The sequence below is a fragment of the Pristis pectinata genome, chromosome 20 (assembly GCF_009764475.1).
Source record: "Pristis pectinata isolate sPriPec2 chromosome 20, sPriPec2.1.pri, whole genome shotgun sequence".
NCBI lineage: Eukaryota > Metazoa > Chordata > Chondrichthyes > Rhinopristiformes > Pristidae > Pristis > Pristis pectinata.
This window is the reverse complement of record NC_067424.1, coordinates 2,548,742-2,811,325: the sequence shown is the minus strand read 5'-3', so window position 1 is coordinate 2,811,325 and position 262,584 is coordinate 2,548,742. Positions and strand designations below refer to the sequence as shown.

Genomic DNA, 262,584 nt, shown 5'->3' with positions numbered 1-262,584 from the left:
AAAATGCCTGCCCACTGTGCAGATATTGTCTAGGATTAGACTCCACTTTAGGGCTAATCCAAAATCAGCAACTTTCAAATTCCAGATTAAATTTTCCAACTGGTTTTCCTTAACTCCTTCATCCTGCCATGAAATAAATTTTAAATATTGTTGCAAAACATATTTTAGACACTATTCACTGGAGTTTTTGAAGCTCCATTCACTTAGTCTTGTTTGAACACCGCAATACTTTGGAAGTTTAATGTGATTGATACTTTCCTCTTTTTTTATTACCATGCACTTCCATGGTTGAAATATTTCATCAGTATTGATGACTGTTAAGTGTTGAAGTAAAGATCCAGACTGCTACTTACTTTTTAATAAATTGAGGAAAGACCTTAAGTGATTTCTCCTCCTTTACAAACCAATATAAAATCCAACAGTTAACAAATTTAAATTGATCTATTGGATTAGTTTAGGAAATATGATATTTGTTGATTGAATGTTTCAGTTTGAAAATGCCATCTTCAGTCTATAGGATAGACTGTCAATTTACAAAGCACTGTGCTAGAGGAAGAGGATAATGTGATATGGGCAGTGCTTGCTGCTGTATCTGGGCCCTAATTAATGAGACAAGATGGGCCAGTGATCCACCTCTGATCTAACTGAACCAGAAGCCAGTGTGAAAGAGTGGTAATCCTGCTTGTTATTCTTTGTTATCAGCATTCTTCAGAAGTAAACTGGTAAAACAGACAACATATAAATTATTTGGGATTATAAAGTTTAATGTAACTCTTTAGCCGAACATCGTGAAGCTTGACACTGCTGAAATTTTCAATGAAACTGTGTATATTCCTTAGTGAATGTGAACTAAATTTATTCTCTGCCTAAGGTGCTGCTCCATATGCAAAGTACATCAAAGTGTTTACACCCCACAATCTTGTTGTATGTTGGTGTTTACAGCTCAATAACACCATCTCCTGAATAAACTGGCATTTCTGCAATCTATCTAATTGCAGCAGGTAAAGCAATCACATGAATTACTTTGTCACAGGAGAGTGGATTATAGTTTAGAATGTATAAAAGAGTTTCAACAAATAGAATCATAGAATTGTCATGCCACAGAAGAACATGATTAAGCTAGAGAGGGTACAGAAGAGATTCACAAGGGTGTTGCCTGGATTGCAGGACCTGAGTTACAAGGAGACATTGGATAGGCTGTGTCTGCTTCCCTGGAGCGAAGGAGGCTGAGAGGTGACATGATAGGGGCGTATAAAATTATGAGCGGCATAGTTTGAGTAAATAGCCAGAAGTTGTTGCCTGTATTAAGGGTGTCTGAAGCGGGAGGACATTGGTTTAAGATGAGAGTGAGAGACTTAAAGGGGACCTGAAGTGTAAATTTTTCTCTCCAAGGGTAGTTGGTGTCTGGAATGAGCTGCCAGAGGTAGGAACATTAACAACATTTAAGAGGCATCTGGACAGGTACTTGAACAAGCAAAGCATAGGGGGATATGAAATTATTGCAGGCAAGTGAAGTTCGTACAGATGGACGTGATGTTTGGCATTGATACCGGACAGCTCTGAATCTGTGAAACCATTTGGCTCATTGAAGATGGTCCTAGTAGAGCAACCTGCTTAGTCTGCTCTATTGAAGATACCTCATGAGCACTAATTCAAATGCTTTCCAGATTGGAGAACTGTAACCAGTGGTGTGCCACATGGATCGGTGCTATTTATAGATATACTAGATATACTAGTTATTTGGAAGGGAATGTAGGTGGCATGATCAGTAAGTTTGCAGGTGACACTTAAGTTGGTGGTATAGTGGAGAGTGAAGAAGATTCTCTGAGGTTACAACTGGTTCCAGGTAACTAGGAAAGTGAGCAAGCAAATGGCAGATAGAATTTAATTTGGACAAGCGCGAAGTGGTGCATTTTGGGAAGTTCACGGGCCGGTTTCTGTGGTGTATAACACCTGAGGTCATTTACTTGAGACCTAAAGAATTAAATGGGGCCCATACATTACAGCATTTGATTATGTTCTGTATCCTTAATGCTTGAAGGTTAGAAGCAGGCCTTGCTACAGGAATGGTTTATGATCTGAGAGGTGGGAGGAAGAGAAGGCATTACAACTGGCGTGTTTGTTCTTTCTCAACTGTGGCAAGTGGAGTTGTGCATTTGGTATAGGCTTTTAATGTTTTTACCATACTGATGGATAATTCATAAAATGACACTGATATCCTGTTCACATCCACAGCCTGTTAGTAGAATCAATCAGTGGAGTTCGGGTGGGTGATCCCCTCTGCCTGATCACCACCCATCACTGTGAAGGTGAAAATTATCCCATGATGAGCATCTAGTTTATCATGGTACGCTACAGCAAAACTGCCAAGATCCCCATTGAGACGTTAAATCTAAAGATTCATGATCTGGCTGAAATTTTTCAAGTTTTCTTTTATAAATTGATTTTAGGATATAAATCCTTCAACAAGAGCTCTGGCCAGATTGATAACCAACAACAACAGCAATATTATTGTTCAAATCATCAGTGCTTCAAAAGTACTTAAACTGGCAAGGAAGCAGCTGGAATTTCAGTGCCATTGTTCCCATAAAGCACTGGACAATCTGGGGAAATGCAAACCGATTGGGCACTACCAAAGCTTTTATGCCTGCTATCAGTGTGCTGAATTTTAGCCTGTTGTACTATAATTAGCTAGGCTTCCTGTTCCTTTTGTTGTTTTATAGGCTGATAGATGGATTCTGACATTGCTAGAATGTTCCCAGCTATTGGGAACTGAAAATACTGCTATCCATTTCTGGGAAATGTGCTAGAATCCATGATGAACTATTCCAGGAAGGTCAGTGAGATATGGAAACAGTTGCATACCTCCGACTCCTTAATACTGGATTCCAATTCTGCAGTGGTTTAGGATTTATTTTTGACAATCTCTCTGGTTTCCCTTTGCATAATGTAAATTTAAAATAAAACCCCCATATAATGCAGTGGGAAGCATGACATGGGAGATGTATTTTCTACTTTTAAATCTCTGAAATGTGAAATCTAACTTTTTGAAATATTTTCTATCAATATGGGCTACATTTTCTTCTAAAATAAAGGGAAAAAAACATTTACAAAACTCATTCTAAGTCATCAAGAATTTAAGGATTTGTTAAACACTTTTTATATAAAAAAAAGGAACTAATTTGTGAATAAAAGTCTCATGTCCTCACTCCTAAAGTGGGTAAATGGAAAAATAACTTTGAAGGAACAGTATTGCCAGGATGGGAAATATAAATTAGCTTGCTTGATTTTAATAGCAATACATTTTTCTATTGGCTTTAGTGACAACTAATGAGTGCATTATTAGAACAGAATTTGACACCAAGACTTGGAAGGAAATATTAATTTAGCTCAAATAGGTAGGATTTAGGGAGCATCTTGAAGTGGAGAGATGGTGAGATTTAACGGGACAATTCCAAAGTTTAGCATGTTGGAAGAGTTGAATCCAGGGCCATTTGCAGTGAAACAACTGAATTTGGGGGGTGAGAAATAATGATGCCCCTTTTAGCATTTGCATCTGAATTAAATCTCTGTAGATGTTCACAATATCTTAAGTTGTAAGGTTATCACACAGAATCATTTTGGGGATTGAAAACTCCATTGGTCAAACTGAATTTATACAGTAATTTTAAGAAGCATCTACACTTTCTGAAATAGATTTTTAAATTCTAAGACTGCTGATATTGTCCTTTTGGTTTAAATATTATTTTAACATCGAAACTATTCAGCTGTCTTCTTTGAATTGAAAAGTTGTGCATTTGTGTCCTACTCCTGAGACTTGAACATGAAAATTTATGCTGACACTCCCTCTGCAGAAATGTTTGGTTCTGGAAGATGCCATCTTTCAGGTAAGCCATCAAACAGAGGCCCTGTTTCTCTCTCAGGCAAACATAAAAGACCCAGGGATACTTTTTCCAGGATGATGGGTACTTTTCCCCCACTGTCTTGTACCATATTTCATCCTTGATTCAATCAGTAAAGAAAAAGTGCCTAGTTATTATTACATTGTTGTTTGGGGAGTTTGTGTTCAAATTAGTCGCCCTGTTTCCTCTATTAAAAGATTGGCTGTAAGGCACTTTGGAACATCCCAAAAATGAAAGGTGCTTATTAGAGTGTAGGTTACTGTTATTCAGATATGAGGGGGGAAGATACTAAAGCTGGTTTTCATTGTGTGGCAGAATTGTTTAAAGTATTAATTAAATCAAACAACAATGCCAAATGTGGCTAGAATTTTTAAGAATACAAAAGCAAAATACTCCAGTTGGTGGAATCTGAAATAACACTAAATGCTGAAAGTGCTCACTAGGCCTGAACTGTTGAGTCTCTCCAGGAATTTGTTTTTAAAGAGTGCCTTTCTTAAACTAAGCACAAATACTGCTTTAAAGGGACATTTGCCATTGTGCTATGAATGTTAAGGCATAAAAATACAAATAATTCATTCTTCTACTTCTAGAAATCTTCACCAAGTATTAGACTTGAGTAAACCAATCAATATTTTAAAAAAATCTATTGCCATTTTCCCACCATACAATATTCTATCTGTAACCAAACATCCTGTGTGCTCATACACAAGACTTAGAGCTATTTAGTGCTGGTATTGACTTCTACAGTCAGACACTGTTAAGGTATATGTGCTGTACAGAACATAGAGATCAACTGAAGCCTTAAAAAGAACCAGGGTGGAGAAGCTCTGATTGCCTAGGCTTAAAATGGTCACTATATCTTATACTGTGCCTTACGGAGGTTCCAGGTGACACAGCCACTGTGATGATTTGGAGTATTTGATCAGCCATTGGATGCCATGGGGTATCAGTTGCAAATATCAATGTATTGCTATTGCAAAATATTGCTATTTGGATTTTGTTGATGACGTGAATGACAGTTTAAAGAATAAAGTCTTGAAACTAGTTTGAATGCAAATTGAATTTTATTGGATTCTTACTTTTGTAATCTGAACTTCAGTGGCATTGTTGGACAGAACTGAATTCACTACAGGTTGGGGACTGCTTTCACTGAATGGAATTGCTGTGACATGTGCAAACTTACTTCAAACAAGCTTGCTGAGATCTGATCCAATGTTCTGTGTTATACCTTGGCAATGGAAAAGTTGGTATTAAAAAGTGTATCTAGTACATTTACAGCACATCACTTGTCCTGCTTCATTTTTAATTTCCACATGTTGAAAGTTGTTTGAACAATATTGTTCCTGTTATAGGCTGTTCTTTTGATAAATATTCAAGAGATGGTTGCTGCTCAAAAACGTGGTGGGTTCGAGAAGGATGAAACGATGGTGCAGTTCTTGAACTTCCCTCCTGGAAGGAGATCCTCGCTCTAATATGTTGCTGTACCATGGTGGTGTTGGGTGGATAGAAACTGAAGAAAAACATTTGTCCTTCAGTAATAAAACTTATCTAGACCTTTGTGATGGAACCTTATTCTTTTTTTTTAAAAAAAACACAAAATTTGGGTGTTCAAGGGAAAGGAGGCAGGTTAAGTAAATAGATCTACATGTTCCAAATTTCACTGGTGTGATCTTAATTTATTTTTCATTCAAATCCAACAACAAATTCAGCTCCACATCACTGCTTTGATCTGTAGAAATGTTTTGGAAAGTGTAGTTCATTTAACTAGCTGTCTGATTCATACCAAATGAGGAAGGAATTTGCATTAATTTAGCTGCTTTATGCATTAATGGGATATGGTGTTTGCTGGCAAGATCAACATTTATTGCCCATTCCTAATTGCCCTTGGGAAGCTGATGAGCCACTCCGAACCACTGCAATCCGTGTAGTGAAGGTACACCTACATCACTGTCTGGGAGAGAGTTCCAGTATTTAGACCCATTGACAACAAAGGAATGATGTGTCAAGTCAGTATGGTGTGTGACTAGAAGAGCAACTTGCACTTGTTGACTGTCTACTGTTGATAACCTCCAGTTCTTCCCAGAATTGAAAAGTCAGTTGACTATAACAAAATCTTATTACTTTAAAGGCCTCTCTTGCATCTCCAGAAAACTAATTTTCTATTCTTGATGGGTACAAATTTAGTTCTGGAATCAACCCTTCTATCTATTTTACACCCTTTCTCACATCATTAAATCCTTATTATTATAGAACCATAGGACACTACAGCACAGAAAACAGATCATTTGGCCCTTCTAGTCTGTGCTGAAACAGGGTTGTACACTTTTTATTTCCGCTTGCTAATGAATCGTTTATCTCAAGGTTGAAAGACATGATTTGGAGGACAAATTTAAACCTATGGTAACCCACTAAATTCAAATCTTTCAGTGGAAAAATCACTGAAGTAGGCAGTTTGCTGTGAATGGAGTATACTGCCAGACTGCTGTAATGAGGCTACAGTAGCAACAGAGTCCAAGGTTGGTGATCCCAATCCCAAATCAATCAGTCTGCTTACGTAAATTGACATCTGGTCATCTATTTCAGATAAGAGAACGGGGAAAAAAAAAAGGTGGGACCATTCTGAATGATTCCAAACTTCACATTCGCTCTGCGAGGATGCGAAATGAAAGAATCTCGGGTTGAATTTTACTTAAATTTCTTCCATGTCAGCAGTTGTGTGTAGGTGGAGAGAGCTGGCAGGAACATGATCTGCACACCCCTATAATTAAGCACACTAAAGACATGGGTGTATCTGTGATTATGCAACTGTTTAATGTAGACCCTACAAAAATAGCCAAATGGAGAATCTTGTCCAAACCCTTGCTTATCTGCAGAGCCACCTGTTGTTTTTGGAAGGTTCAGTGGTTCTGCCTGTGTGCATTGTAGGCTGTGGCTATTCTATAATCAGTCCAGCAACGGACATTGTCAAGAACTAAATTTTGTTGTGAAATAGCATGAAAGGATAGAACCCGGAATACACTCGAGACACTTGGAGAAAAGATTGGATTATCTTCCCTCATTCTCTGGCACAATGAAGGCTGCACCTCCGTACTCCAGGCATCAAGGCACATCTAAAATGGTTCAACCAAATAAAAAGTTTCCAAAATTCAGGACAGATATATGGTGTCTAATTTTTCTCTTTTATAATCTACTAATGAGACTTGGGGAAGGAAGACATTGCGCAGGATGAGTTAAGTGAATTACCTGGCAGCAAAGTTACAAAGCAGTTTGTCTGGATGAAGGTTAAGGGCTGCTCGTTAGCCGTGCTGCCAACTTGGATCAGGAGACGTTCCCCAGGGTGTTCAGGGAAGAATTTATTCTGCACCCCACTGCTGGATAGTGCAGTTCTGGAGCAGTAACCCGATCTCCATAGCAATGGTTGCCGAGCGTCACAGTTCTGAGTGAAGTAAAGGCCATTAACAGCAGATGATAAAGTACAGAAGGAGGCCATTCATCCCACAGAATCTGTGCTAAATCCTGTCAGTCCCATTCCCCTACTTCTCTCTCAGCGTCTAGTAATTCCCTTTTGAGAACCCTGATTAATTACATTTCCACCACACTACAGGTAGTGAGTTCCAAATCAGAGCTATTCCCACTTTTTCCTCACAATTACTGCCCATCTTGTTAAATTTCTGCCCTCTGGTCCTTGAAACATCTTCACCCCATCCCCCTGTCTAAAACCATCATGATATTGTCCACTGTGATCAAATCTCCTAAACTTTCTTTGCTCAAAGAACAATGGCAGTTTCTCCTGATTAACCTTGCAGCTGAAATCCGACTGCCAGGGAGACATTCCTATAAATCATTCCTCACCCTCTCCAGGACCTCCACATTCCACGTTAAAGTGTGGCAATTAGAATTAGGCCCATTTCTACACGTAGCCTAACTAGCGGTTTGTACAGATTCAATATAACTACACTGCCTTGTTTCCTTCAACGACAAAACCTCTTCTGCACTGTGTTCAGGTACCACGGTAGATTAGTTCAATAACTTTAACACTTGAGGTGACAGGAAAATCAGATACGGATTTATTATTTGGCCATATGGATTCAGAATTGGCTTGCCTGTAGAAAGCAAGGGTTACGGTGGAGGGAGTGCATTCAGATTGGAGGGCTGTGACTAACGATGTCCCACAAGGATCGGTTCTGGGACATCTGCTTTTCGTGATTTTTATTAATGACTTGGATGAGGGGGTAGAAGGGTGGGTTGGCAAGTTTGCAGACGACACAAAGGTTGGTGGTGGTGTGGATAGCGTAGAATATTGTCGAAGATTGCAGAGGGACATTGATAGGATGCAGAGCTGGGCTGAGAAGTGGCAGATGGAGTTCAATCCAGAGAAGTGTGAGATGGTACATTTTGGAAGGACAAACTCCAAGGCAGAGTACAAAGTTAATGGCAGGATTCTTGGTAGTGTGGAGGAGCAGAGGGATCGGGGGGGGGGTCCATATCCACAGATCCCTGAAAGTTGCCTCACAGGTGGATAGGGTAGTTAAGAAAGCTTATGGGGTGTTAGCTTTCATAAGTCGAGGGATTGAGTTTAAGAGCCATGAGGTAATGACGCAGCTCTATAAAACTCTGGTTAGACCACACTTGGAGTACTGTGTCCAGTTCTGGTCGCCTCATTATAGGAAGGATGTGGAAGCGTTGGAAAGGGTGCAGAGGAGATTTACCAGGATGCTGCCTGGTTTAGAGAGTATGCATTATGAGGAGAGACTAAGGGAGCTAGGGCTTTACTCTTTGGAGAGAAGGAGGATGAGAGGAGACATGATAGAGGTGTACAAAATATTGAGAGGAATAGATAGAGTGGACAGCCAGCGCCTCTTTCCCAGGGCACCAATGCTCAATACAAGAGGGCATGGCTTTAAAATAATGGGTGGGAAGTTCAAGGGAGATATCAGAGGGAGGTTTTTTACCCAGAGAATGGTTGGGGCATGGAATGCGCTGCCTGGAGCGGTGGTGGAGGCAGGTGCAGTGGTCAAATTCAAGAGATTACTAGATAAGCATATGGAGGAATTTAAAACAGAGGGAAATGTGGGAGGAAAGGGTTAGGTAGTCTTTGGTGAGGCTTAAAGGTCGGCACAACATTGTGGGCCGAAGGGCCTGTATTGTGCTGTACTGTTCTATGTAACACACGCGTAAAGTGCCACTTCCTCATTGCTTCAGTTTTGCTTTGAGGCTTTTTTTAAAAAGTTTAACTATTATTTTCACAGGACAGAGAAATTCTCTGAATGTTGAACGGTTTAAGGAAATCTAATTAAAGAGAGTTTCTGTTTGTCATGGGGCAGCATTGACAGACTCTGCTTCCCTGCCTGGTGAAGCTGCCAGCCCATTCATTTTACGAACATTTGCTTTGATTTAACCACAGACAGATGTGATATATCAATGCCTCAGCAGGTGCTATTCAGTGTATAAATGCAGCTGCTGGTCTTGGCACTGCCTGCGGCTGGGTTTTACCCAGATTCTTCAGCTTCCGTTTTCTTTCCGTCTCTCTCTCTGGGTGAGGTACTGGTCTGGGATCCCTCGGATGGCTTCACCCACCTCATTGCCCTTGAGTCCGAGGGCCAACTTTCCTCCTCATGGGTGCCGGCTTTAACTTCTTATCATGTGCTTGATCCCACCAGACCCACCCCTCCAATCCTATGCCAGTGTCTCAGCAGGCCCCTCCCAAAATATGTGGCTGAGAGCGACCCCGTCATCTGTCCATTGTCCATCCCGTACCATCTGTGCGATCCTTCTCCCAAACGGCTGCCCACTGACCAACCAATCATCTGGCAGTAACCCCCCACTCACCACCCCTTACCCAAACAATCCCCCTCCACCATGACCTCAGCAATGACGGGAGGTCACCGAGGAACGACCCATCCGACTGTGTACAATAGCTTGGATCTGGTAGAGACACAGAGAGCTACAGCACAGAAACAGGCCCTGCAGCTCACCGAATCCGTGCTGACCATCAATCACTCTTTACACTAATCCCACTAATTTTTTATTCTTCCCACATTCTCATTAACCCCCCCCCCCCCCACCAGATTCCGCCAGTCACCTATTGCACTGGGGACAATTTACAGAGGCCAGTTACCCTACCCAGCTCTTTGGGATTTGGGGGGAACCGGAGCACCCGGGGGAAACCCACATGGTCACAGGGAGAATGAGTAAACTCCACACAGAGAGCGCCCGAGGTCAGGACTGGTCGAGCACTGTTGGGACAGCAGCCCTACTGCCTGAACCACCACACAAGCCTTTCAGTGAGCTGACGCAAGGTCTTGGACATCTGGTTGAAGAAACCTCTTCTCATTCCTGTACTGAATTACATTTTTTTTTGAGATTGTGACTTCTGGTTCTGCACATCCCAGCAAGTGGAGTATCCATTTACCCCACTGAGTTTTGCAGGAATTCTGTATTCTTCAATAAGATCACCTTTCATCCATCTAAATTCTAGGGATTATAGCCCCAGTTTGCTTAATCTCTCCTTTTAGGATGAATATTCTATCCCAAGAATCAATCCAGTGAACCTTTGCTGCATTCCCTCCATTGGAAGTACATCCTTCCTAAGACAGGAACTCGAGACCAGTTTACAATATTGTAAGCGTGTTCTCACCAGGATTCTATGTAATTTCAGTTTGGCATCACCACTCTTGTGCTTGAATCCTCTTGCAGTAAGGGCACTATTGTATTTGCTTTCCTAATTGCTTGCTGCATCATTCTGAACCACCACCATTTAAATTCCAATGATCTTCATATTGTATGTGGTACAGCAGCAATGTTTAAGAGGCATTTAGACAGGCACATGAACAGGCAGGGAATAAAGGTATGTAGACCATGTGCAGGCAGATGGGATCTCTTAGTAGACCAGTATTCCTTAACTCTGTGTCATCCTTGTACAGACTCCCCTCTGCAGGAGCTAGCCTTGTGGGGAAGAACATGTTTCAGAGGCAGATGGTTGCAAGGTATAGAATTTTTTTACCGCACAGAAGGCTGTTTGGCCCATCGACTCCATGCTGTCTCCTGATGGAGCAATCCCACCAATCCTTATTCTCCCCCACTTTTTCCATTTTTCATTTTTCCTCACACCCTTACCCAATTCCCGTTGAAAGCCCTGACGAACTGGCTTCTCCCACCCGTGAGCAGTGAGCTCCAGATCATCGACACTCCCATTCCAGGGACCAAGGCACAAAATCCTGCTGTGTAGACCTTGGCTGCTGCATCTTCTACATTACAAAGCTTCAAAATCAGTTCATCGGCTGTCAAGTGCTTGGGATGTCACTTGGTAGCGCAATGGTTGTTTTTCTCTTTACCCTGTAGGGCCAATTTAATTTCCTAGCTGGACTTCTCAAACTATACCTGCTCCTATATCTGGTCTTCTCAATCTATCTCCCTGATCCTCTTGGCCCAAGGGCATGATTTCCCTAGAGCAACCAACAATCTGCTGGAGGAACTCAGCGGACTGAGCATCATCTCTGCGGGGAGAGGAATTGTTGACAATTAGGGTTGAAACCCCGCATTAGGCACCGTGGGAGGGGCGGTACTGAGGGAGCGCCGCACCGTGGGAGGGGTGATGCAAAGGGTGTGTCACACTGTGTGAGGGTTAGCTGTGAGGGAGCTCTGCACTGTCAGAGGGGCAGTACTGAGGGAGTGCTGCACTGTCAGAGGGGCAGTACTGAGGAAGTGCCTCACTGGCAGAGGGGCAGTACTGAGGGAGCTCTGCACTGTCAGAGGGGCAGTACTGAGGGAGTGCCGCACTGTCAGAGGGGCAGTACTGAGGGAGCTCTGCACTGTCAGAGGGGCAGTACTGAGGGAGTGCTGCACTGTCAGAGGGGCAGTACTGAGGAAGTGCCGCACTGGCAGAGGGGCAGTACTGAGGGAGCTCTGCACTGTCAGAGGGGCAGTACTGAGGCAGTGTCACCACATTAGAGCTGCCATCTGTCAGATGTCACCGTAAACCAGGTGAAATGAAATGATACCATAGACCTATGTTGAAAAAGAATAAAACAGTTATCCCTAAGCAAAATTCAGTAGACACTAAATCAGTTCTGAAGAAGGGTTTATGATGACTTGGAGTGCTGTGTCCAGTTCTAGTTGCCTCATTGTAGAAAGGATGTGGAAATGTTGGAGAGGGTGCAGAGGAGATTTACCAGGCTGCTGCCTAGTTTAGAGAGTATGCATTATGAGGAGAGACTAAGGGAGCTAGGGCTTTACTCTTTGGAGAGAAGGATGAGAGGAGACATGATAGAGGTGTACAAAATATTAAGAGGAATAGATACAGTGGACAGCCAGCGCCTCTTTCCCAGGGCACCAATGCTCAATACAAGAGGGCATGGCTTTAAAGTAATGGGTGGGAAGTTCAAGGGAGATATCAGAGGGAGGTTTTTTACCCAGAGAGTGGTTGGGGCATGGAATGTGCTGCCTGGGATGGTGGTGGAGGCAGGTACATTGGTCAAATTCAAGAGATTGTTAGATAAGCATATGGAGGAATTTAAAATAGAGGGATATGTTGGGGGAAGGGGTTAGATAGTCAGGTGAGGTTTAGAGGTCGGCACAACATTGTAGGCCAAAGGGCCTGTATTGTGCTGTACTGTTCTATGTTCTATGTTAACTCTCTCTCTCCACAGACACTACCTGAGTGTTTCCAGAATTCTCTGCTTTAATTTGAAGGAAATTAGGTCCTGTGTCCCGACCAATAGTTATCCCTCAATGATCATCTGTTAAAGCAGATTCACTGGTCATTGTCACACTGCAGCTTCTGGGACCTTATTGTGCACAAGTTGCCTGACACGTTTCCACAGCAATCTCATTGGCTGGTGAGTGCATTGGGATACCCAGTGTTCCTGTCAATATTGTTCCCTGCTAGCAGGACCTGTGTGTCGGAAGGGGAATTGTGGCAGAACTGGTCACAGGCGCTATTGTGAGTCGGTTTTCTGTAGTTATGGCAATTTACAACCTTATCTGAAGAGATGTATCTAAACAATGAGCCACAGTACTGGGGATAAAGCACTCCGCATTGTCGTTCTGACATGTTGTCCAGTGAGAACACAAAACAAACTCTGAAATAATTATCTGTTTACCTCATTGTGAGACCTCTCTGTGTGGTGGTCCCCTGGAGAATAAATTTTCTCTTCACAGGGGAATTGTTTGTGGCTGTTAATTATCTGAAATCCCCGTGCATTGTTCTGCACAATGTGTTCAGTTGTGTAGTTTCTTAATTGTACATCGATTTCCCTTCAGCTCTCTCACCATATGACACAGCCCCCAAAAACCTCTAAGTATTATTTATCACCTGTCATCTGAACTTTTCTAATGACTTTTTTAATCAAGTTTTAAGCCAAACTTTTTGAAATCTAGAACATAATGCAGGATGCTGCAGTGTTCCAAAGAAAGGCAGGGCCACTGCGCTCTGGATTAAAACATCTTTCTCATGTCTCCTCTAATATTTCTACAATTGCTTTAAATCTCTTCCCCCGGTCTTTGACCTTTCTGTAAAGGGAAAAAGGTCTTTCCTATTTACTGTCCCAGCCTCTTATAATTTTACACAACAAATTAGACATCTCAAAAAATCACAGAGAGTTGTGGACACATCTCAGCACATCACGGAAACCAGCCTCCCCTCCATGGACTGTCTACACCTCCCGCTGCCTTGGGAAAGCAGCCAGCATAATCAAAGACCCCACCCACCCCGGACATTCTCTCTTCTCCCCCCTCGGGCAGGAGATACAAAAGCCTGAAAACACGCACCACCAGGCTCAAGGACAGCTTCTATCCCACTGTTATCAGACTCTTGAACAGGCCTCTCATACGATAAAGACAAACTCTTGATCTCTCAATCTACCTCATTTTAGCTCTGGCACCTTATGTGACTGCCTGCACCGCACTTTCTCTGTAACTGGAACACTTTATTCTGCACTGTTCTTTTTCTTTTGTACTATCTCGATGAACTGATGTATAGAATGATCTGTTTGGATTGCATGCAAAATACGTTTTTCACTGTATCTTGGTACTTGTGACAACAATAAACCAATTACCCTCAACCCCCTCTGTTCCAAAGACAACAATGCCAGCCTATCCAATCTTTCCTCACAGCTACAATTTTCCAGCCCTGGCAACATCCTGGTAAATCTCCTCGGCCGCCCGTCTAACGTCCTGCCTCTCCCACAGTGCGACACTCCCTCAGTACCGCCCCTCCCACAGTGTGGCGCTCCCTCAGTACCGCCCCTCCCATGGTGTGGCTCTCCACAAATACTCTGCTGATGGAATTTGACTAAATGATGTCCTAACCCTCATCTTTCAAGGGTCTTGTTTCCAAAACCACAGTTTGTGCCTCACATTCACGCCATCCTCCCGGTGACCTTCACTGCCGTCAGTCAGTTGTCCATGACCCTGAGTTCTGCCACCCCTCAGCCAGTGACCAGACGATCAGAGTGACCAGATGACCAAATAGGCTGCACAGAAGTGTAGCGGTTAGAGTAACACCATTACAGCACCTGTGACCTGGGTTCAATTCCGGCTGCTGTCTGTAAGGAGTTTCTCATTCTCCCCGTGTCTGCGTGGGTTTCCTCCAGGTGCTCTGGTTTCCTCCCACATTCCAAAGACGTACGGGTTAGGAGTTGTGGGCGTACTATGTTGGCGCCGGAAGCGTGGCGACACTTGCGGGCTGCCCCCAGAACACTCTACGCAAAGATGCATTTCACTGTGTGTTTTGATGTACATGTGACTAATAAATCTTATCTTATCTTGTAGCTGGGGTTGAGTCTGGATTAGTACTGGAGTTTGCAAAAAGCCCTCACCTGCCCTGAGGTTTCACCCTGAGAGAGGCTTCAGCCATTAGAGGCACTGAAAATGTGGCCTTGAAGATTTGTCTTTAGAAACATAGAAACATAGAAAAACCAACAGCATGATTCAGGCCCTTCGGCCAACAAAGCTGTGCCGAACATGTCCCCACCCTAGAAATTACTAGGCTTACCCATAGCCCTCTATTTTTCTCAGCTCCATGTACCTATCCAACAGTCTCTTAAAAGACCCTATCGTATCCGCCTCCACCACCATTTCCGGCAGCCCATTCCACACACTCACCACTCTCTGAGTAAAAAACTTACCCCTGACATCTCCTCTATATCTACTCCCCAGCACCTTAAACCTGTGTCCTCTTGTAGCAACCATTTCAGCCCTAGGGAAAAGCCTCTGACTATCCACACGATCATTGCCTCTCATCATCTTATACACCTCTATCAGGTCCCCCCTCATCCTCCGTCGCTCCAAGGAGAAAAGGCCGAGTTCCCTCAACCTGCTTTCATAAGGCATGCTCCGCATTCCAGGCAGCATCCTTGTAAATCTCGTCTGCACCTTTTCTATGGCTTCCACATCCTTCCTGTAGTGAGGCGACCAGAACTGAGCACAGTACTCCAAGTGGGGTCTGACCAGGGACCTATATAGCTGCAACATTACCTCTCGGCTCCTAAATTCAATTCCCCGATTGATGAAGGACAATACACCATATGCCTTCTTAACCACAGAGTCAATCTGCGCAGCCGCTTTGAGCGTCCTATGGACTCGGACCCCAAGATCCCTCTGATCCTCCACACTGCCAAGAGTCCTACCATTAATACTATATTCTGCCATCATATTTGACCTACCAAAATGAACCACTTCACACTTATCTGGGTTGAACTGCATCTGCCACTTCTCAGCCCAACTTTGCATCGTATCTATGTCCCTCTGTAACCTCTGACAGCCCTCCAAACTATCCACAACACCCCCAACCTTTGTGTCATCCGCAAACTTTCTAACCCACCCTCCACTTCCTCATCCAGGTCATTTATAATTAAGGTTTAATTAAGGTTCAGAATCAGAATCAGGTTTATTATCACTGACATATGCTCTGAAATGTGTTGTTATGCTGCAGCAGTACAGTGCAGGACATAAACTTGCTATAAATTACAAAAATAAATAAATAGTGCAAATAAAAGGAATAATGAGGTAGTGTTCGTGGGTTCATGGACCGTTCAGAAATCTAATGGTGGAGGGGAAGAAGCTGTTCCTGAAACATTGAATGTGGGTCTTCAGGCTCCTGTACCTCCTCCCTGATGGTAGTAATGTGAAGAGGGCATGTTTCGGATGGTGAGGGTCCTCAGTGACGGATGCCGCCTTCTTGGGGCACCACCTGTTGAAGATGTCCTCCATGGTGGGGAGGGTTGTGTCCGTGATGGAGCTGGCTGAGCCTACAACCCCTTGCAGTCTCTTACGATCCTGCCCATTGGAGCCTCCGTACCAGGTGGTGATGCAACCAGTCAGAACACTCTCCACCGTACATCTGTAGAAATTTGCAAGGGTCTTTAAGGTTGATCTAATTAAGGTTGATCTAATTAACATCTAATTAAGGCTGATGAGGCTTCTTGTATTCCTTGGGATGGAATGTCTTCTGTCTCTTAAACGTATAACAAACAAAAGGAGGCCATTCAGCTCCTTGGGTTTCTGCCTGTTTCCACTGGAGCTCCCACCACTTGCTCCCATTCCCCCCTGTAACCGGCAACCTATTCCCTCTCTCACAGGCCCATCATCCCTTTCAGTCTCTGGCTACTTTCCTACACGAGTGGCCAACTAACTCCCAACATGTCTTTGGGATGTGAGATGAAACAGGAAACTGGAGATGAAACCATCACAGTCACAGGGAGAACATGGATATTCGATACAGACAGCACCGGAGGTCAGGATCAAACCCAGGTCACTGGAGGTCTGTGGCAGCAGCTCTAACTGGTGCCACTGTGCCAACCTCTTGACCCCTACCCACTCCAACCCCTCCAATTCTACCCTCTGCTCTGCTGTTATTGGTCCACCCTTGGTAGTGTCATTCCACAGCCAGTTAGCAAGGATACTGACCCCGTCACCAATTGGACTGTTAGTAAAAGACCCCTTTACCTGCCATCTTCTACATTTTTTGCACTGATGAGTTACGGGGTTAAAACAAGCACAATTCAAGTTAGTAGTGACTGGTTTTCTCCTTGGCTGCAATTTATGTTTAATTTATGTTTTTCTTGTGAAGGCTGCTTACACGATGCTCTGTGCCTGTGATGCTGCCGCACCCGTGCACACATGGACCTGTGCATGTGACAATAAACTCGACTGTGACTTTGATTAGGAGACACAGGAGACTGCAGATGCTTGAACCTGGAACAACAATCAAACTGCTGGGGAAACTCGCTTGGTTGAGCAGCATCCGTGGAGGAAAAGGGATGGTCTTTGAAAGGTTCTCACCAACACCCTCTTCCACAGCCACCTCTCGTTCCTCACTGAGTGTTTCTGGCTCCAGCTCATCCCACATGGATTTCATTCTCTATGTCACCCACACAGGAACCCGCCCAGGATCCACGTTGTTCCCCATTACCATTCTTATGTCCCTTTCTCACCCTGTTTCTTTAAAATGCCCCACTAATGGTCAGTACTCGTCACCTGATCCATCCTAACCTACCTCCATATAATCCTTTGTCTCCCCCCAACTCCTGAAACCCCTCCACTCTTCCCAACTTCTGAGGAAGGGTCGCTGACCCAAAACATTGACTGGTTTCTCTTTCCACAGACACTGCTTGACTGGCTGAGTTCTTCCGATATTTCTGTTTCCGTTTGAGAGAGAAGGCTAGAGACCTTTCTCAGTTGGCGTATCTGATAGCCTTTTGGAACCAAGACTGTCAGGTATTCCCTGACATGGATGGTGTTGCCCAGAAATAAATGGTTGCCCTTGGTGGAGCTGTGGCCGTATTGAATGGTGGAACTGGGTCCTGCTCAATCTCCCCGTGGATCAAACATATTCCGGTGCTCTGACAGGTTTCCAATGTATTGGGTTCGGGTCCAACATGCTTATGTACTGCTCATTCTAACTGCACGGACATTTGCCACTCTCCATGTAACCTTGGAACCACACTGATAGCCTTCATCTCCCACCCGTTCTCGGGGGTTGTTCTCAGACTGTTGCTTTGATGAAATTATGTTGTGTTCTCTGCTGAGAGAAGACTCTTGGCTTCCTTTTTGGAAAGTTTTCATCTGAAGTTCTGGATGTTGGGCTGGTTTCCAGGAATCTGGTATGGCATTGCATTGCTCAAGATTTCACGGAATTAAGTAAGTCCAGCTGGGAATGTATCTGTTGACAGCTTAGGCGTGTAGTCTGTCAGGCATGTGTGATCATAGCTGTCTTCTGAGCTGCTTTAAGATGTAGTTGAAGGTATGGCAATGCAGTGGTTAAGTGATTAGACCAGTATCTGGAGACCTGTATAATGATCCAGAGATGAGTTCAAGACCCATCACTTCAGGGGAAGATAAATCTGGCTAACCTGGTCTGCACTGTTCGTGACTCCAGAGACGCAACAATGTGGTTGGCTCCTAACTGCCCTCTGAAATGGTCCAGCAAGTTCATGAATTCAAGGGCAATTAGGGCTCGACAATAAGTGCTGGCCTTACCAGTGATGTCCCCTGATAATAATAAAACAAAATGTATTTGATCCGGTGTTGATGTAGGATTGTGTGTTGTGAGGAATGCAGTTGTTTTGTTAGTTTTTGAGGGGAGCTGACTTTGGTAATAAAATGGGAGTAAACTGAAGGGCGGAATCGCCATCTCTTCCAGCAGTAAATTGTTAAAACACAGAGAAAATCGAGTGGCATGTGTAAACTTTCTTGAAAAGTTCGATTGTTGAATTAACTCTTTCTTGCCTTTCTCACTGTTCCTAAAGTTGCCAAATCAATGAATTCATTTAATGACTGCCCTGTAGCAGCCTGAGACGGAGGCACAGGCAGGGACATGGTGTGGTGTCTGGTCTGTGGCCTCCACCCAACCCCAGTAAACATTAATGAGTTGTCGGATGCGTACAAAATGCATGTCCTTCCAAAGCCAGTCAGATTTAGGTTCCTGAACACGCCCATCTCTGGGGATGGTGGTTTGGAGGCGGCTGTTGTGATGAACCTCCTCAGTGACCACAGACATTCCCTGACTTTGCAAACGTGTGGCACAGTGCCACAGAATGGAGGTGAGCTATCGCCCTGGGGTGCAGTCAATTTACTTCTTCCTTGTGACCAGGGAACAAGTCTCCAGCAGAGCACCAGGCCTTGTAAAGGTTCGTGTCTGATCCTTAGAAACCCTCTGTGAGCTTTGTAAAAAACAGAAAAACATTCCTAAAGTTGTGTAAGGAAAGAGTAATATTTGATTCCTCCTGGGTATCTGCTAAAATGTCTCACACAAAATGGTGGTTGTAAGACAAAATGGCGTTAGCTTGGAATGTGGGAATGTTTTGAGAAAGTCCAGTCCACAACTGGTGAGAGAGAGAGAGAGAGAGACAGAGAGAGACAGAGAGAGAGACAGAGAGAGAAAGAGAGAGAGTGTGACAGAGACAGAGAGAGAGTGTGTGACAGAGAGAGAGAGAAAGAGACAGAGAGACAGATAGAGAGAGAAAGAGAAAGCGTGACAGAGAGAGAGGGAGAGAGAGAGAGAGAGAGAGAGGGAGAGAGAGAGAGAGCTCTCTGACTGGAGTTCCCTCCAGCACCGTGTAGACTGATTAGTATTCTTTGTATTCTATCATTCTGGAGTTTGTCAAGTGGATAATGAGTAGTTTCATATCATCCTAATAAAGTTGTGTCTTTAGAACCTTTACCACGTGTACAGTGCCTCCTTTGTTTGCGAATTCCTCTTGCTGCTGAATCAGAAGAGAACAAGGGACAAACTTTAAAATATTTTCATTGCACGTTAAAACTAACGAAGCAAAAAAAATCAATCAACGTCTTCCAAAAAATAATGGTAAAAATAGCTGTCTGTGGTAAGCTGCCCGGAGTTGAAAACGTTCCCAGACTTCCAGTTTTGCTGGGGTATGTACCTTTCCAGTGGTTGCAGAGCATGGATACCCCGACCCTCGGGAGAAGGGCGACTCAGCACCAATCACCTTCACTGGAAGACTAGTGGGCACATCCCCGTCCTTTGTGCCTCTCTGCTGGGGGTTGCTCCGTGCTGCCACATTGCCTCTGAGAAGGCTGGACACAGAGGCTGGACCAGAAACCTAATGCAGGAGCGATGGGACCAAAGCAAAATACTGCAAATGTTGGAAATACAAAATAAAAACAGAAAATGCCAGAAACTCTGAGCATAGATCACAGAGTCATACAGCATGGAAACAGGCCCTTCGGCCCAACTGATCCCTGCTGACCAAGATGCCCATCTAAGCTAATCCTATTTGCCTGTGTTTGGCCCATATCCCTCTGAACCTTTCTTTTCCATGTATCTGTCTTTTAAACATTGAAATTGTACCCCCCCCCCCCCCCCACCACTTCCTCTGGCAGCTCGTTCCATATACCAACCACCCTCTGTGAGAGAAAGTTGCCTCTCAGGTCCCCTTAAATCTTCCCCTCTCACCTTAAATCTGTGCCCCCTAGTTTTAGACTCCCCTACCCTGGGGAACAGACCGTGACCGTCCACCTTATCTGTGCCCCTCATGATTTTATAAACCTCCATAAAGTCTCTTCTCAGCATCCTACACTTCAGGTGAAAAAGTCCCAGCCTCTCGGGTCTCCTACCCAGGCGGTGTCTGCGACGGGGGAAGCAGCGTTAATAAGTTAAGGTTTCAGGTCGATGACCTTTTGTCACCTGGTGGCTAGTTAGTTCTCAGGAGAGGTCATCAATCCGAAATGTTAACTCCAATTGTTTCTTTACACGTCACTTTCAGTTTTTATGGCAGTCCAGATGACTATTCAGTGACCATTAGAATGTCCTGCCCTGTGGTGACAGACCAAACATACTCAGTGTGAGAAACAAGGCAGACCGTGGGGCCCTGGGGGAACCTTTGGTCCTGTTATCATTGCCCTCCACTGGATGAGTGGACAGAAGGAAGTGCTGTACCTGGTCTAAACTGCTGTCATTTCTGACTTGGTTTGAAGACGTCGATGATGATGGGAAATGAGATGAAACAGGGGACAAGCAAAATGTTTTCAAGGGTCCTGTATTCATTGAGATTTTGGGGTTCCTTCTCTGTTACCGAGAATTTCATTGATTTGGTGTTTTGTAGCAGTTGTGTTGTGGGATAGTTCAAAGCAAGACGGCCACAACTAGTACTTTAGATTCTTTCAATACCAACTGAATCGTGGGGTGATCCTGTGCAGGGGATGGGGAGGTGAATCGTGGGGTGATCCTGTGCAGGGGATGGGGAGGTGAATCGTGGGGTGATCCTGTGCAGGGGATGGGGAGGTGAATCGTGGGGTGATCCTGTGCAGGGGATGGGGAGGTGAATCGTGGGGTGATCCTGTGCAGGGGATGGGGAGGTGAATCGTGGGGTGATCCTGTGCAGGGGATGGGGAGGTGAATCGTGGGGTGATCCTGTGCAGGGGATGGGGATGGAACGGGACTGCACCTGGGAGGCAGAAGGCTGGGACATAGAAACTGCTTCAAACTTCTGGCCCCAGCCAGCCCAGGAGACAGGGCAACCTGGGAGCTGGTTAAACTAGTGGAACAGCATTGGTGCCTCACCCCATCCTACAGACCAACAGAGGGTTCAACATCTGGAATTGAATTGAGTTGGTTTATTATTGTCACTTGTATCGAGGTACAGTGAAAAAATTGTATTGCATACCGATCGTACAGGTCAATTCATTACACAGCGCATTGAGGTAGCACAAGGTAAAACAATGACAGAATGCAGAATAAAGTGTCACAGTTACAGAGAAAGTGCAGTGCAGGCAGACAATAAGGTGCAAGGCCATAACAAGGAAGATTATGAGGTCAACAGTCCATCTTATCGTACTGGGGAACCGTTCAATAGTCTTATAACAGCGGGATTGAGCCTGGTGGTACGTGCTTTCAGGCTTTTGTATCTTTTGCCTGATGGGAGGGGGGAGAAGAGAGAATGTTCGGGATGGCAGGAGTCTTTGATTATGCCTTTGGAGGGGTCTTTGATTCTCAGCAGTGAGAGGTATAGACAGAGTCCATGGAGGGGAGGCAGGTTTCCGTAATGTTCTGAGCTGTGTCCACAACTCTCTGCAGTTTCTTGCGGTCACCAGCAGAGCAGTTGACATATGATACATCTGGATAGGAAGCTGTCTGTGGTGCATCAATAAAAATTGGTGAGGTCAAATCAGATGGAACACTACAAAGTGATCACTGCCCTGACTCACAGATTCACAGATGTGTCACAGAATCTGATTATCTGGGAACGTCATTGATCACACTGGACCGGCGTGTCTTTGTTTGTCCAGATGGCAGTGGTGTGATGAAACATTGTCAAGACCATCCGCTGGGTCCTTTATTGTAGCCAACCACAGGGGTATTTTCCAGAATTTCCTCACCTCCTACTAAATCCGAGTTTGTGAGGGAGACTCATCTCCAAATGTGTTGCTACTTTAGGGTTACTGGTGACGTTCCAGTACAAACATGTGTACAGTCTGGTTTGCTGGGCATGTCCCTGTATACCAGAACCACATAGCCATGGTAGCTTCACCTGTCGCCTCCTCCAGCAGCCTATCAGAGAAATTCCCCTTGTTCCATCCACACTTTGCTGTTACCAGGACTAATTTATTCCTCAGTTTCTCCTGAAGGATCTCCCACCTGAAACGTTAACTGTTTCTCTTTCTCAGTTCTGCCTGACCTGCTGAGTGTTTCTAGCACCTTCTGTTTTCTGTTTTTATAAAAGATTGGCTCAGTTTTTCTTATCCTGCTCGTTAAGTCCAGCCAACCGGGCAGGTCCCATCATCCTACCGTTAACAACACATTACCCAGACGCAGAAGGTTAATGTGCTACCACCATCTGCCACTGAGCCACTTTGCCTCGTCCTAGCACAGACATTCCCTTTGTTCTACACATCCCTCCCCTACATTCTCTCCTACTGAAAACTAACTTGCATCACTGTCTTTTCCTGATTCTGATGAAGGGTTGCAGACCCGAAACATTGACTGTTTCTCTCCCCATAGACGCTGCCTGACCCGCTGAGTGTTTCCAGCATTTTCTGTTTTTGTTTCAGATTTCCAGCATCTGCAGTTTTGAAATTTCTAGCACCAATTAACTGTGTTGTTTTCAAGAAATTAAATTTATAAAAAACACCAGATAGATTGAATTTGTAAATAAGGAAATGTTCATTACACAGTTTTGTTGTTAACATTCAACTTTATTCACTCGAATTTCCAAATGAATGGGAAAGAGCTGTTGTTATAACCGGAGCAGACCTTTAGACCTGGGGAGTCTTGGGTTATGATCCCAGGGCCATCACTGCCCTCTGGTGGATGATTGCAAAGCTGCTGAATCATGAAGGTTATACATCATTCATTGAATGGTGCTGGTGTGATGCTGCAGGCAACCTTTGGGATGTGACTGACAGCATTTATTACCCTTTCCTCATTGGCCTCTTTTTGGGATTGAGTGTGTCTGGATAAGGGTAGGATTGTGGATTTCCTTCTCTGAAGGATATTGGTGAACTAGATGGGGTTTTACAAGTTATCCCTACAGAGGCTAGCTTTTGATTCCAGATTTATTCAATTGCTTGAGTGTCAGCTCCCCAGCTGTGGTATTGGGATTTGAACTCATTGCCACCAGATCAACAGTCCAGGTCTCTAGATGTTCTCTGGTTATTTAACCACTTGGCATCGAGCACCGCCAGCTCTTCCCTCCGTTCTCTGCTTTGTTATGTGGTTTCCTACCCTCCTGTTCACTGGACCACACACTGTGTTGGCATCACTGTCTGGGCAAGGAAGCTTTTCCTCAATTCCCTGTTTTGGAAGCTTGTTGACTCTCTGACACAATCTGGCCAAGACCTTGGATACGCTGCCACCTGGTGTAATTGTCAAGCCAGTTCAATGAAGGACTCATATCTGTAAGGAACTGACCTGCCTTTCAGTGGATCTCTTATCATCTCTCCGTGTTTCACACAATATTTTGTTTGCAGGGCAGTAATTGGTGTAAGGGCAGTAAATTTGTCTGCCATTTTGTGCAGTTCAGGATAACACAAACTGCTGTTTGGATGGTGTCACTGGGGAAGGAATTCCTACTCGAACGCTGGGATAACTCCCTTCTCTTCCCCATTCAATGTTTGACACTGGTTCGAACAGATGGACAGGTCCTCACTGTAGAGGGTAGAACCTCTGACAAGGCAGCACACTCTCTGCATTTCATAGGCTACGTGTCCATGACCTGATGTGGGACTTGAACCTGAAACCTTCTGACTGAGACATGAGGATAGTTCCAGCAGGGAGGTAACTACACCTGTGGGGAGAGCAAGCTGGACTTTATTTTAAAATTCCTGTGGCTAGAATCCCTAACGTGAAGCGGCGTACAGGAGTGAGATCGGCTGGTTGAGTGGTGTCGCAACAACAACCTCGCACCCAACATCAGCAACACCAAGGAACAGACTGTGGACTTAAGAAAGGGGAGGTCAGGAGAACACACACCAGTCCTCATTGAGGGGTCAGCGGTGGAAAGGGTGAGCAGCTTCAAGTTCCTGGGCGTCAACATCTCAGAGGATCTATCCTGGGCCCAACACATTGATGCAGTCACGAAGAAGGCACGCCAGCGGCTCTACTTCATTAGGAGTTTGAGGAGATTTGGTATGTCACCAAACGCTCTTGCAAATTTCTACAGATGTACGGCAGAGAGCGTTCTGACTGGTTGCATCACAGCCTGGTATGGAGGCTCCAATGCACAGGATTGCAAGAGGCTGCAGAGGGTTGTAGACTCAGCCAGCTCCGTCACGGGCACAACCCTCCCCACCATCGAGGACATCTTCAAGAGGCGGTGCCTCAAGAAGGCAGCATCCATCACTAAGGACCCTCACCATCCGGGACACACCCTCTTCTCGTTACTACCATCGGGAGGAGGTACAGGAGCCTGAAGACCCACACTCAATGATTTAGGAACAGCTTCTTCCCCCTCTGCCATCAGATTTCTGAACGGTCCATGAACCCATGAACTCTACCTCATTATTTCTCTCATATCGGGGCCCTAAACAGTCCTTCCAGGTGAGGCATTGCTTCACATTTGAATCCATTGGTATCATTTATGGCATCCGGTGCTCCTGGTGCAGTCTCCTCTACATCGGTGAGACCCGACGCAGAATGGGTGACCGCTTCGTCGAGCACCTTCGCTCCATTCACCGTGACAACCAGGATCTCCCGGCGGCAGGCCATTTTAATTCCACTTCCCGTTCCCACACCGACATGTCTGTACACGGCCTCCTCCACTGCCACGTTGAGGCTAAACGCAGATTAGAGGAACAGCACCTCATATTCTGCCTTGGTAATCCCCAACCTCCTCTCCTATCAGATTCCATCGTTCAGCCCTTTGCCTCTACCACCTCACACCTCCCAGCTTCTCAAATCGTTCCCTCTTCCCCCCCTCCCCCACCTACGTACCTACCCCCTGCTCACCTGGATTCACCTGTCACCTGCCTGGGTGTGCTCCTTCCCCTCCCCCCACACTTTTAATCTGGCTTCTACCCTTTTCTCTTTCCAGTCCTGATGAAGGGTCTTGACCCGAAACATCGACTGTTCATTTCCCTCCACAGACGCTGCCCGACCCGCTGAGTTCCTGCAGCGTTTTGTGTGTTGCTGGTTATTCCTCATTTTGCACTATTTACTTATTTTTGTAATTTATAGTAATTTTATATCTTGCACTGTACTGTGCCGCAAAACAACACATTTCACCTCATATGTCAGCGATAATAAACCTGATTCTGATTCTGATTCCCTGTGAGTTATCACCCTGGATTAAACAGTGTGCTCCCTCACCTACTCTCAGTGGTTTCGGTGCTCATTCCAGAGCACTGGTCCAGTGTATCCCACTGCCAGGTTGTGGGTTCAAATCCTGCTTCTGAAACTCCGGTACAAAATTGTAGGTGACCCATCCGGGACTGTTCAGAGAGAATGCTGCACCACTGGTGATGTCGTGCTTCGACAGACTCTGTGTGTGTTCAGGTAGGTACGAGTTCTTCCAGTTGTCCTTAGACCAATAGTTATCCCTCAGTCAACATCACTGAAACAGAATACATGGTCATTGTCTCGCTGGTGTGTGTGGAACCTTTCTGAGCATAAATTGGCTGCTGACTTTCCTAAATTACAGCAGTGATTACTCTTCAATAAGTACTTAGAGGTTGTCCCTGGGTTACAAACGCCTGACTTAATGACACGCTGTACAAGCGCTCGAGCGTTTGGGACGCCGGCGCGATGGATGGCAATTGATTTGCCAGCTGCTGCAGCCTGCAAGTATCTTCTGCCGGGTGGGAATGGGGCACTTCCGTGTCCCCTCTCTCCCCCCCCCTTCACCTCCCGAGCCACAACAATCGGGGACTGGGTCGAGCCAAGCAGAGGGTGAAGGATCCTGATGAAGGGTCTCGGCCCAAAATGGTGACTGTTTATTTCCCTCCATAGGTGCTGCCTGACCTGCTGAGTTCCTCCAGCACTTTTTGTGTATTGCTCCAGATTCCAGCGTCTGTAGAATTTTCTTTGTCTTTGATGGTGAAGGATGGTGCATGAGTTAGAGGGGGCACCTACAGGTGGTGGCATTCCCCTGGGTCTCTTGGTAGTGCTATTGGAGATGCTGCATTATATGTTGTGCTTGGTTCACACTGCACCCCGCGTGTGCCTGTGATGAGGCAGTGAATGGGCTGCTTTCCCGGATGCTCCCACCCAGGAGGTGCCCCCACCCAGGCCAGTGGTCCGTTCTCCGAGACGGCTCAGGTTGTGCCTTATGGTGGAAAGTCTCTGGGGAGTGAGGAGGTGAGTCAGTCACCACAGGGTCCCAGCCGCTGACCTGCTCTTGTAGCCACGGTATTTATGTAGGTGGTCTGGTTGGGTTTCTGGTCAGTGGTGACTCCCTCGGGTGTTGACACTGAAGGACTTTGTTGCAGCAGTGCCATTGAACGTCAAGAGTAGGGGCTTAGAACATAGAACATAGAACATAGAAAACCTACAGCACAATTCAGGCCCTTCGGCCCACAAAGCTGTGCTGAACATGTCCCTACATTAGAAATTACTAGGCTTACCCACAGCCCTCTATTTTTCTCAGCTCCATGTACCTATCCAACAGTCTCTTAAAAGGCCCTATCGTATCCGCCTCCACCACCGTTGCCGGCAGCCCATTCCATGTACTCACCACTCTCTGAGTAAAAAACTTACGCCTGACATCTCCTCCGTACCTACTCCCCAGCACCTTAAACCCGTGTCCTCTTGTGGCAACCATTTCAGCCCTGGGAAAAAGCCTCTATCTACCAGATCAATGCCTCTCATCATCTTATACACCTCAATTAGGTCACCTCTCATACTCCGTCACTCCAAGGAGAAAAGGCCGAGTTCCCTCAACCTGCTTTCATAAGGCATGCTCCCCAATCCAGGCAGCATCCTTGTAAATCTCCTCTGCACCCTTTCTATGGCTTCCACATCCTTCCTGTAGTGAGGTGACCAGAACTGAGCACAGTACTCCAAGTGGGGTCTGACCAGGGTCCTATACAGCTGCAACATTACCTCTCGGCTCCTAAATTCAATTCCAAGGGTGCTTAGACAACCTTTGTTGGAGATGGTCATTGCCTCCACTTCTTCAGTTTCACCAGGGCTGCTCAGTGCCAAGTTCAACAACAGTCCACATTTGGACCAAGCCTACAATGGGGTCTGTGGCCGAGTGTAGAGAAACCCAAACTGAACATTGGTGAACTCATTGTTTGAGAGTGAGTGCCGTTTGGTGTAGTGTTGCTGACATCTTCCGTCATATAGCTGAGAACTGAGTACGCCGGTTGAACCTAATCAGTCAGATTGGATTTGTGCTGCTTTTAGGGACAGAGTTTACCTGGGTAAAGTTCCATATTGTTGGGTAGACGCCAGTGTTGTAACTGTACTGGAATGGCTTGGCTAGCGTCATGGCCAGTTCTGGAGAGCAGTCTTCAGTGGTCTGGTCGATGCCCTTTCCTGGATCTCAGTGATTCCGTGGTGAATCGAATTACCTGCAGACTACATTCAGTGATGGGGAAGACAAGGTGGTTCAGTGAAATTGTCCGATTTGGTAGGAAAAATAAAACAGAGAGATTGTCTGAATGGTGAGAGCTTGTAGAGCCCTGAGATGGTGCCTTAGTGCATGGTTTGGAAAGGCTAGTGAGTAGGTGCATCAGGAAAGCCGCAGAATGTTTCTATTTATTGCAAGGGAAATCGAATACAAAAGTAGAGAGGTAATGGTTCAGTTATATAGGGCATTGGCGAGACCACATCTGGAGAACTGTGCACAGTTTTGGTCTCCTTATTTAAGTATAGAGCAGGTTCACTGGACTGACCTGGAATGGGCGGGTTGTTTTATGAGGAAAGGCTGGACGGTCTGAGCTTGTATCCCCTGGAGTTCAGAAGAGTGGGAAGAGACTTCACCAAGACATACCGCTCCTGAGGGGTCTCGATAGGGCGGGTGTGGAGTGGATGCTTCCTCTTGTGGGACAATCTGGAACCAGTGGGTTCATTATTTGTAAATGAGAGGTGGCTCATTTAAGGCAGAGGTGAAGCTAAGGTTTTGCCTCTCATGGGGTCAGGAAGGTGGATGCAGAGTGAATATTTTTAATTGTCGTGACGAGACCGGACAGGACTGCAGATCTTCGATCTGATCTGTTGGTTATCTGTGACCTGCGGTCTTTCTCCACTGCTCACTGACCTTGTTCTACTTCCAGCCTTTACGGTTCCTGTACACAGGATTTGCTCTTGAACAGCCTGTGATTGGGAGGTCAGACTAACTGGCAGATCTCAGAATGCCTGGAATCTCTCCCAACAAGAACACAGCTCCCACTTCCTTGACTGAGACAGCTGAGAGATAACAACAGAAGAGTGTGATCCAGATTCAGATCCAGATTCAGATTCAGATCAATTTATTGTCATGTACCCCAGGGTGCAATGAAATTCCTTGCTCGTGCGAAGCTCACAGGGTAAACAGTGTCCATGGTGATAATAGATACAACAATAAATACAGCGACGAGCACCAAATATCAGAACAGTGCAAACTGAGGTAGTGCAAAATGAAATGCTGAAGTGCCAATTTTAGAGGTGGAGTCAAGGGTTTGAGAACATGGCAGCAGGCACCGGGAAGGGGATGTGAGAGAGGTGCTTGGTTCAGGAGTCCACAAGATCACAAGACAAAGGAGCAGAAGTAGGCCGTTCGGCCCATCGAGGCTGCTCCGCCACTTCACCATAAGCTAAACTATTCTCCTATCTAGCCCCAGTTCCTGGCCTTTTCCCCATATCCCTTGATACCCTGACTAATTAGATACCTACTAGTCGCCTCCTTAAACACCCCCAATGATCGGGCCGCCACAGCTGTACGTGGCAATGAATTCCATAAATCCATGACCCTCTGGCTAAAGAAATTTCTTTTCACTTCTGTTCTAAATGGGTACCCTCTAATTCTAAGACTGTGCCCTCTAGTCCTGGACTCACCCACCAAGGGAAACAGCTTGGCCACATCTACTTTGTCCAGTTCTTTCAACATTTGAAATGTTTCTTTGAGGTCCCCTCTCATTCTTCTGTACTCCAATGAGTAGTCCAAGAGCTGACAAACGCTCCTTGTATGTAAGCCCTTTCATTCCGTGAGTCTGACAGCAGTGGGGAAGAAGCTGTTGTTACATCTGGTTGTCTGAGGAGGGGGGAGGGGAACGTTGCCCACTCTGACCTCTGGTGTCCAGAGCAGTGGTTGAGGACCCTGCCCTTCTGTGTTGCAAATGACCTTGTGACGCAGCGTGTAATAATGTGATCACTCCATGACGGGACTGTGTGTGTTCTATGGGTTCATGAGCGGTCAGCTCTCTCTCTCTGTGGAGGGACACATTGCACTGCAGGTAGACAGTGTGTGCTTCTTCCTGCTGTGTAATGTTGCTGTCTTTAGTTCTGTGACTGTCTCACCACTTGCGAAGCTTCACTGCCGATCGCTGCCATTGGGAAACATTCTAGCTCCATGCTCGGAACTTTGTAAAAGCTGCCGGACCTGTTCTTGTTGGGAAACGGATCACAGGAACAGATTGTTCCCTGCAGTGTGAAAACATGCTGGTTGCCACAAGCGGGTGCAGAGCTGGGCTGGGCTCTTGTACACAGCTCATCTGTGCGGCCAGCAACACCAGCAGCCTCCTACCCCCTCAGAGGTGGGGGGTGGGGGGGGGGACGACTGTTTTTACCCCCATGGAACCAAACTGGTCTCACCCTTCTACCAATCCACAGCAAAGGTGAACACACCGCAGCACACCCCTTCACCCCATCTCTGGTGATGTTTGCGAACTCTGAACACAGTCTCCTGTCACTGATCTTCCAAACAGGACTTTGTTTTCTGTCTGTTAACCAACCCTCAGCCCCCTCCCTGAGATGGAAATCCCTTTAAACTACCAACCAATGGCATGACAGGTAACGGTTAAAGGTCGGACCGGATTAGTTTTTTGTCAGATACACCAGCGTGCAATGAAGTTCCTTGCTGGTGTGAAGCCTACAGTGTAGACAATGTCCGTGATAATAATAACGGCAATGAATACAGCGACAAGCGCAAAAACAACAGAATGGTGCAAAGTATCGCAGAGCAGACCGAGACAGTGAGAAAAGAAATGTTAAAGTAACAACAACGGAAAAGGTGGAGTTAAGGGTTGGAGAAGGTGGCAGCCCCACCGGGAAGGGGATGTGAGAGAGGTAATGGTTCAGGAGTCTGACAGCTGTGGGGGAGAAGCTGTTCCTGAGTCTGGTCGTTGGGGCTTTCAAGCTCCTGTATCTTCTCTCAGAAGGTGGAAGGGAACGGCCAGGGTGCCAGGCATCCGTGACGATAGTTGGCCTTCCTGAAGCGACGCACGTTGAATGGACTGGACGGAAGGAGGTGCCGAGCCGGTGACGGACCGGGCAGTGTTTACTGCTCTCTGCTGTGCTCCGTTGGTCCAGAGCAGAGCAGTTGCCGCGCCAGGCTGAGGTGGAACCTGTCAGGAGACTTTCTACAGCATCTGTAGAAGTTCTAAAGAATCTTCGTCGACGAGCTGAATCTTCTCAGGTGCCTAAGAAAGTAAGTACGCTGATGTGCCTTCTTGATCACCACGTCATTGTGGAGGAGACCAGGACAGGTTGCTGGTAAGGTGGATGCCTGGGAACTTGAAGCTGTCGACCGTCTCTCCAGCAGCTCCACTGATGAGGACAGGGTTGTGTTCACCTCCCCCCACCACCCGCCTCCTCCTTAGATCAACAACCAACCCTCTTGTCTTGCTGACATAGGAATATTGCAATTCCAATTGAAATATCAATGTTCAGTGCATTGCAACCCTGTGTGGAGTAACTGCTTTGCCCAACAGCAACATGTGAGAGTGATTCTACTAACTGTGAATGGTGATAGTGCAGGTGCTGCACACGGATAGGATGTGCTTGATGCAAACACTGGGGGATCTTCTAATTGAAATAGCTGTCAAACTAATTGGATGGTGAACAATCTTCTTTAGTGCCTTCTCCTTTATCATGTGTTCCCTCCATTGTGTGCTCTGTTTATTCTGCTTTTACTGTGGGAGTCACATCTTCAAAAGGATAAAAATATTACGGGCAGCTTTCATGTTGTAAGATGTTGAACGTGGGTTATTGATGGTTGCTGCATTGATCAGTTGTTTCTGATTTCAGCAGCGGACTTAACAATCAATGAGTGAGAACCCTCACTAATAGATCAGAGCTCACCATGTTAAACATTCATACACCAGTAACCACTGGTGGAGCTCCAAAATTAAAAGGTTTTCCAGTGATTAGTTCAGTTCTTTACTCACTAAACATAAAAGAACAGTCTTTTTCTTTCAGTGCCCTTGGTGAAGAAGGCTTTTGGCAGGCTCACCTTCATCAGTCAGGGCACTGAGTATATAAGTTGGGAGGTCATGGTGCAGTTGTGCAGGACGCTGGTGAGGCCACACCTGGAATATTGTGTTCAGTTTTGGTCGCCCTGCTGTAGGAAAGATGTTAATAAACTGGAACGAGTGCAGAAAGGATTTACAAGGATGTTGCCAGGACTTGAGGGACTGAGTTATAGGGAGAAGTTGGACAGGCTAAGACTGAGGGGTGATCTTACAGAGGTGTATAGAATCATGAGGGGTATAGATAGGGTGAGTGCACTCAGTCTGTTTCCCAGAGTTGGGGAATCAAGAACTAGAGGGCATAGGTTTAAGGTGAGAGGGGAGAGATTTAATAGGAACTTGAAGGGCAAGGTTTTTACACAAAAGGTGGTGTGTATGTGGAATGAGCTGCCAGAGGAAGTGGTTGAGGCAGGTACAACAGTTGGACAGGTACATGGATTGGAAAGGTTTGGAAGATTATGGGCCAAACCCTGGCTAATGGGACTGGCTTAGATGGGCATCTTGGTCAGCATGGACCAGTTGGGCCGCAGGGCCAGTTTCCGTGCTGGGTGACTCTATGACTCTAAACTACGTTGTTCATTTTTTTCATCAGTTTTCGTTCTTTCTCCTGTGTGGAGCAGAGTTTGATGATGAGTGTTCGACATCCCATCCATTGAAAGCACCTGAGTTATTTCTGGGCTTTTGAAGATGTGACTCCCACAGTAAAAGCAGAATAAACAGAGCACACAATGGAGGGAACACATGATAAAGGAGAAGGCACTAAAGAAAATTGTTCAACCACATATTAGTTGCAAGTGACGAAGTGAATCATTCTCCGCTGCTTACCCCTGAGAGTGCAGTGGGATGGGAACCTCCTGACACTTCCCTGAGGAGAAGAAACCAGAGTGGGAATGCTACACGTACCCACACCGTCCTCCCATTACTCTGCACTTGATTCACCACAGTTCACTGACCTCCATCCCTTTGTCATGTTGCAACTTTACAAAACACTGGTTAGACTGCACTTGGAGTTTTGTGTTCAGCTCTGGTCACCTCACTGTAGAAAGGATGTGGCTGCACTGGGGAGAGTGCAGTGGAGGTTCACCAGGATGTTGCCTGGATTGGAGGACTTTAGTTATGGGGAGAGACTGGACAGGTTGGGCTTGTTTTCCCTGCAGTGTAAGAGGCTGAGGGGTGACCTGAAGCACTTAAGATCATGAGAGGCACAGATAGGATAGGTAGTCAAAACCTCTTTACCCGTGGTACAGTACACTCTTAAGGGCAAGACCCTTAACAGTGTTGAAGAGCAGAGAGACCTTGGGGTGCAAGTCCATGGCTCATTGAAAGTGGCTACACAGGTAGACAGGGTGGTTAAGAAGGCTTATGGAACGCTTGCTTTCATTAATCGAGGTATTGAGTACAGGGGTCAAGAAGTTATGCTGCATCTCTATAGAGCTCTGGCTAGGCCACATTTAGAGTATTGCGTGCATTTCTGGTCACCTCCTTACAGGAAGGATGTCGAGGCTTTAGAGAGGGTGCAGAGGAGGTTTACTAGGATGCTGCCTGGATCAGAGGGCATGTGCTATCAGGAGATGCTGGACAAACTTGGGCTCTTTTCTCTGGAGCAACGGAGGCTGAGGGGTGATCTGTTGGAAGTGTATAAAATTATGAGGGGCAATAGATAGGGTGGACAAGCAATATCTTTTCCCCATTATTGAGCGATCCAATACCAGAGGGCATGCATTTAAGGTGAGAGGGGGTAGGTTCAGAACAGACGTGAGGGGCACGTTTTTTACTGAGAGAGTGGTGGATGCCTGGAATGCATTGCCCGATAGGGTGATGGAGGCAAATTCATTGGGGGCTTTTAAGGGGGGCTTGGATGGGCACATGAGTGAGAGGAAAATGGAGGCATATGGGCATTCTGTAGGTAGGAGGGATTAGCAATGTCGGCACAACATTGTGGGCCAAAGGGCCTGTTCTGTGCCTTACTGTTCTATGTTCTATGGTAGGGGTATCAAAACAAGAAGGTGTGGGTTTAAGGTGGCAGGAGGAGGTTTTAGAGGGGTAAGTTTTTCACACAGGGAGTGGTTGACATCTGGAACCCACTGCTAGAAGAGGTGGTGGGATCAGATACAGTCACCGTGCTTAGACAGGCATGTCACCACTACCCTGCACCGGGGCAGCCTTTAGTTGATGAAGGGAAGGGTTCCCTCAGCAGAGAGGTCATTAACGAGGGGTATGGATATAATGGAGATGATGCACTGAATGGCCTATGCTGTATGTTCCCATGAGTCCAGGATTCTGTAACAATTTAAACCGTTAGAACTTCGAACAACAGAGTGACTTAAGATGTAAATAAGAAAAAGTCCATTCCTGCAGGGAATGGTTGCATCACCGCCTGGTATGGAGGCTCCAATGTACAGGATCGCAAGAGGCTGCGGAAGGTTGTAGACTCAGCCAGCTCCGTCGTGGACACAACCTTCCCCACCATCGAGGACATCTTCAAGAGGCGGTGCCTCAAGGAAGGTGGCATCCATCACTAAGGACTCTCACCACCCAGGACATGCCCCCTTCTCTCTACTACCATCGGGGAGGAGGTACAGGAGCCTGAAGACCCACATTCAACGATTCAGGAACAGCTTCTTCCCCTCCGCCATCAGGTTTCTGAACAGTCCATGAACACTACCTTGTTATTCCGTTTTCTTTTGCACTATTTATTTATTTTTGTAATTTATAGATTTTTATGTCTTACACTGTACTGCTGCTGCAGAACAACAAGTTTCACGTCATATGTTGGTGATAATAAACCTGATTCTCATTCTGACTGATCCCTTTGAGTTTATTGACTGCTGGCACAGCTGGCACAGGCAGATCCCAGCCACCAACTTCGGTGAACAACTTCAAGCATAAAGGCACATAGACTTTGGCAAACTGTCAAGCTGTTATAATTTCTGTATAATTTAGCTGCTGTGTGTTGTCTGTACCTACGTGCCTGTGATGCTGCTGCAAGCAAGTTTTGCATTGTCCCTGTACCTCACCGTACTTGTGCACATGACAGTAAACTTGACTTGAAGTGAAATACTGTTTGTTGATTCAGATCTGAAGAAGGGAAAGGAGTTCAGTGGGGGGCAGGGAAGGCGGGAACAACACAGGAAGTCCTGGGAACTATCAGCAGGGCAGGCAGCCGCTGACAGGAGGGGCCTGGCCTTTGATTGACCTTTGGATATCCCAGACCCTCATCCGACCAATGGACAATTCTTGGAAGTCTGGTGTGGGAGCAGCAGACAATTTGCACTAAGCAAGCTCTTGGGAATAGTGAGATGATAATAATAATGGCCAGATGAATGCCGTGTTTAAAATGTTTACAAAATCAAAATCTTTACCACTCCGATTTAATTTTAAATAAGGTATTGATGGTGAAACCCAATCTCTCACCAGAGACTCATTTATTTACCAAGCTATCCTGATAATGGGAATTCTGCAGTGGCGCAGAACCTGCTGAGTAAGCTGGAGTCAGTGAACGGGGATGAAAGATGTGGCGTTCTGCTGTGGGACACGGTGCCTCAGTCTGCTTAATTGCACCATTTATCAGCCTGACCGGGTCCACAGAACCACTTCTGGTTCTGATTGTTTTCAGTACACGATCAAATGTGTTAAGTTCCAGTGTCAACAACTTTCTAAACCACGGTGGTTCAGGCATGGAGGGACTGTGTAACAATCTTTTCGTGGCACAGGTATGGGCTGGCTGCAGGTGTTGGATGCACTTTTGCTTCAGAAGGCTGCATCAGGTCAGGTTGCTTCAGCGTATCAGTGTGCATCATAACCTCTACTTGCAAAGCTCCATGTTCACTGTTTGCATCTGATCATTGTTAAAAAATGAGATGGCAACAGAGCAGCCCAGGATTGTACTGGTCCTCAATTTCCAGAGGCTTTCTTGCATTTTCCTAATTGCTTAATGTCCTGGACTGACCTTGATTTGTCCTTAATTGATGGCATTGGATGAAAAATGTGTCACATCAGTGCAGTAGTGTATTCAGGCGCTCACTCAAAACCACCTCGTTAGGACGAACTGCTTCAGTCAGACGGCTGGGTGACTGTGCCTGTTAGAACACGTCAGCCGGCAGGGTCACAGAGCCCCACTTCCCAGGGACTCAAACTTTGAGCATGACTTTGTGTTGACTCAGACCGATGAAATGATTCGATAACCACCTCATTATAATGAACCTGTACACTCAAAGCAATCTGACAATGAGGGAGTAGAATGCTTTCATTCGATGAGGCTTCTCTTACCAATTACAACGATTCTTTCCTGAGATCCTATCCCAGGCTGTGCAACATCGCAGACCAAGTGTACTACCTAATGTGGTAGCTGGGGCAGGTGGCCTTTCATTGCAGGCAAGCCACAAACTCCAGCCTCAACCTGGAGACACATGAGACTGCAGACGCTGGAACCTGGAGCAACACACACTCTGCTGGAGGAACTCAGCGGGTCGAGCAGTATCTGTGGGTGGAAAGGAATTATCAACATTTCGGGTGGAGACCCTGCATCAGGAGTGACCTGAAACACCGACAATTCCTTTTACCCCACAGATGCTGGTCGACCGGCTGAGTTCCTCCAGCAGATTGTTTGTTGCATCAGTCTCATCCTATTGGGCTGTTTGTGGCATCTCCCTCAGGAATGATATCGGAGTCCTTGCCCCGGGACACAAGGACATCAGAAGCGGGAGTCAGCCACACGCTGTCTCAGTCCTGCTCCACCATTCTGCAAGGTCATGGCCAATGTGATGCTGGCCTTAACTCCATTGTCTTGTCCTTCCTCTGATCTCAACCAATCACAGTCCAAAAATCTATGTCGGCCTTGACGACACTGAGGGACCCTACCTCCGCAGTTTTTGAGGGAGGGGGAAATTCCAAAGATTCACAGACTCCTGGCAGAAGAAATTCCTCCTCCTCTCTGAACTATTCCGAAAGTAATCCCCCAAAAGGGAGACCATCCTCTCAGTACTTACCTTGTGAGGCTCCATTAGAATCTTCTTGTTCAATAAGATCACCTCTTCTCCAAAACCCCAACCTGCTCATTTGTTCTTCATGAGACAACCCCATCATCCCAAGAATCATTCTGATGAACCTCCTCTGGACTTCTGCAAAGAGGAAGCCAGAAGTGTGTACTGCACCAGAGTGCTCTCACCACAGCTCTGTACAGCTCACCACACTCCATCCCTCTTACAGCAAAGTCCCAACTTCGAGTTCAAGCTCATTGTCATGGGCAGGATAGAAATGCCATGAAAATTAGCTTTATGCAGCAGTAGCACAGTACAGTGCAAACATGACAAACAGAAATGAACATAAACTTACATTATCATAAATTATGTAAAACTTACACAACAAAATAAACACAACGACATCAGCGCAAGTTGGGAGAGGGAGGAAGAAATCCAGTCCGAGGTAGAATTACCTCTGGACTCTTGGACTCTGTCTTTACCTCTCGTTGTCTTGGTGAAGCAGCCAGCATAATCGAAGACCCCACCCACCCGGGTCATTCTCTCTTCTCTCCTCTTCCATCGGGTAGAAGATACAGGAGCCTGAGGGCACGTACCACCAGACTTAAGGACAGCTTCTACCCCACTGTGATAAGACTATTTAACAGTTCCCTTATACAATGAGATGGACTCTGACCTCACGATCTACCTTGTTGTGACCTTGCACCTTATTGCACTGCACTTTCTCTGTAGCTGTGACACTTTACTCTGTATTGTTATTGTTTTTACCTGTACTACATCAACACACTCTGTACTAACTCAATGTAACTGCACTGTGTAATGAATTGACCTGTACGATTGGTTTGTAAGACAAGCTTTTCACTGCACCTCGGTACAAGTGACAATAATAAACCAATACCAATACCAATTAGGGTTCTTCAGGCGGATTCAAGAACCTGACAGCAGTGGGGAAGAAGCTGTTGTTGAACCGTAAGGTGTGGGTCTTCAGGCTCCTGTACCTCCTGCCTGATGGCAGCATCGAGAAGGGGGCACGACCCAGATGGTGGGGGTGCCTGATGATGGATGTCACGTTCTTCAGACATCACCTCTTGTAGATGATCTCGCTGGTGGGGAGAGCTGTCCCATCACTCGCTGTAGCCTCTTGAGTTCCTGTGCATTGGAGATCCCACACCAGGCCGTGATGCAACCAGTCAGAATGCTTTCCATGGTACATCTGTACAAGTTTCTCAGAGTCTTCAATGACAGACTGAATCTCCTTAAACTTCTGAGAAAGTAGACACATTGGCGCGCCGCCTTCATGGTTGCACCTATGTCCTGGGCCCAGGATGGGTCCTCCGAGATGTTGACACCCAGGAACATGAAGCTGCTCACCCTTTCCACAGCAGAGCCTTCAATGACTGGTGCGTGTTTGTGTGTTCAGCATAGCAGCTGCCTTCCGAACTGCATGCTGCACCCCTGTGGTAATTTTCCATGGAGGAGGACACCCCATTCCCTCCGTGCATCAAGCAGCTGTAGCATGGGGCTGCTGTGCCTGTGGTCAGAAACTTTGTCGATAGTCAGAAATTTGTGAACAAGGTAATTAATACAACAGTCAACTCTTATGCATCAGTACACTAGGGTCCCCAGTACTCAATTTGCCGGTACAAAATTGACTCCCAGAATTGGTGAGTCAAAAACTAGGGGACATAGGTTTAAGGTGAGAGGGGAAAGATCTAAAAGTGACCCAAGGAGCAACACCTTCACGCAGAGGGTGGTGCGTATATGGAACGAGCTGCCAGAGGAAGTAGCTGAGGCAGGTACAATAACAATGTTTAAAAGAATTTGGATAAGTACATGGATAGGAAAAGTGTGGAAGGATATGGGCCAAACGTGGGCAAATGGGACCAGCTGAGGTGGGCACCTTGCTCAGCATGGATCAGTTGGGCCAAAGGGCCTGTTTCCGTGCAGTACGACTATGTCCTGGACAACTCAGAGAAGATTGGGAGTCATCCTGACCATTAAATCTCCTGCTGTGATCTTCAGCAAACACCATCTGTTAAACCCACCTGAACCCAGACAAAACTCCCATGTCAGTGAACTTGTAAATACTGAAAGAAATCGAACTCGGGGCAACTTCAAATTGGATGCAAGCACAAGATACTGGAAATATAAAATTGGGGCAATTTAGAGAGAGATTAGGCCCCATCCAATTTATATTTAGGGTGATTTAGTGGTGAGCAGGATTGGTTGTATTGAAAAGAGGAATGTCAGTGCTGATGACTGGAAACCGGAGCCAATTTTACATCCAGCGATCATTGGATCTGTGTCTGGTTGGTCAAGTTCTCTTTATTTATTTTGGAATTTATAGTAATTTTATGCCTTTGCACTGTACTGCTGCTGCAGTCCAACACATTTCATGTCATTTAAGTCAGTGATAATAAATCTGATTCTGATATGAACTCCTACAGGGAAACACCCTCATTATTAATGACTGTCTTCAGCATCTCTGACTCCAGTATAGCTATGGCAACTGACAGCAGTGCCATGTTCTTTCATTACTGAGCCATAGTAAATTTCTTTTAATGATGCAATGAATTTGGCAATGGGGGAATTCAAACTCAGAGAACCAGGGATCAAGGTGTTCTGTAGAAATGTCAGCTGTCCAGGATCTGGAAGTTAAACAGAAAGTGTCGGATATACTCCGCATGTCAGGCAGCATCTGTGGAGAGAGAAACTGAATAAACATTGCACATGGGAGATCCTTTGTTAGAACCCTGAGTGTAAGGCTGAAAGACAGAATCATTGATTCGGGTGGATGAACTTCCTCCGGAACTGGGAAGGATATGACAGGTTTTCAGAACTGACCAAGGATATCTGACCTGAAGGACTGTCTCTGTTGCCACAGATGCTTCCTAACCTGCTGAATGTTTCCAGCATTTCCTGCTTTTATTTCAGATTTCCAGTGTCAGCAGATCTTTTTTTTAATTTTCAGGGAAGAAAACAGTATGTTGGCCTTCACTGCAAGAGGATTTGATTGCAAGTGTAGGGAGATCTTGCTGCAACCTAGTGAGACTGCACTTGCAATATTGTACATAGGTCTGGTCTCCTCACCCAGGGACAAATGTACTTGCGATGTAGAAAGAGGAAGTGCAATGAAGGTTCACTGAAATGATTACTGGAGTGGGGCGGTTGCCATTTGAGGAGAGATTAAGCAGACTGAGTAAGTGCTCTCTTGTATAGAAGCGGGTGAGGTGATCTCATTGAAGCCTACAAAACTCAAGTGGAGTTTGACAGTGTGGATGCAGGATGGATGTTTCCGCTGTCTGAGGAGTCTAGAGCCAGTGGCCACACTTAGAATAAGGGGTCAGCCATTCAGTGGAGAGATGAGGAGAAGTGCCTTCACCCAGAGGGTGGTGAATCTTTGGAATTCTTTTCGCACTTGGGCTGTGGAGGCTCAGTCCCTGAGTGTGTTCAGGAGAGAGATCGATAGACATTTGAGGGAATCTGGTTACAGAGTGAGGGCAGGACCGTGGCACTGAGGTAAAAGATCTGCCATTGAATGGCAGAGCAGGCACGAGGGGATGAACGGAAACACGAGAGACTGCAGAATCTGGAGCAAAAGCTTATGGCTGGAGGAACTCAGTGTGTCAGCCAGCATCTGCGGAGCAGAGGGATGGTCAATGTTTTAGGTCGGGACCCTGCTTCAGGACAGAGTGTGGAAGGGAGGTGGCCAGTATAAAGAGGTGAGGGGGAGGGGTGAGGCAAGGTCTGGCAGGTGGTAGGTGGATCCAGGTGAGGAGGGATTGCATGTCCTCCTTCTAATAGGCACAGGGGCATCATCAAAGTGGTGCAATGGAGATGGAGAAACCAAGAAAATGGGGTGGAGTCCTTACAGGAAACAAGATAGGAGCAAAGTGCAGTCAAGGTAATGTGTCAGTGACAGAGATTGAAGAGGTGCAATGGTATAACAGAGGCCTTGATGAGCTGGATAAAGTTTGGGATTCTCAGGTAGACTGAAACACACCCCACAAAGAGGTAGTTATTTGTGGGTTCCCATGGCTACACATTTTATTAGAGGAAGTGTGTGAAGGAGAAGTTGTTCAGTGTGAGAACAAGTTTATTGAGGTATCAGACAGTGGTGGAGGGGGCTGTTTGGGCTTCTGTTCAAGGAAGGTCGCTCAGGTCATCCTGCTGTGATATGGATGTGTAGTGGTTCAGACAGCCGTGACTCAGCTGGTTGGTGAACCTCTGATCTGACTTTTGCTCGTGTAAAATATTGATCTTTGCCGCACTGCTGTGGTGTCTGGCTGCCTCAGAAGTAAATGTGAGGGAACTAGAGCTTGTTCCCGGTGCCAGATTTGCCTGCAGGGATCATTTAATACACCATCATGATTTTGGTATCACCTGAATTTGTTAATTGAATCACTGCTGTGCAAACTCTCTCTCTGTTGTTCTGCGTTCTCCCACTGATGTATCGGTGAGGATAACATTGTCACCCCATGTTCGTGACTCATTTTTAATCTAATCTTGCACAACGTTTCACAATGGACGGACATTGGATGGATCGAGAATGATGGCCAGACAGTAATGAGGGATTGAATTTATGATTAACAATACCACTCATGCTGTCTCCAGAGAATCCTCCCAATACACGAGAAGGATAAGTGACCCAGCACCTGTGTCCTCTCCCAGGTTAACATCCCCAGCAGTGACACCCTCAGTAAGTTCACTGAGCAAGCCACATCATTCATGGGGCTGACAATAGTCCCCCTGGAACAGACACACTGCTCTGAGCTCGATCACGGGGAGAGATTACCAAATGGACAGAGAAGAAGATCTGATGCACCATCTCTGCTGACTCCTGGGAATCTCTGGGATATGGACCACGTGCAGTTTAAATTGCCATCATAGGGATAATAGGGATAACCCTGGCAGGTGATAGGTGGATCCAGGTGGTTGGTGGATCCCCAGTAGGGATAACCCTGAGAATTATAGACCAGTGAGTCTTACTTCAGTGGTGGGCAAATTACTGGAAAAGATTCTCAGGGACAGGACTTACGGGCATTTGGAGAAGCATAGACTGATTAGGGACAGTCAGCACGGCTTTGTGAGGGGGAGGTTGTGCCTCACGAGCCTGATTGAATTCTTTGAGGATGTGACAAAGCACATTGATGAAGATAGAGCAGTGGATGTGGTATACATGGACTTTAGTAAGGTGTTTGATAAGGTTCCCCATGATAGGCTCATTCAGAAGGTTGGGAGGCATGGGATCCATGGAAACTTGGCTGTGTGGATTTGGAATTGGCTTGCCCACAGAAGGCAGAGGGTGGTGGTAGATGGAGCGTATTCTGCCTGGAGGTCGGTGACCGGTGGTGTTCCACAGGAAACCAGTGCTGTTCTGGGACCTGTTCTGGGACCCCTGCTCTTTGTGATTTTTATAATTGACTTGGATGAGGAAGTGGAGGGGTGGGTTAGTAAGTCTGCAGATGACACGAAGGTTGGTGGTGTTGTGGATAGTGTAGAAGGTTGCTGTAGGTTACAACAGGACATTGACAGGATGCAGAGCTGGGCTGAGAAGTGGCAGGTGGAGTTTAACCCAGAAAAGTGCGAAGTGATTCACTTTGGAAAGTCGAATTTGAAGGCAGAATACAGGGTTAATGGCAGGACTCTTAGCAGTGTGGAGGAACAGAGGGACCTTGGGGTCCAAGTCCATAGATCCCTCAAGGTTGCCGCGCAGGTTGATAGGGTTGTTAAGCAGGTGTATGGAGTGTTGGCCTTCATTAGTCGGGGGATTGAGTTCAAGAGCTGCCAGGTAATGTTGCAGCTCTATAGAACTCTGATTAGACCACACTTGGAGTATTGTGCTCAGTTCTGGTTGCTTCACTATAGGAAGGATGTGGAAGCTTTAGAGAGGGTGCAGAGGAGATTTATCAGGATGCTGCCTGGATTGGAGAGCATATCTTATGAGGATAGTTTGAATGAGCTAGGGCTTTTCTCTTTGGAGAGAAGGAGGATGAGATGTGACTTGATAGAGGTGTACAAGATGATAAGAGGCATAGATCGAGTGGACAGTCAGAGACTTTTCCCAGGGTGAAAATGGCTAACACGAGGGGACATAATTTTAAGGTGATTGGAAGAAGGTATAAGGGGGATGTCGGGTAAGTTTTTTTTACACAGAGAGTGGTGGGTACGTGGGATACACTGCCTGCAGAGGTTGTGGGGGCAGATACATTAGGGACATTTAAGAGACTCATAGATAGACACATGAATGATAGAGAAATGGAAGGGTATGTAGGAAGGAGGGTTAGATTGATCTTAGAGTAGGTTAAAAGGTGGGCACAACATCTTGGGCCGAAGGGCCTGTGCTGGGCTGTCCTGTTCTGTGTTCCAGGAAAAGGGGTTGGTTGGGACCAGGAAACTGGAAACTGTCAAAGTGCTGGAGGGGGGTCAGAGGTCATGGTGAGGAAGAAATAAAATCCTGCAGATGCTGGATATCTGAAGCAAAAATTGCTGGGAATATTCAGTAGGTCAGGCAGCACCTGTGGAGAGAGAAAAACAGAGGTAACATTTCAGGTCGATGACCCTGCACCAGATCAAGTCAAAATAGGAAGATACAAATTCCAGGGAGCAACAAGCAGTGAAACAACTGGCCTTACCACTGAGGAGATAAGTGGTGTCGAAGGAACATTCACTGTGTGTGCAGGAGTATGTCACCTTCAGACGCTGCACACTTCATTGTAGGGGAGGGAGACGCTGGTGGGGTTACCAGACTACAGTCCAGAGACCTGAGTAATGATCCAGGGACACGTGTTCAAATCTTACCCCAGTGGCTGGTGATTTCAGTTCAATTAATCATATAGAGTCACACAGCACGGAAACAGGGGTATAGATGGGGTGAATGATTCCACATCCTTCCTATAGTGAAGTAACCAGAACTGAGCACAATGCTCCAAGTGTGGTCTAATCAGAGTTCTATAGAGCTGCAACATTACCTGGTGGCTCTTGAACTCAATCCCCTGACCAAAATGCCCATCTAAGCCAGTCCCATTTTCCCGTGTTTGGCCCATATCCCTCTGAACCTTTTCCATTCATGTACCTTTTAAATGTTGTTAATGTACCTGCCTCAACCACTTCCTCTGGCAGCTCGTTCCATATACTGACCACCCTCTGGGTGAAAAAGTTGCCCCTCAGGTTCCTATTAAATCTCTCCCCCTCTCACCTTAAACCTATGCCTTCTAGTTCTTGATTCCCCAACCCTGGGAAAAACACTGAGTACATTCACCCTATCTATGCCCCTCATGATTTTATACACCTCTATAAGGTCACCTCTCAGTCTCCTACACTCCAATGAATAAAGTCCCAACCTGCCCAACCTCTCTCCATAACTCAATCCCTTGAGTCCAGGCAACATCCTTGTAAATCTCCTCTGCACTCTCTCCAGCTTAATGGCATCTTTCCTATAGCAGGGCAACCAAAACTGAACACAATATTCCAAATGTGGCCTCACAAACATCTTGTACAACTGCAACGTAACACCCCAACTTCCACACTCAGTGCCCTGACTGATGAAGGCCAGTGTGCCAAAAGTGTTCTTCACCACCCTGTCTACCTGTGACTCCACTTTCAGGGAACCGTGTGCTTGTATTCCTTGGTCCCTCTGATCAAATACGTCTGAAATCAAAGTGGGGTAAAATCTCAGACCAGGTGGGGTCCATGGGTGACTCCAGACCAACAGCACGGTGGGTGACTTCAATGAAATCACCAGCAAGTGGGGATAAACAGTAAATGTTGAAGCATCGTGGTGATGCCAGTAAATGAAATCTGCTGTCTGAGTCACTATTCCGATAAAAGAGAGGACATGCTAGAGTTTGGGTCCTGACTTCACTACCTCTCACCTCCCCCACTCCCACCTCTCTGCAAACTCAACACCACAGTTTATTGACACTTGAACTCCAAACTCCAAAACACAAACAGTGCGGATGAGGGACTGCTGCTGCTAGCACCGGTTTACAGTATTTGTAGATGGTTTTATAAACAGCAATGTTCATGTCTTACTGCCTTTCTTTTAATACATAGAACACAGAACAGTACAGCACAGGAACAGGCCCTTCGGCCCACAATGTTGTGCTGAACTAAACTAGTTCCCTAACTAAACTAATCCCTTCTGCCTGCACAATGTCCGTATCCCTCCGTTCCCTGCATGTTCATGAGCCTATCTAAGAGCCTCTTAAACGCCTCTATTGTATCTGCCTCCACCCCCACCCCGGCAGTACATTCCAGGCACCCACCGCTCTCTGTGTAAAATAACTTGCCCCACACATCTCCTTTGAAGTTAGCCCCTCTCACCTTAAATGCATGTACTCCAGTATTAGACATTTCAACCCTGGGTAAAAGATACTGGCTATCTAACTCTCCTCATAGCACATACCCTCTAATCCAGGCAGCATCCTGGTGAACCTCTTCTGCACCCTCTCCAAAGCCTCCACATCCCTCCTGTAATGGGGCGACCAGAATTGAATGCAGTACTCCAGATGTTTCCACCAAATGCCTCCACTCCTTGACCTCGCTATCTACCTCGCTATGGCCTTGCCCCTTGTTGTCTGCCTGCACTGCACTTTCTCTGTAGCTGTAACACTTTATTCTGCATTCTGTTATTGTTTTCCCTTGTACTACGTCAATGCACTGTGTAATGAATTGACCTGTACGATCGGTATGCAAGACAAGTTTCTCACTGTACCTCAGTACAAATGACAATAATAAACCAATTTACTTGATTTGCCCGTCATGCTGACCTCACCTCGCTCCACCTATCACCTACCAGCGTCTACCCCACTCCTCCGCCCTTCCCCCTCACCTCTTGTACCGGCCATCTCCCTTCCACACTCAGTCCTGATGCAGGGTCCTGACCCGAAACACGCACCATCCCTTTCCCTCCACAGACGCTGCTCGACCCGCTGAGTTCCTCCAGTAGATTGTCTGTAGCTCCAGGTTCCGGCATCTGCCGTCTCCCGTGCCTCCAATGTTGATGTCCTGTTGAGTGTCTGTGTTACATTTTGGAAACACTCAAGTAGCAATTCAAGTGTGCGCACAGGACTGATTCTGTGAGATTGCCAAAATGCAATTTGAAGATTTGACGCAAAAGGCAGCCTCGAAGCAGTGGAAGATATGAAGCAGGGATTACTTGGGACTGACATTGGGAACACTGCCCCCAGTCTGCCCTTCTCTTTCCCCCAGCACGGCTGGGAACGCACATCAATCTCCCTGTCACCACTGACAAAAGAGCACACGGAGACATCTGCTGGGATTCAGGGCGGAGGCGACGCTTCAGCACCGCTTACCCCGGCGGGGAGATTGGGGGGGGGGGGGGGGGGCCGCTGTCTGCCCGTCCTCCAAGCGCCGGCGGGACACTCTCAGTCCCCAATGACCGGATACGGCCACTTTAAACAGGCATATTTTACACACACACACACACACACACACACACACACACACACACACACACACAGTCACATACACACATACCCTCACACTCATCTACACACACATGGGTATACATACACACTCACACACCCTCATACTTATACACACATATATGTAAACACACACACACACACACACACACACACACACACACACACACACACGGATACATACACAGGCACAGACACACACACAGTCACACACAGATGCGCACACACATAGGCAGACACAGACATACACACAGATACAGACACACACACAGATACAGATACACACACACAGATACAGACAAACACCCCCCCACACACAGACACACAGGCAAACACACACACACACAGATACAGACACACACAGAGACAGACAGACACACACACACATACACACAGTAAGACACAGGAAAGGAATATTGAGAATTGAGTGGGAGTGGGTCATGTGGCCTCCCGGGACACCAGAGACTGCAGTCGCTGGAATTCGGAACAACCACCCCCCCTCCCCTCCCCCCACACAAACCAGCAGGAACTCAGCGGGTCAGCGGGTGAAAACATGACCGAGCTTAAACCTTGGTCACTTTCCCGCTCAGGATGTGTAGATCTTTCAAACACTGCCATGGACAAATATCCTCAGCGAGCGAGCAGCACAGTTCTCCGGGACACGGAGCCCACATACCGGTCAAGTCCCTCAGCCTGAGACCTGTAGTCCCGTCACAGTACGGATCCGACCCCCCAGACAAACATTGGATACAGCTGGACTAACAACTCTTCATCAATAGATCCCGACTTTGTGCTTAATTTTACGGAGTGACTGATGCCTCACTGTATCCCAGTGACCCGGTCAGATGCTGGGAGGGACTGGCGGGACTGAGGCAGAGAGGCGGTGGGTTGGTATCTAGAACTGGGGAGCACAATCTCCGGAAAAGGGGCTGGCGTTTTAGATTAAGAGGAGAAATGTCTTCACTCCAGAGGGCTATCAATTTCCTCCTCCCGTGGGCTCGGCTGAAGAGTCGATTGAAGGCTGAGCTCGCTCGTTGTCTGGGCAGGAGGGAGTTGTGGGATCTGGTGCAGGGAGTGGCAGGGTAGGTTTGATGGGCTGAACGGCCGTCTCCCGCTCTTTCTTCTAGGGGAGGTGACCACATTGCCCCAAGTTGCCTGGACTGAGAGGAGAGGGAGGAGATATTAAGTGAAATCTAGGAACAAATGGAGCGGGGGGGGGGGGGGGGGGGCTGATCCAAGGGTGAAAACTGACAACAGAAAGTGCTGAAAACACTCAGCTGGTCAGGCAGCGTCTGTGGAGAGAGAAACATAACGTTTCAGGCGGAGGAGCCTCGGTTACATCGTGTTTCCAGCATTTTCTGTGTTTGTTTCAGATTTCCGGCCGTTTTTCTTTCAAGAACTCTATGACACCTTGCTCCCCCCCCCGCCACCCCCACCTCCCCGTCTGTACTGAGATCGGCCTCCGGCACCGACCTCCCGACTGCAATGTGATGCGAGACGCGATGCCTGCAACTCCCTGTGAACGGTGAGGTGCCGGCTCCGCTGGGCACCGAGAGCGGACTCTGCGTTAACTTTGGAAAAACCTGCATTCCTGGCAGCGAGGGGTGCCGAGGCCGGGAGAGCGCTCCCCATTCCCCATCACCCCGGAGACTGAGCCCCCGGGACAACGCTTCCCATTCCCCATCACCCCGGAGACTGAGCCCCCGGGACAACGCTTCCCATTCCCCATCACCCCGGAGACTGAGCCCCCGGGACAACGCTTCCCATTCCCCATCACCCCGGAGAGTGAACCCCCGCCCGGGACATGTGGGAGCTCGGAGCCTCGGCGGGCGGAGCCAGGCCTGTAAACCTCGCCGCCTTACTCTCCCGCTACCCCATGCCCTGCCCATTCAACCCCCGCTGCAATGTTTGCCTCCTTTCAAGAACCCGCAATGAAAAAATATCGGTGTGGTTTTGCGACAAAAATTCCTCCCCCTCGACCTCGCCTTTAAGCGTCCGTTCGCCCTTTAAGTGAAGACACTGGTCTGGCAGTGAGGCTTTGACGTCAGCACGTCAATTTCCACTGAAACTCCAGTGGAAGAGAAGTGCCGTGAAACTGACCAAATGGGATCTTTACCGAGACTCTGATTGCAACAAAAAGGCAGCGTTGTTTCGGGATTCGGAGCAAGCTGGATCTTTGTGGCCTGGATTGGGTTCGTTTCGTGCTCCGGGACCGCTTGTGTAACTTTGTTCGCCCGGTCGGCTACAGTGTATCGAGTGTGAAGTGTACAAAGTATCGGGCGCCGATTGTAACAATGTTACCGAACGTTGCGACAGGCCGGGAGCCGCAGCAAGGCAACCAAATCCCTGAGCCGCCCCCGGGTCCCCTTTACCCTCCTCCCCCGAGAACCGGCGCTCAGACCAAGAAAAACGCCATCACCGACGACTACAAGGTCACGACGCAGGTTCTGGGACTGGGCATCAATGGGAAAGTTTTGGAATGTTACAACAAGAAAGCAGGCGAGAAATTTGCCCTGAAGGTAAGTTCCAGCGGGAGGCTGGCGGGCGCCCGTAACTCCGCCCAAGCGAGCGGGCGAGCCTCTGCCGAGTTGAATCTTAAAGTAACTGCTCAGTCTGATGCCTGGGTATAGATGGACTTGTGAACAGTTCAGAGCCTTCCCTTAAACGTGCTACATCTGCTTAATTGCCTACAGTAACATAGCATTGTGCTGGAGCTGAGCTGTTTAATTTGTCACCTTGAAGTAACCGAGAGTTGAAATGTCAGCCAGCCAGCCACCCCCTCCACCCTCCCCCCCCCCCCCCCGGGGGCCTAAGACACGGGACACAAGAGGTGAATCGTCTCCCACATCTCTGCCTATTTGTTTAGGGTTGTCACACTCCGGTGTCCAGGAAATAAGCCTCCCCCAGTTCGCGTGGAAAGAATGACTTGCGGACAACACAGCTGCGCCCACACCAGGATGTCCCAACAAGAGCTACTCTCGGCGTCAGGTTGAAGTCGCAGACAAGCCATCCTTTGATGTTTATAATTGTGGTTCAGGCAGACACGGGCTTTCTACAGAGGCTTTCCCACTTGAGTGTGCTAAGTTTCGGTAGCAGATGTTGTGTGTTTGCTTACTGTAACTATACTAATGGGCGGCAGAATAAATCTGATGGGGAACTGTGAATCACAGGACCAACTACTTGAAACTCTTCGACACATGTAACTGTACAGTACTTTAAGTATTTCATTGCTTGTATGTTTGGGGAGAGTGGTGGATCTCGGGGAGATTATGGTGACCATACCCTATTTTCTGATTTTTAAGCTTGCCCAGTGTCTCTGTGCTTCACACTTGATACTTTGGACAGCTTTGTTTAAATGCTAACTGGAGCTTCCTTCTGTGAAATCATATCAGTAAATTCCTTTGGTTATCCCTGGGATGGTCCAGCCTTGGCTTCTGGGTCGGTTTGATCTGCAGGAGATTCTTGGAGGATTCCTCAAAGGAGGGTTGTGCTGGTTTCTGGACTGGTTTTGTACCTCCTCTGGGGACTGGTATGACAGGTCAGGAGCTGTCTGTGGGACACTGTGCGTGTGTGTATTCTTGAGATGCACATTTTGCATCCAGGAAGCAACTTTAGCAGTGTTACAGCTGAGATGAGTGATTTCTTCTCCCATGAAGTTGGAATTCTGTGCCCCAGAGAACTGTGAGTGCAGAAATATTAACTAATGCAAACCTGAAGTGGATTACAGGGGAATCGAGTGTTCATGGAATCAGGGAAGTGGGGCTGAGGCTACAGTTTTGATCAATGATCTTATTAAATGGCAGGACCACAAGGGTGAGTCTTTCTCCTTAATGACAAACATCTCATTTTCTACTTGTAGGAGGCACTGGTCTATCAGTTGAATCAAAGTTGAGATGTCAGTGTTTGAGTGCGCCTCATTTCAACAGAGACCCAGTCTGATCTATAATGGTGATGGGGGCAGTTCTGACTTGCTCTCTGGCCTCACTGGGCTGGAACCTCTTGGCTATCCAGCAAGCCCTGTTCTGAATCATGCCCTGTTACATTTTTGATGCTGCCCACAAACAGTCGTCGTGATAATGGCACCTCTCTGCTTCTTTCTGCCACCTCCAAATATAAACGAGCCTTACTTAAAAGGTTCTAATGGATTTGGGACGTCCTGGGTCACTATCAGCAGCAGTGCTGATGAAGTCTCTGCTCAGTGGAGCTTGTTAAATGGATGCTTCAGTCACACTGCTGTGAAGAAGTTGCCACTTTGATGTGGTCACAGCCTCAGCATGACCCAGGTGATGCAGGGCTGAACGAAATGCCGCCAATACCCAGCAGGTGAGACGGCATCTGTGGAGGGAGATGCAGAGTTTGTGTTCCAGTTTCTATGAAGTCTCTCTGGGAATGGGAAAAGCCTGTGAAACAGGATGAGGCATTCATCCACTGGCTGAGAATTGTCGGACAGAACTGAGGGAGGTGGATTTTATGGATTGAAGACCACGTGCACCGTGACTAAAGAATGAAAGATGATGCTGTTTACCTGAATTTTTATTCTCTTGTACCTCATTGGATGTTGGCATCACTGTCGAAGGTGGCATTTAGGGTTTGTTATTGTCACATGTACTGAGATATAGTGAAAGCTTTTGTCTGTGTGCCATCCAGACAGATCATTCCATACAAAGGTACATTGAGGTGGTACAGAGGGAAAACAATGCAGAATGTAGTGTTGCATTTACAGAGAAAGTTCAGGGAGGCAAATAAAGTGAAAGGTCCATGATGAGGTAGATTGAGAGATCAAGAGTTCATCTTAGTTGTGTAAGAGGTTCATTCAAGAGTCTGATAACAGCGGGATAGAAGCTGTCCTTGGTGGTACATGCTCTCAAGCTTTTGTATCTTCTGTGTGATGGGAGGGGGAGAAGAGAGAATGTCCAGGCCAGACCTGGTGGTGAGTCAGCTTGAGCTATTGCTCTTGGTGTGTGATGAAGGTGCTCCCACAGTGCTGCTGGGCAGGACATCCAAGGCTTGAACAGTGAAAGTGTGCGTTGGAGGGGAGCGTCAGGTGGTGGTGTTCCAAGACATCTCTTGGGTTGGCAGAGTGCTACCAGCATAGCTTGGGTAAGTAACTGCAGTTCATTTAGTAGCTGGTACGCACTGCTGACAGAGGGAGTGAATGTTGGGCTGATGGATGGTTCTGTGAACCGGTGAATGTTGGCCCTGGTTCCTTGTGTTGGGAATGTATCAACAAAGACTTCATCTGGAAGGTGGAAGGAACGACTGACAGGAGTTTTTATGTTCGTAGCTCCAGGCTTTTTCTCAAATATTATTGACTTTGGAGCTGGTTGGTCATAAATCCCAGCAGAGTGCTGCACCCCTTGTAATGCCTTTGTTCCTAAAGTGGCAATGAATCAAGGCTAATGGTATTGGCTTATTATTGTCACTTGTACCGAGGTACAGTAAAAAAAAACTTGTCTTGCATACCGATCGTACAGGTCAATTCATTACACAGTGCAGTTACATTGAGTTAGTACAGAGTGCATTGACATAGTACAGGTAAAAACAATACAGTGAAAATTGCAATTTGCGGGCAGTCCTTGGATTGAATGCAACCTGCCTCCAGCTGAGAGTGATGCTGCTCGGGTTAGTTCACTTCATTCTGCTGTGTTTCTGCTGGTGATCCAGAGCAGAATTCCTCCCTGTGTCACACCGTATTTGAGCCACATCTCCACTCTGGTCGTCCACCGTGAACCTATGGGAAGTGTGTGCATGGATTAACGCCAGGTGTTCATCATATGGGCTTGTTTTCCGGTATCCTGAACCTTGATTTTTAAACTATTTCGGGCATTCATTCGTTGCTGGGGTGAGGATGTCACTGGAAGTGCCAGCAGTTGCTGCACATTCCCATGTGGGCCATTTCAGAGGGCAGTTGGGTGCCAACCACGGTGCTCTGGGTCTTGAGTCACACACAGGCCAGAGGGATGCTGCCCCAGTCCTCCCCCCTGTTGTCAGACTGAGGCAGTTTACCTTTGCATGTGTCTGGCTGAGAGACCAAAATACAGATTCTGGAAATCTGAAATAAAATCAGAAAATGCTCAGCAACTGGGGAGAGAAAACCAGAATGAAATGCTTCAGGTTGAGGGACTTTTCCCAGTCCTGATAAAATGTTAAATTTGTTTCTCTCTCTGCAGATGCTGCCTGACCTGATGAGCATTTTCTAATGTTATTTCCAGGTCTGGAAGAGAGTTCCTCTTGGTGATTCCACCTTAGTGCTGAGGAAATTAGTTCCTGAAATTTAGCATTCTCTGATTTAGAACCCTAACTGTGTCAGGAATGATACAGGTAAAAGCTGTGATTAGTATAACTGTTTCTAAATAACACTGTTTGATATGCAAATTATAACCAGCCTAGTACAGTTCACAATTCAGAGTTTAATTCAAATTAGGATGTTTTCTAACGGCCAAAATTCCCACTTTCTTGTCTTTATTTATGTTGCTTTATTTTCTGGGCACAGAAACAAGTTTGCCTGCACTCTGCTGGCGTGCAGTTACAATTATAAGATTTTACGCTTGTGCTGTAGGCTTGGATGGCTTTTGTCTTGAACGCATTTTCCAAGCACTGGCTCCAAGGTTCCTCTCTCTACATGTGCCTGTGTTCAGGCAAGAAAACAAGAAGGGGTCAAGTTGAGAGCTGCTTTTGTTTATGCATTTAAAGTTTTCCAGACCCCAAGTGAACAGTTCCCTGTCACTGCGGCTTGAACATTCTGCTTACAGGTTAACGGCAGCCTAACAGTTGCTCCGTCCGTAACCACAATCTGCATCTCCCTGTTGCTGGTCACTTCAACTCCCCCTCCCACACTATCACTGATATGTCAGTCCTCGGCCTCCTCCACTGCCAGGAGAATTCCAAGCGCAAACTGGAGGAACAGCACCTCATTTTCCGTCTTGGAACCTTGCAGCCTAACGGCACGAACATTGAATTCTCCCACTTTGTTATCCACACCCCCCTTCCCCACCCCCACCCCCACCCCCACCCCCCACCACCGTGCTTCTCTTCCCTTCCTAGCCTATATCTCTTTTTTTTTCTATCCCCTTTTTTTTCCCTCTCTCTCCTCACCTTTGACCCACCCCCCGGTGGATCTGCTCTCCCCTCCTCCTGCCCATCACTGTCTCTTACCTGCATCTACCTATCCCCACCCTGTGCCCACCCCACCTCCCCTCTTTTGTCCACCTATCACTGCTCTGCTTTTCCCTCCAATATATTGGGCTTCCCCTTTTCCTATCTTCAGTCCTGAAGAAGGGTCCTGACCTGAAACGTTGACCGCCTGCTTTTCTCCACGGATGCTGCCTGGCCTGATGAGTTCCTCCAGCATCATTGTGTTTTTCATCCAGATTCCAGCATCTGCAGTCCTTTGTTTCTCCAGCCTTTTGTTCGGTTGTTCCATTTTTGGCCTTTTTGTCCTAGGTTTTGCTGCCTGCATGGTTTGATGATACATCACACCTGCTGTTTATCCTGAATCAAATTCTTCTAATAACTGAGAACTAACTGTGCCTAGAACCATTGACTGTGCCAGTGGTGAAATAGCTCAGAGGTCTAACTGGCAAAAGGTCAGTTTTCATTAGCAGGGATTTTTTATTGTGGCTGATTGTGAAGTTTGTGAGTAAGTAGTTATTTACAATTACAGACAAGAATTGATAATGAATAGATGTCTAGTGTACTTGAAAATGACCAGTGGTGAAGTGGTTTCCATGATTCATGATAATTTCTGAGCTGATTTCAATGTAGTATAAATACTTTGACACACAGCCCACCGTCCAAGTGACTGGCTGTTCTGGGGACTGACAGACGTGTCTGTCATGTTGTACTACAGCTAACTCAACATCAAACTGCAATGTGAAAAGAAACATTTATGCTTGACTAAATGATTGGCTTGTGTGCACGTTTGACAGGTCATGGGTGAACATGGGGTGCTCTTCTTTTCGTGTTCCTGCTATTTTAAAATGTGCTGTAAAATGGCCAGTTTTTGTATGTCATTTAAATGCATTTTCCACTTTAATTGGTCCTTCCAGCTCATGTCCCTCTTCTCTTCAACCCCCCCTTCCCGTCCCTCCTCCAGTAATGATTATATTTAACCCTTTCTTCTCCCCTCAAGGCGTCAGTTATGACCAGTTTGTTCAGACAGGTGGCTCCCCAGGGCTGAGTCCAGCACTGATGTATTCTCCAAACAGGTGTCAGCGTGCAGAAATGGGTTTTAGTTCATTTAGCATCATCCTGTGGCTGTCCTCACAGGCAACCAGGTGGGGAAGCAGGGTTCGGGCAAACTGGTGGAAGATAGCTGGTCGGTGAACCTCTGATCTAACTTTTACTCCAGTGTGAAATGGCGAACCTTGCCGCACTGCTGTGGTGTCTGGCTGCCTCAGAAGTAAATGTGAGGGAACTAGAATCTGTTCCCGGTGCCAGATTTGCCTGCAGGGATCATTTAATACACCATCGTGATTTTGATATCATCTGAATTTGTTAATTGAATCACTGCTGTGCAAACTCTGTCTCTCTGTTGTTCTGCGTTCTCCCACTGATGTATCGGTGAGGATAACATTGTCACCCCATGTTTGTGACTCTCTTTTAATCTGAAAAGTGCTGTCTAGTCTCGCCCTACGGACAGACACTGGATGGATTGGGAGTGATGGTCAGACAGTAATGAGAGACTGAATTTGTATTTAAAAATACCACTAATGCTGTCTTCATAGGATCCACCCAATTCACTGGAAGTATAAGTGACTCAGCATCTGTGTCCTCTCCCAGGTTAATATTCCCCAGTGGTGACCCCGAAAGAGATGGGAGCCGAATTAGGCCATTCAGCCCATCGAGTCTGCTCCACTATTCAATCATGGCTGATTTTTCTTTTTCAGCCCTATTCTCCTGCCTTCTCCCTGTAACCCTTAACCCCCTTACCAATCAAGAACCTCTCAATCTCTGCCTTAAATACACCCAATGACTTGGCCTCTGCAGCCATCTGTGGCAATGTATTCCACAGATTCACCGCCCTCTGGCTGAAGAAATTCCTTCTCCTCTTGGTTCTGAAGGGACGTTCCTTTATTCTGAGGCTGTGCCCTCGGATCTTGGACTCTCCCACTGATGGAAACATCCTCTCCACGTCACCCTCAGTAGGTCCCACTGAGCAAGCACATCGTTCACGGGGCTGACACCAGTCCCCTAGAACAGACACACTGCTCTGAGCTCGATCACGGGGACAGATTACCAAGTGGACAGAGAAAAAAAATTCAAAGAATTGCAACATCCGCACCACTGGGAATCTCTGGGGTATGAATCCAGTTTATTATCACTGACATGTGTCGTGAAATTTGTTGTTTTGTCCTTAATGACGGATGCTGCCATCTTGAGGGACAGCCACTTGAAGATGTCCTCGATGGTGGGGAGGGTTGTTCCCATGATGGAACTGGCTGAGTCTACGACCCTCTGCAGCCTCTTTTGATCCTGCGCATCGGCGCCTCCGTACCAGGCAGTGATGCAACCAGTCAGAATGTTCTCCACCGTACATCTGTAGAAATTTGTAAGAGTGTTTGGTGACATACCAAATCGCCTCAAACTCCAAATGAAGTGGAGTCGCTGGCATGCCTTCTTCGTGATTCGATTAATGTGCTGGGCCCAGGATAGATGTTGACGCTGTGCAGTTTAAATTAGCATCGTGGTTGGTATGGAAATCTTGGGGTGAAGGGCCTGTTCCTGTGCTCTGCTGTTCTATGATTGCTCAAGGTGGCGAGGGAACATTTGGGGTGGTATTGAGGCCTGGCATCGGGAGCACGGAGAAACCCTGCATCAGGAGCAGAAGCAATGCAGCAGCTTGCAGACCACTGACCCACTCACACTCTCTCCCAGTCATCCCTGTCTGAGAAATGGTCCTTCAGCTATCTCTGAACCCACAACAGCCAGAGTGGAAGCAAGTTGTCCTCCAATTCAACAGACTGGTGTAGAAGATGGTTAACATACAACTGTACCTCACAGTTGAGGTATGGCCTGGTATCGAGGTGCTTTCAAATCTCCGGGTGACTGAGGTTTTATTTTTAACTGCAGGGTTTTACAGAATCCTGAATCAAATTGGCAGTGTCAGTTTCACTTGCGGTGTAGCAAGGTAATATTGAAACGATATACACTGTAAATTAAGAACGTGCAGGTTAAACAAATGATGTTTTCAAGTATTGAAATTTCCCTTAAAATTTTGCATAATGACAATCTCGGTAGATTATGGTGAAAGTAGTCAGTTAATTTCCCTTTGAACCTGTTGTGAGAGTTAGTGAAATCACGGCTGACCTGAAATCTAACTCCACAATCCCACTTTCTCCCCAGGTCTGTTAGTACTTCTGAACCTGGGAGCAGGAGTAGGCCACTCGGCCCCTCTAGCCTGCCCCACCATCCAGTATGACCATGGCTGATCTATGTTGGCCTCAGAGTCATAGGGTAATACAGCACTGAAACAGACCCTTCAGCCCAACTGGTCCATGCCGACCACAGCATCCTCCCTACTAGTCCCAGTTGCCCGCGTTCAGCCCATAACCCTCAAAGCCCCTCCCTCCCCCCCCGTGGACCTATCCAAATGCCTCTGAAATGTTGCAACTGTACCCGCCTCGACCACTTCCTCTGGTAGCTGGTTCCAGATACTCACCACCCTCTGTGTAAAGAAGTTACCTCTCAGGTCTCTCTTAAATCTCTCCTCTCTTGTATCTGTGCCCTCTAGTTTTGGACTCCCCAACCCTGGGTAAAACTCTTCTGTGCCAGTTCCCCATAACCCTAAATGCCTCGATCTTTCAAATATTTATCCATCCTACCTTAAATATGTTTAAGGATTCCAGAGAATTACTACCCTCTCAGAGAAGAAATTTCTACACACCTCAGTTTTAGATCACCAGCCCCTTATTCTGTAACTACATCCCCTTGTTTGTGACTCTCCCACTGGTGAAAACATCTCAACATGCACCCTGTCAAGCTCCCTGAGCATCTGGAGCCACACACACAACACTGGAGGAACTCAGCAGGTCAGGCAGCATCTGTGGAGGGAGATGGACAGTCGAAGTTTCAGCTCGAGACCCTTCATCAGGACTAAAAGATAGAGGGGAGATGGCCAGTATAAAGAGGTGGGGGGGGGAAGGGGTGGAGCAAGAGCTGGCAGGTGATGGGTGGATCCAGGTGAGGAGGGGTGAGAGGCAGATGGAGGAGGGGGGAGTGGAGACAGCGACAGAGGCTGGGAGGTGATGGGTGGAGGTGACAGAGGCTGCAGATGGTGGGATCTGATAGGAGAGGAAGCTGGAGCATGGAACCAAATAAGGGAGGTGGGGAGGGCAGGTGGGAACAGTGGGGGGAGGGGACCCAGTGGGAGGGGTGTGCGGGTGATGGGCAGATGGTGGGTGGGGGAGGGGAAGAAACGGTGATGGGGGGTGGGGGTGGGTGTGGGAGGAACTGGGGAGATCAGGAGGAGAGAGAAAAGGGACAGAGGGGGAGCAGGTTCCCTGAAGCTGGAGAATTCGCCGTCCATGCCGTCGGGGTGGAGACGGCCCAGGGGGAATGCGAGGGTCTGTTCCTCTAGTTTGTGTTTGGCCTCACCCCAGCAGTGGAGGAGGCCGAGGACAGACAGGTCGGGGTGGGAATGGGGAGGGGAATTAAAATGGCTGCAACCGGGAGCTCCAGACGGCCACGGCAGACAGAGCTCAGGTGCTCGGCGAAGTGGTCGCCCAATCTGCGCCTGGTCTCCCCGACGTAGAGGAGGCCACCGGATGCAAAAAATAATGTCGGGGGTTGTGTGTGTGAATGACTGCCTCGCCTGGAAGGGCTGTTGAGGGATGAGCTGTGAGGGAGGAGGTGTAGGGGCAGCTTTTACACCTCAGACACCTGCCGGGGAAAGTGGATGGGGAGAGATGAGTGGATCGGGGAGTCATGGAGGCAGTGTTGCCTGTGGAAAGCAGAAAGGGGAGGGGATGACGTGGCTGGCAGTGGGATCCCTTTGTAGATGGTGGAAGTTGTGTAGAGGGATGTGTGGGGTGGTGGGTAAGGATAGGAGGAGCTCTATCCCTGTTCTGTCTGGGGGTGGGGTTGAAGATGGGGTAAGAACAGAGTGAGAAATAGAGATGAGTGTGACAGCTTTATCAATAACAGTGGAAAGTTGCAGCTGTATAGGTCCCTGGTCAGACCCCACTTGGAGTACTGTGCTCAGTTCTGGTCGCCTCACTACAGGAAGGATGTGGAAGCCATAGAAAGGGTGCAGAGGAGATGTACAAGGATGCTGCCTGGATTGGGGAGCATGACTTATGAAAGCAGGTTGAGTGAACTCGGCCTTTTCTCCTTGGAGCGACGGAGGATGAGGGGGGGACCTGATAGAGGTGTATAAGATGATGAGAGGCATTGATTGGGTAGATAGTCAGAGGCTTTTCCCCAGGGCTGAAATGGTTGCCACAAGAGGACACAGGTTTGTGCTGGGGAGTAGGTATAGAGGAGATGTCAGGGGTAAGTTTTTTACTCAGAGAGTGGTGAGAGTGTGGAATGGGCTGCCGGAAATGGTGGTGGAGGCGGATACGATAGGGTCTTTTAAGAGACTGTTGGGTAGGTACATGGAGCTGAGAAAAATAGAGGGCTATGGGTCAGCCTAGTAATTTCTAAGGTAGGGACATGTTCAGCACAGCTTTGTGGGCTGAAGGGCCTGAATCGTGCTGTAGGTTTTCTGTGTTTCTATGGGGAAACTCCGTTAACTGAAAAAGGTCAGCTCAGATGTCCTGGAGTGGAGGGCCTCGTCTCAAGAACAGATGTGGCGGAGACAGAGGAACTGAGAAAAGGGAGTGGAGACAGGGTGGGAGGAGATCCCTGCACCTGCAGTCTCTGTGTCTCCCCTTAGGATCTTGTGTGTTTGAACAAGGTTGCCCCTCGTTCTTCTAAACTCCAAGGAACACAGACTCAAATCACCACGTGTGTTAATAAAACAGTCTTGGATTTAAAACTGGCAACTGACTGATCATGGAGCAGAGTTCTAAATCTCTCCCAGTAGGTGTGTCGAGGGTTCCTGAACTTCCCTCCTGAAACCTTGGCTCTGTGTTTTAGACTCTGCCCCCGGTTGCAGACTCTCGGACCACAAGGATGGTTTCATTCTGTACACCCACTGAACACTGTCCATTAACCACCTGGTTCCACGGGAGACAACCTGTGCTCGTGTGATCACTTCTCATAATTTAACCCTTGGGCATGATTGTGTTAAATCTACCCCGCACTTCCTTCAACTTCTCCCTGGATTGTGGTGCCTGGAATCAGTCCAGGAATGTTATAGAATGCCCTTCAGCCCATCGTGTCCTTGCTATCTATACTAATGCCATTTACTAGCACTTGGTCTGTGGCTTTCCCTACATTGGCATACGTCTATGGACCTGTGTGTTATCTAACTTGTGTTCTGTGTCACTGAAGCATGGCTCCGACTCCCTTGTGCTCCAGATCACTGACATTTCAGAGCCTTTTTGTGTATTTATCACCTTCCCAAGTACACGGGCACTTGGGGCTCCACTACTTGTAGTTTCTCACCATTTAAGATGGAGGGATGGGAATTCTTAACTTGGTGTTTGAGAATACAAATCAGGAAGTAATGATTCAGCCGTATAAAACTATGGTTAGGCCGCACTTGGAGTATTACTTTCGGTTCTGGTTGTCTCATTACAGGAAGGATGTGGATGCTGTAGAGAGGGTGCAGAAGTAGTTTACCAGGATGCTACCTGGATTAGAAAGTGTCAGCTATAAGGAGAGGTTGGACAAACTTGAGTTGTTTTCTCTGGAGTGGCAGAGGCTGAAGGGAGACCGATAGAACATTATAAAATTATGAGAAGCGTAGATAGGGTAGACTGTCAGAATCTTTCTCCCAGGGTAGAAATGTCAGATGCATTTCAGGTGAGAGGGGGAAAGTTTAAAGGAGATGTGTGGGGCAAGTTTTTGTTCACACAGAGAGCAGTGGGTGCCTGAAATGGGCTGCCAGCGTTGGTGGTGAAAACAGATACGAAAGTGACATTTAAGAGGCTGTTTAATAGACTCCTGGATATGCAGAGAATGGAGGGATAGGGGACCGTGTGCAGGCAGAAGGGATGAGTTTAATTTGGCATCACACTCAGCACAGACGTTGTGGGCCAAAGGGCCTGTTTCTGTGCTGTGCCATATTCCATGAGTACACTAGAATTAAAAAGTTCAAGTGCTTGATTCTAGGAGATGTTATCACAAACTTTAAAAATCTCTTGCACAAGTATTTTAGCATTAGTGTAACATTAGGCAGGAGGTACAGAAACCTGAAGTCCCACACCACCAGGTTCAGGAACAGTGACTTCCCTTCAACCATTCGGTTCTTGAACCAACCTGTACAATCCTAATCACTGCCTCAGTAGTGCAACACTTTACACTACAATGGACTTTTTTTGTTCTAGTTGTGTTCTTTCTTGTATAGTTTGTTTCTCTTGTGAATGTTGTGTATCTGATGTTACGTATGCTGTGTGTTCATGTACTTGTGCATATGACAATAAACTCAACTTTGAATTTGATGTGGTTAAATAACAAGTTGGGTGTACAGACATATTTGGCCTGGTCCTGTTCATCACCCACCAGGTATCTCGCTAGACCTGGTCCATCTGACATGCCCTACTGCCACCATGGGACCAAAGTGCTTGGCATCTGCCACTACAGCTCACCCACATATTTATTCTGATGGAACCCCTGGAAGGTTACCAGGCAACTGGAAACCTTCACTGTGAGAGCTAAATGCGTTAAGGTTGTAACTAGATTAAGGAGGGATGTGTACTAAGTGTGCTATTTTGGAAGCCCTCAAGTATTAAATTGACACTCAAGTGATGCTAGTTATCTCGAGTACTTGAACACACCCCTCCTTGGGTTGGGCCAGTGTTGTAATTGTGACATTTTCATCAACTGGCCTTCAGAAATGTTCTCAGGCGGTGTAACTGATGGGTCGGCTGAAACTGTCAAAAGCCCTCTTCCGATCTAGAAAATCAAAGAAAGCTGATGCTTGGAAATTTGAAATAAAACAGGAACCCTCCCATCCCAGACATTCTCTCTTCTCCCCCCTCCCATCGGGCAGAAGATATGAAAGCATGTACCACCAAGCTCAAGGACAGCTTCTATCCCGCTGTTATAAGACTATTGAATGGTCCATAAGATGGACTCTTGACCTCACAATCTACCCTGTCGTGGCTCTTACACCTTATTGTCTGCCTGCACTGCACTTTCTCTGTAACTGTAACACTTTATTCTGCATTCTGTTATTGTTTTCCCTTGTACTACTGCAAAGCACTGAAGTGGTGAAATGATCTGTATGGATGGCACTGTACCTCAGTGCATGTAACGATAATAAGCCAGTTGAAATGCTGGAAATGTTTACCAGGTCAGGCAGAGTCTGTGAAAAGGGAAATGGAGTGAATGGTTCAAGTTATAGACGCTTCCCTCAGAACTGGAGAAGGGAGAGAGCACCTTGGTTAGAGTTAAAGAGGGTGTGGGGGAAGGACAGAGGAAATATCTCTGACAGGGCGAGGCCAGGGTTACCATGGTGATAAGCTGCTGGCGAAGATATTCGGTTGCTAGGTTAATTTGAATTTTTAAATTTTATTTACAGCGTGGTAACAGGCCCTTTTGGCCCAACGAGTCCGCGCCGCCCATTTTAAACCCCAAATTAACCTAGCCGTACGTCTTTGGAATGTGGGAGGAAACCGGAGCACCTGGAGGAAACCCACGCAGACACGGGGAGGACGCACAGACTCCTTACGGCGACGGGAATCGAACCCTGGTCGCTGGCGCTGTAATAGCATCGCGCTAACCGCGACGCTACCGTGCCGCAGTTGGAAGAGAGAGGGAAGCAACACAAAGAAACGTAAAGGCTGTGAAATGCTGAGCTATAGGGAACGCCCAGAATTTCTGGCTGTGGTCATGGTGAAAGAGAAACCGAGCCAATGTTAAAAACGGCTGACTTGCAGCAGAATTGGCCAGCTCTGATATAACCGAGAGATAAGTGACCTGAAGCTTGTTGAATTCCTTTGCTTATCTTCCTCATTAAGGTTTGTTGTGGGAGCAACATTCCCATGTGGTTGGATGATCCCCAGGGCAGAGGGGTGATTAGGAAGCTCTGCCAATCCTCTCCCTCCTATGGCATCTACAGGGAGCAAAGGTGCCCTAACTAATGTGAAAAATGATCATCCTGATGTATAATAAAGTGTTTCCATAATCTGGTGCAGAGCCTGTTCCCAGCAGTGAGACCCAGATAATGTAAGCAGCTGGAAAACCAGTTCCATTTCCAGACAAGCACACCGGCCTGCTTTTAAGGGTAATGGTTGCTGTGGTGTTGGGAGGTCGTAATGTGTTCTGTAAACAATGTGATGAGGTCACTCCTGTTACTGAGATGTCAGGTCATAGGTAAAACTATTATTTAATCTTCACATCCGAAACCAAATGTTTAATGAATATAATGAACCTTTAAAAAGTAAATTCCAGAAGAATACCATTGGGATGATCTGAGGGTATATTACATCACATCATTCCATGTGTATGGGTCATGACGTGATGTTATAGATGGGAACCTGTTGTCCGTGTTTGAATCTTAATCCCAGTTACTCATTTTGGAAGTATGCTTGTACAGTGATGACTGATGTGTGACCTGACCGGTTCTATGCAGAAAGTTATTAATGGATTCGATTGTAGTTGTTTTGGTGAAATTCCCTTCCCCTGCATCGATCCATATTTTCACCTGGTACACTTACTTGATGATTTCAGCAAATTAAAGTCATTGCTCTGACTTTGACAGCTTGTGTTGGTGAAATTGGGCTGAGCTGTGTTCTGATGAGTTCATTTGGATGTGGCGGAAGGAATGTGACTATATAAACATTTTGCACTTCAGCTTAAATTAAGGAAGATTTTCAGATGAGATGCTTTGCATTTATGCAGCATCAGGAGTTTGTTCAAAGACCATCATGGAGTCATAGGGTCACACAGCACGGAAACAGCCCTTCGGCCCAACTCGTCCATGCCGACTGTGTTGCCCAGCGAGTTAGTCCCATCTGCCTGCATTTGGCCCATAGCCCTCTAAACCTCTCCTATCCATGGATTTATCTAGGTGGCTTTTAAACGTTGCTAATGTGCCCGCCTCAACCACTATTTCTGGCAGCTCATTCCAAATACGCACCACCCTTTGTGTGAAGAAACTGCCCCTGATGTCCCTTTTAAACCTCTTGCCTCTGATCTTAAACCTATGCCCTCTTGTTTTTAGCACCCCCTCCCTGGGAAGAAGACTGTTTTTGCCCTGTCTGTGCCCCTCAGAGAAGTTTATAAAATCATATTTATATAGAAGTTTATATCTGAGGGTCTCCCCTCAGCCTCTGCTGCTCCAGAGAAAACCACCTAAGTTTGTCCAACCTTTTTCATAGCACATGCCCTCTAATCCAGGCAGCATCCTGGTGAACCTCTTCTGCACCCTCTCTAAAGCCCCCTCACCCTTCCTGTAATGGGGTGACCAGAATTGTCTGGGTCAGGAAGGAGGTGTCTATTTTTGGAGGTGTCTATTCTGGTTCTAATGCTGCTTAACAAAAGCACAGGAGGGTGGAACTCAAAAGTAAGGGTGTATTTCTGTTGATCGGAAAACTGGTCGGATCCCATGTGGATAACTGCATCCAGTTTTGGTCACCAGCTCGGTGACGCAGCGCAGAGGTGGGCCGTGTGAGCCCGGTTTGTGTTCCTGTGCAGGAGGGGCTGTGGGTGGTGAAACTGAAACCAAGGGTGTGTAGGGGATGTGAGAGTGTTGAAATAGAGAACTAATTTCTTCTGCTTGTGAAATTCAAATAAGTGTCACATAGAACACTACAGCACAGGAACAGGCCCTTCGGCCCACCATGTCTGTGCTGACCACTTTAAACTAATCCCACCTGCCTGCACATGCCTGTTCCCTGCCTGTTGAAATGCCTCTTAAACACCACTATCGTGTCTGCTTCCACCGCTACCCCGGCAGCCTGTTCCAGGCACCCACCACTCTGTTCAAAAAAAAACTTGCCTCACACATCTCCTTTAAACTTTCCCTCTCTCACAAACCTATGCCCTCTAGTATTTGATATTTCTACCCTAGGGAGAAGGATTCTGACTGTCTACCCTATCTATGCTTCTCATCAGGTCTCCTCTATAAATCTCTCTGAGGTCTCCCCTCAGCCTCTGACGCTCCAGAGAAAACAACCCAAGTTTGTCGAGCCAGTTAGTCAGTAGGGGAGGTAGTGGGGAGCGATAATCTTGGTACACGGTCTTTAAAGGTGGAAACGTTATCGCATGGAGCAGTGGGAACCTGAAGTTCTCCTGTAAAGCTGTGTCTGGAGGATGGGCATCAATATCCCTGGAGCAACAGTGGTCAAAGAGGGGCAGCAGACAGAGTGAGGGTAAAGGGCTCTGTTATGGGCTGGTTGTTCCAGGAATTGATGCTGTGACGTCTGATATCCTGTAACGCGTTTCTCGGATACTTTTGCTGCTCCTGACCTGGTGTGTGTTCTGCAGGACGTCCCAGTCTCCAGGTTTTGTGTCACCATTCTCGACTGTATTCACATTCTGGCCTTTAAACAGAAGAGCAGTGATGTGTTCCTCTGACCATCTTGGAACATTTGACCAAACTAGAAATCTTAGCTTGCTTCTGCTTTGTTTCCCTGCCCAGTATGACAAAGGTGGCCAAGAATTTCCTTCAGTTCAAAACGTTTCTGCTTGTGGTTTGAGGATTCATCGTCATACAGCACAGAAACAGGCCCTTCAGCCCATCGTTTCCATGTCACGCCTCGTACCTGTCTACACTAGTCCCACTTACCCAATATGTCAATAGCCTTCTATCCTTTGGCGATTCAAGTGCTTGTCTGGAAGCTTCTTAAATGCTGTGAGAGTCACGGCCTCTTCAAAGAGCACAGATCCCCCTAAATGTCCTGCCACTCACCTCAAACTTATACCCTCCTGTCTTAGACATTGGTGGGGGGGGGGGAGAAAGATTTTTACTATCTACCCTACCTATGCCACTCATAACTTTATATACCTCTATCAGGTCCCCCCTCCGCCACCTCTGCTCCAGGGAAAACAAACCCCAGCCTCTCCCCATAACTGAGGTCTTCAGTCCAGATTGGATCCTATCTTTGCATTTTGCCTTTCCAGTACGTATGTCAGGATGTTGTTCATTGACTACAACTCAGTTTTCAACACCATCATCCCCTCAAAACTTGCCATCAAGCTCCAAGACCCGGGTCTCTACCTCCCTCTGCAATTAGATCCTCGACTTCCTCACTGGGAGACCAGTCAGTGCGGATCAGACACCTCACCTCCTCCTCACTGACCATCAACCACAGGCCACACCTCAGGGCCGTGTGCTTAGCCCCCTGCTCTGCTCTCTCTCTACACCTACAACTGTGTGGCTAAGCACAGCTCCAACGCCATCTACAAATTCGCCGAAGTTGTTGCAGAATCACGGATGGTGACGAGGAGGCGTACAGGAGTGAGGTGGGTCAGCTGGGTGAGTGGTGTCACAACAACAACCTTGCACTGATTGTCAGCAAGACCAAGGAACTGATGGTGGCCTTTAGGAAGGGGAAGTCAGGCAAACAAGCACCAGTCCTCATTGAGGGGTCTGCTGTGGAGAGGGTGAGCAGCTTCAAGTTCCTGGGTGTCAACATCTCGGAAGATCCATCCTGGGTCCAACACACAGATACAACCATGAAGAAAGCACACCGGTGGCTCTACTTTCCTGGAAGTTTGAGAAGATTTGGAATGTCATCGAAGACTCTGAGAAACTTCTACAGATGTACTGTGGAAAGCATTCTGACTGGTTGCATCACAGCCTGGTGTGGAGACTCCAATGCACAGGAACACAAGAGGCTACAGAGGGTGGTGGGACTCAGCCAGTTCCATCATGGGCACAGCTCTCCCCACCATCGAGGACATCTACAAGAGGCGATGTCTCAGGAAGGTGACATCCATCATCAGGGACCCCCACCATCCGGGCCGTGCCCTCTTCTCAATGCTGCCATCAGGAGCCTGAAGACCCACACCTCAAGGTTCAACAACAGCTTCTTCCCCTCCGCCATCAGGTTCTTGAACCCACCTGAAAAACCTTAATTCTCTCTCGGTCTCTCTCTCTTTCTCAACTTGAACTGATGTTGCTGTGTTTATTTTTTGTTTATTATGCCATTTATATTAATGTTAATTTATGTTTGCAATGTACTGAGCTGCTGCTGCAAAGAGCTAATTTCTACCCTGGGTCTGTATGCCCATGACATTAAGCTTGAAACTTGAACTTTGTGGCCTGCTGATTCAACTGATTAGACATCTGCCTTGTTGATAGTCTGAAGAAGGGCAGCACATCCTCTCCAGTGTCCTAGTCGATGACATCAATGAAGGATGTTTTTCTGTGTGTGGGACCTTGCCGTACAGAAGTTTGTTTGCATATTTCCTCCGTCACCACAGTGGTTCAGTTCAAAGGTGTTCTGGACAATGTTGTGAGAGGGAAAGGTTCTACAGAACTACCGGCCCGTCTGTCTTCTGGTGTGCCTCTTGGATCCTATCACCCGTTCTCCCTCCTCAGCTGCTGAAGTTGAGATTTGAACCCCCAGCTACCGGCTCCGTCCAACAACATCACAAAACTGACCCAAGCTGCTTTGTGACGTTTCTCTGGCACAAAAGCTGACTACAACAGGAAGTGAGATTGAGTACACTCATGTGCACTCATTATTGTACAAATTCCAAGAATTACACAGAAAATTTGCCTCTGCTTTCGAAGAAAAAAAATGCTCTTTTGTACGTCAGCAGCTATCTGTGCATCTCTGCCTTGATCTCTGCAACCTTCTGCTGCCCGGAGCTGGTCTCATCGAGATCAGCTTCTTGTTAAAGTGCTGCTTCTGCACTTCACCAGGTAATGGGATATTGTGACCAGGAGGCTGAAGCTCTGACTTCTCTCCAGGTACTGCTGTACATTAGGAAGCCCCCTCTCTCCCTGAACAAGCCACCGTCCAGGAGTGTGGATGGTGTGGGTGCTGATGTGTCAATCCTGAACTGGGCAGTTGTCAGTGGAACTGGGTCTGGAAAGTCACTGCTGATTGATTGCTAAAGATCCGGTTGTTATCACAATGCTGTTTGTGGGAGCTTGCTGTGCACAACTTATCTGTTGCATCACAGCAGCGACTGCACTTTAAATATTAGCTGTAAATGTTAAGGAGAGTGGGAGAAAACTTAGATGTGCGGGGCAAGTTTTTTTACACAGAGTTTTAAGTGTCTGGAACAGGCTGCCAGGGGAGGTGGTGGAAGCAGTTACAACAGCAACGTTTAAGGGGCATTTAGACCGGCACGTGAACGGGCTGGGAATGGAGGGATACGGACCATGTGTGGGCAGATATGCAGTTTAAATTAGCATCGTGGTCGGCACAGACGCAGAGGGCTGACGGGCCTGTTCCTGTGCTGTGTGTTGGGATGTCCTGAGGTTGGGAGAGGTGTTATGGAACCCTCAGAGTTGGTAGGTTAATTGCCCACTGTAATCAGCCTAATGCAGGTGAGTGGTAGGACCTGGGGGAAATCTGGGGAGAATAAACAACAAGATGCTGGAGGAACTCAGCAGGCCAGGCAGCACCCATGGAGAAGAGCAGGCAGTCAGCGTTTCAGGTCTGTTTTCTGCACGGATGCTGCCTGGCCTGCTGAGTTCCTCCAGCATCGTGTTGTTTTTTCATCTGGATTCCAGCATCTGCAGTTCTTTGTTTCTCTGAGGAGAATAAGATGGGATTGGAGTTAATGGGTGCCTGATGGTCAGCGTGGACTTGATGGGCAGTTCTTGATACCCAGTGCATTACTCTTGTATAGTGGGGCGTTCCTTTGGCCGGGGAATGTTTTCCTTGCTTCCAGCTGTACCCTGTGGCTCGATGAGGGGAGGGCGAAGGTTTGATGAGGCAGAGAGCCGTCCAGTCAGTGAAGTAGTTTGGAGATGGATATTAACCAGGGACACTTGATCCTCCTTGGAATCTTGTATCTCCCCCACTGAGAGAGCTGGTTCAGCCTTGGTTTAGTGTCCCAACAGAACACTGGCATCCCCAACAGTGCAGCGCTCCCTCGGAACCCCACCGGAGTGTCAGCCCAGACTTCATTGCTGGGGTCTCCGTGAGCTCTCAACTTCTGAGACCGAGGTTGGAGTCCTTCCAACTGAGTACAGATGAGACTGGGCCCTGGAGGAGGTACTTGGGGCTTGAAAGTTGAGCCAGCACTGTAGTGGGGGGAAGCGGTTTGGTTGGACATTAGTTGCTGGAATGAAGTCCATGGGCAGCTCCTTGAGTTTGGAGAAGAACAGGATATTCAGTTCAGGGGGGAGGAGACGGCAAACATTGTATATTGGAGTATGTTCCTTTAGAACTCTGCAGGATATTTGGGGGGTGGGGGGGGAATATATTTTGGAGCTGGTATTGTTACGCAGTGCAGATTAAATACACTGACTGGTGGGTGCGAGTTACAGCTGAACAAGCAAATCCAAGGATCAGTTTCATGGGCAAATCCTCATCCATATCTTTTGCCTCCCGACCAAATGACCGCATCAGTCCTGGCCATCTCTTCTTGTTCCACACTGCTGCCTGTGTCCACACTCACCCCGGCTGCTGTTCACCCATCTTCCCCTGTACTGGCTCACCTACGCTGGCTCCTGTTTAAGCAACGCCCGAGTTTTACAATTCTCATCCTTGTCCTCCGTTCCTCTGCAATCTCCTCACCCTCCCGCTTCTGGCCTCCTGTGTGTCCTGGAGTCTGGTGGTTTCTGGGATTTAGCTGCCAAGACCCTAAGTTCTGGACATCCCTCAATCACTCTACCTCCCTTCCCTCCTCAAATCCCACCCCCTCCTTGACCAATCTTCTGTTTATTTGTCCCAGTATCTCCCTTTGTTTGATGCAAATTCTGAAGTGCTGACATGTTGAAAGGCTACGTGGACTTGTTGGTCATGTTGAAGATTAGGCTTGGCGTTGAGGTCATTCAGAGGGAGGGGGGGTTGTGGAGCTACGAGGATAAGGCAGGGGAAGTAAGCCCTGGGTTTGGATCCTGTGCACTCACTGGGGACCCCGTCTGAAAGGGCGAAGTGGGTTTGGCTGGAATATCCCTGGTGGCTTCGTGATGAGTTGGATCATCTGTTCATCAACTCTTGGCCTGTGCTGTCTGCCTGAGCAAAGGTGGATCAAAGGAAACCGAAGTCCTTGACATTGTGACAAAAACGGAAACCAAGCAGGCTGTAAAACAAAAAAATCTTAGAAATGGGTCACGTCAAAACAGCAAGCAGGTTTAACGGGTTTCTACAGTTTAGTTAACCAATGACTGAGCAGTGGGATTATCCGGCTCTGAAAAGAGAGTTGTGTGTGTGTGTCCGTGCGGAGTTTTTGTCTGGGTTACCCAGTCTGTGCTGCTGGCGTTGTACTGAACCTTAACTGGGCCTCTGGAGACTGTCATGGTGCTGAGTAATGTGAGGTAGCAGTCAAACTCTTCCCCTCTGCAATGTCAGGCAAAGGTTGGGCTGGAGTTGGTCCTTGGGTACACATTACTGATACCCCCGTGGTTTAGCGTGTCAGAACACACAGGGTTGGCACAGATCCAGTTTGCTGGGCAGAAAATAAAACCCAGCCCTTGTGGGATTAGTCTGCTGAATTCAAGTAATTTACGAAACTGATTTAAACAAATACTTTCTAGAAAGAGTGATTGCCAAGCTGTGGGGAGAAGGAAGAGCTGAATATTCCAAGTCTTAATGTTGACCTGATTTATGTCGGTGGTTACATGACCCATTTCCTCCCCTCCCCCTCTCATAAATTGTGCCAGTTTACAGCTGTCGGGAGGAGATGGCAAACACTGTATATTGGAGTATGTTCCTATAGAACTCTGCAGAGCAGAGCAGAGCAGATGTGCTGTGGTGATGGTAGATTGAGAGTCTGTTTCCAATGCTGAGCAGAGTTGCTCGGACTCCCTGTTCCTGCCATTAAGCAGTTAGCCACTGACGGCAAGGGAAGGTGTGTTGGTGTGGAGGACCTCCATGTGGGACAATGTTGGACTCCCCTGGAACTGCTAATCCCACTTCCCATACAGGCAGGACATCCGATTACAGAAACCAAACTGCTGGAGGAACTCAGCGGGTCGGGCAGCATCTGTGGAGGGAAATGGACAGTCGACGTTTCGGGTCGAGACCCTTCACCTGGACTGAATGATGAGGGGAAGGGGAGGGGCAAGAGCTGGCAGGTGATGGGTGGATCCAGGTGAGGAGGGGTGACGGGCAGGTGGAGGAGGGCAGGGTGGACAGAGGATGGGATGACATCTAGTTATGTGGGTGCGGAGAGGACGCAATTGGCCCTTGGGCACTGATGACTGAAGACCTGCCCCACTAACTGCCACCCCCCCCCCCCCCATCTCGCTCCTCCTGATCTCTATGAACTGCCTCCCAACGCCATGATACACTGGCATCGGCTCCCCTCCAACTCTGGCCTCCTCGACCTTCCCTGAGCCGAGCGTTTTCCCGTCCCGTCACCGGGGGCTGTGCTTTCAGTTCTGGGATCGTGGTCTGCTCGGGTGTAAACCCGCCCTGAGCCTGAAGACTTCTGGATTTTCTTGCACCCACCCATGCAGCTGGGCTTGGTTAGGGTTGGGTCACCAAGTGCTGCTACACTCCCCCAGTAGTTCCTGCTCCACTGCACCCCACAGTAGTGGGCCTTTGTACATTGACGTACAGAGCTGGCCCCACCCTGGCCTGGCCCATCCTGTACCATTTCAACACCTGAGCTAAACCCCGGTGGAAGTTTACTGAGGTGGGTGGGAACACAGGTCAGCCATTGTCTTAATTAAATTTGGCAGCAAGCTGGAGGGACTGAGTGGTGTCATCCCACTCCCAATGCGTGTGCTTGTTTGTTCGGAGCAGAAGGCGGAGTGCCCTTGTACCAATCCTGATCCGTATTTGTTCTCGGCCTGAGAAGACCCTATGGTAGGACTCTCCTTCCTACTGTTCCCGAACTGAGGAAGAATTGCCACACTTCTTGCGATTAGTGTTTGCTCTGGTGTTCCAGAATTTTGGCCTAATAACAGACACATAAAAATTCAGCTCATGTTGTGATCCTGCGATGACAGTGGGAGTTTTCCAAGGACTTGCCTTTAATGAATGTGCGAGCAGTTGGCTCCTTCAAACATCTGGACCTCATTGCCCAGTATGCAGATGGTTCGTGAGGAAAGAGTTTATTTGGGGAGCTGTGAAGTGGGAGCTGCCTTACAGCGCTGAACCCTGGTTAGGGGCATGGCAGTTGTGAACTGGGGCTTGGAGTTGTAGAGAGTGACAGTAGCGAAACGGGCCCTTCAGCCCACCGAGTCCGTGCTGACCGCCATTTACACTAACCCTACACTAATCCCGTTTTATTCTCCCCACATTCTCATCAACCAGATTCTATCAGTTAACCTACCAATCTGCACGTCGTTGGGATGTGGGAGGAAACCGGAGCACCCGGGGGGAACCCACGCGGTCACAGGGAGAACGTGCAAACTCCACACTGATAGCGCCAGAGGCCAGGATTGAACCCGGGTCTCTGGCTCTGTGAGGTAGCGGCTCTACCAGATGTGCCACTGACATGTTTCCTTAACCCTCGTACAGTTGGGACAACAACCAGAATGCAGTAGAATTTTTTAGATATAGATATATATTTATTAGTCACATGTACATCAAAACACACAGTGAAATGCATCTTTTTGCACTGCTAAGTATGTGCTGGGGGGCAGCCCGCAAGTGTCGCCACTTTTACAGCACCAGCATAGCATGCCCACGGCTCCTAACCCGTACGTCTTTGGAATGTGGGAGGAAACCGGAGGAAACCCACACAGACACGGAGAGAATGTACAAACTCCTTACAGACAGCGGCAGGAATTGAACCCCAGTCGCTGGCGCTGTAATAGCATTACGCTAACCGCTATGCTACCATGCCACCCCTAAAGCCTTTGTTCTAAAGCTCTGGCCTGCTGTGATCTCGACCCACGGCCTGGAGAATCTTAGACAAAAATAACAAAACCCGTTATGAGGAGGAGTGAATGTGTGGTTAAGTAGGGTGTGTAACTCTGTGATCCACTTGTTGATCTGATCTCGCTCAAACTGGCAACAGACACCTCCACTCTCTGAAATACATTTGATTCAATTGACGTACTATGTCCTTTTTATCTTGGGCTGTTTCCTTTTTCAACAGAACCAAAGCTCCCACCCACTTAATTATCTGCAGTGTAAACAGGAGGGGATGTCCTCAGTCAGAGAAAGGGCAAGCTCCTGAAAAGTCATTGTTCTTGTACCAAGCAGTTAACAGATGGATTTTTTTTCTCGGACGACAACCCTTGCCGAACTTCTGGAGCTCTTGCCGAACTGTGCACATCCCCACTTTGCAAATTCGGGCCAAGGGCTGTGTTTTTTCTGGGACCTGAACCTGAGGTTCCTGCACCAATTAACTGCCTGTTGGGAAAACTCTAACATCGGGAGCAAGAGAAGGTGGAGCAGTTGTGGGTGGGATGGGGGCTGGTGAGGAAAGTGAAGACCTCAGTAACTCTCCTCCACAGAGGATGATGAAGAAACCAGGTGGCATTAATGATCCTCAGAGTCTTGGGACCCCACAGACATCCTGTGTACGAGTATGGGGCATTGCCAGAACTACACTTGGAGCACAATGTATGGGTTTAAGGAGGGATGTACCTCTATTGGAGTCAGTTCAGAGAAGGTTCACCTGGATTGATTCATGGGTTTAACATATGTACACATGAAACAAATATACATATGAAATACATATATAACATATGAAATAGAAGCAGCTGTAGGGCACTCAGTCCCTCAAACCTGCTCCACCATTTAACGAGACCATTCCTGATCTGGCCGTATCCTCAGCTCCACATTCCCATCACCCCCTTTCTTATCAAGTATCTAAATCTGCCTTAAGAATATTCAAAGACCATTTTCATCTCACTTTGGGTAAGAGCATTCCAAAGACTCACGGCTCTTTGAGAGAGAACGATTTGTCTCATCTGTCTAAAATGGGCGATCACTTATTTTTAGATAGACCCTTAGTTCTAGATACTCCCACAAATGGAAACATCCTCTCCACGTCCACCTTACTGAGATCCCTCAAAATGTACCGGGCAGGCACGGTAGTGTAGCGGTTAGCGTAACGCTATTACAGGGCCAGCGACCCGGGTTCAATTCCGGCCGCTGTCTGTAAGGAGTTTGTACGTTCTCCCCGTGTCTGCGTGGGTTTCCTCTGGGTGCTCTGGTTTGCTCGCACTTTCCAAAGACGTACGGGTTAGGAAGTTGCGAGCGTGCTATGTTGGCGCCGGAAGCGTGGCGACACTTGCGGGCTGCCCCCAGCGCACACTACGCAAAAGATGCATTTCACTGTGTGTTTCGATGTACATATGACTAATAAAGAAATCTAAATAAATAATTTAATTATGTAAATATACATTTCAACCAAGTCCCCCCCTCACTCTTCCAAACTGCAGCAGGTACAAGCCGAGCCTGTCCAATCTTTCCCTTGAATGTTTCTGCTCCCCTTCCCCCACCCCCTTCTCACCCCACCCCAACCTCACTCCTCCTCCCTCCACCTCTTCCTTGCTGTGTTTTCTTTCACCATTCATGCGGGGCTCCTGTCTCATGGACTTAATGTCCCTGATACCATCCCAGTTTCTCTCTGGTTTGGAGCCATGGGCCAGGGTCATTGCACTTGTTGCGGGAGGCTTTGTAACCATCCTTGAATACTTTGTTCACTTGGCAATCTTTCCTCGTGGTGGAGACGCTGTCTCTACAAGTTCCTCCAAATCCCCTGGTGGTAGAAGCAAACCAACATCAGCAACCTCTGCCAAGCCAACATCCCTAACAATGTGGCCCTAGTTACAATGGGTTGGCTCTGATGAGCAGGCCTCAGTGTTTGCAGGCCTGACACTGGGCATCTTAGAGACACAAACTACAGAGGTAATAAAGCAAATCAGACTACGATGTGTTGAACCAGCTTCAATGAAGCACCCAGCTTGGGTTTGCTTCAATGACAATGATTATCAAGCAAACGATGATTGAAAGCTGTAACTGAGTCTGTGTTTTAAATAATAGTCTGCTCCTTAATATTGACTGTGTAATCAAGAATGAGATGAGAAACCAGCATGTAGATAGCATCATGTGTATTTCTTTGAGCTGCACAGTTCCTTTCAATTCTACTGGGTGAGAGGTGGTTAATGGGTCTTCAAAAGCACTGAGGGATCTTTTACAAAGTATATGAGGCCTGGGCTTACAATCTTACTTTAAAGATGCAGCGCTCTCTTGGAGTGGCCCCGAAGGGCTGGCCTGGAAGATGTTGTACTGGGGGCTCTCTGGATCAGGATTTGAACTCCCACGGCCTTCTGCATGCAGGGTGACTGACACCACCTGACACAGTGCTCACGGTCTCTTGGGGTGGGAGAAGGTTCCACTCCAGGGCTCTGAGCACAGCCACCAGCTGATGGAGCCTGGCAGTGGCAGTGGTGCCCTCTCTCAGTGACACATCCCATGTCCACCCCTCCCTCCCCCACCTACTCCACCTGGCATTTACCCCTCCATATCACTTGCCAGCTCCTACCTCACCCATCCAGCACCTCTCTGCACTGGATATTTCCCCTGTACTCCAGATGAAGGGGCCTGACCCAAAACCTCAACTGTCCATTTCCCTCCATGGACTCTGCCTGACCCGCTGGATTCTACCAGCAATTTGTACTTTTCACAAGACAAAGGAGCAGAAGTAGGTCATTCGGCCCATCGAGTTGGCTCCCTGAGCTAAACTAAACTTTTCCTATCTAGCCCCAATTTCCGGCCTTTTCCCAATATTGCTTGATACCCTGACTAATTAGATACCTATCAATCTCCGCCTTAAACACCCCCAATGATCGGGCCTCCACAGCTGTACGTGGCAACGAATTCCATAAATTCACGATCCTCTGGCTAAAGAAATTTCTTCTCATTTCCATTCTAAACAGGTACTCTCTAATTCTAAGACTGTGCCCTCTAGTCCTGGACTCACCCGCCAAGGGAAACAACTTAGCCACATCTACTCTGTCCAGTCCTTTCAACATTCGATATGTTTCTATGAGGCCCCCTCTCATTCTTCTGTACTCCAGTGACTACAGTCCAAGAGCCGACAAACGCTCATCGTATGTTTTTATTTTGCTTCAGATACCAGCATCTGCAGTCTCTATGTCACTGACTATTTCTTATTGGAATTGGTTCATTATTGTCACGTACTGAGGTATAGAGAAAAACTTGTCTTGCATACCGTCCATACAGATCAATTCATTACACAGCGCATTGAGGTAGTACAGGGTAAAACAATAACAGAATACAGAGTAAAGTGTCACAGCTACAGAGAAAGTGCAGGCAGACAATAAGGTGCAAGTCATAACAAGGTAGATTGTGAGGTCAAGAGTCCATCTTATTGTACTAGATGTACTAGGGAACTATTCAACAGTCTTATAACAGTGTCCTTGAGCTTGGTGGTACGTGCTTTCAGGTTTTTTTATCTTCTGCCCAATGGAGAGGGGAGAAGAGAGAATGACCTGGGTGGGTGGGGTCTTTGATTATGCTGGCTGCTTTACCAAGGCAGCGAGAGGTATAGACAGAGTCCCTGGGGGGGGGGGAGGCTGGTTTCCGTGATGTACTGAGCTGTGTCCACAACTCTGCAGTTTTTTGTGGTCCCGGACAGAGCAGTTGCTGTACCAAGCTGTGATGCATCCAGATAAGATGCTTTCTATGGTGCATCAATAAAAGTTGGTGAGTGTCAAAGGGGACAAGCTAAATTTCTTTAGCCTCCTGAGGAAGTAGAGGCGCTGGTGAGCGTTCCTGGCCATGGTGTCTACGTGGTTGGACCAGGACAGGATATTGGTGATGTTCACTCCCAGGAACTTGAAGCTCTCAAGCTCAGCACCATTGATGTAGACAGCAACATGTGCACTGCCCCCCTTCCTGTAGTCAATGACCAGATGGATGCTCTCCAGAGCAGCATGATGGGACTTCTTCCTGGTGTCCAGGCTAGTGTTTATCCCACCATCAACACCACTTAAGCAGATCAATTGACCAAGCATCCTCCCTGGGAGCTCGCTGGGTGCCAACTGCCTGTTGTATTTGGTAATTGGTTTATTATTGTCACGTGTACCGAGATGCAATGAAAAACTTTGTATTCCATGCCATCCAAAGAGATCATTCCATACACAAGTACATTGAGATAGTTCTAAAGGACAAACGATATCAGAATGCAGAATAAAGTGTTACAGTTACAGAGAAAGTGCAGTGCAGGCAGACAATAAGGTGCAAGGGCCACGATGAGATAGATTGTGAGGTCAAGAGTCCATCTTTATTGTACAAGAGGTCTGTTCAAGAGTCTGATAACAGTGGGATAGAAGCTGTCCTTGAGCCTGGTGGTACATGGCAGCAGAGGGCTTACTCGAAACTTGCTCTGGAATGCTCTGTGAATGGGAAATGTAAAACATTGTTAACAATAAAAGAAGCAGGAGCTGGCCCCTGACTGCTGCTCCACCATCGGACTCGATGCCGAGTCTGGAACTGGGGGGCTCGTCCTTGGCCAAGACCCAGAGGTGCTTTACTGCTGTTGTGTGCTGGGGATGGTTGGCATGTGGAGCATGGACCTGACATTGATTCCACACGGAAGTGGGGACATATATGTTCTTATTGAATGTGTAATGTTTTTAATTATGTGAGACATTTCTTTGGAAAAATACAGTTGAAGGGCCTTTGGCAGCAGCGAGCTGTCAATAGCCTATCATGGTGGGGTGGGGCAGGGCCTCAGGATCTGCTGCCTGAGGTCCAGCCCTCCTTCCTGCACTATTCCATGTGGCGGTAGCAAGGTCCTGAGCTCGATCGGACCTGCAGGACCGCAGAAAGCAAGTGCGTTGGCAGAAATCGTGGCGGGCTGTCTCGTGCCTTCTATGTATCTGGGTGGAGGGAGTGTGGGGGTGCAGGTCCTGCTCTGTGATGCTGTGTCCCGGTTGGACCTCACTGGGAACAGCTCGGTGTCACACAACTTACGGAGGAGAGAGGGGTTTTGCACAGCAGAATGAAAACTGAGTCCAAGGATTTTATTACATGGAGAAATGACACAGCCTGGGTCTGTGTTCTGGATTTGGGGGAGGGTATTGGTTTATTACTGTCATATGTACCAAGGTACAGTGAAAAACTTAGTTTTGCATGTCATCCATACAGACTATTTCAATATGTAAGTACTTGAAGGTATTACAAGGCAAAAACAGTAACAGAATGCAGAATATTGTGTAACAGTTACAGAGAAAGTGCAGTGCAGGCAGACAATAAGGTGCAAGGCCATGACGAGGTAGATTGTGAGGTCAAGAGTCCATCTTATTGTACAAGAGGTCAGTTCAAGCGTCTTATAGCAGCGTGGTAGAAGCTGTCCTTGAGCCTGGTGGTACATGTCCTCAAGCTTTTGTATCTTGCGCTTGATGGGAGGGGGGGGGGGCCCCAGAAGAGAGAATGTCTGGGATGGGAGGTGCCTTTGATGATGTTGGCTGCTTTACTGAGGCAGCAAGAATGATAAGATATCTTTATTAGTCACATGTACATTTGAAATACACAGTGAAATGCCTCAAGTGTACTCAGAGTCCATGGAGGGGAGGCTGGTATCCGTGATGTGCTGGGCTGTGTGCACAACTCTCTGCAGTTTCTTGCGGTCCTGGGCAGAGCAGTTGCTGTACCAAGCTGTGATGCATCCAGACAGGATGCTTTCTACGGTGCATCTATATAAATTGGTGGGTGTCAAAGGGGACATGTAGCGATGATTAGATTGAAGTTGGCAAGTTGCTGCAGGAAACAAGTGTCTCTGCATTGCAGACTGAAGCCAATGTCAAGGAATGAATGGAGTTGTAGAGCCCAGGGGTTTGGAAATGCTTCAACACGCAACAGGGCCGGAGAGATTTCTCTCCAACAGTCGACAAGTGGTTACTGTTGGATCTGAGGCCGACAGACATTTGTCCCAATGTATTAAGAGAGATGGCGAAAAGGCTGCCACCTGCAGGAGGCCAAGGGTCAGCTATGGGGGCACACAGTGGTTCAAGGGTTGAAAGACCTCATCCTTTGCTGCCTTGCTGGATCAGGAGGCCCAGGCAAGCCTCCCGAAACTCGCTGTTCAACTACAAAGAATAAGAATCAGGTCCATTATCACTGAGTTGTATGTCGTGAAATGTGTTGTTTTGTGGCAGCAGTACAGTGCAAAGACATAAAATTACTATGAATTACGAAGTAAATAACTAGTGGGGGAAAGAAAGGTGGTGTTCATGGACTGTTCAGAAATGTGATGGTGGAAGGGAAGAAGCTGTCCCGGAATTGATGAGTGTGGGTCTTCAGGCTTTGAGAGACGGGAAATTTATCTCAATGTAAAAGCACTAATGTGGGGTGGGGATTGAAAGTCTGTGGGTGGGACAGGAAAGAGGAAGCTGGTGTTTTTTGTTTCAGCAATCCCAGGATATTCTAGTTTCAGTATTAACAGATGTCTAGGGCATCGGAGAGACTTGTTTCATCAAAGGACCAAGGCAAGGCTGGAACTCGGGCTGTTGATATCGGTTACTGAGATGTCAGAGATTCATTTGTTTTTTCACTCTAGTGAGTGAGATTGAAAGCAGCTTGAAAACAATTCAAGCCTTTGTTAATGTGTTGATTGCCAACTGCAGAGGGATTAAAGGTGGCTTCTATTGACATTTGTACTGATAAGGCAGTGCAAATGGTGTTGTCAGAAACTGCGGTTGGATGTGCCAGTCTATCTATTGTTGCTTCCTTCAGCATCCCTGCGCAGCCCTAAACAGAAATTACTTTCTTACCAAATGTTCTTTGGAAGTCTGGTGGCTTGGAATAGTAGCCAGAGTTCTAGACCACAAATCCGACAACAGAAGTTCAAAGCTCATCACTGTGTCATTGGAGCGATAGTTGTCTAGTCATACAGAAACTCATAGAGTTGTACAGAACGGAAACAAGCCCTTTGGCCCAACTGTTCCATGCTGAGCAAGATTCCCATCTAAGCAAGAACCATTTCAGAAACGGCTTCTTCCCCTCCGCCATCAGATTTCTGAACGGTCCAAGAACACTGCCTCATTTTTTTTTTGCACAATTTACTTTGTCATTTACAGTAATTTTATATCTCTGCACTGCACTGTACTGCTGCCACAAATCAACAACCTTCGTGTCATGTATCAGTGATAATAAATCTGGTTACAATTCTGATTCCTGTCCTTATGTCTTTCAAATGCTATTAATATACCTGCCTCAACCACTCCCTCTGGCAGCTTGTTCCTCATACTGACCACCCTCTGGGTGAAAGGGTTGCCTCTCAGGTTCCTATTAAATCTCTCCTCTCTCACCTTAAACTTATGTCCTCTAGTTCTTGATTTCCCCAACCCTGGGGAAAGGACTGCATTCATCCCATATGCCCCTCACGATTTTATACACCTCTATAAGGTCATCCCTCATTCTCCTGTGCTGCAATGAATAAAGTCCCAACCTGCTCAACCTCTCTGCATAACTCAGTCCCTTGAGTCCCAGAAAATTCCTCGTAAATCTCCTCTGCACTCTTTCCAGCTTAATAGCATTTTTCCTATAGCAGGTTGACCAAAACTGAACACAGTATTGCAAATGCAGGCTCACCAACACCTTGTACAACACAATATTCCAAATTCAGCCTTACCAACGTCTTGTACAAGTTAAATGCCAGTAGTTAAATAAATCTGAAAAACCAACAAAAAGAAAAGATGCCGGAAATACTCAGCGGGTCAGACTGCGTCTGTGGAGGAGAAGTCACATCACTCCCACAGCTATCTTGACTACTCTGTCCCACCGTGCCTCCTGTAAGGACTCAGTTCCGTTCTCCCAGTTACTCTGTCTCTGTCATTCTGACGATGAGACTTTCTGTACAGGTGCCACTGAAAGGTCTGATGCAGGATTTCAACCTGGAATATCGACAATTCCTTTCCCCCACAGCTGCACCCTGACTTGCTGAGTTTTTCTAGCAGGTTGTTTGTCGCTCCAGGTTCCAGCATCTGCTGTCTCTTGTGTCGCCTCTGAAATATTTTCCTTTTTCTGAACTATGGTTTCCCCCAATCATCATCGACAAAGCCCTAGGTCGCTTCTCATCCATTTGCCTCACCACTGCTCTCACCCTCTCTCCTCCAGGACAGAACACCAGAGTTCCCCTGGTCCTCGCCTTCCACCCCACCAGCCTCTGCATTCAACAGATCATTCTCCGCAATTTCCACCACTTCAAAGAGATTCCATCACCAGAGTCCCTCTCCCCTTTCAGCCTTTCACTGGGGCTATTCCTGGTGCTCTTCCCCATTCCTACCAACCACATCCCTCCTTACTGCACCTCCCCATGAAACTACAGGTGATTCAACACCTGTCCTTTCCCAAATTCCCTTCCCACCATCCAGGGACCCAGATGATCTTTCCACGTTAAACAGTGATTCACTTGCTCTTTTTCCAATCTAGTGTACTGTGGCCTCCTCTATACTGGAGAAATCAGACGCTGATGGGATGGTTGTTTTGTGGAGCACCTGTCCTCTGCTTGTCACTTTAATTCCTCGTCCCACTTTCACTCTAACCCAACTCTGTATACAAGACTTGGGACGTCCTGTTACAATTGTACGAGACATTGGTGAGACCACACTTGGAGTATTGTGTGCAGTTCTGGTCACTGGATGCGGGAAGGATTTCTTTAAGCTGGAAAGCGTGCAGTAAAGATTCACAAGGATGTTACTGGAACTGGAAAGCTTGAATTATAAGGAGAGGCTGGACAGGCTGGGACTGTTTTCCCTGGAACGAAGAAGGTGGAGTGGTGACCTGATAGAGATTGAGAAACTCATGAGGGGCATAGATAAGGTGAATGCTCCATCTTTATCCCAGTGTAGGGGAGTCTACAACTAAAGGGCATGTACCTGCCGTTCCACATACCCACCCTTTGATAAAGCTCCCTCTGAGATCCCCTTTAAACCTTTTCCCTCGAGGTGAACGAGCTGCCAGAGGAAGTGGTAGAGGCAGGTATAATTAGATTTAGACAGGTACATGGATAGAAAATGTTTAAAAGGATATGGGCCAAAGGCAGGCAAATGGGATTGGCTCAGGTAGGCACCTTGGTCAGCATGGACCAGTTAGGCTGAAGGGCCTGTTTCTGTGCATGAACAGGCCCTGAACGTCCTGAATCACTGCTACAGGTTATCCTTCACCCCGGGTAACCAGTAATCATCATAACACTGCCACAGGAGGACTTGGCCAATGATTAGGGGGTTCCATAGAAAAGGGAAACTCTGCCCAAAACTCGGCAACTCTTGAAATGAACGCTTTCGTAGCCATTTGGAATTACAAATATTTTCCCCAAAAAATCTGGGGGTGGCGGGGGGGGGTGGGGAATGATTGGTTTAGAAATCTCTTTCAAATCTGCACTGATTTAAATAAATTTCTGTCCGTGTAATTAGAATCACAGAGTCACAGAGCAGGGAAACAGGTTCTTCGGCCCAACTGGTCCATGCCGACTAAGGTGCCCATCCATGCTGGTCCCATTTGCCCCTGTTTGGCCCATATCCCTCTAAACCTTCCTATCCATGTACCTGTCCAACTACCTTTTAAAAGTTGTTATTGTACCTGCCTCAACCACCTCCTCTGGCAGCTCGTTCCACATACACACCACCCTTTGTGTAAAAAGGTTTCCCCTCAAGTTCCTATTAAATCTTTCCCCTCTCACCTTAAACCTATGTTCTAGAGGACATAGAACATCACAGCACAGTACAGGCCCTTTGGCCCACGACGTTGTGCCAACATTTTATCCTGCTCTAAGATCTATCTAACCCTTCCCTCCCACATAGCCCTCCATTTCTCTATCATTCATGTGGCTATCTAAGAGTCTCTTAAATGTCCCTAATGTGCCCTCACAACCTCTGCTGACTGTGTGTTCCACACACCCACCACTCTCTGTGTAAAAAAAAAAATTACCCCTGACATCCCCCTTATACCTTCCTCCAATCACCTTAAAATTATGTCCCCTAGTTCTTGATTCCCCAACCCTGAGTGCATTCACCCTATTTGTGCCTCTCATGACTTTATACACCTCTGTAAGATCATCTCTCCATCTCCTACGCTGTAAGGAATAAAGTCCCAGCCTGTCCAACCTCTTCCTATAACTCAGTCCCTCAAGTCCGGGCAACATCCTTGTACTCTTTCCAATCGCTGCCTGTTATGACAGCACCCTTTTGTAATTTATTCGTTAATGGATGGACACATCTCTGGCCATGCCAGCATTTGTTGTTCATCCCTAATTGCCCCCAAACTGGGGATATTGGTAAGAGACAATCGTACTGCTGTGAGCCTGGAGTCATGAAGACACAAGAGACTGCAGATGCTGGAATCTGGGGTAAACAGCAAACTTCTTCCCCACCGCTATCAGACTTCTGAACCAACCACCTCTCTCACACCCACCTCCCGCTGGTGCTGCCACGTTGTCGAATTCAGGTGGCTGGTAAAGGGTCAACCACGTTGGTGACCTGGAGTCACCCACAGACCGGAGGGGATAAGGATAACAAGGCTTCCTCCACGGAGGGACATCAGTGAACCAGATGGGTTTTGCAGTCATCGGTTAGTTATGTAGCTACTGTTACTGAAACTAGGTTATTTAAATCCAGCTGCATCTGTGGGAAGAGCCACAGTCAACGTGTCAGGTCGAAATCCCTCGGAGCTGAGAAGACAAAAGAATTCTACATCTTCCGTTATTATCACTTTTTTATTTGCACTACTGTACTTTGCACTGTTGCACTGTTTTGTGCTTGTCGTATTTATCGTTATTTTATTACCAAGGACACTGTTCACTCTGTGAACTTCACAAAAGCAAGGCACAGTGCACCCTGGCGTGTGTGACAAGAAACTCACCTGGTCTAAACAGCTGGAAGAACTCAACTGGTCAAGCAGCATCTGTGGAGGCAGAGATCAGGATTGAACTCGGATCTCTGGAGCTGTGAGACAGTGCTACACAAATGTTTTCCAGTTCTGATGAAATGTCATCAACTTGAAACCTTCACCCTGTTTCTCCACAGATGCTGCCCAACCTGCTGAGTGTTTCCAGGATTTTCTGTTTTTCAGATTTCCAGCGTCTGCGGTTTTATTACTTTCTAGTCATTTTAGAAATTTGGAGGTGAATTAGTGCAGGATGTGTGACTTGGAAGATACAGAAATAATGGAAAAGAAGGAAGCTGAGAGTGAACCCCGAGAGGGAATGAAAATCAAAATTAAACTTCAGATGCTGAAACAAAACAAAATGCTGGAAACACTCAGCAGGTCAGTCAGTATCTGCAGAGAGAGAAACAGGGTCAACGTTTCAGGTGGGAGACCCTTTGTCAGAACCCCGAGAGTGAGGCTGAAGGGAAGGATATTAGGTTGGAAAGTGGAGATGTGGCTTTGTCTGGTCTGGGTTGACGAACAATGGACGGGAAACGAGAGCACACTGCAAGACTAGTGCAGTGATCACTGGAAAACTTAGTGGGACTAAAGAGTTCCTGGAACTGATGACGATGTTGAGGGTTTAACAGAGGTGGCTGCAGTCTCGGTTACTTCACTGGGCTTGATCTTCCTGAAGTGCCCGGATTCCTGAGTGACCTCCGTGGATCGGGAGACAGTAAATGTACCCTTCCACGTGAGAATGGAAGAAAAGGACATTAGGTGAGCTAGCACTGGCCTCAGCAGTAGGTTAAAAGTTAGAATCTATCCCCAGGATGTGGTAGCAGGGCATCTGGAGAACCACAGTATGATTGGGCAGAGTCGATGTGGTTTACTGAAGGGAAAATCATGGTTGGTGCAACTGATGTTCTTTGAAGATGTAATTGGCAGGACCAATAAAGGCGAGATGGTGAGATTTTCAAAAAAAACATTTGGTGGTGTACAAAACCAGATTGTACGCCTGGGGTTTGCTTGGTGGAGCTGTTGAAGCTGATGAGTACAATGAGAGGCAGTTGGTGCAGAGGGTGAAGGATTGAGTGGAATCCAGCTCGTGAGGATCGGTCAGCCGGAGTGGCTGCTGAAGGTGATGGAGCATGGGCCGAGGACTGGCTAACGAAGGACAAAACGTTGCAAAGGAATAGAGCTGGCTGCAGGACGACAGGTTGCAAATGTCACTGTGCCGTGGCTTGGTGCCGGAGTCGTGCTTCTTAACCATCTGTATCAGTGACTTTGGGCCAAGAATGAGATATGTGCAACGTAATATGGGAACTAGAAAGTTATTAGGCTAGGAACTAATATTTAGAGGGAACCTTTGCCATGAAATACAGGAGTTGACATCCAGATACAGCGAGCAGTTTGGAAGGCAAATGGTAATGAGAGCCTTCCAACAGAGTGAAGAGTCTTCCTGCTTCTGTTTTGGTGAGGTGACGTCCCTTTGTTTCCTCCCTTGGCTTTTTACAGGAGATGCAGTGAAGGTTCACTGAACTGGGTCATAGGATGAGATGTCTGTGTGGAGACAAGACCGCAGATGCTGGAATCTGGAGCAACACACAAGATGCTGGAGGAACTCAGTGGGTCAGGCAGCATCTTTGGAGGGAAATGGGCAGCTGACGTTTCGGGTCAAGACCCTTCATCTGGACTCCGTACCTCTGAGGGGGGAGAGCCAGTATAAAGAGGGGAGGGGGTGGAAGCAAGAACTGGCAAGCAATAGGTTCCCACCTCCCTGCCCTGGTTCCAGGCTCCACCTTCCTCTCCTATCAGATCCCACCATCTGCAGCCCTGTCACCTCCACCCATCAGCTCCCGGCCCCTGTCTCTATTCCCACTCCCCCCTCCTCCATCTGCCTCTCGCCCCTCCTCACCTGGATCCACCTGTCCTTTCCATGCCGGGTGCCTCTTATGACAGCCTGAACTGCTGAGTGTTTCCAGCATTTTCTGTTCTAATCTGTTTCCCATCCCTCGGCCTTGAGTTGAGAGGTTTGCTGGGTCATCTCATTGGGTAATGGAGCGTATGAAGTCATGTGTGGGTCAGACTGAGGAGGACAGCAGGTTGCTTTTCCCTGGAGTGCATTTGCAAAGCCCAAAGGACTTTTCTGACGATCCATTCACTTCATTACCTTTTATTTAATTACTCAAGTTTCAAGTCCCCAGCTGCTGTGACGGGATTTGAACTTGTGTCTCTGGATTATTGCTCCAGGCCTTTGGATTACTGTTGCAGTGATATAACTACTGTGCTCCACTTAGGTGACTGATCCAGTCTGGCTCGCTCTGTTCCTGCACTTGTGTTCTGATATAATGGAAACCATGGTTACTGCAGAGTCTGCATTGATTTGTGGTTTAAAAGAAGATCTTTTTTTTAAAAAAAGGAAATGAAAGCCAGGTTCACTGAATTTATTGGCTGGCTGATCTTGGTAATACTCTGCCTTGTACAAACACGCAATGTAACTATTTTGTTGAAAGGATATATATAAACTGGGGCTGAAACACACTTGGAAACGTTATGCAACTGGACAGTAACAGGATGTTTGTTTTCTGCTGTGGTGGGTTGAGGTGCCAGGTTCTCTCATGATCACAGGCCTCCAGCGCCAAACAGCTTACCACAGCTCTATATTCTGGAGCAGGGCTGTGACTTAGTCAGGGTGAGTGGTGCATTGCCCTTGCTACTCTGGTATTTATATCTTCTTCATGTGGATCTCACTGCCCGGTTGACATGTGCTTTTGAGAACTTAGACTTCAGAGTGGAAAGTTTTTTATTTCTCTGGTAATAGTTTTGCTCTGAGAGGCTGAAGTGGGTCAAGAAATGGACAAATGCTGATGTGTATATGGAACGAGCTGCCAGAGGAAGTGGTTGAGGCAGGTACAATAACAACACTTGAAAGACAGTTGGACAGGGTATGTGGCTAGGAAAGGTTTAGAGGGATATGGGCCAAATCTGGACAAGTTGAATGGAGGAATTCAGTGGGTCAGGCAGCATCTGTGGAGGGAAATGGACAGTTGACACCCTTTTCGGGTTGAGACCCTTCATCTGGACCATTTCCCTCCATGGATGCTGCCCGACCCGCTGAGTTCCTCCAGCTCCTTTGTGTGTTGTTCCACATTTCCAGCATCTGCAGTCTCTTGTGTCTCCATTTTGTGGGCAAATGGGGTGAGCTTAGATGGGGCATTTTGGTTGGCATAGACCAGTTGGGCCGAAGGGCCTGTTTCCCAGCTGTATGACTCTGTGAAAGGGTCTTACTGCTTTTAAAGTGGGAGGAAAACCCCAGAAACTGCTGCAGTGGAGAACGTGAACAGTACAGGTGTCCCGTGTTAATTTAATTTACAAACAATCCATTGCAAAAGCTACATAGATTTCTTTATCAGTCAGATGTACATCGAAACACACAGTGAAATGTATCTTTTGTGTAGAATGTTCCGGGGGCAGCCCGCAAGTGTCGCCACACTTCTGGCGCCAACATAGCACACCCACAAACTTCCTAACCCGTACGTCTTTAGAATGTGGGAGGAAACCCATGCAGACACGGGGAGGATGTACAAACTCCTTACAGACAGCAGCCGGAATTGAACCCGGGTCGCTGGCGCTGTAATAGCGTTACACTAACCGCTACACTTTCTGAACCGCTACAGCCTTTCTGAAACATCTGTGCATCAATAGCTGTATTTTTAATGCAAGATTATTATAATCTCTCTGACATACTGAGCACTGTTTTGAGAGGTGGGTGCTGGGATGGTACGTAGTGCAGCAGTTAGTGCTGCTTCCCTGCAGCTCCAGTGACCCAGATTCGATCCAGATCTCCAGTGCAGTCTGTGTGGAGGTTGCTCTCCCTGTGACTGCATGGGTTTCCCCTGGGTGGTTTGGTTTCCTCCCACGTTTTAAAGACTCCTGGGAAGGTTACTGGTGAGTGTGTGGGTGAGTGGTAAAAGAACCAAAGGGGAGTTGATGGGCAAATGTGAGAGAGGGAAACAGGATAATAAGTGTCAGGGAAATGGAACTGATGGGATTGCTTGATGGGAGGCTGGGATCCTCACAGGACAAATGGCCTTCTGCGTAATAATAAGTAACTACCCATCCATCAGGCTCCTGTACCACCTCCCTGATGGTAGTAACGAGATGAGGGCACGTTCCAGGTGGTGAGGGTCCTTAGTGATGGACGCCACCTTCTTGAGGCACTGCCTCTTGAAGATGTCCTCGATGGTGGGGAGGGTTGTGCCCATGATGGAGCTGGCTGAGTCTACAACCCTCTGCAGCCTCTTGCAATCCTGTGCATTGGAGCCTCCATACCAGGTGGTGATGCAACCAGTCAGAATGCTCTCCACCGTACATCTATAGAAATTTGCAAGAGTGTTTGGTGACCTCAATCTCCTCTAACTCCAAACGAAGTAGAACCACTGGCGTGCCTTCTTCACGATTGCATCAATGTGTTCGGCCCAGGATAGGTCCTCCTAGATGTCAATGCCCAGGAACTTAAACCTGCTCACCCTTTCCGCCGCTGACCACTCAATGAGGACTGGGGTGTGTTCTCCCGACTTCCCCTTCCTGGAGTCCACAATCAATTCCTTGGTCTTGCTGTCATTGAGTGTGAGGTTGTGTTGTGACACCACTCAACCAGCCGATCTATCTCATTCCTGTACACCTCCTCGTGAAAATCCAGACCACAGAAATTACCCACTGATCACCTTCCCCTGAGCAGGAGAACTGTTCTTTTGTTTCTACACACACCCCGGGTTACATGTGGCTTTGGAGAGCTGTCCGTAACCCAACTTTCTCTAAGATGGAAATGCTGTTGGTTGCACTGTAGGTTAATTAGCTACAAATTAGTATAGATTTTGGTTAATTTTGAATTTGTTAGATTTGTTAGTTAGATTTAAGTCATCTAGGTAGATCGATCTGTTAGATAGATTTATCTACCTATCTCTCTCTTCCTCTCTATCTAACTCGAATCTATCTACCTACCTAACTTAAATCGGTTGGATAGATAAGGTAGGGAGAGAGATTTAAGACAGATAGATCTAAGTTAGATCTGTACTACAGATTCAGAGCACGTTGGACTGTGGGAGCTTTTGGACCACAGTATGCCGGACCGGAGAGTTCCCATTCTGATACAGGGTCTGTTTACATCATTCAAGGGCTGAGGCTGATGGCACCTGCTTCCTCCCCTTCCAGTTTGTGCAGACTCTGCCCTCACTGCTTGCAGCTGTGCTCTGTAACCTCTCCCGCCCTCTTTCTGTGCCCCCCCCCCCTCAGCCATTCTGCATTTACAATGCTTCTTATACCTATCGGTGACCAGTTCTGGGCTGACCTGCCCTAATATCTCCTTGTGGAACTCGGTGTCAGAGTTTGTTTGATGACATCTGTGTGATATACCTCGAGGCACTTCACTACATCAGTAGTTATTGATCAATAATCCTTAGCAGCAGAGTCCCAGACAAACACTAGGTCAACAGAAGTTGCTGGAAATATTCAGCAGGTCAGGCAGCATCAGCAGGGAGAGAAAGAGTTGATGGCTTTATGGCTTTATTGTTGGAGAGGGAGAGGTTTTAAGGGACAGGACACAAGGAGAATGGTGGAGGGCAGGAGAGAAATGTTTGAAAGTGGGGCTGGCGTTGTGTGCCACAGGTTAGGCAAAGGCCCACAGAAAACAAGGGGAACAAGTGCAGGGACTTTAAATCGGAGAAGGTGAATAATTGTCTGAATTGCTGGCAGAGAGAAGAAAAGCTGAATGCTACAAAAGTGTGAGCCAGAGTCTGGATATGCAGATTATGTGCAATTGTTAAATTCAGAATCAGATTTATTATCACTGACTTACATGTCATGAAATTTGTGTGGTTTTGTGGCAGCAGTACAGTGCAAAGACTGAAAAATCATAAATATTACGACAAATTACAAAATAAGTAAGTAGTGCAAAACCAGGAATAACGAGCTAACGTTCATGGACCGTTCAGAAATCTGATGACGGAGGGGAAGAAACTCGATGTTGAATCCCAAGGGTTGGAACGGGTCCATCGAAAGTGACGTGCTGATCGTTGAGCCTTCTCTAGATGTTGGTTTCTGCCGTGTGTGTTGAGTTGTGTAAGCTGAAGGATGTATATGGATCTAACCAGCTTCAGTTGCTTCATCAATGACCTGCCTTCCATCAGAAGTGAGGATGTTCACTGATGATTTCACAGTGTTCAGCTTCATTCCAAACTCCTGAGCAAATGAAGCAGCTGATACCTGTACACAGCAAGACCCTGAGAACGTTTGGGCTTGTGTTGATGAGGGGTGAGTAACATTGGGGCCACTGTTCCCCTCCACTAACCCATCTGCAGCTAAAGAAATCAATGCTCAATTGTCTTAAGGAAGTATCTGATTGTGAGAGAAATTGGAGCCCAGCTATTTTCTGAGGTAGGAATGGAAAACTTGGTTTCACTGATTTTTCTATTTTGGGATTTGGCCTTCACTGGCAAGGCCAACGTTTATTGTCCATCTCTACTTGGGGGTGAGCATTCACTGTGAACCACTGCAGTTGTTCTGGTGAAGGGACTCCTGCAGTGCTGTCGGGGTGGGAGCTCCAGAGTTTAGACCCAGTGATGATGAAGGAATGGTGAGATAGTTCCAAGTGTGACTTGGAGGGGAAGCCACAGGTGTACGTGTTCTCCTGCACCTGTTGTCCGTGTCTACAGTTTGGCAGCTTTTGGGCCACAATCGAACTGATGGCGATGCGATAGTCTGATTTAGAGTTATGGCTGGATACTGTTCCAATGGAAATATTAGTACCTTGGTAACAGTCAGTGGGTCCATTTACACTGTCCTGTCAACACTCTGTTGATGTCAGAATGGGGGTTTCTCTCTTCCTTCTGAGAGCTGCTGGCATGAGTGACGTTGAAGGAAGGTTATCGTCATTCAGAGAGCTAGTGTTGTTTAGTCACAGAGTTGCAGGCGAGGGGAGCTGTTGCAGACACCTCTCGCCCACAACAGCTGAAGATGACGTTGGTTACAGCTGTGGAGACGCTGTGAGTGGGGGGCAAAATGCAATGTGTTGAGTGGACTGAGAATGCTGCTGTTCTGATCGTTTCCAAATCAATGAGAACGGAATCTGTGATGGCTGTTGCTTTTCTTGGAACTTATCATGATTTTTCAGCCCATTTAAGGCATCACCTTTTGAACTGGAGTCAGCAAATTAAGGTGGATCTGTATTGGTCGACTTGCAGAGATTTGTACTGCAGAGAGTGTTGCTGTAACCAATTAAGGAAAGCAACTCCACTGTTGTGATGGGATCCTCTGGGAACTGGGAAGGTGACCCAAGCATTGGGGCAAAGCCTTGTCAGTTGATAAGTTTTGAAATGATAAAATTTTACAAAATGTAAAGATAATCTTTACGACGTTGTGTCCCTTCTGAGGACGTCCAAAGTTCCTTGGTCTCGGGTGATTGTGGGGAGACGTGTATTGTTTGGAGCATTTAAAGGGGAGCCAGGTAAATGGTGATTAAAGGAAGAATTAATCTGGTGGGCTGATGTGTGGGGGTCTGGAACGGTAGAATTGTTATGGTGTGGAAGGAGGTCATTTGGCCCATGATTTAGCGGTTCTGTTAATCCCATTTCCCTCCTGTCTTCCCCCAGCTCTGTAAATTGTTCCCTTGCACCTATCCAAGTCTGATTCTGTTTCCAGTGAGTTCTATTTTGCAGTGAGTCCCAGATCACAACTGGATTCCCCTTTTATCTTTTGCTCGAATCTTTAAATCTTGCATTTCCCCCAGACCCTTGAAACCATCTGCTAATGGGAACAGCTTCCCATTACCTACTCATTCCAATAACTGCTCCTTCCACAGAACAGTGCATTAGGACCACATCCCCAGCGCTGGTCTCTGGCGGACCGGGGCCATGACCTTACCTGATGACTCTGCTTCGTGGACAGTGATCCTTCCAACCTGGGCATCAGAGATGGATTATCGAGTGGTAGCTTTGGTCCACAATGTCCATGCCAACCTTGCCCACCTACACTAATCCCAGCTGTCTGCATTAGGACTGTATCCTTCTCTGCCTCGCCTATTTATGTGTCTGCCTAAAGATCTCTTAAACAAGGTGACTGTATCTGATTCCACTACCTCCTCTGGCAGCGAGTTCCAGATATCAACCACTCTCTGTGTAAAAACAAAACTTTCCCCTCAAACCCCCTTTTAAGACTCCTTCCTCTCACCTTAAACCTACGCCCTCTTGTTTTTGATACCCTGATCATGGGGGAAATAGATTTTGACTATCTTCTCTATCTAGGCCTCTTGTAATTTTATGTTGCCTCTATCACGTCATCCCTCAGCCTCCTTTGCTCCAGCCTGTCCAATCTCTCCCCATAACTGAAGTCCTCCAATCCATGCAACGTCCTGGTGAATTTCCTCTGCCTCCTCTCCAGTGCAACCACATTCTTCCTATAGTGTGGTGACCAGAACTGCACACAGTGCTGCAAGTACAGCCAACCAATATTTTGCAAAGTTGTAACATAACGTCCCCACTTTTATATTCTATGCCCTGACCTGTGAAGGCAAACATGCCGTACGCCTTCACCACCTTACCTACCTGTACTACCCCTTCATGGAACTATGGACCTGAACTCCCAAGGTCTCTCTGTCCAACATTTCTAAGTGCCCTACCATTTACTGAAATGCATTACCTTGCACTTGGGGTTAAATTTAATTTGCCCAACTTTCCACCTGATATATATCCTGTTGTAGTTTTGGACAACCTTCCTCACTATCACAACACTACCAATTTTGTGAAAAAATTCAGTGGGGGCGAAAAAAAGGAGGGATTGATTTGGATTTATGTAATGTTACTTTGCGACTTCCTAAAGCATTTTACAGCCAGTGATGTTGTACTTTGTGCCTCTTAAAGAAAAAATACTAATGTGATTGAGGGAGTGCATTGATGATTCACTAGATTGATTCTAGGGGTGATGAGTTGGTTCATTGAGGGGAGATTAAACAGACGGTCTTTGATCTTCAGTTTAAAAGAAAGAGAGGGGGTCTCATTGAAATGTACAAAACTCTTACAGGGTTTGACACATGGATCCTGAGATCCAGTTTCCCCTGGCTGGGTGGTCTGGCCCGAGGGGTCACAGTCTCAAAGTAAGGGGCCAACTATTTGGGTGTGAGAAGGGCAGGCAGGTTAGTGCGGCTGGTAGAGACACTGCCTTGCAGTTCTGGTCACCTGGTTTTGATCCTGACCTCGGGCACTGTCTGTGTGCAGTGTACACACTCTACCTTTGACGACGTGGGCTTTCCCCAAGTGCCCCCATTTCCTCCCATATCTCAAAAATGTGCACGTTGGTAAGTTAATTGGCTGTTGTAACTTGCCTGGTGTAGGTGAGAGGTAGAATCCAGGGGAAGTTGATGGGAATATGGGGAGATTAAAATGAGATTAGTGTAAGTCTGTCCTTGATGTTCAGCGCAGACTCAGTGGGCTGCAGGGCCTGTATTTTGAGCTTTTTGATGGGCGGAAAGAGTATTAAAAGGGGGTTTGAGGGGAATGTTTTGTCTTGCACAGAGAGCAGTTGATATCTGGAACTCACTGTTATTTATGGGGTGTGAAGACCATGTGTGGTTTCCCCTAGATTTCAAAGGGGAGCCGAGAAATTCCCGTTCACAACTGGTGTGAAATTGTGGTTGCTTTTTCATGCACCTTAGTTTTATCATGAATTTCTAATGACATGCACTAGCCTGTTAATTTCAGTCCTTTCAAATATTCTTTTGCTCTTTAAGGCGACTATAAATCCAGCTGTTTGGAATCAAATTTCTGTGGTATGTCCGGAATGACTCAACTACACCCTAATTGGCCAATATCCTGACTTTTCCTCTTGGATTATACATGTGAAGTGCCTGGGAAAGTTTTCATGTAAAATACACAATGAATGCACATTGTTAACGCATCTCAAACGTTGGTGTGTTTGTGGCTGGATTTTAGTGAACCCAGTCTGGCTGTGCTGTCGTACACTGTGCTCCTGAGTTAAGCTGCCAGACCCGATTCCCTCACTTGCATTACTACAGGTGAGCACAGTGTTATGTGCCACACCACAGGCACACAAGGCTTTAATCCATTGTGGGTTGCTGGATGGACAGTATCAGCTCACACCAGCTCCATAGCAATGTCAGGTACGGTAGTGTAGCAGTTAGCGTAACGCTTTACAACGCCAGCAACCCAGGTTCAATTCCGGCCGCTGTCTGCAAGGAGTTTGTATGTTCTCTCCATGTCTGCGTGGGTTTCCTCCAGGTGCTCCGGTTTCCTCCCACATTCCAAAGACGTACGGGTTAGGAAGTTGTGAGCGTGCTATGTTGGCGCCGGAAGCGTGGCGACACTTGCGGGCTGCCCCCAGAACACTCTACGCAAAAGATGCATTTCACTGTGTGTTTCGATGTGACTAATAAAGAAATCTTATCTTATCACTTCCTCTTACCCTGACCCCCACCCCACCAAACTGGCCTAGAAAGGCCATTCTTGTACAAGTGGTGTGGAATCGGTGGATACCTAAAGGTACTGCAGAGCCACACATTTTCCTAAGCAGATTATTTAAGTGATTTGTGCAGTGTTAATCAGTGTTAGCCCATCAACTATCAATAGAAGCCAGGACAAATGCACTACGTAGAACATAGAACAGTACAGTACACGAACAGACCCTTCGGCCCACCATGTCTGTGCCTACAGTGATGCCAAATTAAACTAAACCTACCTGCCTGCACGTGGTCTGTATCCCTCCATTCCCTGCATGTTCATGTGTCTGTCTAAATTTCTTTTAAATGCCACTATTGCATCTGCTTCCACCACCTCCCCTGGCAGCCTGTTCCGGGCACCCACCGCGCTCTGTGTAAGAACTTTCTTCACAAATCTCCTTTAAACTACTCCCCCCCCCACCTTAAAGCTATGTCCTCTAGCTCTTGACATTTCCACCATGGAAAAAAGATAACTCTCTACCCTATCTGTGCCTCTCACAATTTTATAAACCTCTCTCAGGGTCTCCTCTCAGCCTCTGCTGCTCCAGGGAAGACAACCCAAGTCTGTCCAACCTCCCCTTATAGCTCATACCCTCTAAACCATCCTGGTGAACCTCTTCTGCACCCCCTCCAAAGTCCCCACATCCTTCCTGTAACAGGGTGACTGGAACTGCACACCATGCTCCAAGTACAGCCTAACCAGTGTTATACAGCTGTACCACTTAGCACCACAAGTTTCAAGCACTGCACAAATCTCCGTGTATGGGCCAATTGCGACTTGCCAACTGAGCATCGTGTGCCCACCACACCGACCATTTTCAATTACAAGTTAAAGATATTTATTTTCTTCTTACTCTTTGTGATTTTTATGAACGACCTGGATGAGGAAGTGGAGGGGTGGGTTAGTAAGTTTGCAGATGAGGTGTTGTAGATAGTGTGGAGGGCTGTCAGAGGTTACAGTGGGACATAGATAGGATGCAAATCTGGGCTGAGAAGTGGCAGATGGAGTTCAACCCAGATAAGTGAAGTGGTTCATTTTGGTAGGTCAAATATGATGGCAGAATATAGTATTAATGGTAGGACTCCTGGCAGTGTGGAGGATCAGACGGATCTTGGGGTCTGAGTCCATAGGACACTCAAAGCAGCTGCACAGATTGAGTCTGTGGTGAAGAAGGCATATGGTGTATTGTCCTTGAATTTAGGAGCCGAGAAGTAATGTGGCAGCTATAGAGGACCCTGGTCAGACCCCACTTGGAGTACTGTGCTCAGTTCTGGTTGCCTCACTACAGGAAGGATATGGAAGCCATAGAAAGGGTGCAGAGGAGATTTACAAGGATGCTGCCTGGAATGCAGAGCATGCCTTATGAAAGTAGGTTGAGTGAACTTGGCCTTTTCTCCTTGGAGCAATGGAGGATGAGGGGGGACCTGATAGAGGTGTATAAGATGATGAGAGGCATTGATCGGGTAGATAGTCAGAGGCTTTTCCCCAGGGCTGAATTGGTGGTCACAAGACGACATAGGTTTAAGGTGCTGGGGAGTAGGTATAGAGGAGATGTCAGGGGTAAGTTTTTTACTCAGAGAGTGGTGAGTGTGTGGAATGGGCTGCCGGCAACGGTGGTGGAGGCGGATATGATAGGGTCTTTTTGAGACTTTTGGATAGGTACATAGAGCTGAGCAAAATAAAGGGCTATGGGTCAGCCTAGTAATTTCTAAGGTAGGGACATGTTTGGCACAACTTTGTGGGCCGAAGGGTCTGTATTGTGCTGTAGGTTTTCTATGTTCTATGTTCTAACACAATCTCTCAGGATCGAGGTGACTTGCACCCACTCCAGTTCTGTGGATTCTGAGGTGTCTGAAGTACTCAAAGTAAGTTCGGCAACAAATGTGAATAAGGGGGAGAATATCATCTTGAACTGTGGGATGGTGTGTGGGACATCACAATCAGTTGGCGAGTGCAGGAATGTTGCGGGGGGTGGCGTTGTGATATCTTATGGAACTGCTACCAATTCTCCTCCTGACCATCCTGGTCTGCACTGACAGAACCTCCCCTGTGGTTACTGTGGGAATTTCAATCACAAACAAATCCAGTGATTTCAAGCAAAAAAAACTGCTGGAGGAACTCAGTGGGTCAGGTCTATGAAGGGAAATGAACAGCCGATATTTTGGGTCTAGACCCTTCATCTGATGGAGTTGCTCCGGATTCCCAGCATCTGCCGTCTCTTGTGTCTCCAGTGATTTCAAGGCCCATCGGGAAAGACTTGGCCACCCATCTGTTTTGGTAAGGTGCCATAATCTTATGAACCTCTTTGATAAAGTCTTTACCTTTAATCCCCACAGTCTTTACCTCACTGAGGACCCGCTCAGTCAGAGCAGTGCACAGAATGAATACAATCTGTTATCATTTGGTTAGTTTGTACTTTGAACTGGCATCTGTTCATATTTTATTACAGTTGGATATTCAGCCACGAACTGCCCCAGTCATTCAGTGGAGTATTATCACCTTCCTTATCAGATTCCAGCACTGGTAGCCTTTCATGTTCCCACTTAGCTTGCAGCGCCAGCAACCCAGGTTCGATTCCCGCTGCTGTCTGTAAGGAGTTTGTACGTTCTCCCCGTGTCTGTCTGTGTGGGTTTCCTCCGGGTGCTCCGGTTTCCTCCCACATTCCAAAGACGTACGGGTTAGGAAGTTGTGGGCGTGCTATGTTGGCGCCGGAAGCGTGACGACACTTGCGGGCTGCCCCGAGAACACTCTATGCAAAAGATACATTTCACTGTGTGTTTCGATGTACATGTGACTAATATCTATCTATCTTATCACCCTCCAGCCTCTGTCTTCACCTTCACCCTCCCCTCTCTCCATCTTGCTCCATCTGCCTTTACTCTGCCTCCACCTACCACCAACCTGCCTCTGACTCCAACTCCACCCCTCCCTACCTGGCTCCATTTGCCCATCATCCTTCTCCCCTCCCTGGTCCACCTATCACCTACCGGCCCCTGTCTCTTTATACTGGTGATCTCCCCTCCCCACATTCAGTCCTGATGCAGGGTCTTGACCCGAAACATCAACAATTCCTTCCCCCCACGGATGCTGCCTGACCCACTGAGTTCCTCCCGCAGATTGTTGGTTGCCCCAATCATTCGTTGACACCCCTCTACGTGTTGAATCGAGCCCCTCAACCTCCAGAGATTGCAGGTCTCATTAATATATGCAATGGAAATAGCCTGGAGATATTTACTGTCAGGCACATCGTCAGAGTGACTAACAGTGTTGTCACAGGCTGCAGGGTCAAACGGAACAGGGGGCGAGAATTTAACGAGGGAAAGAATGTTGGCCTGGAGTTCACGTCTAACTGGGTCAATCTCTCCACGGTTTCTGACCGGTCAGTGCACTTTGCAACAAGAACAACAACCTTGTATCCAATGACTTTAGTGACTCAGGGAGCATCATATTGTGTCATTGAGCAGAGCTTGATGTTGAAACGGCTGAAGCAGAGCAGGTGTTGTAGAGACATCCAGCACCGAAACAGGCCCTTCGGCCCACGTCCATGCTGACCTTTATTGCCCGTCTACGCCGATCCCATTGCCTGCATTAGGACTGTATCCTGCTGTGCCCCCACCATGGGCAAAAAACTCTGACTATCTGCCCTATCTATGCCTCCAACAGGTCACCCCTCAGCCTCCATCTCTTCAGGGGAAGTGAGCCTAGAATATCCAATCTCCCCCCTTAACCAAAGCCCTGCAATCTACTCAACATCTGACGACTCTCCTCTGCACCCACTCCAGCACAACCGCATCCTTCCTGTAGAGTGGCGACCAGAACTATACCCAATGCTCCAAGTGTGGGCTAAGCAATGTTTTGCAAAGTTGCAACATAACGTCCCAACTTTCTGAGAGAGAGAGAGAGAGAGAGACATTCAGGGAGGGAGGTCTAGGCTGTCTTCTCCATCCTTGATCCCCCCCCCCCACCCTCTCTGCAACTCCAAACCAGTTTGTTTTCCACTTCCCCAGTTCTGATGGTCGTTCTTCGACCTAAAGTGTTATCATCTCTCCACTGATGATGCATGACTTGCTGTGTGTTTATGGCATTTTCTGCTTTTTGTTTCTGGTTTCCAGCATCTGCAGTTTATTGGATTTGCATTTGTCTTTAGCTTTGTGCTCTCACCTCCTGTTTACTCTGACTGAGGCCCAACAAGCCTTGTTAGTTGAGCAATGGAATGGTTCCACAATCACTTCCAAGACTAATTGCTTGGTTCCTTGTTACGATGGAAATGAATGAAACTTTCACCACCGCTTCTTCCTCTGATTTCCCTTTGAAACGTGGTCCTCCACAACGTGTTTCACCTTTGGACTGGACTCTGCTGGCCTGTTCTGGAGGCAGAGGGCTGACGTTTCTATGCCCAGAGTCTTCCCTGAAGGGGGAGTGAACTTCTGGCACCAACCAACTCTCAGATGGTGGATCCTGAAAGCTCACTGACCAAGATTGAGATGAGGAGAAATTTTCTGCACTCAGAGTGCAGTGAGGCTGGGATGGTACTGGCAAATGGTGTTAGAACATAGAACACTACATCCCAGCACAGGACCTTCGGTCCATGATGTTGTGCCGACATTTTATCCTGCTCTAAGATCTATCTAACCCTTCCCTCCCACATAGCCCTCTATTTTTCTATCATTCATGTGTCTATCTAAGAGTTTCTTAAATGCCCCTCATGTATCTGCCCCCACAACCTCTGCCGGCAGTGCGTTCCACGCACCCACCACTCTCTGTGTTTAAAAAAAACTTACCCCTGACATCCCCTTATACCTTCCTCCAATCACCTTAAAATTATGTCCCCTCGTGTTAGTCATAACCTCGTGTTAGACATGAGGGGGATCTTCTACCTCTTGTTGGGTAGTACACCAGCCATAATCTGGTGAATGGATTGAGCAAGTCAAGGGGCCAAATGGCCTGTTTCTTAAACTCCTATCTGTGAAGATAACATGCACTGATAAAATCCTGACATCAGAACTGCTGGGAAGATCCCCCCCCCCTGCTGATTTCGGAGTCTGTTTTAGTGTAAACTGTGTCCAAGAGTGAGCAATGCTGGCTGTGAGCAGCACCCTCCTGGCACTGAACATAATTGCATCATTTCCTCAAAGGAGCCGCTGTTTTAAGAGTCCGTCTGCTCGCTGGATGTGGCCAGTGACTCCGCACACAACTCAAGGCTTGGCAATTGATTGCACTGTTTATAAATATGTGCTCCCTCTTCAATGGAAAATTACAAAGCCTTTCTCTGTGAGGGCAGTAAACTTCCCTCAGCCCAAGATTAAACCATTACTATAATGAGATGTTCTGCACAACTGCTGCTTCAACATTCTGTGCTGTGCTAACTACTTTTGATTGGCTGACACACTGGGGGGAACATTCCCAGTAAACACCCACGCACCTGTGCCGGGGGCGGACTTGGCTTCAGGTTATGAATAGATAAAGCTGGTTTAGTCACGGTCTGGGGAGTTTTTCCTTTGTCTGCATGGCAACAGTCCAATTCTGCACGGTCTCCCTGGGATCGCATCGGGTTTTCTCCCATGTCGCAAAGATGCGCTGGTGGGTTAATTGGCTGCTGTACTTTGCCTCATAGTATAGGTGGGCTGCAGGAGAAAGGTGGATATTCTAGTTCTGGAGAAAGATTATCAGTTACAGGGAAATAAGTAAGGGGATGGGATTGTTCCAAGAACCAGCATAGATTCAAAGGGCTGAATAGCCTCCCATGTTATGAGAAAATGTGAAAATACAATATGAAACTTTAACATTCAGACGTGGCACCAGGCTCAAGGACTGTTATAGGACTATTGAACGGTTCCCTGGTACGATGAGATGGACTGTTGACCTCAATCTAACTTATCGTGGCCTTGCATCTTATTGTCTGCCTGCACTGCACTTTCTCTGTAACTGTAACACTTTATTCTGCATTCTGTTATTGTTTTCCCTTGTACTACCTCAATGTACTGATGTGATGAAATGATCTGTATGGATGGCATGCAAAACAAAGTTTTTCACTGTTCCTCTGTATGTGTGACAATAATAAACCAATTACAGTTGAATAAACAAAAAAAAATCCATACTGAGTGTTTGGAAATGAGAGATCTACATGATGCTTCAAACTGGCAGGCCAAGAGGAAAGGTTTGAAGGGGACCTGAAGGGCAAGTTGTTAACACAGAGGGTGGTGTGTGTGTGGAACAAGCTGCCAGAGGAAGTGGTTGAGGCAGGTACAATAACAACTTTTAAAAGATACTTGGACAGGTACATGGATAAGAGAGGTTTAGAGGGATATGGGCCAAACGTGGGCAAATGGGACCAGCTCAGATAGACATAAGATAAGATTTCTTTATTAGTCACATATACATCGAAACACACAGTGAAATGCATCTTTTGTGTCGAGTGTTCTGGGGACAGCCCGCAAGTGTCGCCACGCTTCCGGCACCAACATAGCGTGCCCACAACTTCCTAACCTGTACGTCTCTGGAACGTGGGAGGAAACCGGAGCACCTGGAGGAAACCCACGCAGACACGGGGAGAACGTACAAACTCCTTACAGGCAGCGGCCGGGATTGAACCCAGGTTGCTGGTGCTGTAATAGTGTTACGCTAACTTCTACACAACCATGCCTGCCCTCCTGGTCAGCATGGAAGAGATGGGCTGAAGGGCCTATTTCCATGCTGGATGACTCTAAAGTTTGATCCATTTGGTTTTTACTGGAATCCTGTGATTTTCATTGAAACCTCTCCCTGGTGTGAGACCTCTGTGATGTGGAACTTGCTCTTGGTGAGCCAAAGGATAAAGGGGAAGAGAGACCTGCATTTATATATCACCTTTTGGAACCTTGGGAGTGTGTGTTTTTTAAATGGTGACGGATTGGGAAACGTTGACGTACAAAGGGACACTGTGTCATTGCTCACAAGTCACTGAATGGCAACGTGTGCAGATGCCACAAAGGTGAATGGTAGAGAAACAAAAGACTGCAGATGCTGGATTCTAGATCAAAAAACAAACAAGAAGCTGGAGGAACTCAGCAGGTCAGGCAGCATCCGTGGAGAAAAGCAGGCGGTCAACGTTTCAGGTCAGGACGCTTCAGGACTGAAGACGGGAGAGTGGGAAGCCCAATAAATGGGTTGGGGAGGGGTGGGGGAGGGAATCAGAGCAGTGATGGGTGTACAGCAGAGAGGGTGGGCGCAACGCAATGATAGGTGGGAGCAGGTGAGAGACAGCAATAGGTAGCTGGGGAGAGAAAAGGAGGGGTTAGGCAGAAGGGGAGAAAAAGTAAGGGGGGAAGGTGAGGGAAGAGGGGGGAGCAGATCTCCCAGGGGATAGGTCTAAAGGCTGTGGAGATGGGCAGGTCAGGATAGTGATAAGGGTGAATGGTATGTTGCCCATTGTTACAAGAGGACCTAAGTACAGGAGGAAGAGTGTTGCTGCATTTATACAGGGCGTTGGTGAGACCATACCTGGAGTACAGTGTCCAGTGTCCAGTGTCAGTGTCCTTGCCTGGAAGAGAACGTACTTGCCATAGAGTGCAGCACAGATTCACTAGTCTGGTTCCTGATGTGCCAGGTTGGCTGTATGACCAGAGATGAGCAGGTTGGGACTGTATTCTCCAGAGTTTAGAAGAATGAGAGGACATAAAAAAAAATCCTTAAAGCGCTTTGCTTGACAGGCTGGGCACAGGGAAATGTTTCCCTGCGGGGACTAGAGGACACAGTTTTACAGTAAGGGGTGGGCTGTTGTAGATTGAGACGAGGAGACATTTCTTCAGTCAGGGTGGTGAGGCTTTGGAATTCTTGACCATGAGGGATGTAGAGCCTCAGACAATGAATGCATTCATAGAATCAGAGTGGTGCAGCACGGAAACTGGTCTCTGTTGCTACCACATCCTCCTCATAATGTGGCAACTAGAACTGTACCCAATACTCTAAGTACAGTCTAACCAACATTTTGTACAGCTGCAACATGACATTCTGACTTGTACTCAAAGCCCGGGCCCATGAAGGCAAGTGTACCAAATGCCTTTCTCATTACCCTAGCCGCCTAGGTCACCACTTTCAGGGAGCTATGGGCCTGCACCCCAAGGGGTCTCTATATATCAGTGTTCCTAAGCTTCCTGCCGTTTACTCTCTCTGTCCTACCAGAATTTCCTAAGGAGCATTACCTCACATTTTTCTGGATTAAGATTACATCTGCTGCTGCTCTGCCCAAGTTTCCAGCTGATTGACGTTTCGCTGCATTCTTGGACAACTTTCTTTGACAACTACAACTCCACCACCGTGTCATCTGCCAACTCACTAACCGAACCAGCTACGTTCTCATCCAAGTCGAAAATATTACAAACAACAAACAGATTATTATCATCATTATTGTCACATGTACTGAGATACCATGGAAAGATGTTATTTGCGTACCATCCAAACAGATCATGCCATAAAAAATTACATTGAGGTAGTAAAAAGAAAACAATGGAAAATATAGTGTTACCATTCCAGAGAGAGTGCGGTGCAGGGCCACGGTGAGGTAGACTGGGAGATCAAAAGTTCATCTTTTAGCGTATGAGAGGTCCGTTCAGGAGTCTGATAACAGCAGGACAGAGGCTGTCCTTGAGCCTGGCGGTGCATATTCTCAGGCTTTTGGATTTCTTGAGAGACATGGGGATAGTGCAGTGATATGGTGCTGAGGTAGCTCTGAACAGCGGAGTAGGCTCACCTTCTCCTGATGCTTATGGGACCTGTCATTTGCTTTGCAACCAGTGGGATACTTTAGTAGCACAGTGATAGTAGGAAAAGCCGGAGCCACTTTGCACAGCACGATCCCACAAAGTGCATTGTCTTAATCGGTTTTAATACATGTTGGCCAGGACGCGTGGGCTAACCTACATTCTGATGCAGCTAGGTGCCACAGGATGCTTAACCTTCCTGTGAGAGCTGGGAGATGGGGCCTTGGGCTATTGGTTCAGCTGATCACTGGACACGTTAAAGTAGTAATTGAAATGGGGATGTTTTCATAAATTGGATGCTTAGAAATCCGTTTCTTTTACTGTAATGAGGTAAGAAGCTCTGTATTTTGACCGCAGTGTTTATTGGTGTCCCCAAGGCTTTGAATGATGAAGCCAATGCAAGAAGATTAATTTTCATTGTAATCTTAGAGACTTTGTCATTTTGTATTACATTTACGCTCTGAATAATTTTTCCTCTACCCTAGTTCAGTGATTGGTCACCCTTAAGGTGATGAAAACATCCAACTATCTGTCAAATTGATGCTTTGAATTACTCTGACTACAACTGAAACAGTGTTAAAGCGAATAGATGTTGGGCATTTACAGTGGATTAGGTCATGAGTGCGATGAAGTGCACAGTTACTGCTTCAATGCAAAGAGAGGTAGCGGCTTTTCCATTTAACACCTGCTGTCTGTTTGCAAATTGAGTGACTTATATAATCGTGGAATGTGGATCACAATTGGATTTATTATCACTAACATGATGTGAAATTTGTTGTTTTACGGCAGCAGTGCAGTGCAAAGGCATAAAAATGTATAAATTTCGAAAATAATTAGTGCAAAACAAAAAGGAATAGCGAGGTAGTGTTTATGGACCATTCAGAAATGTGATGGCGGTGGCTGTTAGCTGCGTTACTGTAGCCTTACCACGCTGCTGTTGTGTTTTGTGCTGCTTTGCCATTAGTGAATCTTCACCCGTTGGACTACCCCAATCCCCAACCCCACTTCCCATTCAGCTGTGCTCGTTTCAAGTTCAAGTTCGTTGTTGTCACAGGCATATGCGCACAGGGTATAAATGCCATGAAAATTAGATTTTTGCAGCATCAGCACAGTACATTACAAGATGAGGACAAACATAGCTTAGCATAAAACTAACAACTTTTACATTACTTGCACATGTACAAAATAAACATAGCAACACTAGTTTGGACTCAACACTCTCCAGTTTACAGCTTTAGCAAGAAACTAAAATAGTCTTGCTGGAGCTTGTTAGCAGAGGTTGCCTTCACTGAGACTTCTGCATTTTCTCTTTCTGTACATTCAATTTTATAGCAACCTACAAATCACAGTAAAAGTGGAAGAGTGTCCTGATGCAGGGTTTCAACCCAAAACGTCGACAATTCCTTCCATCCCACCACCCCCTCCCCCACACCCACCCCCCCCCCCAACAGATTCTGCTCGACCCGCTGAGTTCCTCCAGCAGAGTGTGTGTTTGCTCCAGATTCCAGCGTCTGCTGTCTCACGGTAGTGTAGCGGTTAGCGTAACGCTATTACAGCGCCAGCGACCTGGGTTCAATTCCGGCCACTGTCTGTAAGGAGTTTGTACGTTCTCCCCGTGTCTGCGTGGGTTTCCTCCGGGTGCTCCGGTTTCCTCCCACATTCCAAAGACGTATGGGTTAGGAAGTTGTGGGCATGCTATGTTGGCGCCGGAAGCGTGGCGAAACTTGCGGGCTGCCCCCAGCACATTCTCAGTAACGCAAAAGATGCATTTCACTGTGTGCTTTGATGTACATGTGACTAATAAATAAATATCTTATCTTGTGTCTCTGTTGAAGATTGAAAAAACTGCAGGTGTTGGAAATCTAACACAGAACATAGAACTCAGAACACTACAGCATAGGAACAGGCCCTTCAGCTCATGATGTTGTGTAAAATTAATTAAACTGGTAATTAAATGCCCAACTAAACTAATCCCTTCTGCCTACACAATGCCCATATCCCTCTGTTCCCTGTACATTCCTGTGCCTATCTAAGAGCCTCTTAAACACCACTATCGTATCTGCCTCCACCCCCACCCCTGGCAGCGCATTCCAGGCACCCACCACTCTCTGTGTTTTTTAAAAAAAAAACTTGCACCGGACATGTCCTTTGAACTTACCCCCTCTCACCTTAAATGCATGCCCTCTAGTATTAGACATTTCGACCCTGGGAAAAAGATACCAGATGTCTATTCCGTCTATGCCTCTCATAATCTTATAAACGTCTATCAGGTCTCCCCTCAGCTTCCACCGCTGCAGAGAAAACAACCCAAGTTTGTCCAACCTCTCCTCATAGCATGTGCCCTCTAATCCAGGCAGCATCCTGGTAAACCTGTTCCCCACTGTCTCCAAAGCCTCCACATCCTTCCTGTAAGGGGGGGGGGGGGGTGACCAGAATTGAATGCAATACTCCAGATGTGGCCTAATAACAAAGTGCTGAAAATCCTCAGCAGGCCAGGCAGCATCTGTGGGGGAGAGAAACAAAATGAAAGGTCATGAACCTGACTCTTTTTCTCCCTCTACAGATGCTGCCCAACCTGTTGAGTATTTAAGTGCAAGTTATTTTAAGTTGATACTTTTGTACAATTTGGTGTTGCCAAGGACAGGACAACATTGGCTGGACTAATTCCTCGGCACAGGGATCTAAAATCTGGCCGTGTCAATCCAGCTGTTCGTGCACCCAGTGGTTTCACTGAGTAAGTTGTGATGGTTTGAAATGTGCAATGTTAGGAAGGTCTGGCTGTTGCTGAATACGCTGATGGGTTTTAGTCTTTGAACTGAAATGAGAGTTAATGTACAAGGATCACATGCTGCAGTGCATGAATTACCTATTGTGTTTGCCTGTGGCTTGTTGTGGGGGCAAAATTGGTGAGTACAAAGCAAGACACAAGATACTGGAGGAACTCAGCGGGTCAGGCAGCGTCCATGGGGGGAAATGCACAGTCGACGTTTTGGTTCGTCTGGACTGAAGGATAGAAGGGAGGTAGTCAGGTGAAGAGGTGGGGGGGGGGAGGGGAGGGGCAAGAGCTGGCAGGTGATGGGTGGATCCAGGTGAAGGGGGTGATAGGAAGATGGAGGAGGGTGGGGAGGGGAGAAGAGATGGTGATGGGGTCCGGTGGGATCAGGAGGAGAGAGAAAAGTGAAGAGAGACGGGGGGCAGTTACCAGAAGTTGGAGAACTCGGTGTTTATGCTGCCAGGTTACAGACTACGTAGGAGGAATATGAGGTGCTATCCTCCAGTTTGTGCTTAACGAATGATTGAGTATAATGATTTGGAGTCAATTATCCCACATACACAGGCTTTAGTGAATCTTCTGGGCTTTAGTTATTTAAGGCAACCACTTTACTTCCGATGGGTTATTTATGGCATATATTAAATCTGTGAGGTGGCTGAGGGCCAACTGGTGCCAGCTGAATGAAAGACTTGCAGTAAGCACATGCCTCTGGTTTTGAGCTGGGAAGTTGAACTGTGGTCCGGACACGCAGTTTATTCTAAGCTTGGTATTTCAGTGCACATTTCCTAGAATATAAATAAAGCAGGGCATATTTCTCGTGAAACTTTCTCTGGTGTGCATTTGATAAGGGCGTTGAATGCACATGGCATTTGCATCGGTTGACGCTTTGATGCCAATTTCACCTGCAGTACGTCTTGGGATGCTAGACGGAGGTAGCTGCCCAGTTGGAAACCCCTCAGTAATCAACTGGAGGAGTGGGCAGTGCCTGTAATGATCTGGGGAGAGTAGGCTGGGGATCACTCCCTAATGACGTGTCCCGTGTTCTGTGCCCCGTTACTGAAGGTGGAAGAACCTCTCTGGTTTTGGTAGGATAAGATAAGATCTCTTTATTAGTCACATGTACATCGAAACACACAGTGAAATAAATCTTTTGCATAGAGTGTTCTGGGGGCAGCCCGCAAGTGTCGCCACACTTCCGGCACCAACGTAGCACGCCCACAACTTCCTAACCTGTACGTCTTTGGAATGTGGGAGGAAACCAGAGCACCCAGAGGAAACCCACGCAGACACGGGGAGAACGTACAAACTCCTTACAGACAGCAGCCGGAATTGAACCCGGGTCGCTGGCACTGCAATAGCGTTATACTAACTGCTACACTACCGTGCCTGCCTACCCTTGGTCATTCCTGAGTTCCTGTGCCCTAACTGCACTCGCAGCTGGAGGGTAGACTCACAGCTTACACTGAATCAGTAAAGACACCAGTAACCTCCTCGTGAATCTTTTCTGCATCCTTTCCATCTTAATGACGTCCTTCCTATAGCTGGGTGACCAGAAATAAGATTAGACTAGATTAGTTTATTGCCATATACACCAGTGTGTAATGAAGTTCCTTGCTTGCTTGAAGCACAACACTCCAAGTGTAGTTTTCCCAATGACTTGTACAGTTGCAACATGACATCCCAACTCCTGTACTCAGTGCCTTGACCGACTGCTGCAAGGAAGCCACTGGAGGGCAGGGGTGGCACCAGGTTCCTGGCAGCAGCCAGCAGCCCAAGTGCATAACCTTTGTAAAGTACAGGGAGGGGTAAATTGTCTGCTGTATTAACAATGGTGACTTGTATTAACAATGGTGACTTGTATTAACAAATTAAGTATTAACAAATTAACTTTGGAGAGGAGGAGGATGAAGGTGACTTGATAGAGGTGTACAAGATGATAAGAGGCATAGATCAAGTGGACAATCAGAGACATTTTCCACAGGGCGACAATGGCTAACACAAGGGGACATAATTTTAAGGTGATTGGAGGAAGGTATAAGGGGATGTCACGGGTAAGTTTTTTTACACAGAGAGTGGTGGGTGCGTGGAACGCACTGCCAGCAGAGGTTGTGGGGGCAGATACATTAGGGACATTTAAGAGACTCTTAGATAGACACATGAATAATAGGAAAATGGGGGGCGATGTGGGAGGGAAGGGTTAGATAGATCTTAGAGCAGGATAAAATGTCGGCACAACATTGTGGGCCGAAGGGCCTGTACTGTGCTGTAGTGCTCTATGGTGACAACACTTCAGTGTGGGATTGATTCTGTCAACCACTCTGGCACTGTGTCAAGAATTAAAGGACATCATGGAAATTCTAGACCATTAGGCCTGCCGTGGGTAAGCAGTCTTTGAATGAAAATGTTTCAAATAAACTATTTGGTCCAGGCACTAAAACTTCAACCGTTGGTGTGTCACCCTGTGTCTTATATGGAACCAGGTGTCATTTTATCCACTTCTAACAACATTCATCTGAAACTACAACTGTGTATTAATTTTATTAAGACCATAAGATATAGGAGCAGAATTAGGCCATTCAGCTCATCGAGTCTGCTCCAGCATTCAATCATGGCTGATTTTTCTTTTCTCAACCCCATTCTCTGGCCTTCTCCCCGTAACCCTTAACCCCCTTACCAGTCAAGAACCTCTCAATCTCTGCCTTAAATACACCCAATGACTTGGCCTCCACTGCCGTCTGTGGTAACGAGTTCCACAGATTCACCACCCTCTGGCTGAAGAAATTCCTCCTCATAATTGAGGGTTCTGAGCATGTATCTAAGAAACAAATACTTTGGTATGATTTGTGCCTCAGTAATGTTGAGGGAGGCTAGGTTTGCTTTATACATTTACAGAATAAAATGGCAACAGGAGCAGGCATGAGGTAATGGATGTGTTGGGTGGGTCATACAATCTAATCGAAAGATCTGGTGGATCAGCCATGACAAAGGGTGGAGACGGGAGACTGCAGACGCTGGAATCTGGAGCAACACACAATCTGCTGGAGTGAGGAATTGTCAACATTTTGGCATCAGGAATGGTGAGACAGGCTGGGAGACCTCCTCTTCTTTATGATCTAATGTGTGTTCTACATGAAGAATAATAGGAGACTACTGAGGACTATCATAATGATCGAAGGATTCATGTAGAATTTGGGAATGATACAGTGAGCGGTGGATTACTGGCCAGTTTTGAAGAGTATTGTTCAACGCCAGCATTTATTGTCCATCCCCGGTGGTTAAAGTCAACCACATTCACAATTCCCAGACTGAGTAAGTAGACTGGACTGGACTGGATTCCAGTCCCAGACTGGATTCACAAAGCCCAGACTGAGTAAGGATGGCAGATTCCCTTCCTGGAAGGCAGGAGTGAATCAGATGGGATTTTATGTTGATCTACTGATCTAGTTGTTTCATGATTACTGTGGCTGAGATGTGGTTTAATTCCACACTCAGTTAATGATCTGAAGTTCCCTGGCTGATGTGGTGGGATTTGACCTCATGTCTCAGGATCAGTGGTCCAGGACTCTGGGCACTAGTTGAGTACCTTAACCACTATGCTACCAGACCCCTGGTCAGTCCATCTCCACAGTTCTTTCCCAATGCCCCTACAATTGTTTACAATGTTTGTTACAATTGCTGCTGTACCTGAATCAGAGATGAGCAGAATTGCATCCCTAATGGTGTGCAAACTTGCCAGTGAACCTCTTTCATCATAATCATCATGTTATGTATGGAACATGGCAGGCAATCTGTGCACAGCAAGATCCCATAAATGCACTAGATGATGCACTGATTGATTGAGGCCTGGATCCCCTAGCCTATCAGGTTATCTATTACAAATCCTCACCAAAAGCCTTTGCTGAGTTTTCTTCCCCACTATCCATTGGTTATGTGAGTACTTGCATCAGCAGGGCATGTCTCAGGGTCAAACCTTTCTTTGTAATAGTTTTCTGGTGGCAGGCTTGTGTCCATCTATCACCATCACGGTGTTCAGCGTACCTGAACAAAAGTTGCTTTAGACAAAGCTGTACTGAAGGACGAACGGTTCTGACTGAGCTAAGATACGGAGAACTGATAAAGCATTCAGATATTAGAGAAACAAAGGACTGCAGATGCTGGAATCTAGATGAAAAACACTCTGATGCTGGAGGAACTCAGCAGGCCAGGCAGCATCCGTGGAGAAAAGCAGGTGGTCAACATTTCAGGTCAGGACCCTTCTTCAGGACTGAAGATAGGAAAAGGGGAAGCCCGATATATAGGAGGGAAAAGCAGAGCAGTGATAGGTGGACAAAAGAGGGGAGGCGGGGTGGGCACAGGGTGGTGATAGGTAGATGCAGGTAAGAGACAGTGATGGGCAGGTGTGGGGGAGGAGGGGAGAGCAGATCCCCTGAGGGATGGGCCAAAGGCGAGGAGAGAAAGGGGGAGAAAAAGGGGGGTAGGAAAAAGAGAGGTAGGCTAGGAAAGGGAAGAAGAGAAGGAGCATGGTGGGGGGGTGGGTGGGGGGGAGGTGTGGGGAAGGGGGGGTGGGGATTACCTAAAGTGGGAGAATTCAATGTTCATGCCCCTATATATTGGGCTTCCCCTTTCCCTATCTTCAGTCCTGAAGAAGGGTCCTGACCTGAAATGTTGGTCACCTGCTTTTCTCCACGGATGCTGCCTGACCTGCTGAGTTCCTCCAGCATCATCGTGTTTTTCATTTGGATATCAGCTTTTTTTTAAAAAAATGGTCTTGCAAAACTGGCTGCAATGTTTAACGTTAAGGACCTTTGAACAGGAGGATTCTATAAACCATAAAAAGTGCGAGAAGTCAGTTCCTTTACGTGATGGGATTGGTCATATGAACTGGAGAAGTCACAGTCCCTTCTGCTTCACCATTCAATGAGATCCTGGCCGATGTGATTGTAACTGAACTCTAGTTTCCAGTCTACCTGCAGGAACCTTTTGTACTATCAAGTATCTGTCTACCTCTGCATTAAAGATATTCAAGGAGTCTACTTCTACTGCCCTTTGAGGAAGAGAGTTCCAAAGACCTGTCACTCTCTCAGAGAAAAAACTGCCACCATCTGTCTTAAATGAGAGACCTCTTATTTGTTAAACAGTGACTCCTTGTTTGAGATTCTCTCACAAGGAAACATTGCGACCCAAAACATCGACATTTTTCTTTCTTTCCACAGACGCTGCTCGACCGGCTGAGTTCCTCTGCACATTGTTTCTTGCTCCATATCCACCCTGTTATGTTTCAGTCAAGTCCCTCTTGTTCTTCTGAACTCCAGTGAATACAAGCCTAGCCTGTCCAACCTTTCCTCCTGAAACAACCTGCCAATTCCAGGTATCCATCTCTGGAAAACCTTCTCTGAGCTTCTAATGTATTTAACTTCTTTCTTCCTTGAGCAAGATGACCAATTCTACACATGGTACTCCACCCAACTTTCCTATCTTTGTACACATTCCTCTCATAGTGAACGATACATTTTGTTAGCTTGCGTTGGTCCTGGAGAGTGCAAGTCATACATCCTCTGCTTTATGAGATCAGCAGAGTGGTGGAAATATTGTGTGTTGGTGCATTTCCTTAGATCTGGGAAGGAAGGCAGTGGTCAATGTGATGATTCAGGCCCTCGCTGGTTTATTTCTCCACTTGTTCTCCATCGCAAGCTGTACATTGGATGTTGGGTCACATGTGAGATAATGGTCGCCTCATTATAGGAAGGATGTGGAGGTGCTGGAAAGGGTGCAGAGGGGATTTACCAGGATGCTGCCTGGTTTAGAGAGTATGCATTATGAGGAGAGACTAAAGGAGCTAGGGCTTTACTCTTTGGAGAGGAGGAGGATGAGAGGAGACATGATGGAGGTGTACAAAATATTAAGAGGAATAGATAGAGTGGACAGCCAGCGCCTCTTTCCCAGGGCACCAATGCTCAATACAAGAGGGCATGGCTTTAAAGTAATGGGTGGGGAGATATCAGAGGAAGATTTTTTACCCAGAGAGTGGTTGGGGCATGGAATGCGCTGCCTGGGGCGGTGGTGGATGCTGATATGTTGGTCAAGAGATTGTTAGATAAGCACATGGAGGAATTTAAAATAGAGGGATATGTAGGGGGTAGGGGTTAGATAGTCTTAGGTGAGGTTTAAAGGTCGGCACAACATTGTGGGCCAAAGGGCCTGTATTGCGCTGTACTGTTCTATGTTTAACGTGGTGTACTCATCCCTACCTAGCCGACTTCTACTGCCCTTGTCCTTCTCTCACACTGCCTGTACCGCCTCGAAATCCTCCCCCCACCCCTCCTGTAGTGGCTCCACAACTCTGCCTGCCCCCACCTCTACCAGCCGTTGGCTGGGATGCTCAGTCGCCACTTCTTAAGCCACACCAGCTAAACAACCACAACCCTGGCTCTGAGCTGGTAGCTTCAAGCATTAAACCATTGAGGCGCAATGGTGCGAGGGACTGGGTCAGCTGTAAGGATTGATGCTCGGGCATGTCTCATCTTAAACTTCATGTCCATACTCGAGTTCTGAAGGAGTGGTGGAGCTGCTCAGTTTGGAGAAATGCAAACACCTGCTTCTTTCGGTTCTCTTGAAGCTTACCTGGAAAATCTTTCTGAAATGCATTTGGGAGAAGTTGCAACAGGGCAGAGCAGGGTTCCTCAACCGGCAATATGAAAATAAGCAGGAGTTGGCCATTCAGGCCCTTGTGCCTGCTCTGCTGTTCACCAAAGGCTGTGGATGATCATTTCCATTGGTGCCATTTTCTGCCCTGTCCATGTTCCTTGATTCCCTAAATATCCAACAATCTCTGTCCGGCATATACTCAGTGACGGATCGTCTACACACTTTGTGTGTTGGAAATAGAGCCCTTCTGTTTAATGGCACACCTGAAAGGTGGTCTCTCTGCCTGTGCAGCACTCCCTCAGCACCGCACCAGTTATTGGCCTTGATTCTGTGCTGAATCCTCGGGCAATGACCTCGAACCTTCTGGGTTGCTTGCTCAGAGGTCAAGTAGCAGCTCACTCGGTGAGGAGACATTTCTGCTGCTGCTTGTTGCAATTTTTGTTTCCGACTCAAATATCTTGTTTAAAGGAAGTGAATTTGTATTTCAGTTAGTGGAAGGGAAGTTCCAGAAAGTTTCTGAACTATGTTTCGTTTTACTTCAGACTGCATAAATTTAATTTGAAGAAGACACAATGACTAATTATCACAAAATCATAAACAGGTCATTCCTATAAATCTGCCTGAATGCATTTTTGTAGAATTATGTAAGATAAGATATTTATTTATTAGACACATGTACATCGAAACTCACAGTGAAATGCATCTTTTTGTGTTACTGAGAATATGCTGGGGGCTTAACATCACAACTGTCCTGCATACTTATGAAATAAGTATTTTTGTATTTTATATTTTGACATTAGAGAATTGGTAAATTGGTTTATTATTGTCATATGTACTGAGGAACAGTGAAAAACTGTTTTGCATGCCATCTATACAGATTGTTTCATTACAACAGTGAATTGAGGTTAGTACAAGGGAAAACAATAACAATGCAGAATAAAGTGTCACATCTACAGAGAAAGTGCAGAACAGACAGACAATAAGGTGCAAGGTCATAACGAGGTAGATTATGAGGTCAAGAGTTGTATTAGAGAACTGTTCAATAGTCTTATAACAGCAGAATAGAAGCTGTCCTTGAGCCTGGTGGTACGTGCGTTCAGGCTTTTGTATCTTCTGCCCAACGCGAGGGGGGAGAAGAGAGAATGTCCAGGGTGGGTGGGATCTTTGATTATGCTGGCTGCTTTACCGAGGCACCGTGAACTGTAGAGTCCATGGAGGGGAGGTTTTTTCCATGATGTGCTGAGCTGTATCCACAACTCTCTGCAGTTTCTTGCGGTTTAAAAGAGAGTTAAAAGAATTTAAAAGACCTTTGGACGGTACATGTTTAGGAAAGGTTGTAAAGGGATATGGGCCACATGGGATCAGCCTAGATGGGCATCTTGGTCGGCATGGATGAGTTGGGCTGAAGGTCCTGTTTCTGTGCTGTATTACTCTATGACTCTATGAGAGCATTTGGCCCATTGTCTATTCTTGTTCACAGAACAATCCCCTTCCCCCACGAATTTCCCTGTAAGTGATTCTCCCCCCATTCAATCAACTACCCCCCCCACCCCACCCCACCCCACCCCAGATTCGACCACTGACCTACACTCTATGACCAATTGACAGTGGGCAGGCACGGTAGTGTAGTGGTTAGCGTAATGCTATTACAGCACCAGCGACCTGGGTTCAATTCCAGTCTCTGTCTGTAAGGAGTTTGTATGTTCTCCCTGTATCTGCATGTGTTTCCTCTGGGTGCTCCGGTTTCCTCCCACATTCCAAAGACGTACGGGTTAGGAAGTTGTGGGCGTGCTATGTTGGCGCCGGAAGCGTGGCGACACTTGCGGGCTGCCCCGCAGAACACTCTATGCAAAAGATGCATTTCACTGTGTGTTTCGATGCACGTGTGACTAATGAAGATATCTTGCCCTATCTTACCCACCCACATTTCTCTGGTATGTGGGAGGAAATGGGAAGAAATGTGGGAACTCTTGTGTTTTTATCAAGAGAACTTGTAAACCATCACCAACATCCCTTTCCCTACCAAGACCCTGTCTTCTCCCTCATCGCTCCTCCCACAGGCTTCAGTGGTACCTCCCTTCTCCAGTTTGCTCCCCCACCTCTCCCCCCCCCCCCCCCAGTTCCCCGATGACCATCTTGGGAACACCAATGGCTCCTCTTCCCATCCTTCCTCTGTCACCCACGGAGTTACCAACAACCTGACTCCATGTTCTCTCTCAGCAACAACACTCAAAGACGTGGGTCTGGTTTCCACGTGTCCGGTTAAGGCGCCGTCCCTCCCACTGCCTCTTCACCACCTGCGTTGTTGGCTCTGCCGAGGCAGTCCCCTGAACGAGCTGCCCTTTCCTTCGATGGAAGATTGGGAAGACCAAAGCCAGGATCTTTAAATGGCAGAGCAGGCTTGAGGGGCCGAGTGGCCTCCTCCTAATTTGAACGTTCACGTGTACGTCTGAGAACAAGTGTCATTCCTTTCGCTTCCATTTTCACCCCCATCCCAGCTGGCAGCTCTGACTGGACCATATGGCATCCTGTTGAGCTTCAAGTCCATCACACAGCCACCCCGTGGCGCTGCCCACCTCCCCCGCGCTTCAGGGCTGCCAGAGCTCTCCTCTGTGGCTCTGTCAGCAAGGACCCCCATTGTCCCACCATTCTCTGGGCTGCTCCGATCGGGAATGTTGCTGGCTGTCCCATTCGCCCACCGGTCCCCACGTTGCTGACCTGCGCAAGGTCCTGAATCCCCCAGTTTAAAATCATGGCATCTATCGTCCTCCAAACCTGCGACCTGCTCTGGCATTGCACCATCTCGCCAGACCATTGTGTCCTTTATCATAGAAACAGAAAGTGCCAGAGTTACTCAGCAGGCCAGGCAGCAGCTATGGAGAGAGAAACAGAAAATACAAAGGCTTGAGAACACGTACCACTAGGCTCAAGGACAGCTGCTACCCCAGCGTTATCTGAATTATTCTCTATGACTTTACGTACAAGAGGTCCATTCAAGACCTCTTGTACATAAAGAAGTCTAAGAGAATGGACCTCTTGTACGTAAAGAAGTCATAGGGCAGTACAGCACAGATACAGGCCCTTCGGCCCAATGAGTCCATGCCGACCACGGTGCCCACCCAGCTAGTCCCAAATTCTTGCGTTCGGCCCATATCCCTCCAAGCCCCGCCCCTCCACGTACCTATCCAAGTGCTTCTTAAACGATACTACTGTACCTGCCTCACCCACTTCCTCTGGCAGCTCGTTCCATACATTCACCACCCTCTGCGTGAAAAAGTTACTCCTCTGTTCCCTTTCAAATCTTTCCCTTCTCATCCTAAACCTATGCCCCCTGGTTTTGGACTCCCCTACCCTGGGGAAAAGATTGTTACCGTCCATCTTATCTATGCCTCTCATAATTTTATAAACCTCTGTACAATCATCCCTCATTCTCCTACACACCAAGGAATACAGACCCAGCCTGGCCAACCTCTCCCTATAACTCTGGCCCTCGAGTCCTGGCAACATCCTCGTAAATCTTTTCTGCACTCTTTCCAGTTTAATCATGTCTTTCCTATAACAGGGTGACCAAAACTGTACACAGTGCTCCAAGTGCAGCCTCACCGACTTGTACAGCTCTCAATCTACCTCATTGTGGCCCTTGCACTTTGTTTGTCTACCTGCACTGCACTTTCTCTGTAACTGTAACAGTACATTCTGTTTCTTTTTCTGTCCTTTTGTACTACCTTAGTGTACTTATGTATGGAATGATCTGTCTGGATGGCTTGTAAACAAAAGCAGTTCACTGTATCTTGGGCAGGCATGGTAGTGTAGCGGTTAGCATAACGCTATTACAGCACCAGCGACCCAGGTTCAATTCCGGCCACTGTCTGTAAGGAGTTTGTACGTTCTCCCCGTGTCTGCATGGGTTTCCTCCGGGTGCTCCGGTTTCCTCCCACATTCCAAAGACGTGTGGGTTAGGAAGTTGTTGGTGTGCTATGTTGGCACCGGAAGCGTGGCGACACTTGCGGGCTGCCCCCAGAAAAGATGCATTTCACTGTGTGTTTCGATGTACATGTGACTAATAAAGAAATCTTATCTTTTATGTGACAATAATAAACCAATGACCAAGAGTTAATGTTTCAGGTCGATGACCGTTCATCAGAAGATGAGCATGTTTTATGTTGTAGAAGAGTGGGGTGTTGGTTGTGAAGAGAGCACAGGGAATGTCTGTGATAGGACGGAGAGACTGTCCGGGTGATACACCTGCTGTTGGTGTTGTTTAAGAGAGGACGATAAATGCTTGTCAGTTGTCTCTCTGGAGGAATGTAAATAGAGGGAGATAAGTGATGGAAATAACTGGCCCCTGGCCTGACTTCTGCTCCCTGTGCCCCACCACAGCTGAGATGCCTTCAGCTGCCAGGGTTCCGAACTTCCACATTCCCTCCCCGAAGCTCTCTATCTCCATCTCTCACTCCGGAATTGCTGAAATAATCCCCCCCAGTGCAGTTATAGATGCCAGGCTTCCATTTGTGGATTGGGTATCGAGCAAATGAAATACAAACCAGCCAGTTATAGTCCAGGTCAGGATTTCACTGGAACTTGTTGGCAAAACAATCAAGAGTAAAGACAAGTGTAATTATTTTTAACCTCTCTGGGATAACCTCTTAGCTTTTAAATTTGCATATTTCTTCCCAGTCCAATTACATATCAGGCGTAGAACTAAATGTTTCAGATCCTCCTGAATAAACCTTGAACTAATCACTTCCATGACCTGTCAGTGATATGTCATCTACTGAAAGCTCAAGCCGTTCTATTTCAGGGAGATTTCTGATCCTTCAGCCAGCTCTGACACACACGTCTGTGAGTTTTATTAAGTGTGTAGGAATGGTTGTGTTGACTCATAGAGTCATAGAGCACTACAGCACAGAAACAGGCCCTTCAGCCCATCTAGTCCATGCTGACCTGCTCTTCTGCCTTGTCCCATCTACCTGCACCTGGACCATATCCCTCCAAATCCCTCCCATCCATGTACCTATCCAAACTTCTCTTAAATGTTACAATTGAACCCGCATCCACCACTTCCGCTGGCAGCTCGTTCCACACTCGCACCTCCCTCTGAGTGAAGTTCCCCCCCAGATCCCCGTTAAATATTTCACCTTTCACCCTAAACTCTAGTTCTAGTCTCACCCAACCTGAGGGGAAAAAGCCTGCATGCATTCACCCTGTCTATACCCCTCATAATTTTGTATACCTCTATAAGATCTCCCCTCATACTCCTGCGCTCCAGGGAATTAAGTCCTAACCTATTCAACCTTTCCCTGTAACTCAGGTCCTAGCAACATCCGTGTAAATTTTCTCTGCACTCTTTCAAGCTTATTGATTTATTCCTGTAGGTAGGTGACCAGAACTGCACACAATACTCCAAATTTGGCCTCTCTGATGTCTTGTACAACTTCAACATAACATCCCAACTCCTGTACTCAATGCCCTGATTTACGAAAGCCAATGTGCTAAAAGCTTTCTTTACGACCCTATCTACCTGCGAAGCCACTTTCAAGGAACTATGGATCTGTATTCCCGGGTCCCTTTGTTCTACTGCACACCTCAGTGCCCTACCATTCACTGTGTAAGTCTTACCCTGGTTTGTCCTCCCAAAGTGCAACACCTCACACGTGTCTGCATTAAATTCCATCTGCCATTTTTCAGCCCATTTTCCCAGCTGGTCAATATCACACTGCAAGCTTTGATAGCCTTCCTCGCTGGCCAGTCTTGGTGTCATCCACAAATTTGCTGATCCAGTTTACCACATTATCATCTAAATCATTAATATAGATGATAAACAACAACGGACCCAGTACCCATCCCTGCAGCACACCATTAGTTCCAGGCCTCCAGTCAGAGAGACAACCATCTACTACCACTCCCTGGCTTCTCCTGCTAAGCCAACATTGAATCCAATTGGCTACTTCATCCTGAATGCCAAGCGACTTAACCTTCTAGAGCAGCCTCCCATGTGGGACTTTGTCAAATGCCTCGCTAAAGTCCATGTAGACAACGTCCACCACCTTTCCCTCATCAACCTTCTTGGTAACCTCCTCGAAGAACTCTATTAGATTGTTTAGACATGACCTACCACACACAAGGCCATGTTGACTATCCCTAATCAGGCTCTAAATACTTGTATATCCTGTCCCTTAGAATAACTTCCAATAATTTACCTAAGACTGATGTCAGGCTCACCAGCCTATAATTTCCTGGTTTATTCTTAGAGCTTTTCTCGAACAAAGGAACAACATTAGCTGTCCTCCAGTCCTCTGGCACCTCACCCGTGGCTAATGATGTTTTAAATATCTGTGCCAAGGCTCCTGCAATTTCTATACTAGCCTCCCACAAGGACCGAGGGGACACCTCGTCTGGCCCTGGGGATTTATCCACCTTCATTTGCCTCAAGACAGCCAGTACCTCTTCTTCCCGTAATCTGGATATGGTCCATGACCTCACTACTCATTTTTGTGAGTTGTGAGGTCACTGAGATCACTTCTTAAATAGAGCTGATATGTTCCACAGAGTGAATCCCTGGTATGTGGGCTTGGGGGAGACAGTGGGGAGAGGGAGGTGCAGAGTCTGGTGTTGCAAAGACAAACATCTGTCACCGGGTTGGTGGTGGGACAAAGCTGGGAGATTTTATTCCCTCCGTTATCAGATGGAGTGGGGGGTTTGACACATCTTGTACAATGTGACAGTACTGGAGATGGAATCAAGAAATAGAAATGCACTTTTGTTTGTTATGGAAAGCTGCAGCGTTTGAAAATATTTAGTACAAGTCTGAGTGTGTTTAAAGTGATGATTAACTCCTCAAAGTTTTACAGTGCTTCCAAACCTCCTCAGTGAACGCTCCGTGGTCCATTTTTAAATTCAGCAGGAAGGATTCTGAACGTTCCTGCCCTGTTGGTGTTCTGGTTTGGTTGCTTGCTGCTTAGTCCTGGTTGTAAGGCACCTGCTGATGATGCTTGACCTGACGCTGGTGAATTCCACCTGATTGATTGGATCTAATTAATTATCAATCCGTCTCTGATCGGACCAGCCGGTTTACCCGATGATGTTGTCGAAGTCGAGTTTATCGTCATCTGCACAAGTCCATGTGTGCACAGGTGCAATGAAAATCTTACCCACAGCAGCATCACAGGCACAGAGCATCAGATAAGCAGCATTCACAAAAGAAGCATAAATTACACATAAATGAAAGAAAACACACAATTAGAACAAAAAAAAGTCCACCGTAGTGCAAAGTGATCAAAGTGGTGCTATACTGGGGTAGTGATCAGGGTTGTGCCGGTTGGTTCAAGAACTGAATGGTTGAAGGGAAGTAGCTGTTCCTGAACCTGGTGGTGTGGGACTTCAGGCTTCTGTACCTCCTACCTCATGTAGATACTACCGATGATGGGGACTGAGTTTCTTCTCCATCGAGAAAGCCTGCCCCCCATTTCACCCCTGTCTAAATATCATTGAGACCCTTATCCCTTCTGCATAGTGTGTAGCAGCCTTGTGTGTGGAGTTTGTCACTGTGTGGGTTTCCCTGGGTGCTCCGGTTTCCTCCAACATCCCAACGATGTGTGGATTGGTCGGTTAATTGGCTGCTGTAAATTACCGTTCACCAATACACCAGGGCAAAATTGGTGAGGAGTTGATGGGAACGCGAGGAAAATAAAATGGGATTAGGGCAAATGGGTGCTTGATGGTCAGCATAGACTTGTGGGCCGAAGGGCCTGTTTCTGTGTAGTTTGACATGTACAGCTCCTGAATATTCCACTGCTCTGTTGGGCTGCTGCTCTTCCCTCTGTGGTCCAAAGATTTCCAATCCAAAATGTTACATAGAACACTACAGCACAGTACAGGCCCTTTGGCCCACGATGTTGTGCTGACATTTTATCCTGCTCTAAGATCTATCTAACCCTTCCCTCCCACATAGTCCTCATTTCTCTATCATTCATGTGTCTATCTAAGAGTCTCTTAAATGTTCCTAATGTATTTGCCCCCACAACCTCTGCCAGCAGTGCGTTCCACGCACCCACCACAAAAAAAACTTAACTCTGACATCCCCCCTATAACTTCCTCCAATCACCTTAAAATTATGCTCCCTGTTGCTGGTACTTGATTTATTATTGTCTCATGCACCGAGATACAGTGAAAAGTTTTTACTTGCGTGCCATCCAGACAGCTCGTAGATCAGCACCTTGAGGTAGTAAAAAGGAAAAAGCACAAGAGTGCAGAATATAGTGTTATTGTTACAGGGAGAGTGCAGTGCAGGCAGACAAGTGCAAGGGCCACAACGAGGTAGAGTGAGAGATCAGGAGTTCATCTTTATTGTTTGAGAGGTCCGTTCAAGTGCTCCCAATATCCTGGCCTGCTCGCTTGTTGTCGATCTCCACTGGCCCTTGTCCTTAACTTGGCTCTGATCCAAAGTTCCTCATCCTCTTGGCTATTCTCCCCTCTAACTTGCCAACCCCACCAGGAAGCCCAGAGCTCTCCGCACGTCCCCCGGTCTCCTCCGCCTCCTGCTACTGGGGCCAGGGTGCAAAGACCCCTCAGCTGGGGTGGTGTGCGTGTGCTTACATTAGCAGATCTACTTCCAATGCTATTCCTGCTATGAAGGCAATGTTTACACAGCCATCTGCTTGTGGAAAAAATCCAGCACTGATACTCTCAGAGCTTTTTCCTGAAGCACAAGGAGAGCTGGCAATGTGGGTCTGGCAAACTCTTGCCAGAGCCTTCATATTGCTACTAAAATTATTGGTAGTTCGATGTTTGTCCCCTGTAATTTTTCTTTTAGTTCTGTTTAATTGGATTCCTTGTACAACAGAGACTAACTAATTGCCCCATTAAGATGTGAGAGCAAGTCTCTTTGTTTTTCTGTTAATGGGGCCCTGGGAATTCTTGGACAAGTGGCAGGACCTGTGGATTAGCTCTCCACTTGTGCTATTTGAGTCAAAAGCTTCCCAATAATAAATGACCGCAAAGCCTTCACAGCCGGAAGCTGGGGAGAGAATCAAACCTGCAGGAATTGCATCGACCTGTCGTTACAAATCTTCAAGTCAAGTCAAGTTACTTTATTGTCAGTCACCCATATGCTGTAAAACACATGGAGGGACGAAATGTCATTTCCCCCAGACTCACACAGAGGACATACATAGCACAGAGGACATCCAATAAATGCAGACAAAAAAGATGTTCAAGTGGACAAAGAAAATACCGAACTCAGTGTGTTGCACTAAGTGTATCAACATGTTCAGCAGCAGCCAAAGCTCTTATACGCCGTTGTGCAAACGAGGGCTTTTGATGCGGCATTTGTCTGAGACTGCCTCCAGGGTATTCAGGAGCCTGACACCCTGGGGGAAAAAGCTGTTGTAGTCTAGTAGTTCTGGCCCAGGTGCTCCAGTACTGCATGCCAGATGGCAGTGGGACAAATAGGTCATGAGGGGGATGAGAGGGGTCATCTATGATTTTGCAGGCCTTGCGTGTGCATCGTGCGTTGTAGATGTCCAGGATAGAGAGAAGAGGTACTTCTTGGTATTGGTTTATTATTGTCACTTGTACCGAGGTACAGTGAAAAACTTGTCTTGCATACCGTTCATACAGATCAATTCATTACACAGTGCATTGAGCTAGTACAGGGTAAGACAATAATAGAATACAGTGTCACAGCTACAGGGAAGTGAATTGTAGGTAGACAAGGTAGATTGTGAGATTGTGAGGTCAAGAGTCCATCTCATCGTATAAGGGTAGGCACAGTAGTGTAGCGGTTAGCGTAACGCTTTACAGCGCCAGCGACCCGGGTTCAATTCCCGCCGCTGTCTGTAAGGAGATTGTATGTTCTCCTCGTGTCTGCGTGGGTTTCCTCCGGGTGCTCCCGTTTCCTCCCACATTCCAAAGACGTACGGGTTAGGAAGTTATGGGCATGCTATGTTGGTGCCAGAAGCTTGGTGACACTTGCGGGCTGTCCCCCAGAACACTTTACGCAAAAGATGTATTTCACTGTATGTTTCGATGTACATGTGACTAATAAAGATATCTTATCTTAACCGTTCAATAGTCTTATCACAGTGGGATAGAAGCTGTCCTTGAGCCTGGTGGTACGTGCCCTCAGGCTTCTGTATCTTCTGCCTGATGGGAGAGGGGAGGAGAGAACGTCCGGGTGGGCAGCATGTCAAAGTCCCACTCCCATTAGTTAAGGTGGAGGAATTCTGAACTTCAGCTATATTCCATGTAACGTCTGTTCCATATTGTGCTCCACACTGCTTGTCACAATGGGAGGGTTCCTGTACTGGATCACTGTTAACGCAAGGAGTGTTTCTAAAGTTCACCAGAGCCAAAGATGAGTCTTTTTACTTGGAATTATGACCAACAAATGAATAAAATTTTTGGTGTTGGTGACGCCCATGTTTTGTGGAGGTCCCCTAGCAGATACTTTATTTTGGCCACAATCTGAGATGGACACCAATTATCACCAACAAATGAATAAAATTGTCAATGTTGGTGACGCCCATGTTTTGTGGAGATCCCTAGCAGATACTTTATTTTGGCCACAATCTGAAATGGACACCAATTATCACCAACAAATGAATAAAATTGTCAATGTTGGTGACGCCCATGTTTTGTGGAGATCCCCCAGCAGATACTTCATTTTGGCCACAATCTGAGATGGACACACAGCAGAAGGTCTGCTTTTGCATTTGCCTCTTGCTTTAGACTGCCTTCTGAGCCAAGGAGACTGTTCATTGCAGCTGATTAGGTGTGTAATATATCTGTCAGCACTGTTTTGATCAAACATCATCGACAGAGGCTGTCTGACCCACTGAGTGTTTCCAGCAGTTTCTGTTTCTAGCTTGGATTTCCAGCAGCTGCAGTATTTTGTCCTCCAATGTACCTGTGAAATCCTGTGGTCACTGATCAACACTGGCTCCTATTGAAGCAGCGCCTCAAAAGGTTGAGAATTTTAAAATCGCTCTTCCCTCCGTACCTTGCCCCTCCCTATGTCTGTAATCTCCTCCAGCCCGATATAAGATATCTTTATTCGTCACATGTAAATTGAAACACACAGTGAAATGCACTTTTTTGCGTAGAGTGTTCTGGGGGCAGCCCGCAAGTGTCGTCACGCTTCCGGCACCAACATAGCATGCCCACAACTTCCTAACCCGTATGTCTTTGGAATGTGGGAGGAAACCAGAGCACCCAGAGGAAACCCACGCAGAAATGGGGAGAACGTAAAAACTCCTTACAGACAGTGGCCGGAATTGAACCCTGGTTGCTGGCACTGTAATAGTGTTACGGTAACCGCGACACTACCATGCTTCTGGTCTCTCAACAGCTGCTCATTGTGTGGCCTTGTCCTCAGCTCTCTGAGCCCTAAGCACTAGAATTCCCAAACTAAACCCCTTGGCCTCTGTTGCCCCCTTGACCCAACCTATTTTCAGTGGGCATTTGGTGGCCTGCTCTGTCCTCCTGTTCAAGGCTGCTGGAGAGATCCAATCACGTTGCCTGAACCCTGGGCAGCTGAAAAGAAGCAGGGAGTAAGAAACCACATTGGGTGCCTTGTCTTCAATGTGACCATGTTGAATATGATGGGAGTTATACTAGCAAGCTGCTCCAGAGTTGCCTGAGGTGATGGTCAACATTGTTTGGTAAGTAGGAGTGAATATTCAAGAGACGGCACATGCTGGAATCTGGAGGAACTCACTAAATGCTGGAGGAACTCAGCAGGTTGAGCAGCATCTGTGGAGGGAAATGGACAGTGGCTGCAGGTTCATTACATGATGACATTTTCCCAGCGGGGCAGCATCTTCCTGGCTAGACTGAAGTGCTTGGCACGGGGGGTACATGCATGTCGATGGCTGCTCTCACTGGGGTGATGTTCTGCGTGCTACCAGGGTGGCTTGTGCTGCAGCCGAGGTATTTCCCAGCGCTCTTGTTGCTGCAGGCGGGTGTCTGGCTTGGTCTGGGCTCGACCTCTGTCTCCGCCTTGGAGCCAGAGAGATTTGTGAGCTGCAGTGTGAGTCCATTCCTGCATCAGTTAGTCAGAGTAGGATGTATTCTTAGGCCTGGCTGTGCATGCTGCCGGAGAAAATCCTTATTCCATTAGTCACAACACTTGCGTCACTGCACCAGCCGACTCTCTGTGACTCCGACAAATAGCTGGTTGGCACAAACCCACAGAGCAGACTCAACAAGACCTTGGCTCCAGCGAACCTGCTGTTGGTTTAATTTATGAAACCATTGACCCATCTGTGGAAACAGAAGCTGCCTCCATCAGACCCAGTTACACACAAACATTTAAAATTGATTAAAGTCAGTGGATGTAAGGCAGTGAGAAAAGCTGACCCGGTAATGAGGAAACGAGGCATCTGAGCAGCTCCTGCCCATTTGTTGATCTCTGTGCTAAGGTGGTGGCCAGTCTCTCTGTCTGCCATAGAGTTATACAGCACGGAAACAGGCCCTTCGGCCCAACTCATTCTTGCCAACCAAGTTGCCACCTGAGCCAGTTCCATTTGCTTGCATTTGGTCCATCTCGGTCTAAACCTCTCATCTCCATGTACCTGTCCAAATGTCTATTAAACGTTGTAATTTGCTATCTCAAAGGACTGTGAAGACTCATTTGATGAATTAATTAACAACAGAAATCAATAGTTTTGTGGGCATTAAGGGAATTAAAGGGGTTCGTGGAGTCATAGAGATTCAGAGAGTTGTACAACACAAGAACCAGGCCCTTTGGCCCAACTCGTCCATGCTGACCAAGATGTGTACCTACCCTATCAACTCTGTGACCTTCTGAGATTGCTGCCCTCTGGTTCTGGCCTCATGACCATCAATAAATTACTCAAGGGAAAAGAATTTACAGGGGGTCAGGGGATGGGACGGACGGTGTGGTTCTGCAAAGGGAGCCCATGAGGCGATTGGTGGTGCCAGTGTGGTTGTACAGTTGTCCCACCAGGGGTGAAGAACTTGCTTTAATGCCATCCTTACCTGTGCCAACACTTTGCAAGGTGGCTACTTTTAAACAGGTTGTGATTTGGATTTCAGATGGACAGGAAAGGTTTAGAGGGATATGGACCAAACGCAGACAAGTGGGACTAGCTCAGTTAGGCAACTTGGTTGGCATGGGTGAGTAGGGCCGAAGGGCCTGTTTTCTGTGCTGTATAGCTCTGACTCTAAAGGGGCTTGTGTGCTACCGGAGGTGATGTCCAGCGATCCCTGGGCTTATTTTTCTGTTTTTTTCCTTACTCATTCTGCTGCCGCAAAACAGCACATTTCACAACATCTGTCAGTGATAATAAATCTGATTCCGATTTAATCCACTTGGAAACCAGGAGGAAGGTGATCCTTGAGTTGATATAAAAACGCAAAATGCTGGAAGATCACTCAGCAGGTCAGGCAGCATCTGTGGAGGCAGAGACAGGCAACATTTCAATTCGATAACCCTACAGAACTGGGAAAAGTTAGAACTCTAGTGTTTCAGGCTGCAGAGAAGAGGGAAGCAGGTGGAGAAGGCAAGGGAAATGCCTGCGATAGGAGTGAGACCGGGGTGGGGGAGGGGGGGGGGTAGAAACTGAATGCCACAAGTGATGGTGTTGAGGATTGTTGGATAATTGCAGCTGACCTGTCTGAAGGGAGTGTAGGTCGTGGCGGATGGATGAGGACAGAGAAATGAAGCAACGCTGGGACTGAGGTCCAAAGTCATAGCAATTGCTGCATCGGTGAGATTAGACACAGGATGCTGGAAATACTCAGCAGTGTCTGTGGAGAGAGAGTAACACTGGTAATGTTAAAGATTGTTGTTTCTTTACTTTTTTCTTGTGAATGCTGCTTATCTGATGCTCTGTGCCTGTGATACCGCTGCAAGCTTTTCATTGTACCCGTGCACACACGGACTTGTGCGTCAGACAATAAACTGGACTTTGACGACTGATCTCATCCGGACTGGCCGGATCTGACACAGACTGGGATGGCTAGCACCTGAAGCTGAGTCGATGCCTGAGAGCAGGGAGTGAATACACAGGCCTGGGTTAGTGGATGGATTTCAGACAAAGGCCAGAGCAGGTGCTGTTGGAATCTCTCGCCCGCCCCCGCACGCCCCCTTCGCTGCTGGAGTAGTTTGTGGAAACGTGCTCCTGTCTGGCTGACCGCAGAGTGAACATTCCCATCGAGCTCGAGCTGTCGAGAGGCAAATAGGTTATGGCTGATCGTCACTCAGACGGGCTCGAAGCCACACACTGCGTTTGCACGTGAACCTTTTCATCTATTTCGATTGAACGTGTAGCAGTGGGGTTGTGTCCTTCTTTCAGTGAAGCAACTGGTCTGAAAGTCTCAGTGAGGATAGCCACAAGGATTTCACAGGGATAGTCTGGTGGCGATTACTGGAGCAGCTGTGTCTACTCCTGTCGGGGTTTGCCTGCTCCCTATTGCTGCCCCTTTCCCCAACGCGATCAGTGCTTGCGCACTGCCACCACCATAGAACCAATGAGGTGTAACTGAGTGTCTAAATGTGCACCGAACCAAAGCTATTGTTTGGCAAGCTACCTGATCCCAAGGAAACAAATTTTATAAGCGTTGAGTTTAATTCCCTTGCACAATTTTTCAAAATTTCATAGTTTCTAAACTAAAAAGATCTCCCCCTTCCCCCCCTCCCCTTCCCCTTTTTCTCTCCCCCACCCCTCTCTCCCCTCTCTCCCCCTCCCCTCTCTCCCCCCTCCTCTCTCACCCCCTCTCGCTTGCTCTCTATGCCACAATGTGGAGTGACACACACTTCCTTAAATAGCTCCATCTTACAGGAAGGAAGAGATTACATAAGCATCAACAATATTTGGTGTTGGCTGCCTTGGAGAGTTTCATTTAACAAGACTGTGGGCCACAGAAAGTACTTGAGATTCTGACGAGCTCACGATTAATGAACCCATTTTAAACAAATGTTTAACTGTTGAACCACTCTTGTGTTCCAACTGTGCTGGCAGTCCCTTTGCCCCTGTGGTCTGGGCTGTGGGGCACTTCAATTTCTGAAGCAGTTTTAAAACATAGAAACCACACACCAAAGTGACATTGGGAAAAAGTGGATGTAGATACACACGCTAGGAGTAGGCCATTCAGCTCCTCGAACCTGGTCTGCCAATTAATATAACCGTATCTGATGGGAAGCTCGACCCTACATTTCTGTTTACCCACAGTAACCTTTCACCCCCTTACTTATCAAGGATCCATCTACCTCTGCCTTAAAAATATTCAAAGACTCGGCTTCCACCAGCCTTTGAGGGAGAGACTGCCAAAAACACTCGATCCTCTGAGAGGGAAAAAAAAACCCATATCCTCTGTGCCTTAAATGGATGATTGCTTAATTTTAAACTGTGACCCCTAGTTCTCTATTTTCCCACAGAAGGAAACATCCTCTCCACATCCGCCCTGTCTAACCCTTCAGGATCTCACATGTTTCAGTCAAATACCCCTTCACTCTTCTAAACTTCAGTAGATACAAGCGTAGTCCTCCTAACCCTAACCCACCTATTCCAGGTATCAGCCCAAAAAAACCTCTCAATCGCTTCCAACACATGTGGAGACACGGAAAGAAGTCCTGGGATGGTGAGAAGTTTCATTGGAGTAAGGAGTGGTGGAACTGCTGGTCTCTTGCCTCTAACGGAGACACAGGAGACGGCAGAGGCTGGAATCTGGAGCAACAACCTGCTGGAGGAACTCAGCGGGTCGAGCAGCATCTGTGGGGGCAGAGGGATGGTCAATGGTTGAGACCTTGCAACAAGACTGAGCGGGAGGATTGCTGGGGTACAGTGGGGTGGGGTGGGGGGGGTGGAATGGGACAGAGGTTGGTAGGTGATGGGTGGAACCAGATGGGGAGGGGGTGATGGGCAGATGGACCCGGAGGAGGGCATGGGAAAGGTGAACAAAGGGACAATAAAACTCGGGGGACGGGTGAGTGTGTGTGGGAGGAGAACACCAGGGGTGGGGGTTACCTGGAATTGGCAAATTCAATCTTCAGACCATTGGGTTGGGGGGAATATGAGATGTTGTTCTTCCAATTTGTGTGTGGCCTCTTGCTAGCAATGAAGAAGGTCAAGGACACAGGTCAGTGTGGGAGTGGGAAGGAGACTTCAAGCGATGTCATTTTAACTCCCCTTCCCACTCCCACGCTGACCAGTCTGTCCTTGGCCTTCCCCATCGCTACCCCACCTACTGCCATCTGCCCATCGTTCCCTCCCCTGGTTCTACCCATCACCTGCCAGCCCCTGTCCCATTTCCCTCCCCTCCCCTCCCCGCTACATACCAGCAACCTCCCTCTCCACCCACAGTCCTGATGCAGGGTCTCGACCCAAAATGTGGACAATTCCCCACCCCCCACAGATACTGCTTGACCCCCTGAGTTCCTCCAGAAGATTGTGTGTTGCTCTCTCTCTTCACTAACACTGTCTGGACTGCTGAGTGTTTCCATGATTTCGCCATGAAGGCTTGTAAAATTAGTATAACATTTTTGCATTTTAATTGTGACATTTTGATTGCTCTGTATAAATCTCGTGTTTGAGGGAATGGCTACGCTATGTTTTTTTTTAGCTTCTATTAACTCGCTTCATTTCTGAAAGATTAAAACTGTGGAGCTGGCAAAGTTCCAGGGATGGCTTGGGAGGCAGGAAGCATTCCAGTGCATTAATCTCCCTCGCTGTTCCTGGCACCTCGAATGCACGTGTGAACTCGGAGCTCTGCAGAATGAAGCAGTGCCTGAACTTGTGGTGATGATGCCAGGAGGGTGGTGAGGTTAAACTTTCCTCTCTGCAGAAAGCCGGCTGGTGCGTGGGCTTTGTGCTCGCGGCGTGTGTGAGAGGACAGGGGTGGAGGAGACTGATCCACCCGCGGTGGAAAACGGAGCAAGGGGCTGTCGATGTGCGATGGTCACTGATACAGCCAGGAGGGAGTGCGGCCAAAGCATCTTCCCTCAGAGAGTGCAGAGGGAGGGTGAACCAAATGTTATCCTGATATTTAAGGGGGAGCTGTGTACGGGTGGGGCAGGCACGTGTGTGGGATGGTGAACAGGAAAGGGAGCAAGTGTGTCTGCAGGGGGATGGGGCAGGGGCTGGTCAAGGGGGATGGGAACAGGACAGGTTACGTGGTGTTGGCGGTTAAGTTTGTGGAAGATGGGTAGAAGCAAGCATGGAACAGTAGGGCCGAATGACCTGTTTCTGTTCTGAATTTTCACAGCACAAGGCTCCGTGTTTTGGTGACGTCACAGTGTGAGAGTGACTGCACGATGGATTGCAGAGGGTGACAGTAACCTCAACACTGTCCCGGAGAGGGTGGGCGTCTGCTCGGGGGACAGGGACACGTTCAGTGGGAAAAATCTGCAGATGCTGGAAATCTGAAATAAAGAGCAGAAAATGCTGGGAATGCTCAGCAGGTGAGTCAGCGTCTGTGGAGAGAGGAGCAGAGCTAACGTTTCAAGTGGGTGAAGATAACTTTCCACTTCTGATGGAAGGTCATCCACCTGAAATGTAACTCTGGAGACACAGGAGACCGCAGATGCCACAAAATCTGCTGGAGGAACTCAGCGGGTCGGGCAGCACCTGAGAGGAGAGGAACTGTCGACGTTTTGGGTCGAAGTCCTGATGCAGGGTTTTGACCTGAAAATGTCGACAGTTCCTTCCTCCCACAGATGCTGCTCGACTCACTGAGTCCCTCCAGCAGATCCTTTGTTAAGACATAACTCTTGTTTCCCTCCCCACAGACGCTGCCTGACCTGCTGAGTATCTCCAGCATTTTTGATTTTATCAGGCAGACACTTTACCTGCCGATGTTTGAGAGGCCATTTCAAGTGGCCCCGACCTGCATAGGCATAAGCGGGTAGCTTCTATCCTGAAATCCTGAGTTTGAATTTTCTCCTGTGGTTTTCTTTTGTGCTGTGAGTGAAGTGGTTGGAACGCCCTCGACGGGGTGACGCTGCACACCCCACTGCGGTAATGCACTCGGTGATAGTCAGAGTTGTACAGCAGAGAAACAGCCCCTTTGGCCCAGCATATCCTTACTGACTCTTTTCTCTGGAGCGGCAGAGGCTGAGGGGTGACCTGTTGGAAGTGTATAAAATTATGAAGGGCATAGATAGGGCGGACAAGCAATATCTTTTTCCCAATATTGAGTGATCCAATACCAGAGGGCATGCATTTAAGGTGAGAGGGGGTAGGTTCAGAACAGACGTGAGGGGTACGTTTTTTACTGAGAGAGTGGTGGATGCCTGGAATGTGTTGCCTGATGGGGTGGTGGAGGCAAATTCATTGGGGGCTTTTAAGAAGGGCTTGGATGGGCTCATGAATGAGAGGAAAATGAAGGGATATGGGCATTCTGCAGGTAGGAGGGAATAGCTATGTCAGCACAACATTGTGGGCCGAAGGGCCTGTTCTGTGCTGTGCTGTTCTATCTTCTATGACCATGGTGCCAGTCTAAAGTGCTCCCGTCTGCCTGCACATGGTCTGAATCCCTCCGTTCCCTGCCTGTTCATGTGCCTGTCTAAATGCCTCATAAATATGGTTGTTGTAGCCCATTCCAGGCATCTACCACGGGTGCAGAGAAAAACTTGCCCCGCACACCTCCTCTCACCTTAAATGCACGTCCTCTAGTATTTGACATTTCCGCCCTGGGAAGAAGACTACCTACCCTATCTGTGCCTCTCATCATTTCATATCTACTTCTATCGGGGGTCGTGGTCTCAGAGTAAGGGCTCAGTCATTTAGGATTTGGACAAGGAGCTGAGCTAGTGGTTGTGGGATTTTTGGAATTCTGTACTGCGGGGGCTCAATCACTGAATTCACTCAAAACGCAGATGGATTAAGGGAATCGAGAAATATTGGGATAGTGCAGGAAAATGCAGCTGAGGGAGAAGTCTAGCCGTGATCTTAATGAACAGCAGTGGTTCGAAGGACGGAATGGCCTCCTGCTCCTAATTCATATGTTCTGTTTTTTAAGTGCCCTGTTCTTACATCCGTATTGATGGATCCTGGCACTTTGCAGACAACAGATGCCGGGCTAGCCACCCAACCATTGCCTTTTTTCCTCTTTGCTTTCTTAAATTATGGTGTTACATTTTGTACCTCTCTATCTGCCAGGTCTATTTCAGAATCTAGGGAATTATGGAAGATCACTACCAATGCAACACTCTAGCCTCTTACAGATCATGGAGTTGACAGCACAGAAACAAGCCCTTCGGCCCATCGAGTCCACACCCATCATCAATCTCTTTTTCCCATTATTGAGAGATCCAATACCAGAGGGCATGCATTTAAGGTGAGAGGGGGTAGGTTCAGAATAGACGTGAAGGGTACGTTTTTTTACTGAGAGAGTGGTGGATGCCTGGAATACGTTGCCTGATAGGGTGGTGGAGGCAAATTCATTGGGGGCTTTTAAAAGAGGGGCTTGGATGGGCACATGAATGAGAGGAAAATGGAGGAATATGGGCATTCTATAGGTAGGAGGGATTGGCTATGTCGGCACAACATTGTGGGCTGAAGGGCCTGTTCTGTGCTGTACTGTTCTGTGTTCTATGTAAGCCCCTATCTACACCACATTCCCATCAGCTCCCTCCAGGTCCTGCCACTCACCTACACTAGGGGCAATTTACAGCAGCCAATCAACCTGCTCATCTTTGGGATGCGGTAGGAAACTGGAGCACCCGGGGAAGCGGAGAGAACGTGCAAACTACACGGTTCTGGAGGTTGGGATTGAACCCAGGTCGCTGGAGCTGAGAGGCAGTGGCTCTACCCGCTGCACCACAGTGCTGTCAGGTCCCAGGAGTTGGCCTGGCTTTAGTCCACTTGTGTTTTCCAGTTTTATTGCTTTTGTGATATTCTCAGCTTCAGCTCCCAATTGTGCTGAAGCCTTTGGTTCTCCTCCAGTCCTGCAGTGAAGGCAAAATAATTTATCTGTTGCCTCAGCCATTTATTCGTTAGAATTTCTCCAGCTACTGCTGCGTGAGACTTGCATTTATTTTCTTTTCCCGTTTTACATGCTTATAGGAGCTCTCGCGCTGTTGTATATTCTTATTTATTTACCCTCAAAAACGTGTCTTTCGTTTCCATCGTCTTGCTTGTTTGTAGCTCCTGAGGCTGATTATTCCTTTAACAACGTTAGAATGCTTCTCTTAATCCAATACCAACCTTAACCACCTCAGCTGGCCACAGATGGATTACTTTCCCCTTGAAGATTTTATTTCTTAATGGAACAGACTGTTTTTTAAGAACTTTGAGATATTTCTTCAAATGCTTCCCATTTTTAACTACAGACAAACTTTTCATTTAATTTCCTAATCTGCTGCAGCCAAATCGCTCCTTATATTTACATGATTAGCTTTCTTTAAGTCTCTGGTTTCTTATTGCATATAAATTTCTTAACATATTGTGATCACTTGTTCCTTGGGGTCCATCAGTGTGAGTTTGCTCACTGATTCAGCCTCCCCTCTACATTTCGTTAATGTTATCATTGAATGATAGATCTCTACAGCACAGGAATGGGCCCCTCCGCGATGTTAAATTCTCGAATGTTCCTTTGTCCACTAGACTAAATACGTGACTCGTCAGTGGCGATTGTATAATTGGTGTTTTATCCTTTGCCTCTCAGAGATGCACGTCATTGGTCTGTTTATGCATTGTGACAGGCGAGAACTTAGCAAGATTCAAAAGGTGAATTGTTCAGTGGGGCCCTTTGAAGGGAAGGTTGTACATCGGACGATGAGCTTTCAGGGTGAGGGGGCATTGAGTCCTCCAGCCTGACTTGTGTCAGAGTTTGTAGTTTCCATTAACGTGGCGAGAGGTTACCATTTTCCAGGACTTTGGGAAGTTTCGTTCTGATGGGAGTGTAACTGAGTTCCTGTTGGGGGCCTCTGTTGTTACAGGAAATGCATGTTTAGGGCAGTCAAAGTGACTCTGTGCTACTACAGATTTTAGTTCCAACACTACCAGGCCCCACACATCTGGCTGTAACTTCTGGCCTTGTATCTTGAGACTGATTTTTGGCTGTGTGTGTGTTTAATTTATTTAAACTTAATTGCATGGAATGCTTATTGAAGTATTAATGCATGTTGTTCTCTTGGTGCCAGTCGATATGTTCTCCCTCCCCCTGACCGGTATAATCGGGGCATAGATCACAACACAGAGGTTCTCCTTAGAGTCCTTCCCCATTGTGTTGACCTATCACTAATTCCCACCGATCCACTAATTAGACCCCTGTAAGAAGGACATACTTGGGCTTCAAGGAACTGAGAAAATCAAACAAACTGCAGATACTGGAAATCTGAAATAAAGAAGCAAATGCTGGAAACACTCAACAGGTCAGGCAGCAGCTGTGGAGAAAGAAACAGAGTTAGCATTTGAGGTCTGGAATAGTTGAGGCAAAACTGCCAATTTTCGTACAACAGAAGGAATGAGCAAGTTACCCAAAGTGGGAGAGTTCAGTATTGAGATGTGTAGCTGCAGCGTGCCCAGGGTGAAGATGCTGTTCCTCGCCCTTGGTTTGGTTCTCATTGTAAGGAGGTCAGAGGGAGAGTGGGATTAGAAGAAGTGCATTGAATCACTGCTTCACGTGGACGGTGGGAGGGGAAGAACTGAAAGGATGTGTTGCATTTCTTGCTGTTGCATGGGAAAGTGGTGTGAGAAAGGGAGTGAGTGGACCAGGGAGTCACGAAGGGAACGATTCCATTGAAAGAGAGGGGAGAGGAATTATGAAGATGATCCTTTGAACGTGGAGGCTGGTGGGTGGGAGGTGAGGACCAGGGGATCTCTGTCCTCCCTGTGTCCAGGAGGAGAAGGGATGAGAGCAGAGGTAGGGGAAATAGATGGGGTGCGGTTGAGGTCTCCGTCCTCGGTGGTAGAGGGGAATCCAAGGTTCAGGAAGATATTTCCGAGGCACCTGTGGGGAAGGTCTCATCTTCAGAGCAAACGTGATGGAGGTGGAGGAACGGAGACAATGGAATGGAGTCTTTACAGGAGGCAGTCAAATCAAGGAGGCTGTGGGCTTGTAGGGAGTGTTGTCCCCTGAGACGGGAGATCCAGAAATGGACGGGAAGAGTCAGAGATGGACCGTGTGAAGGTGAGGGCAGGGTAGAAATTTGCAGCAGAGGTGATAACATTTGTTCCTGCTGCACGAGTGCAGGGAGCAGCACCAATGCAGTCATTGATGCACCGTAATAGAGTTGAGGAAGCGGCCAGTGTAGACTGAGACACTGACTGTTCCACACATCCCACAAAAAGTCAGGCGCAGCCAAGGCCCATGTGAGTGCCCATTGCTCCACCTCGCAGAACTCAATGCATTCACCTGCATTCAGTACTCAGGAGTGACCCTGAATTTGCTGTTGCCTGTCTCTTTAATGTACTGTCCCAGTCCCACTCTGACCCCCTGCACTGTTACAACAAGGTCTAACACAAGCCGGAGGAACAATACATCACCTTCCACCTGGGCGTGCTGCTGCCTTCTGGACTGCGTATCGAATTCTCCAACTTTCAGTAACTCTCTCTTTTTGTATCAGAAACATCCATTTCTTCCCGTCATCATCTGAACCACAGAACCATAGAACAGTACAGCACAGTACAGGCCCTTCGGCCCACCACGTTGTGCCAACCTTCAAATCACACCTAAGACTATCTAACCCCTTCCTCCCACATATCCATCTAACTTAAATTCCTCCATATGCTTGTCTAACAATCTCTTGAACTTGTCCAATGTATCAGCCTCCACCACCACCCCAGGCAGCGCATTCCATGCACCAACCACTCTCTGGGTGAAAAACCTCCCTCTAACATCACCCTTGAACTTCCCACCCAATACCTTAAAGCCATGCCCTCTTGTATTGAGCATTGGTGTCCTGGGAAAGAGGCGCTGGCTGTCCACTCTATCTATTCCTCTTAATATCTTGTTTACCTCTATCATGTCTCCTCTCATCCTCCTCCTCTCCAATGAGAACAGCCCTAGCTCCCTTAGTCTCCCCTCATAATCCATACTCTCTAATCCAGGCAGCATCCTGGTAAATCTCCTCTGCACCTTTTCCAACGCCTCCACATCCTTCTTATAATGAGGCAACCAGAAATGGACACAGTACTCTAAGTGTGGCCTAACCAGAGTTTTGTAAAGCTGCATCATCACTTCGCGGCTCTTAAACTCAATCCCCCGATTTATGAAAGCTAACATCCCATAAGCTTTCTTAACTACCCTATCCCACCTGTGAGGCAACTTTCAGTGATCTGTGGATATGAACCCCCAGATCCCTCTGCTCCTCTACACTGCCCAGAATCCTGCCATTTACCTTGTACTCCGCCTTGGAATTTGTCCTTCCAAAGTGTACCACCTCACACTTCTCAGAATTGAACTCCATCTGCCACTTGTCAGCCCAGCTCTGCATCCTATCAATATCCCTCTGCAAGCTTCTGCAGCCCTCCACACTATCCACAGCACCACCGATCTTTGTGTCATCTGCAAACTTGCTAACCCAACCTTCCACCCCCTCATCTAAGTCATCTATAAATATCACAAAGAGTAGAGGTCCCAGAACCGATCCCTGTGGGACACCACTAGTCACAGCCCTCCAATCCAAATGCATTCCCTTCACCACAACCCTCTGCTTTCTACAGGCAAGCCAATTTTGAATCCACACGGCCAAGCTTCCCCAGATCCCTTGGCCTCTGACCTTCTGAAGAAGCCTACCATGAACCTTGTCAAACGCCTTACTAAAATCCATGTAGACCAAATCCACTGCACTACCCTCATCAATCTTCCTGGTCACCTCCTCAAAGAACCCTATCAGGCTTGTGAGGCAAGATCTTCCTTTCACAAAGCCATGCTGGCTGTCCCTAATCAGTCCATGTTTCTCCAAATGCTCATAGATCCTATCTCTTAGAATCCTTTCCAACAGCTTACCCACCACAGATGTAAGGCTCAATGGTCTGTAATTCTCTGGACTATCCCTACTGCCTTTTTTGAATAAGGGGACGACATTTGCCACCCTCCAATCCTCCGGTACCATCCCCGTTGATAACGAGGACACAAAGATCCTAACCAACGGTTCAGCAATCTCCTCCATCACCTCATGAAGCAGCCTGGGGAATATTCCGTCAGGCCCCGGGGACTTATCTGTCCTAATATTTTCTAACAGCTCCAACATATCCTCTCTCTTAATATTTACATACTCTGGAACATTACCCTCACCAACACTGTCCTCAGCATCATCAAGGCCCCTCTCCTTGGTGAATACTGAAGAGAAGTATTCATTGAGAACCTCACCCACTTCCACAGCTTCCAGGCACATCCTCCCACCTTTGTCTCTAATCAGACCTACCTTTACCCTGGCCATCCTTCTGCTCTTTACGTACGAGAAAAAAGCCTTGGGATTCTCCTTAACCCTACTTGCCAAAGCCTTTTCATGTCCCCTTCTCGCTCTCCTCAGCCCTTTCCTAAGTTCCTTGCTTGCTACTCTATATTCCTCATGAGCCCTGTCTGATCCTTGCTGCTTACACCTTACATATGCTGCCCTCTTCTTGCTAACTAGTTGTTCCACCTCTCTCGTCACCCACGGTTCCTTCACCCTGCCATTCCTTGTCTGCCTCGCCGGGACAAATTTATCCCTAACATCCTGCAAAAGATCCCTGAACATCGACCACATCTCCATAGTACATTTCCCTTCAAAAATATCACTGCAATTTACACTACCAAGTTCTCGCCTTATAGCCTTCCCCCAATTAAATATCTTCCCGTCCTCTTTGCTCCTATCCCTGTCCATGACAATTCTAAGGGTTATGGAGCAATGGTCACTGTCCCCCAAATGCTCACCCACTGATAGATCTGTCACCTGACCTGGTTCATTTCCTAAAACTAGATCTAATATGGCATTCCCTCTAGTCGGCCTGTCAACATACTGTGTCAGGAATCCATCCTGGATACACTTAACAAACTGCGCCCCGTCTAAACCTTTGGCACTAAGTAGGTGCCAATCAATATTTGGACAGTTGAAGTCTCCCATTATAATAACCCTGTTATTTTCGCATCTCTCCAAAAACTGCCTCCCAATCTGCTCCTCAGCATCGCTACTGCTACCCGGGGGCCTATAGAATACTCCCAGGAGGGTAACTGCCCCTTTCTCATTCCTAATTTCCACCCATATTGACTCTAGAGAGGATCTTTCTACATTATCCACCCTTTCTGCAGCTGTAACAGTGTCCCTGACCAGTATCGCCACCCCTCCTCCTCTCCTCCCTATCCCTTTTAAAACACTGAAAACCAGGAATATTCAATATCCATTCCTGCCCCGATGTCAGCCATGTCTCTGTAATAGCCACAATATCATAGACCCATGTACTTATCCAAGCTCTCAGTTCATCTCCCTTATTCCTGATGCTTCTCGCATTCAAATAAATGCACTTTAGCCCATCCACCTTACTACTTTTGTAGCCTGTACTATGCTTCTCCTTCCTCAAAGCCTCTCTACCTGTCAGATCTGACTTTTCCCCATCCCCTTCTTCCTGACCTACTCCTCCGGTTCCCTTCCCCCTCGCAATCTAGTTTAAACCCTCCTGAACCACCCTAGCAAACCTGGCCACGAGGATATTGGTCCCCCTCAGGTTCGGGTGTAACTCGCCCTCTCTGTACAGGTCCCACCTTCCCCAGAAGAGATCCCAATGACCCAAAAATCTAAAACCCTCCCCCCTGCACCAACTTCTCAGCCACGCATTTATCTGCCATCTCCTCCTATTCCTACCTTCACTATCATGTGGCACTGGCAGCAATCCCGAGATCGCTACCCTTGACGTCCTGTCCTTCAGCCTTCTGCCTAGCTCGCTAAACTCACTTTCAGGACCTCATCCTTCTTCCCACCTATGTCGTTGGTACCAACATGAACCACGACTTCTGGCTGTTCTCCCTCCCGCTCTAGAATCCTGTGGACCTGATCAGTGACATCCCGGACCCTGGCACTTGGGAGGCAACATACCATCTGGGATTCATGCTCACTGCCACAGAACCTCCTATCTGTTTCCCTGACTATCGAGTCCCCTATCACTACTGCCTTCCTCCTCTCCTCCCTTCCCTTCTGAGCAGCAGGACCAGTCCCAGTGCCACAGACCTGGCTACTGCTGCTAGGCCCCGGCAGGTCATCCCCCTCAACAGCCTCCAAAGTGGAAAACGTGCTACTGAGGGGAACAGCCTCCGGGGTCCTCTGCTCTATCTGCCTGTTTGTTTTCTTTCTCCTTTTCCCTCCCCTGACAGTCACCCTTCTATCTACTTCCTGGACTCCAGTAGTACCTGCTCTAAGAGGGATGACCGTCTCCTGATGTACAGTATCTACAAAACTCTCCCCCTCCCTGATGCTGTGTAGTGTTTGAAGCTGTAACTCCAGCTCATCGATTTTGAGCTGAAGTTCCTCCAGCCTCAAGCACGAGTTCCCACCTCAAGCATCATGGACCGCAGCAAGATCCATGAGTTCCCACATCAAGCAGCTGCAGCACATCGCCATCTCCTCCACCTGAGCTAATTACTTTATTTTCCCCCTAGTTTTTCCTACTTAAATATTTATCACAGATAACAGGTAAACCTTACCCTTACCTACCTACCAGCTACTCACCTGCCTTTCCCCTTTACGCCGAAGCCCCTTAAGCCCTCAGTTTTTACTTCTCTCTGTGTAGTCTGTCCTGTTGGACACAACACACAACACACAACACATTAGCAACAGGTTTCACAAAGAAGCTCCGTCTGATCTTCACAGCCACATTAGGTCATTTGGTTTTGCCCCATCAGAGCGAAATTCCCTCTCTGATGTTCACCCTCCCCCTCTTTCTTTGCTAACTTGCTTCTCTCTTTCCCAGTTCTGGTGAAGGGTCCCGACCTTTAACAGTTTCTCCTCCCATGGATGCTGCTCAACCTGCCGAGTGTTCCTGGCAGTTTCTGTTTAGCTTCAGTGTTACCAGCGCGGCTGTTGATGGCCCCATGCCCTGGACCGTGAGCGCCACCTGTAGGCAGGAGGCTTGGGGTTCCCTGGGATGTCCACCCCATCAGCCTGTCAGTGGATCAAACTATATGTGTGTCTTCCCGGCACAGTGCTCCAAACCCAGACCTACCGAAGGAAGCCCGTTTTAGGACATCCTGGAGAGAAGAGGTCGACTATAGTGAGCTCTGCTACTGAGCAGCGCCCAGCCATCAGTGTTAGCTGACAGAGACACAAAGGACTGCAGATGCTGGAATCTAGATAAAAAACACTCTGATGCTGGAGGAACTCAGCAGGCCAGGCAGCATCCGTGGAGAAAAGCAGGCGGTCAACGTTTCGGGTCAGGACCCTTCTTCAGGACTGAAGATAAGAAAAGGGGAAGCCCAATATATAGGAGGGAAAAGCAGAGCAGTGATAGGTGGACAGAAGAGGGGAGGCGGGGTGGGCACAGGGTGGTGATAGGTAGATGCAGGTAAGAGACAGTGATGGGCAGGTGTGGGGGAGGAAGGGAGAGCAGATCCCCTGGGGGAGGAGAGAAAAGGTAGAAAAGAGGGAGAGGCTGGGAAAGGGAAGGAGAGAAGCATGGGGGAGGGGTGTGGGGAAGGGGGGGGGGAATTACCTGAAGTGGGAGAATTCAGTGTTCATGCCGTTAGGCTGCAAGGTTCCAAGATGGAAAATGAGGAGCTGTTCCTCCAGTTTGCGTTTGGAATTCTCCCGGCAGTGGAGGAGGCCGAGGACTGACATATCTCTGATGGTGTGGGAGGGGGAGTTGAAGTGACCGGCAATGGGGAGATGCAGATCGCCGTTATGGACAGAGCGCAGGTGTTCTGCAAAACGGTCACCTCGTCTGTGTTTGGCCTCACCAGTGTAGAGGAAGCCACACTTGGAGCACCGAATGCAGTCGATGATATTAAGGGAGCTGCAGGTGAATCTCTGTCTCACCTGAAAGGACTATTTGGGTCTTTGGATGGAGGTGATGGAGGTGCTGTGGGGGCAGGTGTTGCACCTCTGGTGGGGGCAGTGGAAAGTTCCCAGGGCAGGAGTGGGATGGGGGGGCGGAAGGAGGAGTGAACTAGGGAGTCGCGGAGAGAGCGGTCACTGCAAAATGCAGAAAGGAGTGGGGAGGGGAAGATGTGCTTGGTGGTGGGGTCCCATTGGAAATGGCGGAAGTGGCGGAGAATGATGTGTTGGATACATAGGCTGGTGAGATGAAATTATGAGGACAAGGGGGTCCCTATCCCTGTTGGGTCTGGGAGGGGTCGGGGTGAGAGCGGAGGTGTGGGAAATGGCAGAGATACTGGTGCGAGCTCTCTCGACCATAGTCGGGGGGAAGCCATGGTTAGTAAAGACATTGGACATCTTGGATGTCCTGGAGTGGAAAGCCTCCTCATGGGAGCAGATGAGGCAGAGAAATTGAGAGAAAGGGATAGCGTCCTTGCAAGAGACAGGATGGGAGGAGCTGTAATCAAGGTAGCTGTGGGCATTAGTGGGTTTGTAGAAGATGTCAGTGGATAAGGAATCTCCTGAGATGGAGTCAGAAAGATCAAGGAAGGCGAGAGAGGCGTCAGAGATAGTCCAGGTGAATTGGAGAGCAGGGTGCAAATTAATGGTGAAATTTATGAAACTGTCGAGTTCCACATGGGTACAGGAGGAGACACCAATGCAGTCATCGATATAGCAGAGAAAGAGTTGAGGAATGGGGCTGGAGTAGGCTTGGAACAGAGACTGTTCAACGTAGCCAACAAAGAGGCAGGCATAGCTGGGTCCCATGTGAATGTCCATAGCTACGCCCTTGGTCTGTAGAAAGTGAGAGGAATCAAAGGTGAAATTGTTAAGGGTGAGGACAAGTTCAGCCAGGCGGAGGTGAGTGTTAGTGAAAGGGGACCAGTTCTGTCTCTGGTCAGGAAAGGAGCAGAGGGCGATGAGGCCATCATGATGGGGAATGGAGGTATATTGGGACTGGATGTCCATGGTGAAGGTGACATTGTGCGTGCTGGAGAACTTAAAGCTATGGAAGAGTTGGAGAGCGTGTGATGTGTCACGGACGTAGGTGGGAAGAGATTGGACCGGGGGACAGGATAGTGTCCAGGTACGAGGATATGAGCTCCATGGGGCAAGAGCATGCAGAGACAGTCCTTCTTGGGGAGGAGATAGAAGTGGGCAGTCCTAGGTTGTGGGACTATCATATTGGTAGCTGTGGGGGGGAGATATCCTGAGGTGATGAGGTCAGTGATGGTGCAGGAGATAATACCCTGGTGGTCCTTGGTGGGGTCATGGTTCAGGGGTAGGTAGGAGGAAGTGTGTGAGAGTTGGCGCCTGGCCTCTGCAAGGTAGAGGTCCATACGCCAGACTACCATGGCACCACCTTTGTTGGCTGGTTTGATGATAATGCCAGGGTTGGTATGGAGGGAGTGGGGGGCAGAGCGTTCAGAAGGGGTGAGGTTGGAGTGGGTGAGGGGAGCAGAAAAATCAAGACGGCTGGTGTGGTGCCGACAGTCGGCTGTGAATAGGTCCAGGGGAGGTAACAGTCTCAGTGAGGGAGCCCACGTGGAAGAAGAGGGCTGGAAGTGGCAGAACGGGCTTACACCTAACTTGTTTTTAAGTACATTATGCTTTCAGGCAGATCCTCCCAGATGAGTCTTGGCTTAGTTGCCTTTAAAGGCAGGAGCATCAGGGCCTTGGGGGCGATGGTTTGTGCCTGTAATGGAAAACCCGAAGGCGGTTTTATTTAAGGGAACATGTTTCTCAGATTACAGCACTGTGCAGAATCCTGGACAGCACCGTATATGCAGGGAGTTCTGCAGCTCGACCAGTAGGTAGTGATGCTCCCACTGTTGGACGGGGCTTCCAGTCTAGCCTGGGCTGGCAAGGACTTGCTGATGTGAGCAGGGCCAATGAACCAGACTCACACCGTGATCCCACCACCACCTATTGCTCGTAGAATCACAGGCATCTGAATTCGGAGCAGGAGTTGGCCACTCGGCCCCACAATCCTATCCCCCTCATTCAATAAGATCATGGGGGATGTAGTGCCACTGCGAGTTGAACAGACGTCTCGCAGCTCCTGCAGCCCAGGTTCAATCCTGACCTCGGGTGCTGTCTGTGTGGAGTTCGGATGTTCTTGCAACCATGTAGCTCTCCTCTGGGTGCTCCGGGGGTCCCTCCCATGTCCCAAAACCATGCTGGGCAGTGGGGTTATTTGGTTGCTGTAACCTGCCCCTAATACAGTGGGCAGAGGAAAATCCGAGGGGAGCTGCCGGACCTGTGAGAGGGAGAAAGGAATTGTGGAATGGGACTGATGGGATTGCCCTCAGAGACAGCAGGGGCTCACTGGGCCAAATGGCCTCCTACGTCATAAAGAAATAAGATTGTGACCCGAACTCTGAAAGTCTCGCCCAGTAACTTTCAACCCTTGCTTATCAGGTATCTAGTGTTCCACTGCCTCTTGAGGGAGAGAGTTCCAAAGAGACTCGACTCTCTCAGAGAGAAAGTTTCACCTTGTCTCTCCCTCGGTTGGGAGACCATTGCCCTGGAGATCTTTGATCTTAGGACTGAGGCTGCACCTGTCAGCGCGGGTGAGGTGGGAGCCCTGTCGCTGTTGCAACTGGGAAGTTCAGTTATGTTATCCCATTGGAATTCTAAGGGAATACTTTAAAAACAATGGGTTCTTCTAAACGGTAATCTGTTTGACACTGGATTGAGGATATGTTAGGCAGTTGTCATTAGGTGGGTTTAATGTTGGTGTTTTGTTGCACCTTGTTTCTTGGTAGTTACTACACCTAGGGGCCTGGTGTTCACTGTACGTAGCCATCACCCCGAATCCTACCCACTGCACTGTGCAGAGTCCCTACCGGCACACAGTGGCTGCAGTGTGCACCATCTGCAAAATGCTGTCACTCACCCAGACTACTCTGACGGCACCTCCCAAACCTGCAACCTCTCTGACAAGGGCACCACCTACAGGTTCCTGTCCTGGTCACACACTAGCCTGACTTGGAAATATCTCATCGTCATTGGGCCTGAATCCTGGAACTCCCTGCCCATCAGCACCGTGGGAGCACCTTCACCAGAAGGACTGCAGCGGCTCAGACTCACCTTCTCAGAGACAATCAGGGACAAGCAATAAATGCGAACGAAAACTTCCAGATCCTGAAAAATGAACAAATTAAAAAAATAAAGTCCCTTGCTCATCTCACACGAGCGTGGATTCTGAACGGGATTGTAACTTGGAGCAAAAACTAAAATGCTGGAGGAATGCAGTGGGTCAGGCAGCATCTGTAGAGGGAAATAACAGTTGATATTTCAGGTCGAGACCCCTCATCTGGACTCCTGAAAGGTCGACTGCCCATGTCCCACCACAGATGCTGCTCGACCTGCTGAGTTCCTCCAGCATCTGACTGTGTTGTTCCAGATTCCAGCTTCTGCAGTCTCTTGTGTCTCTGGGATTGTAAGTTTCCTCAATAATAAAAACAGAAAATGCTGGAAATGCTCAACAGGTCAGACGGCATCTGTGGAAAGAGAAACAGAGTTCACGGTTTGTGTTGAAGACCCTTCATCAGAGGTGAGAAAATGTTAGTTTTATGGTGCAGAGAGGGAATAGACATAGGGGCTGGTGTACAAGAGCAGACAGTAATTATGGGAAGTGTGTTGGCATGGATTGAAGATTGGTTATCGCCCTGAACGCAGAGAGTTGGAATAAGCTGGTCTTTTTCAGGCTGGAACTGGTGGAGTGTCCGAGGAATCAGTTCTTGGTCCTCAGTTATTTACGATTTATAGTAATGACCAAAAAGAGGGGGTCAGGGTGTGAGGTATCCAGATTTGCTAACGACACAGAAGTAGTGGGTGAGTACGCGGTGGTGAGAACATTTGGACTCTGCAACGAGATGTAGATAGCTTGAATGAGTGGGTGAAAACTTGGCAAATGTGGGAAAGTGAGAGTTCGTGTCCTTTGGTAGGAGGAACCTAAAGGCTTTTATATAAATGGGGAAGATTTGCAGATGAGTGAAGTACAGAGAGATCTGGTGTCCTTGAGCACGGATCACACAAAGTTAGCAGGCAGGTGCAACAAGTGGCTAGGTTGGCAAGTGGCAATATTGGCCTTTATTGCAAGAGGATTGGAGATTAGAAATAGGGAAGTTTTGTTGCAATTGTACAGGGTACAGGAGAGTCACACCTGGAATGCTGCATACAGTTTTGGTCCCCTTGCTTACAGGTGTCAGATCCGGTTATCTTCAAATCTGCGGGTTCTTTCAGGAGTCCAAGAATGAGTTGAAACCAATTTGGTGCTTCACAAAGTTTTATTGGAAAAGCTTAAAACAAAGGAAGGTCACAGAGCACATGGCACCGGCTTTACTACTGGGAGATGAGCCGAGACAAAAGGAACTAAAGGTGAGCTAGGGCCAGGGGGAAGAGAGCAAGAGAGAGATTAACAAAAAACAACACCTTTTATACCTGAGATAAGGGGTATTCCTTAGCTAACAATTGTCCAATCAGGAAACCTGTTAGATACTTGTGGCAAAACCAACCAATGGGAGAACACATATTCACCTGATGGACAAACCAATAAGCTAGGAAGTGGCCATTCATTGTACAGCCACGAGGTGTATTAAACACTATACATGTTAAGAAACTACTTAAAACAGTCGAATCCAACACTGGCATCGGAGAGAGTCAAAAAGAGATTAATTGGGCTAATTCCTGGGATGAGAGATTGTTTCCATTACAAACAGGTAAAGAATTTGGGTCTATCTTCTTTACAGTTTAGAAGAATGAAAAGTGATCTAATGGAAAAGTACAAAATCCCTAAGGAGGCTGCCAAGATGTCGAGATGTTTCCAGCAGCAGGAGAGTCTCGAACGAGGGGATAAATTACAAGATTAGGAGGCAGTCATTTAAAATTGACGTATGTAGGAACTTCTCACAGAGAGCAGTGAATTCTCTACCCGGGTGGAGTCAGGATCACTGGGGGGATTGAAAGAGGAATTAGATACATTATTGAAAGATCAGGGAATTGAAGGCAACGGGGAACAGATGAGGTGAGACCTGGGGCAGATCAGCCATGGTCATATGAATGGTGAGACAGTCTTGAAGGGCTGAGTGGCCTCTGCCTGCTACCTTCCTGTGATCTAACTCGGGAGGTTCAGTGGGCACCTTCCCCCCCGGTGCCCCTGCTGGGAAATGGCAGGAAGCTGCTGCCCCTGCTCTGTCAGAAGTCCAACTCGGAGTGCAGTCAGAATGACAGTCTTGTGGGAAGCTGGAGTTGGGAGGAGTGTCCCTGGGGGCTGTCTGAGGTCAACAGCCCGATCGTCTCCAGAAGTGGCCGTGTAGTAGGGAGGGAATTTGATGATCTGCTCCGATGTCTCTTGCCAGGTTTGTCTGCTAACTTTGCTGTGAAGGTCTCAGAGTGTTAGCGGTGCTGTGCAATGAAAGTTGTTGCTGCTGTTGATGTTTCAGTCAGGAAGTCTATGTCTGTGCCTGGACTCTGTGCCCCTGGGGTAGGGTCTGAGTGGTGTTGAGGTCACTGTGAGCCAGGCCGTGCCTGTAATGAAACAAGTATCTCCCTGTTGGCATCCCCAGGCAATGTTGGTGTCTTCATTGTTGCTGTTCTGGCCCTGAGAGTTAACCGTTTCCTTCCCAGTGATATCAAGTTCCAGGGGTCTGGGACAAGGAACCCTCCCAATGCAAGTGTTAGCCATCTCACCGCGGAGTCGGGGTCGGGGAGGGTGAGTGGCTGCCCCGTGAGTTGGGGCCACACCCTGGGTGACCAGTGTGACCTTGGTGAGGGAGAGGCAGTGGTTTGAGACCCCACTGTGGACTGGCTCAGTGCAGCACTGAGTGAGGTCTATACTGCTGGGAATGCCATGTGTAAGTGAATCATTAAACCAAGGCCCTGGCCACTCCTTGAATGGGAAGATCCCACAAAAGAGCTCCTCCCCACATCCTGGTCAATATTGATTCCCCCAAACAATCGGAACTGATTACTGAGTTGTTATCACAGTGTGGAATCTTGCTGTGCACAGCTTGGCTGTTATGTTTCCCCACATCATAAGTGGCAACACTCAAAGTATTCCATTGCTGTCGAACACTGAGATGCCCCTGGCCCCTGTGGGAATTCCTTGATCACCTTCTCCTCCCTTCCTGTCCAGTGCAGTTATTATGACCTGTTTGATCCTCGGGGATATCTGTCACTGGGGTTTTGTCTTGCGTTCATTCAAAGGACACGAGCTTTGCAGTCTGAGCCCATCCCTAGTTGCCCTGAGAAGGTGGTGGTGAGCTGCAGTCCTTGAGGTGTGGGTGTTCCCACAGTGCTGTTAGGGAGGGTGTTCTGGGATTTTGACCCGGCGACGGTGAAGGAACGGCGATATATTTCCAAGTCAGGATGATGTGGGGCTTGGGGGGGGGGGGCAACCTCCAGAGGGTGGGGTCCCCGTGCTCCTGCTGCCCTCGTCCTTCTAGCTGGTAGAGGTGGTGGGTTTGGAAGGTGCTGTCTGAGGAGTCTCAGTGAATGGCTGGGGAGAGCGGTGGTGTGCGGAGCGTACTATACATGCTGACCTTGGGGTATTTCAGCTCTGGGACTCAGTCTGGATGACTGGTGCCTGCCTGTGACCAGAGGATGGGAGGGATTGGCAGGAATGCGATTATCCGTGTCCCAACATTGACTGTCTTGAGTCGTGTGTTATGGTTCTCTTCTGGAACGCACTGGTGAAAGGCGCGGGGAAACAGATCCCGTTTTTTCAGAGAGGAATCGGATAAATCCAGCACAGTAGCGCAGCGGGTAGTGCCGCTGCCTCACAGCTCCAGAGATGCGGGTTCAATCCTGACCTCCGGTGTTGTCTGTGTGGAGTTTGCACGGTCTCCCTGTGACCGGGTGCTCTGGTTTCCTCCCACATCCCAAAGCCGTGCAGGTTGGTAGGTCAAATGGCCGCTGTAAATTGTCCCTCGTGTGTAGGTGAGGGATGGAATCTGGGGGGAGTTGTCCAGAGATTAGGATACAGAAAAAATCAGTAATGAATGGACTTGCTCTGCAAGCTGGCGTTGACTCGATGGGCTGAGTGGTTTCCTGCTAAGTTGTATGGAAATATGAAATTAGAGGGAAGTAATTAGGTCCCCAGAGGAAAAGTTGGGGGATGGGACTGCAGAGCTTTAACAAGAGAGCAGCACGAGCTTAGAGTTCTGTCCTCTGTGGGACCTGGAGACCTACCTCCTGAGGTGGTTGTGTCTGTGCGCTGGGGCCCTCTCTCCACTGCTCTCCCCGAAGTTCTCCGTAGCTGACGGCTTCCCGACTGATCTGTTGTGACAGGTCCATTTCCTTACCATACTTAGCTTAAAATAATTTGACAGCCGTGGAGGTCCCACTGGGGATGTGGGATTAGCACGTGGCTGAGAATAGCAACTTGACGCTGTGCTGGTGCTTGAGCAGGTTATTTTCCAACAAGAAATGAAAACATTACGTCTGTGATGGGATTGATGTAGTCGGATCTTGCAAGTTTTGCCATTTTCTTCGGTGAATCGGGCAAGGGCTGTGTGACTTTCTGGAATTCCGGGAAACGGGAGAGGAGGATTTAAATATCACCTTTCCCAGGAATGTGACCTGCCTGTGTCCGGCCGAGCAGACAGCTCAGCGTGAAGGTTACTTGCCGTGGGCAGAATATCCTCCATCTGGCAGGGATGCGGCCGCATTTTTTGCAGAGGCAGTCGCGCATTCCTGAGTCAGGCTGACTGGCTGCTGTCTGCTGGCAAGGGGCAGCCGATCGCACTAGTCACTTGGAGCCTGAGTACGTAGTGGCTGAATGCGGATTTGGAGGGTAAATCATGTGGGGAAAGGCACTGAGCCATCGTGAGAATTGCAGCAAGGACACAGGCCCTTAAGCCCTGAGTTCCTGCTGTTCTTCAACTGCCCATTTACACCCATCTTGCGCTAATCCCAGAGACAGAAGAGACTGCAGACGCTGGAATCTGGAGCAACAAACAATCTGCTGGAGGAACTCAGCGGGTCGAGCAGCGTCTGTGGGGGGAGAGGGATTGTGGACATTTTGGGTCAAAACCCTGCATCAGGACTAGATGCAGAGTCCTGAGACAGGATATCGATCTGAAACGTCGACAGTTCCTATCCCCTCAGATGCTGCTCGACCTGTTGAGTTCCACCAGCAGATTGATGCTACAGTAAATCCCATTTCATTCTCCCTCAGCTCCCCACAGAATCTACCCCTCACCTACACACCAGGGGCAATTTATAGCGGCCAATTAACCAGCACGTCCTTGGGCTGTGGGAGGAAACCGGAGCACCTGGAGGAATCCTCTGCGGTCACAGGGAGAATGTGCAAACTCCACACAGTCAGCACCGGAGGCTGGGATTGAACCGGGTCTCTGGTGGTTGTGATGCAGCACTACATCCTGTGCCACTGTGCTACCCAAGGGTTAGGGAGGGGTCTCCACCAACTGCTCCCATCCCATTGCCCCCTTCCTCCCACCCCCCCCCCCCCCCCCCCCCCCCCCCGTAGATCTGATATCAGCCCATTCTACAACTCAGCTGTGAGCTGGGAGTCGCTGTAAGGGAGGATGGTTGGCAACTTCACAGGAACCAACAAAAAGAACTTTCACTTCTACAGAGCCTTTGAAAAAAACCCCAAAACGCTTTACCACCAAGTACTTTTGAAGAAAACTGTTGTAATGTTGAAAACAGTGCAGCTAATTTAAACACAGCAAGAAACCACAGGGCCCACTATGTGATGGCAATTGGAAATGTTGACCGGGGGAAACATTTTGGACACAGGGTCTTGGGGAGACCCTGTAACAGTGCCACGGTGTCCTGAAAACTTCTGCTGGTGGCAGCGTTGGGGGATGTGGTTTGTGTACACTCCCTTCAAACCGTGGGAATACAACTGACCATTGACGTGGTTGGGGAGCTGTTGGCAGGGACCCTGACCCACTCTGCTATGAGCAGGGTTGGTTGTGGTAAAGTGCAGAGAAGATTTCCGAGGATGTTGCCAGGACTTGTGGGCCTGAGTTATAGGGAGAGGTCGGCCAGGCTGGGTCTTTATTCCTTGGAACGTAGGAGAACGAGGGGCGACCTTATAGAAATATTTAAAATTATGAGAGGCAGAGACAAGGTGGATGGTAACAGTCTTTTCCCCAGGGTAGGGGAGTCCCAAACTAGGGGGCATGGGTTTAGGGTGAGAGGGGAAAGATTTAAAAGGGACCTGAGGGGCAACTTTTTCACGCAGAGGGTGGTGAGTGTATGGAACGAGCTGCCAGAGGAAGTGGGTGAGGCAGGTACAACAGTATCATTTAAGAAGCACTTGGATAGGTACACGGAGGGGCGGGGCTTGGAGGGATATGGGCCGAATGCAGGAAATTGGGACTAGCTGGGTGGGCACCGTGGTCAGCATGGACTGGTTGGGCCGAAGGGCCTGTATCTGTGCTGTACTGTTCTTTGACTCTGTAGTTATACAGCAACAGGAGATGCTGGAAATACTCAGCAGGTCAGGCTGAATCTGTGAGAAAAGATAAGGTTTCAGGTTGAAAGCCCTTGGTCAGAACGGATTCATGTGTTTCGAGTCGAGACCCTGCATCAAGACATCGACCATCCCTGTCCCTCCACACATGCAGCTCGACCTGCTGAGTTCCTCCAGCAGCTTGTTTTTGCTCCAGATTCCAACGTCTGCAGTCTCTCCCGTGTCTCCGGATTCACCTGTTCCTCTTCCCACAGAATGCTGCCCGCATTCTCTGCTTTTATTTTGGATTTCCGGCATCTGCAGTGTTTTTGGTTTTCACGAATGGGACCGCTCGCTGCTTCCTGGGACAGCGGAAGACAGCTCGGGTTCAGGGTATTCTGGTGGACAGCTTTCTGAAAGTGTCACACTCACTCAGTATTGCACGGAAGTTTTAGCCCACATTTGTGGTCAGATTTCCTGAGTGGGACTTGAATGTTCTGACTCCCAGAACACAGTGACGGACCCTCGGCTGATGTGACCCCAGGAGAGGACATGAGGACTGCTCGATCTCATCCTATATCCATGTGTGTAGTCATGTTCTTTATTAAAGCTCCTTCCACAGAAATGATCTAACCTTGATCATCCTGGCAGTGTCTAACTTGAGCAAGGCGCTGTCTTAATTGTAGACACAAGAGACGGCAGATGCTTGAATCTGGAGCAAGAAACAATCTGCTGGAATAACTCAGTGGGTCGAGCAACGTTTATGGGAGGAAAGGACATGCCTACAATTCCTTTCCTCCCACAGATGCTGCTCGACCTGCTGAGTTCTTCCAGCAGATTGTTTCTTGCTGTCTTAATTGTACCTAATTTTGTCTGTATTTTGGTTTGGAGCCTAATGCAATACCTACTTGAATTCAACCATACTTCTGTATGCCACAACAGCCCACATTAGTCAGTAGGTATAACATATCTGGCAAAATTAACATTGTCCACAATAGTGACACTGTATTAGTTTGCACCCGTAATATCAGCTAAACAAAATACCAAACTAATTGTTAAATGCAGACCTTTGGAGAGAAGTTTCTGATTTGATCTGCATCCACTCCTCTAAGTTGTACTTATGCCGGTTGTGTGTCTAATCATCCTTCACTCTGGTTAAGAGGTTGCGTGGGTGCTTAGGACGAGGCGTGCATTGGAAGCTCCTGTCTCTCAACTGCAGCAGCTCCACTTCTGCCACAGAGTTGGTCAGACCGAGAGACAAGGCAACAGACTGCCTGGAGCAGGGCTGCACCTTGCAGCTTCCTTGATGATGTAAGGTAGATAATGGAAGGAAGGTTGGTTTCCTGGTCCCCTGCCGACCAGTGGGGCATGTCTTGAAGCATCGTCCCTGTTTACTGTGGGAGCCACGGCAGCCATGTTACAGGGAGCTGTGGGAGGACGAGCTCCTCTGTTTTGGCATGTTGACACCACTGGATTCAGGTGACCCAGACAAACCCCTACACTTGAGTCATCGAGTCTTGGAGCAATACAGCACAGATACAGGCCCTTCGGCCCAACCAGTCCACGCTGACCACGGTGCCCACCCAGCTGCCCCCAATTTCCTGCGTTTGGCCTATATCCCTCCAAGCCCCGCACCTATCCAAGTGCTTCTTAAATGACACTATTGCTCGTTCCATATACTCACCACCCTTTGCGTGAATGAGTTGCCCTTTAAAATTTTTCCACTCTCACCCTAATCTATGCCCCAGAATAGTCCCTTGGAGGTTTTTAGATGTGAAAGGTGGTGCCTCTGACAGTGGTCCAGTAGTCCCTCATGGCCAGCCGAGATTTTGGCCTGAATCTCTGGAGTGGGACTTAGGACAACAGGATGTGTGTTCACTGTCCACAGCCAAGGTAACAGAAGCAAAGAGGTTTCTTCAACTTTGTATGTTGCACATTTCTCTTGATGTATTCTCTAACCGTAGTTATGTGGCAGAGTTTGGGATTCCCTTCCTGTACAGTTTTGGCAGTGTGTGAGAGTTTGCAGAGAGATCGAAAAAGGGAGACCTGCATGAGTGCGCACAGTCACCACTGGCTTGGACCAAGTGTGACCTTGGGCACTGACGTAACATGACCAAGGAGGAAGAGAACAAGGCTAGATATTGCGATACACGCCTCCTCGTTAAACCCCTTCCCAAAGTCAGGTGGGCCAGGTTTGTGTTGGTACACAGAGCTTGATATAGTCTGTGTTTATTCAGGATAGAACACAGAACAGTACAGCACAGGAACAGGCCCTTCGGCCCACCGTGTTGTGCTGAACCAGTTAAGCTAATGACACCTAATTCCTCCTGCCTGCAGAGTGTCCACACCCCTCCATTCTCTGCACACTCATGTGCCTATCTAAGAGCCTCTTAATGTCTCTATCATATCTGCCTCCACCACCACCCCTGGCAGCGCATTTCAGGCACCCAGCGCTCTCTGCATTAAAAAAACCATGTCCTGCACATCTCCTTTGAGCTTTCCCCCTCTCCTAAAGGGGGAAATGTCCAGTACCAGATGCATGCCCTCTGGTACTGGACATTTAGACCCTGGGAAAAAGATCCCGGCTGTCTTCTCTATCCACGCTTCTCCTAATTTTATAAACTTCCATCAGGTCTCCCCTCAGCCTCCGACGCTCCAGAGAAAACAACCCAAGTTTGTCCAACCTCTCAGAATCTCTTACTCTATAAAGGCCCTTCGACCTGCACAGTTGTTGTAAATGAGTCTGAACAACATACCTAGCGCTGTTTGTTTTCAATTGTCTTCATTAATACAGGATGGTCAGCAAGCAGGGCTGAGAGAAATGTCATCCCATTGTAAAGGGATATCAGGACCTCCAGTGGGAAGTTCACTGTGGGCACCATCACAGTTCAGGATCATTAGGTGCTCCTGGGAGTTAATTAATGCCACATTTTAAACTAATGGGAAACCATAAATGTAAACTTTCCCTAAATAGATGCAACCTTTATACTTGGTCTCGTTAAAGTTCACGTGGGAGGGAATCAGATTCTTTCCAACTCCCCCACAAATCTGTGCGTTGTCTCCTGTCAGTACTCCCCCTGGATCTGCTTCCATCTCCTTACCTCTGCCTTATCTTTTCTGGAAGAGCAACTAGCTCATATCTTGAACCAATTCCAAGTTCATTTTAAGGAGTTTTCTCTGGGACGTACTTCAGGGATGGCTCAATAGCAGGGGTAGATCTGTGCCTCTGGGAGAGGAGGATTGTGTGTGTGTCTGCAGCAAAGAAACACACACACGACTTGTCCTCGGCTGGTGCTCAGAGATAACCACTGGACAACACAGCTCCTTTCTCGCTGAGCTCTCTCTGTGGTATGAGCACAGTGTAGAGTGATTGTAGCATGAATTGTTTCAGAGCATTGTCGATCTAATGTGAACAGGTACGTGATTTGTGTTCAAGCAGGGGACACGCAGTCTGGCCCTCTCTTTGGGCCAGGATCACTGTCACAACCACAGCAAGTTCAGTGGAGTTGGCTTTCACAGAGGAGATTCACCAGGTCGAGACCCTGCATTTCTCCCCACAGATTGGAGACAGGAAATACTGTCCATTTCCCTCCACAGATGCTACCTGACTGGCTGAGTTCCTCCAGCGTTTTGTGTGTTGCTCCAGCAGATGGTTTGTTGCTGCAGATTCCAGTATCTGTAGCCTCTTGTGTTTTCATTTCACCAGGATGTAAATTGGTAAATTGGTTTATTATTGTCACATGTACCGAGGTGCAGTGAAAAACTTTGTTTTGCATGCCATCCATACAGATCATTTCACCACATCAGTGCATTGAGGTAGTACAAGGGAAAACAATAAAAGAATGCAGAACAAAGTGTCACAGCTACAGAGACAGTGCAGTGCAGGCAGACAATAAGGTGCAAAGGCCATGAGGAGATAGATTGTGAGGTCAAGAGCCCAGCTTATCGTTCCAAGTATCAGTTCAATAGTCTTATAACAGCAGGATAGAAGCTGTCCTTGAGCCTGGTGGTACGTGCTTTCAGGCTTTTGTATCTTCTGCCCAATGAGGGGGGGGAGAAGAGAGAATGTCCGGGGTGGGAGGGGTCTTTGATTATGCCAGCTGCTTTACCGAGGCAGCGAGCAATGTAGACAGAGATATTGCCTGGGACAGAGGAGAGACTGGATAGGCTGGGTCTGTTCTCCTTGGACTAGCGAAGGCTAATAGAGGTTTACAAAATCTCTCGCATAATATACCTTCCCCGCTTCGTGTTCTCTCCACATCTTGCATCTTGATGTATTCAGCACATGTAACCACCATTCCTTCAGAGCTTAGAGCTGCTCCTTGCTCGTAGGATCTCTCCAGAAGGGTTCGGTAGTGTAGGGCAGGCATGGTAGTGTAGTGGTCAGTGTAACGCTTTACAGCACCAGTGACCCGGGTTCAAATCTGACCGCTGTCTGTGAGGAGTTTGTACGTTCTCCCCGTGTCTGCGTGGGTTTCCTCCGGGTGCTCCGGTTTCCTCCCACATTCCAAAGACATAGAGGTTAGGAAGTTGTGGGCATGCTATGTTCGCGCCGGAAGCGCGGCGACACTTGCGGGCTGCCCCCAGAACACTCTACGCAAAAGATGCATTTCACTGTGTGTTTCGATGTACATGTGACTAATAAAGATATCTTATCCTATTCGACATCTCCCCTGCTCCAGGACCACTGCTCTCACAGTGGGAGGCTGCAGCAGCGATCTGGCATGGTGTACAGTCTGCAGGTGGTGCTGTACACCAGGGTGGAGATTGTCCAACTGAAGTTATTTGACTGGTTGTGTTCCCTGTCTTAATCCACAAGGGGGTGGCAGTGTACATGTCTGCAACCTGAGAAACAGGAGCTTAAAACCACAGCTGGATGGGACCTGACTGTGTCAATGTTGGGCATCAAACACTGTCCTTGGGCTCAGAGTGGGTTAGGTCGAAGTCGAGTTTATTGTCATCGGCACAAGTCCATGTGTGCACAGGTGCAATGAAAAACGTACCTGCAGCAGCATCACAGGCACAGAGTATCATGTAAACAGCATTCACAAGAAAAACATAAATTAAACATAAATTATACCTAATTTTTACAAGAAAGAACACAATTAGGACAAAAGAAGTCCATTTTAGTCCAAAGTGATTAAAGTGGTCATGGTGTTGTGCAGTGATTAGGATTTTGCCGGTTGGTTCAAGAACCGAATGGTTGAAGGGAAGTAGCTGTTCCTGAACCTGGTGGTGTGGGACTTCAGGCTTCTGTACCTCCTGCCCGATGGGAGCTGCGAAAAGAACTGAACCAGAGTCTTTGATGCTGTGAGGCAGCAGCTCTCTGTACCAGCTGCACTACTTGCCGCTCAGATTAACTGGTGATTATCTCATTGCTGTTAGTGCCAGCTTGCTCTGCCCAAATTGTCTGCCTGGTGTCCCCATACTAGATATGAGACCACTTAGATATCTGAGTCTTTTTCCAAGGGTGGAAATGTCCAATACTAGAGGGCATAGCTTTAAGGGGAGGGGGGTAAGTTTAAAGTAAGTTTTTTTACACAGAGAGTTGTAGGTGCCTGGAACATGCTGCAAAGAGAGGTGAGGTGGAAGCAATGTTTAAGAGGCATTTAGACAGGCAGAATCAGGTTTATTATCACTGACATACGTCGTGAAATTCGGTGTTTTGCGGCAGCAGTACAGTGCAGGACATAAAATACTATGTCACTAAAATCAATAAATAGTGCAAAAGAAGAATAACGAGGTAGTGTTCATGGGTTCATGGACCCTTAAGAAATCTTTGACAGCGGAGGGGAACAAGCTGTTCCTGAATCGTTGAGTGTGGGTCTTCAGGCTCCTGTACCTCCTCCCCGATGGTAGTAAAGTGAAGGGGGCATGTCCCGGGTGGTGAGGGTCCTTAGTAATGGATGCCACCTTCTTGAGGCACCGCCTCTTGGAGATGACCTCGTTGGTGGGGAGGGTTGTGCCTGTGATGGAGCTGGCTGAGCCTACAGCCCTCAGCCTCTTGTGATCCTGTACATTGGAGCCTCCATACCAGGCGGTGATGCAACCAGTCTGAATGCTCTCCACCGTACATCAACACAAACAGGCAGGGAATGGAAGAATATTGACCACGTGCAGGCAGATGGGATTAGTTTAATTTGGCATCTTGGTTGGTGCAGATATTGTGGGTGGAAGGGCCTGTTCCCGTGCTGTACTGTTCTATGTTCTACTCAGCTAAGGCATTCTACAGTCATCATGGCTTTGGGGTGGGGGAGAGGAGCTCGGAAATGACTGCATGTTATGTTTCCTTGAGATCATTATGATACGATACGATATCTTTATTAGTCACATGTACATCGAAACACACAGTAAAATGCATCTTTTGCATAGAGTGTACTGGGGGCAGCCCGCAAGTGTCGCCACGCTTCCTGTGCCAACATAGCATGCCCACAACTTCCTAACCCGTACATCTTTGGAATGTGGGAGGAAACCGGAGCACCCGGAGGAAACCCACGCAGACACAGGGAGAACGTGCAGACTCCTTACAGACAGTGGCAGGAATTGAACCTGGGTCGCTGGCGCTGTAATTGCATTACACTAACCGCTACACTACTGTGCCTGCCCTAGGAGGCATTAGGAGGTTTCCTTGTGTTGTTTCAGAACTGGTTGATCCACTACCAAAGGTAATGACGTTGGACCTTAAACAGGTTGTAGAGCTGCGAGCTCCAAATAAACACCAAGAACCAAAAATGCTAGAAACACTCAGCAGGTCAGGCAGCATCTGTGGAGACAGAAACAGTCAATGTTTTGGGTCTGCAACCCTTCATCAGAACTGGGAAAGAGAGAGCTGTGATTACAGCAGGAGAGAAAGTGGAGGAGGGATGTGTAGAAAAAAGGGAATGTCTATGATAGGATGAGTTGAAATGGCTTAATGACAGTGTTTAGCAGCACGGTAAGTGTTGGGTCTGTGTTAATGAGTTGTTAATGCTGAGGTGGAGGGTAAGCAGTTGGCTTGCTGGGTTGCCTAGTTTTCCAACCGTAGCAGCTGACTCTTGTCAGTAAGGCTGTTGTGGGGCAGGGTACTGGGGTGATGGTGTTCTGTGGGATGTTGACCTTGATCAACCTTTCATCTCTGGTGTGTACTCCTCCCATGCTGCTGATGACCTACATTGCCAAGGATGGAAAGTTCAGAAGAGGAAACAAACAGTGATCTTGGTTTTTGTACATCCCATTAAGAACTTGTAAAATGGGAAATGTTTTTGCATTTCCTTGTGCTCGTTAATAAACAAGGCTCCACCTTGTCTGGCAGCAACTTTGTGCAAGTTCCTGTTCTTTGACGTTGAGACCCGGGGAAGTCGGCAATATCTCAGCACCCTGAGGCTCCAAAGAGGTGCAGGGTGGCCCCAGTGACGTCGGCCTCTGGCTGCGTTGAAGATTTTCTGGGAAACGTTACAACATTAATCTCTTTTTTTCAATAGAAGTATTTGCTCAAGGAATAATTACGTATTAAGAAAGGATATTGGGAATCCAGGTTGGTTTTATTTCTAAAGATGTTCTATATGTTAAGCAAACCATTTCCTCTTCATAACTGTCCCTTCAACAATGCTGATGGCTTTCCTGGAGCTTTTTGGAAGCTTTCAAACCCGACTGATAACCAAATGCATTGATAAGCCATCTTTCATCCCCTTGGTTCTGTCCCCAGCACAATGGATCTTTGCACTTGCTCTGCTATGTGTAAGAAGCCTCCTGATACTTGTTCCTTTTTAGGACCAGGCAGTTTCCTAATCAGTAACAGTTGGCCAGTGTTCCACTAAATTATATGCAACAATTTCACAGTATTTTACTGCAAAAGCTAATCTGAAAATGCCCGAGTTCTCAAGCATATATAATATAAAAAATCTGATGCTATGTGCCTGTGATGCTGTTACACCTGTGCATACATGTACTAGGTACCTATGACAATAAACTCGACTTTAACTTTGAACTCAGTGTGTGGGGCAAGAGCTAGCTATTCAGTAGCACTGCCTGAATAGTTCTGCTTGAGAATCTTGGGGAATGGTTAAGTTACTGATGGGAGGATCGTAATGAATTATCCACCTGCTTGAAACACATAAGTTTGTTGGAGACACCAGAGACAGCAGATGTTAGAATCTGGAGGAACTCAGCAGGCCAGGCAGCATCTGTGGAGGGAAATGGACAGTTGATGCCTTGGATCGAGACCCTTCATCTGGACTAAGTTTGTTTGTCCATTAGTCCAAACCATAAGTGTTGTTTGGAAAACAAACTGCAGTTTTAGAACAGGCCAGTTTTTAAAAAAAACTTAAACTATTTATACAGCACGGTAACGGGCCCTTCCGGCCCAGTGAGTCCGCGCCACCCAATTACACCCATGTTAACCTACCCGTACAGCTTTGGAATGTGGGAGGAAACCGGAGCACCCGGAGGAAACCCACGCAGACATGGGGAGAACGTACAAACTCCTTACAGACAGCGGCAGGAATCGAAACCTGATCGCTGGTGCTGTAATAGCGTCGCGCTAACTACTACATGATCGTGCCGCCCCAAGTTTTGCTTTTAAATATTCTCCCCTTCCACCTCTGACCTGTGATGATCAGTTGGGGAGGGAGTTCAGGATTTAGACCCAGCAGTGATGGATGGTGTGTCACGTGGAGGGAAGGTGATGGATGGTGTGTCAGTGGTGCGTGTGTGCACCTGAAGCCATTGTCACCTTGGTGGTACAGGTTTGGGACAGCTCGGGAGAGTTGCCACAGTGTGCACTTTGTCAATGCCAGTTTGGGTTTTTTCACAGTAGTTTTTAGAAAGAAAAATAAATGTATGTAACCAAAGGCACGCACCTGAGATTGGTGGCCTGTAGCTATGGGTTCCCAGGGCAGGGTGTATGTAGAGACTTGGGGGTCAGACAGTGGCACGGCAGGTAGTGCAGCTGCCTCCCTTCCAGCAGCCTAGGTTCGCTCCTGACCTTGGCTAATGTCTGTTTGCACGTTCTCCCTGAGTTTCCTCCGGGTGCTCCAGTTCCCTCCCACGTCCCAAAGACAGGCAGGTTTGGTGGGTTAATTGCTTTCCAGGTGGAGCTGGAGATTGCCCCCAGGTGTATGTGGGAGATGGGTGAATCAAGTGGATAGGTGTGTGAGTGAGAATGGGTTACTGGGAAATTAGTGGGGGATAAAGGGATTGCACTGAGAGCCCACACAGACTCGATGGGCCAAATGGCCTCCTCCTGTGTTGTAAGGGAATGTGAAACTTAATTTGATAGATGTAGAGAAACTCTTCCTTTCTTTTGCAACAAACAATCTGCTGGAGGAACTCAGCAGGTCGTCCAGCTGATCCCACCTCCCAGCCTCTGACCCATCTGGTTCCATCTCTCATTCGCCCCTCCCCTCCTGGTTCCCACTCTCACCTCCTTTACTTATCAGAGTCCAGCTCTGGTAGACCTTCATGTTCCTGCTTATCTCCCTCCAGCAGCCGTCTCCAACCTTCACCCTCCCCCCCCCCCCCCCCCCCAACCTTGCTCCATCTATTTTTTTCCCCTTGCCCCTCTCCCTCTGTCTGCCTCCATCTGTCATTCACCTGCCACTGCCTCCCAACTCCACCCCCGCTCCCCTCCCCTACCTGGCCCCACCTGCCTGTCATCTCACACCCCTCCTCAGTCCACCGACTGCCTCGGACTCCTTTCTTGCCACTCACCCTTCTCCTCTTTATACTGACCATCTCCCCTCTCCCCTCTCAGTCCTGCTGCAAGGGTTTCGAACTGATACATCAACAATTCCTCTCCCCCCCACAGATGCTGTTGGACCCGCTGAGTTCCTCCAGCAGGCTGTGCGTTGCTCCAGATCCCAGCATCTGCCGTCTCCTGTGTCTCTCTTTCTTTTCTCTGGAAGTACCGAAAAGTTCCATAAACAAAGTGGGAGTTGTTCAGAGGTGATGTTAGAAGCAGTATTTGACACAAAGGATGAAGGAAATCCAGAATTCTTAATTATTTCTCCATAATCAGCAGCTGACAGAGGTCGAGACTGGCTACTTTTTTGTTAGTCAGGAGTGTTAAAAGATATGGAAGCAATTGAGGGAGATGGGAGTTTACTTACAGATCACCCATTATCTACTGAATGGGAAGATAGTCTTGAGGGCTTGGACAGTGATCTCATTTTCCATTTGGAGATGTGAAAACAAAACGTGTCTGTAACAATATGTTGAATCTGCAAAACGGCTTGGAAAGAATGCAAAGTTCTTTATGATGAAATCCCACTGGGAGAAAGGGAATAGGAGAGTGAAATATGTAGTGAAACACGAAGCAGAGTTGATCTGCAAAGTCACAGAGCCTTAATTCAGAAAGAAATAAAGAGAAAGCTTTGCATTCCTATAGCATCCTGCACAATCCCAGGATTTCCCACTGCCCTTTGGAGTCAGTGATGCACTTTTGATGTGTAGTTGCTGTTGTAGCATGAGCAACAGTAGCTAATTTGTCTACAACAAGCTCCCATCAACAGCAATGACAGGATTTCTATAGGTGGTGCTGCTGCCTCACAGCTCCAGAGACCTGGGTTCAATCCTGACCTCGGGCGCTGCCTGTGTGGAGTTTGCACGTTCTCCCTGTGACTGTGTGAGTTTCCCTCCAATTTCCTCCCACATCCCACCGACGTGCTGATTAGTGGGTTAATTGGCTGCTGTAAATTGTCCTAAGTGTAGGTGCTGGCTGGAGAACTGCGGGCGTTATTGGACAGGGAGAGGAGAGGCTGCAGGAAATAAATGGGGAATGTAACCGGTGGATTGGTCTGAAAGGTGGTCTCATTTCACCAAAGGACTGCCCTCTATTGTAACAAATTCTGAGAATATAACATGGAATGACCAGCTAATTTTCTTTATTGTTGAGAAACATATATTGACCTGAACACTGGGGAGAACGCCTCCCAAGCAACACCATGGGGCTTTTTTTGCATTCACCAGACGGAGACAGAGCCTACACTTAACATTGCTTCCTTTGGTTAGACAGGCACCTCGTTGTCACGCAGATCTAACTGTTACCTCGCTGGGCTTGCTGGACCGGTGTCTGCCTCAGTTAGTTACAGCTGTTGGTCTGACTCTAGTTCCGGGGACATGGGGAGGTCCTCTGCAATGTACGCAGGCTGCAGCAGTGTCCTAACCACAAGAGCTGGCTGCTGCTGTTACTGTACATGGAGTCATAGAATTGAACAGTATGGAAACAGCCCATTTGGCCCAACTTGTCCATGCCAACCAGTTGGCACCTCTCCGATTTAATCCCATCTCCCAACACATGGTCCATAGCCCTCTATGCCTAAACAAGTGCTTGTCTAGACACTTAAATGCTGTCAGTGGCCCAGCTTCAACCACTCTCAGGCAGCGTATTCCAGGTACTCGCCTCTCTCTGGGTGAAGAAGGTCCTCCTCAGATCCATTCTGAACCTCTTTCACCCTTTCCCTAAGCCCATAGTTTTATCTGCATCTGATATGGGGAGAAGTTTCCTGCAGTCTACTCTATCTATGCCCCTTGTAATTTTATACACCTCAATCATGATCCCTTTTAACCTCCTCTGCTCCAGGGAGAACAGACTCTGCCTCTCCTCATAACTGAAGTGCTCCATCCCAGGCAACATCCTGGTGAATCCCCTTTGCGCCCTCTCCAGCTCTATCACATCCTTCCTACAGTGTGGTGACCAGAACTGCACACAGTGCTCCAGCTGAGGTCTGACCAAGGTTTTATAAAGTTAGAGCATAACCTCCATACTTCTGTATTGGATGCCCTGACTCCTGTCCTGTATGCCTTCCTCACCACATTATCTACCTGTGTTGCCACCTTCAAGGATCTATGGACTTGTACTCCAAAGTCCCTCTGTTCCTCAGTACTCCCTAGGACCCTACCATTCATGGTGTATGCCCCAGCTCCCAAATGAACCGCCTCACATTTGTGTGGATTAAACTCCATCTGCCATTTCTCAGCCCATTTCAGCCACACGTCGACATCTCTCTGCAGCCTAAAACTGCCCAGTGTCAACAAGTCCACCAATCTGTGTCATCCGTGAACTTACTGATCCTGCCTCCTGCATCCATGTCCAAGTCATTCACATAGGTTATACACCGCAAGGGTCCCAGCACTGATCCCTGTGGGACACCATTCATCACAGGAGCTGACGATAGGATAGATCGCTTTCAACATGGTTCCCAAGCCTCTGGTTCAGGGCTGAAGGCTTTCAGCGGCTTCCGATGGCATAAATTAAGTCTGAAGATGCTGGAGAATTGAAGGAAATTCCCATGTTTCTGTGTCTGTTACTGTAACATCTTCACCAGAACCCAGTCAATCACATCGGTTTTAAATCTGGAGTTGGAAACTGGCTTGGTTAACTCTTGCCATACACAGGACACCATGGAAGGTAGACAATAGTCTGCAGTGTTCCTGCATGGCTTCACCTGATTCCCTCAGTGTTTGAACCACAGGTTCAGGTTCCATTTTTGCCTTGTTCGGTTGATGTAGGGGCAGGTCAGTAACACAGCTAGTAGATCCACGGCTCACAGCTCCAGAGGCAGTGTTAGGGTTTCTCGGGAGGGGTTCAAGAACCTGACGGCAGTGGGGAAGAAGCTGTTGTTGAACCTTGAGGTGTGGGTCTTCAGGCTCCTGTACCTCCTGCCTGATGATAGCATCGAGAAGGGGGCACAGCCCGGATGGTGGGGGTCCCTGATGATGGATGTCACCTTCCTGAGACATCACCTCTTGTAGATGTCCTCGATGGTGGGGAGAGCTGTACCCATGATGGAACTGGCTGAGTCCCACCACCCTCTGTAGCCTCTTGTGTTCCTGTGCGTTGGAGATCCCACACCAGGCCGTGATGCAACCAGTCAGAATGCTTTCCACAGTACATCTGTAGAAGTTTGTCAGTCTTCAATGACAGATCGAGTCTTCTCAAACTTCTAAGAAAGTAGAGCCACCGGTGTGCCTTCTTCATGTTTGTATCTGTGTGCTGGGCCCAGGATATCTCCTCCGAGATGTTGACACCCAGGAACTTGAAGTTGCTCACCCTCTCCACGGCAGACCCTTCAATAGGACTGGTGCATGTTCACCTGACACCCCCTTCCTGAAGGCCACCATCAGTTCCTTGGTCTTGCTGACATTGAATGCAAGGTTGTTGTTGTGACACCACTCACCCAGCTGACCCACCTCACTCCTGTACGCCTCCTCGTCACCACCTGTGATTCTGCAACAACTTCGGCGAATTTGTAGATGGCGTTGGAGCTGTGCTTAGCCACACAGTTGTAGGTGTAGAGAGAGCAGAGCAGGGGGCTAAGCACACGGCCCTGAGGTGTGCCTGTGTTGATGGTCAGTGAGGAGGAGGTGAGGTGTCTGATCTGCACTGACTGGTCTCCCAGTGAGGAAGTCGAGAATCCAATTGCAGAGGGAGGCAGAGACATGGGTCTTGGAGCTTCACGATAGGTTTTGAGAGGAATGCATTTTATGGCCCCTTTTACCCTCCTGATTCCCTGTTTAAGTTCTCTCCTGCTTCCTTTGTTCCTCAAATACGATTGAAGTTGTTCGTGCCCAGAATTCATTGGGGTTTAACGTGCCAGTGCAGATGAGTCGTGAGTTGCTTAACTTTTGCTGAAACTTCAGACTGCGTGACTGGCACCTCCTTTGTTGACATTTGTGGTTGCATTGTGAAACCAGACAAGATGGCATTGAGAGGGGAAGTAGGATAACAGGATAAAACAAACAGCGGCGCCCATTTACACAGCATCTTTAAGGTAAACGGCAAAGTGTCTGTCGGAGCCTTCACCATCAAACTGACGTGGAGCTGTGGAGTGAGGGATTGGGAGCAGGCAAAGCTGGATGAGGGTGAGAGAGGCAGAGAAGGGGTGATTCCAGAGGTCAGGGCTTCGGTATCTGAAGGCACCATCGCCAGGAGGCAAGGCAGCAAGTAATGGTAGTGCAGTGGTTAGCGTAACGTTATTACAGCGCCAGCAACTCGGGTTCAATTCCACCCGCTGTCTGTAACGAGTTTGTACGTTCTCCCCGTGACTGCGTGGATTTCCTCCGGGTGCTCCGGTTTTCTCCCACATTCCAAAAACGTACAGGTTAGGAAGTTGTGGGCATGCTGTGTTGGCACCAGAAGCGTGACGACACTTGCGGGCTGCCCCCAGAACACTCTATGCAAAAGATGCATTTCACTGTGTGTTCGATGTACGTGTGACTAATAAAGAAATCTTATCTTATCTTAAGTAGCAAGGCAAACAGCATATTGGCCTTTACTGCAAAGGGGTTGGAGGTTCAAAATAGGGAGGCTTTAATCCAGCTGCACGGGTTGGTCTGTGTGGAGTTTTGCATATTCTCCCTGTGACCTAGAGTGATACAGCACGGGAACAGGCCCTTCAGCTCAACTCGTCCATGCTGACCAAGGTGCCCACCTGAGCTAGTCTCATTTGCCCGCACTTGGCCCATGTACCTGTCCAAATGTTGTTACTGTACCTGCAATAACAACATATTCCTCCTATATCCCAAGGATGTGCAGTTTGCTGGTTGATGGGCCACAATATATTGCCCCTGGTGTGTGGGTGAGTGGTAGAATCTGGGGGGAGTTGATGAGAAGGCGGAGAGAATAACTGGGATTGGTGTCAATGGGCACTTGATGGTCGGCATGGACTCGGTGGGCCGAAGGGCCTGTTTCTGTGTTGTGTGACTCTGCAAGTGGGAAGTAGGCAAGTCAGATGCCAAGTCGAAGAAGCAGATATTGGGAGAAGGGTTCTACAGCCTGGCCCCAGAAAGGATTTAGGAAGGATTGTGGAAGAGGTGACTTTTATAGAACATAGAACAGTCCAGCACAGGAACAGGCCCTTCAGCCCATCATGTCTGTGCCCAACACAATGCCAAATTAAACCAATCCCTTCTTCCTACACATGATGTGTATCCCTCCATTCCCTGCATACTCATGTACATGCCTAACATCCTCTTGGGCGTATCTACTAATGTATCTGCTTCCACCACCACCCCTGGCAGCCCGTCCCAGGCACCCGCCACTCTGTGTAAAATAAAAACTTGCCCCGCACATCTCCTTTAAGGTCCACCCCCCCCCCCGCCCCCCACCTTAAAGCTATGCCTTTTCTGAGACTTTCTGAGGTTTTTTTTTAAGATTGAGTGACCTGGAAGATTGAGAACACGCTCTCACCAGCGATCGTGGCTACGGTTGGGAAAATGGTGGTTCCCGCAGGTCACTGATGCAGTTGTAGGAAACAAAGGGGAGGGTTTTAAGTACATTGATGAAAGATTGGAAATGGTAGAACTTGGGGAAAGCAGGTGTCAGCATCAAGGGGGAAGGTGATGGTTGAGTGAGACCTGGGCATGAATAGTGAGAGGCTCTGAGTGTGGAGCTATCAAAAACACAGATGGGTGAAGCACAGAGGCAAGGAGTGAGAAGTGGGGCTAGTGTCCTCAGTACCCCTACTGCACCTTATTGTCTGCCTGCACCGCACTTTTTCTGTAGCCGCAGCACTATATTCTGCATTCTGTTTTCTTTTTCCTACCTCAATGTTATGATCTGTCTGGATGGCATGCACATGTTTTTCACTGTATCTACATACATGTGACAATATTAAAACAGTAATAGTGGAGGAAACTCTTAGGTCACAGAGGTGGAAGCAAGGAGTCATCGAGATGGTGTTAGAAATTCAGCCTGCAGTCGATAACAGTGGCCTGTACAAAATCCCAGATGGCTCTTGTGCAGTAGTTAGGGAGTGCTCTTCCCTTTGGAGAGGTCATTCAAAGCCTTTAAATCATAAAAACAATTCAAAGCCAAATTTGAAGATCCTGGGATTTTCCTGGAGTTTGGGCTGATGTTCTTCTGTCGATCAGTAATGGTGCAGAGCTCCCACTTTAACATGTTGACTATGAAACTCTAGAGGATGTGTAATGGACGGAGAGGGAGTTACATAATAGGTGACCCAGATGCTTGATTGGGCAAGTCAGAATCACGAGCCAGCTGTGCAGTTTTGGCCTCCAACGTAATGTGGACAAGTTTGGTATTTCTTAAAATCACAGTAACATATTACACAGAGGAGACCATTCATCATGTTCATGGCAGCCATGACTTTCTGTCCTTCAGGTATTTTGCACATGTATTAGTTGGGGTTGATGCAAGGGACCGAGGGAAAGCTACGGCCAAGCCCGGTCTGCACTGTGTATCTGGTCAGCCCAGTGAACCCTGCTGCTGCACAGTTGGAGATGTTCCCCTCCATCTCCAGCCACACCAACCAGTGGAACCAGAGTTGGCTGCAGTAAACCTGGAGACATGCTGCTTTAGTCTCACGGCTGAAGTTAGTAGAATCTGTACCTTCAGCTGGTTTAACATTCCATGATGAGCTTCTCACCCAACACCAGACTTTGCTGCAATGCTGATAAAACCATAGCCAGGGTGAAAGTCTCCTAAAATCGCATCCTTCTGATGACACCACGGACAGGAGCTGCCTCAGTGGAGCAAACAGCGAGGATAATGGACCCTTGCACAGTGGCAGGTCGCTGCTTGGGACATGTGGCATTTCTGCCATTTGGAAAGGGCGGTGGGGTTAGTGCAGGGTATTAATTGGTTTATTATTGTCACATGTACCGAGATACATTGAAAAGCTTTTGTTTGCGTGCCATCCAGACAGATCATTTCCTACATCAGTACAAAAGGAAAACAATAACAGAATGCAGAATAAAGTGTTACAGTTACAGAGAAAGTGCAGTGCAGGCAGACAACAGGTGCAAGGGCCATGACGAGGTAGATTGGGAGATCAATGGGAGTTCATCCTTATTGTATAAGAAATCCATTCAAGAGTCTTCTAACAGCGGGATAGAAGCTGTCCTTGAGCCTGGTTGTACGTGTTCTCAAGCTTTTGAGTCTTCTGCCTGAAGGAAGTGGGTGAGAAGAGGGAATGATCAGGATGGGAGGGGTCCGTGATTATGCTGGCTGCCTTCCCGAGGCAGCAGCAAGTGTAGACAGTGTATTAGATACACAGCTGGCCTGTTCCTTCTGATGCCTTCAGGTTTGGGGGTGGAGCAGGTGAAAGTATCCTGGTTCATGCAGGGACACAGTCTGTTGGGACTCGTCAGTAATGAGCAGTTTCTGATGTTGTAAATTCGGAAAAAACCTTTCTGTTCAGCATACCTGGCCATTAATTTTAATCATTTGAGCAGGAAATGACTCTTTAATCATGGTTCTGTGAAGGGGAATCTTCAGTGTGTTTTAGGAAAATCGCGTACAGGAATATGATTGGGCAATGTCTTACTCGTAAAGCTTGAGGTGGCTGGCCTAAAGCCCCATGTTTCTTCTTGTAGCCAAGTCATATATGATACTGCAATGTGGGTCGGTATAATTCAGGACATCCTGAGGGACATGGTGAGATTTCCCAATTCAGCGTTGACATTTGCTGTCATCCAGGAGACAGAACTGATGACCATGTGTAACTGAGGGGAGCACCCTTCTCTTTCCTGGAACCACGAGCAGGAAGGCTGTAGCTGGGTGTGGTTCTGCAGTGGTGGCGTGCCAGAGCTGAGCAGGCTAGCAGTGCTACAGAGCTCTTGATCTCAGAGGAGCCTCTGCAGAAGAGGGAGCGGTGGGCAGAGTTAATCTTTGCTGAGTTGCCTCCCCATGTTGTCCTGGTAGTCGGTTTTAATGCTAAGCAGTGAGATTTGGTCAAAGAGTCATCGAGAAATACGGCAGCGAATCAGGCCGTTCGGCCCGTCGAGTTCCGTGCTGACCATCAACCACACTAGTCCCACGTTAATCTCACTTTTTATTCTCCTCACATTCCCACCACCTCCGCCTGGATTCTACCGCTCACCGATACAAGGGGGGCAATTCACAGTGGCCGATTCATCCACCAACCGCAGGTCTTAGGGACGTGGGAGGAAACCGGAGCAAATCCACACAGTCACAGGGCGAACGTGCAAACTCCACACAGGAGCAGCCGAGGTCAGGATCGAACCCAGGTCTCTGGCACCGTGAGACAGCGGCTCTACTGCGCCACTGTGTCGTGCTTGGGAAAACCCTTCCTGGTATGGGGATAGTTTGGCTGCTCTCCCACCAGTGCTTGCATGGCAGCAGGAGATTTCCACATCTTTAAATCCAAGGGTGTGTGCTGTTGGTGGAAGGATCTCTCTCCCTGCTCTGCTGTTTCAGTGGACTGAACATGTTATGAGCAAAGCCACCCTGGCTGTGTATATGTGCGAAGGTAGGGTTAGGGTTTATAATTTCAGATTAAACTTCTTGTTTCATTGAATTATTACTTTGTAGATTTGTACCAGAGGTACAATAGTAACAATATAGAATGCATTGAACGTAGAATAGTACAACACGGGAACAGGCCCTTTGGCCCATGATGGCTGTGTCGAACATGCCAATTTTAACTAATCTCGTCTGCCTGCACACGGTCTGTATCCCTCCATTCCCTGCCTGTTCATGTGCCTGAATAAATGCTTCTTAAACACCACTGTCAAATCTTCTTCCACCACTCCTCTGGCAGTGTGTTCCAGGCACCCACCACTCTCTGTGGAAAAAATAAATAAATAGATAAATAAATTGTCCCCCACACACCTCCTTTTAACATTCCCCCTTTCACCTTAAAGCTATGCTGTATGGCATTTGACATTTCCTCTGTCTCCCCTATCTATACCTCTCATAATTTTATAAACTTTTATCAAGTTTCCCTGCAGCTTCCAATACTCCAGAGAAAACAATCCAACTTTGTCCAACCTCCCCTTACTCTCTAATCCAGGCAGCATCCTGGTGAACCTCTTCTGCACCCTCTCCAAAGCCTCCACATCCTTCCTGTAATGGGGCGACCAGAACTGCACACAATACTCCAAATGTGGCCTAACCAAAATTTTATACAGCTGCAACGTGATTTCCTGACTTTTATACTCAACACCCCAACCGATGAAGGCAAGCGTGTCATACACATTCTTTACCACCTGATCTACTTTTGTTGCCACTTCCAGGGAGCTATGGACTTGCACCCCAAGATCCCTCTGTGCATCGATGCTCCTCAGGGTCCTGCCATTTACTGTATGCTTTCCCCTTATATTTGACTTCCCAAAGTGCAACACCTCGCACTTGTCTAGATTAAATTCCATCTGCCGTGTCTGCCCACATTTCCAACTCTATCCTTTGACAACCTTCCTCACTATCCACAACTTCACCAATTTTTCCATCATCTGCAAATTACTGATCAGCCCACCTAGATAGATAGATAGATATATATATATATATATATCTCCCAGCACTGATCCCTGTGGAACACCACTGGTCACAGACCTTGAGTCAGAATAACCTCCCCTGCACCACTACCCTCTGTCTTCTATGGCCAAGCCAATTTTGAATCCAATCTACCAAGTTTCTGTGGATCCCACACGCCCTAATCTTCTGGCTCAGCCTACCACGAGGAATCTTGTCAAGAGCTTTACTAAAGTCCATGTAGACAACATCCACTGCCCTACCCTCTTCAATCATCATCGTCACCTCCTCAAAAAACTGTATCATTTGTAAGACATGACCTACCCTGCACAAAGCCAAGCTGACTATCCCTAATAAATCTGTGTTTTTCCAGATGTGAGTAGATCCTATCCCTAAGAAACTTCTCCGATAATTTTACTACCACTGATGTAAGATTCACTGGCCTATAATTTCCTGGTTTGTTGTCCCCTGCCCTTAAACAGAGGAGCAATACTGGCTACTCTCCAGTCCTCTGGGACCTCACCTGTTGCTAAAGATCCCTGTCAAGGCCCCACAATCTTCTCTTTTCCCTCTCTCAGTAACCTGAGCTAGATGCCACCAGGCCCTGGGGACGTGTGCTTCAAGAACCCCAACACCAGCTCCTGCTCCTTCATCTCAACATGCCCTAGAATATCATCAGACCCCTCCCTGATCTCACCATCCTCCACGTCCCTCTCCTTGGTGAACATCGACGTGTAGTACCTCGTCCACTTCCTCTGGCTCCAGGCATAGATTCCGTCCTTTTTCCTCGAGTGGTCCTACCCTCTCCCTGGTGACCCTTGCGTATAATGTATGTCTAAAATGCTTGGGATTCTCCTTAATCCCACTCACCAAGGACAATTCGTGGCCCCTTTTACCCTCCCGATTCCCTGTTTAAGTTCTCTCCTGCTTCCTCTGTTCCTCAAATACGACTGAAGTTGTTCGTGCCCAGAATTCATTGGGGTTTAACGTGCCAGTGCAGATGAGTCGTGAGTTGCTTAACTTTTGCTGAAACTTCAGACTGCATGACTGGCACCTCCTTTGTTGACATTTGTGGTTGCATTGTGAAACCAGACAAGCAAGATGGCATTGAGAGGGGAAGTAGGATAACAGGATAAAACAAACAGCGGCGCCCATTTACACGGCATCTTTAAGGTAAACGGCAAAGTGTCTGTCGGAGCCCTCACCATCAAACTGATGTGGAGCTGTGGAGTGAGGGGTTGGGAGCAGGCAAAGCTGGTCAGAGAGGAAGGTTTTCAGACGAGGGTGAGAGAGGCAGAGAAGGGGTGATTCCAGAGGTCAGGGCTTCGGTATCTGAAGGCGCCATTGCCAGGAGGCAAGGCAGCGAGGTAAATGGCATGTTGGCCTTTATTGCAAAGGGGCTGGAAGTTAAGTATAGGGAGGTATTCTTCCAGTTGTACAGGGCGTTGGTGAGGTTGCGCTGGGGATTACTGTGTGCAGTGTTGGAGGCAGTCTGAAGGAGATTCACCAGGGTAAATCCTGGGACGAGAGGGTTGTCCCATCACGAGTGGTTACAGATTGGGTCTGTATTCCTTGGAGTTCAGAAGAATGAAGGGTGACATTACTGGGACATACAAGATCCTGAGAGGCCCTGGCAGGGTAGATGTCGAGACGTTTCCACTGGGGAGAGTCTCGAACGAGGAGACTTTGCCACAAAATAAGGGGCTGGAGGTTTAAAACCGAGGTGTGTAGAAATACTTTTCACGGAGGGGAGTGAACCTCTGGAATTCCCACACTTTTTCTTTCCAGTGATGATCCAATTCCCCTCTGAAACCTCCGACTAACTCTTTATCATCCCTCAGTAGCCAGTGAGTTCTGGGTCATTACAACCTCTCCGAGGAAGAGATGTTCTAATGTTAGCTTTGTATCTTTTGCTCAGAACTTTGATCCTGTGTCCTCTGGTCCTTAAACCTCCTGAAAACAGGACACGCTTCCATTTATTTACCACGCTCGAACCTGTGCACCACCATCAGTTCTCCTCTTGAATCTCTTTGCCCAAAGGAGAATGACCTCAGCTTTTCCCATCTGACCCCTTGTCCCAGGGGCCATCGGAGTAAACCTCCTCCTGGATCTTCACATCCTTCCTAACTGTGGTGACCAGAGGAGGGCACTTCACTCTGGATAATGTATTCCGTTCCCCTTCCTCTATCGGCATGTGCATTCAGGTTGGAGAAAGACAGGAGCATAAGGGGTACGTACGGGAACTCTGCCCTTCGGTTACACCATGGCTGACCCCTTTACCTCTGCCCCTTCTCCCACTCCATTCCCGTTCCCCTCCAATACCGTTAGTGATCAAGAATCCATTGCACCGACCCTGCTTTGGGAAAACTCTCTCGCAGCGTCCTTGCCCTTGTGTGGGGAGATGGGGAAAAATCCAAGCATCTCACTGCTTGGGACCCATCTGTTCTCAACGGATTGCCCGCCTGCCTGTATTTACTGTAGACTGCCTGCTCACCCACCTGCCCCCTTGCGCAGGGACTCGGTCTCTGCGGTGCGGGCACTGGCAGTGATAAGGGCAATGGCAGAGGAATAGTGTAGTCCCTGTAGCCCTAGGATTAAAGACCAAAGCATTACAGTGTAACTGTTAAACTGATGCAACAACACTTTGGTCCAAAAATATAACACTGGAAATGTAAAACAGAAATAGAAAATTCTAGGAACACCCTGCAGGTCAGGTAACATCTGTAGAGAGAGAAGCAGTTAACAGTTCTGATCTTTCTTCAGAATCCTAACTCTATATTTTCTGTTTAATTCAAAATATTAACAATGTTAACTCAGCTGATAGCAAGGATGTTGCTGTTCAGGTTACTGGAAATAACATAAATAAGGCCCTTTGATGGGAATCTTACAGATAGTGTGGGGTCATCTTCACACCGTGGGTTCCATCGTGGTTTCTGTGTTACACAGTTTGCACATCATGCACCACAGATCACGACCATGGTGGTCGCTCCACTGACTTATGGAACCCAGAATACAACGTGACTTCCTGGTGAACAAGGGCTGGGTATAGATTGTGCTACTGATTTATCAGAAGACCTTCAGTCACATGCCCTCAGTGATAGTACAGCTATAAATCCTGTGTGTGCTGATTGTGTTGGTGGTGAACTCCAGTCCTAAGTGTCTCTGATGTAAAGATAGGTGGCTAAAAATTCAGTTGCACAGCAGTTCTCTTTGTGTTGTGTGACAGAACATCGACCTCTTCCTGTGTTTTCTCATTTTCCTACAACGTAGAAGGAGGCTATTCAGTCCATCAAGTCCATGCCAACATCCAGAGTGATCCCAGCGATCCTGGTTCCCCATGTTACTCTCACGTGCCCATCAACACCGTCCTGATTCTTCCACCCACCCATCTATACCAGGGGCAACTTACAGCAGCCAATTAACAGACCAACCTGCACATCGTTGGGACGTGGGAGGAAACGGGAGCACACGGGGGCAACCCATGTGGTCACAGGGAGAACGTGCAAACTCCACACACACAGCACCTGAGGTCAGGATTGAACCCGGGTCTCTGGAGCTGTGAGGTAGTGGCTGTACCCACTGTGCCACTGTGTGACCTATTCAGTGAAACTCTGATGATCGCTTGTGGCTTGTTTCATATGACTCTAGAAACTTGACCAGCTGCTTCCAGACATGACTCACCCTTTCCCTGGATGCAATTATTGCATCAGGATGCACTATTGCTGCCTCTGCAACTCTGCTTTTGGGACATGGCCTGGGCGTGTGGCTGCCTTGATCCAGGGATGCCATTGGTTGGGCAATCTCGGGACCTCCTGGTCTTCCCAGTGAAGCCTGCCAAGTAAACTCGCCTTCCATCTGTCAACCACAGCCTCCCCATCGACTATGTCCCCGGATCCCAGCCTTCTACAACCTCGCAAACACTGCCAAAGTTCTCCAACTCCCATGGTCTTCTCTTCCTATTCATCCATCAGGGTTGGGCTCCATCCGATACCCCTGAAACGAGGTCTTTGGTCACCAGGTGCCAAGCCATGGGGCAGTACTGAGCAGTACTCTTGCAAATCAGAATCGTTGTGCTGAGGTGCACTTGAAGTTTGCGGCAGCAGCTAATGAGACACTAGCATCCAAAGTGTGTCTGTTGGCAGAGAGAGAGAGACTAGTGCATTATTTAGGGTTCACTAGAGTTTCCAGGGCAAGGTTTACTTGAGGACTATAGCAATCTAATGCACAGCCTCTGAGAGTTACTTCTCATGCAGTAGCTTTGAAGAAGAACCAGAAGTTTCCTTTGGTATCCTGGGCCAATATTTATCCATGTCACTGAGGACAGATTTTCCAGTGAATGTCACATGACTGTGGAAACTTACTTTGAACAAACTGGCTGCTGAGGTCCCTACTGCAGTGTCTAAACTCCAGAATAACTTCTTTAGCTGTAAAGGACTTTGGGATGTCCTGAAGCTATAGAAATGCAGGCTTTGTTCAGATATTAATTTCCCCAAGAAAGTCTGGTGTTGCTTCTCCTCCCCTGTTCAAGCACCCTGTCCTTTGCCAGGTCTGTTTCTGTCATTGGTCTAAGTGGGTACAGCCAATCACTCTGTCTGCTCAGTTCCCAGAACTGGAGAGACACCCAACATGCTGAGAAATGCACAATTGGCAATACACCTCTTTAACTTTGCTGGAATTGATTCAGATGTGCCTTCTCCGACAGATCCCATGCAGCTGTTTAAAAAGTATTTGCTCTTGTTAATTCAAAGTTGGCTTAGTTTCATGTCTGTATGTATTTAAATTAAAATTGGAAGGTGGGGTTAGTGGAATTCTATTGGTATTAGTTTATTATTGTCACATGTACCGAGGTACGGTGAAAAACTTGTCTTGCATACTGATCGTACAGGTCAATTCATTACACAGTGCAGTTACATTGAGTTAGTACAGAGTTCATTGATGTAGTACAGGTAAAAACAATAACAGCACAGAGTAAAGTGTCACAGCTACAGAGAAAGTGCAGTGCAATAAGGTGCAAGGTCACAACAAGGTAGGTCGTGAGGTCATAGTTCATCTTATTGTATAAGGGAACACAGTGGGGTAGAAGCTGTCCTTAAGTCTGGTAGTACGTGCCGTCAGGCTCCTACCTCATGGAAGAGGAGAGAAGAGAGAACAACCCGGGTGGGTAGGGGCTTTGATTATGCTGGCTAATACTGCAATTCTAATTAAGCTGATACTGCAATAGACACTCTCTCCTCACCCCTGGGATTCCTTTGTCCCTGTTTGGACCCAGGTCTGGAGCACAGTGGTGCTGGCAAAATCCAGCCTGAACCTTGGTGAGGAAGTGCTGTGTGATTGCTCTGTTATGACACCTTCCATTTGCTCTGAGGACAGGAGGTGGTCATTGTCCAGACTGAACCCCATTAACATTTGTTTAATAGTTTGATCTTTGGATTTGTTTGATCTCAATAGATTCCATCAAACTGGCTTCACATGAACTGCACTCAATCCAAAGCTGAGCACAAAATAGAAAAATAGAAGCCGTGTTGTTATGTCATGAAATGCTTCTGATTCACTGCTGTATATAGAGCTGCCGGTTCATGCACAGCAAGCTCCCACTCACAGTGATGAGATAATGACCAGTCAAACTACTTTAGCAAGACTGTGGGATAAATGTTGGGCAGAACCCAAGTAAAGTAGGAAATGCCACAAATACTCAGCAGGTCAGGCAGCATCTGTAGAGAGAGAAGCAGGGAATTAATGTTTCAGGTTGAAGCCCCTTCTTCAGAGGTTGGAGATAAAAATGTTTAAGTTGCTGAGAAAGGGCTGATACAAGAGAGGAAATATTGAGATCCGTTCAGCTTGGAGTGTAGACAGGACCTTGGTGTTGCATCTTATCTAAAAGATGGTACCTTGCAATCTGCACCGAAGTATTTGCTTAAGTATCTGCAGTGGGAATTGAAGTCACAAGCTGCTGACTCTGAGTCATGAGTACTACTGATTAAGCCACAGGTTAGTTGCTTGCTGTAAATTATGGTGTGGGGTAAGTGGTAGAATCTGAGGAGACTTGATGGGACAAGTAAACCGAACGCTGGAAGAACTCAGTGGGTCAAGCAGCATCTGTGGAGGCAAAAGGGAAATGTCAACATTTCCAGTCAAGAGCCTTTATCAGGACGATGGGAATGTGGGGAGAATCCAGTGGGATTTGTTGGTCTGAAGGTCCTGTTTCCGTGCTGTACAACTCCATGAGATGATAGCACATCCGAATGCAAGGAAGCATAAATCAATAGCTTGGTGTTGTTTGGCCCTTCACTGGGCAATATTGCTGTGTTTAATTTCAGTGGGAAGTCACAGGAACTGTGCAGCAACACACAAAATGTTGGAGGAACTCAGCGGGTCAGGCAGCATCTATGGAGGGAAATGAACAGTCAATATTTTGGGCCAAGACCCTTCATCAGGACGCACCAAACTATTGTGTTCAGCTTCTTTGCATTCTGATGAATCCCACTGATTCTCACCACATTCCCATCAAGTCCTGATGAAGGGTCTCGGCCTGAAACATCGACTGTCCATTTCTTTTCACAGATGCTGCTTGACCTACTGAGTTCCTCCAGCATTTTATGTGTTTGTCTAGATTTCCAGCATCTGCAGAATCTCTCAGAATAGTGGCAGAGTCGAGGACCAGAGGGCACAGCCTCGGAATAGGAGGACCTCCCTTTAGAACAGAGATGAGGAGGAATTTCTTCAGCCAGAGGGTGGTGAATCTGCGGAATTCATTGCCACAGATGGCTGTGGAGGCAGAGTCATTGGGTGTATTTAAAGCAGAGGTTGATAGGTTCTTGATTAGTAAGGGCGTCAAAGGTTATGGGGAGAAGGCAGGAGAATGGGGTTGAGAGGGAAAAATAAATCAGCCAGGATCAAATGGTGGAGCAGACTCGATGGGCCAAATGGCCTAATTTTGCTCCTATGTCTCATGGCCTCTCCTGTGTCTCCAGGAACTGTGGAAATCATTGCAGGAACCAGCAGGGTGCAGTGAGCATGGACCCTTTCCTGTGATAACCAAACCTTTGTACAACAACACTACATTTTTAATTTGATTCCCAGGCTGATTCCCAGGTCAGCATTTATTGTCCATTCTAACTGCCCCTGAGAACTGGGAGCAGCCACATACCTCCCAGTCAGGGTAGCTCACCGGCGTCCTGCCGTCGTCCTCCTTAGTTAGTTCAATGCTGGAAACACACAGCAAGTCAGGCAGCATCCGTGGCGTTAACATCTGCAGTGAGTTGACATGTCAGTCCAACGACCTTCCAATGGAGCAGGGAGCTCTGCTCCTCTCTCCACAGGTGCCGCTGCACCTGCTGAATCCCTCCAGCACCTTCTGTTTTTATCGCAGATTTGCAGCATCTGCAGGATGTTGCTGTGGGTGATGGAAGTTGAGGGTTTCAGAGGTGCTGTCTGTGAAGCTTCAGAAATGACTGTAGCGCACCGTGTAACCAGCACACGCTACAGCGCACTGAACTGCAGTAGAACGAGCCTAACCAATGATCTAATTCAGAGACAGGCGGACTGCAGAGACGCGTGCGAACCAGAAAAGGAGGCAAGTGGCAACACAACTTTCAAGTTGCTAGTTTATTGCTTGGGAACTCTGCTGGGTTCAAAAGCAAGCCAAATGTCCCCTTATCAAGATCGGGCATTTTGCCATTCGCACTCAGCCAACACCTTAGTGGTTTGGGTGTTAAACCTAGACCACTGCCTTGCCTCCTTTCCTGAGCATTTGTAAGCTGACTGTCATTTCAGACCTCTGCTGTGGCAAAGGTTGCTTTGATTGTGAAGTTTTTGCTCTCCGCTTAACGGGCACTTGTCCAAGAGCTGCTTGGGACACCTGTCACTTTTTCCTCCAGAACATTGCAGTGTTGCGAAAGGAGAAGGTTTGCCACATTTCACACCACTGTTGCTGTGTTCATTGTGGCCACGTGAAATTCCATTCTTTTCACGAAATGAAACTTTTAGCAGCTGATTGTGAATAGTGCTCCTGTGGTTTGGCCAAGTAAACTATTCCAACGTGGGTTCCAGCATGTTGAAATTTCTACACATGTTGATTAATGTGAAATCTGAAATTAAACCAGGGAACTGGAAATGTGAAGCCGTTCAGGGCGACTGCAGAGTATGTATGTGTCTCCCTGACTATATTGATCCCTGACCAATCATCCTCAATGTTCCAGGTGAAAGAACCCCAATTCTCCCAGTTCTCCCAAATTTATTCTAACAGAATCACAGAATGGTTACAGCAGGGAAGGAGGCCATTTGGCCCATTAAGCCTGTACTGGCTCTCTGTAAGGACAATGAGCCAGTCCCACTCCCTCATCCTCTTCCCACAACCCTGTAACTTCTTTGTGTTCAGATACCTATCCAGCTCCCTTTTGAACACTACAGTTGAATCTTCTCCGCTCCTCTCCCTGGTAGAACATTGTACACCCAAGCCACCTACTGCGGAAACCTCATCATCTGCCATATACTTTCACTCAGTATTGCTGTCTGATGGATCTCTCTACCTACTCTGTCTATACCCTTCATGATTTTCAATGTCCCATTCTGACTTGAGCTCCTCCATTCCAAGGTGAGCAGCCCCATCTCCTCTGATCTGTCCGCCTCCCTTGTGGATCTGTAGTGGGCTGCCTTTCTGTGCTTGGTGTGGAGCTCTCCTCCTCAGTTTAATGTTACCTCCTCCTCCCTCTCAGATGCTGCAGGACTGTCCGAAGGCCCGGCGGGAGGTGGATCTCCACTGGCGAGCTTCTGGCTGCAATCACATTGTCCGGATCGTAGACGTCTACGAGAATCTGTACCAGGGGAGGAAGTGCCTTCTTATCGTCATGGAATGGTGAGTTCACACCGCATGCCTCACACTGCCCTCCAGCCATCTGGTGAAGGAGAATGAAGTCGTACAGTCATACAGTGTTGAATCAGGCCCTTCGGCCCAACCGGTCCATGCTGACCAAGATGCCCATCTGCACTATTCTCATCTGCCCGCATTTGGCCCGTATCCCTTTCCCAAGTGTGAAAATGAATTAAGTTCAAAGAAAGACGTCCATCCCCGCAGCACTTTTCATGGTCTCTTGTCACCCAAAGTGGCTTCCCAGCATTCACTGTGGGGAATGTCAGTCTGTGCACAGAAAGATCCCATGATCTGCAGTGCAATAATGACAGGATGATCTGAATGAATACCATTTGGACATCAAGGAGAATTGTGCAATGGGGTCTTTTATCGTCTAGGACAGCAGAGCCTTGGAATATTGTTCCTTCAGAAGAACGATACCTCTGAGAGTGCAGCACTCCTTCTGTACACCCTCGGAGTTCTGTGTGTAGGTGTCTGGACTCAGAGGTGAGAGAGTGCCAACCTGTTGGTTGTCTTAAGACAGTCTGTGAGTGTTTGAAAAGATAATGGACATGTGCAGGGGACATTTGCATTTCTCAGGCTATCTCTGTACACTGCTATCTCTGACCAAGCCAACAGCTGGCCCCACTTCCTCCTGGCACTGCGCAGAGAGCCATCGGTCATTGTACTGGCTGGCTGTATGTCGATGAAGTTCCCCATTCTCTGGGAAAGAAACAGCCATCCAGCCTGCTGTTTAAGTCAAGTCCAACCAAACCAATCTTCCAATGAGCATCCCCTCCATTTTCAGCAGCACTTCCAGTGTTTTACTGACGAGAAGTGGTGGCCTTCTCCCCAGCAACTTCACCACCTCTCCCCCCTGCCAGTCTTGGACTTGTACAACATGGTGACTCTGTCTGATCTTGGGCGCTTGTTTCCCAATTAATCCATTTCAACTGGCCTTCCTTACCTTGTACTACCTCAAGGCACTGTGTAATAAATTGATCTGTATGAACGGTAGGCAAGACAAGTTTTTCACTGTACCTCGGTACATGTGACAATAATAAACCAATTCCAATTCATTCAGGCATTTGTCCCATTGTCCTGCAGTACAATAACGGCAATGTCAGTACACAAGGAGAACTCCCTTGCTGACCTTTCAGATGTTCCACAACAACGCCACCATCACCTTAACTCTGTGCCACAGAAGTTCCAGCCTTCCCATCCACAACACACGCTTCCCCCTTACCTACTACCCTATTGTCTGTGTCCCCTTTAAACTTGCCGGAACCTTCCCCCCCCCAAGCTCATGTCATCCAAGTCCCTCATTTCAAGGGCTGTTTTTTTCAATCTGCCCATGTGCGTTTGCTGATATTTTCTCACCCTTCCTGAATTTAGTATACAGACTTCATGGAAATTGTAGAAAACATATTGATATTGGTTTATTATACATACACACAGCACAAAAGTAAATAAAATGTTCTGGTTGGACTAGTCTCGTGCTTTAAAATGGTGCAGTGGAACTGCCTTGACGTATAGTCAGTGCCTCTGTCTATAGCCTATGGATCCTGAAGGTTTATGGAATCGTTTTTTTCCAAAGATTTGTACTATACACTCCAGATCTCTCTGCACACGTTGCTCTCCTTCCTATCAAAATGTGTGTGGTACTGTGGTGCAGAGGTTAGGTACTGCACTAGAGCCAGAATTCTGAACCATTGATGAAATGACAAGGGTTTGAATCTCACCATGGCTGTTTGGGAATTTAAATTAAAAGTAAATAACTAAATATAAAATAAATTGGAATTCATGAAAGATGAGCTCAATAATGATAATTGTTGTTAAAAAAAAACGGAATTCACCAACATCCAACATCCTGCAGCGAAAATAGTCTGTCATCCTGCCTATATGTGACTGCAGACCCACTATATTGCTGAGACGAGTGCCTGCTCAGTTAAGGGGCAAATGAGGATGGACAGTAAATGCTGGCACTGCCAGTGCCACCTGTGTCCCTTGAACAATAAATCACATTTCCCTGCATGAACCTGCACCGGCTACATATCTGCCCAATACACCCATCCACCTCGTCCCACTTCAACCCTCCAGCCTGCTTGCCATTCAGTAAGATCAGTTCTCAGCCACTTTTCTGCCTGTTCCCCATCACCCTCAACTCCCTAAGGACCAAAAATCTATCTCTGGCTATGACCATATTCAATGACTCCACTTCAGCTCTCTGTTGTAGAGAATTCCAAAGAGTTATAGTCGTCTGAATGAAGTAATCTCATCTCCACCTTGAATGGGTGACTTAGATCTAGGTCTCTCCACAACAGGAAATGTCCTCTCAACCTCCATCTTGTCAATGTCCCTCAGGATCTTCTGTGTTTAAATGAGATCATCTCTCATTCATCCAAGTTCTGATGACCTCCCATGAAGTCAATCCCTTCATCCCAGGAACCTTTTCTGAATGCCTTCAGTGCAAATATATCCTCATAGAAGTCAAAGTCGAGTTTATTGCCATATGCACAAGTCCATGTGTGCACAGGTGCAATGAAAAACTTACTTGTAGCAGCATCACAGGCACAGAGCATCAGATAAGCAGCATTCACAAGAAACAAATAAATGTAAATTGTAAACAATTTTTACAAGAAAATAAACACAATTAGAACAAAAAACAAAGTCTATTTTAGTGCAAAATGATCAGAGTGGTCATAGTGTCACTCAACTGTAGTGGTGATTAGGGTTTTGGCGGTTGGTTCAAGAGCTGAATGGTTGAAGGGAAGTAGCTGTTCTTGAACCTGGTGGTGTGGGACCAGGCTTGCGTTACAGCACAGGAACAGGCTCTTCAACCCACGATCTTGTGCTGAACTAATTAAGGTAACGATGCCTAACTAAACTAATCCCTTCTGCCTACGCATGCTCCATATCCCTCCATTCTCTGCATATTCAGGTGCCATTTGAAGAATCTCTTACATATCTGCCTCCACCACCACCCCTGGCAGCATATTCCAGGCACCCTCTGTGTAATAAAAAAAAAGCCTCACTCACGTCCTTTAATAAGAAGACAAAAACTGTGTGCAGTACTTGTGCAGTGACACCAATATCTTGGTGAATTGTAGCAAGGTTGCAATAGAGGGCCAAAGTCCAATTTCCGAACTATTGGTTGTATCTGCATGCTAAGTTCCTGTCTCTCTTGTACACGGGTGCCTAGCCCCCACTGTGCTATAGTGTTCTGTAGTCTCTCTCCATCCCCCCTGGGTGTGACCCACCCAATAGGGTTAATGCTTCTAGTCAATGGCTCACCATTGGTACTGGAAAACATTGACAGTGTTGGACTCCAGAGGCGGGGAAAGGTGGCGAGTGTGTGGAGGCAGGAGAGATTCCATGACCACTTGGGGTGGAGGAGGTGAAGGAGGGTAGGAATGAGAAAGGTAAAGAAAAGATGGGTGCAGGGGGCAACTGTAGTGTCATTTCTTCAGGAAATTATGCAAAGGGAAATCTAAAATTGATTATCCTTCAAAGATGGTAGAGTTTAATTGAAATTGTGCAGGGCAATATTTGCAGCGGTGTCCTTTGCACGTGTATAGTGGGGAGGGATTCCTACCTTGGTGAAAGAGCAGCTGAAATATGTGTGCAATCGAACAAGCTCCTTATTCTGAAGCCAAGCGGTGTAGGCATCTGGCGAGGCATGGAGAAATGCTGGTTTGTTCACCTTAACTACACATCTGGCCTACATTTATGCCCATGGTGTTTTTGGATCTCCAGAGTTGGGGGAAAGGTGGTGGGGGAGAAATATTTAAAGGAAAACTCTGCATACTTCCCCACTCACTCTGACGTACACACACTATGTTACTTTCCTGATTTAGAAGAGAAATTTGCGCATGCACATTGTTTACAAATGTAGTCTATTGATAGGTTTTCTGAATCACTCTGATCTTCTCAATGAGCTTTGTGTAGTTGACATTGTACCCACTCCTTGATTTGAGGAAGATATTACCTCTTGACTCAGTTCAGCAGAATCTCGTTAATTTTTCCAGTTTCCTTTGATTCAGCATCTTCAAGTGCGTCAGAATCACATGGCAAATCACATGTCTCTTTGCTATCTTATTGTTCATCTCTTAGAGGAATTAAGCACATTCTTATAGAATTTCCTATTTTTACGTGAAGTCTTTGTTCCACTCGCTCCAATGTTTCACTTCAGACAACAAAGATAATGTAGATCCTGGAAATTTGAAATAAAGTTAGAAAAATGGAAACACTTAAAGGATCGGGCAGCATCCGTGGAGAGAGAAATAGAATTAGTGTTTCAGGTGGGGAAGACCCTTTGTTGGAACTGGGAAAGTGAATAGACAAGGTAGTTTGAAGTTGCAGGGGAGATGGGGGTCAGATGGGCAAGGCAGAGGGAACGTCTCTGATAGGTTGAGGCCAGGGTTGCCCTGGTGCTCCCAAAGTTTACTGAGCCATGTCGATGACAAATTAATGAAGGAAGTTCGACAGAGAGTAAACAAAGTTCTGGTTGCCATGCTATAAGGAAGGATGGGATTAAGCCAGAGAGGGTGCAGAAAAGATTCACCAGGATGTTGCCGGGAGTGGAGGGCTGGATAGGCTGGGACTGCTTTCCCTGGAGCAAAGGAGGCTGAGGGTTGACCTTATGGAGGAGCGAAGACAAGGGTAGGAAGTCACAGTCTTTCCGGGGTAGGTGACTCTTAAACCAGAGGGCATAGGTTTACAGTGAGAGATTTAAAGGAGACCTGAGGGGTAAGTTTTTCTCACAGAGGGTGGTGGGTGTGTGGAACGAGCTGCCAGAGGAAGTGGTAGAGGCGGGTACACTACAATGTCTAAAAGACATTTAGATAGGTACATGAATCAGAAAGGTTTGGATAGATACGGGCTAAACACAAGCAAATGGATGAGCTTAGGCAGGCACCCAGGTTGGCATGGATGAGTTGGGCTGAAGGCCTGTTCCTTGCTCTTTATGAATCTCTGACCCCAAAGCGACATGTTAAATTGGTATTGTTTATTATTGTCACTTGTACCGAGGTACAGTGAAAAACTTGTCTTGCATACCGATCGTACAGGTCAATTCGTTACACAGTGCAGTTACTGAGTCAGTACAGAGTGCATTGAGGTAGTACAGGTAAAAAACAATAACAGTACAGGGTAAAGTGTCACAGCTACAGAGAAAGTGCAGTGCAATAAGGCGCAAGGTCACAACAAGGTAGATCGTGAGGTCAGAGTCCATCTCATCGTATAAGGGAACCGTTCAATAGTCTTATCACAGTGGGGTAGAAGCTGTCCTTAAGTCTGGTAGTATGTGCCTTCAGGCTCCTGTATCTTCTACCTGATGGAAGAGGAGAGAAGAGAGGATGACCCGGGTGGGTGGGGTCTTTGATTATGCTGGCTGTTTCACCAAGACAACGAGAGGTAAAGAGAGAGTCCAAGGAGGGGAGGCTGGTGTCTGTGATGCACTGGGTTGTGTCCACAACTCTCTGCAGTTTCTTGTGGCCCTGGGCAGAGCAGTTGCCGTACCAAGCCGTGATACATCCTGATAGGATGCTTTCTATGGTGCATCAATAAAAGTTGGTGAGAGTCAAAGGGGACAAACCGAATTTCTTTAGCCTCCTGAGGAAGTAGAGGCACTGGTGAACTTTCTTGGCCGTGGTATCTAACGTGATTTGACCAGGACAGGCTGTTGGTGATGTTCACTCCCAGGAACTTGAAGCTGTCAACCCTCTTGACCTCAGCCACCATTGATATAGACAGGTGCATGTACACCGCCCCCTTTCCTGAAGTCAATAACCAGCTCTTTTGTTTTGTTGACATTGAGGGAAAGCTGTGAAAGGCAGGTCAGAGCATCAAGGAGAATTTTGGAAGAGCCCAGCCAATCAGGCAGTGGCTGGAGACTGAAATACTGAATCACCCAGTTCTGATGCAGACAGAAAAAGTATTTTATCTGAGAATGGAACCCAGGAGGCTGCAACGTGCCCAGACAGATGAGGTGTTGCTCAGACGTATGTTGGGCCTCGTTGGAACAGTGCAGGATGCCACAGACAGAAAGGTCAGTGTGGGAGTTTTATCTGCTCTGATGATAAGACTTTCCATACAGGTGCCTTTGAGTTGTCTACCTTTTTTCCTTAGCATGTTGCAGATCTTTTTTAATCGATCAACCAGAACACTCCATAAATGGCAATATCACCAGGGTAACCCTGGATCCCCTTTTTAAGAGACGTTTCGTTTGTCCTTTCCATCTCTCCACCCGCTCTCTGCAACAAAACTGACCTATTTTCTCTCTCTCCAACTGCTGAGGAAGATCTTTGCCTCAAAGTATAAACTCTGCCTGACCTGCTGAGTGTTATCTTTTGGTGAGTTTATCTTATCTCTGAATGTTGGACTTGCTCACTGGCCCTAACACACGAACTCTATCGTATATTTGAATTCTTGATAATTTGAGTCATAATTTCGTTTCTGATTCAACTGCTTCTCTTCTACTCTTTTATCGAGGTTTGACTGAACTAAGCTGATTGCTTACTGGGTTTACCACACGTCAATAACTCTTGGTGGAATGTGAGTATTGTTGAACAAAAGTTTGGAAATCCATGTTCCACTTTTAACTTGAGCATCTAACACTTGGTTCTTCAAAACCTCTTGGTTAGTTTGCATTGACCTTCCTTAGTGCCACTGAACGGTATGATGAAAGGAGTGTGTACTCTGATGAAGTAAGTGCAGGCTTAATTGCATTTTGTTTCAGAAGACACACGACCAGTAATGAATGGGACTGAGGACATTATCTGAGTCTAAGCCACAGCATGAGATTGTGGATCTCAATTCCTGGATAGTGTACCCTGAAAAGATTTCTTTGTTGCCTTGGCTCTACCATGGTCCATTGCCCACTTATCTACTTCGAGAACTTCATCTTATCCTGACCAATAAACGATATCATCAGTCAGGGCATTGAGTATAGAAGTTGGGAGGTTATGTTGCAGTTGTACAAGAGGTTGGTGAGGCCACATTTGGAATATTGTTTTCAGTTTTGGTCACCCTGCTTGAGGAAAGATGCCATTAAGTTGGAAAGAGTGCAGAGGAAACTTACCAGGACTCGAGGGACTGAGTTATAGAGAGGTTGAGCAGGTTGGGACTTTTTTCACTGGAGTGTAGGAGAATGAGGGGTGACCTTATAGAAGTGCATAAAATCATGCGGGGCATAGATAGGGTGAATGCACATGGTCTTTTTTCCCAGGGTTGGGGAATCAAGGACTGGAGGCCATAGATTTAAGGTGAGAGAGGAGAGATTTAATAGGAACCTGAGGGGTAACTTTTTCATCCAGCGAATGGTCAGTATATGGAACGAGCTGCCAGAGGAAGTGGTTGAGGCAGGTGCATTAACAACATTTAAAAGGCACTTGGACAGGTACATGGATAGGAAAGGTTTAGAGGGATGTGGGCCAAACATGGGCAAATGGGACTGGCTTAGATGGGGCAATTTAGTCAGCATGAAGCAGTTGGGCTGAAGGGCCTGTTTCCATGCTGTATGGTTATTAATATCTCTGGCTATTGCCTCCATGCCCACAGTATGAGGATGTTCACTGTGAACCTCCAACACACTTGGATCTGTGTCCCCAGTGTTTCACACAACTCAGCCTTCACAATTGCTTCCACTTTTTCTTGACTGGTTGCAATCTATTTGCAACCAATCCGTGTTATCAAGTCTTCAACTAGTCACCTAACTGAGTCCGGTTCATCAGTGTCAAAAAATTGCAGATGCTAGAAATCCAAAATAAAGTTAGAAAATGCTAGAAAGCAGGTCAGGCAGAAGATGTGGAGAGACAAACAGGGTTAGTGTTTCAGGGCGAATCCCCTTTGTTAGATGATGATATTGATAACAACATTTTGTTTTAAACTTTTACATCTGTTCCTGTTACTGTACTGAAGTAAGAGGATGACCATTTCTGCATTCTCAATGCAGCCTCTGTCGGTGTTGAGGACTTACAATCAAGAGCTTCTGACAAAGGCATATGGTCCAATCAGAATTGATGAAACTTTTTCACCAAAGTTGATTCCCAATGCCTTTCTCACCGAGAGCAAATCTTCTCCTACTCTTTGTTAATGTACACATGCCAACACAATTCCTTCTTCTCAACCATCATTCATTGTGTGACTGACTATAGTTCCCAGACTGTAATTCAAAACATCGCATTGCAACTCTCCATGTGCGCTATGTCGTGGTGAACTGAGGAAGACTTGCTTTCCAGACGACTCTTACGTAAGCCGTTTGCTGCTCTTTGCTCCAATTCTATTTCTTGTCTTTCTTCAGTCACTGATGTAGTGGCATCAGAACTGCTGCAAGACCCAGAGTACTGCTGTACTCAGGCACCTAAGTTCTGCAATGTCTTCTAGTTTTGTTGCTTCTTTACTTCTTTCTTACCTGATTCCAATCTGTAGAGCCCAAGATAAACTACTTCTCTCTGTACAAAGGCACAATTTCTTTTTTGACCTTTATGTTGAGGACCACTACTACCATTGGAAGATTTTCTTCAGTGCTTGTGGCTATTATCCTGGTTGCACAGGCGGTGATGTGTACCTTGTAGTGTCTTGTCCACTACAGCTTGAAGGAGCTTTTGGTGGTGATTTCATGTCATTGGCTAGCTTTGTTGGGGAGTGAAGGTCTATATGTGCATTGGTTATCAATTATTGCTGAGCATGAGACAGATCTAGTCTGGTGAAAGTTCTGGCTCAGGCCCACTCTGCATAAGGATCCTGTGCGAGAGGTGACGGCTTAGGCTCATCATCAACTGCTTGACTCAGTCTCACCTTGGGTCACAAGGTTGAACATCTTGCCTGCTTTAGGTATCTTGCAGAGTCACACTGGTGTGTCATAGAGTTGTACAGCTTAGAAGAAGGTCCTTTGGCCCATATAGAATATAGAACACTACAGCACAGTACAGGCCCTTTGGCCTACAATGTTGTGTCGCCATTTTATCCTGCTCTAAGATCGATCTAACCCTTCTCTCCTACATAGCGCCCTATTTGTCTATCATTCATGTGTCTATCTAAGAGTCTCTTAAATGTCCCTAATGTATCTGCCCCCACAACTTCTGCCGGCAGTGCGTTCCATGCACCCACCACTCTCTTTGTTAAAAAACTTGTCCCTTATACCTTCCTCCAACCACCTTAAAATTATATCCCCTCGTGTTAGCCATTGTTGCCCTGGGAAAAAGTCTCTGAATGTCCACTCGATCTGTGCCTCTTATCATCTTGTGCACCTCTATCAAGTCACCTCTCGTCCTCCTTCTCTCCAAAGAGAAAAGCCTTAGCTCGCTCAACCTATCCTCATAAGACATGCTCTCCAATCCAGGCAACATCCTGGTAAATCTCCTCTGCACCCTCTCTAAAGCTTCCACATCCTTCCTATAATGAGGTGACCAGAACTGAACACAATACTCCAAGTGTGGTCTGACCAGAGTTCTATAGAGCTGCAACATCACCTGGCGGCTCTTGAACTCAATCCCCCGACTAATGAAGGCCAACAGTCCATATGCCTTCTTAACAACCCTATCGACCTGTGTGGCACCCTTGAGGGATCTGTGGACGTGGACCCCATATGTGTCCATTTCAACCAAGATCCATATTCAAGCTCATCCTGTCCCAGCACTTGGCCCATATCCTTCTAAACTCTTGTCATCCATGTACCTGTCCACATGCTTCTTACATGTATCTAGTGTACCTGCCTCACCCACCTCCTCTGGCAGCTCATTCCATATATCTACCACCCACTGTGTTTAAAAAAAAGTTGCCCCTCAGGTTCTTATTACACCTTTCCCCTCTAACCTTAAAACTATGTCCTCTAGTTTTCAATTCCCCAACCCTGGCAAAAAGACTGCTCACCCTATCTATGCCCCTCATGATTTTATACACCTCTATGAGATCACCCTTACAATCTATTTAACCTCTCCCTATAACTCAGTCCTTCGAGTCCTGGCAACATCCTCGTAAATCTTTTGTGCACACTTTCCAGTTTAATCACATCCTTCCCATAACAGGGTGACCAAAACTGAACATTTATTGTTCACTGAACCCTGAACTGAACTTTATTGACAATTGTAAGCATCACCCGTTTTCTTGGTGCCTAATGTGTCATCACTAGAAATCTGTTCAGTTCTGAGTTATCAAATTCTTCCTTCACCTGGTGTTCAATACATTTGGAAGAGGTTGAGGTTTATGTAGACTGGTTTGAATCTGGTTTGACTGGGATGTGTGGGTTATAACCTGTAATATCTGTGTAGATATCACTGGGCACTTCTGCATACATTGTCATTAGCATGAATAAGCACAATTCTGAAATTTCCGTACTGAACACAACTTCCCATTCTGGCCTCTCAGTTCTGAGTCAGTCCTGGCCATCGATGTTGGTCATGAGTGTGATTGGCTTACAGCCATTGGAATTCTATTTCTGACAGTTTGGTGCACACTCAAAACTTCGTCTGACCTAGCCTAAATACTTTGCCTGAATAAGTTTCAAATTCAGCTAGCTCTGAGTTAGTAGTGCTTCCTCAGATCTGTGTCTTGGTCCATAATTGAGCAACTCACTGCCACCCTGGCCCTTGCATTGATTCACCTACCATTTAACTACATTTGTGTCATGAAGCCCTCTGCTTTTGAACATTGCAGTTGATGCAATTGATACTATATAAACCCAATGCTCCATTGTCCTAGATGGCTGCAGTACTATGTAGACTTCCTTCCTGTGGATTGTTGCTGTGTTAGCCTCTCCTCTGGGAAGAAATCACATGACTAGAAATGGCTTTGATTCAATAACTAAGCTCTTGATCTGCAAGCTAAGTATTGATGCCCTATTTTTCTAGCAATTAAAACTCTTTGCCACTCTCTGCAGTGGACAGGACTCCAAGTGAAACCCACATGCTCCAGGTTCAACTTTGAATGTGCAGCCCTCACTATCGCTCAAGGACCTTAGACCTTGCACTGTATGAAATCTTTCTGCAGCCTCCTTGCAGACCACAGTTTTGCTTGCAAGATGAGATGCAAGGTTCTGCATGTGTAATAACTTTGAATTTGCTCATCGATTAAACCACAGAGAAACTTTTCACACAGTGCGCTGTCTAAGGTGCCGGACTAGCCGGGAGAGACCAGGTCTTCAGTGGGACAGTATGCTCACTGACATTTGACTCTGACTCCTGATTCCTGGTTCTAAATTTGTAACCTGTTGGCATATCTGGCAGTTTAAGACTAAGTGATCATTTAACTTCTTTTTGCTTTTGCTAAAAGATTTTCTCTTGTTATTTTGGAACCTGCTTCATTTATAAGAATGAAAATCTAAACTCTGCAGATGCTGGAAATCTGAAATAAAAGCACAAAATGCTGGAAACATTCAGCAGGTCAGGCAGCGTCTGTGGAGAGAGAAACAGATAATTTTCAGGTTGAAAACAAACAATTGCACATTTACAGACACTATCTGTCAAAGATGTTCAAAAACAGGCAGCTAAGCACAATGGGAGCATTCTTGCTACAAAGTCTAAAGTTTGTGGGTTCAGAACCTGCTCGAGAACTTGTGATCGCTCCACAACTTCACTGAGTGAGTTCAAACAGAGGCCACCTGCCAGTTCAAATGGACACCGTGGCCCTCTTGGCGTGTGTCTATGAGGGAGATCCTGTCCTTTGGGCAACATTCATTCACTTGTTGTTCCTGGGAAGTTGATGCAGTGATAATAACGACTGTGCTTCAAAGGCAATTAGTTGTCAGGGAAGCACTTTCTTACTTCCTGGGAAGATGCCAAATGCAGTAAAACTCAGATAATCCGCTATCTGGCTCATCAGGTGATGGTTCTCACCCTCACTGGGGCCCTGGTTCCTACACACTCTTGACCCTTATCAGCTTCACTGGGAGAACTTGTTATAATACTGTGCTACACCACAGGCTGGAGACTTCCAATGATGGAAAATGAAACTAATTCAAAGTATTTTGGGGTATTGGAGAAACAAAGGACTGCAGATGCTGGAATCTAGATGAAAAACACGATGATGCTGGAGGAACTCAGCAGGCCAGGCAGCATCCGTGGAGAAAAGCAGGCGGTCAACGTTTCGGGTCAGGACCCTTCTTCAGGACTGAAGATAGGAAAAGAGGAAGCCCAATATATCGGAGGGAAAAGCAGAGCAGTGACAGGTGGACAGAAGAGGGGAGGTGGGGTGGGCACAGGGTGGTGATAGGGAGATGCAGGTAAGAGGTAGTGATGGGCGGGTGTGGGGGAGGAGGAGAGAGCAGATCCACCGGGGGATGGGTCAGAGGTAAGGAGAGAGAGAAAAAAAGGGCTAGGTGGGGGGGGGGTTTGTGGGGAAGGGGGTGTGGGGATTAACTAAGGTGGGAGAATTCAATGAATTCATTAGGTAATGGTGAAGTGACAATAACAGAATAACCAAGAAAAGGAGAGTTAAGAGTCCGAGAACGTGGCAGCACCACGGGGAAGGGGATGTGAGAGAGGTGATGGGTTCAGGAGTCTGACCGCAGTGGGGAAGAAGCTGTTCCTGAGTTTGGACGTCCGGGCTTTCAAGCTCCTGTATCTTCGCCCAGAAGGTAGAAGAGAGGAAAGGGAACGGCCAGGGTGACAGGTGTCCCCGACGATACTGTCAGCCTTCCTGAAGCAACGCACAATAAAGGAGATGAGTGACTTGTTATCACGTGGCTGTTCAAGGGAGCTTGTTGCGCAGAAGCTGACTCGTGTGTTTCCTCGATTGAACCAGTTGCACAGCGGGAGCAGGTGGTCAGGGAGCCTTTCCTTAATTCCAATGTCTGGTGTAAGGCTGAGACTCTGATACACTTCAGTGAATGAGTTGATGACGAGCTGGAACTTGATCTCTCAATGTGCACGTACAGGTCTTGTCTTTGTGAAGTGGCTGGATGACTTGGGTTGGAGCAACTTTGGTCATGAGCTGAAGGTGGTGGAGTCACAGAGTTGTACGGTGCAGAAATAGGCCCTTCGGCCCACCATGTCTGTGCTGACCATCATGTGTCTTTCTATACTCAGTGCATGACACAAACCAGCCTCCCCTCCATTGCCTCTGTCTACACTTCCCACTGCCTCGGGAAAGCAGCCAACATAATTATGGACCCCCCCTTCCCGGTCATGCCCTCTTCTCCTCCCTTCCATTGGGCAGAAGGTACAAAAGCTTGAGAACACGTACCACCAGGCTCAAGGACAGCTTCAGACTCTTGAACAGACTTCTTGTGCACTAAGACATGAACTCTTGATCTCTGAATTTACCTTGTTGCAGCCCTTGCACTTGTCTCCCTGCACTGCACTTTCTCTGTAACTGCGACACTATATTCTGCATTCCGTTTTCCTTTTGTACTACCTCCATTTACTTATGCATGGCATGATCTGCCTGGATGGCACGCAAACAGTTTTTCACTGTATCTTGCTACATGTGACATTAATAAATCAATACCAATACTAATCCCATTGAGGTTGAACTTTTTCCCATTGGTAGCTCCACTCCTGTGGGAAGCTTGTTGGAGATGCTGAGTTTACTGATTACAGCTCAGTGTTCAACACCATCATTCCCTCAGTACTAACCACCAAGCTTCAAATCCTGGGCCTCTGTACCTCCCTCTGCAGCTGGATCTTCAACTTCCTCATCGGGAGACCACAGTCAGTGCAGATTAGTAGTAACTTCTCCTCCTTACTGACAATCAACACAGGTGCACCTCAAGGATGCGTGCTTAGACCACTGCTCTACTCTCTCTACGCTCATGACTGTGTGGCTGGGCACAGCTCAAACGCCATCTATAAATTTGCCAATGACACCACTGTTGTTGGCAGAATCTCAGATGGCGATGAGGAGGTGTACAGGAGTGAGATAGATCGGCTGGTTGAGTGGTGTCACAACAACAACCTCGCACTCAACGTCAGCAAGGCCAAGGAATTGATTGTGGACTTCAGGAAGGGGAGGTCGGGAGAACACACACCAGTCCTCATTGAGGGGTCAGCGGTGGAAAGGGTGAGCAGCTTCAAGTTGCTGGGCGTCAGCATCTCAGAGGATCTATCTTGGGCCCAGCACATTGATGCAATCGTGAAGAAGGCACGCCAGCAGCTCTACTTCATCAGGAGATTGAGGTCACCAAAGACCCTTGCAAATTTCCACAGATGTATGGTGGAGAGCATTCTGACTGGTTGCATCACCGCCTGGTATGGAGGCTCCAATGTGCAAGATTGAATGAGGCTGCAGAGGGTTGTAGACTCAGCCAGCTCCATCACAAGCACAACCCTCCCCACCATCGAGGACACCTTCAAGAGGTGGTGCCTCAAGAAGGCGGCATCCATCACTGAGGTCCCTCACCATCTGGGACATGCCCTCTTCATCTTCCATCAGGAAGGAGGTACAGGAGCCTGAAGACCCACACTCAATGTTTCAGGAGCAGCTTCTTCCCCTCCACCGTCAGAGTTCTGAACAGTCCATGAACACTACCTCATTATTCCTATTTTCCACTATTTATTTATTTTTGTAACATAGTAATTTTTATGTCTTTATGTCTTGCACTGTACTGCTGCCTCAAAACAACACATTTCACATGTGTCAGTGATGATAAACTTGATTCTGATTCTGAAAGGCTGGGAACCGTGTAGAAGCAATGGAAACAGTTTTTCTTGATGCCAAACATCTGGGAACCCATCGAGTGGAAGTAAGTCATCCTCGGAGACTGCAGAGAAGTAACAATTGTAACAGTAATTATACTCCTAATGAACCCCCATTGACTGTGAAACTCTTCCAGTTGTCCAGAGGCTGTGAAAACTCTGTCTCTATTCCTTTACCACTGTTAGGAGCAAGGGCTACTTTTAAATGAATTCTTCTATTTCTGATTTTGTTTGTTGATTGAGATGTAACGTACCTGTGCAGAGATTTAATACCTGCCTAATCGGGCACCCAGTGCAAATCTCAGTGTCTTGGAACAGATACAAACAGTTGGACAGAGATGAAAGTTCCCTTAGCTTGACCCAAGAGCAACTGGGTGAAATTTTCTTAACTTTTGGCTCACCCTTTTCAATTTGATAAAATATTATCTGAACTCATTTAACTATATGGCAGATGCAGTTTAGTGTGGATACACCCACTTTGGTTCTAAGACAACGAAAAAAAAGATTATTATATGAATTGTGATAGATTGGGAGAAGGGAAGTTGAAATGAGACCTGGCTGTGCTTGTACATCAGTTGCTGAAAGCAAGCATTTGGGAATAACAAGCAAACAGTAATGCACATGGCACGTTGGCCTTCCGTGCAAGTACAGGAGCAATGATGTTTTGCTGCAACTGTACAGGGCCTTGGTGAGACCTCTTCCAGAGTTCTGCGCAATCTTGGTTTCCTTATCTGAGGAAGGATGTTCTTTCCATAGAAGGAATGGAACAAAGTGGACTGACTGCTGGGATGGCAGTCTGTACGAGGAGAGATTGGGTGAGTTCGGCCTGCATTAACTGGAGTTTAGAAGAATGAGGGGGCAACTTGGAGGAACCTGTAAAATTCCGACAAGACCAGACAGACAAGATATAGGGATGGTGTTCCTGATGGTTGGGGTGACAAGCTTCAGGATACAAAAAATGCCATTAGGAACCAAGATGAGGAGGAGTTTCTCCATCCAGATGATGGTGAACTGGAACGTGGCCTTCCATATAATGCCGTTGCCAATGAATCCAGTTGACAATTCAGGAGAAATCTCTTTAGCCAGATGCTGGTGAGAAGGTGGGCCGGCTGTCAGGAGGACCGGTAGAGATGGTCGGAGGAAATCCCTGTGGAGCGCAGACGATGGGCTGACTGGCTGGTATTTGTTTCCTTGTGCTGCAGGCTCCATGCAACTTGGAGTTCCTCATCTTCAACAGAGCAAATGGCGCAGACCGGTGTCAAACAAGGCTGCATCATTACCCAAAATGCATCTCAATCGTTGTCACTGCAGTGTTGCATCTCATCTCCAGCCAGCTTCCTCTGGGAGTGGAGATAGCCTTCAGAACTAACGAGAAACTGTTCAACCTGCAGTGAATGCACCCCAGACCAGTAGTTGAATGAGGTGTGCAGGTGGCCCTTGCGTGCAGGTCATTGTCCACACCCCCACCCCATCAGGCACCTCCGCCCCTATCTGTGGAAAAGTCTGTGGTTCTCCCACCAGACACAAAAGAACCCCTGAAGCCAGAATGGAGGCAAGTCGCTCTCGATCCCGAGGGACTGGAGGGACTGTTCTGAAGTAGAAAGGACAATTTCTTTCTGCTTGAATTTGAAAAGGTCGGTGATTCTTGCTATAAGCATTGTGTGAGTTATCAGACTACCCAAGAGGCAGCTTTCTAACAGGAATTAGTGCAAGGCTTGTGCGTCACTGTCAAGGTGCAATGTTTTTATCTGAGGTAAGAATTGAGTTGGGATGAGGCAACACAAGTGGGAGCTCTTTGCTGACGCCAATTCAAAGAAGAAAATGAGAAAGCATTTTTCACTCTTCGACTTAGCAAGCCAGCGTAATGCTCACAAATCAGTCAGCATTCTTCTGGTGAGAAGGAATGAGTAATCAACACTCATTCTCAGCATCTTCTCTTGTGGGTTTTCAGCCGAAACCAGAGAGACAACACCTGTACCTGGTAGAATCCGTGAATGATGCAGTTAGGAGCTGACCCTACGTAATACCACAGCTCACTTGTTTACTGACACCTTCCAGTGGCTTTTGGTGTGTGGGCACCATTGTCAAGGCCTGTGTTTTTCAAAGGTCCTTGAAGTGAGTGGAACGTTAAAATCTACCTGTGAGCCTGGAGTCACATACAGTCGAGGGACGAGCAGCCAGCGATCTTTTGACAGCCTTGCCTCTCGACAGCGAACTCCGACCAGCAGGTGCCTTCTGTTCATGATTTAGTCTTAACAATCTGAGTGATCAAACTTCTGGTTTCACTCTTTCTTTGCTTTCTTTTCTTTTCCCCTCCCAACTTTTCAGATAGTAGTCAGGAGAGGTCATTTCCTTAGCATAGACATGGGCTTAGATTTGGGGAATTAGTAGGATTAAGGTAGGTGGGGGGAGAGTGCTGTTGAGTGGTGAGGAGTCAGCATACCTGAGCGAGACAGGACACCTGGGTGAGTGGTGCCACAACAACAACCTCTTGCTCTGTGTCAGCAAAACTAAAGAGCTGATTGTTGACCTCAGGAAGGGGAAGGAGGGTGGACGTGCACCAGTCTATGTTGGGTGATGGAGAGAGTCAGCAGCTTTAAATTCCTGCGCGTTAATATATCAGACGACCTGTCCTGGGCCCAGCACGTAGATGCAATCACAAGGAAGGCGTGCCAGCGTCTTTACTTTCGTAGGAAGTTAAGGAGGTTTGGCTTGTCACCGAACACTTCTGCAGATGTACTGTTGAAAATATCTCAACTTGTTGCATCATGCTCTGGTACAGCAATTCCAATGTGCAGGAATGTAAGAAGCTACAGAGTAGTGGACTCTGCCCAATACATCATGGGCACATCCCTCCCCACCATCGGTGGTATCTACAGGAGGTGCTGCCTCAAGAAGGCAACATCCATCGTCAAAGATCCCCCACCATCCGGGTCGTGCCATCTTCTCACAGCTACCATTGGGCAGGAGGAGCAGAAGCCTGAAGTCCCACACCGCCAGGTTCAGGAACAGCTACTTCCCTTCAACCATTCGGTTCTTGAACCAACCGGCACAACCCTAATCACTACAGTTTAGCAACACTATGACCACTTTGCACTAAAATGGACTTTGTTTCTAGTTCTAATTGTGTTCTGTCTTGTAAAAATTGTGTATAATTTATGTTTCTCTTGTGAATGTTACGTATCTGATGCTCTGTGCCTGTGATGCTGCTGCAAGTAAGTCTTTCATTGCATCTGTGCACACATGGACTTGTGTGTATGACTAACTATACTTTGACTTTGATGTTGAGTTGAAAATTTTTGTACCCAGGGTGGTGGGTCTGGAACTCAGTGCCTGGTAGGGTGGTGGAGGCAGAGACTGTCCCCACCTTCAGCCAGTACCTGGGTAAGAACATGAGAGCCGTGACTGGCAGCCCGCATGCCAGGATCTGGGAGGTGGGGTTAGGATCATTGGAGCCATTCTGAGCACACTGGGCTCGGTGGCCTCTGTCTGTGCTGTAACTACCTCTGAGACCTGGGCTGGTGGATTAGTTTGGCTGCCGAACTGAAATCCTACCTGCTTAAAGGAAGATGAGAGTCTTGAATAAGGGGGCATGGTTTCACAATAAAGGGCTGGGTGTTTACAGCCAGGGTGTGTAGAAATTTCTTTTTGCAGAGGTTGGTGAATCTCTGGAATTCCCTGTCCCAGAGGGTTGTGGAGGCAGGTCATCAGAAGGTGGAGGTAGATAAATATTTGAGATCGAGGAATTGAGGGTTATGAGGACCCAGCACAGAAGAGGGGTTGAGGTCAGCATAGATCAGCCATGGTCACATTGAATGGTGGGGCAGGTTTGAGGGGCCGAGTGGCCTCCTCCTGCTCCTGCTGTCTTGTGTTCTTGTGAAAGTATCACATCCCTACCTCAGTTTTTATAACCAGTAAGACTACTTGAAGTGTAGTCGCTGTCGGAATGTGGGAAAGTTAAACAGCCATTTTGTACACAGCAAGCTCCCACAAATGACAGTGAGATAAGGGCCAGCTAATCTCTTCCAATAATATTGGCTGTGGGGTAGACTTTACCAAGGCAACAGGGAAGGTGCCCTGTTCTTTTAAATAATACCCTGAGATCTTTCACAAGTAATTGTAATTATGTACAATGTGTGTTGTCTGTACCTACGTGCCTGTGATGTTGCTGTAAGCAAGTTTTTCATTTGTACCTGTACCTCACTGTACTTGTGTACATGTCAATAAACTCGACTCGATTAGACTTGACTTGATTTGACCACTGTTGGGGCCTTGGTTTAACTTCCCTCCCAGAAGGCTTGGCATCTAACATTAAAGCACTCCATCTACTGCACTGGGGTGTTGAACTGTGGGTTTCAGTCATTTGCACCCGTAACATTCTCTCAGTGTTGAGATTATGACCATCTGCACCTTGGCTGACGTTTTTATTTGATTCAAGTTCCAACCCTGCAAGTATCTGCATATTTTTATATGTACAGTGGCATGCAAAACTTTGGGCACCCCGGTCAAACTTTCTGTTACTGTGAATAGCTAAGCGAGTAAAAGATGACCTGATTTCCAAAAGGCATAAAGTTAAAGATGACACATTTCTTTAATATTTTAAGCAAGATTACTTTTTTATTTCCATCTTTTACAGTTTCAAAATAACAAAAAAGGAAAAGAGCCTGAAGCAAAAGTTTGGGCACCCTGCATGGTCAGTACTTAGTAACACCCCCTTTGGCAAGTATCGTAGCTTGTAAATGCTTTCTGTAGCCAGCTAAGAGTCTTTCAATTCTTGTTTGAGGGATTTTCGCCCATTCTTCCTTGCAAAAGGCTTCTAGTACTGTGAGATTCTCGGGCCGTCTTGCCTGCACTGCTCTTTTGAGGTCTATCCACAAATTTTTGAAGATGTTTAGGTCGGGGAACTGTGGGGGCCATGGCAAAACCTTCAGCTTGTGCCTCTTGAGGTAGTCCATTGTGGATTTTGAGGTGTGCTTAGGATTGTTATCCTGTTGTAGAAGCCATCCTCTTTTCATCTTCAGCTTTTTTACAGACGGTGTGATGTTTGCTTCCAGAATTTGCTGATATTTAATTGAATTCATTCTTCCCTCTACCGGTGAAATGTTCCCCGTGCCACTAGCTGCAACACAAGCCCAAAGCATGATCGATCCACCCCTGTGCTTAACAGTTGGAGAGGTGCTCTTTTCATGAAATTCTGCACCCTTTTTTCTCCAAACATACCTTTGCTTATTGCAGCCAAGAAGTTCTATTTTAACTTAATCAGTCCACAGGACTTGTTTCTAAAATGCATCAGGCTTGTTTAGATGTTTCTTTGAAAACTTCTGACGCTGAATTTTGTGGTGAGGACACAGGAAAGTTTGGAGAAAAAAGGGTGCAGAATTTCATGAAAAGAACACCTCTCCAACTGTTAAGCACGGGGGTGGATCGATTGTGCTTTGGGCTTGTGTTGCAGCCAGTGGCACAGGGAACATTTCACCGGTAGAGGGAAGAATGAATTCAATTAAATACCAGCAAATTCTGGAAGCAAATATCACACCGTCTGTAAAAAAAAGCTGAAGATGAAAAGAGGATGGCTTCTACAACAGGATAACGATCCTAAACACACCTCAAAATCCACAATGGACTACCTCAAGAGGCACAAGCTGAAGGTTTTGCCATGGTCCTCACAGTCCCACGACCTAAGAATCATCGAAAATCTGTGGATAGACCTCAAGAGCAGTGCAGGCAAGACAGCCCAAGAATCTTACAGAACTAGAAGCCGTTTGCAAGGAAGAATGGGTGAAAGTCCCCCAAACAAGAATTGAAATACTCTTAGCTGGCTACAGAAAGCATTTACAAGCTACGATACTTGCCAAAGGGGGTGTTACTAAGTACTGACCATGCAGGGTGCCCAAACTTTTGCTTCAGGCTCTTTTCCTTTTTTGTTATTTTGAAACTGTAAAAGATGGAAATAAAAAAGTAGTCTTGCTTAAAATATTAAAGAAATGTGTCATCTTTAACTTTATGCCTTTTGGAAATCAGGTCATCTTTTATTCGCTTAGCTATTCACAGTAACAGAAATTTTGACCAGGGGTGCCCAAACTTCTGTATGCCACTGTATGCAGCGAATTACCAAAAGCAAAAGTAAAGTTGCAATAAGAATACACAGCTGATAAGTAAAAACACCAAATGCAAGAAATGCTCGTCAGGTTAGGTGGTGTCTGAGGAGACAGGGGGAGTTGATGTTTCAGGTTGGTGACCTTTCACTGGGTTTGAATTAAAGTGTTTGAGTTTTTGTCGCTTAGTTGCCCAGGTTGAGTTTATTCCTTTCATCGGGGGTTACTTGGTATCTGGGGACAATGGAGAGGTGGAGCTTAGTTATTAATAATCTGCTATAAAAAGGATTATTTCACAACTTTGGATTTTCTAAGGGATAATTCAGTTTCACGGATGGAGTAGAGATAAAAGAAATGCCCGAGGGGGTGGTAGAGGCAGAGACTCCCTCACATTTAAGAAATATCTGGATGAACACTTGAATGGTCAATGTTACAGACCAAGTTGTGGTAAATGGGATAGTATCAATAGGTACTCGATGGTCAGCATGGACACGGTGAGCTGAAGGTCCTGTTTCTGTGCTATGTGACTCTATGACTAACAGGCTGAGCCTAGAGGAATTCTGCAAGGATCATTGGAGGCTCCTGAAAAATCAAAAACCTGCAGATGTGGAAATCTGAAATAAACACTGAAAATGCTGAAAATCCTCAACAGATCAGGAATGTCCATGGAGGGACCAGAGGTTATTGACCTGAAACGTTAGCTCTGTTTCCCTCTCCCTGGAGCTGCAGAGTTTGTGTGTTAAGTCTAGGCAGGCAGCAGCAGGGGAAGACATGCTAAAGGTGCCACAGTTTCACACTAGTCTGTGCTCTGGGAGATTCCATTCTTAAGAGAAATAAAGGTGAGTGAGTGAAATAAGCAATACAGGAGGCAACCAGGGGGAGAGTGTCTGCTGAGAGAGAACATCTTACAGGCCCCACACTATGTAAATTGATTTATTATTGTCACATGTACCGAGGTACAGTGAAAAACTTTGTGTTGCATGCCATCTACACAGATCAATTCATTGCATCAGTGCATTGAGGTAGTACAAGGGAAAACAATAACAGAATGCAGAATAAGGTGTTACAGTTACAGAGAAAGTGCAATGCAGGCAGACAATAAGGTGCAAGGCCATGATGAGGTAGATTGTGAGATCAAGAGTCCATCTTATTGTACTAGGGGACTGTTCAGTAGCCTTATATCAGTGGGATATAAGCTGTCCTTGAGCCTGGTGGTACGTGCTTTCAGGCTTTTGTATCTTCTACCCGATAGGAAGGGGTTGAAGGGAGAATGTCTGGGGTGGGAGGGGTCTTTGATTATGCTGGCTGCTTATGAGGCAGCGAGAAGTGTAGACAGAGGAGGGGAGGCTGGTTGTTGTTCCGACCACACTGGGAGCATCACGCTGCTCTCTGCCTCGTTGTTGACTGTTCCCAGTCAAGGTTATTCAAGGCTACAATGCAGGGAGGAGATGGACCCACAGCTCCAGCAGCCTGTTGCATGAGATTTGATATGATGTCAGAAAAGCAGCAGGCAATAGGGGAGACGTGATGGAAGGGAGCAAATATTTTACATAGAGAGTGGTAGGTGCCTGGAACGGGCTGCCAGAGGTGGTGGTGGAGGCAGATATGGTAGTGATGTTTAAAACACTTTTAGCCAGACACATGAGTATGCAAGGAATGGAGGGATATGGATCACGTGCAGGCAGAAGAGATTTGGTTTAATTTGGCATCGTGTTCAGCACAGACATGGTGGGCCAAAGGGCCTGTCCTGTGTTGGACTGTTCTTTCTTCTATACTGGACACCAAAAGTTCCCCAGCCAAACTGGCCCACAATAAAACACTGAACTTCAAAGCCAGATTCCCAGTTACTTTATATTTTTACTTTTGAATAGTAGATGGAATTTTGGGTGCCTCACAGCTCTAGAGACCGGCTTCAATCCCAACCTCCGGCGCTGTCTGTGTGGAGTCTGCATGTTCTCCCTGTGACCACGTGGGTTTCCCCCCAGGTGCTCCGGTTTCTTCCCACATCCCAAAGGTGTGTGGAGACACAAGAGACACCAGATGATGGAATTTGGAACAAGAAAGAAACTGCTGGAGGAACTCAGTGGGCCGGGCAGCATCTGTGGAGGCAGAAGGATATTTCAAGTCGAGACCCTGCATCAGGAGACATGATGCAGGGTATCAACTCAAAATGTTGACCCCTTTTGCCTCCACAGGAATTCCAAACACATGAGACGGTAGGTTAATTGGATGAATTACCCCTAGTTTGCAGGGAGTGGTAGTTTCGTGATTTTTATTAATGACTTGGATGAGCGGGTGTAAGGGTGATTGGCAAGTTTGCAGACGACACAAAGGTTGGTGGTGTTGTGGACAGTGTAGAGGATTGTTGAAGATACCAGAGGGACATTGACAGGATGAAGAGCTGGGCTGAGAAGTGGCAGATGGAGTTCAATCCAGAGAAGTGTGAGATGGTACACTTTGGAAGGACAAACTCCAAGGCAGAGTACAAAGTTAATGGCAGGATTCTGGGTAGTGTGGAGGAGCAGAGGGATCTGGGAGTCCGTGTCCACAGATCCCTGAAAGTTGCCTCAGCTTACTCCAGAGAAGTTTGACAAGCTATGCCTTGAGCTCCTCAATGTGGGTGTAGACTCAAAACTGGTCCTAAAAGGGATCATTTTACTGATAGTTAAGAAAGCTTATGGGGTGTTAGCTTTCATAAGTTGAGGGATCACTTTTAAGAGCCGTGAGGTAATGATGCAGCTCTATAAAACTCTGGGTAGACCACACTTGGAGTACTGTGTCCAGTCCTGATTGCCTCATTATAGGAAGGATGTGGAAGCATTGGAAAGGGTGCAGAGGAGATTTACCAGGATGCTGCCTGGTTTAGAGAGTATGCATTATGAGGAGAGACTAAGGGAGCTAGGGCTTTACTCTTTGGAGAGAAGGAGCATGAGAGGAGACATGATAGAGGTGTACAAAATATTAAGAGGAATAGATAGAGTGGACAGCCAGGGCACCAATGCTCAATACAAGAGGGCATGGCTTTAAAGTAATGGGTGGGAAGTTCAAGGGAGATATCAGAGGGAGGCTTTTTACCCAGAGTGTGGTTGGGGCATGGAATGCGCTGCCTGGGGTGGTGGTGGAGGCAGGTACATTGGTCAAATTCAAGAGATTACTAGGTAAGTATATGGAGGAATTTAAAATAGAGGGATATGTGGGAGGAAGGGGTTAGATAGTCTTAGGTGAGGTTTAAAGGTTGGCACAACATTGTGGGCCGAAGGGCCTGTATTGTGCTGTACTGTTCTATGTTCTATGTTCTAATCTGAGAATGGGAATGATGGAGAATAAAATAGAATTAGTGTAAGTGGGTAGTCGAGGGTCTGCACCAACCTAGTGAGCCGAAGAGCCTGTTTCCATGACTCTAAAAACAGAATGTTGGTGATACTCTGCAGGTCAGGCAGCATCTGTGGAGAGAGAGAGACAGAGTTAACAATTCAGTTTGATGACCTTTCATCCGAATGAATCTTGCAGACAGGGTTCTTAAGCAAGCCCTCGTACCTGATGAAGGAATGTGTGCGACAGGACACCTCTTCCAGATTGCTTGGCCCCTACGAGTAAAATGTGCCTTCTACGTGAGTCTAATGCAATGTTAGCAGGGCCAGATACTATGCTCTGTGTTAATACAGTCAGTCATGAGTGTGAATCATAACTTGTGTTCCAAGGTTTGAGTTTCTCTGCATCTACTGTGATGTTGAGATGGCTCAGTGTTTTCCAGCATTGCTGAACTATTGGAGGAGATAGGGCTGCTGTCTGTGTAGACTAAGCACCAATATGAAGATGCCCAGATCATCTCAAGGTGCCTGAGAGAGAATATTGCCCAGGAGAACTCTCTTGCTCTTAAAAATTGTGCCACCAGATTTCTTCTGCTCACCTAAGGGAGTGGAGGGGTCTTGGTTCAACGTCTCACCTGAAAGTGAACTTGTCCCTGCCCCTGCACCCCAAACACAGTCTCCTCCATTGGAAACTCCTCGGATGGGACTAGATAGCTCAGTCCAAACCAAGGATTGAGTTCTCCTTGCTACACTCTGAGGACTTAATATTGTTCAATCGAGGAGAGTGCAATATGTTTGAACACCCAATGACATAACCCAAGGCGTCTGTTCTTCAAACAAGGCATTGTGTTTCATAGGAGCACCAGCCTGAAGTCATGATAGGAACTCCCAAACGTGGCTGCTGGTTGCACAAAGTGTGTCTGGAAACAGACAGACTTGTGTGTACAATCTGTGGTGACTGGAGTTGGCTGAAAGACCTGTGCTATTGTTACAAGAGCAAAGTGTCCAGTGGCTAAACCCTGGTAAAGTACCAGCTCAGCCCAAGCAGGAGGCATGCGCTCAATTCTAGCTCCAGCTTTGGCGTTGGTATTGGTTTGGTTTATTACCACAAATACCAGTGGGAAACCTTGTTTGCGTGTTATCCAGGCAGCTCATGCCATACGTTATGGCATTGAGGTAGTAAAAAGAAAATAGAGTGCAGAATATAGTGTTACAGTTACAGAGAAAGTGCAGTGCAGGTAGACAATAAGGTGTAAGGACCACGACGAGGTAGATTGGGAGATCAAGAGTTCATCTTTAGGGTATGAGAGGTCCATTCAAGAGTCTGATAACAGTGAGGTAGAAGCTGTCCTTGAGCCTGGTGGTAAGTGTCTCAAGCTTGGCGTCTTCTGCCTGGTGGGAGTGGGGAGAAGAGATGATGTCCGGGGTGGGTGGGGTCCTTGATTATGTCGGCTGCTTTCCCGTGGCAGCGGGAAGTGTAGACGGAGTTTGTGGAGGGGAGGCTGGTTTGTGTGGAAGGATCAGCTTGAAGAATGATGTCAGAACCTTGGAGAGGATGCAGTGGTTTTCTCAAACGGTCCCAGTGGGGAGGGACTGCTGCCACACATAGCAGCTGGAGCTGCAGGGTTTATTCTCCATTGAACAGTGGCAGTGAGGAGATTTGGTAGGAGTGTACCAGGTCAGGACAAATAATGAGAAAGTGTCTTCAGTGGTGTGGCTGGGCACCATGAAGGTGACCCAGGCAACAGGAGGAAACGATTTGTAAGCAGAGCCCGCTGTGGTGAACTGGACGGCCCTCTTCAGGCAGAGTCAATGGAAATTTCAGAAGGGCTTTGGGTGAATATCTTGGGGGAGCTCTGGCAGTGGGCCAAATGACAGCCTGCCTTGCTGTAATATTCCACGATTCCACGGTCTGTGGTTTATCCTGTGGAATTGCTGGGTCCATGTTTACACTAGAAGTGATAAACTCCGTGTTTGGACTGGACACAGCATCCTCTTGTCATTGTCTGGAGGTCATCGGTAACAATGTCTATGGGCAGCAGAGGTAGGGACCCCGGTGTACCTCCATCTGCATCTGGGAGTTCTGGCCAAAGCTGCAGGCATGGGTATCTGCCAATGAAACACTGACATAGGGAGAGGACATAAGAAGTGGGAGGAAGTCATTCGGCCCCTCGTTCCTGCTCTGCCGCTCAATAAGATCATGGCTGATCTTTTGCCTCAGCACCACATCCCTGCACTAACTCCATATCGCTCGATCCCCTTAAAGATCTATCGAACTCTGTGTTGAGCATATTCAATGACCGAGCCTCTATGGCCCTCAACACCCCATTCCTCACCCCCCATTTCTTCTCATCTCTGACCCCTGGTTCAGACACCCCAGTCAGGGGAAACATCTTCCTTCCATCTACCTCATCGAGCCTACAAGGACTTTGTACTTTTCACTGAGATCAACTCTCATTGTTCTAAACTCTAAAGAGGGGTGGGGAAGGTGTAGGGACTGAACTTATTAACTGTCAGTCATTAAATTTGGCATCCCCCACCCTCTCTCCCCTGCCCCCTCTCTCCCCTGCCCCCTCTCTCCCCCCCTCCCCCTCCCTCCCTCTCTCTCCCTCTCTCTCCCCTCCATCCCCCACCTCCTCCTCCCTCTCCCCTCAATATCTGAATTTAAAACAGAAAATGCAAGATCTCATCACCTGAGGAGTGATAACTGGGATTTGTGACCTTCTATCAGAACTGGGAAGTGTGAGGGATGAATCAAGTGTTAGGATGCGGAGAGAAGAGGCAAGGAGTCGATCAAATGGGAGGTCTGCGCTGGGCTGGAAAGTGGGACTTAGTAAATGACTAAAGGGCTGATAGAGCAAAGAAATGGAAACCCTGAAATGGAGAACAGTTATCTGAATTGACTAAATTCTAAAGTCTGGAATAAAAATGCTGAATATGAGAAATTGTTGATTCAGGGAGTCTGTAACATCCCAGTCGGAAGATCAGGTGCTGTTGTTCACATTTGTGTCAAAATTGATTTGAATAGTGTGGGAGGCTGAGGACAGTGGGGGGTGAGGGGGGTCAGGATGTGAAGTGACAGACAGAAACACTGTGGATTCATTAAATCTCAACTTTGCCTCTTCCCCCACCTCCCTGTTGAGTTTGTGCAAAAACTCCCTACAGAAACATACTTGGCTGCAAGGAGTTTGAGACTAGGCAGCCAACACTTCTGAGGCTTGTGTTCAGTCATCAGATTTTTAATCTGCCAATGTGCTAACTTGATTTTGCAGAAAGAAACTGCATTGCATGATCTTCGCTGAAGAGTTGGGTAAATGGGTTACCTAATTTTGAATTCTCAGCAAAATACATTCTGGTACATGATGTCCTAGACTCAAGTGCTTTGAGTATCCTGTTGTGCCATGTGATCACAATTCAGATGTGGTTTCTTAGGTGTCAGAGAGTACAGTTAAACCCTCCTGATCCACCAAAGATTTCTTCTGAAGCTATTATTAGAGAGCTGTAGTGTGTGTGTGTGAATAATCCCTAGAGCCAAATTTATTTTATTATGTTATTTGACCTCCTTGCTCTTTGAATGTGGATTTTTCAGTCTCCATTTGATCTGTGAAGCAGCAGAATAAATGTCTCTGCAGGTCATATTTGTCCTGAAGTAGAGACTTGAGGATATTTCTTCAAGGTGACCCATCTTCCAAAGATCATTGAATCAGTGAGTAAATGGTGGTTTTCAGCTGTTTTGAAATCTTGTAGTTTACGACCATAATCTGATAAACGCAACTAGCATGAAAGAAAGTGGAACACAGATGAGATTGCGGTATTGTTTACAAGAACTGTTGGAGCTAATTGTGTGGGGAGCACTTACAAGAAAGTGATCCTATCATTAGTGCTTTAACTAGTGTTACCTTCTGCAACACAACGTTTGAAAGGTTAATTTAGAGGCACAAGATCAAAATAGTAGAACCGTACTTCATCTGAGGCTGTCCACGGGCACTTTTGTGTTTTTATCTGTCACCTATTAGCCGAGTAGTTGGAGCCAAACTCTTGATGTTACGGGAAGTGGGCTAAACCACTTTAGCAATCCCCTTCAGTTGACCAAAGGCAGAAGCGGCTTCAGTAGGAAGGTTAACCTGCTGATGGTAGCTTGCGTCATGGTTAGAGAAGACTTGTTTTGGGACAACTCTTGCATCCTGTCGCTCAAGAAGTTATTCTAGCTTACAATGGTTGTGGAGAAAGTTTGTTCTATGGTGGGTAATTTGATCTAATTTTTCTATGCGCGCATTGCATAGGGCTGTACAAGTCATGGGGTTTTCAGATGGGCCGCGTGGGCAGACAGAGCTGCCTACTTGTTTTACTTCTGACGGTATTGTCTGCAACCCTGTGCAATGGTGGGGGGTGGAGCAAAGGGGGTGGGGTTGCTGCACCATTTGCAATTGGGGGCAGTGTCGTGAGAATTCTGCTCCTCCCACCCACTCTGAATTGATTCATGAGGGGGAGGGAAGATTAACAGAAGTGATGCAATTTATCCATTTTCATTATGAGGCACTTCAGAAAATTAAACTCATTTATGGTCCGCATGAGCTTCAAAAACAATTAAACAAACATTATAGGTGGGGGTGCGATAGGGGCTCTCGATAGGTCTGGAGGCAGTGTTTGCACAGTTTCCCCGTGTTTGTGGGGTTTCGGGGTCGGTCACATGAATCGTCCGCGCTTCTCGGAAGTGTTGTCCAGTTCTTGGTAAGCTGTAGGTGTGTTGTGAGGGAAATGGGGAAGTGAAGGAAACGTCAGGGACAAGGGGTCTTCACCCTTGGGGTCCACAGCCCCTAAAGTCAAATCAAGTCAAGTTCATTGTCAGATGCACAAGTCCACGTGTGCACAGGTGCAATGAAAAACTTACTTGCAGCAGCATCACAGGCACAGAGCATCAGATAAGCAGCATTCACATGAAAAACATAAACATTTTTTTTACAAGAAAGAACACAATTAGAACAAAAAGAAGTCAATTTTCGTACAAAATGGTGATAGTGTTGCTAAGCTCCAGTGATTAGGGTTGTGCCTTTTGGTACCTTTTCATGGGCAATATCTGCCTGTTTATGCATTGTGATTGGTGACTGCAGGACCTTACACCCACAGCAGGTGTACTGCAGCACTCCATGCCTTTATAACACTCTACAATCCTCTAGAGACACAAGAGATAGCAGATGTTGGAATCTGGAGCAACACATAAGATGCCAGAGGAACTCAGTGGGTCAGGCAGCATCTATGGTGGGTCCTAACCCAAAACATTGACTGTCCATTTCCCTCCACAGATGCTGCCTGACCCACTGAGTTCCTCCGGCATCTTATGTGTTGCTCTTATGCACCTTTACAAACCACTTCTTTACAAGCTCTCTGGTCTCAGTAATTCCAGCAAGTAACCTCCCAACCACACACACACACACACACACACACACACACACACACACACACACACACACACACACATACACACGCCTTTGCTCTTCAGGCCACTGTGCCACTGAATAGCTTAGAATTATAAAAACTAATTAAACCTTAAACAATAAACTAAATTCCATTTTGACAACTAGTCACCCAGAAATTTCCACTGTTCCCCCATCTCTTCTCTCCCCCCGCCCACCCAACCCTTTCCCCAGCTTTGTGCTGTCACAGGAGCAACACAAGATGCTGGGGGGAACTCGGGGTCAGGTTATGCACTCAGTTAATGTTGTTCTCACATTCCATACTTCAGTGACATTAGTGAGTAGTTGTTTAGAATGACGGTGGATATCTAATTGGGGAACCGTGGATGGAACCACACCAGGGCTTCTTTCTCTGCTGTAGGATGAGGAGGTGACCAGGGGTTTCTACACCTTCACCATTAGGAAGCTGTAATACAGCACAGGAACAGACCCTTCCGCCCACGATGTCTGTGCCAAACATAATGCCAAATTAAAATAAACCCGTCTGCCTGCACATGACCATATCCCTCCATTCCCTGCACATTCATGTGCCTGGCTAAATGGCTTAAACACCACTATCGTATCTGCCTCCACCACTGCCCCGGCAGTCCGTCCCAGGCACCCACCGCTCTCTGTGTTTAGAAAAAACTTACCCCGCACATCTCCTTTAAACGTTCCCCCTCTCACCTTATGACCTCTAGTATTTGACATTTCTACCCTGGGAAAAAGATTCTGACTATCTACCCCATCTAAGCCTCTCATAATTTTATGAACTTCTATCAGGTCTCCCCTCAGCCTCTGACACTCCAGAGAAAACCCAGGTTTGTCCGACCTCTTATTAATAGCTGATACTCTCCAATCCAGGCGGTCTGCTGGCGAACCTCTTCTGCACCCTCTCCAAAGCCTCCACATCCTTCCTGTAATGGGGCGACCAGAACAGCATGGAATTTAAAAAAGAATGTTTCTTTAATTCCAGATGTTTTACAATGCACAGGGTGTAAGCATTAAATGGCAAGGCCAGCATTGATTGCTCATTCCTTGTGGGGATGAGCTGCCCTGAACCACTGAAACCTTTCTGAGGCAGCTGCTCCCACAGTGCTATAGGGGAAGGGTCCCAGGGTTTAGACCCAGAGATGGTGAAGGGCGATTGATAGATTTACAAGTAAGGATGGTGAACAACTTGGATGGGGGAAGCTTCAGAAGTACAGTACCTTCAGCAAGCTATGAGCTGTGGCCAGATTCTCCAACCAACACCTCTGGCTCTTGGGCACGTTAATATAGCTCAAAGTGTTCAGGAGATGTGGGGTGTCAAAGGCTGGTGACCACAGGTGGTTCTTGCTGCAATTCTGGATTGGACTTTTTACATCAAGCTTTCAGTCTGATGTTCTGATAAAGGTCTGTGTACAACTTCTACCTCGGGATGAAAGACCTCGCTGCTGTCGGACCTTTTAGTCTCCCTTTCAGGATGTCCCACAAGCATTTCCCAGCGAAAGGAGGAGTTTTGGCACATGGTCACTGTTGTATTGTGGGAAATGAGGCAACCAACGTGAGCACAGCAAGATCCCACAGAGAAATGAAACTGTTATCACATTTCACTGCAGCCAATACCTCAAAGCGAGAAACTGAAACAACCTCTTTGGGTCCACTGCTTCAGCATGACTGCAGGAGTTTGTGCTGATCCAACGTGCACACTCGGAAAACATTTTCAACAGAGGGCCGCATTGAGCAGTGGGATGCTGCATCTTCTCATCTCAGCTTCTGGCTTCTTTGTCACACGAAGGCTGTCACCACGTGTTGTTTCGTTTTGATTAGACGATGCCAGACTGCATCTGGAAACAAGTATGCAGTGTCACCAAACTGCGTAGATGCGGCACCAATCCTGCGATAGGCTGCTCCCGAAACAGCAGACCCCGCCCCCTGACTCATCAAATGCCATTTGAAATGTCACCCATGTGTTGCAAAGTAACTCAGCTTTAACCTGTCCTGGTACCGGCAGGCTGCATCGAAATTCAGTATCCCCGTGAAGGTTAGACGAAATTTTGCTGTCAGCTTCAAAATTTGTGTCATCTTTAATCTCACACTGATTCTCAGTTTTAATTTTAGTCATCAAGTCTCGCGTAGACAGAAAAATTAACTTTCTTCACAAACTGGTGTGATGCTGGAACGAGGTGGGGGGAGGAAGATTCTCGGTCTACCTTCCTCATGCTTGCTGCAAGAACGTTCTGGGTCCCAGGTTCACCTTTGGCCCTGAGCAGACTCAGGACAGAGCTGGGAGGGGAGGTGACAGGTTCCCAGCCCCATTGCTCTCTAGGGTGGGTCTACGGGCTGCACGGGGAAGTTTGTAGTTCACCAGCTCTGTCAGTGGCATTTTACTCTCTCAGTGACCCTGTTGCAAAAGGGCAAGCTTGCATGGGGAGGTCTCATAACCTCACAGCATTACAGGAGGCCATTTGGCCCAATGCGCCAGTGCTGGCTCACAGAATAATCCCATCAATCTCATTCTCGTACATTTCCCTGTAGCCTATTCATATTTCCTTACAGCAGAGGAGGAGGCCATGTGGCCCATCGAATCCATGCCAGCCCACAGAGCAATCCCACTCCCTTCTAACCTTGGTAAATTATTGTCACCAAATTTCCCTTCAACTCCTCCCAATTTTCCTGTCATCCAGCTACACATGAGGGGTAATGCACAGCGGCCAATCAACCTACGAACCCGCACGTCTTTGGGATGTGGGAGGAAATTGGAGCTTGAGAGGCTGGATAGGCTGGGGCTTTTTGCCTGTACCTCGGTACAAGTGACAGTAATAAACCAATACCAAAATCATGAGGGGCCTAGATGAGGTGAACACACACAGTCTTTTTCCCAGGTAAGGGAGTCTAAAACCAGAGGGAATAGGTTTGAGGGGAAAGGGACCTGAGGGGCAATTTTTTCACAGAGGGTGGTCGATATATGGAACGAGCTGGTAGAGGTGGGTACATTTACAATGTTTAAAAGACATTTGGATAAGTTCATGGCTAGGAAAGGGTTAGAGGGATATGGGCCAAGCACAGGCAAATGGGACTAGCTTAGGAAGGCACCTTGGTTGTCATGGACGAGTTGACCAAAGGGCCTGTAGCTGTGCTCTGTAACTCTGTCTCTAAAACTTGCAGATGAAACTCGCATGGTCACAGGGAGAACGTGCAAACTCCCCACAGGCAACAGCAGAGGTCAGGATTGAACCTGGCTCACTGGAGCTGCGAGGCAGTGGCTCTGTTGTGTTTTCTGCTTCAGCGAGTGAGGGGAGTGATTGCAGATCAGCTCCCCTGCCCCTGCTGAGTTTTTCTTGTCCAAGGTGTAGAGGACAGGAACCTGGGGACTTTGTGAGGAAGGCCTGTGTAGGAATGAAATGACCAGGTCTTGGTGTAACTCCGCAAGTGGGAGAATAATCCTCATGATAGGAGAACAGAAGGAGAAGCAAAACGAAAACCTGGAGAAAATTATCAGAAGAACAATCAGCTTACTTACACTGGGCTGCTCCTTCAGTGCCCCCTTTGAAGTCTAAAATGATCTGACCGTGTTGAATCAAGTCTCACCACACCATCCCCAGTGTAACTTTTCCTTTTCTACATTAGGGTCTTTCCTTCCTTGTCAACAGTAAATAGGGTTCTTCCTTAACACAGCCTCGCCACCCATGTCATTGTCGACAGGTCTCTTTTGTATGAGAAATAACAGCAGCACAAGGGCACTGCCCCTGGTGTACACTCTGACCTAGGAGATGGTGTACCACTGCCCCTGGTGTACCACTGACCCAGGAGACAATGTACCACTGCCTCTGGTTTACCACTGACTCAGAAGACAATGTACCACTGCCCCTGGTGTACTACTGACCCAGGAGATGATGTACCGCTGACCCCGGTGTACCACTCAATGAGTTCATGTCTGGCCTTCACTCTCAGCTCCAGTTTTGCAGCCAATCTGGTCTCTGATTCCCTTAAACCCACCTGTGTCAGCCGTGAACACAGTGACAGAGTATCTGGAGCACCAAGTATCCAACATTCACAGCCCTGTCCTCCCCATCTTGCTGCTCAGTGGCTGACCCCTTATCCTGAGACGGTGTCTCCTGGTGGGATCCCCCATCCCCAGCAGTGAACCTGCCAAGCACCTTCAGAACGTTAGTTGTTTCAGTGGGATCTGCTGTAGTTGGAAATTCTGGGGAGTTGGGATGCATCCTACACCACCTCTCCTCATGGGGCACCCTGGCAGTCCGGGAGCATGAGTTCTGCGACCCTTTGTCTTTCACAGCTACAGGGAAGTGAGCAGTTGTCTGCATTGCCTGCCTGGATCCCTGGTGGCATCTCGATGGCAGGTGGGCATCATCATCTGGCCTACCCCATCTTCAGACACGTGCCGTGCCCCAGCTTGAGATGGTGCTGGGTTCCGCCACCTGTTACGGTGTGGGTCACTCTGACAGTGGCGGTGGACCCTCATCTCTGGCGGTGGACCCTCCATAGCTGGCAGTGGACCCTCTATTTCTGGCGGTGGACCCTCCATCCCTGGCGGTGGAAGAGTGTTGCCAATGGCAGCAGTGACAAGTGACCCAACTGGGAATCTTCCATTATACACAGAGCTTGAAGGGAACCCTTGCTGCAGTTGCCAAGACTTTGCTTTTATCTTGTGTTCTTATAGCACGGAAGGAAGCCATTCAACCCTTCGGGTTCATACTAGCTCTCTGTAGAGTGACCCATTCAATCTCATCCCCTGCTCTCTCCCTATGGCTCGGCAACTTTGCTCATGTGCCAATCCGATTTCCCTCGGAGGCTGCAAGTTGCAGGTCACTACCACCACTGGCAGTGTAAAGGAATTCCTCATCTTACCCCTGCATCTCTTGACTCTTAAATCTGTGTGCCCTGCTCCCCGTACCCTGAGCCGGTGGGAATCACCGGAGTTCTTAAGCTGGAAAGAGTTTTGAACGGTTGTCATGATGTGGACGCTTCATCCATCTGAGAAACTGGAAGCCAGCTGGTTTCTAGAGGCAGCTAATTGTTCTAGCAGCATCAGGGCTGAGATGCAAGTGCAGGTTTCTAAACTCTGCTGTGTGGATGGGGTGAGAATGAAGTGGCTTTCTGGTGAATTAAATAACCAGTCACAGAGGATCAATGTTCTTCCAGAAACCACAGGGACACCCTCACTACTTGTAGCTTTCCTCTGTTTGTCAATAAACGCATGACTCTTAGACATCTAGGCATTGGCACGTGCTGGTGTGTGGAGCAGGGAAAAATAAAGCTGGCAGCCAGTACTGAAACTTCACTGAAACACAGCAAGGGAAACCACACCGCCCACACACACTCGCTGCACTGCAGGAGGTGTCAAAGAGATGCATGCGTCAATAACAATCTGGTTACTGAACACCACGCTTTCTGTTGAATGAATCAAATTAATACCCCATTAAATATACCCTGCTAGCAAAAAGGAATGGTCTCTGTGCCTTTTCAAGTGCCCCAGTCATTGATTTTTTTTGCCAGCCATTGTTGGCTGATGACTGCTGTGTATCACACGATGACAATCTACACTTCATTGTTCTGCTGGTTTAGCTGTGGTTTACTGCTGATGTGAAACAGTGTAGGTCCATGTGTGTGATGGCGATGGCTTCATCTGTGTCTCCTGTAATGGGTGCAGTTACATTCCCCATGAACAATCCAGAGACCTCCACTAACACACAGGGACCCGAATTCAAATCCCACCGTGACAGCTGTGGAACTTAAGTTCAGCTAATAATCTGAAGCTTGTCATTGGTAATGATCACCGACTCTGAAGACCCACACCTCAAGGTTCAACAACAGCTTCTTCTCACTGCCAGTGGGTTCTTGAACCGACCTGAGAAATGCTAACACTATCTCAGACTGTAGTTTTTTCTCCTTCTCTCAATCTTGCATTAGTGTTATTGTGCTTATTTGGTTTTGCACGTCTAAGCTATTTATAATTTATGTTAATTTAAGTTTATGTTAACTTATGTTTGTCCTCGTTCTGTAACATACGGTGCTGCTGCTGCAAAACACTAATTTTAATGGCATTTATACCCTGGGTATGTATGCCCAGGACAACAATAATCTTGAACTTGGTCACTACAAAACCACTAGATTGATATAAAAACCATCTGGTTACCTACTGCCCATTAGGAGAGGCACAAGGAGAGCATCTGCAGTCTCTTGTGTCTCCAGGAGAGGGAATCTGTTACCGTGTTGGGGCTCATGTGCAACTCCAGACCCACTGACCTGGTTGATTTTTAACTATCCTTCACTGTGGCCCAGCAAACCCCTCAGTTCAAGGGCAATTCGGGAGGGCAATAAATGCTTTCCTCGCCAGTGAGACCCAGATGCTGAAGAAATGAATAAACAGATGACAAAGGGCACAGAGTGGGTTGAATAAAACTGATGTTAACAACTTTAAATGAATGGGTCTTTACAAAACGCCAGATGTAAAATCCTCCCAAAGGGAGCTCATTGGGCCTGTGCTGATTCTAAGCAGAACATTCCTATTACCCGTCTCCTTATTCCCCTCCTCAACTCGTTCTCTCTCACAGACACATCAATCCCCCTTCAATTTTTTTGCCATTTGCCGACACCAGGGTCCGTTTACAGTGGCCAATAAATTGACCCGCGCGTCTTCGGGATGTGGGAGGAAACCGGAGCACCCGGGGTAAACCCAGGGAGAACGTGCAAACTCCACAAAGACAGTAAACAAGGTCAGGGTTGAACCCAGCTCCCTGGAGCTGTGGGGCAGAGGCATTACCCGCTGCACCAACACGCCAGCCACAGTTTTGAAGCTACATTTTTCCAAGGTGATGAGGGATCGATGGAAGGATGAGTTAGTCAAGGTAGCAGGTGCATTGCAACATCACCCTGGCTCCCCTCCAAGCCCTTATGGAATGCTACAATTGATTCTGCCCCCACTACCCCTGCTGGCTGTGTGTTCCAGACCTGAAGGTCCCACTGGATAAAGAAGTCTATTTACATGTCACTTTTGGATAGAACACAGAACAGTACAGCACAGTACGGGCCCTTCGGCCCACGATGTTGTACCAAACAATATGAACACCTCCTCCATGATCGATCTAACCCTTCCCTCCTGCACAGCCCATAACCCTCCATTTTTCTTATATCCGTGTGCCTATCTAAGAGCCTTTTAAATGTCCCTGTTGTATCAGCCTCTCCCACCACCCCGGGCAGTGTGTTCCAGGCACCCACCACTCTCTGTGTAAAGAACCTACCTCTGACATCTCCCCTGAACATTCCTCCCCTGAACTTAAATGGATGTCCTCTGGTATTGGCCATTGCCGCCGTGGGGAAAAGGTGCTGGCTGTCCACTCTATCTATGCCCCTCATAATCTTATACACCTCTTCTGCCAATCACATAAATTCCACTCCCCCACTTCTTGACCCCTCCGGCAACAGTTTCTATCTGTTCTCTCCACACCCTAAATGATTTTAAACACTTGTCACTCCTCCCCTTCCCACCACCCCCATTCCATGGAAAACAACCCCAGCTTCTTCAGTCTACCTAAAGAACTAAAGTCCCTCATCCCTGGAATGAGTTTGGAACATCGCTTCTGCACTTTTTCCAAAGCCTTCATGTCTTTTCTTGTGCAGGTCTCCTGGAAGAATTTTATGTTATTTTATTGGGTGTTAACGATCTGATGGGCCAGAATTTGTGGTGAAGACAGAGTCAGTAGCTGGTCCTTGTAGTGACTCAGTGATCATTTATTGTCTCTGTGTTAGCTTGCAAAATATTTTTCTGTTTAGTGTGCTGAAAGGTGTGAATCTGCTGTTCTATTGTAAATGCAGATTTAATTTACTGCAGAATTAGTTTAGTTCAGGAAGCTAACTCTTACCCACTCTAGCCCAAGCACCCTTTAAACAAACTGCTAAAAGTTGTAACCAAACAATCTCCCTGGCACTGGACATTGGCCGTTACAAGGGTAGACTCTCAGACCTTCATGTTTTAGTTGTTGTTGGGGATTTTAAAAGAGCTAAAGTCTGTTTTCATTATCTCTCCTATAATCCAGTTTCTCCTTCCTGCTCTGAGCACCTTGTAGGACACTGAGTTCATCCACAAAGCAGGAAACTGCAGATGTCTGAAGCAAATGCTGGAAACACTCAGCAGGTCAGGCAGCATCTGTGGAGAGAGAAACAGAGTTAATGCTTCAGATTGATGACCTTTCAACTGAAGCCAATTCTAATGGTGGGTCATTGCTTTGAAACGCCGAACCTGTTCCTCTCCCCACAGCTGCTGTCTGACCTGCTGAGTGTTTCCAGCATTTTCTGAGTTTATTACTGAGTTCAGCCTCTAATTCATGCTTCTCCCTCATAACTTCGACCGTTAATGTCCCAATCTTCCAATCCCATTGGAAACCCTGTGTCAGGTCTTGGATGCCAAGTTCCCCTCGCCCAGAGTTGCCCATTCCTGTTGTCAGCTGTGAGGCTGACAATTTAAGATCTAAGCTTGTGAGGATGTCTAACTAAGAGCAGGTGATGTTAGATATTCTGCTACAACAACCGTAGCCCATTGAAAGCATTCCTCCAGCACCACAGAGGTCATTCAACCAATGAGGAACCTTTCTAAACAAGAGGAAACGTTTACGCAACACACAAGATGTTGGAGGAACTCAGCGGGTCAGGCAGCATCTATGGAGGGAAATGGACAGGTGATGTTTCGAGTCGAGACCCTTCACCTGGACTGAAAGATAGAGGAGGTAGTCAGTATAAAGAGGTAGAGGGAAGGGGTGGCAGGTGATGGGTGGATCCAGGTGGGGAGGGGTGATAGGCAGATGGGGGAGGGGATAGTGGGAATGGTGACTGGGGGGTGAGAGAAGGTGACAGAGGGCTGCAGATGGTGGGATCTGATAGGAGAGGAAGGTGGACCATGGAACCAAGGGAGGGAGGTGGGGGGAGCAGATAGGAAGAGTGGGGGGAGGGGACCCAGTGGGAGGGGGTGTGTGGGTGAGGGGCAGACGGCGTGGGTGGGGGAGGGGAAAGAAACAGGGTGATGTGAGACTGGGGTGGGTGTAGGAGGAACTGGGGAGATCAGGAGGCTGCATCTGTAGTCTCTTGTGTCTCCAGGAGAGGTTGAGTTGATGGGTTTTCCCAAGCTCATCCTACCCTATCCCATTGAGATCGAAATCCTACCATCCATCACTTGGATTGGCCACGTCTTCACTGCAGATTCCTTCTCTAATTTACCCTTCTTTACTTTAAAGGATTCATGCTTTTGCCAAGTGGCAAAGATTCTTGCAAAAATGTCCACGTTTTGTTCTAACATTTGATCAGCTGGGTCTCACATCATCAGTTTTCTTCCTGTTATCCCCCTTTCACCTTCCAATGATGCTTTCTGTTGTTGCAGTATGGAAGGAGGTGAACTGTTCAGCAGAATCCAGGACAGAGGAGATCAAGCATTCACAGAACGAGGTAAGAACTCTCCTTTACCTCTTTTCACACATAAATAATAAGAATGCATTGCAGTGATGTCCAACCACGCCCCCCCCCCACCCCCCAAATGCATTACTACAAAAATATATCTCTACCTTTGTTCCAGAGGCTTCTGAAATCATGAAGAGCATTGGGGAAGCAGTTCAGCATCTCCACTCAGTGAACATCGCCCATCGAGATGTGAAGGTAAGCAACCCATTTGTTCTGGGGACACAGGAGACTACAGACGCTGGAATCTGGAGCAACAAACAAACTGCTGGAGGAACTCAGCGGGTCGAGCAGCATCTGTGGAGGGGAAAGGAAATGTCGACGTTTTGGGTTGAGACCCTGCATCGGGACTGAGAGTGGAGAAGCAAGATGGGAAATAACTAGTAGAGACATTCTAGCAATCTTCCCTCTCCCCTTTCAGTCCCGATGTAGGGTCTTAACATGAAACATCAGCAATTCCTTTCCTCCCACAGATGCTGCTTAACCTGCTGAGCTCAAGTTTGTTTCCTGCAGCCTATCGTTCTGTTGTCTGAGGGTAGGGGTGCCGAGCAGAACAATGAAACGATTTGAGTTTTTTTCCAGCATTTTTTGCTTTTATTCTGTTTTTTTTCTTTTGACCAGATTGGATGATGTCACGTTGACCATCTGGTCACCCAGTCTAATCCGACTGTGCCCCTGCACAGACATTTTGCTTCCTCTGCACTACTTCCTCTTTCAGCTAACTTTATAACGTCAGTAAAGTTTGGTTTCTTGCACTTTGGTCCCTCCTGGAGTGGCTGGGTATGTGGAACAGCCTCTGGTTAAACTCGCCAACACATTCATTCCCACCTTCTCTTCTGTCCGTTAACTGATTTTCAATCTGTGCTATGGTGTCACCTGCAATCCCTGGGCCTTCCTCTAGTATAACAACCTCCTATGTGGCAGTTTAGCAAATATGTTGAACTATCTGCATCTGCAATTCAGTAACCACAAGCAAAATTGTTTCCTATGGCTGCTCTTGTTCGTCCCCTGATTGCTGACTGGCCCTGTGAACCACTGGTTTGTATCTCGACTAAAATCTGCTTTAGTATGTGTGAATCTCAACCTGATTGAGCGAGCTTTCATTAATTTGCAAAAATGGTTTCTTTATCATGTGATAAGATAATGTTTAGACTAACTTTTTCACTGCATCCAGAATCAGGTCTATTATCACTGACGTACATTGTGAAGTTTGTTGTTTTGTGGCAGCAGTAGTGCAAAGACATAAACATCTATAAATTACAAAAATAACTAAATAATGCAAAACAGAAAGGAATAACGCGGTAGTGCTCATGGGTTCATGGACCATTCAGAAATCTGATGAGGAAGAAGCTGTTCCTGAATTGTTGAATGTGGGTCTTCAGGCTCCTGTACCTCGTCCCCGATGGTAGTAACGAGAAGGGGGCATGTCCCGGGTGGTGAGGGTCCTCAGTGATGGATGCTGCCTTCTTGAGGCACCGCCTCTTGAAGATGTCCTTGATGGTGAGGAGCGTTGTGCCCGTGATGGAGCTGGCTGACTGTACAACCGTCTGCAGCCTCTTGCGACCACAAATGTAGTTCTGCTGTATGAGAAAGGTGGGAGCCAGCATAAGGGAAATTACAGACCTATTAGTCTGACATCGGTGGTCAGAAAGTTATTGGAGTCAATCCTCAAGGATGAGCTTATGGAACACCTAGAGGTGCATGACAAGATAGGTCCAAGCCAGCATGGTTTCTTGAAGGGAAGATCCTGCCTGACCAACCTATTGGAGTTTTTTGAGGAAATCTCAAGTAGGATGGACGAGGGAGAGGCTGTGGATGTTGTGTATTTGGATTTTCAAAAGGCCTTCGACAAGGTGCCGCACAAGACGCTGATTAATAAGGTGAAAGCCCATGGAGTTACAGGTAGGATATTAGAATGGGTGGAGCATTGGCTGATAGGCAGGAAGCAAAGGGTGGGAATAAAGGGATCCTGTTCTGGTTGGCTGCCGGTTACCAGTGGTGTTCTGCAGGGATCGTTGTTGGGGCGGCTTCTTTTTACACTGTATATCGATGATTTAGATTATGGATTAAACGGTTTTGTGGCTAAGTTTGCAGATGACACCAAGATAGGTGGAGGAGTAGGGAGTGTTGAAAAAACAAAGGTTGCAGAGAGACTTAGACAGTTTAGGAGAGTGGGCAAAGAAATGGCAGATGAGATTCAGTGTTGAGCAATGTGCCATTGTACACTTTGGAAAAAGAAATAAACGGGCAGATTATTGTCTAGATGGGGAGAAAATTCAAAATTCAGAGATGCAAAGGGACTTGGGGGTCCTCGTGCAGGATCCTAAAGGTTAACCCCCAGGTTGGATCGGCAGTAAGGGAAGCGAATGCTATGTTGGCATTCATTTCGAGAGGTATAGTGTATAAAAGTAAGGAGGTGTTGATGAGGCTCTATGGGGCACTGGTGAGACCTCATTTGGAATACTGTGTGCAGTTTTGGGCCCCATATCTTAGGAAGGATGTACTGATGTTGGAGAGGGTTCAGAGAAGATTTACAGGGATGATTCCTGGAATGAAAGGGCTTACATACGAGGAGCATTTGTTGGCTCTTGGACTGTACTCACTGGAGTACAGAAGAATGAGAGGGGACCTCGTAGAAACATTTCGAATGTTGAAAGGACTGGACAGAGTAGATGTGGCTAAGTTGTTTCCCTTGGTGGGTGAGTCCAGGACTAGAGGGCACAGTCTTAGAATTAGAGGGTACCCATTTAGAACAGAAATGAGAAGAAATTCTTTAGCCAGAGGGTCGTGGATTTATGGAATTTGTTGCCACGTACAGCTGTGGAGGCCCGATCATTGGGGGTGTTTAAGGTGGAGATTGATAGGTATCTAATTAGTCAGGGTATCAAGGGATATGGGGAAAAGGCCAGGAATTGGGGCTAGGTGGGAATAGTTTAGCTCATGGTGAGGTAGCAGAGCAGACTCAATGGGCTGAATGGCCTACTTCTGCTCCTTTGTCTTGTCTTGTCTTGTGATCTTGTGCATTGGATCCTCCATACCAGGCGGTGATGCAACCAGTCAGGATGCTCTCCACTGTACATCTGTAGAAATTTGCAAGAGTCTTTGGTGACGTACCGAATCTCCTCAAGCTCCTAACAAAGTAGAGCCACTGGCGTGCCTTCTATGTGATTTGACAAAATGACTGACTTCTACAAGTGCAATTTATTAATCAACCATCTAGTTCTCCATCTTAATAATAAATCAGTTTTATTTCAAACTTTCAATGTTAAGCTAATTTTATACCAGGTTATTGGACAGTTCTGAAACCCCTGTGGAATGAAGAAATTTTGTTCTTTTTCTTTCAAAATTGATTTCAACCTCTGTCACAACTGACCTTGTGTTACACATCAAGTTGCAAGATTCCAGCAATTGTGACACACTTTCTATTAACGGTGAATTTTGGAGCATGTATTTCTACAAGCGAATCAACATTTTGTTTGTGGTCCAATAGTAATGGATGACTTGGTATTTCCTTTATTTATTGAGTCCTGTTGAGAGTATTTCCCATCAATGGATATGAGTGGAGGAGAAAGCTAGTAAATGAAAGGTCCTGTTGCAGGGTCTCGACCCGAAACGTCAGCAATTCCTTTCCCTCCCACAGATGCTGCTTGACTCGCTGAATTCCTCCCGCAGCTTGTTTTTTGTTGGAAATGAAACGCCTGGATCATCAGATGTAAAAAGTAAACATGTCGGTGCAATAGAAGCCAAATAAATTCACGGTAGTGTAGCGGTTAGCGTCATGCTTTACAGCGCCAGCGACCCAGGTTCAATTCCTGCTGCTGTGTGTAAGGAGTTTGTACGTTCCCCCTGTGTCTGCGTGGGTTTCCTCCGGGTGCTCCGGTTTCCTCCCACATTCCAAAGATGTACGGGTTAGGAAGTTGTGGGCGTGATATGTCGGCGCCAGAAGCTTGGCGACACTTGCGGGCTGCCCCCAGAACACTCTACACAAAAGGTGCATTTCACTGTGTTTCGATGTACATGTGACTAATAATGAAATCTTATAAGATCTTATCTTATAATTCATGGCCTTTGTTGCAGAGAGAACTGGGGAACAACAGCAGGGATCTCGCTGCAGTTATCAAGGGCTTTGTTGGAGCCCACACGTGAAGAACAGGATTTGGCTTTCATACTTTCCTTATGGCATAGAAGATGGCCATTCAGCCCATCAAGTGTGTGCTTGCTCTCAGAGAAATAATCCCATCCACCACTTATTTCTCTGTAAACCATTCTCTCTCTCATTCCCATCGACTCCCTCTGATATCCCCACAACTTACCTACACACGAGGGGCAATTTACACCGGCTAGTTAACCCACTAACCCACATGTCTTTGACATGTGGGAGGTAACTCACGTAGTCACGGGGAGAACAAGCAAACAGACAGCACGGGGCTGGATTGTTCAATGTAGTCCAAGGAGGAGCAACTGGACAGTCTTTCTGAATCTCGGACATATTAAGGAACTTTTATCCAGCACTGAGGCGGTTGGCTTTTGGCAGAAGGAAGTTGGAGGTCATCTTCCGGGAAGAAGCAGGTTTGTGCCCAGGTAATGTACAGGGTTAAACATGACCCTTCACCTCCAGACCTTGGGCTGACTCCTGCGCGTGAGGTCCACTTGGGGCGTGGTCTGGGAAACAAACCAGCTTGATTCTGGCATTCTCGGAGGTGGGTGGGAAGGGGGAACTAAAGGATGTTGGTTACAACAGAGGGTGGTGTCCTGTTACCTGGGACTCGGGGTACCCTGTTAAGATGGTAGCTTTAAGGTCAGCTGGCCTCGCCTGGCAGTACTGGATGTTGTCACTGGGAGCTTGAAGAGATCTTCTCCCCCAGCATCCCCTGGGGGCTCTGGTTTGCTCTGGCTGGTGGGTTAATTGTCCACCGTAAGTTATCCCTGGTATAGATCAGTGGCAGGAAAATCAGGGGGAGGGGCAAGGTGGGTGGGGAGCTGATGGGTGTGTGGAAGAGAATGGCTTACAGGGACGTAAGTGGGGGAATAAGACTGATGGGTTGCTCTGGGAGCTGGCATAGACTCGATGGGCTGGATGGCCTCCTCCGTTGGAGGAAAATATGAAAAATACAAGTTGTATATTTAAAAAAAATGCAGTCTTTTCAACTCGGTTCTGATCTGACTTCTGCTGGTGGCTCGTGTGACTAATCTTGATTTATTTCACTGACCCCTCCACTTCTCTCACCTGCCACTGCCGGGGTTCGAGTACACCTGTCCTGTGACTGCCTCTCTATAACCAATCGACGGAGTGTGGTTTAGTGTGACTGGGGAAGTTGATTGTTGTGGGATATTCAAGAGTGTTGCTCATATTTTTGGCCTCTATCTCGCCACAAGTGAAAGTGTTTTGTTTGAACTGTCCAAACACCCACGCCTGGTTGTGCAATATTCACCTCTCTCTGGATTATGAATGGGCCTGTGGTGCTACCTAAACTGTCATTAGCTTCATTCAAACTTCATGCAACAAGAAACCTGGAATTTAAAGTTTTTCTATGGTGTGTTTTTTGTTAAATTAATTTTTTTTCTGTTTCAGCCAGAGAATCTGCTGTATACCTCCAAACGACCCAACGCCATCCTAAAACTAACAGATTTCGGCTTTGCCAAAGAAACAACCAGCTATAATTCATTAGCCACTCCTTGCTACACCCCGTATTATGTGGGTAAGTTACCATCTGACTTCACCAGGCATAAGCTTGTGGTGAAACTCATGTACAACGCAACTTCACTTTTCGAAACAGTTTCGAAAGTCTTGCTGCAGTTACTCATTCAAATGTCTCGTAATTCAGTGAATTACTTGTCATCATTATTTGGCAAATACGTTTTGTTGAACATGTTTTCTGTATCACACAAGGACAGCAAAATTGTCACTGCTAAAATAAACATATGGCACTCTTATTCATCCAGTCAAGTCCAACAGAGAGGAAGTAAGACAGAGTAGATGTTGCAATGCACACCACAAGGTTAGACCTTTGTTTACTGATGGTACGTGGAAATTTGACAACAGATGGGCTACTGTTGTATCGCTTGTCTGTTGAAGCTGTGTAGAGATTTCTAAAAGGTGGGTATTTCTAAAAGGAAGTGGATTCCTAGTTATACATTCTTCATCGCATCTCTCATTAGACCTTTCCTGGGGGATCCATCACTAAGCTAAGGTCAACCGTCCCAAAACCAGTTGTGTGGGGTGGGGGGGCAGGGTGGTGGGAAGGACTAGACATGGATTGATCACGTGGAATAAGATGCATATTTTGCAATGGGCAGATCAACAGAAATAAAATCCTTTGCTGAACAGGAAGATGTAACTTAACAGCTTTAACACAAAACTAGCTGAGCAGAAAATAAACAGATTGGGACACAGTACATGTGAACATAGAACATAGAACAGTACAGCACAGAACAGGCCCTTTGGCCCACAATGTTGTGCCGATATAGCTATTCCCTCCAGAATGCCCATATCCCTCTATCTTCCTCTCATTCATGTGCTCATCCAAGCCCGAGTATACCGCTTTGGATACTGCTAAGGGGGACGACCTATCTGGGCAAGGCAGCAGCAGCCAGACCAGTAGCACTGTGGTTGGCTCTGAGGCTCAGAAGGGAAGGGTGAAGTCAGGCAGGGTGATAGTCATAGGGGATTCGATAGTCAGGGGGACAGACGGGAGATTCTGTGACCGCTGAAGAGACGCCAGGATGGTGTGTTGCCTCCTGGGTGCGAGGGTCCTGGATGTCTCAGAGCAGTTGCAGAATATTCTTAAGGGGGAGGGTGAGCAGCCAGAGGTCATGGTGCATATTGGTACCATTAAAGTACAAACACTTCAAACCATTCATCCCATCACATGTATTATCAGGGATCTGCCTAATACGACATTCCCTGTAAAGAGATGGGAAGGTTAAGAACGTACAAGTTGAGTTAGTCAAGGAGAACCAATGTGGTCAGTACGATCAAAGATGATGAGAGTTGGTACTTGGGGTGGATCTCAGTCCTTCAGATAGTTCTGGCTGATTTAGTTCCCAGTGTATTACTTGGGACAGTGAGGAAGCCCATTGAAATGAGGAAATGAGATTTCTGAAATGTGAACTGGATCCCTTGAAGTTGCTTGCTAGTCAGTCTAAAAGGAAAAGACATGACTGGACTTAGTTATGAATGTCATGATGAATCAGACTGAATGCAATGATTATGTGATGAGCAAGTTAAAGGTCATACTTAGCAAGACAACAGAATGAATCCCAGGAATCCTGATGGGACAGGGGCAAGTTATGGGAAGGTGGGAAGAGATATTGGCATGTGGGACTAATACAATAGAAGGATGCTTTACTAAAGGAATTGGGAAGTTATCCAATGTTCATATTCCATGAGAAACCAAAGCACTGAAAGACAGTGGAAAATTGAGGTTGGAAATTTGAATCAAAAAAGATAGACCATGCAAACTAAAAGAGGAATTTAGAGAACCTTTAGGAGACAGGGTAAGAGCTGGATAGAGAAAAGCACAAAATGATTTAAAAAGCTCAAGAGAGATTGGTGGAGAATTCACTGTCAGTGACAGTGAGATGAACAATGGAGAGAGGGCGTATCAAAGTGCAGGAGAGGGTCAGTAACACCAGAAAATGCTGGAAACACTCAGTGGGCCAAGGCAGCATCTCTGGAGAGGTTGAGGTTTCAGTGGACCATCTGCACGAGGGTCGATATATGTTGGTGATATTTGCCAAGCCCCCAGGTTGGTCTTCAGTAAAGAGACGGAAAGGTGGTGGATTCCTGTGCAGCTGAGAGTGAGGTGTACAATGTTAGAATTTGGAAATTTTGAGTAAACTCATCAGACGTTGGGGTGCAAGTCCATAGCTCCCTGAAAGTGGCAGCACAGGTGGATAGAGAAATGAAAAAGGCATTTGGTCTGCCAGCCTTCATAGGTGGAGGTGTGGAGTATGAGTTGGGATGTCATGTTGCAGCTGTACAAATCTGTAGCTAATGTTCTGTTGCTCAAGAAAGGCTCTAAGAATAAGACGGGAAATTATAGGTCAGAGATCCTGATGTCAGTCGTGGGTAAGTTATTGGTAGGTATTTAAAGGGACAGGACATATAAGTATTTGGATAGGCAGGGCCTGATTAGGGATAGTCGACATGGCTTTGTGCGTGGCAGGTCATGTCTTACCAATCTTATAGAGCTCTTTGAGGAGGTTACCAGGAAGGTTGATGAGGGAAAGGTGGTGGATGGACTTTAGCAAGGTCTTTGACAAAGTCCCACATGGGAGGCTGCTCCAGAAGGCTAAGTCATCGGTGCTGGGTCCGTTGTTGTTTATCATCTATATCAATGACTTAGATGATAATGTGGTAAACTGGATCAGCAAATTTGTGGATGACACCAAGATTGGGGGTGTAGTGGACAGCGAGGAAGGCTATCAAAGCTTGCAGCGTGATCTTGACCAGCCAGGAAAATGGATTGAAAAATGGCAGATGGAATTTAATGCAGACAAGTGTGAGGTGATGCACTTTGGGAGGACAAACGAGGGTAGGACTTACACAGTGAATGGTAGGGCTCTGAGGTGTGCGGTAGAACAAAGCCTTCATAAATCAGGGCAATGAGTACAGGAGTGGAAGTGGTAGATGTGGGTTTAATTGTAACATTTAAGAGAGGTTTGGATAGGTACATGGATGGGAGGGATTTGGAGGGATATGGTCTGGGTGCAGGTAGATGGGACAAGGCAGAAGATCAGGCCGGCATGGACTAGATGGGTCGAAGGCCTGTTTCTGTGCTGTAGTGCTCTATGTAGGTTGTGTAGTCTCAGAATAAAATGGCCAAATCATTGAGTATATTTAAAGCGGAGGTTGATAGGTTCTTGATTAGTAAGGGCATCAAAGGTTACGGGGAGAAGGCAGGAGAATGGGGTTGAAAAAGAAATCAGCCATGATCGAATGGCAGGGCAGACATGATGGGCCGAATGGCCCAATTCTGCTCCTGTACCTTATGGTAGCGACAAAGAGCCTGTTTTCGAACAGGGAACAGCTGTTCAGATTATATGGGAAGGAATATTTTCAGTGTTTTCAGTCGGGTTGACAAAGATACAAATGATGAATAAAGTCACAGTGAAAATACTGAACACAAAGATCAAAATAGTTCAGGGAAGCAAGCTGTCAGGGGCTTTCAGGTAGCTGTGGATGGCAATAGTCTTTGAGCAGGTAATGGGTGGTAACATGATAGGTGTGTGTTTTAGGGGAACCCACGGCAAGGTATAACACAAGAAATGACAATGGTGCATGAACTGAGACGTGGAAGGCCAAGCAGTCTTGACAATTATTTTCCAGGAATAAAAACAAAGAGGGAGTTTTTTCAGAGTGGTTATCAGTGGGTAGTGGTGTCCCACAAGGTTCAATTCTAGAGCAAGCTATGCTCACTTCACAAATGTGGATGCAGATCAAGAGGGAGTGGTGTTGAGTCTGCAAGAAAAATAATCCCTTTGAAGACCAAATAGCGCTGCAAATTGATATTGATAAGACTCGAAAACATGCTGAAACTGCATCTCGTTCTGGCTGTTCGTCATGCACTGCCTGCTTTAGTTATTAATCATCAACATTTTCCTGAAGTATGGTACTTAGACAGTAGAACATAGAGCAGGCCCTTCAGCCCACGATGTTGTACTGAAGCGAATGATGCATGAGTACACTAATCTCTTTCTGCTTGCACATGGTCCAGAGACCTCCATTCTTTGTCTATCCATGTAGTTGATTTAATATTGTCACATGTACCGAGGTACAGTGAAAAACTTTGTTTTGCAGCCATCCATACAGATCATTTCATTACAACAGTGCATTGAGGTAGTACAAGGGAAAACAATAACAGAATGCAGAATATAGTGTTACAGTTACAGAGAAAGTGCAGTGCAGGCAGACAATAGGGTGCAAGGTCACAATGAGGTAGATTGTAAGGTCAAGAGTCCATCCGGTTGTACTAGGGGACCGTTCAATAGTCTTATAACAGCAGGATAGAAGCTGTTCTTGAGCCTGGTGGTACGTGCTTTCAGGCTTTCGTATCTTCTGCCTGATGGGAGAGGGGAGAAGAGAGAATGTCCCGGGTGGGTGCTGTCTTTGATTATGCTGGCTGCTTTGTGGAGGCAGCAAGAAGTATAGATAGAGTCCATGGAGGGGAGCTGGTATCTGTGATGTGCTGAGCTACGTCCACAACTCTCTGCAGTTTCTTGTGGTCATGGGCAGAGCAGTTGCCATACCAAGCTGTGACACATCCGGATAGGATGCTTTCTATGGGGTGCATCCATATCTAAGAGCCTCTTACATGCCTCTATGATACCTGCCCCCACCACCACCCCTGGCAGCGCATTGCAGGCACCCACCACTCTCTGTGTAATAAAAAAACTTGCCCCACACATCTCCTTTGAACTTTCTCCCCTCACCTTAAATGCATGACCACTAGTATTAGACTTTTCAACCCTGGGAAATAGATACCAGCTATCTACCCTATCTATGCCTCTCATAACTTTATAAACTTCTATCAGGTCTCCCCTCAGCCTCCACTGCTCCAGAGAAAACAACCTAAGTTTGTCCAACCTCTTCTCATAGCACATGCCCTCAAATTCAGGCAGCATCCCGGTAAACCTCGACGTTCAATGTTTGTGATTTCTCAGACAATTAAGATCAATGTGGTCATCTTTGTGTGGAGCTACATGTTAAATGAATATTTCTCGTCTGTACTTACCGTGGAGAAGGTAATGGAGACTAAATAATTTAAGGGAAATGAATAGTGATGTTTTGGAACATATCCACATTTGAAAAGATGAGGTGCTGGCGGTCGTAAGGCATATTAAGGTGGATAAATCCCTAGGGGCACTGGCAGAGATATTTGCATCATCTTTAGCCATGGGTGAAGTTCCAGAAGACTGGAGGGTGGCTAATTTTGTGCCTTTATTTAAGAAGGGCTGCAAGGACAAGCCAGGGAACTATAGGCTGGTGAGCCCAGCATCTGCGGTGGGAAGGTTACTGGAGGAGATTCTGAGGGACAGGATCTACCAGCATTTGGAAAGGCAAGGACTGATTAGGGATGGTCAGAATGGGTTTGTGAGTGGGAAATGGCATCTTATGATTTGATCAAGTTTTTTGAAGTAACGAAGAAGATTAACGTGGGAAGGGTGGTAGACGTTGTCTTCATAGATGATGTCCTGCAGTGCAGGCTAGTCTGGAAGGTGAGATCACATGGGATCCAGGGTGAGCTAGCCAATTGGGTATAAAATTGGCTTGGTAGAAGGGGTCAGAGGGAGGTAGTGGAGGGTTGACGTTCAGATTGGAGGCCTGTGGCCAGTGGTGTGCCACAGGGATCGGTGCTGGATCCACTGTTCTTTATCATTTATGTTAACAATTTGGATGGCAATGTTGTTAACGTGGTTAGTAAGTTTGTGGATGACACCAAAGTTGGTGGTGTAGTGAATAGTGAAGGAGGTTTTCCAAGATTACAGCAGGATCTAGATGAAGGTTGTTTAGAGATCATTTGCATGGGGTTCTGGATAGGTTTGTCCCATTGAGTTAAGGTTAGAATTCTAGAGTGAAGGAACCGTGGTTGACAAGAGATGTAGAATATCTTGTCAAGAGGAAGAAAGAAGCTTACCTAAAGTTTAGAAAGCAACGATCAGACAGGGCTCTGGAGAAATCCAAGGTAGCCAGGAGGGAGCTTAAGAATGGACTTAGGAGAGCTGGAAGGGGGCATGAGAAGTCCTTGGCGAGTAGGATTAAGGAAAACCCCAAGGCATTCTACACGTATGTGAAGAATAGGAGGATAACTAGAGTGAGAGTAGAACCGACCAGGGATAAAAGAGGAAACATGCCTGGAGTCGGAAGAGGTAGGGGAGGTCCTTAATGAATATTTTGCTTCAGTATTCACCAGTGAGAGAGACCTTAACGTTTGTGAGGATGGCGTACAACAGGCTGATACGCTAGGGCATGTCGACGTGAAGAAAGGGGATGTGCTGAAACTATTGAGAAACATTAGGATAGATAAGTCACCGGGGCCAGACGGGATATATCCAAGGTTATTACGGGAAGCGAGAGAAGAGATTGCCGTGCCTTTGGCAATGATCTTTGTGTCCTCACTGGCCACCGGAGTAGTGCCAGATGATTGGAGGGTGGCAAATGTTGTTTCTTTGTTCAAGAAAAGGAGTAGGGATAACCTTCAGTCCTGATGAAGAGTCTCGTCCCGAAAAGTCGACTGCCCATTTCCCTCCATAGATGCTGCCTGACCTGCTAAGTTCCTCCAGCTTTTTGTGTGTTGCTCCAGATTTCCAACATCTGCAGAATCTCTTATATCTGGGACTAAGATGCTGTGCACTTGATGCAAACAAATAAAAACCAGCCATTATAATTCATTGGTCGGGCTTGGTTCTGATTGGCCATAATCGGGCTGGATTCTGATTGCTCAGGGTAGAGTTCTGACTTACCATCGACAGGGTGGGGTTCTGATTGCTCAGGGTGGGGTTCTGACTGCTCAGGGTGGGGTTCTGACTTATCATCGACAGGGTGGGGTTCTGACTGCTCAGGGTGAGGTTCTGACATCATCGACAAGGTGGGGTTCTGACTGCTCAGGGTGGGGTTCTGACTTAGCATCGACAGGGTGGGGTTCTGACTTATCGACAGGGTGGGGTTCTGACATCTTTGACAAGGTGGGGTTCTGATTGCTCAGGGGGGATTCTGACTTGCCATCAACAGGGTGGGGTTCTGACTTGCCATTGACAGGGTGGGGTTCTGATTGGTCAGGGTGGGGTTCTGATAGGCCCAGCTGGGGCTCTGATTGGCTGTGGACAGGCTAGGGTTCTGATTGGTTGGAGTTGGGATCTGATTGGTGGGTTCACCTGTCAGTGGTCACGAGGTGGTTTCTAGGAAATTTATTTCTGTTAAACGTTGTCCGTCAGCTGAGTTCAGGGCTTTGTGGTTGTTTCCCATGGTTTATTACAACACACCTGCCCACACCCATATCAAAAGGACTTGCATTTCCAAAACCCTTTCATTGTGACGTGAGGTATCCCAGAAACGTGACAGGGAACCAATAATGTGGTTCAGTCAAATTTGTTGTTTTAAATATCGACTGGTTCACCAGGGAGGGCTCCCTCTGTACCGAGAGACATCACCTATGACAGCGCGGCACTCAAAGTCAAAAAGTCAAAGTCAAGTTTACTGTCACATGCGCAAGTCCAAGTGTGCACAGGTGCAATGAAAAGCTTGCTTGCAGCAGCATCACAGGTACAGAGCGTCATCTGAGCAGCATTCACAAGAAAACATAAATCAAATATAAATTATACACAATTTTTACAAGAAAGAACATAATTAGAACAAAAAAAAACCCCAAAGTTCATTTTTTTGGAAAAAATACAAAAGTTTATTCAACTATTACAATAATCACTACAAAAATACACATTCATAACTACATCAAAACACTATTTACAGCTGCAAGTTAAATGCCGTTAACGTTACTGACAGCACACTGGAGCCCTCGGGGCCCCACCGTTTCCGGAAATCTCCCGTGGACCCCTCTTATACTGCACGATAATCACTACAAAAGCTACATAGATACAAATCTACAGTGAACACACTACGTACGTTGTCAGATTAAAATGCTGTTATTGCTATCTACAATATACTGGATTCCCTGGGGTGCCCCCAAAGTCCATTATGGTGCAAAGTGACGAAAGTGGTCATAGTGTTGCTAAACTCTAGTGATTAAACCAATACAGTTGTGCGGGTTGGTTCAAGAACCGAATGGTTGAAGGGAAGTATCTGTTCCTGAACCTGGTGGTGTGGGACTTCAGGCTTCTGTACCTCCTGTCTGATGGTAGATGCGAGAAGATGGCATGGCTCAGATGGTGGGGATCTTTGATGATGGACGTTGCCTTCTTGAGGCAGCACCTCATGTAGATACTCCCGATGGTGGGGAGAGATGTGCCCGTGACGTATTGGGGTGAGTCCACTACTCTTCGCAGCTTCTTACATTCCTGATGTCCCTCTGTATTGAGGGATGTCACCTCTGACAGTACAGAGCTCGAGGTGAGAGTGACCCCAGCAAATGATAGTAAACTCCCAGCGTTCATTCCATCAGATGTCTGCATCTTGGTCTGAAACACAAGGACGTGAATCCGGACTTTCCCTGAGCACTGTAACCATGTCAACATTCGGGACTAGTTTGGGTTGAACAGAGAGGGGTTGAAGGGATGGGGAAGTGGTTGTGTGAAGGTGAGAGTGTGGAGTGCTGTATGAACTGCTCACAATTCAATGAATTGCTGTTGAGAGTTCTCCCAATTGGTATTGGTATTGGTTTATTATTGTCACTTGTACCGAGGTACAGTGAAAAACTTGTCTTGCATACCGATCGTACAGATCAATTCATTACACAGTGCAGTTACATTGAGTCAGTACAGAGTGCATTGATGTAGTACAGGTAAAAACAATAACAGTACAGAGTAAAGTGTCACAGCTACAGAGAAAGTGCAGTGCAATAAGGTGCAAGGTCACAACAAGGTAGATCGTGAGGTCAGAGTCCATCTCATTGATTAAGGGAAGTGTTCAATAGTCTTATCACAGTGGGGTAGAAGCTATCCTTAAGTCTGGTGGTACGTGCCCTCAGGCTCCTGTATCTTCTACCTGATGGAAGAGGATGAGACAGTGATGTTAAGTATTTCTTTCTCTTTACAGCTCCAGAGGTTCTTGGGCCTGAAAAGTACGACAAATCCTGTGACATGTGGTCCTTGGGTGTCATTATGTACATTCTGTAAGTTCCACATCGAGCTGTCTCCACACAAGTGAACAGGAAGCTCTTGACTGAAAGAGCAAGTCACAGGGAAACTTTGTGTAAAACTTCCATCAATGTGCGGCTGAAACTTGGGCTGTGTGATATTGTGGCACAAATCCTTTAATGTATTCTTAATAAGGTTGTCTCCCCACTGCTTCTGAGAGGCAGTAGTTTCAAGCCCGGGTGCAGGCTGTACTCACACAGAGCAGTGAGTGTGTTGCCACTGAGCTCTGTGAGCTCCCAGCTCTGCTCCCTCCACACTGAGCACTGTCGGGACATTGGTGCCCAGGGCACAGTGTGTTCTCAAACCAGGACTAGTTTGGACAAGTCCAAAGGGCAAGCTGTCCATCCACAAGTGGCCTCTCCAAGAAGGATTGCCCGAGTCAAAAACTTTACTATTGGTGTGGAGACAGCAGAGACTGCAGACACTGGAATCAGGAGCAACAAACAATCTGCTGGGGGAACTCAGCAGGTAGAGCAGCATCTGTAGGGGGAAAGGAATTGTCGACATTGATGCAGGGTATTGACTTGAAACGTCGACAATTCCTTTCCCCCACGGATGATGTTTGACCTGCTGAGTTCCTCCAGCAAATTGTTTGTTGCTTATTATTATGATTTGTGATACAGTTTATATGTTCTTTCCCTTCTCCAGTGGGCTAGAGTTGCTTGTTTTTTAAACCAGAATTGATGAAGATAATCTCTTTCACGGCCTGGGCTGATTCCCCTGGGAGCTGTTTTGATTGAGACTTATGCTGCACCCTTCCAGATCTGAGCAACACCTTCCAACCCTCCCTACAGACCCCACCCGCCAACCCTTTTCTTCTTGGCACTCAGTGCCAGCGTCAGCAGGGGTCAGCCAGCGGTCTTCAGCATTGCACGTGGTGTCATTTCACGTTGTGTCAGGGTCCTCTGCTGGGCTGTCACCCACTCACAGACCAGCAATGTGCGGCTTCCCTGTAAGGCCAGTAGAACAGATCCACTTTCCCTCTCCCAGTGGACACCCCGGGTGTCCGGGTTGACAACCTTCTGTCTGATCAGTTGAAACTTGAGCTTATCCATTGGGACTGCGCATCGCCACCACATGGTGCTTTTGGTGGGATTTCTTTATAGAAAAGGAAGGAGGGGGCTAAACCTCCTGATCCCTTTGCAGGTACATGAACTCCTGTCAGGAATTTGTATTGTGTGAATGTTCCAATACAGAGGAACCTGAGTCCCTAGAAGCCCTTCCACAGAACATAGAACAGTACAGCACAGGAACAGGCCCTTCGGCCCACCATGTTGTGCTGAACTAATTAAGCTAGTGACACCTAGTCCCTTCTGCCTGCACGGTGTCTATATTCCTCCATTCTGTGCACATCCATGTGCCTATCCAAGATACCAAACGCCTCTATCATATTTGTCTCCACCCCCACCCCAGGCAGTGCATTTCAGGCACCCACCACTCTCTGTGTAAAAAAAAATTTGTGCCGCACACCTCTTTTAAACTTTCCCCCTCTTGCCTTAAGTGCATGCCCTTGTATTAGACATTTCGACTCTGGGAAAAAGATACTGGCTGTCTACTCTGTCTATGCCTCTCATAATTTTATAAACTTCTATCAGGTCTCCCCGCAGCCTCTGTCACTCCAGAGAAAACAGCCCAAGCTCTCCTTATAGCACATGCCCTCCAATCCAGGCAGCATCCTGGTGAACCTCTTCTGCACCCTCTCCAAAGCCTCCACATGTAATGGGGCGACCAGAAGTGAATGCAATACTCCAGATGTGGCCTAACCAAAGTTTTATACATTCCTGATTCTTGAACTCAGTGCCTTGATAAATAAAAGCAAGCAGGCCGTACGCCTTCTTTACCACTCTTCCGTCATTGCTAAGGGATATTCAACTCTGTCATTGGTTTGCCTTTGATATTAGGTATCAAAGTGGAAAGTGCTTGAAATATTCAGTAGGTCAGGCAGCATCTGTGGAGAGGAAGAGCAGGCTAACATTTCAGATCAATGACCTTTCATCAGTATCTAGCTCTTGGTTCTGGGTGTTTGACCCAAAAGTGAATTAATGTGAAATTCAGTTCTGTAGTTACATCCAAGAAAGGTGCCAAGTCAAGTCAACCAATCAGAATTTCAATTAAATACACAAGATCTGTGTCATTAACAGATTATTAAATATTTACAGCACCTTAGAATGCACGTATTCCTGGGAATTCATAAATGGGTCGTGCTTTGTGAAACGATCTTCTTGATAGCATTCCATTGCGGGCAGTTTGGCAGTGAAAATCAGTTACTTTTTTCGCACCCCCTGACTTTGAGGTTTTGATTTTGCACTTTAGGCTGATAAGTTCACAGTTGAATCAAAACTTGACAGATAAAGTATGAAAAAGGCAACCGCAAAATTATACCGTCGCCCCTAGGTTACAGGGTCACCCACCTGTGGTGCCCTCTGTGTGTCACCTGCTCCCCCTCCGGGTTATTCCAGATTTTGGTCCAATGCACCCTTGTACTCAAGATGACCAAAATGCAACCTGTTAATCTTTATGTGTTGGCTGAAACAAAGAACAGTCTCGATGTTTGATAACAGCACTTGCCATTTTCTATCAGGAGAAGCAAACTGTCATTGTAATATTTGTGATATTTGACGTGGCAAAATCACAGATGGAAATGCATTGACTGAGAACCTGGTCTCTGTTACTCTCTCTCGTGCAATCATTGGGAATATTGAAACTAAGGCTTGCAATGGTGTAGCACCACCTACAACCCCAGGATGCCCCAAAGGGCTTTACAACCAATGATGCATTACTGAAGTGTATCTACTATTGTAGAAAATGAAATAAAAACACAATATCAAACTGTATGAACAGCAGTGTGATGATTAATAATTAGCTTAATGGTGTTGTTTGAGAGAAAAATTGTGCCATGGGCATAAAATTTTTAGTCTCAGAGTCAGAGAGATGCAGCATAGAAACAGGTCCAGCCCACTGATCCACACCGACTATCATAGACACTAATCCTACATTAATCCCACATTCCCATCAACTTCCCTCAGGTTCTTCAACCCATCTACACTCTAGGGGCAATTTACAGCGGCCAATTAGTGTCTTTGGGACATGGGAAAAACCAGAGCACCCAGAGGAAACCCACGTGGTCACAGGGAGAAGGTGTAAACTCCACACAGTTAGCACTGGAGGACAGGACTAAACCTGGGTCTCTGACACTGTGAGGCAGCTCTCTACGCGCTACGCCAGTGTGCCGCACTTACTGAGCTAGTGCATGCAATCTTTTACCTCCACAGAGAAGTTGATGGGAATGTGGGATTAATGTAGGATTAGTGTCTATGATAGTCGGTGTGGATCAGTGGGCTGGACCTGTTTCTATGCTGCATCTCTCTGACTCTGAGACTAAAAGTTTTATGCCCATGGCACAATTTTTCACTCAAACAACACCATTAAGCTAATGATCTGGGTTAACACCCATTTGAAGAGTAAACTATTCCCTTGGTACTGAACTGAAGCATCATTCTCTAGTTTTTTTTATTTACAGAGTGGTAACAGGCCCTTCTGGCCCAACGAGTCCGTGCCGCCCATTTTAAACCCAAATTAACCTACCCGTACGTCTTTGGAATGTGGGAGGAAACCGGAGCACCAGGAGGAATCCCACGCGGACACGGGGAGAACATACAAACTCCTTACAGATTGGAGCTAGAATCTCTGTGTGTTCACTGAGAATTGACCAACACACAATGCATCAACATTGATACAAATATATGATCAATATAACCAGCAATCATGCCTGATTCTAGACCAGTCATGCCACCTATAGATGCTGTTAACCCCTTTCATTATAAGAATACTTTCTAAATTAGCACTTCTTGAAACAAAGTAATAGTTATACTGAAACTGATGGCATCAAATAGAGTTTTAGATGCCTTACTGACAGCCTAAGATGATCTTTGGTTCTGTTATGTTTTAACCCATTAACTGTTGGTTGGTGAGCACTGTATCCATAACAACCTTTCTCTCTGTTGATACACCCTCAGATTGTGTGGCTATCCTCCATTTTACTCCAACCATGGGCTGGCCATCTCTCCTGGAATGAAGAGACGAATCCGAATGGGACAGTATGAATTCCCAAATCCGGAGTGGTCGGAAGTTTCAGAGGAAGGTAGTCTAGTTCCCATAAACTGCTTTGCTGTACCTGGCATTTTACAATTTTACCTAATGCCAGACGAGATATATCCAAAGTTATTAGAGGAAGCAAGGGAAGAGATTGCTGCGCCTTTGGCGATGATCTTTGCGTTCTCACTGGCCACAGGAGTAGTGCCAGATGATTGGTGGGTGGCAAATGTTGTTCCTTGCTTTAAGAAAGGAAGTAGGGATAACCCTGGGAATTACAGGCAAGTGAGTCTTACTTCAGCGGAGGGCGAATTACAGGAGAAGATTTGGGAGACAGGATTTATGGGCACTTAGAGAAGCTTAGGCTGATTAGGGACAGTCGGCATGGCTTTGTGAGGGGCAGGTTGTGCCTCACGAGCCGGATTGAATTCTTTGAGGATGTGACAAAGCACATTGATGAAGGTAGAGCAGTGGATGTGGTGTACGTGGATTTTAGTAAGGCGTTTGATAAGGTTCCTCATGGAAGCTCATTCAGAAAGTCAAGAGGCACGGGATCCAGGGAAACTTGGCTGTGTGGATTCAGAATTGGCTCGCCCATAGAAGGTAGATGGAACGTATTCTGCCTGGAGGTCGGTGACCAGTGCTGTTCCGCAGGGATCTGTTCTGGGACCCCTGCTCTTTGCTATTTTTATAAATTACTTGGATGAGGATGTGGAAGGGTTGGTTAGTAAGTTTGCTGATGACACAAAGGTTGGTGTTGTGGGTAGTGTAGAATGTTGCTGTAGGTTACAACAGGACATTGCCAGGATGCAGAGCTGAGCTGAGAAGTGACAGACGGAGTTCAACCCAGAAAAGTGTGAAGTGATACACTTTGGAAGATTGAATTTGAAGGCAGAATATAAGGTTAAAGGCAGGACTCTTAGTAGTGTGGAGGAACAGAGGGATCTTGGGGTCCACATCCAGAGATCCCTCAAGGTTTTCGCGCAGGTCGATAGGGTTGTTAAGAAGGCATATGTTGTGTTGGCCTTCGTTAGTCGGGAGATTGAGTTCAAGAGCCACGAGGTAATGTTGCAGCTCTATAGGACTCTGATTAGACCACACTTGGAGTATTGTGTTCAGTTCTGGTCACCTCATTATAGGAAGGATGTGGAAGCTTTAGAGAGGGTGCAGAGGAGATTTACCAGGACACTGCCTGGATTGGAGAGCATGTCTTATGAGGATAGGTTGAGCTAGGTATTTTCTCTTTGGAGAGAAGGAGGGTGAGAGGTGACTTGGTAGAGGTGTAAAAGATGATAAGAGGCATAGATCGAGTGGACAGTCAAAGATTTTTTCCCAGGGCGAAAATGGCTAACATGAGGGGGCATAATTTTAAGATGATTGGAGGAAGGTATAAGGGGGATGTCAGGGGTAAGTTTTTTACATAGAGAGTGGTGGGTGTGTGGAACGCACTGCTGGCAGAGGTGGTGGGGGCAGATACACTGGGGACATTTAAGAGACTCTTAGATAGCCACATCATTGATAGAAAAATGGAGGCCTATGTGGGAGGGAAGGGTTAGAGCAGGATAAAATGTTGGCACAACATTGTGGGCCGAAGGGCCTGTACATGTTCAATGTATAACTCTCTGTATTCCCCATATCTCTCACTTGTGCCATGATCAAGTAGTCTTGTGGTACCTCTGTACATAACCGCATAAAACATTTGCATCTTATTATAGATATCTATTGCATCACAATGCTTCACTTTTGGACCGCAGTATTTAGACAGTCCACCGATGTGACAATGAATCAGATTGGAAGAATGTTGGACATCTTCCTATTCTGTTCACTGTGGATAATGTTGTTTTAAGAAGACCACTATCATCCCGGTACCGAAGAAAAGCAAGGTAACATGCCTCAATGACTACCGACCAGTGGCTCTGACATCCATCATCATGGTGCTTTGAGAGGCTGGTCATGGCACACATCAACTCCAGCCTCCCAGACAATCTCGACCCACTGCAATTCGCCTATCACCGAAACAGGTCTACAGAGGACGCCATCTCCCTGGCCCTACACTCAGCTCTGGAGCATCTGGACAGTAAAGGCACTTACATTAGACTATTGTTTATTGACTACAGCTCCAGCTTCAATACAATAATCCCAAGCAAACTTGTCACCAAACTCCAAGACCTGGGACTCAACACCTCCCTCTACAACTGGATCCTTGACTTTCTAACCAACAGACCGCAATCAGTGAGGATAGGCAGCAATACCTCCAGCACGATTACTCTCAACACTGGTGCCCCACAAGGCTGCGTCCTCAGCCCTCTACTCTACTCCCTATATGCTCATGACTGTGTGGCCAGATTCTGCTCTAACTCTATCTACAAGTTTGCAGATGATACCACCGTTATAGGCCATATCTCAAACAGCGATGAGTTGGAGTACAGGAAGGAGATAGAGAGCTTAGTGGAATGGTGTCATGAGAGCAACCTTTCCCTCAATGTCAACAAAACAAAAGAGCTGGTCATTGACTTCAGGAAAGGGGGCGGTGTACATGTACCTGTCTACATCAATGGTGCTGAGGTCGAGAGGGTTGAGAGCTTCAAGTTCCTGGGAGTGAACATCACCAACAGCCTGTCCTGGTCAAATCACATAGATGCCACGGCCAAGAAAGCTCACCAGCACCTCTACTTCCTCAGGAGGCTAAAGAAATTCAGTTTGTCCCCTTTGACTCTCACCAACTTTTATCGATGCACCATAGAAAGCATCCTATCTGGATGCATCACGGCTTGGTACGGCAACTGCTCTGCCCAGGACCGCAAGAAACCGCAGAGAGTTGTGGACACAGCCCAGCACATCATGGAAACCAGCCTCCCTTCCTTGTCTTTACCTCTCATTGTCTTGGTGAAGCAGCCAGCATAATCGAAGACACCACCCACCCGGGTCATTCTCCCTTCTCTCCTCTTCCATCAGGTAGAAGATACAGGAGCCTGAGGGCACGTACCACCAGACTTAAGGACAACTTCTACCCCACTGTGATAAGACTATTGAACGGTTCCCTTATACAAGAAGATGGACTCTGACCTCATGATCTACCTTGTTGTGACCTTGCACCTTATTGCACTGCACTTTCTCTGTAGCTGTGACACTTTACTCTGTACTGTTATTGTTTTTACCTGTACTACATCAATGCACTCTATACTAACGCAATGTAACTGCGCTGTGTAATGAATTGACCTGTACGATCGGTATGCAAGACAAGTTTTTCCACTGTTCCTCGGTACAAGTGACAATAATAAACCAATACCAATACCCTGAACAGATGCATCATTGTTGACCATAAGGAGAACTTCCTTGCTGGCAGTACCATGCTTCTGGGGTCCTTACATGGCCCATCTCATCAGGCAGCATGCATTACCTCCTATACGTAAGGTGTGTACACTGTAAGGTGGGGATGAGGACCTCCTCTCCATCCTTGACCTCTGATTTCTCTCTGAGCTCCTGGAGTGTTGCTCAGTGTAGCTACAACAAATCTGGGCTGTCAGGAATCTGGTGGACAATTCCATTGGGGATCTCAAACCGATGTTTATGGTTCCACAGGAAAGCTCAGACCTTCAACAATGAGAGGACCAGCAACAATGGAGACAGGTAGCAGAGACACCAGGGAAGAGAAGGCTACAGGCCAAACGTGGTAAACGGGATTAATATAGATAATTACAATTAAAGAAACCGCAGATGCTGGAATCTGGAGCAATACACAAGATGCTGGAGGAACTCAGCGGGTCAGGCAGCATCTATGGAGGGAAATGGACAGTCGGCATTTCAGATCGAGACCCTTCATCTGGACAATGGTCAGCAAGGACATGGTGGGCTGAAGGGCCTGCTTCTGCGCTGTATGACCCTATAACTTATGGCTGATGATCACAGGGAGGTCCCCTCTTGGCAAATGGTGCAGGTTGATCTAGGTTTCTGGAGATTCTCTTGGAGACTCACTCCTCAAGATTCAAGTCCAGACAGGGAGATTTTCCAGAGTGGAATTAAAGGGATTTGCACACAACAGCAGCCATCTGTACATTTGCCCAGGGTCACAATAGGTCAGTGTCCCAAGGCCACCTGTTCCTTCAGCTCAGGAAGACTTGTTTCAAATGTGCCTGAAAACCTTTAACTGGTAATAGGTTTATTATTGTCAACCAATATTCTTCAATAATAACCAATACTCTTTAAGTTGTGGTGCCTCAAGAAGGCACATCATCACTAAGCACCATCACCACCCAGGACATGCCCTCTTCACGTTACTACTTTCGGGGAGGAGGTACAGGAGCCTGAAGACCCACACTCAACAATTCAGGAACAGCTTCTTCCCCTCTGCCGTCAGATTTCTGAACAGTCCGTGAACCCATGAACACTTCCTCATTATTCCTTCTTTTTATGCACTATTTATTTACTTTTGTAATTTATAGTAATTTTATGTCTTGCACTGTACTGCTGCTGCAAAACAACACAATTCACATCATATGTCAGTGATAATAAACCTGATTCTGAATTCTGTCTTGTCACATGTACCAGGAAAAACTCCTAAAGAGTAGAGTGACTATAATAGATGTAATGAATAGATCTGCTGAGAGCAGCTTGCAAATAACCACCACGCTCTGGCACCGTCTTGAAGACAGATGTGTCTGAAGTTTTCAGCAGGATTGGGGGCAACAAAACAGTCTGCTGGAGGAACTCAATTGGTCGAGCAGTATCCGTAGGGAGAAAAGAAATGTTGACGTTTCAGGTTGGAACCCTGCATCAGTCCCGAAACATTGCCAATTCCTTTCACCCTACAGATGCTGCTTGATCCGCTGAATTCCTCCAGCAAATTGTGTGTTGCTCCAGATTCCAGCTCTTGTGTCTCCATTTAGCGGGATCTCTCTAGCCTGGGTGTGACTGGTGGGGAGTTTCTCCTGAGGGACATTACATGACTGAACCTGGGATGCAAACAGAGGGAAGGTACAGAGCATTCATGCAGAACATACCTACTGTCCAGTTTCTGCCCCCCAGCAGCCAGACTGTGATGGCTCTCATACATGTTGGCTAATAAACCAAAATGTGGTCTCCTCTACATTGGAGAAACCAAACACAGATTGGGTGGCCGCTTAGCAGAACACTTCCGTTCGGTCCACGTGGAGCTAGTTACTGGTCACTTTTATTCTCTATCTCACTCTGACCTCTCTTTGGCCTCTTGCACTGTTCCTTTACAGAGGACCATCTCACATCAGATGAAGCATCATGACCATTCCTCTCACTACTTGTGCAAAATGAAAGGGAAGTGCAGATGGGCAGGGATTCTCCTGATGGGAGAGCATGAACATTGCAGGTTCAGTGTTTCAGGGAATTTTAAACAACTGGGAGACCTGTGAGGAAGGGCAACGTAGAATGCATCACTCCCTCCCTCCCTAAGTGCCAAATCCTCTCCATTGACAACTACCATTGGATTCTTGATGCTTGAATGATCAGAAAGAAGGAGCTTGTAATTAAAAAATTGTCAGCAAATTATTCATGGTTTTAAAACTCCAACACCCTACTGCTTGTCCTTAGCAATAACCTTCCAGATCAGTTGGATTGAACTACCACCGGGGCATGGTGCCTTTCAATGGCTGCTGCTCGGTTGCACCCTCTCACAGGGTGGGAGGGTGTGGGGTTGGTGGACATCAGATGTCAGCAGTGGGTGATTATGATGAGCTCCTGCCTTTGAAGGACCGTCCTCCAACTGCATTGTCTCGCAGTGAGGGGAGGCAGTCTGGGGTGGTCGGCTGTGGAACAAAGGCAAGGAGTTTGCTCCTCTCACTGCTGCTTCTCACTATTGATGCCACCGAGGCTCGGAGGACTGTCTCAACAACAGACTGTGTACCTGTTGTAATCCAGATCAGACGGCTGTTGTTGAAGCCTCCGGACCTACGGCAACGTTGTAGATGCTGAAACGCAATTAGCTGTTCCCCTGAGAGCAGCAGAATCCTCCTGGCTGTCAGCTCCTTGTTCACGCAGAACAACAATCTGGGCCTGGGTGGCATCTGTCACGACAGTAATCTGATACTAGATGGCTGTCACTGTAATTCTGTACTCACTGTAATTCCATCTTCGTGGCTGTGCCTTGGATCTGCAATGGTTTAATGTTACATTGTCTGTTTAATGTGTTCTTGGCAGAGTAAAGATCTGCTGGAGTGGAGCATTAAGTTGTGACTTGACTGTGACTGATTTAGTCCTGACTTGACCGTCACTGGCACATGTACTGGGCTGGCACAGTACGGTATGGACTGGCCCAACCTGAGCTCAAATGTTTCACCGGAAGGAACACACGAGGCACTCTGAAGCTGACCCACACGGTTGGGTCCCAACAGGCTCGGGGCAGTTGGTCAAGCTCAATGGGGGAGCTGTCTTGGGATCAGGCTGCGACCAGAGAGTCATGAAGACGGACTGACTTCTGCCTGTACCTCCAGGAATGCAGAGCCCTGCCCGTTCAGCCCCAGATGGAAGCGTTGATGCCACAGAGCACTGCAGCACTGTTCCCGTAGTGGAATAGCTCACCCCCAGCAGTGTACGCACCCCTGCACAGGGAACTGGTGTTGGGCAGGTCCATGCTCCATGACATCTCGCAGTCTACCTATCAGGTAGACAATGCTCCGAGCATTTGGTCACACATCCCCATCAGCTTTCTCATGTGGGATTCGTCATATCTCCCCTCTGTAACCTCTGGGCAATACTGACCTGTGACTTTTCACTTCTCACTGCCAGACTGCTGGGTTCCTGTCGTATCTGGCCCTACCACAGGACCCAAGTGCCAGATATCTCCACATGACACAAGCTTCTCTAACCTACCCTCCAGCCCTCGTGGTGAGGGAGCGATGGATGGTATAGGACAAGATACAGGTGTACCGGGGGATTCGGTGCTGTGGTACCAGTAATGTCGGCTTGTGTGGCTTCAATGCCCATCCAGAGGAGGGCACCTCCAGTGGGGTCCGGCCCTCTTGTGGGAGGGGACCCCTCTCTGACGGGACATCCTTCTGAACCCATGCATCTTAAATCTGGAAGACAATTGTGCAATACTACTTCAATGTGCACCTGTGTTGTTTTAACTTGTTTCACTCTGGGTGTCTGCCTCTGGGTGTGAGTGTCTGCCTGTCTGTTGCTGGGTGTGTCTGTTGTTGAGGTCTGGGTGTTGTAGCTGAAGGCAGCAGAAGACATCTCTATAGAACTCTGGTTAGGCCGCATTTAGAGTATTGCGTGCAATTCTGGTCACCTCACTACAGGAAGGATGTCAAGGCTTTAGAGAGGGTGCAGAGGAGGTTTACTAGGATGCTTCCTGGATTAGAGGGCATGTGCTATCAGAAGAGGCTGGACGAACATGGGCTCTTTTCTCTGGAGCGGTGGAGGCTGAGGGATGATCTGTTGGAAGTGTATAAAATTATGAGGGGCATAGATAGGGTGGACAAGCATTACCTTTTTCCCATTATTGAGCGATCCAATACCAGACGGCATGCATTTAAGGTGAGAGGGGGTAGGTTCAGAACAGACGTGAGGGTTTTTTTTAACTGAGAGAATGGTGGATGCCTGGAATGTGTTGCCTGATAGGGTGGTGGAGGCAAATTCATTGGGGGCTTTTAAGAAGGGCTTGGATGGCACATGAATGAGAGGAAAATGGAGGGATATGGACATTCTGTAGGTAGGAGGGATTAGCTATGTCAACAGAATATTGTGGGCCAAAGGGCCTGTTCTGTGCTGTACTGTTCTATGGTATATGTTCTATGTAAGGTACAGGTACAGTGTTGGACCCTCACTTTGCCATATCCACTGGTGATTCACTATCTGTGGCTACGTCTTGTCATCTCCTGTTCATCCGTTGATGGTCCCCTGGGCCCCTGTCACAAGAGACCTCATTCTCTTGTGATAGAAAATGATAGAAAATGATCGAATGATAGAAAAATAGGGGGCTATGTGGGAGGGAAGGGTTAGATAGATCTTAGAGCAAGATAAAATTGGCACAACATTGTGGGCCGAAGGGCCTGTACTGTGCTGTAGTGTTCCATGTTCCTAGTCTATATCTCCTTAGCCAGGACCTGGGATGTCAAGGTCTGAGGAACGGCAGGGCATCCTACCTTTCCCCTGCCTCTTTGATGTTTAGGCACTGGATGGCTCAGCACAGAAATGGTGTAGAGGTTTGAGCACAGACATGTCCTGGTGGGTTGGAGAACGAGGTGATTCAGTGCTGGCAACTGCAGGATGCTTGTCGCTTAATTGTCAGGACCCGCTCTGCTTGACAGGTAGTCGTGTTGGCCAGTGAGAGCTTACTCTAGAGTTCTTACATTAATTGTGACTGACACCCTACCCAATGGAAATCAGTGTGGTTGGCCCCGCATTGGTTTGTTTTATATCCATACAATGATGTGGGCTTCATAGGCTGAGCCAGCAGTTAGTTACCCGTCCCTAGTTGCCCTTGAGAAGGTGGTGGTGAGCTGCCTTCCTGAACTGCTGCAGTCCCTGAGGTGTGGGTGCACCCACAGTGCTGTTTGGGAGAGAGTTCCAGGATTTTGACCCAGCGACGGTGAAGGAACGGCGATTATATTTCCAAGTCAGGATGGTGTGTGGCTTGGGGGGCAACTTCTAGGGGATGATGTTCCCCGTGCTTTTTCTGCCCTTGTCCTTCTAGCTGGTAGAGGTGGTGGGTTTGGAAGGCGCTGTCTGAGGAGTCTTGGTGAGGTTCTGAAGTGCATTCTGTAGATGGTACAAACTGCTGCTACTGTGTGTCGGTGGTGGGGTGAGTGTGTGGGTGTGGGTAGGGTGTCTATCAAGTGGGCTGCTGTGTCCTGGATGGTGTCGAGCTTCTTGAGTGTTGTTGAAGCTGCACTCACCCAAGCGTGGAGTGTTCCCTCACACTCCTGAGCCTTGTAGATGGTGGCAGGCCTTGTGGAGGGGAGTTACTCTCTGCAGGATTCCCAGCCTCTGACCTGCGCTTGTAGCCACGTTGTGTACATGGCTGCTCCAGTTCAGTTTCTGGTCAATGGTAACCCCAGGACATTGATAGTGGGGGATTCAGTGATGGTGATGCCATTGAATGTCAGGAGGTGATAGCTGGGTTTTGTGCCCATCAGTTAATCCTGCTGTTCAGGTGTGAAGGAACTTCCCTGCCTCTGATCTCTGAGACACTGTAAACTCAATTGTGATTCTAAATTCCATTGTGTTTGTTTGTTTGAATTTTTCAGCCAAACAATTGATCAGACACCTTCTGAAGACTGAGCCAACGCAACGCATGACCATCATGGAATTCATGAACCATCCGTGGATTAATGTACGTAGTTCATTGCAGATGTGGGTTTGAAGCGAAATTTGAAGTGAAAAGAAATGAGTTCATTTCCCTTTACCTGATCAAGTTGTTCTTGGGTCTTTTTTCATCAACTTCCTGACCAGAGTTTTCCACCAATTCTGCCCTCTCTGGTGGTCAGAAGCTCAATGTGGGTTGTCTGAAGCTCTTCCAGCTCCAGTGACAGTCACCAGATGAAAAGATTGAAGGTTACAAAATGACAGGGGAGGACTTTCAGAGAATTGCAGGACACGTTATTCAGATGTAACTTCAATCCAGGAAACTTTCCAACCTCCTCCCAAGGTGTAATTGGGGAATGTCAGCTCCCTGTTCTGTACCCTGGTTGCCAGGGAATTTTCTAAATAACCAAAAAGCTCTGATAATAGTTCTGCCTCTGGTTCATGATGATAAGACTTCCCTTGGAATCTTCCATATCCGTTCTTTGCTTCTAATGCAAGGGAAGATCCCATTTACGTTTCAGATACTGTACCTCTCCTCACATTAAGTTAAAGTAGAGCCAGATAGTTTAGTTTTAATCTGGAAATAACCTCAAAACACTTTAAAAGAGACTTCTGTAGTCTATAGTTTCTGGTTCTGTCCATTGACAGAATTTTGTTTTGGTACATTGAATGGGGACTGATTGTACTCTGTGGTATTCCCAATCTGTAGCAATCGATGCAGGTACCACAGACGCCTCTTCACACCAGCAGAGTCCTGAAGGAAGAGAAGGACCTATGGGAAGATGTGAAGGTAAAATGGATTTCAGTGCTACTCCATGGCCTAGTGTTGGAAAATCTTGTGTGAGGCTATCCGTGGAGGTGAGAGTTATGTCTCGGGTCAGGGAATGAGCAGATACGGATGTGTCAGTGTTGTGCCAATTAAACAGGAAGAGTCCACTGTTAATGTCCTCTAAGTACCATTGCTCCAACCTTTCTTCTGAAACACTGGATTACAGTTACATATAATATCTTTGAAATTCTCCCAAAATACTTTGTTTATATTAAGCTATGCCATGATGATTTATGATGCATGGTTCACAGTGAGAACCCGAGAGGGAAACTAGATAAATGATGTAGCATTTGTTTGGGGAAGGATAGATGATCTCATGGAATCGTTAACACTCACTGAACCAGTCCCTGGGATGTCCGGCTGCTGAAGTGTCACCCCTTCAGACCGGTACTGGAGTGTCAGACCAGGTACAAGAGTGGGACTTCAGTCACTGCCTTCTGTCTCTGCCTGGATTGGAGAGCATGTCTAAGATCTATCTAACCCTTCCCTCCCACATAGCCCTCCATTTCTCTATCATTCATGTGTCTATCTAAGAGTCTCTTAAGTCCCAAATATATCTGTATCCTGGTGAATCTCGTCTGCACTCTCATTAGTGCAACCACATCTTTCCTATATTGTGGTGACCAGAAATGCACACGGGTACTCCTTGTCTTAGTCCTAACTAACCAACCCTTTATCCTTTGGGAAGGCAAGTAACCTCAATGAGCAGTTTCCTGCAGGAGACTTCAGTGTCTCCAGGAGCTGCCAGTTGGAGAAAACCTCAGGGCAAAGGCTGAGGAGCAAATCACTCTGCCATCTCCCTTCTGCTTTGACACAGGGACCCCGTTCAAGAGGAGGGAATAATGTACCGTCTTCCTCTTCCAGATTCTAATTGCAATGTTCTCTGCCAACAGGAGGAAATGACCAGTGCCTTGGCTACCATGAGGGTTGACTACGAACAAATTAAAATCAAAAAAATAGAAGAGTCTTGCAACCCCTTGCTGATAAAAAGGAGGAAGAAAGGGTTAACTGCGTCCACTGCAGCTGGGCACTGAGACACAGCTACACACAAAGTGGGATGGGAGGGGATGGGACGGGCGCCACACTGTTATTTTTAGAAAATTCTTTTTAAATGTCGCATGAAGTTGAGAAATTTTTAATCAGTGGGCTTTTTGGATTTTATTTTTAAATACTTTCTTTACCTCTCTCTCTTGAGCTGAGGTGAACATTCTGCTGTGAGACACAGTGGTTTTGTTGGGGGGGTGGGGACATGAGGGGGTGGTTCTTAAACTAACATAAAAGGACAGAGTTGGGGGTTAAGGGTTGGCGATCAGCTGGTGAATCCTGTGAAGAGACTAGCGTGCTCTTAAACTGAGTATTCCTTTCCAATATTTGCGTTCGATGTAAAGCTTAGTTGAGAGAAATTTCCTTTGTGTCTTTTGTTTTTTGCAACTTGTCCTTCTCAAAGCTTTATCCAATTACTTTAAAGCCATCTTAGTTTCATGGGATTCACATTGTGTGGTTTTAAAAGGGTGAAGTATTCACTATATTTGAACTTTTCTAAAATGCTGAAATCTTTTATCAGAGGCATGCATTAATATTTCTATGGATGTTTATTCATTATCCACAACCCCGTCATTGCCCATGAACTGAAGAGGTTTTACAGGATTCCCCTTCGGATTCAGATTGCTGTATGAATTTTTACAACAAAGAAGATGTCAGATGTTTCAGATGCGTGTAGTTGTGCTCTGACTGACCTGTGACGATGTTAGCTGTTTGCCACTTGACTACACTACTGCCTACTTTCTAAATGGCACAAGTAGGGAGACAATTTGGGTTCATTGGGATATGGTCCCAACTGCAACCATTGCTGGTCACTCCTGTTAACGCCCGGTGGGGCATTTGTCTGTTCCTCATGCCTCCTGGCAACCAGCTAATTCTCTCCACATTGTGCCTTGATATACAATTACAAAGTGCAACACTATAGGAATTGGACTAAGCTGCATTATGCATTGCTGTGCATTAAGGTAAAACTCCATCAAGGCTTTCTTTGGCCTAGTCTTGAGACATCGCCAGCGATGAGTCTCCTCTGCGGTAAGTCTCACCCAGAGGACAGGGTTGGAAACCTCGATCATGGTTGTCTGCTGCCAAAGTTGAACTACTCAGTTGATCCTCCAGTGTCACTGCAATCAGTCTCTTGCATCTCATTCTATGAGAGGGACTTGGCCTGGCAGACAATGCCCAGCGAGTCTGCTGAGATGGCAAGCAGAAAAATGAGAATGCAAACTAAAAGCTAAAATCTAACTTTGACAATTGATGGAATATGACTTACAGATCATGATTTTTTTTAAATCCTTTGTAGTTTTAGCAGATTTAATTCCTGAGGTGGAATGCAAATTAAAAGTCTTAGTGAATTAACTGCAGTAAAAATAACTGTTGGGAACTGTTCATTAGATCTGTATAGAGATGGCAAGCCAAGTAGTTTTTTTTTTACAGACTTTGGGCTTTTTAAGAGAAAGGAACTTTTGTTTGTATTGGCAGAGTTTTTTGTGATAAAGTTTCTACAGTATTGGAGACACCAGAGACGGCAGATACTGGAATCTGGAGCGATACACAATCTGCTGGAGGAACTCAGGCAGCGTCTGTGCTGGCACCTGAAGCAGGGTTCTCGATCCAAAACATCCACTATCTCTCTGCCTCCACAGATGCTGCTCGACCCACTGAGTTCCTCCAGCAGTTTGTTTTTTGTTGGAAGTGAAAGTCTGGATCAGTATTTTCTCTGCTGTCTTAGCTCTGTATTGTGACCACACCTTGTTCTCGTAACTACTCATAGGGTATGGCAACAGTTTAAGAAAAACATCCTTGATGAATTGTTTGATGAGATGTGTGATTAGAAAGCACCTTATCTCATGATAACACAGAAGGAGGCCTTTGGGCCCATCAGGTTTGTGCTAGCTCCCAGGAGAGCAATCCCCATCAGTCCCATTTCCCCCTCCTTATTTCCCTGTATCCCTGCTATTTATTCTCTCTCACACATGCCCACCAACTCCCTTCTGATTCTTGTAATTAAGGGGTCATTTACAATGGCCAATTAACCTACCAACCCGCACGAGTTTGAGATGTGGGAGGAAACCGGAGCACACAGGGGAGACTCACGCGGTCACAGCCACCACCTGAGGTCAGAATTGAACCCAGGTCACTGGGGCTAGGAGGCAGCAGCACTAACCGCTGCGCCACCGTGTCATCCACATTGGAGCTGGGCAAGAATGTCCTAATTTCTGCCACACTTCTTCGGAAGCACTGACTCATTTTAACAAAATAGCACAGTAAAAATACTTATAGATTTGTTTTAAGTTCCTTGTTACATGACTCCATTAGACATGTCCAATTTTGGATGCTGAGGCGATAGTCATTGGCACCTCAGATTCTGGAATTATTAAAGCACAGTGGACATGTGTCAATGCCTCACTCTGTGACATTGATTGGAAGTTCATGCAGTGTGTTAACAGGTCACTTGTTACCACAAGACCCCAGCTAGTGAGCTGCTCTCCATTCTTGTGAATGGCACCACTTCCTTCCCAGAAGCAGGCTGAAATAATCTCAAAATTTGTTATAAATATTGTCACCCTTAAAAACAATATTCCAACAAAGTAAACTTGGTCCACTGCCCTAGAAGTGCTGATAGTGAGTCTTGCACCTTGCACTTGGTCAGACCTCCCAGTTGGTACCCATCAGACTGATTTACATTTGCATTGACCACAGAATAACTGAGTCATCCTGGCAACTTGCCTTGAGTCAAAGAATTATTTATTTTAAGCAAGGTTCACCTGTTTTTCTTGAGCCACATAGAAATATGCACACAATATTCTGTAAGACAGGTATGCTAATATTAGCTTTAATTAAAAACTATCCATTTATAACTGCATAATAATTTATAGCCAGCATCTGAAACCAATAATTATCTCCATCTGTTAAGAAAATTGACCCAGGGGTTTGCTGTATTTTGTTTTTACAAAATGGAGAAAGGATTTGGTTTTTCGTGACATGGTACCTCACCTTTAGAGATTTCAACTAGAAACTCCACACCTGCTCCAGTGTTCGTGAGCTTCCAGCCCAGTGAGGACTTTTGCAAAGATAGAAAATTGTAACGGACAGCATCTCGCACCCTTTCTGTTAAAGAGCTAGAATCAGCCAAAAACTAGGAATCGGGGGGGGGTGAAGTATATTTGAGATGTCTAGACAGAAGAATTAATAGAAGTTGAAATTTATCTAGTAAACACCAATGTTACATAAAACTTGGGTACTTCTTAGCAAGTTCTCTACTAGTGAGTGAGTGTTGAGGGCAGGCTATTGATGTGAGGACTTAGCCTTGCATCTCATATGTAATCAGACCTGGTTTACATTGACCACAGAATAATTTAAAGCCTCGAACCAATCTATGTGACTGTTTGAGCCTCCCACCCCACTCTGTCAGGGCCTTCTATTCTATTCCTCCACCCTACCACCCCCATGATGTATTTTTTTATAACTTTGAGGTGTCAAAACATGATATCTGATTACACCTCTCTCCCTCTGGAAAACGTGCATCTTCTCATAGGGAGGGATATCATGCCCCAAAGTTAAGTTATGGGTGATTTAGTCCTTGTAACCTCCGATGAGATAGTCAATAGTTGGTGATGGGAAACTATGCTTCTCTCTAAACCACATCAGAACCACATCCTGTGAGAGCTGGAAGGCAAGCAGTCAGAAGGTTGGTCCAAACCTTGGTGGGATTGAGCTGTCTCTGAGGAATTGTTAGAGAAGTATGAGCTGTGATCATGTCTTCACTGATCGTGTGTGTGTGTGTGTGTGTGTGTGTGTGTGTGGCTATTAAACTTGTTGATAACTTTCAATCCTATTGAGGCAGATTGCAGGTTCCACTGTGGGGGTAACTAGTTGCCGAGGGGAGGAAGGCAGGAGCAGTCAGAGGTGGATTGAGTCAGGGTCATGTAAGTCTAGTGTGAACCAACTGTGCAGGGTGTAGGAGCTATTTCCAGTTTAGACCTTGATGATCAGTTGTTCTCCATATTCCACAGTCTGTTTTGTCTCTTTAAGTGTAATGCATGCTTGTCCTTATTAACTCTCCTGTTGTTCAGGAAGTTGAGAAAAAACAGAGTAGGCAGCCCTCTGATTGGAATTCACAGTGGTCTCCAGGAGAACTTTGTGCAGTTATCTGTTGCAAAACTTGTCTGTAGTTGCTGAGGAAGCAACGAAACCTCTCACCACCCAGAAACCTCAGCCAGGATCCACTCCCCTTCCTTCCCTCTGGTCTTCCTCAAATTTTCCGTGGGAGGTATCATTCGGAGCACAGAGGAAGTCTCAGGGTGGGACGTAGGGGGAAACGTGAATGTAGTGGTGACCTACAAGAGAGGGGACACCGGGAATTCCCTGGGAATTTTCCGTTGCTGCTCCAATGTGTAGCCTTCTCCATTCTGAGGTAACGTATAGACCAATGGTCACCAAGTGCAGTGGGAATGAGCAAGGACGCTGAGTTCAATATCCTTTGAGTAGCTTAGAATGAGACCCCAGTGTCTCCAAGATCCACTTCTGTTAGTGTCTGCTGAAACCCTCATCCACACTTGTTCCCTCCAGAATCGAGGGTTCTTTGCGCTCCTTCATTTCATTCTATGTAAACTCAAGGTTGTTCAAGTCTCTGCTGTCATCTGACCCAACTTGCATCACATCCCATTCACCTCTGCTCCCTGATCCTCACTGGTTCTCAGAAAGCAACACCTCTGTTTTAAACTTCTCAGTTTTTTGAAATCTCTCTGTAGTCTCAGCCTCCCTGTCTCTGGAATCTCCCCTGGCCCTCTTATACCCTCCAACATCTCCGCATTCCTCCAATCCAGGCTCAGAGTCGTAGAGTCGTATCTGATTCCACCTCTTCCTCTGGCAGCGAGTTCCAGATATCAACATATCTGTGTTTTAAGAAAACTTTCCCCTCACATCCCTTTTTAAAACTTCCTCACACCTTAAACCTATAACCTCTTGTGTTGACATTCTTACCATGGAAAAAGGATTCTGACTATATACCCTATCAAACTCTCTTATAATGTTATACACCTCTATCAGGTCACCCCTCAGCCTCCTTCACTCCAGGGAAAACAGTCCCCCCGTCCATTCTCTCCCCATAACTAAAGTCCTCCAATCCAGGCAACATCCTGGTGAATCTCCTCTGCTCTCTTAACACTGCAACCACATCCTTCCTATAGTGTGGTGACCAGAACTGCACACAGTGCTCCAAGTGCGGTCTAACCAACATTTGGTAAAGTTGCAACATAACCTCCTAACTTTTGTACTCTATGCCCTGAACTACGAAGGCAAGCATGCCGTTTGCCTTCTTCACCACCCATCGACCTGTGTTGCCACTTTCAGGGAACTGTGAACCCCAAGGTCCCTCTGTTCACCATCATTCCTTGGTGCCCTACCGTTTACTGTGTCTATCCTACTACTATTTGACTTCCTAAAATGCATCATCTTGCATGTTGGGGTTAAGTTCCACCTGCTGATGTCTGTACATCCTGCTAGGGCACTACACAACCTTCCTCGCTATCCACAACACCACTGACTTTTGTATCATCTGCAAACATTGGGTGGCTAGGGAATTTAATCCCTCCACCACAGGTGGCCGTGACTTCAGCTGGATGGACCCCCAAGCTCTGGACTTCCCTCCTGAATCCCCACCCTCCTTACTCACCTCTCCTTTCAAGATGCTCCTTGAAACCTACCTGTCACTGCCCAAGGCTTTTGGCCACCTGTCCTTTTGTGTGGCACCAATTTTGTTTCTTCGCTTACAGTCCTGTGAAGTGCGAATTTGTTACAAGTGCTGTGCACTTGGAAGCAGTTGCTGGGATTCCAGGGAAGCCCTTTGGGAGGAGGTATTGGTGTGACTGTTTCATAACACAACACACTGAAGCAATGGTTTTCCAACAGTACCAGACCGGACTAAGGATGTAACAAATAAATAACTCTTTATCTGAAAGCTCCTGCAGTTTGTTGTTAGCACCAAGTCAGAAAAGTGAAGTCAGCTTCCTGGAGCAGCAGATCCCCATTCATTAGTGCAGGGAACTGACAACTCCTTGGAGTTAGCACCCAGGGTACCCCACATGCTCTGCTGGGCGGTGCTCTTGTTGTGGCAGCCTAACCTCATGCTTATATTCTGCAAGTTCCTTTTGCTCCATAAACAATTCCTCAAGGGCATCTCTATACTATATAAGGGTATGTTTAAAGATAGATAGCCCTGCCTTCTGACATTTCAGCCCCAATCTCCTGGATACAAAGATCGGGGAGTAGCTGCCTAAAATAGCCGAATTATGTGAGATCCAGGGAGCTTGGAATTGTAATTGGTTTATTATTGTCACATGTACCGAGATACAGTGAAAAGCTTTGTTTGTGTGCCATCCATACACATCATGCCGTTCGTAAGCACATCAGTATGTCAAGGTAATAATAATAAAAGAATGCAGAATCTAGTGTTACAGTTACAGAGAAAGTGCAGTGCAGGTAGATAAATAAAGGGCCACGATAAGGTAGATTGGGAGACCAAGAGCTCATCTTTTAGAATATGAGAGGTCTGTTGAAGAGTCTGATAACAGCAGGATAGAAGTTGTCCATGAGTCTGGTGGTATGTGTTCTCAAACTTTTGTATCTTCTGCCCAATGAGAGGGGGGAAAGGAGAGACTGACCAGGGTGGGAGGGGTCCTTGATTATGTTGGCTGCTTTCCCAAGAGTCCATGGAGGGGAGGCTGGTTTTGGAGATGGACTGAGTTGTGCTCACTACTCTCTGCGATTTCTTGCAGTGTCAGGCAGAACAGTTGCCATTCTAAGCTGTGATGCATCTGGATAGGATGCTTTCTGTGGTGCATCTGTAAAAGTTGATGAAGATCATCAGGGACATGCCGAATTCCCCCTGCCTTCTGAGGAAGTAGATTCGCTGGTGTCCTTTGCATGGAGCTGAGGGAGCTCCTCCACTGGATCTGCATCATTGCCTCCACGAGAGTAGCTGTTAGATCCACAACGTCAACATGCAGGTCTTGAAACTAGTTGATGGTCACCTGGCGGAGCCTTAGGAACTTCCCAGCAAACACACATTGGCCAGTGGTTCATGAGGAAGGTCACTGCCCTCATGGAAGAGCCCTTCCTACTGCAAGGACCAATGTTGTGTTTCCACTCCAGCTCTCAGCTGCTATTGCGTTAACTCTACCCATCACGGAGACTGCCGCGTGGGGCAGTATCAGATGTTTCGAGGCAGTGTGTTGCAAATTTCCTTCTTTCTCACATACACACACAAGCTGCCAGTGTTAATCTACAGAGTAGTTTAGTTTTGTAAACAAAGCTTGTATATAGCAGAAAATACCACGTAGGGTATCTGATAGACTGATAGTGATTAGAAACTAGTGAGGTTTCACCATGGGAGACCCACAGTCTCCCACTCAATCCAGGTACAAGTCACCTTTGGGCACAGGACCAAGTGTGTCTCCAGTGAGGACCTCAGCCGTCCACCACACTGACTCTGTTACTTTGGGTGGGTTTGTATGTGATCCTGTATGAGAGGAGGAACTGTTGGAAGTCGACGGTAGGTCAGGCAGGGTATGCACCTTGTGTTGGCTCTCTCCCTTCTCAGATTGACATCTCCCATTGACACAAGAAAGTAATGCCTAAAAGTGGGACCATTGTGAACCTTTGTAACGACGAGCAGAGACTTCATCTTGGGAAAAATCCAAACCCCCATTTTAACTGAAGCCACAGAGCAGGGATAGGGTGGGAATGGACAGTGTTCATGGTGATTGGGAGGGGTTGACGTGCCTGACCCAGTTAAAATGGGTCAATTTTAAAATTCTCATTTTCAGATGGTCTCTCCCCTCCCTGTCACCAGATCTCCTAGCCCTTCAACCCTCCTGGATTCTCTGTTCTTCAGTTCTGATCCCCTGGTCATCTCTGAATGTAGTCACTCCACCACTGCAGCTGCCTGGACCTGCGTCTGGGCCTGTGTCTAAAATTCCCTCTCTAAACCTCTCCACCTCTCTTGCCCTCCTTAGGACACTCCCTCTGACTAAACTTGTGGCCAATCGTTTCCTTGTGTGATGATGCCCTTGTGAAGCATCCTGGGATGTCTTTATAGCAATAGCATTCCGTACATGGAAGTGATTGTTGTGCCCATTCTGTGGTCTACGTGGATGGGAGTGGTTAAAGTTGGAGCTTGGCTCTGGGTGTGTGTGTGTGTGTGTGTGAGTGAGTGAGTGAACTCTGATCAGTGATCATTGCCTGAGCTGCTAGTTTGAAGCCTGGCAGGTCACATCTTCAATTCTTTGCCTCCACTGTACACTGAAGTCACTCTTACAGTTCCGTATAATTGCTGTGGTGTTGGTTACAATGTCCGGTTTGTCTTCTGTATGAAATGTCTCCTTGGAATTTTCATTCTCAAATCACACAAGATGATCTACTCTTTGTTTATTTTTCTGTTTTTGGGGCAGGTTGGGGTTGTGTTACATTCAGTGACTGTACCACATTGTAATCGAGGACACCATTCAGCAATTAAAAATTATATTTATTCAAACCTGCTGCCGCTTTTGTCTCTATCAATTAGCTGTGTGAAAACACAACGGTGAATCCCACACCCATCACCCTGAGTTCCCGATCCAAAGCCACCTCATCTGTATCAGTCCTCCTCACCCAACACTGCTGACCCTTTCGCCAGTCTCTAGGATTCCCAATCCACCTAGACCCCTCCCTGTGGCCCCTAACCCTCCCAAGGCTTATCCAATGGGACATCGAACATCTCAATGTTTCCATCACTCTAACCTCCGCTCTCTGAACTTGCAGCCCCTTGCTCACTAAGGAACAACCCTACCAAGGCTGGAGATCAGACCTCTCTTAAGGCTGAACATCAGCTCATTCATGTCCCATAGCTCCCTTGGAACCATGACCCACCACTGAACATCAGGCTATTGTCTCCCAGACTGTCAGTGACCTCATTTCCTCAGTGGATCTGCTCTCCACAGCCTCCAGTCCCCCAGCTCCACATTGCCAGCTTCTACCTCCTCCCTGTGGTCCACAGGCAGGCCTGTCTTGGTAGACCCATCGTTTCAAATGCCCTTGCCCTATGGAACTTACTTCCTACTTTTCTCCCATTGTCCAGTCCCTTCTCACTCACCTCTGATGCCCTTTGCCACTTTGGCAGTTTCCAGTTTACTGGGCTTCCTCATGGACGTCCAGTAAATCTACACCTCTGTCCCACACCAGGATGTCCTCATTGGCTTATGCTGCGTCTACAGACAGAGGCCCAATCAGTCCCCCTCTGACACTCTCCCATACCTGGCTACATTGTACAGCTTTAGCTTCACTCACACCCACCAAATCAAGAGTGTAGCTATGGGAACTTGCTTCATCCTTCCTCAGGCACACCTTTATCTCCAGTACACTGAACCATACAGGACGTGCAAATCCCATCACCTTTACTGCCAGTCTCCATCTTGCTCTCACCCTCATCTCCATCTCCAACTCTTTCTTGATTTCCCAATCTCCATCTCAGGGGATAGATTAGTGACCGACATCCATTACAAGCCTGCAGATTCCCAAGAGTGTTTATAAGTTGCTCTTGTAATATCTCATATCCAATTAGTTCATGAAAGCTGTCTAAATCAGCACGGTAGTGTAGCGGTTAGCATAACACTATTACCAGCAACCTGGGTTCAACTCCCATCGCTGTCTGCGAGGAGTTTGTAAGTTCTCCCCGTGTCTGCGTGGGTTTCCTCCGGGTGCTCCAGTTTCATCCCACATTCCAAAGTCGTATGGGTTAGGAGCTGTGGGTATGCTATGTTGGCGCCGGAAGCGTGGTGACACTTGCCGGCTGCCCCCAGCACATTCTCAGTAATGCAAAAAGATGCATTTCACCGTGTGTTTCGATGTACATGTAACTAATAAATATCTTATATCCCATCCTGTTTCCCAGCTCCGTCACATCTACTCTGATGATGAGACCTGCCACACCAGTGCTTCGGAGGTGTCTTTCTTTCTCCTTGACCGTGGTTTCCACCTCACCATTGTTGACCAGACTCCCAAACACTTATATTCTGTTTCCTTCACTTTGATCTCAATTCTTCTCTTTGTACTCTGAGCGAGGACAAGAGTTCCCCTTGTCGTCAGAGTCACACGCACGAGTACATGTATGCACACGTGCAATGGAAAACGGATTTGCAGCATCACAGACACATAGCATCACATAAGCAGCAATCACAAGAAAAACATAAATTATACACAATTTTAACAAGAAAGAACACAATTGGAACAAAAAAAATCCATCTTAGCGCAAAATGATCAAAGTGGTCATGGTGCTGCTACACTGTAGTGATTAGGGTTGTGCCGGTTGCTTCAAGAAGTGAATGGTTGAAGGGAAGGAGCTGTTCCTGAACCTGGTGGTGTGGGACTTCAGGCTTCTGTACCTCCTGCCCGATGGGAGCTGTGAGAAGATGGCACTGCCCGGATGGTGGGGATCTTTGCTGATGGATGTTGCCTTCTTGAGGTAGCGCCTCCTGTGGATACTACTGATGGTGGGGAGGGATGTGCCCGTGATCTATAGGGCAGAGTCCACTACTCTCTGCAGATTCTTACATTCCTGCGCATTCAAATTGCTGTACCAGACCCTGATGCAACCAGTCAGGATACTTTCAACAGTACATCTACCACAGAACCATAGAACAATACAGCACAATATAGGCCCTTCTGCCCGCCATGTTAAACCACGCTTAAGACTATCTAACCCCTTCCTCCCACATATCCCCCTATTTTAACTTCATCCATATGCTTATCTAACAATCTCTTGAACTTGACCAATGTACCTGCCTTCACCACCGCCCCAGGCAGCGCATTCCATGCCCCAACCACTCTCTGGGTAAAAAGCCTCCCTCTGATATCTCCCTTGAACTTCCCACCCATTACTTTAAAGCCATGCCCTCTTGTATTGAGCATTGGTGCCCTGGCTGTCCACTCTATCTATTCCTCTTAATATTTTGTACACCTCTATCATGTCTCCTCTCATCCTCCTCCTCTCCAAAGAGTAAAGCCCTAGCTCCCTTAGTCTCTCTTCATAATGCATACTCTCCAAACCAGGCAGCATCCTGGTAAATCTCCTCGGCACCATTCCGACGCTTCCACATCCTTCCTATAATGAGGTGACCAGAACTGGACACAGTACTCCAAGTGTGGTCTAACCAGAGTTTTGTAGAGCTGCATCATTACTTTGCGGCTCTTAAACTCGTTCCCCCGACTTATGAAAGCTAACATCCCATAAGCTTTCTTAACTACCCTATCCACCTGTGAGGCAACTTTCAGGGATCTGTGGATATGAACCTCTAGATCCCTCTGCTCCTCCACACTGCCCAGAATCCTGCCATTTACCTTGTACTCCACCTTGGAGTTTGTCCTTCCAAAGTGTACCACCTCACACTTCTCCGGATTGAACTCCATCTGCCACTTCTCAGCCCAGCTCTGCATCCTATCAATATCCCTCTGCAATCTTCGACAGCCCTCCACACTATCCACAACACCATCGATCTTTGTGTCATCTGCAAACTTGCTAACCCACCCTTCCACCCCCTCATCCAAGTCATTAATAAAAATCACGAAAAGCAGAGGTCCCAGAACCGATCCTTGTGGGACACCACTAGTCACAGCCCTCCAATCTGAATGCACTCCCTCCACCACAACCCTCTGCTTTCTACAGGCAAGCCAATCCTGAATCCACTAGGCAAAGCGTCCCTGGATCCCATGCCCTCTGACTTTCTGAAGAAGCCTACCATGTGGAACCTTGTCAAACACCTTACTAAAATCCATGTAGACCACATCTACTGCACTACCCTCATCAATCCTCCTAGTCATCTCCTCAAAGAATCCTATCAGGCTTGTGAGACATAATCTTCCCTTCACAAATCCATGCTGGCTGTCCCGAATCAGTCCATGATTCTCTAAATGCTCATAGATCCTATCTGTAAGAATCCTTTCCAACAGCTTGCCCACCACAGATGTAAAGCTCACTGGTCTGTAATTCCCTGGACTATCCCTACTACCTTTTTTGATTAAAGGGACAACATTTGCCACCCTCCAATCCTCTGGTACCATTCCCACGGACAACGAGGACTCAAAGATCCTAGCCAATGGTTCAGCAATCTCCTCCCTTCTCCTCGTGAAGCAGCCTGGGGAAATATTCCGTCAGGCCCCGGGGACTTATCTGTCCTAATATTTTCTAACAGCTCCAAAGCATCCTTTCTCTTGATATCTACATGCTCCAGAACATTAACCATAACAACACTGTCCTCGGCACCATCAAGGCCCCTCTCCTTGGTGAATGCTGAAGAGAAGTATTCATTGAGGACCTCACTCACTTCCACAGCTTCCAGGCACATCCTCCCACCTTTGTCTCTAATCGGACCTACCTTTACTCTCGTCATCCTTCTGCTCTTCACGTACATGAAAAAAGCCTTGGGATTTTCCTTAACCCTACTCGCCAAAGCCTTTTCATGTCCCCTTCTTGCTCTCCTCAGCCCCTTCTTTTCCTTCCTTGCTACCCTATATTCCTCATGAGCCCTTTCTGATCCTTGCTGCTTACACCTTATGTATGCTGCCGTCTTCCTCCTAACTAGTTGTTCCACCTCTGTCGTCATCCATGGTTCCTTCACCCTGCCATTCTTTCTCTGCCTCACCAGGACAGATTTATCCCTAACATCCTGCAAGGGATCCCTGAACAATGAACACATCTCCATAGTACATTTCCCTTCAAAAATGTCATTCCAATTTACACTCGCAAGTTCTAGCCTTATAGCCTCATAATTTGCTCTCCTGCAATTAAATATCTTCCCGTCCTCTTTGCTCCTATCCCTGTCCATGACAATGCTAAAGGTTAGGGAGCGGTGGTCACTGTCCCCCAAATGCTGTAGAAGTTTGTTAGAGTGTTCAGTAACATGTGGAACCTCCTTAATCTCCTAAGAAAGTACAGACACTGGCGCGCCTTCCTTGTGATTGCATCTGTGTGCTGGGCCCAGGGCAGGTCATCCGATATGTTAATGCCCACAGAGTCATACAGCACAGAGTCATTCGGCCCATTCTGTCTATGCTGACCATTGGGCACCCATCCTTATTAATCTTAGTACTTGACCTGCAGCCTTCTATGCCTGAGAGATTTAAGTGTTCATCTGGACAATGCTATTAGTGATTCTTCTTCCACCCCTCTCTCCGGCAGTGCATTCCAGGTACTCACCGCTCTCTGGCTGAAAAACAACCCCTTCAATCTATAAATTTCTTCCCTCCCCCCACACCCTAATCGATGTCCTCTAGTTTTATTCATCAATGACATGGAGAAAGATTCCTGAAGTCTGCTCCAACTATACCCATCATAATTTTTTATATACTTCGATCTAGTCCCCTCTTAACCTCTTCCGCTCTAGGGAGAACAGATCCAGCCTATCCAGTCTCTCCTCATAACTGAACTGCTCCATACCAGGCAGCACCCTGGTGAATCTCCTCTACAAGGAGATCCCTCTTGTCCTCAGGAGGCACACCACCAGCCTCCACAGTCAACAGAACATCCTCCATAATTTCTGTCACCATCAGTGCGATTCTTGATAACAAGGTAACCCGAGGGTCAGTGGCTACATGTTGAGGTTATGATCAGATCAGGTGTAATGACTTTGGATGGCAGAACAAGGTAGAGGGGCTGAGTGGCCTACTCCTGCTATTTTTGTGGACTTGTATGGGATTCACCAGCAGACACATCTTCCCCTCCCCTCTCCACACCTCTCAGCATTCGACAGAGAACATTCTCTCTGTGAGTCCCATGTCTGTTCTATTCCCGTCAACCTTTCTTCTTCTCACAGTACTTTCCCATGCAACACGGGCCCTTTAACCATTCCCTTCCCAGCAACCAGAGAAACTTTCCTCACAGCTGAAGCCACGATTCACTCTCACCTCCTGCGATCTGGTGTACTGTGGCCTCATGAAGAAACCACAGGCAGCTTGGGCGATGGCTTCGCGGAATAACGTGGTGACCCAGCTCTTCCAGTTGTCTGTCTCTGCCCAAGTCCCACTCTGAGTTCTCTGCCTTAGACTGATGGACGGCACCACATCTTCTGTCTGGACACGATGCAGCCCCTGAGATTCAAGAGCGAATTCAACAATTTCAGATAACCACCACTATAATAATAACTCAGCTTTTCTCTCTCTTCGGACACTGTGACTTGCTGGGGATTTTCCAGACTTTGTTTTCTTTTCAGATTCCAAGCAAGACCTGCGTTCTCTATCCCAGGTGCCAGCACTCTATTCCCTCTCTCTGTGTCATCATTCATCCCTCCAGTTCTGATGAAAGGTCATCAACCTGAAAATCTTAACTGTTTCTCTTCTCACAGACGCTGCCTGACTTGCTAGTTTTGCTTCTTGACGAGAGTGTGACCAGTTGGTCCGCACGCAGAAGGCCGAGAAACAAGGTAGGCGATCAAATGTACTGAGGTTCAAACGCAGGAAATTGAGAGCCAAGTTTTAATTCGGTAGAGTTTGATGTCTCTGCGTGTATCTGTCAACAAATCTCCACATCGTCAAGATGTTAAAATGGTGGTTTATGCACTTTTGCCTCAGTGGAACAAATGAATGTTAATGGAGACGCAAGAAACCACAGATGCTGTAGTCTGGAGCAAATGACAAACTTCTGCAGGAACTCAGTGGGTCAGGCTGCATCTGTGAAGGCACAAGGATGGTCAACTTTTTGGGTCAAGGTCCTACATCATAAACATTAAACATAAAACACAGAATAGTACAGCACAGGAACAGGCCCTTTGGCCCACAATGTCAGTGCCAAACATGATGCCAAATTAAACTAAATCTCTCCTGTCTGCACATGATCCATATCCCTTAATTCCCTGCATATTCATGTCTCTAACAGCCCCTTAAACGCCTCTATCGTATCTGCTTCCACCACCACTCCTGGCAGCACATTCCAAGCACCCACCACTCTCTGTGTTGAACTTGCCCCACACATCTCCTTTGAACTTTCCCCTTCTCATCTTAAATGTGTGCCCTCTAATATGTGACATTTCTACCCTGGGATAAAGATTCTCACTGTCTACCCTATCTGTGCCTCTCATAATCTTATAAACCTCTATCAGGTCTCCCCTCAGCCTCTGATGCTTCAGAGAAAATAACCCATGTTTGTCCACCCTCTCCTTATAGCTCATACCCTCTAATCCAGGCAGCGTCCTGGAGAACCTGTTCTGCACCCTCTCCAAAGCCTCCCTATCCTTCCTGTAATGGGGTGGCCAGAATTGCACACAATAACTTTAATTATGGTCTTTGAGCAACAAAGGTGCTTCAGGATATCTGTTACCCACTGAGCAGCCAATGGCCAAAGTCAGAGAAGTCAGAATATTGTGTGATGTTCTGAGAGGTGTGGGTTGGCAGGAGGCCCTGGTGAGATATTCAGAGTCCAAGTACCATCTCAGTAAACGCAGGCAGCACTCTCTTCAAGGCCAACGTAAGACTTCCTCTCTACAAGGAGATAATCCAATCTATCTCTTTGGTGAAGATGTTTATTGCAGCAACAGTAATAGCACAGGAGGGGAAGGGGGTCGCTGCCCTGAACCACAAGCACTCATACATTCAACAGACCTTGGGAAGATGAATAGGAAATTATATTGGGTGGGATCCCTGTACAATACCCTAATGCCTGTCACTGATAGGCCTATGGTGTGGAAACTGGAGTAACAGGATTATAGGTGCAGTTTGTGAGATCGACACAAAAATGTTCTATTGGCTAGAAGTTCATTGCCTGGATTTAGAGTAAGAATTTTGTTAACGCCACACCACATTGTTTCTGCATGACCCCTATCTCCAAGCAGCTCCAGAATCACTTGTTTAAATGTGATTGCTGCTTGTCATTGCCAGCTGCTCTGGCCAGAGTGACGTCAATGATCCCTTCCAGTTTCAAGGTTCAAATCAAATGGAAGATCTTATCACATGACCTCCGACCATCAGTAATTCTGCCCTACCATTGGCACCTCAATATGTCTGTCAACGTGGTACCCACTCTTTTTACAAGCAATTGGGAAATCAAAGTAATCCATTTCCACGACTATTGATTGTTAAACACCCTTTCTTCCCCACCCCAAGCCTCATCTCCACCACTTTAGTAATCAGAGACTTCCAAACAAAATGAAACTGTCCACTTTTTACAGCCCTACAGTTGTTGGAAGTTAACCAGGAGACCGCAGACTGACCCTGCAGTGTTCTTACCCCAGGCTATCATCAGCAGAACCAACTAGTGCATGTTAACTGGAGGCTCAGGGCTGAC

The 262,584-nt window shown here is 47.1% G+C and overlaps 1 protein-coding gene across 1 annotated transcript; it reads left to right on the top strand.

Moving 5' to 3' along the window:
- The first annotated feature begins 48,241 nt into the window (after window positions 1-48,241).
- Window positions 48,242-254,809, top strand: mapkapk2a (MAPK activated protein kinase 2a). The gene is made up of 10 exons (XM_052034961.1): window positions 48,242-48,692; window positions 177,151-177,290; window positions 216,153-216,217; window positions 216,345-216,424; window positions 221,799-221,925; window positions 230,937-231,012; window positions 235,054-235,178; window positions 244,351-244,436; window positions 245,118-245,198; window positions 246,131-254,809. The coding sequence occupies exons 1-10, from the start codon at window positions 48,468-48,470 to the stop codon at window positions 246,269-246,271; spliced, it is 1,146 nt and encodes a 381-aa protein (XP_051890921.1). The 5' UTR covers window positions 48,242-48,467; the 3' UTR covers window positions 246,272-254,809.
- The last annotated feature ends 7,775 nt before the right edge of the window (window positions 254,810-262,584 follow it).

Coding starts and splice junctions, on each gene's coding strand:
- mapkapk2a (XM_052034961.1), top strand. CDS start 48,468: ATGTTACCGAACGTTGCGACAGGCCGGGAGCCGCAGCAAGGCAACCAA. Junction 177,291..216,152: donor CTTCTTATCGTCATGGAATG/GTGAGTTCACAC, acceptor CTGTTGTTGCAG/TATGGAAGGAGGTGAACTGT. Junction 221,926..230,936: donor CTACACCCCGTATTATGTGG/GTAAGTTACCAT, acceptor TTCTCTTTACAG/CTCCAGAGGTTCTTGGGCCT.